Source organism: Phaenicophaeus curvirostris, chromosome 3, assembly GCF_032191515.1.
Source record: "Phaenicophaeus curvirostris isolate KB17595 chromosome 3, BPBGC_Pcur_1.0, whole genome shotgun sequence".
Lineage (NCBI taxonomy): Eukaryota > Metazoa > Chordata > Aves > Cuculiformes > Cuculidae > Phaenicophaeus > Phaenicophaeus curvirostris.
The window spans coordinates 74,308,728-74,597,085 of NC_091394.1; the positions used below are offsets into that span (position 1 = coordinate 74,308,728).

General features: G+C 41.8%; 7 protein-coding genes and 1 long non-coding RNA gene across 9 annotated transcripts; 3 read left to right on the forward strand and 5 right to left on the reverse strand.

The window, feature by feature from the left end:
- Positions 1-20,322: 20,322 nt before the first annotated feature.
- Positions 20,323-29,026, reverse strand: GEM (GTP binding protein overexpressed in skeletal muscle). Its single transcript, XM_069854357.1, has 5 exons — positions 28,868-29,026; positions 26,788-27,127; positions 23,812-23,888; positions 23,132-23,336; positions 20,323-21,533 (listed from the first exon to the last, which is right to left on the reverse strand). Exons 2-5 carry the CDS (start codon positions 27,116-27,118, stop codon positions 21,256-21,258), a joined length of 891 nt encoding a protein of 296 aa, XP_069710458.1. The 5' UTR covers positions 27,119-27,127; positions 28,868-29,026; the 3' UTR covers positions 20,323-21,255.
- A 33,415-nt stretch (positions 29,027-62,441) lies between these two features.
- Positions 62,442-130,710, reverse strand: RAD54B (RAD54 homolog B). The gene is made up of 15 exons (XM_069854377.1): positions 130,652-130,710; positions 126,550-126,703; positions 125,684-125,858; positions 85,984-86,184; positions 82,539-82,826; positions 79,832-79,994; positions 78,927-79,152; positions 73,753-73,960; positions 73,073-73,212; positions 72,208-72,498; positions 70,695-70,870; positions 68,204-68,465; positions 66,843-66,909; positions 66,319-66,519; positions 62,442-63,323 (listed from the first exon to the last, which is right to left on the reverse strand). Exons 2-15 carry the CDS (start codon positions 126,685-126,687, stop codon positions 63,106-63,108), a joined length of 2,754 nt encoding a protein of 917 aa, XP_069710478.1. The 5' UTR covers positions 126,688-126,703; positions 130,652-130,710; the 3' UTR covers positions 62,442-63,105.
- Positions 101,599-107,583, reverse strand: FSBP (fibrinogen silencer binding protein). The gene is made up of 2 exons (XM_069854376.1): positions 106,770-107,583; positions 101,599-102,638 (listed from the first exon to the last, which is right to left on the reverse strand). Exons 1-2 carry the CDS (start codon positions 107,138-107,140, stop codon positions 102,113-102,115), a joined length of 897 nt encoding a protein of 298 aa, XP_069710477.1. The 5' UTR covers positions 107,141-107,583; the 3' UTR covers positions 101,599-102,112.
- Positions 107,669-129,132, forward strand: LOC138719274 (uncharacterized). Its single transcript, XR_011337197.1, has 3 exons — positions 107,669-107,958; positions 110,653-110,705; positions 128,946-129,132. It is a non-coding gene; the product is annotated as an uncharacterized lncRNA (long non-coding RNA).
- A 149-nt stretch (positions 130,711-130,859) lies between the features above and the next one.
- LOC138719264 (RING finger protein 151-like) lies at positions 130,860-144,958 on the forward strand. Its single transcript, XM_069854361.1, has 8 exons — positions 130,860-130,912; positions 133,835-133,936; positions 136,252-136,371; positions 137,318-137,543; positions 138,508-138,647; positions 140,259-140,421; positions 141,663-141,783; positions 142,720-144,958. Exons 4-8 carry the CDS (start codon positions 137,338-137,340, stop codon positions 142,954-142,956), a joined length of 867 nt encoding a protein of 288 aa, XP_069710462.1. The 5' UTR covers positions 130,860-130,912; positions 133,835-133,936; positions 136,252-136,371; positions 137,318-137,337; the 3' UTR covers positions 142,957-144,958.
- A 1,865-nt stretch (positions 144,959-146,823) lies between these two features.
- VIRMA (vir like m6A methyltransferase associated) lies at positions 146,824-175,492 on the reverse strand. Its single transcript, XM_069854360.1, has 24 exons — positions 175,376-175,492; positions 172,660-172,775; positions 172,352-172,438; positions 171,908-171,956; positions 171,143-171,311; positions 170,109-170,231; positions 169,286-169,582; positions 167,428-168,580; positions 165,972-166,463; positions 165,085-165,239; positions 163,613-163,695; positions 163,080-163,173; positions 162,398-162,942; positions 161,628-161,863; positions 160,628-160,880; positions 158,958-159,175; positions 157,589-157,721; positions 156,798-156,950; positions 154,795-154,955; positions 154,444-154,540; positions 153,448-153,614; positions 152,955-153,286; positions 151,958-152,101; positions 146,824-151,498 (listed from the first exon to the last, which is right to left on the reverse strand). The coding sequence occupies exons 1-24, from the start codon at positions 175,436-175,438 to the stop codon at positions 151,341-151,343; spliced, it is 5,478 nt and encodes a 1,825-aa protein (XP_069710461.1). The 5' UTR covers positions 175,439-175,492; the 3' UTR covers positions 146,824-151,340.
- Positions 175,493-182,165: 6,673 nt separating this feature from the next.
- On the forward strand, positions 182,166-216,249 carry ESRP1 (epithelial splicing regulatory protein 1). Of its 2 annotated transcripts, none has more exons than XM_069854358.1 (15): positions 182,166-182,302; positions 182,421-182,549; positions 183,401-183,514; positions 186,005-186,119; positions 193,374-193,472; positions 193,571-193,625; positions 195,252-195,362; positions 195,452-195,584; positions 195,665-195,707; positions 197,122-197,423; positions 198,927-199,145; positions 201,135-201,333; positions 203,208-203,376; positions 213,599-213,704; positions 215,575-216,249. In XM_069854358.1, the coding sequence occupies exons 1-14, from the start codon at positions 182,171-182,173 to the stop codon at positions 213,687-213,689; spliced, it is 1,911 nt and encodes a 636-aa protein (XP_069710459.1). In that variant the 5' UTR covers positions 182,166-182,170; the 3' UTR covers positions 213,690-213,704; positions 215,575-216,249. The 2 variants fall into 2 exon arrangements, with proteins under 2 accessions (XP_069710459.1, XP_069710460.1); XM_069854359.1 differs by having other exon boundaries at positions 201,135-201,321.
- A 21,470-nt stretch (positions 216,250-237,719) lies between these two features.
- On the reverse strand, positions 237,720-239,076 carry FRAT2 (FRAT regulator of WNT signaling pathway 2). The gene has a single exon (XM_069853129.1). It carries the CDS (start codon positions 238,834-238,836, stop codon positions 238,297-238,299), a length of 540 nt encoding a protein of 179 aa, XP_069709230.1. The 5' UTR covers positions 238,837-239,076; the 3' UTR covers positions 237,720-238,296.
- Positions 239,077-288,358: the final 49,282 nt, after the last annotated feature.

A 288,358-nucleotide genomic window follows, 5' to 3' on the forward strand; every position in this document is an offset into this window, starting at 1 on the left:
CATAATGGATGTAATCATTGCTTTTCCTTGCAGGCCATATTTCACGTCTGTTTAGGTTTTCAGCCCTTCAAGGGAACAATCTCTGCTACTTTCTTCATTATAGTACCTATAGTAAGTGGAACTGAAATCAGTTGGACTGGAAAGAACTGTGGTAAAATAAATAATAAATAAAAAACATTGGGAAAAGCCCAGAATTTTTTTAAAATATTGTAATCTTTAGAATGCCATGCTTTCTGCTAACTCATTTTAATATCCTGTTTATCTCTGAAGTTTTGAACAGGTTTATTTTATTTGCTCATGAAAAGTTATTTTTCATCCAGGTACTGATTTTGCTTCCAATTTCCTCAGTATGTTAGGCTGCCTTTGAACATTGTTTAATTAGTTGTGCAGTGCACTAAGTATTTTTTTAATTATTCATTCAAAGAAAGAATCGTTTATAATTAATTACAGCTGGAAGGCATACAGTTCCGGGAAAGGTGAGCTTTTTGTTTGTGCTTCAGATCACACTTTTCTCTGGAAATCAACATTTGTTTCTCCAGGAAAAAACCCTCTAGGCTGTCTTTCAGAATGATTTCAAACACAACTGTTCTCCATTTGCTCAGAATGATTCAGACTTTCTCAAAGCACCCTGCTAGCAGTGAGTTATCTTTAGAGCACAGCTCTAAACCAACAGTTTCCATTAAAGCATCAGAACTCATTGTTAATGATTTCAAGATACATATAATAAGGGGAGGGAACTGAACTTCCTTGAAAATACATTGACTTTAAGTAACTCAGATGCTGAATAATTGTGTACCTGCTAGAGATGAATGAGCAGTACTTTCAGCATGAAGTATAAATTTCAAAGCAGCAAGAATTCAAGCTGCAGTAACAAATTTACATAAACAAATTCCTACTGTAATTTTTAGGCCTTCTTGTGCAGAAGAACTCAAGTCATGATGTCAAAAGCCAAGGCCACATAAGCAACTTAGGAGTTTGTCTTTCAAATGCTAGAGTCTCTGCTTAGAAGTACAGTTATTCAGAAGTGCAAGGGGGTAGTCAAAATGCAAATTTAACATACATAATATGCTTAATAGAATGCTTAGATTTTTTAAAGCCTATGAAAGAGGTGAGCCTGCTCACTCCTAACATCTTTCTCTGGCTGAAGTAATTCCCCAGCCACAGAACAAGAGCTTACAGGTTTTAACTGCACAGTGAAAAAATTCCCATGTCAAACACATTACAAAGTCCAGAAGCACTTAAAGCTTTACAACAGTCATAACATGGTGCCACAGATAAAATCACAAGAAGAAACTCAGCAGTGAGACTGGTTCCTTGAGCCAGATGTTTCTCTAAGTAAATCTGATGAAAAGAAGGCAAACGTCCAGGTGTTTATTGTGTGAATCATTGTCCAACGACTCAGTTTTTCCAGAAACAACTCTTCTCATCTCATTAGTCACATCCTTTTCACTCTCCCCATTTATCAGTTTTGTGATTCCTCCCTTGCTCCTTTTTAATGTTTTCTTTTCATCTTCTTATTTTACTCCTTGTTTTGATTCACCTGGTATCTCTCCACATACCTCTTCCATTTTCAGAACTAGGGGGACCTCCCTGACCTCAGCTTCTTTCCCTCTCTGTTTGTTGAGAAAATATTTCTGTTATGAGTCTCTTAAGGATAATAATTTCACAGCATCATCAATACATGTCAAAATGAGGTAGCACCAGTAGAGGAAAAAGAAGTGCAGAAAAATGATGCTAAAAAGAAACTCACGTTTCTAGTCATCTAGTTCCTTTACTACTCCTGAGGCAGAATCAGCTACACCTGCAACCTCCCTGGTCTTGAAAAGTTCAAATAATGGCCACTCCTAGTCTCCATAGGCAATCCATTGTGCTGCTACCAGACTTCTCCTCATTCACATTGTTGTCCACTGGATGCTGCTCGCTCAGTCTCCTCCTCTGCTGATCAGCTGTGCCCCAGATTCTTACAGGTGAGCCTTCAAGGTGCTGCTGAGGAGAGGCTCCTACAAATAGTATTTCTCAAGCAATGAAACTCTTATCGATGCACTTATAAAGTATTTTCAAGTTATCCTCATTGCATTGGTGGTTGTACTTCTGTATTTCTGATTTTGTTTGTATTTGTCTACACTATACAGTCATCTTTAGGGGTATAACCTGCTTATGACTGTCTTTGTTCTTCCCTTGGGAGTTTGCGGACACTGAAGAGCTCTGATTTAACAAAGTAGTTTATTCTTACTACCCTTCCTAATACTACTTCTGTATTGGGGCATATTACGCCCTTCCTTTCATTTATACAGTGATCCAGACATTTCTGTTTAAGCTTTTCTTTGCCTTATTTTCTATTAAATCCTTCTTTTCAATAATTTTATTTTGTAGAAATCATCTTCTTTTGGGTCCATTGTAATTTTTTTCCTTTTCCCTCTTTGCCTTTACAAGGTCTGTGGATTCCCATCACAGTATAATTCCAGACACTTACATCACCCTTATCTCCTGTACTGTGGAATTCAAAATAAATATATTTATCCCTATCAAAAATTCACTTTTTTTCCTGACAGTTTTCTGAAGCACTTTACCCTTCTATACAAACAGTCCAGTCTCAAATTATTCAGCCAAATCTCTGTGGTTCTCATAATCTTGAGAACATATTAAGTGTCACAGGGCCCTATATAATTTGCATTTAAGATGTTCCTCAGACCTTCCTTTTACATCTCTCACTCCATTTTGATAGCCTTGTCCTTTGTACTATCTAGACCCCTGCCCATATGGAGATAGTTTATGTTTATACAATGGTTCAAAAAGTGGGAGAGGGAGCTTGGACAAAAAGCACAAGTCAAGTAGATCAGATAGACACATTTTTGCGAGCAACCATTCAAAACAGGGAACACCATGGTAAAGGAGACGAGGGGGTGTGAACTACCAATACCATGGCAAGTTCCCCGCAGAAAAGGCTAAGAAGATGTATTCAGCAGTTTATAGTACTAATGCTTGATGGCTGGCATGAATGAATCATTTCAGTTCTGGGCCCCTCACCACAAGAAGGATGTTGAGGCTCTGGAACGAGTCCAGAGAAGAGCAACAAAGCTAGTGAGGGGGCTGGAGAGCAGGACTTATGAGGAGCAGCTGAGAGAGCCGGGATTGTTTAGCCTGGGGAAGAGGAGGCTGAGGGGAGACCTCATTGCTCTCTACAACTACCTGAAAGGATGTTGTAGAGAGGAAGGAGCTGGGCTCTTCTCCCAAGTGACGGGGGACAGGACAAGAGGGAATGGCTTCAAGCTCTGCCGGGGGAGGTTTAGGCTGGACATTAGGAAAAAAATTTTCACAGAAAGGGTCATTGGGCACTGGAGCGGGCTGCCCAGGGAGGTGGTTGATTCACCTTCCCTGGAGGTGTTTAAGGCACGGGTGGACGAGGTGCTAAGGGGCATGGTTTAGTGTTTGATAGGAATGGTTGGACTCGATGATCCGGTGGGTCTCTTCCAACCTGGTTGTTCTATGATTCTATGATTCTATGAATCTACACCGCTTGTGCAACCCTGTTCTGCTACCCAGGAGATATGGCTTTCTGACTGGCCTATGTATGCTTGAGACTTGGATGAGGAAACTCTTACTTGAATCATCCCTCTTCTCAGAACTTGATATTCTGTTTTGACCTGCTAACCTTAATTCTCCATTGGATCAAGTGTCCTCTCTGGTGGAGCAGATAACAGACCACCAGGAGCTCAGATGGGATACACAAAAAGGTCTCCCACATTATATGAGAAGAAAAGACATTCCTTGTTTGCTTGCTTTCTTGGAACTGTCACTGTGAATTGCCAAATCTGCTGGAAGATATGACTCTGTCCTCCCTCAGGGAAGCTCATAGGCTATTTCCATCCCACTGAGAGTCACTCTCCTTCCCTGCTGTTGCTGCTCTGTCTCTCCAGCTTCTCCATTTGACTGTACTTGGAGGTCTCTGTGTTGGTTATATTGATGAGACTCTCCCAGCCACCAATGTATCAGACCTTCACCCACGCTGTACCTTGTTCTCTGCTCATATTGACACCAATGCCAACGAGGACTTGGGCAGAGGTATCCAAAGTTGGTTTAATTTGAAGGTTCCTCAAAGCAAGAGAAAGCTGAATCAGCAGCACACCTGGCTCTGATGAGGCAGCACATCCCCACTTTTGTTGCCAGAGGATCTCCTTGAAGGCCTCCATCAGTCCCAGTCCCACAGAAGTTACCCCTCACAGGTAGTGGCTCTCAGCCACAGCGTACACCTTCCACAGGCACAGACATCTGACCATCCCTCCCACTAGACACAGACAGACCATACTGGCTTGCCTTCTTCACCACTAACAGAATAGACCCGTTGAGAAGTTCTCTCATTTGCTGCAATCAGGTCCTGGCCTCTGTTAGGTGCTGAGCTAATGCTGTTAAATTCCTGGGCTATTAAACTTGTCCAGGTCAAGATGATAGATCTTACTTTCCCTTTTTCTTCTTGCAAGCAATGACATAATGGAACCAAATGGCTCTTCTGGAATAAACAATGCATATTAGAGATTACTTGTGTTTATACTATTTATTGCAAGACGTCCAAAGGAGATTAAAACCTAAGCTCCATACTGAAGAACATGGACATTCACTTTCCTTTATCATGTTAGTGTCCTCTAGCTAATTCTCACGAGGTCTTATGTTGGCATATGCATTAGAAGTTATAAAATGCATGTTTCAAAATTATATTTTTTTTCTTATAAATACTGAATAAGCATGTTTTTTACCTTTTTTTGTTCAATACTCAGAACTTATAAAGAAATCTCCACAATCTGCACAGCTCAAACTATATAACGTTGTGCCAAAATAAAATAGGGAACGCAAGCCTTTTCTCAGCTATAGCTTGTTTAGAAAGCATGACACTATTATGATATGAAACAACCATTAAGCTGGCAGACTGTCACTGGTTTTTGTTTATTCACGTATGTGTTTACATGCAGATGGCCTGAGGACCCAAGAAGCAGATGGTCTTAGAGTACTCTGTCATCTAGATGTACATGCCCTCCTGTAGGACACTGAAACAGGCATGATAAAACAAACTAGTCTCTCGGGCTGTGTTCATCACTGATCACAGATTCTGCTACCTGGACTGTTACATACAGTAGTCACTGGATAAAAATCAGAAAAATGACCAGAGCAAAGACCAGATGCCAGGGCTCCCACCTGAAAACTCAATTGCTCTTTGTTTCCCTTCTCCAACCCTCAGAAATCATTTCTAAGCATTCCCTATGCACTCTGGGAGGCATATGGGGTTCTGAGTCCCAGGTGTAGGGCCATACACTTAACTGCAGACATCCAGCTCCAGAGCCTGGGATCACACTTACATCCAGTCCTGTACTTAGCCTCCCCTGATCCCTAGCACTGCACGACTCACTCCTTCATCTCCTTATTATCTGGATTTTCCCTTTCAAGGTGTTTCACTGTCTCTGTTAGCTAAGGCAGGAATAAAGTCTTGGAGCTTTGAGGCTGGAATTTACTCCAGGGCTCAAGAATTTACTCTGGGGCTCAAGTGCTTAAGAATAAAAGCCCAGCAGTGTTTTTTCTTACATCTGGTTATCAACCTCTTTATTAAAAACAAATTGAAATTCGCTGGACTATACACAACTTTGCTGTGTCTGGGAAGTCCTGTGTCCCACATCTCAGCTGGGAACCTGGAAAACTGACCTTTGAATGAAAACGTCTTTCAAAAACCAACACAAGTGACTGGAAGCTGATGCCATTTGTTTCTGTCCATCCTGCCTGCTCAGCTTTGAATACAAAATGAATTTCTGCCATTCAGGCTTTCCAAACTCTCCCTTTGCCCTGGCTGCTTAAAATCAGCAAGTCCAACACCCTCATCTCAATTTTGGTGAGTCCTCTACATGGCAGGATTTGTTGTTGCCATGTTAACATAAAACTAAGAAATTTAGAACTTGACCAGTAGCAATAGAACTACATCAGCTTTGTAGTTTATTATCCACTTGTTCTGCTGGGATGGGTTAAAAGAGATCATGCTCTTTCCCTAAGCAGGGATCATGCAATCCTGGCTCATTTTCCTTTAGTTTTAGTCCTTCTCTTCCCCACGCAGCCAATATTCAGACTGACACTGGTTTACATCACCAGGTGTACCTCTTACAATCTGATAAGATACCAAGTGGCTCCCTTTAGCATAGTACCTTTTATAAACATTTGTAGCAGCAACTGTAAAAGCAAGAAGAGCAGCAAGCTTTAGCTCCTAAGGAATTCTTATTGATAATTGTGTTCCTAGAGTATGTTTCCATAAATAATATATGCATTTCCAACACTGAATTGGCTTCCTTAAAGCCTTTGACAAAAGTAGGGGTAGATTGTAAGGGACTGAATATTTGCATTGATTTTGACTAGCAATGTAGGAACATTATGTCTAAATATCAAGTTCAGGATCCATTTTAGCACAGGTTCTTTTCAGAGGAACTACCAGATGACCGTAACTGTAAATCCTGCTGAAAAAAAAGATGTCACAAGTCAGTTTTATCAATTCTCATCTTATCAGGATCATGAGGTCTGGTTGCAGCCATGTCTTCAACTCAAAGTATTATGAACTCCCAAAGAAGTGCAGGAAGTGGACTTGAGCCTTCTAGAGATCTGGCTATTCCATTTCAGAGTCAAGTTTTGCAGCTCGCATCATAAACCTGAATTAATGCTGAGACTGACTTTTATCTGTTGGAAGGATTTTTACATGCATTGGAGGCCAAGGCAAACATAAATAATGCTATTTATTTCAATTACCTATTTTGGTGATCAAGACCTAGTCACACAGATGAGCCATTAGAGGAAAAGGCCTATGGTCTGCAAGAGACGGCTGTGCACATTTTGTCTTGCAGCCACCTACACTGAGCATTATTTAAAGGACTAATTCCTGCACTTAGAATAGAAAATGCCAGAAATACTGCATAATTTTAACTTCTGTCAGCAGTGGATATCTAGCTTTCATTGGCACAGCATGCACAAGCTGGGACCTCAAGGTACTATTTCTGTGACTAAATAGCTGGGGGCTATGTTCTTCACATTCACTTCTTCCATAATTCCAAAGGTTTCAGGGCAACCGTCTTAGCTCTTTCTCTGCCTCATTTGTGACTTATATGGAAATGCCTTCCTGAGCATGCACCTCTGTTTGCTTGACATTCATGGAAACTGCATGACTTAATGCCCTTGCTCGTCTCCCAACTTAGAGTCTCAAATTTGCATCTGTTTCATTAGTTTTAGATTGAAAGGGCAGTCAGAAGGATAGACTCATAATTCAGAGCTACCTCTGCCTTTTTGCATCCCAAGATAAGTGCAGCTAGAGGATGAAACAATGTTATTAACTTCACAGTGCTCATGAGCAGATGTGGAGTGATGCTGGTTTGGGCTATTGGTACCAACAGTCATCCTAGACCACAGGGATCCAGCAAAGTTGAAACTACATGCTGTGTATTCAGGGGTTTATTTAATGTTCAAAGACAATAAAAACACAGGACAGACTTCTTCCTGAGGAGTCCAAACACAATGTTAATGGTTTCACTAGAAAAGAGAAGTGCAAATCCATTTCCTTTTGCCTCAAGACTCCAATGAACTGTTGCAATCAGCTGGGCTCAGGTCAGAGTAACGCTTCTAGTCTGCTTTCAGATTTGCATTTCCTTTCCGTTGCTACTTCCCAGGCCATATCTCTAGCACTGGTACAACAGGGCAGGGCTGAGCAAACAAGTGCCTGGCACAAGCAAACCCACTGCCGTAGGGTAGAATCTCCTCCCAGTCCAAAGGAAGACCAGAACACTTCAATAGCACACCTATAAAACAAAAACTGGATCACAGGAGGATAGTTTGCCTGAAATTCTTGGGTTTAATGGGTCTTTCATAAGTGCTGAGTGGATCCAGCAGTTCATGGGATATTGAATAAATCATATCAGTTACTGATCAATGACCCATTTACATTTAGAAAATGTGTTACAGGAGTTCCAACTATTTTGCAGACTTAGATTAATCCAGTTCTGTGAGAGCTCTGTGAGAAAGTTTGTCTCCTTTTCACAATGTAGTGCTGCCACCAGTTCCAGGAATTCAAAACCGATAATTTGGGTGCCAAAATGCTATGATAGTTCTTAATAAGAACAATAACATGAATAAATGTCTTTTTATTCATCTTCCACCATGTGACTCATTGTGTTTCTTTGTGGTTTGAAGATTAGACTTTTTCGAACAAAAGGAAACTCCATAAATAATCACAGAATTGTAGAAGTTATCAAACAAAAAAGTAAGACTGTTTCAGCACAGTGTGCTGAGAAAACAAAATCTAACTTTGTCTGAATACTCTGTATTCTTCAAATGAATTGGTATGCTGTTTGGAAATACAGAGATATTTAGCTCCTATCTTTAACTAATATAGAGGATAAAGAGGTTGTTATCTGTCTAAGGACTTTGAGTTATGCTTGTGAAACAGTAGTGCTGGTAGTAAATTTTTATGAATTACTTTTGCTGGGAAGATACACAGCACCATGAACAGCTAATGTAGAAAGAGAAGCTATACATGATCACCCCCTTTGATGTTCATGCAATTTACTGTGACAAGATCACAGAGAGGAGAGATAGGAAGTGGACAGGTTGTTACAGTAGCTGGTTGGGAGTTTTTGATTAAACTAAAGGTACTTTTTGTCCTTTGTTGCCCAAAACATGTTAAGCTACATTCCTATTTATTTGCTGAGTTTCTTTTAGCCCTAACCTATTTGCATCTTTTGGTTACTTGTGTAAAAGTGTCTAATACTTCTTTTTCTTTTTTTTCCTTGCTTGTCATATTTAGAAACTGAGAAAAGCTGGTGAGGAGGTGTGTCCACCTCTCTTACTCTTGTGGCAGTGGTTTAGGGGAGCAGCTGTTCACCAACCTGCACACCACACGGGCACAGTCAGGTGTTTGCTGCTGTGCAACCTCCTCGCCCCAGCCAGGACGTTCCCATTAAGGCTCATCTGCTTAAAATGCAAACCCTGGCATCCTACGTCTGAGTCAACTTCATTCACAGCACCATGCAGTGCTTAAAACATGCTAACTGAGATATTTGGACACAATCCCTTTACTCTGCTGCAAAATCAGAGATTTTCCGTGGAGTAGGCAGCAAAGGAAGAATGATTTTATCCTTTGGGGGAAAGATCACCTTTGTCAGACATTGACACTGTCATTAATTCTCTTTTAAATGAAAGTTTTATTTTAAAGGTCATTTTTTACTAGAAGTCTAGCTATGTTTACTTAAAAAATGCAAATTTGGGTTATTTTATTAAGACCTGTTTAAGTAAGAGCCCTTTTGCTTCCTGTGATGCCTTAACTCAAAAGAACATAAGGAAACACAAGGCTACTATTGCATTTGCTATTGTGGTTATTTTTAAAAATGGATATGAGAGAAGTAGTAGGTTTTGACGATGGTATAGCTTTTCAGGTAAAAATAAAAGCTGGAGTTGTGTGCATATAGTTTGTCTACAACAGGATTTTTACAGCTAATTCTTATAAAGTATTAATTACTCTTACAGTTGGTAACTTCAATGTCACTGCAAGTTCTAACTAAGTTAAAATTCGTGAGTACAACACAAATAAATTTATTTTCCTTACTTTGTTATTCTTCTTTATATTTTGGCTGCTTATTTTTGGCTGCAATTTTAAATATGCCACATTTGTAAACTTTCTGCGAGTTTTTAAGAGAGAATGTCAGTTGTGACAGTTTTAGGTTTATTTTTCTTTGCTTTTAATATCCAGCTACTATGCCAGTTATGTGTATGCTTTTTTTTATGTACATATTTTCTAGGTTACTTGAAGAAAGGAAAGTAGTTTGTTGAGTAAGCACAAGTATTTGACATAGAAATACTGCAAAGGACACATGGATGGGAATGTTGCTTAAATGTTAAATGAGTTCTAATTAAATATCATACAGTTATTGTTTTGTATTAATTATAAATGTTTTATTCATATAGCACACAAATATATGCTTTCCTTGTTTATTTGTAAACATTAGTTCTTCATCTCTTGTACAGCTAATATAAACACTCCACTTTGTAAGTGTAACACAATTCCTTCCATCTGTTGTACTGTTCAGAATTTTTGTTACTGATTTTTACCCGATCTAAAGAAACTCCACTTAGCAAAGATTGTATCAGAGATCTCCCAATAAGATATTTTTATGCCACTGGGGATTTCTGTATTTCACTTTCACTTCTGTATTTAGAAAACAGTGACTATTGTGCGAGGATCTATGACCTCAATCAAGACTTGCTTTTACAATGGTCTCTACTGATTGTTAAAAGCTGGGGCTCAGGTTGTTGCTAGGCCACAAGTTCTCTTGTCCACTGACACAAAGCACGTGGACAGCTTTTTGTTGGAAGATAAAGTCTGCTCTCCCTGTCATCTGCTGCTGCTGTCTCACCACTTCTGAGTCAGATGCTGGCCCTGTGTCTTGCTACTGATTCAAATAATAATTTATCTCACTCTTGCTGTTGCCTTACTCTCCTTACAGGTGGAAAGGAAACTTTCTGGCCGGGTGTGTTACGGTTCCAAGCCACATATTGGCGGAAGAAATGGGACAACACACAGTGATCAATATGATTCTTGTGAAGCCATTTAATCAAAGTTCGTAATACATTTTTATACCTTACTTAGCTGAAGCTAGCCGTTGTTTTGCAAGCTGATTTGACAATTCTCCATTAGCAACAAGTAATCATTAGTTACAATACATTGTTATATTTTCCCATGAGAAATAGCTATGTGAGCATTTCAGTCTACAAATTGATAGACTACAAAGTAACAAGTCAAGGACTACCGAGGAAAGCTTCCCGTGAGAAATGAGAGGAGTATAAGGCAGAACAACTCTCTATTGTTGCAAAGAGAAACCTTGAAGACAGTGTGTCATTTACCATAGCTGCTTCTTCTGCAAAGTTAGCTTTAATTCTGGTGCAAAAGCTGTGAGGCCTTATGCTAAGGTGCCTTTATTTCATTTAGCATAAGCTGCTCGGTGCTTGGGGTGCTCATTAAATGACCTCTGGTTAGTAACCACCCATCAACATATAACTCTCATTTACATGCACTTTGAAGGGAAGGCAGAAAAGGAAAAAAGTTATATTGGGTGAGAATTCAAACCCAACAGGTTGCTGACTCACTTTATTTTTCTTTCCAAACAGAGCAGTACTTCTACACCCCTCAAGGTCCTTGCTTGTTTGCAAGTTTGACGCCGAGTCTGTAATTATTACTTAGAATCATAGAATGGTTTGAGTTGTAAAGAATCTTAGACATCACCTAATTCCAACCCACCTACAGGGTTGGAAGGAACATCTCCCACTAGGTCAGGCTGCTCAAGGCCACATCCAGCCTGGCCTTGAACACCTCCAGGGATGGGGCAGCCACAGCTTCCCTGGGCAACCTGTGCCAGTGCCAGTGCTTTAACCTTCCTCTTCTGATTGACATAGGTGTAGCAGCCCTTCTTGTTGGTCTTCACTTCCCTTGCCAAGTTTAACTCCAGCTGCACCTTGGCCTTCCTGAGTCCATCGCTACAGAACCAGGCAGTGTTCCCATACGTGTCCCAGGTTATCCATCCCTGCTTGCACTGCCTGTGCAGTTCCCTCTTGCTCTTCAGTTTGACCAGCAGGTCTCCACTCACACACACTGGTGTCTCCCCTTCCTTGTCCAGTTTCCTACATTTGGGGACTGTGCACTCTTGCACTCTATGAAAAGCATCCTTAAATATTTGCCACCTCTGTTCTGCTCCCTTGTCCCCGAGGACCGTATCACATGGGATCTTACTGAGTAACTCCTTGTAGAGCTGGAATTCTGCTTTCCTGAAATTTAGGGTCCTGACCATACTCCTCAACTGTCCCATATCCCTCAGGATCTTGAATCCACCACTGCGTGATCCCTGCAGCCCAGGCTGCCTCCGATCTTGACGTCACTGATGAGCTCACTTGCATTGGTGACCATCAGGTCCAGTATTGCATCCCCTCGGGTGGGAATGTCTGTTAGCCGGGTTAAGAAATTATCTTCAATGCACTTATATGTGCCCTGTAATCTTAGCAGTCATGGGCTGGCAAGGTCGACTCCAGATGAGCTGTCAGAGCCAAGGCACTATTGTCAGACCAGGTAGATGGTAGCCAGGCAGCATCTCTTGCAATGTGGTTTTAGCTGCTCACTTTTGATGCAAATTCTGTTGCAAAACAGCAAAGATTACAAGGAGAGAGAAGCCACATGAAATAAACAGCTTTAATGCTACTTGAACACCTTGGGATGGCAGGACCTCAGCGGGCAGAGCAGGAGATAGCAGCACATGATCCAGGGGATCTTCAGAGGTCCTGTGCAGAGAGGCTTCTGCTATGCTAAAATCCTCACAGATCTGTGAAGAGCCACATTAGAAACACTGTGGGGTTTTTTTTATTTAGAGAAATTTCATTTTCTTTAGCAAGACTAATATTTATAATGAACCTTAGCGTATGCGCCAATAGCTTCCTGTGTTTTTCTATTTCTGTAAATGTAGTTAATATGTCTGTGACTGTTTTAGACATATACTGTATGCAGACAACAATGTGGCTTCTGGAGACACGTACAATTTTGAATCTTGTAGTTCAAGGTCTAAATACAGATACATAGTATCTGTATCTGTATCTTATATATGTTTGAGTATCTGTATCTTATATACACCAGCTTGCCATCATGCTAAAGTATTTTTTCAATTAGAGAGGGAAGAGTTTGTTGATTTGCTTGCAAACATTGGCAAAGACTTTGCCAAGGATAGCCAGAATCAATGCATTAATGCCCAGTGACAGAGCCTGTGCAGTGTCTGAGGTGACAGTTGTGCAGAAGGGTTACCTCTACCACCTAGCATACATCAGTCCAGATGTGGGACATAACCTAGAAGGGTACTGAAAACAGGAAAGAAAGTGACATTTTCACTCTGTAAAACCTAGTATCTCGAGTATTATGTGCTGCAGCCTCTGCCTCTCAAGTAGGAGAGCACTGGAGAAAGAACAGAGAAGAGCAATGAACTCAGTTAAGTGGTTGGAGCAGCTGCCTTAGGGGAAACACCAAAAGGTTTGGGACTTTTCAGTGTAGAGAGGAGAAAGCTGAGGGGGAAAGGACTGATAATTTCAGTTTCACAAAGCTAGTGGAAAGAGCGCATGAAAAACTGCTGTTCATAAAGTCCAGTGGGCAACACCCCTAAAGAACATCTCCTTTTGCCTCTATGCCTCCCCCTCTCAGAGATAGCACAGCACTGGAAGCACCACTGGTCTAAAGCAGCAGAACATTTCTTCTCACTGGTTCTTGTATTAGTGTTTTGATAATTAGCCAGGGGCAGCCTAAAGTCTATAAACCAAGGCATATCAGTTTGCTTTGCCAAAAAATATCAGAGCATGGATTTCTATATGGGTAAAGCAATTATTAGGACATGCTGGGGGAGTAAAGCACATATTTATTCCATGACCTGTAATCTGCAAGCTTATTTGCTACAAGCTTTTCCCACATTTCCTCCCTCAATAGCCTAAGGGGTATCTGGAACGTGATCGGGAGCCCAGCATGCTCCTGTCAAGATGGTTTTGCATTTATTGATGGATTGTGCCAAGACAGCTGCACGGGGCAGCTCCATTCCTAGGGCTTCATCACCTAGGTGTAACATCCTAGCCATAGCACAGATGCCAAGCGAGTGTCTCCAGTGGAAGTTCACATGCCAAAGGATTTTATGCATGTCCTGATGGGGCTGGGTGGTTCCTAAGTGCAACTGCTGGAAAAAGTCCTACCATAGGTGCTAAGGGAGCATGCCAGCACCCATAGCTTATTGCTGAATGGAGGAAGTCAAGAAAGAGCAAATGCAGCCATTCATGCCACAAGAACACATCAAGGAGAGAAGGCAAATCTTAAAGCACAGAAGACTGAAAATATAGCTAGAAACCAACTAAAATGATACTGTGGTGTCAAAACTTGAGAATCTCCAACTAGACATCACTGACTGATTCAACAGTATTTAGAGAGGTATTATATCCTGAGCAACTTCAGAGCAAAGCTGTGAATTGGAGAAATACACAGAAACTAGTGAAACCCACAGGTAGACACAGAAAGAGCATCTTGTCTGTGTAAAAATTATTCAGGTCCATTCTGAGTTCAGTGGAAGTTAAACCATTAAGCAATTCAATGAAATCCATGCAGAGTCAGAGGAGAATGGGTTCAGAATGCAGCAGAGTTCAAGGTCCTTTCTCCAGAGGGAGGGTTGCTACACTTCCCCTCACCCCTGTGTGGGAGTGCTGCCTTCCCAGTGCCTCCCCAGTGCTCCCCTTGCCTCAGGAGGGCAATGGCAGGTCTGGTGAGGCATGTGGCATCCTGGGACTCACCACACTCACCAAGAGAGCAGTGCAAGTGGGGAAGAAATGCCCCATATGCAGTCTGTACAGATGCAGCAGCTGAAGCCAAACATCATTCAGTGTTTCCACTTGTATAGTAAGAATTTTGTCATTGAAAAATCCCACCTCCCTTTCTCTTGTTGAGTCAAAGAACGGTCAGAATTTCACTCCAGGCAACTTGCATCTAACTGGAGGCTTCTGAGTAAACACACACATACAGTATCTGCTTAGAAATGACTGCCACTTAAAAAATAATTCTATTTAAAAATTACTCAGGTGTAAGTTTCAAAACCTGGAGGAAGTGTGTTACACTAATCACTTTCATAGTTAATTATTAACCAAGTGATGGGACAGTGCTGGTGCTGTAAAGTGAGCCACAAAGAACTAGTGTGCTCTCACGTGGGTGTTTCGTCCTCACTGTCTGGCCGCAGCAAACATGTGGCAGCACAAGTGCTAAAATCACAGGTACTCGTTGTGGTTTGACCTAAAGCAGAATCAGTTTTCTAAGTTCAGTTAAGTCTTGCCCAAGTAACTTCATTTTCTGAAAGTTAACTGCATGTTTTTCAGACAGTTTCTCTCTGGAAGTGATAACACGTGGCATTGGTATGCAGAAAGGCCAATGCTTATGCTTATTCTTATAGTAACCAAGGCCATCTTCAAGCTGGTGGATGCCGTAACACAAAGAGACAAAAAAGGCCACACGTGGAGGGAGGGTTGAACAGGACAGGTGACCCCAAAGTGACCAACAGTGTATTCCATCCCATATCCGTCATACTCAGTATAAACATGAGGCATCACAAATATCTCTGCTCTCTTCTGTGGTGGCTGGCATCCAGGAAGGACCTTGTCTGTCTGTTTACCACTAATCCCAGAATCTATGCGTTCCTGAATCCAGTTCCTGGGTCCAGCCTCCTGCCACTCACCTGCCCTGTGCTTGCTCTACAGCATCTGTAGTGACGTATAGTCATCAATGGGTGTGAGCTCTTATTGTATAATTTCATTATTTTCTTATTATTTTCTTCATTGTTATTATTATTACTATTTTATTAAAGCTGTTTTGGCATAGTTTCCAAACTGCAAGTCTTTTTCCTTTCATTTCCCTTTCACTGAGGGTTGGGGAAGGGAACTAGGAGCCCAACTGCACAGTTTTCAATGCCAAAACTGGCTGGGCCAGGGCTAAACAGTGACATTAATATGCTGAATTTCACTGTCTCAGGCAAAACAAAAAAGACTACTTTAATGACCTTACCTATGTGATTGCAGAGGACAAAATTAGAAATATCGCAAGCCCCTGTGTGAGGTGGTCACTGAGAGAGGTCAGGCTCACTGTGATGTCTGTAGGAGATTTCTGGGATGAGAACACCACAGGGATGGGGCAGGCGGGGAGATGGGGAGGTTGCCAGACTGCACACTAACACCATACATTCTCTGGTCATGGCAGATGCTAGGATTCACCTTGTTTCCTTCAGACACCCCTACGCAATTCTGGGTCCCTTTATCTGCAAGCCACTGGCCCACATTCCCTTCTGGAAGCAACAGCAGCAGCAAGGCTTCTATGCAGCCTTTCTGGAGGACAGTGAAGAGCATAACATAGGGTTTCCTTTTTTTAGCTGGAGGTGGCTACACATAGAGACTTAGCAATCACTGTACAAATCTCCCACGGAGTCTGCCACATTTAGAAATGTTGGTGGATTATGACCAGCAATGTGACAATTAACATAATTTTAATACAAGATGCCACATGTGCCTTGGATACTACCACACACTTAGCATTCAATGGGTCCTACAAGAGGATAAGCACCAAAGAAACCACGTTTGTCTTACCCTGTCAGAACTGAAGGGGACTGCAGGCAAGGTGAACTGGCCTCATTGAATACTATTTTGTGCATCTGGAAGCCACATCCGTTGAACACCAGCAGTGTGCTGAACACCACCACAGCCCACAGCATTAGCCCTCGTAATTGAGCAACTGTGCTCTGGTTTGGGCTAATGCAGAACCATTTCTCTGCTAGCTAAATTAACCATCTTGGTTTAGCCTCACGTCCCAGCTAGGTCAGCAGCTAAACTGGGCAATTCCTTCCCCACAGGGAAAGGGGGGAAGGGAAATGAGAGGCAGAAAGACTTGCAGGTTGGAAACTAAAACTAAAATAGCTTTAATGAAATAGTAGAATATTAACAAGTAAAATACTAGGAAGAAAATAATAAAATATATACAAGTACACAACACTAATATAAACTTCCCAGTGTCTATACGTCACTGTTGATATGGGGAGGTGTGGGGGAAGTCCCAGACAGGACTCAGCAGCAGGTGGGAGCTGGACCCAGAAACTGGATTTGGGATCACATGGATTGAGTTCAGGGGCAGAGACAGATGAGTTCCTCCCTGAATGTCGTCGGTCAAAGAAGAGAAGCGCACTTCACCTTTCTGATCCCTAAGCTTTTATACTGAGTATGATGTGTATGGCATGGAATTCTTTGTTAGTCAGATTTGTGCCACCTGTCCTCTCTGCTCCTCCCTGCAGGTGCAATACCCTTCTCCAGCAGCTCTGAGATGGCCTTGATTTACAAAGGAATAAGTATGAGCAATGGCCTCTCAATGTAGTGACGACCCCATTACCTTGGTGATAAATATCAGGCTTATCACTTTTAGAGGCAGCTCTGTCTGAAAAGTATGTTGTTATCTTCTCAGAAGCTGAAGTTTTAGAAGCAGCTTTACTGAAAAGTGAGACAATTGGTCCTGCTTTAGCCCAAACCAGAACAAACTATCTCTGGTGATTCCAGAAGAGTCAGAAGACCACCAGCCCCATAGCTCTCACCAGCTTTCATCTCCTGTGCTTGTGGGTCAGACACAGGAACGATTTATGCAATACAGCTCTACAATCTTCAGAGGCATTGCAAGGAATAAGTTACAGGGTTCAGTTTTGGAGATCCAAGAATTTATTAGTCCAGGGATCTTGCCAGTAAAACACTATTAGCAATCCTTAGTGCCTTGTCTCTTCTCTGAGTGCTAGCTTTCTCTAAAAAGTCTTCCCAGAGAGAAAAAAGAGCTGTAGCTGAATGTAGAGGCAATGCTGCACAAAAATCAACTTGTTCCTTCCTCTGCTGCAGCCCTCTATAAATCACATTATCATCACCAGGACTGCTGCTGTCAGGAGCCTTTTCTCCCACTTATATCTAACTAACTGCCCAAGAGAGACAATTCTGGCCCATAGTTTAAAGATCTCCAAGGAACTGATGTTGAAAGGCTTCTATACGTGAGGGTTAAATCCACAGTGCACCCATTGATTTTAATGAAAATTTCTTTCTTTTACTTGACTAAATTTTATCAATAATTCTCCCAAATCCAAAAGCACATAGCCCCCTGCAGATCCACATAGTACTCTAGTAATGAATAACTCCATAGCGTAATTTTTTCCCAAAGCATAAGTAAGCCTCTCTCCTTGCCATTAATCTGTCATGATTAAATTAATTAAAGGTGGACGTGCCCCTTAATTCCTTTTGCTGATCTTATCTATCTTCCTAAAAAGAGTTTTTTATAACAGCTGTTTTACTATAATTGGCATTTCATGTGTTCTTAGACTTTTTTTTCTGTATTTATTTTATTTTATTTTATTTTATTTTATTTGGACTCCTTGAGTTTTGCCATTTTGGCTTTGGTGTGCTGACTGCTGTGACTCACATATTCCACAGCTACTGCCAGTTCTCTGGGACCAGCACTGCAATTATCATTTTAGGATCTGTCATTGTAACCCTGACTTAATAAATAGAAAGAGCAGTGATTAGAATCGCTGATTGATCCTTTCCACAGTTTTGGACACACATCTGAGACAAGCAGAGGGATTATGGATATTAAGGGTTTGAAATGACAGCAGTCCAGATTAAATTAATATTGATTAGTCATTCCAGGTACACCAGCTGTTACACATAGTAAGCATTTCTGTATTTGATAATCCGGTGATGATAAGCTAAAACCATTACTCAGATTCATCTCATAAGATGCAGAAGAAAGTCCCTGTCCTTCCTCTGTGCTCAACTTGCTGGAGCCATGCAGATCACAGCAGGTGACCAGGGTCCCTTTCCAGGTGAAAGTCACGGTGTATTTCAGGAGTGCAACTCAGGTTGGACATACAGGCTAGACCAGATCCAAAGCAAGAACACTCTTGATATCTGCAGAGTGTAGAGGCTCAGGACCAACCTTCTCACTCCTCATCAAGAGATTGGACAGTAACACACCCCAATGGTGTCTGAGCAAACTGAAGCAACAGCTCCATGTAGGGGCTGCTATTGTTGGTGATTTTTCACCCCCCAGCTTCCTCCATACTCTTCCTGTAAACACAGGGCAAGCTAGGAGCCAACAGCATGGACCAAGAGGGCCAGCAGAAGGTTGACAGTGACATCAAGGTGGAGGCAGCTCTTTAAATAGTTTTGGTCCAAAGGCAGTGCTGTGCTATTCAGAGGGACCAGCCCTGGTCCAGCAGCAGTCCCAGAAGACAGACTTGTAGTGATGTCTGTTCCCCATGGCCACAGGAAAACCATGGGGATATGGCATGCTCTGCATTACCACCGCACAGCTCTTTGTGGCATCTTGTGACAGCTCTGGGAAATGGGCCTACCACATCATTGTTTTTCTTTAAAAAATCATGTGTTATAGAAGGAAATTTTGTTATTGCGAGAAAGAGTGGAAGGAGATAATTCAGGGCATGGAAACTTACTAGGTAACTACAAATTTCTATATCATCTCTGTATCCAGCAATCTCGTGTATATGAACAACTTTTACCCCCGAAAGGCTGTTGTGATTTACAGGGACATTTTATATTTCTTCAAAACCTGCTTGGTTTAGGTTTGTTGAGTCCATAGCCTGACAGATACAGAACAAACTAAGGAAATGAGCTGATTGTGTTCAGCTGTGCTTTCAGTTCTTAAGAATTTGTTTATTTTGTGTGATTCTGTTTCCATTCTTGAAAGGGAATAAAGTTCAGAAGGCTTAAAAGTTCTGAAAACCAGTATCAGAATATCACTCTCTAGACTGCTCTCAGTAAATGTGAAGTTGCATGTTGACAACTCAGAACGAAAAAAAATAAAACCAGACCAGCTTTTGGCTTTCGTTCAAACTCCAGCAACAGGGATCTTGTTTGTACTCTATTCAAAATTTTGTCTTCTGTTCTTTTCAACAGTTTATTCTAGATCAGGAATTCCCTTCCAGGGAGAACCTAATACCGCACAGGCGAAAAATCATCCTGCAACATAATATTTTACTGCTAAACAAGAGCTAAAAGCCATCTCCTCAGCATAGGCAGTTTTGGATAATCACTCTGTAAGCTCACTCACTACCAGAGCATTTTGTGCATGAAAGCTGTGCAGCCCAAGTTGGAGACCCCAGTTGTCACTTTATTAGTGTTGGCATTTTGTTGTCTTCATAATCAAGGAAGATGAGCTGCCAGGCTGGAGATTTGGCTTTTCTGAGCCATCTGCAGACAGCATATAACAGCTGTACCTCTACTGTGAACGCTGTGGTGTGCCCACAAGACCTGACATGGTCAGGAGGAAAATAACACAATTATGCCCAACATCAGTTGAGGATTAGGGCACACCATGTCAGCTTCCTGACCCTTAATGTAGCATTTCACTTCTTTTCATTTCCAAAATTGGTCTAATGGTACTCATCTATATTTATAAATTGTTTTCAGACTTAGGGCCAAATACTTTTTTTTAAGAATGATTTAATTTCATCGCTGTCACCACAACCACGTTTGCACACAAGGGATACCCTGCACTCATAGCTTTGAGGCTGTGGCTAATTCTTGCTTTGTGATCCAAGGTTGCTAAGTAGCCTGTGTTCACAGAATCCTTGCTGTCTTTCTCCTGTAGCAATCCTGTCCAGCATTCAAAATATTTTCTCAGTTTTAAAAAAATTCTTAGGGATTTCCCACTGAAGGTCAAAGGCAGTCATGTATTTTATTTATTTTATTACAAGGCATGTAAGTAAAAATTTGCATATCTGAAAAAAGATATTAGATAGAAAACAGTAATAAAATTAACATTATTCTTTTAGGAAACTTGGTAATAAATACATTTTCCCTCAACAGTAAAATGCTTGTTATTTTGCACAACAATAAATACAGCATAGGCTCTGGCACAGAGAAAGGCCAAGGCTGGCTACAAGAAGTCCGTGTGGTTTCTTAAAAAAGCTCAGGCGATTTATAAAGGTTTGGCATCCTGCACTTGATGCACTTTGAAACAACTTGCACTTCAATTTTAATTTTACTATGATTTTAAACAGTCCCATAATATGAAAATATGAGAGGAAAAATTGATTATAAGATTTTTCATTTAAATATTTTCATAGTAAGAGATGTGTAAACTCATTAAAACCAATCCTTGAAATAAAAAAAAAAAAAAGTGTCTATGTGGCTATTCTACAAAAATGCAGATTTTTTTCTGCTGTGGATGATTAAGCCTGACCTCCAACTGGCAAAGGACCAATCTCCAGTCAGTACATCAATTCTTTATACACTTTTTAAAAAGAAGTAATAACAAGGAGAAAGAGCAAAGATTGTAGTATTCACTTCCCAAGTCATGACAGTTTGAGGTTCTTACACTATTATCCGAAGGAGAGAGGAGAAACAACAGGTATATTCCAGAACACTTCCCAGCATAACTTTGGGTCATTCTGTTCTATACTTTTCTTTTTACTACCAACAGAAAAAGAAAGAGAGATATTTCCATGCATTGTGCTGTTCTTATGCCAGCACATATCATCACAATCACAACTGTGAACCTAAGTCACTTTGATAGTCCAATCTAATATAGATTGATTGATTGTCCCATGACATAGTTAGATAATGTCTACAACATGCCACAAGCTCTGGCAAAGTCCAGTGTTCCTAAAGTACTGATAGGTCATGGCAAGACTTGGACTTGAGTTTGAAGGCCATGTTCTTGTTGTTCTTGGCAACTATTTTGCCCCAAAACCGCCTGGCTTTCTTGGGAATGCTCTCTCTTCGTTTCTGGTATGCCAGCCGCTTCTCATTCTTTTCCTTGCTGTCCCTCCGGAGCCGGACTTGCCGCACAATGCCTTCAAAGAGCTCTTTCACATTGTGCTGTACAGCTGCTGAGGTCTCGATGAACTTGCAGTCAAACACAACAGCGCAGGCTCGTCCCTCTGCAAAATTGCAAGGTGGATTATATCATGAAGTGTTACAAGCAGGGCTGCCACGGGCAAGTAGCTAATGCCATCATGGGAATTCCTCAAGCCTAATATAGGCACAGATAAGTCTTTAATCACCTGATGCTGCCTGCTAGCCCATGATTCATCTGCTCTGTGTCACCCTCCCCACCCAGCAGGAGAGGTTGAATCCGCTCTTGGAAAAGCCCAGTTCCTGCCTCCCGCTGTGAAGGGATCTGGGGCTGACTGACTCACACTAAGACACTGAGGGCTGAGAGGTCAGCCTTGACTCAAAAACACCTGATCATCTTACATGCTGGCTCCCTCAAGTTGCATTGGAGGGTGATGACAGCCACCTTCCATGCACACAGTACAGCATAGGAGGCAGGGCTCTGTCCTCCTCCCATCCATGGGTCATGGATGAAAACCAGGGTCTTGGGGAAGGAGCGACTTTAGTGTGAGTAGACATGCATACAAACCCCTTAAATAAAGGCAGAACTATGCCTATGGCTTTAGAGGTACATCTGAAATCACAGTCCTAATGCTAAATTACATGAGCCTAAGTTAAACCTGACAGCTGTCCTTCACACACAAGCCAATATATTCTGTCTTCTGGCCTGCTGTGAACTCATCAGCAGAATGACTGAAGTGACTTGAACTGCCATCTTTCAAAAGATTTTTCAAGTGGGGCAAAAAGGAATGAGAAGGCAAATAGGCATCTGTTGGCTCCTGATGAGCTACCTCAGTTCAAACTCTTCACTTGGGGCAACTGTGACAGGGGCCAGAGGAACTGTACACAGCCCCAGCAAAAATAAAATATTCTAGATCAGTTGGGAAATAGAAGAGTGCAACAGCTGCAAGAGAAGAAAGTGCTAAGCAGAGGAACCTACATTTCTCACGGGTGAAGGTGAAATCATCTACTGTATTATTGTGTGCTATGTTGTGGCACCTGAGCCTCAGGCAAGACTCTTCAAGATGAGTTTGCCCTGAAAAATCAGACCTTGGGAGCTGGCAGCAATTTTGCCAGAGTCCCATTTATGGGTTTAGGGTTATTCATTTGTGTGCAGCAGAGGAACAGCTGTTTCAGCATCCCAAAGCAAGGTAGCAAGGAGATCTGTCCTGAAAGACTGCATAGTCCCTGCCCAGACTTGCAAAACAAAGGGTGAGAGGGAATTTTAATTCATCCGGAAGGACAAAGAATTGGTCATAAAAAAAGAGACAACCATTGGCAGCAGAATATGCATAAACATGTGTCATAAATCCAAAGGATTTCCTGCCACCGGAGAAATCACATAGTGCAGTGGTCTTACACTAAGAGCTGGAAGGAAAGAAATTCAAGCTGCTTTATGATGTAGTTAGTAAATTCAGGAAAGAGACTCTCTGACACGTAACAGCACTACCAAGGGAGGCTTAAGAACCTGGCAGACCCCTCCCAGTCCTCTGCCCTTTATTCCAGTCCTCTGTTGTTTTACTGCTCTTTTATTACCCAGTCCTGTTCACAGTGTACTCTCTGAGCCACAGCTCTGCATTTCATTCAAATGGTACTAGATGACTCTTAATGTTTACGTCAGTTTTACCCTCCCGGTTTTCCTTACCTGCCACTGAAACTTCACGGCACCTGACAAGGTCACTTTTGTTGCCAACCAAAATGATGGGGATGTCTTCTTTCTGGCGTGCCCTGCGCAGCTGTATTCTGAGTTCAGAGGCCTTCTCAAAGCTTGCTCGGTCTGTGATGGAGTAGACAATCAAGTATGCATCTCCCACTTGCATGCAGTGGTCTCGAATCCACTCTCCCTCACGCTGTTCAAATGAAATAGTCAGACATCATTATACATAGAGCAGATTTTACTTAGGAAGTATAACATTAGAGAATCCAAATACATTCTCACTGAAACTGTAATCGGTATGGCTTGGATCACATACTAAAAGAAATACCAATGTGGTGATGGTATGAATACGTCATCACAAAGGAGGGCAAAACCTGTCCCAGATAATTCATTGCACTGGCTTTAGACTGGAATGAACATGGTCTGGAAAACGGCTTGAATGTTCTGTTTTATCATTAAAAAAATAAGGTTTGTACTTCTCAGGCTCACACTACAGAGTTGTTAGGCATGCTTGGCTCGATGCCGGGATGAGGTTAGTTCTACATTTTCCCTGATTACAGAACTACAGAAAACACCGACTTTCTTTCCCAAAAGATACCTACTTTTGATATTAGCAGTCACTCATATACACTTTTCTTTTGGCATTTGACTAGAACAAGTAAAAGTACCTTATTATCCCACATGTCAATCAGTATAATGGTTGCACCTTCTCCATCCACCATCAGTGTTCTTTCATATGTGTCTTCTGGAAAGAAAAGCAGATATATTTGGAATATACTGTTTTGTGTCATCATGTACGTTACAAAAAAACAAGTAGTTGAATACGTATGATTTGTTCACTGTTCAAGCTATTGAGCCATATTTTATGCTGGCTGCCATTCAGTTTTTTCCTCATTTCCACCAGCACCGAACCTGCCCTCTGTTCATTACTGGTTGTCCTACTTTCCTTGATATATGAAGGAGGCTGAAAGATCAGGAAACTAAATGTTCATTATTTTGGCTGCTACTCTCTTTATCTTAAGTGGGAGAGAGAAAATAGCACCAATGGAAGAAATAACCAAAGGCTGAACATCTGCCCCATGGGAGCAGCAGAATCCAGAGAGGCTGAGTAATGGAAAATATTTGCTTTCGCTTTAGCAGGGGCAGTTTACGGGTGAACAGTCACTGCTGCTGAGAGCAATCAGCTAACAGCCTACCAAGCAATGAGGACAGGGGGTTGTGACATAAGAGCTGTTGAGTTTTAGAGATGTTGAGACTTCTGATGCATTCTAGTTCTCTCCCTTTTCACAGTTTCCCACATCACATTTTATGTCAAACAGCAAATGAATCAACAAACAACATAAGCTCAGTTATTTTGTACAGAGGCCACAAAAATTCATACCTAGATTATAAATGCCATGTGTCAAGGTTCTGCTTAGATCTGGAGGGGCTGTTCCCACTCATAATTTAGATCAGCCTTTGCTATCAAATCTCAGTGTAACTTCTGCATCAAATACAAATTTTCCTTTTTTTCCCCCAAACAAGCGGACATTTGGATAAGCAATATGGGGTTTGGACCCATCTCTAGTCTTGTGTTGCTGGTCAGTGAAAAATCCCAACCCAAGCCCTGGGCTTCTGCGCAAACCATTCCTTTCACTGCAGTGTTTAAGAGATCTGTCCCAGCCATGCTTGTAGATGGGACTGTGTCTTAACCCTTGCCTCATAAAATTTCTGTTGGGGACTAATGGAGTGAACTTTCCCCTAAACTGTAGTCAGAGCCTTTCCTTGAAGCCAGGAGTCTACACTCATGCAAAAGAATGAGGGAAAAATATTACATTTTAAAATAAAATAAAGAGGACAGGCTTGACGCATCTTAAAATGGCAACACAAAAAATTTATCAAGACACGACATCTGGTTTCACAAATCAGTTCAATCTCACATTCAGTAGCAAAGCCAGGCTGTAAAATCAGCTGTATTCTCAACAACATCCAGAGTATTGCTTCTCTACTCTGTTACACATGGAGAGGCTACAAATACTTAAATACAACCCTCAAAAATATTATGACCAAATGGTCATAGCCAGTACTGATTTGCACCTTGGTCAATCCCAAGGAACTTCCATAGGATATAAAACACACTGAAAGTGAGCAATTAGTTCATCTCTTGCTTTTTTACAAACTGACACTAAAAAAGGAGAGAGAACGATAGCAAGTTTTCCAATACTTCAGCAGAGCTGGCCTTGAAAATCTGTCACGGCTGCACTCCAAGCAATATTGCTCAGAGCATATGGTTTTGAATGGAGGAGAAGAAAAATGTCTGACAGGGTAGGCAAAGCAAATAATTCATTTTCTGACTGCTTGCCCAAGGATCCTACTCTAGTTCGCTGGTATAGAACTAGGAAACCCTTTATCAGAGGCACTACAGGCTATGGGGCTGGTGGGGTTGGAGGAAAAGGTGGTGGCGGAAGCTGAAGGTGAAGCACACCTAAATAACTAATTCAGAGTTACTGCACCATGGGGAATTTAAAATTCCCAAAGGCACAAAGATCTGTGCCCCCAGTCTGTGACAGCAAGCAAGGAAAATGGGGATACAGCCTTCCTGATGCTGGGCTATATTAAATCCTGGGTAAAATCCCTCCTAACTGGAGAGGCAGACACAAAACACTGTCCTGCCTGTGCTCCACTGAGGACTGGAAGAGAATCCCCGAAACTCTCTGTTCTAGCACTGGCACCATCGCACCAATGGAGTACAGGCAGGAAAGGGAAGGGATACAGGAAAGGCAAGGAAAGTCCTGCATATCAACGAGGAAAACCAGGCAGCAACCTGGTGACAGCATCTGTCTCTAAGCCACAAGCTGATATCTGTTGCAGCACAATCCTGCCACATCAACATCTCACATATGATATAGCTCAGGACTTGGTGACACATCTTCACCTTCTGCCTGATACAATCTTGGGGATTAAAGAACACTTTTCAATCGTAAACAAAGGAGAGGAGGATAACAAGTGGAAAACCTCAAAGAAAATCCTACATCTAGTGCCTTTTCTCTCTGTTTAGGCAACAGGAATTTTCCTACAATGCTGAATGACTTTTGTCTGGTTTTTGTCTGGGGGAACCCATGCTGTGTAACGTGAAATGAGGCATATTTTATTCAAATTCCATACAGCCCGTACTGAGGTAATGTGTTTATATAGAATGTCTGAGAGGACTTCTAATGGCAAATATTTTGGAGGCGGTTGAAAGACTCAGCAGTGGCTTTCTATTTATGCATTATTTCTAAGCATTTCATTCTCACAGACCACAAGGACCTTCAGCTGTTTTCTCTCCCCAGAAAGCTGGAGTCAGCCCCGTGAAGCCAGTGGTGACACAAATGTTGGACCAGCATGAAAGCTGAACCAGCCTCCTGTATAGCAGCATCATACGCAGGAATGAGGCAACCTCTAACAGGCATTTTGAAATGAAATAGAATGAGAATCTGAACTGTTCTCTTTCAGAGACTTTCAGTCATTGTTGGTGAGTACCTTACTCATGTTATTTTGCTTTTTTGTTTTCTTAGGAGGAAAGCATATGTTGAATCAGCTTTGATGATCAGATCCAAATTACAATTACTACTGGCAGAGCTGACTGCAAGCAAACACAAACATCCCCGGGCATAATGACCTACCTCCCAGCACCTCACAGTCACTGTCAATGCTGTCATGCACTCCTGCAAAGATGTTTGCTAGCGAGGACTTGCCTACGCCATGCTCCCCAATCAGCACCACCCGGTAGCAGTTACTGCAGGACTCAGAGGAGATGACAGAGTCGGATGACTCTGAGGACCAGCTCCTTCTGTAGTATTCATCAGGACTAATGGTGTATCGCTTCTGTGGGTTGTACTCATTGGAGTCTTTCTGGACCAGCAGATTCTTTCCATCAGCAGGGATGCTCCATCGCTGCTGCTGCTGCAGGCTGCTGTTTTGGGTGCGACGCATGGTAACGTTGTTGAGAGTCATTTTTTAGCCCTGGTGAGAAATAGGGAAATCACAAGCATTTAGAAATGCATTAATACCCTGTTATTAACTTCAAGGCAGCACATCCTGGTCTTCTATAGGGATCTAGTATAGAACAAAAGAAAAATGAGAATTTCTGCATTATTTTGTAGTTGCTGGTACACCGAGAAACATTTCTAGTTAGTGAGTCGGGGGCTTTTTCCTAGGGATGGTACCAATCTCACATGCTAAAACCTGTCTTTGTTTAGCCTTTACAAGCTCACGGCTGTGCTAGGTACAGCCCAACCCTAGAGAGAGTAAGGCATTGCTGTGTCCAGGAAGGAAGGAGCGTTATTCACCAGTGCTGTCCTACACAGGAGCTGCATCCCTGCTAAGAGGCTCCCTATAGTACAGGCAACACCTAGAGGTACTGCTCCCCATTATTCGTGCTTAACTTGGGGTGAACAGAGGCAGCGCTCCCAGTTGCCTCCAACTCCCAGTGCAGCTGATTGTACAGCGCCTTTCGCATTGTCTCAGTTAAGAGCTGAAAATTTTGAGAAAGAATTAAGGCATTACCCACTGCACCTTTAGACAACCATGACATGAGAAAAGAGCAACAAACCCCTTGCAGTAATGGAGTGGACCTGGGTCTCTTTTACAGCTGGGTAAACAAAGAAAGACTCTGCTTCAGACAATGGCTCTTTGGCTGTTAGGAGGGAGGACACAGTCAAGTACAACGGCTTTTCTGAGGAGGAACAGTTTCTAGCCATTATTGGAGGTAGCACTGGGAGAAAAATCTCATAAATTAGATATCATATTACAGATATTAAATCAACAACTTCATTTACTGCTCCATCAGCTAGATAGGTTTACTATTCTTATCTAAGCATGGCTCTTAATAACATTCTACTCAGCAAACTCTATTTTCCCTTGCTTGGAGGTAGAGGACAATGATGTCATTCTTACAGGCTAGCAACTACCATTTTTAGGAAAGTTACTTTGATGCATTCCTGTTTCCAAAGTGACAGTTATTTAGATATTTTGCTTTTTGCCGTCTAGCTGATGTTTCTTGACTCTCTTCTCCATATTAGTAATAGGATAACTGTCGGTAAAATGCACCCAACCGCTTTCAAACCTGAATAGTACTTGTGGACAAAAAAAATACAGCAACACAACAAAACCGACATGCACAAATCTTCGTTCTTTTTCTCATAAAACTGCCTCTAAACGTATTTGAGTATATACACAGTAGGATATAGAACAAATATACAGAAAGAACACACTATACGAACTTATTATCACATGCGCAATATTTCCTCTGCAACGAACTGTACTTAGTGCAAAATGAGATAGTTTGCATAGTCTCAGTCACAGTAACTTTGTCAGCAAGAAATATATCTAAATTAGAAATCATGCACCAAGCAAAGGCTGCTTCACAAACAGAATTAAATATTTACTGCAGCTGAACTTCAAATTGCATTTTGTGCTTACAATTTCCTGACATAAAAGACCAGATGAGACAAGCCAGCTCCAACTCAGAGTCTAACTCACAACCTGCAATAAACAGTCACTCACTAAACAGTCAATAACACAATCGTTTTATGCTTTTGCCCCTAACAAATTATAATCCTTCGTTTAAAAAAAAGTCAAACAAGTCCCTATTGCATATTCTGTTCCAAGCTCTAACTGGTTTTGATACCCCACACTGGACTGAGCTGTCTGGGTCTCTAGAACCAATAGTAAAAGACTCTGTTTTAATCAACGCTGCCTTACTTCTGCCAGGCTCCTCCAGGCAGTCCAGTCCTTCGCTTGCACTGCCCTTCTCTCTCAGAGGGCTGGAGTACGCTGAGCTGCTCGGCCGAAATAAATCCTCTCCGGCTTTGGGGCTGCCTCTTTAATTCTTTCTGAGCAAACCTGGTTTATATTAAGCCCATCTGATCAGAGACAGGGCTTTTCCGTGACGTGGTTGGCCTTTCTGTACAACAGCCAGCCCCCAGCTGGGAGAGAGCAGACATGCAGAAGAGCAAAACTTGCAAACAATCTCAAAAGACTTACTCAAAATCATATGATTGTCTTAATATTGCCAGTAAAATAAACACATTCGGTTCTTGCATGATGAAAACAGGAAAGTGGAAAAAAAAAACCCATAATAATACATGCCATTTCACCTCACTCTGTTTTTCATTCAAAAGTTATCAAAATTAATGATGTTTAAAAAATGACATAAGTTGCATTAATGCATAAAGTGAGGCAAATGTATTATGCTCTCTGTCTGCAAAATGCACTTAACACCCTGCTGGACAAAACATTTCTTTGGAATAAAAGATCTGAATGTTATTTTGGAATTATCTGAAAAGTAAGAGTAGGAATATAATCTGTTTCTTGGTTGTTGTTTTTTTTTTAAATGAAGCTTCAAGATATACAATCCTATTTTTCTCTGTCAGTTTCCAAGTGACTGCACCCAGTTCCCTGAAATAAATAAACACCTCTCACTTCTGCTGCAACCCTTTACTGGCAAGGGCTTGGAAAGGCATCCAACTACAAATTCAGTGCTACTCCAGTGGCAAAGTTGCATCAGAACACACAGAGCTTGGACGAAGTTGGAGTACCACAGTGCCAATTCCATTCACAGTTCATTAGGAAGGATGACTATCTAGTGGACATACCACAAACCCAGGGTTTGCTTCTTATATTTTTATAGTCGCAAAACTTATTGGCAGAAGAGATTTTGCCAGAAGGAAAAAAACCCAGCCTGTAATGTTTTCCACTGAGTGACACTTCTAGCAACACATGCAAAATACTTCTTGATTAGCAGATAAAGAGGAGTAAACTTCCACAGAACTCTTTTGTAGGGGTACCACGAGTTATATGAAAGCATATGGAACCTACAGTCGGCTTTCAATTTCCAGATTCTGGATTAACTATGATGAGCTCAAAATCAAGCTCACATATCTTTCCTTTATATTTACAGTATCCTAGTTAAAATATCAGCCCCTGAAACCAAATGGTGACTAATTCTTATCCTGCACACTGGATGTCAGAAGAACTTAGCTGCTGAGCAGGGGCAAGAACATGTTTTTTCATGTGTCCATTCTTCCCAGCTACAGGTGAGCTAGCCTTTAACTGACAACATTCCTTTTTTAAAGGGAGCAGCAATACATGGCAAAAAATATCTATTGCTATGATTGCAGCCTAGCCCTTATTTCACGTTCCTCCACTATAAAATTGATTGTTCTTCTCCTGAAAATGCAGACTTTTACAAAATTCTTCAGCTGAAATCCGCTTGCTTTGTTTTCCCTTTGGCTTTATTGCATTCCTTTGTCTTTTGTGAGGATTTTCAGGGCCCTCCTGAGCCCATTCTCAAGCTTAGAGAGCCAAGAGCATTTCCCAAAGTAACATGCTCTAATCAATTTACATGGAAATTATTCAGAAGGGAGAAATTGGACAAAAATATATCCTGATTTTTTTTCACCTTTATTTTACTGCTTTGCAGCAACTGAATTGGACCCCAGCTCTGCATCTCTAACTCACCTGTCACTTACACAGCAGGCTCCAAGTCTCTGCTGCTGCAGTATAATCCCCAAGAGCACAAAGGACACTTCCTTCTGCATAGGATGTACAGAGGGGCTGCTAATCCTCACTGCACAAAATGAAACAACATCTCTGTCAGGGAAGGTTTATGGCATGGCTAGTGATTTGCAAGAAGCACTTTGCTCTTTTGCTTTTAGTGTACTCAGCATCACTTCTGAAGTTGCTCAGGGTTTTTGAAACACGCTGGAAATCATGAAGGAGAGCGGGTGGCTGGAGCATTGTGCTCTGCACCTTGTGTTCACTTAGCCTTCTTTAAATTGCCTGTAATTTGTCAACGTGAGCAAAAGAGCAAAATCTGTCTGCCACAGGACGAGAGAGATTTATGGACAGATTGATCTCAGCAGAACTGTAGGCTCTAATGCCTCGCCCAAATGTTTAACGCATATCATAGTAGAAAGCACAAACAGCAGAAATAAACCAAAGTCAGGAAAAATCTTTATGTTTCATTACAGTTAGTGTTAGATCAGGAATTACTAGACATCATTTTTCATATCCTCTTCATAAAATTCAAGGCAGACAAAGAAAGCATGGCTTTCCAGTGACCTCTCAGTATATCACTTCTATAAAGCCATCCATAAGGGTGGCCCAAGCCGCAGGACAAAGCTCTTGCACTTGGGAAACTTGCAGATGTATCTTTCATTGTACCATCTCTTCTAAGCCTGTTGGAGTTTTCCAGCTGGGCAACTAACTCTCCAGACCCTCTTCTGAACCTCTTGTCTGCCTCCATGTGATGAGGAGCTCTCATTCCTCAGGGAATGCCATCAGCACTCACTAATTTCAATCACTGCACCTGTGGGGGAAACTTTTCCTCATTTTATTTTCAAGTTGGTGAGAGGTGCAGGATTTTCAGCCTCTTGGTACTTATTCACAAGGGAAAACAGCACAGTGATCCATGAAATATATGAACTGAGCCCATCTCAGTAGGGCTGACTATAGGCTTGGATTTCCAAATACAATCTCATAGACTGATAGAGGCTGATGCAGTCCTGGACTTCTCATCCCTCTTGCACTCTTCACTGGTCAACATCTCTGCAACTCAGACTGCCTCAGACATAGGCACAAGAAGAGACAAACCTGAAGGCCAAGTGCTGTCATAACGCACACATGTGCTCAGATCTTACCACCTAGTGCAATATTAAAACCCAGAGCAATAGCATTTCACCCATCTTATCCATTCTGTGCTTCAATAATTGCGTCTTAACGGGGCGTTCCCTGCAGCCAGGATGAAATAACCATTGCAGGGTGAAAACTCCATAATCTGTCTCCAGCCAGTTGCATTAGACCAGATGATGCCCAGAGCAACTAGGCAAAAATTTTCCATTGGTTATAAAACAGCAGTGCTTTAGCTAACACTTGATTAGCCGTTTTGTATTTATGTATATGAAGGCAAAAGTAGTTCCTAAAATCTCCTTCTGGCATAAGGGTCAGAGAGGTCAGAGAGGACTTGAATCAACTTGAGGGGGGAGGGAAATACAAGAGGGGGAAAAGAATCTCAGAAAAGCAGGAAATAAAATGGATCTATTTTACTAGAAAATTAAGGCAGTGTCTGAAAACACACTTTCTCCCTACACATTTAGCAGAGTACATCTTCATTTTTCCTCTCAGAGGACCTGACTTTGTAGACTGTGTTCCCAAAAGTTAGTTGCCTGTAAAATAAAAAAAATAAAATGTCCACGCCCTTCCTCTCCTACAGATCACTGCAGCATTTCACCGTTTGCCCTGCTTCTTCTGTCTGTCAGTGCTGGCTGACCCTTTGCTGTTCTTAGCCACACCAATAGTATCAGTTATGGACAGAAATGTTTTGGGGTCTAGGCACAATGCCAAGCTGGGTAATATTGGGCACACCAGAAATACCCACAGGTCTGTGAGCCTTAGGGGAGCTTCAGAGGAGCAGATTTGGTCAATTGTTTGCAGAAATTTCTTCCAGAAGTTAATTAATTTGTTCCAACACCTTCTTTTCTTCCACACTACAGCAGCATTTTTATAACTCTTTAACTGAGCACTAAAAGAAGAACATGATCATTTGGTGATGAAGCACAAGGATAGGGGAGTAGCACTGATCTGTACTCCTTGTGCACAAGATAGCAGTAAAAGTCAGCATTAGAGCTCTCAGGGAATAGGATTGCCTTTAATCAGCTACCTCATTAGAGAACCCCTCATTAGTCTACTACTTGCAGATAATCTGGATTCTGATGTACCAAAAGGGAGTTGTGTTCCATATCCATGTACTGGAGAGCTTTAGTGACTGTAATGGTTATTCAAAAAAGTATTGTCCCTATTAATGCATTAAAAGCCAGCACAGCAGAATACTCAGCAGAAAGTGAGAAATGAGCAGACAGAGGAAGTAATGCAGTTCAGTCCATAAAAAAATACAAGTTACTTCTAGCCTAGCTAACTGAAAAGAAAAACAAAACAACTATCAGCTGTGGAAAATAAATATAAAAATCAAATTGCAAAAATGGATAATTTCAGTAAGAGTCACTTAGAAAAATGACTGCCTATTTCCCACCCTTGCACTGAATGACGTTAACAAATTCTGCCAATAATTGTCCGGGGAACAGGATTAAGTCATGTATGACATAAATAAATATGCCTTGCAAGTGGAATCAATGCAAACAAGAAAAATCATAATACACTAATAATAGTAGGATCTGAGCTAGCCATAAATATTCTTGGAATACTGAACTAAAAAAACCCCCATTTATACAAGTGGCAAGAGCACAGATAATTTTTTGCAGTTGGTATCTTTTTAGTGCATCAAAGTCATCATTGCAATCAGGTTCAGGAGTCGTGGTCTCCTTTGCAGCTGCAGGATTCACAGGTTTCAATAACTTGATTTTATAGCACTAAATCACGGTGGTAATTTAACCATAGCAATTTTTGTATCAGCAAACTATAGGTCAGAATCTTCAGCAGGATAATCTGGGACTCCCAGTGCCAGAACTGTTAAAGGGAGATCCACCAAAAGGTCTTTTGCTCTGAATGTAATTTCTTCTTTACCATAATGCCCAAGACTCTTATACCAAGTGCAGCCTCCAATACTGAGGTGGAGCTGGCTTATACTGCATCGACTGGATGAGGGAAAGACTGTGGATGTCATATTCTTGGACTTCAGTAAAGTCTTTGACACGCTTTCTCATAACGTTCTTCTAAGGAAACTGTCAGCCTCTGGCCTGGACAGGCGAACGCTCTCCTGGGTGGAAAACTGGTTGGATGGCCGGGCCCAGAGAGTGGTGGTAAACGGAGTTAACTCCAGCTGGAGGCCAGTGACAAGTGGGGTTCCCCAGGGCTCAGTGCTGGGTCCAGCCCTGTTCAATGTCTTTATCAATGACCTGGATGAAGTCATTGAGTGCACTCTTAGCAAGTTTGGAGATGACACTAAGCTGGGAAGTAGTGTTGATCTGCTGGAGGTTATTCTCCCTCAGTACTCAGCACTGGTGAGACCGCTCCTCAAATACTGTGTTCAGTTCTGGGCCCCTCACCACAAGAAGGATGTTGAGGCTCTGGAGTGAGTCCAGAGAAGAGCAAGGAAGCTGGTGAAGGGTCTGGAAAACGAATCTTACGTGGAGCATCTGAGGGAGCTGGGGTTGTTTAGCCTAGATAAGAGAAGTCTAGGGGGAGACCTTATTGCTCTCTACAACTACCTGAAGGGAGGTTGTGGAGAGGAGGGTGCTGGCCTCTTCTCCCAAGTGACGGGGGACAGGACAAGGGGGAATGGCCTCAAGCTGCACCAGGGGAGGTTCAGACTGGATATCAGGAAAAAATTTTCACAGAAAGGGTCATTGGGCATTGGCAGAGGCTGCCTAGGGAGGTGGTTGAGTCACCATCCCTGGAGGTATTTAAAAGACAGGTAGACAAGGTGCTCAGGCACATGGTTTAGTGTTTGATAGGAATGGTTGGACTCGATGATCCAAGAGGTCTTTTCCAACCTGGTGATTCTATGATTCTATGACTCTATGACTTACATAAAAAATCCTGGCAATGAAAGCAAATTTCACTTCAGAAATATTGCATGCCATGGCCAGAGATTGACTTTCAGGCCCTGATTGCATTTATCTACGTGATAAGCCTGTCTGGGATAGGAAGGGAGCACCACTAAGCTAACCTACCTCAGCCTGCAAAACTCCTCTGGTTTTACATCATTAAAGGGTGTTTTGGACTCATTGTCTGAGCAGAAGAATCCCATTTCTGGGGCAGTGGTTGACACGGGGTCCTGGGCAGGGTGAGGAAGCCGTGGGGGATAGGCAGGACTTTGGGTACCCTCAGGGCACTGGCACCAACTTGGTGCACTCCTTGAGGAGAGGTTGTGGCACATGGTTGAAGTTCAGCCAAGGTAAAGCTGAGTTCAGCTGGGCTGGTTTCAGTTGAGGTCACACCAGGGCTGTTATTCACATCTGCACCTGGGAAAAGGTAACGTGTGAAAACATACAGGGCATGACAGTGGCTAAACCAGCTACACTCTTCTTCCAGAACAAGATCAGGCCACAGTATGGTGTCTGGGCATCTCACCCCTCCCCAGCTCTCTCCGTACTGCACAGACGACTAGGAACAACAAAATCACAGCTAAATATGGTCTGCTTGGAGGAAGCCAACAGCTCTCATCTTTCCCCGTTTACAGTATCGTCCATCTGGTGCCCCTGGTTCAGCGCTCAGCTGCCCGCTCACCACACCAGCACCCAGTAAAGTGATGCTTCATGTGATTGCTCAGTGATTCACCACCTTGTTTGGATTTTCTGGCTCCCAGGCTTGTGTTTATCAGCAAAACACACACGCTCTCCAGCTTCACGCTGTAAGTGGATTGGAGACTTACAAAACGTCTTTGAGTGAGATGCTCTATACAACCAGGTGTAATTAATGTCTATTTAATTGAACAAAGGCACATATTTATTTACACAGCTTCACTCTGTGTCTTTCAGTATGCACTTTCCATTTTTCCAAAATGGAAGAGGTGAAAATTAACATATAAGTGAAGATCTGGTGTTTATTTTCTGTTTGAAGATCTAATTGTTCATCTCTGTTGTAATGTGTCCATGGCAAAACAACTGAGCGCCAGACCCTGCAGGCAGGATTCACTTCACCTCATTTAAACTACTTGCCCAGAGGAAACCAGACTAACCAGACAGCTCCAGGGTGATTCATCTAACACAGGTTGCATGAATCATCCATGGAGATGCCTCTCCCCACTAACAATAAAGGGATCCCAGGGAGATGATTCTCTGGGCACTAATGCTACTGTCTGAAAGCTAGACTGGCACTCAAATTGAAATGAAGCAATCCCTAACAGCTCAAAGGCCAATTTTCACAGTGCCTTTTCAGATGGTCAATAAGTAAGACAAGGTTTAAGCTGTAATTATTACTTATGCAATGCTGAGTAAAACAATCCTGCTGTAGTACAAGAGATGCATAAATGCACAAGCAACTTGGCTACAAAACTGCAGAAACCAGTACATGTGCCATGTGCAACATGAATGGCAACAGGGTTCTTTTCCCAGTAGCCACTGGGACAATTCTGGGGACGAATTCCTTTTGTTAGCATCCACACTGACCAAGAACCAAGTGCTATTTCCTCGCAGCCTCTGGCATATGGCAGCATCATTTGTGGTGGCTGAGAATTTTCTGCACTGCTTCTGCAAATCAGTGCATGCATCACTGTGCATCAACACAGACACATCCTGCTCCATCAAGCCAGCCTCTGAATAAAGGAAGATCACAGCCAGCACATTTTACAAGGAACATACTCAATAAAATACCAGAATTTACAGTGCTGTCAGCTTCAATCTTACTTTGCAAAGCCAGTCCTTTGGCACCGAAGGCTCTCACGTTCCTATAGGAGCCAGAAAGGGGTGGTACAGCTACAGTAGGTTCTTCTCAAGCCCTCTGGATGGGACACATACGTATGCCCATGCTTAAGCTCCTCCTTCTGTTAAGGAGGAATTTCTTCACTATGAGGGTGGTGAGACACTGGCACAGGTTGCCCAGCGAAGCTGTGGCTGCCCCATCCCTGGAGGTGTCCAAGGCCAGGTTGAATGGGGCCTTGGGCAGCCTGGTCTGGTGGGAGGTGTCCCTGCCCATGGCAAGGGGATTGGAACTAGATGATCTTTAAGGTCCCTTCCAACCCAAACTATTCTATGATTCTATTATTCTACAATCACCACTTGTTTGTCTTTGACTTTTGCTCTCCTGTTTTCATAAAAAAAAAAAAAAAAGCAGGTAAGTAAACACCAGAGCTGGGCATAATTAAAGAGACATCATTAACAACTGAAATCAACTGTTTTGATGATTAGCAGAACCTTTATTGCTTCCTCTGGATTGTTGTCCTGTGCAAACCATGCACCTGCAAAATGTACATCTTTGTGATAACATGTGAGACAATACCATCCTTTTCAGAAGCAGTGAACTGCAAGGTCTCTGTCACAAACATTTTTCCTTCTTCATGGTAATTAACACATTCTTTAATGCTTTCTGAGCATTTTCTACACTGAAAGTTGTTAAAGTTTAACATTAGTAAGGAAGGGACTGTCCCCATGAAGCCAAGGACACAGAGCATAGAACCATAGAATCATAGAATCACTCAGCTGGAAAAGAATTTTGAGAACATTGAGTCTAACCATATCTGTCCAATACTAAACCATAGCCCTGAGAACTTCATCTACTTGTCTTCTAAATACCTCCAGGGACTGTGACTCAACCACCTCCCTGGGCAGCCTGTGACAGTGCCTGAAAACCCTTTTGGTGAAGAAATTCACTCAGTTCCCTCAGTCAGTCCTCATAAGACGTGTTGTCCAGCCTCTGGACATGCTCCAGAACTTCAATGTCTTTCTTGTAGTGAGGGGCCCAAAATTGAACACAGTATTCAAGCATGTTACTGATTCTAGATATGGGTGACTAGAAAAGGGAATGCCCATCAGTTGCTCAAGCACATTTGTTAGGTGAGCTGCTCTGAAGCTGGGTACCTGATATGAGTAGTTCTTGTAAGCACAGAAGCAACAGGTAGGAAAAAGTTTTGGTTTCTTGAGCCTGTAGAAGTAGCTACAGCCTGAATTTTTGTAAATCCTTTGTGTTGCTGGAAGTTTAACCAATGGCCAGACTGGCAGATTTAGAAGCTAAATGAAAAATAAATAATTCAAAGTCACAAGCTCAAGGAAAGTAATTCTAGCATAATTCATAAACTAGATCTGATTGTTGACTCTTTACCAATCTCAGTTATCTCACATATACTTATCCTTTTAAAAAAACCAAACAACCCACTGACAAATGTAGCCATGACTGAAGATTAGCAGCCACAGCAGGTTTCTGCATCCTGTGGGAAAGCAAAAGAAAGAATAAGCCCAAGCTCATACTTGAGAAAGTAAGATACAGTGCCTTGCAGACTTGAATGCGATGCACTGTCTCTAATATTAATTACTAATCTCATTAGAACTGCACAAATCACCTGGTAGTAACTTTTTTGTTTATTTAAATTCTGCGTCACTACTTTAGTTATTGTCTTTCCATGATGCACTTGTGGAGTATACACTTCCCTGCAGCCAGAGCAGCAAGTTCCCAAAACCCACGTCTTTAAATGCACAAACTGTGCTTATTATCTTTGGTGGAAAACTGATTTATCAAACACCAACATATATGGAGATATTCCTCAGCAGGTTGAAGAGACCCTCCTGCTCGTTGTCACCTTGCCAGCTGCAGCAGATGGAAGGAGCTGCCAAGTTCAAAACTGCATCACAACTCTCACAACCTCCTGTAGGGCTCAGGCAAGCCAGGGACTTCAGCTGCCCCCCTAGACAGAGAACCTGTAGGAGATCACAGCTGAGACAGACCAGACCAGAAAATTTGGGGGGCCTCATCACTTTGTTACATATTCAAACCTGTGCGGCTGTAATTGACAGCAAGTGTTAAAAAGCTTAGCCCCAGCTTTTATTTAACACAGCAAATCTGAAACATCTTAACGATATAAATAGCTACCGTTAATACTCGGTGTTACCCAACGACTGAACTAGTTTATAGTGTTTTTCAATTTAATTGGGGATATCCTAATATATAAATAGGTTGGTGTTATGTTTAGCTGGGTACAAGGATTACGGACTTGCTTAATACAGAAGTAGATCCTGACAGATCACTTGGGAAAGAGAAAGAGATTAACATGACTATAGTAATAGAGCCTAGTCACAATGACGAACCACACATAGTGGGTTTCACTAATTAGGGATGTTTATTGATGACAGTAGTCTGCACCTCTATTGCTTATGCCATTTCCCATGATAAGACAAGGGCATCCCTTAAGTATTATGAGACAAGTAAATATTCCAAGGGAATAAATCAAAGATTACGTTACCACTGACCCTGAGAGGACATGCCAGGGATTAGACAGCACATGTTGCACTCCCCTGTCCTGCCACTCATTAGCAAGGCACTTCATCCAGCAGAGACTGGATTTCAGTGGTTGTGGTGTGCAGTTTCATTCAAACATCTGGAGTAGATCTCCATATCCTTAGGTCCTGGGCTTTAAATCAGTAAAATGATATGTGTGTAGCACAGTTCTTGTGAGAAATATTTGAAAAAAAGAAATCATAATTGATGTGGAAAATATTGCTAAAATAGTAAAATTCTTCTAAGTATTTAAAAAAGAACTTCTGAAATGGTTAAGCTGTTTGAGATTGAAAGGAGTGGAAATAACATCATTATTATTTGACATACATAGTCAGAGACCAGCCTCATCGTGCCAAGCACTATACAAACATACATCAAAAGTATAGCCCTTGTCCCAGACAACAGTCAGCCTCATTATTAAACTAGAGACATGGAAAACAGAAGGAATCGGAGAGGACTGGTCAGTAGGAAAGTCAATGGCCAGAGCAAATCAGCATCACAAGAGTCATCAAATACTTGCAGAATAATCAAAACCTACTTTTATGTAGACTTCTACAGAGAATTAAACAGCTCTGAGGGTTGTAAGGATCTTCTAGACACAATCGACAGCATGAGGACAAGTATGAAAAAGTGGAAACTGTGGATAAATTCTTCTTCATTGCTATGGCAAAGAAAAGAGATTTTATTTCAGGCACAGTCAAGTACATTTCCCGACAGAATTCTAAATAGCTTTGAGGCTTTTAACACGCCCTTACTTTGCCTATAGAATTTTTTATTCAGTTTCAGGCCATGTTTGTAATCTATGACAGGACTCAATGCTTGACTTTAGAGTGTCTGTTAGTCTGAGTCCCACTTGGTTTTCTCAGAAACAAAAATCACAAAAAACAGTTAACCTGTCCATATATATATGTGTGTATACATATATATGTTTTCTCGTTTTCTTTCATTTTCTTAAGAATGTTCAGCATCTTAATCTGAATTTCAAGAAGTAAGCAATAATTTCTTGATGCCTTTATACTTCCTTCACTTCCATTTCTCAATCTTGTACCATAAAAAAAGAGTGTCTGAAAACTAAGTTCTTACCAAACCTATTGAGCTGGGCATGAAAAACTGTGCCTGGAAATGTAAAATCCTTTATATTAAAAGACCAAAGACTTGCCTGTGTTGGAACATAATGAAATATTAAGACAACCACAATGGAAAAAGTGGAATAGATTTACAGTTTTAAAATAGCATGCACGGTACAAAAGTTCATGGGTCTATTTAAATTTCAACAAAAAAGCTCATTTCATTTTTTTTTCATTAATGAAGAATGCATTCATTGTGGGTTTTAAGTGCCCCAATTTAGAAGTTGAAGGCAGTTTTTATTAATAGCACATGTAATCTTGACACAGGAGATTCCTGTAGCAGATTCATTTGCTCCTTAAACTTGCACCCTTGGCATCAGTAGGAAAAAGGGCTGAGTAAGGCTACACCTCAAACACTGCGTTCAGTTTCGGGCCCCTCACCACAAGAAAGACATTGAGGTCCTGGACCATGTCCAGAGAAGAGCAACTAAACTGGTGAAGGTGTTGGAGAATAAGTCTTCTGAGGAGCTGCTGAGGGAACTGGGGTTGTTTAGCCCAAAGAAAAGGAGGCTGAGGGGAGACCTCATTACTATCCACAACTACTTGAAAGGAGGTTGTAGGGAGGTGGGTGTGGGTCTCTTCTCCCAAGTGACAGGCATTAGGATAAGAGGAAATGGCCTCAAACTGTACCAGGGGAGGTTCAGATTAGACATCAGGAAAAATTTCAGACACTGAAAGTGCCTTCAGGCACTGGCAAGGAAGTGGTTGAGTCACCATCCCTGGAGATTTTTAAAAGGCAGGTAGATGAGGCACCTGGGGACATGATTTAGTAGTAGACGGGTACGGTTGGACTCAATGATCTCTAAGGTCTTTTCTAACCAAATGATTCTATGATTCTAAGAACTGCTTGTCAAGGGGGACTCCTGGTGGCAGCAGGGTCCCTGTTGGCAGTGCCACCTCACTGCTGTCCTATGGGCAGGGTGGGCACGTTGGTCACGTCCTGAGGAGAATCCACAAATATACATCCCTTCCCCTCTGAAAGGAGACGTCAGCACAGAGACCAACATGAGCCATGCTGGAACCCAGGTCTAAACCTCTGAGGGGCAAAGGCCCCAGGTTACTACACTGCTCCAGAGTACAGACACACGTATCGTGAAGGGAAGCAAGGAATGCAGGGAAGGAAAGGGCACCTTGTTGGCTCTCACTGTCTGTAGCTGACAGCTTTTTTCTACTTCATCCTGTTTATTAATATTCCTCTGACATACAGGGGACACTGGCAGAGTAGGACTTGACACCACAACTATGATCTCTGTAGTTACTCTGTAAGGATTCAATTCATCTCAGCCTTTTCATGGGAATAGTTTGTGAGAGCCAGGGAAGAAGAGAAAACATATACTCCTCCCACCTTCCTGAGAAGACAAATAGCCACCAGGAAAGCCCCCTGTCTTGTACAGCTTGACATTGCAGTAAAAGATTAATCAAAATAAATGTCCCCGAATCCACCTTATCAGGAGCCTAGAGAGACACTGTGTTTCCCAGACTCACAGATCCCCAGTCACTCTGTCTTTGGAGAAAGCTGTGTTCCACTGTGTGACCACCGAAATAGGAGACCACAGTTCAGGAACTACAGTGGGCAGCCAAGGAGAACTAGACCTGCACGGAGTAGCCCAGCCCTGCAAGAAAGGGGTGGGATTTCCTTAGAAACCTGAGGTTATGAAGTGACCATAAGTCCAAGAGGCATCTGAAAACTCTTGGGTAAAATCTCTAGAAAAGCAAGGAAGAGTGAAAAAACAATGGGAAGGTTTCAAGAAGAGTGTCATGCAATAGTAGAGTGGTGGTGAAAGAGAGCCCAGGGCTGCAATGACATGTCTGTCCCTCTGACTGTCCTTTGAAGGAATTTGAGGAATGCTCAGAATGCATCTGAATACTGTACAAAATGCTTCTTTTTCTTCTTGTCATAAATACAATGCTTGAGTGATTTCTGGCCTAAATGGGAATGTCAAGCCATCCTGAAGGTAAAAGGGCAAGAGCTTTCATTTCCAGTGGAGTCTCTGAAATGAGCTACAGAAAGACCAAGGCTAGCAAATGATAATTTCCAGCTGCTGATGCTTCCAGTGCACAGAGCAGAGCTGTCACGAGCCACAATGTCTCTCAGGAGAGGGAAGAGCAATGCTAGGATTGCAAAATCCCTTTACATTAATCATTTTATATAAAATTTCCAGTGGAAACATTTTGGCACATTTGCACTTGAGAAAGTCCATTAAAACCTTATATGAAATATTTTTCTGCTTTTCAAAATTTCCTTCTTTTCTGTACTCCCCTGATAGCTCAATATTTTCTATCGAGCTGCCCCCGAGGCAGTTCTGGTGTTTCATCAACCAGCAAGCAGTGGAAGTGAGGGAGTTGCAGCATCAGCCCACATCCACTGGCCAGATAAGATGCTATCTCAGAAGTTCGCTTCCAAGGTGACTCTAACTGCATATTTTATCTTGTAAGAAGTTGTGCAATGCCGCAAACTTTTATCCTGTTGTTACCACAGCCATGAGGAAAAATTCAAGGTAACTGCTGATCCCTGGCAGGGACCCAAATAACATGGAAATGCTCATTTCCAGGGCATCCTCTGCTCTTGAGCAGCACAATCACCTTCGCCGGTCATTACATAAATTGGCATAGATGGTCTTTGTTCTGGAGAGATTATTCTTAAAATGTGCTTTGGAGGATCTGAGGGCACAGAACGTGTTTGTAATAGGGGTGGCTTGGGGTGAAGTCACCTCTCAACCACGTTTGTGGTGACAGTGTTGGAGACTGTAAAGCAGCAGCACAGGGAGCCCTGGCGACCCACCTGGCAGCCAGAGGAGATGGCAGAAGAAAAGACACAAACAGCTAATGGAAAAGGCAACTGCTCCAGCCTGAGTAAGCCTTGCTGTCTGTGCCATCTGGTTTTTAAGTATTGCACAGCAGGGAGGACAGTGTCTCCTAACCCAGTGCCCTAACTGGGCAGGGTCAGGGAGGGCTCTGCAACCTGTGCACAGAGCAGGGATCTCAAAAACATGATAAAAGCTCAATGCACTCTAACCCACTACCGCAGTCCAGATAAGGCCTGCCAGTAAAATAAAAGACCCATAGTGTCATGTCCATAACATTGTACCAAATGTACATACTGTTCTCCAAAACCTTTCAAAAAATGACAAATTATCTCAATGCAGACGTTCCTTTATGTATTATTCCTTTTTCATATGTCTGCTTATCCTCTTACAGGCATTTTCTGGCCCTTAGATAAATAGTTCAGTAGATTTCAGATCTGCCAGAGGCCCAGGTAGTTCTCATGATAATAAAGATAACAGATAATACATAGCTTTGCATCCTTTTATCGCACACACGGTCTTCATGCACCTCACTGGTGAGATAAATGTGAGTAAGGATTACCACACAATAAAACTAATTATAAAACAAAGAAACAAAGGAGGATGACAGAGGGTCAGAATAATTTATGTGGAATATCAATAAACTGTCAAAACAGAAATATTTTTCTCAGTTTTTATCAACAAACATTTTTGCAGGCAGTGCAATGGCAGATCCCCTGGTGGGTTCTCAACCAGTGCTTGTGCACATGGGCTTTGGGTGAATTTACACATGTGGCAGTGAGTGCCCAGAGCATGGTCTGCACACAAAGCTAAACTGCTGTATATGCAGAGAGAAATACAGCTCAAATGGGGTTGGGCTTTTTTTTAAGACATCTTTTTTCCTCAGTACTAAAAGATGATGAACAGAAGAATCTGCTGGCATTATAAAACAAGAAGACTAAGTGACCAAAAAGCTACCCATTGTGGGTCACAGGCTGGAACGTATACAAAAATATTTATGTATGCATGCAGATAGTTACATTTTCCATTATAGTTCTTTATATGTCAGAAAATAAAGAATCTGAACCAACTGCATATTTATTTAAACAACTGTGCATTTTATAGCTTTTCCATTTTGTGTGGTCTTGCTTTCATTAGTTCATGTGTGCCATTTACCACCTCCTGATGCCAGTGGTTTGGATTCCATTTCTAGGAGCTTTCTATTGTTCACTGCTGCAGCAGATACCAAGCAGCAATGCTGGCTATGACAGCATGTACTCTTAAGTCACGATTCATTATTTTTGGTTCCTAAGAGTATACATGATCCTGATCAAATTCATCGGTATGCAAGTCAAGTGTGCTTGATTAATGCTAACGAGGAAAATATGAGGACAGATAGGCATGTAATTTCTGCTTCATTTGAAAGGCATATTGAAAACTGAAGAACTATATTAGTGCAAAGCCTATTTCTAAAACATTAATTGTACTTTGCCTTTTTGTATCTGTTAGCTATAGGTAGTAAGAGGTTGTAAGCAGGGTTTCTCCATTGCTGTTGCAATATGGTTATTCTTCTGGAGGCATATTTGTGCATAGTATTGCAGCTTCATCATAGATTGTCCCTGAGGCAATGAAATATTTATAGAGATCCTTCCACGCATTTGAATTGCAGCATGCATAACGGTTCCACAGATCCCACATTCAGAAAAAGATTGAAACATCTTGTCCCCATTGGTTTCAGTAGCAGCAACCTAAACAACTTAAAGGATCAAGACCATGATTCCTCACCCAAGAGGTACAAAATAAAAGCCAATTTGTACCTGGCTGCATTAAAAGACACTGTTAAGAAACAGAAATCATAGCAGTACGGGTTCTGCAAACCCTGGAGCTGTGCCACAGACACCGCTGTGCCACTTGTCACTTCACCTGTTAACACAGGTAAGCATAAGACAACAGGTGGTTGATACCAGTAGATGTAGGTAACCACAGGTATGAAATACAGGCTTCTACAGTAACAACTCTTTCATGCAAACCTTTTGCTAGAAGCTACATTGCCCAAAGAGAAGTGCCAGCTCCAGAGGAGCAGTGTGTTACTCCCGCAGCAGCGTAACCTTCCTTTTCTGGAAGTGCATGGGTAACTGCACGGTCTGATTTACCGTAGCTCCACCGCCCACACAGGAAGTCCATTGGCTGGTGTCTCACAGCATTTCAGTAATCCTGTTCATCATAAATAGCAGGCAGTTGTTGCTGCAGGCTGCACAACAGCTTACAACAATTCAACACTCCGGTGCTGCAGAGCAGTGACAGCAGCACTGGGACAACGACTCTGCGGTGTCTTGGCTCACACCTAAGGAGGAAACATCCTGTTGCCCAGAGGTGACAAAACTGCTCAGCCTTTCCCCCTCTCAGCTGTGGGCAGGAGTCTTCTCTGCAGAAGTTAGCACGGAAGCATGCATTAAATAGGAGAAGGCAGTGAATATAGTTACTTCTAGCACTCATGGAGGAGATCACGTGTTACTCTTAGTACAGAAGACACACTGACTGTATCAGTCCTCGTGTCTATCAGTCATTCATGCAATGGGGACAAGGGGAGTGACAATGTGTGCATGAGTTCCTGAAGAGCAATGCAAGGAGGAATTTGCATGACTAGTACTAGAAAAGCAAGCTAAAACCCCCACCTAGCTCAACAGTACAGCTGAGAGAATGTAAGCATATACGATTTTGCCAAACAACCTTCTTAGGTGCTTAAAATTCTGCACAGTGGATGCCCTTGGGTGCCACTGCCATGGACAAGATTATCTTAACTCTTCTGTGAAGATTAATTTCAACATGTTTTTCTTAATAGCCCTGCGGGAAATGGGAAAGGAGCATTCACCCCTTTCTTCCCCTGGAAGGGACTCAGAGCTACACATTCCCCGGGCGGCTGCTGCCGTGTACGCCCACGGAACCAGTGCGGAGCCCAGGGCTGAAGCTCAAGCCTGTCCCTCCAAACTGAATGTTTTAATCACAGGACTAGATTCATGTTTATTTATATCAGAACTTATCCATGAATATTATCAGCACAGGGTGTCAGTTTTGGCAAAAAGTTGCTCCCAATCACCTGCAATCTTTCTACAAACTAGGAGATCAAGTACATTCATGAGAAGAGGAAGCCACAGAGCTGAATTCCTTCAGGATAAGGAGCTCCCCTACAGATGAACTGTGTGAGGATTAGACTATTACGTAAAAGGTTGCCTTGCCTTCTGTGCAGGCTCCTCTTTTCAAGGCTGAAAGATAGACAGATAACAGAAATATCCCCCGGGTGCACAAGGGGACTAAGTTTGATTTTGAGGTCTGGTCTAAAAGCTTAATTCCTCGCATTCCCCCTACACTGCACCAGAGGAGTTCACATGCTCATTTTTTGATCCAACCTTCTCCATTCCTGACATTCCCCCATGAATGCTGAACATGCAGCTATGGTTGCACCCCCTGAACCACTCAGGCACCAAATGACGCTGATGGGGGACTCTGAATCCCAGCCCTACACAGTGCTTAATGCAGAGCAGTGACGAGGAGCGTTAGCCTCATAGGATAAAGAATTGGGGTGTCCCATCCTTAGTTTAGGGTATATTGAATACAGAATCCCTGAGGTCACTTGTCTTAAAGTTTGCTACATAGCATCACCAAGCTAAGGGCTTTTGGGAATTTGAACACCATGACTGCATTCCCCTACTTGCTGCTCAAAGATCTGAGAAAATACCTGATTACAACTGAGGGGAAGCTGTGTTTGCTTTGCCAGTACCTCCCAGGGAACAGATGCTTGGAGCCAACTAGCAGCAAGCTCGCTTGTCCAATGAATTTAGTGTCTAAAAGCCGTTAAAAACTGTGGGTATTCAATCCTCTCTGTGTGAGAGTAGTCATGACCGCGTTGTGACTACTACTGTCTGGGGCTTTAAGCACACATCATCATCTAGTCAAAGAGACTGCTCCAACTTCCATTAGTTTTTACCACTCTCCTATGGTTTTTCCGTCTTGCCTGCTGACTTATCCCATCTACTTCCCCATCTATTTTGTTTAATTTAAACCATATGGATGCTCATACATCAGAAAGTGACCATCTGGGCAGCTCGACCAGCTACAGTAAAGGAGCTGCGACCTGTAGTAGCATTCTCTGCTCTGGCAAGGGACAAGGCAAAGCTCTTATTTATGTGTTAAGAAAGTTTAGCATCTCACTTCAAAACAGGATCAAAAATCTTTGGACTACTATCAGCCTCTTTTCCTCATTTAGTGATAGAGGAAAATCTTGTGTACTAGCAGTTGTATCTGTTTCTGTGTTGCTGCTGCCCGTAAAAATGTGGACAGAGGAAGAGCTTCGACAGAGCAGATACAGCCTCTCGAGGGCCCCACAGTTTAATTTTTTTCTAAGCAGTATTTTGTAATGACTAACATTTGCCACAACTGTCTCAGCATGTGTTTCTATATGTAAAGCTCTCAGCTCAACAAGAGTCCATCAAAACTTTCAGCTTGGAAAACCTCTCTTTTATATCAGCTATGACAGCAAACAGAAGGCACGGCCATCCTGATTAATTAATCCCCATACAACACCTCCTAGCAACCAAGGGCTGTTTTCCTAACACTTCTAGCTGAGACTTGCAAGAGTATAACTTAACTGCACGGGAATGCACTATCTCATTCTCTTGAGCTCAGAAGTCTTTAAAGGAAAAATTACCTACCTCAATGCTTTCTCTGCGATGCCATCAGTGGCTGGACAGACAGCGTGACCAACAGACAGGCTAGTCACAGCAGGCAGGAAGAGAAGGTCTGATGCCAAAACACGTAGATACAACTAGCAACTCTTAGGCTCTCCTGAAAGGCTGATGAATGTGTCTGTTAAGTCAAAGTACAAGGAATTTCAGAGCGTGACATTTCTACTTGTGTGACCGAGTTTGTACAGCATCAGGTGCTGATAAACAACCCGAGACATGCCCATCCGGGATGCAGGGAAATTCACAGCTTCCACAAGTTATTGATGCCCTGCCACATGCAGTACAAGAGCAGTCTCCAGACCTCACATTACAACAGTACTGGATCCTCCAGCACTGAAAATTCCCAGATGTACTCAAAAGTGCAACATGGCATCCCACCCTTAAATTGGCATCATTACATTAAATCCCTCTGCCTGACTTTGTATGGACAGACTGTTAAGGTGTTACTTCAATGTCTGTAACCTTGTGCTTTTAAGATGCATATTTTACTAGAAAGTCTTAGCTAAGCAAAGCTAGCAGAGAGAATCATTTCAGCCATCCTGAAAGTGTGAGACCTGTCTGGCCAGAGCATTTACGCTTGAGACAAACCAGGAGCCTCTGCAACCAATACAGTTGATTTACCTCCAGTAACTGTTTTACATTGAAATGAGTATCCACCTGCTGTGCTTCACCAGCTACATAAAGTCAGCATACATGCTTTTTACTGAAAATAATTAACACAAGGAGCAGAAATTTATAACATAATTAATTAATTTTCAACATCCCTCATTACCAGGAAGACCAAGGAGTGTTTATAACCAGTGGATCTCCAGGAAATTAGGATATAAACAAAGAGAGAGACCAAAGGGGATTAAGGCCCCTGCCTGGAATCACAAACTGGAGCATTAAGGTGCACTTGATGGACTGAGACAACCTTAACAGCTGCAGATTAATTCGGCTAGCCCAGTGATTATAAATGTGTGTTTCTGTTCTAATGCTTGTAACTAATTGTTTTAATTACAGAAACTCTTTTGTTTTTTAATTGTGCAATTTTCCATAAGATAATACATTTTATTCTTACTGAATCCTTCTCTGGTATTGAGCAGAGTGTAAAATGATCTGGGAAATGCTGGCAGTCGTCCCTTCAGGAGCACTGCATTACCCACCTAGGACGCTAGGGATGGCTCTTCGCCAGACTTTCCTCCTCCAAGCGGCACATCACATCAGTAACCACAACGTTATCTTCTCTGCAAGCCTCTTCTCACACACATTTCTAGCACCACAAGTGTGTGACTCTCCTCCTAAAAAGGATGCAGAGACCCTGTACCAGTGATGGCCTCTCAAAACCATTGCTGAGTTTTGTTCCTCCTCAAGCCCAACCACTCACAGCAGTGTTAGATGGGCATCTCGTGGTGGTGGTGGTAAGGTACTCACATGGGCTCCTGAAGGGCCCAGAGATTAGTCAGAAAGCAGCAGCAAATAAGCCACCACACCTGGGCTGGGGTCTTGCTGGCAGCATTCCCACGGTCTGTCTCAGCAGCCACGTCCAGGGAGAACCAGTACAGCTGAGCTGGAGGACAGGAGACACCTGCCTTCTTCTCCAAGGCAGTGCAAAGACCAGGGCTTCTTATCAGCACTACTGTTAGTTGTTGCAATTTATATATCTCTAAATCAGCTGGTGAGAACAAAGGGCCACGTGTTTCCTTGCTTTGCAAATGATGTGGGGAGCTGGAGCCAGGAGGAATTACTTTGAATATTGTCTGGTTGAAAGAAAGTCATCATCCTTCTACCCTGCTGTGCCCAGGGGCTGGTATGAGACCCCAAGCCCTGACTCTTACCCAGCTGCAGCCCCTTGCTGGCCATGGCTGTGGGCTGGAGAGGTGATCCCATGGCCAGAGAAGGAACTGGGGAGTGCCAAAGGAGCTCAGCACTGAGACTGCATTATTCCATTTCTAGTCTGAGGAACACCTGCTAGCTGCAACTTCTCATCGTCCTTCCCAGTTTCTGTTTCTTTCTCCCTGATGTATTTCCTTGTACATGCCCCATGACTGGAGTACAGTAATGCCATGTGGGTCTTCTTCTTAGAGGTGCAGACAACTGTTTGAAGAGTAAGGGTTCCCAGTAGACACAAACCGCAGGGCTTGGTGGAAGACACAGCTCCTGCCAGGACCTTGCACGCATTGACGGCGGAGCCAACGTGCTCAGGGAAACCTCCCTTTCCCAGCTACAGAGCACAGCAGTATCTTATATGTGGGAAAGGAGGGAGCTACCTCTGCAAGGCCTTCCAGCCAGTCTGTTCATCTGAGCAGCCAAACCACCCTGTGAGTTCAAAACACAGTGGGGACTCACAGCAGGTCTCAACAGGTAACTGCACTGTGGATTGGAGCGTCCCATCTAACAACTCCCCTCCATTCCTCTCATGGCTCCTACAGGATTAAAAAGCTAAGAGGTCATCCAGGGAGTAATTGGGTCCCACCTGCAGTCTCTTGCAGGGAATCTCCAGGCAACCTTCAGAGCTTGAGTTTAAAAGGACTTTGTTCATTCCAGTTGGCAGCACAGCCACGCTCAGCCTCCCCAAAACAAGACTTGCTGCTGACAACTGCTGGTAGCAGCCCAGGGCTGTACATTGGGTAATTAATTTTAACTTGTCATTAAACCTGTCTATGCATCAGCCCCTTTGGCAGAGACTATTTAAAAAACTGTCCGCGTTCAAATATGAGCTCTCATCAGTGCACCCTCAGCAAGCTTGCAGATGACACCAAGCTGGGTGGTGCAGTTGTCACACCAGAAGGACAAGATGTCATCTAAAGGGATCTGGACAAGCTGGAGAAGTGGGCTTGTGAGAACCTCATGAGGTTCAACAGAGCCAAGTGCAAGGTCCTACACCTGAGTCAGGGCAATCTGTGGTTTCAATACAGGATGGGTGATGATGTGATTAAGGGCAGCCCTGCAGAGAAGGACTTGGGGGTGTTGATTAATGAGAAGCTTGACATGAACTGGCAATGTGCACTCGCAGCCCAGAAGGCCAACCCTGTCCTGGACCACATCAAAAGAAGTGTGGCCAGCAGGTTGAGGGAGGCGATTCTGCCCCTTTATTCTGCTCCCGTGAAACCCAACCTGGAGTATTGTGTCCAGTTCTGGAATCCTTAACATAAGAAAGATATGAAGCTGTTGGAACGGGTCCAGAGGAGGGCTACAAGGTTGGTCAGAGGCCTGGAGCACCTCCCATATGAGGACAGGCTGAGAGAATTGGGGTTGTTCAGCTTGGAGAAGAGAAGGCTCTGAGGAGATCTTAGAGCAACCTCCCAGTACCTGAAAGGGGCCAAGAAAGCTGGGGAGGGACTTTGTAAAAGGGCTTGTAGTGACAGGACTAGGGGCAATGGCTACAAATAGGAGAGCGGCAGATTTCAATTAGACATTAGGAGGAATTTCTTCACTATGAGGGTGGTGAGACACTGGCACAGGTTGCCCAGGGAAGCTGTGGCTGCCCTATCCCTGGAGGTGTTCAAGGCCAGGCTGGATGGGGCCTTGGGCAGCCTGGTCTGATGTGAGGTGTCCCTGCCCATGGCAGGAGGGTTGAAACTAGATGATCTTCAAGGTCCCTTCCAACTCAAGCCATTCTATGATTCTACAGTCAGTCCCATCTCCAGAAGGCTCAGTAGGTTCTCCTGGGTTTGGGTTAAAAACAAAGCAGAGAGTAGCTTTGGCGAATAATGAACAAACTCTACAGGAGATTTCAGGTCACCTGAAGTTATCTGCCCAATGTATTACAGAATGAAATGGAAGTGGCATCCATTTTGATAGACAATTATCAGTGATACTAACAAATGTTTCCCTGCATTTCACCAGACTTTTCCCCACAGCTTGCCTCAGATGATACTTCTTTGGTTTTTAGGAATGCACTTCAGGTGTCACCACACCAGAATCAACCCAGACAGGTTGTTTTGACTGCAATAACAGATATAACTTAGTGGGATGTGTACTATTCACCCTGGGAACCCCTGGAGGTGGAGGAGAAATTGTCATTATCTGCAGAGAGAAAATGAGCAGGACACAGTAGTTTCAGGTATCTTCCTTAGCAGGACACCCCTCTGCATCTTTAACTCAGCTGAGGACCCTTAAGATACAATGGCCCATAGGCGTCAGGGAAGAGCAGCTGGAGAATACAGGCTTTCTTGAACTGGCTTTCAGTCTATTAATTATTTGGAAAAAAAACAAAGGGCCAAACTTGAAGCATTGTTCCTCTCCTACTCAATTGTTACTCAAGGAATTCAGAAGTGTAGCCCAAAAGAAATTTTGTGTGTGGTCTCAAGACTTTATTTCCTAATTGTAGTGCAGTAAGAATTAAATCAGTCCTATGGGACTCTGGCCCTCCCAAACAAAACACCAAGATCCTGGATACTGATAGAATGATGCAAAGTGGCCAAATTTGGTAATGGATAGAGTTGGGACCTTCCGTGGTCTTAACCACCACTGAGAGCACATCTGAAGGTTATAATAGATTGTGATGGAGAAACCTCTTTGAAATATTACCAAGCACTGTAATTTAAAGAAGCCCTCGGGCTGCCTTAAGTTACTTACAAGATCTTTCTGTCTTCTACTAGCCCTGGGAATGAAAAGAATAGAGTGGTTTTATGGTGTGATTTCTGCTTTTCCCTCTTGGCCTGTAAGCAAGCCTTGGAGAAGGATGCCAGCATCAGCCACATCTGCAGAGACACAGGTGCTCTGAAACTCAGTATTTTAGCGCCAAGTTTTCTGTGCCTCAGAAACCATAGCCCCAAGTCAGGTGCACAGGCAATGCCAGGGGAGAACTGAATACCTCAACTGGGGTTCACAGGTATCTACAGCATCAGGAGAAAGGTGCAAGGGCATTCCCAGCTAAGAACCCTCCGGTTTCTTAGGTACCCGTAGGAGCACTAGGACAACACTTAGGAACCCAGATCCCTTTGCTGCCATAACCCATAGTGCCTGCGCTCTGTTCCTTGGGCTGTCACCCACAATCGGGTGCCAGCTGCAGTTCTGATTTACAAGCAGTGGTCTTTTATGTCATTTATAAACCCATGCGGCTTGCTGGAAGGCGTAATCCCATCATAACTCACTGGGGATGGAGCTGGTCACCAGACCAGCATGTGCCTCACCCGTTCGAGTACTGAGAGGTCGTGCCTTACTTCTGCCTGGAAATAGCAGTCACTTAAGATCTCCTTTTCTAGCAAAGCCGCCTTCCTGCTCCCGGGATCTCCCCGTGCATCGGTGTCCCGGAGGCTCCGGCAGCCTCCCCGCATCCCGGGTACCGGCGCTCCCGTGAGCCGCTGCTGCCACCCGCAGGTCTCCCTGCCAGAAATCCTCTCTTGCTGCCTCTGCTGAACGCTGCCTCGAAAACAAATCGTTAAAAGCAAATTCAGGCACTGGCCAGTATGATTCTCTTGGTGCTGGGTCCAGCCCTGTTCAATGTCTTTATCAATGACCTGGATGAAGGCATCGAGTGCACCCTTAGCAAGTTTGCGGACGACACCAAGCTGGGTGGAAGTGTTGATCTGCTGGAGGGTAGGGAGGCTCTGCAAAGGGATCTGAACAGGCTGGAACGCTGGGCTGAGTCCAATGGCATGGGGTTTAACAAGGCCAAATGCCAGGTCCTGCACTTGGGGCACAACAACCCTGTGCAGAGCTACAGACTAGGAGAAGTCTGGCTAGAAAGCTGCCTGGGGGAGAAGGACCTGGGGGTGTTGGTTGACAGCGACTGAACATGAGCCAGCAGTGTGCCCAGGTGGCCAAGAAGGCCAATGGCATCTTGGCTTGTATCAGAAACAGCATGACCAGCAGGTCCAGGGAGGTTATTCTCCCTCTGGACTCAGCACTGGTGAGACCGCTCCTCGAATCCTGTGTTCAGTTCTGGGCCCCTCACCACAAGAAGGATGTTGAGGCTCTGGAGCAAGTCCAGAGAAGAGCAACAAAGCTGGTGAAGGGGCTGGAGAACAGGTCTTACGAGGAGCAGCTGGGGGAACTGGGCCTGTTTAGCCTGGAGAAGAGGAGGCTGAAGGGAGACCTTATTGCTCTCTGTAACTACCTGAAAGGAGGTTTTAAAGTGGTGAATGTTAGCCTCTTCTCCTAAGTGACAGGGGACAGGACAAGAGGGAATGGCCTCAAGCAGCACGAGGGGAGGTTCAGACTGGATATCAGAAAAAAAAAAAATCATAGAAAGATTCATCGGGCACTAGCAGAAGCTGCCAAGGGAAGTGGTTGAGTCACCATCCCTGGAGGTATTTAAGAGACAGGTAGACAAGGTGCTCAGGGACATGGTTTAGTGGCAGATAGGAACGGTTGGACTTGATGATCCGAGAGGTCTTTTCCAACCTGGTGATTCTATGGTGATTCTTTATTGGCATGCTAGCATTGCTTGCCATGGGTGAGTTAAGGTTTTTAATCTAAAACATAAGAGCAGGAGCGTAGGTAGCTCCGACATTGCTGGCAGAGGTGCACGAGGACCCTCAGAGCCATGGTCCCATCACACAACTGAGTTGCAGGTCTCGTTGCGAGGCAGCAGTGTAGACCTGCAGCAGGGAGCAGCACTCCTCCCTCCCTTTCTCTGTGACGTGTCCCAGCTCTCTGCCACCCAAAACCAGCCAGACAGGCAGCTGCATTGACTTGCAGGAACACGAAGCTCAAAAGAAGCCCTAGAAAGGAATGGAAATGCAAGAGGGAAACTGGAAAGCAGAGCTAAAGAAGGAGGTGGCCTGTGGTCACCTTAATTCTCCACTTGCAAACTCCCAGGTAAATCCTTGGCTGGATTTACACACTCAGGTCTTTTCCCTCCCTTTCCCAGCAGTAACAGGGCACCTCCCATAAGAGGACAGGCTGAGAGTGTTGGGCTAGTTCAGCCTGGAGAAGAGAAGGCTCCAAGGAGACCTTATAGTGACCTTCCAGTACATGAAAGGGGCTACAAGAAAGGTGGGGAAGGACTGCTTACGAAGTGATAGGACTAGCGGCAACGGGTATAAACTACTAGGGGCAGATTTATGTTGACATTAGGAAGAATTTCTTCACCATGATAGTGGTGAGGCACTGGCACAGGTTGCCCAGGGAAGCTGTGGCTGCCCCATCCCAGGAGGTGTTCAAGGCCAGGTTGAATGGGCCCTTGGGCAGCCTGATCTAGTGGGATGCGTCCCTGCCCGTGGCAGGGGAGTTGGAACTGGGTGATATTTAAGGTCCCTTCCAACCCAAACTGTTCTATGATTCTGTGATTTGCAGCTACACTCACAGCCATGGCCAAGGCTGGAAGAGAGTGCTGCATCGAGCAAACTTGATTGCTTTTTAACAAGTGTTTTTCTTGCATTTATACTACACTCCACCTACATCAACCGGTAACAGCTGGGGGCCATTGGTCTTGACACAGTAGAGATGAAATAGCAACAGAGGGAAAACTACCTGTGCTGCAAGGCAGGGTGTTGCTCTGAAGGCAGGTGGTGTCCCTATGGATTACTTTTCTTTATGGTATAGCTATGCGAAACAACTTACAGAGAGACTAAACAACCAGAAAAAGAGTAGAGCCATTGATAAAGACAGCTTGAGGAAAACTGGTACTACAATTTCAAGCAGCTGTTTGGTTTAGGCAACCTTCCACTTTCCTCTGCATGCTACTGGATTCTGAGAGCTGCCGGCATAGCTAGTACAAGATTTCACCACCCTTTCCAGGCTGCTGATTTCATAGCAGTGGTAATAGGTTTCCCTCCACAAAGCAGAATCCCTGAATTCTTTCATCACATCCCATTTTAAAATCTCATTATTTCTGAGCAGATTCTGTTGTTCTATATCCACCAGAGATTTTGGATCCCAAGGAGCTTTTTAAGATAGTCAGTGACTGTTAGTCACAGACCTCACTGATCTGTATTTTCTCCATACTCCTAGCACAGTCCAGGAGATCACTTGCATTGGAAGGAGCCTTTGGAGATCATCTATTCCAGCCCTGTACCGAGAGCAGGGGTAACTTCAAAGTTAAATCAGGCAGTTCTGTCCAGTTTTGAAAACTACTAAGGATGGAGCTTCCATAACTTTCTGGGAGGCCTCTTTCAGTGTTTATCTCTTTTGCTGTGGGCTGGTTTTTTCTTTATATCCAATGAGAATTTTTCCTTCTGCAGTTTATAACTGTTTCCTCTCATCCTTTCGTTGTGCACCTCTGACAAGAGTTCATATCTGTCTTCTCTCTAAACCACAGGTCAGATGTCTGACCTCCCCCCTGTACAGCCAAATGCTGCATGCAATTTGGATCATTTATCTTCACACCACTATGATCAGATGAACTGTTATTAACTGCATTTACGAGGTGGAGCATAGAGACTAAAGACAGCAGCTCAAAGTCAAAGAAAGAAGAAGCTGGAGATGTTCACTGATTTGGCATGCCCCACTAAGATAAATGGTACCAGATTTCCATATACATAGAAAGTGCAAATTCTGTTCACATCAGCTGCAACTCAACTTATTCCCAGATCACTGTCCATCCTCTTAGCTGGATGAAGCAAGGAAACAGAAAATGTATTCATGCAACCCTTAATTATGATGCAAATGTGCAAGGCAGTTAAATGTCTGCAAGGCAACGTAAATCCCCAAAGCCTGTAGCTTGCAAAATAGTATCTGTATCCTTTGAGAGGTTGTGCTGCAATAAAGGTTGCAAACATTTTCATCTGGATCATACTTTCAAATTTCCAGTGGTTCATAAATAAATACTAAAAAGAATTCATTGACTCTAATAGCTTATAGACAGTATCTGAGAGGTAATGATTTCTTTACCAGTGACTTCATAGGCATTTGCCAAGAGCAGGAGAATGGTGAGACTTGGGAATCACAAGGTCTGTTACAGGATCTGGAAGAGGGCATCACCCCTTCTGCCACCAAACTTGATGGTTCTTATTTTTTTAGTAGCAGTATCTGGTTCCAACCTTGATGTCTGCACCATACCACCCTCACCCCTCCTGCTTGCTTAACAGGACCTGTCCTTCTTTGGCTTCTCTACCTGACTATAACCCATCTTAGCCTTTGCCTGCGCAGTCTCAGCCCTGCCATCCTACCTGTCCATCTCCTCGCTCCCCTAAATCAGCTCCACTTCCTTATCTCCCTCTGTGCCAATCCTGATATCACCACTTTCCTCATCCCATACCACTTTGGATCTAGTTTTATGGCTCTGACCTGGTTCTTTTTCCTCCTTGAGGCAGATGGGATGTTGGGGGGCTGATTTAGCACACAGGTGGGACAGGTCCTTGTTATCAGCCAGTGCATTTGTGTCCTGCCCAGCAGAGAGCAACTTGAAGCAAGAATTATGGGAAGAATCCCTTGAAACAACTTTGGTCAGATTGCACTTAGTCACTCTGTGGGATGTGGTGTAATCAGGGACTGATCACAGGTAAAAGGTAGGAGGAAATACGGCCTTTTCAAAGGGGTAAAACCTAGCAGTTCTGAATCTTATACAAGCCTGATATCAAAGAAATCAGGAGACCATTTAGCTGCTGAAAAGAAAGAAGTCAGTACCATACATATTTCTACTGCCTTTTTCTTGCAAATATTTATAAACTGGTGCACATTCTAAGAGGAACAGCGAAAAATACGCTAATACAGAAGTCATGCCTTCTCCTCCCATCTCTTCCCACCTCTATTTTAAGTCTTAAGTCAAAATATGAAGGCAAGAAGGCATCTCAGCAGAAGGGTTTCCAGTTCTGGAATAAGGACAAAACAAACTGTTTTCTCCTACCCACAGTCTTAGGAACAGATCGGCCATTTTGCTGAAGCTTTTAACTCAACACAAACATAAATCAGCCTGGCAGCAGAAAAGTGGTGGGGGATAAATTCAGTCCAAGCAGGAAGTTTCAAAGTGACAAACAAATGAGAAAAGTGGTGTACAGCAGGAAGCATACAGCTTTAGTGTTAGGAAGCATTGTCAACCCCTTCTACATTTGTAGTACATATATCAAAAACCCCATTAGCACGAGCGACCCACAAAGGTTCATCCGCTTAACTCACTGATTTGAGCATCCGATCCAGATCTCAAGTCTGCAAGGTTTTGGATAAGCCTTGACCACTGCACAGATCTCTGTTTAGTCAATGAGGCTGCAAAGACGTTTGTGTCCCAACAAGGCACAGGACAAGATAAACACCCCATCAAAGGCAACACCTCCCAGTTGGAGGGAGGAAATTTCAGGCTGCACTTCTACTGTTGAGCAAAATCCATACCTCAAAAGGAACCTTGAAAAGTCAAGGGTCACAATGGAGCTCACTGTTATGTGACACAACTCCCTCTAGAAAACTAAAGCCGAGGCCAAGGCAGTCATAATGAAGATCTTTGGCTAATTGACAGAAAGTACCCAAAAAGCTAGCTTGCAGGGGCACAGGCTTTTGTCAGAATAGCTGATATTTTGCCTATTTGGAAGGAAACAAATTAGAGGAGGAGAATGAAGAGCATATGTTGTCAAGTGGGTGTAAATCAAACTAAGCAAACAAAGGAGCACAGGGAGAACTCAGGCTGACATCAAGGGTGAGAGAGGAGGCTGCAAGCAGCAACAGCTGCAATGCTTTTAGACAGACATCTCCTTCAAATCAGCTTAGATTTCTACACATTAATGAAAAGCCGGGTGTAGAGTAGCAGCAACCAGGGTACTGAACCAAGGAAGATTCTGGCACAATACCCACAAGCTGGTTGCAGTGTTCAGTATTACTTATCTGGGTCCTGACTTGTGGTGCTTGTGCAAACATGTATTGCCTCTCAAGAGCGGAACACTGCGTCATAAGTTACAAGTCCTTTAACTACCTGTGTCCACAAAAGCAATTTTGCTTTTGTACTAAGTAATGGCACAGAAGGCCTTGTTAAAAGCAGATTTCAATTCAGCTTACTCTTCAGTTACTCTATAAAGCCAAAAGTGGTTTTCTTCATTGTTCTTTATAGCCTTTCCAGATCTTCTAGCCACAAACACATCATTTATTTAAGCCACATGTAAACAACCATGATTTACGTCAACTTTTCATTCAATGGAAAGGACATGAAAAGAACTACTTTCCTTCTGCATGTTACTTGCCTGTAAGGGCTGGGTTTCTCTGCAAATTACTGGTGGTAACCTCAGGCTGTTGTCAAAGCTTGTTCTGTATTCGGCATTTTAAGAAATTCCTGACAGTTTATTCCATTACAGAATCATTCACTCACCATTTGGCACCTTTTTTTGCACCAGATAATGAGTCAAAGAACTTCATGATCTCTGAAAAACGCAGACCCTTAACTGGACTTGATGTCAACCTCTTGTCAGAATGCAAGACACATCTACTGCAGTCGCCAGACAAGCTTGAATGACACCCAAAGCTTGTTATATTGTTCCTTGTCTGACAGGAGTTATAATTCAGATTTCTATTATGCAAGTGAATAACGATACAGCGTTACCATCTCAGTCACAAAGAAACCTGAGCCAAGATGGGTAAAAGCTGAATCAACAAAAGCAGTCATATGAAACCAGTTTAAAAAACCCAAAACCTTGCTGCAATATACAGAAATAAATAAAACACCACCCCTTCTGCTTTTTAAAATCATCGTTGGTCTCAGTTGAGAACATGCAGTACACTTATCTCTTTGGCAGCACGCCCTATACCAGAAGTAGCAGAATTTCTCCAAAATCCCCTCCTCCCAGCTAGGAGCTGTAAAGAAACACAATATTGATTGCTGAATCTGAGGGCAGGTTGACAACCCTCCCTGCCCAGTGTGACTCACAGCCCTGCAGTAGCCATTCAAAGGTTGTCAGGGCATTCCCTAGGCGCATGTGTCTTCACCTGTCAGGTCAAGCACTCGTCTCTGGGCCAGATAGTACAAAGCAGCTTAAATAAAAGTGTTGTACATCGGAGTGCCCTGTGACAGGTCTCGGCTCAGACGGAACAATTCCTGACTTGATAACCCTCAACATCTCACACCTATAATGACAGCAGGATGTTTAGCTGACACTCCACTTGCTGCCTCAGACATACCTCAATGCTCCTTACATTTTTGCTGATTCTGTAGCACTAATAAATGTCAAATACTGGTATTGTTTGCTTAGCATTTGTGAGAAAAAAATATGCTGCTTGCATTTGTGCTTACACCTGTGATTTCTGAAGCTCTTGTTTTTCCTGCTGCAATGAAGAAGCCACCATTTGAGACCTGTTGCTAGGCAGACCTGCCTTATTTGTTGGGGTGGTCCATAAGAACCATTACTTGGAGGATGAACATTTACATCTTCCAAAAACCAGAACAGCCAGCCAAGAACATCAATCAATACTTTACGTTTCAAACATTGCACTAGACCACAGCCATGGCTTAACAGCCCTTGCCTCCCCCTTTCTGTAAAGTCTTGTGTCTCAGAGACTTGGGCTGATGGGTGGCCCCAAGCAACATAAACTACACAGTGCTTTACAGCTGGCATCGCTTGGCAGCGAAGCCAGAAGTCACATCTGAGACCATCTACTAGGACTTGATACTTGCCTTTCAGCACCAGCTACCTTCCCCATCCTGTAGGGTTTCATGATTGTTAAGAGAAGAGGCAATATGATCTTGTTGGGACTCAAAATCCTCAATATACCTTTATCAGTCAACGGTCAGATTAGGGCAAATTCACTACAGAGACTTTTCCTAGCAGACATTTCTCAGCTGTGGGTGAAGAAACTCACAAGCCCACATGCTGCATGCTATATAAATACGCTGATTATTATACTGTGATCATGTGAGCAGGACGGGCTAGTCTCATTTTGCAGGCTGTTGTAGACTACTGTGGGAGAATCACAGATGGCACAATAAATTAGAACCCATATTTATGCTTCCTATATTTTCCACAACCTATACTTCCAGCGAGAAACATGATTTTCCAGGACACGTCAAATTTCAGAATCAGATTTTCAGTCTGCATCATCTGTAATATCACATGCAACCCGTTATTCAGTTTGTAGTGTTTTACCCAACCAACCAAGAAGCACGTGCATACTTCCATCACATCCAGAAGTCATGAAGGGTTAATGAGGGATGTACATTTGGCTTGCCAGCTCAATGCTGGAGGAGCCTTCTACTAAGCACCACCACACAAGCTGCCAGTGCAAGAGATCTGGCATAACTTGGTGTAGCAGGACACAGACAGGGAATCCTATTGAAGCTGTAACCGGCATTAGGTATGCTGGTCCAGGCTGCTTTGGGCTTCTCACCCTTGACGCAACATTACTTAGTGCAATGGTCCATCTGCCAGAAATCTCTCCCACCCCATCGATCTGAGCCTGGATCACCTTCACACATGTATGTGTCTTGGGGCTCATCTCCTGTGGCCTCCCGAGAGCTCCATGGTGGTCCGGCACCAGCTTTTATTTTATTTATTTCAAAACTGCCAAAATAAAGCTACCACGGAGGCCAAAGAGTAAAAAGGCTTCTCTGCCAGACCTGTGTTCTGCCAGCACGCAGCTACAGCTGCATTGCACAGGGTGTTGCGTGACGTGACAGGATTGTCTGAGGGCAGGATGCATCGGGTGAGGTGAGAAAGCCTCTGAGATACCCTGAGGGACTGCCTTAGGCAGAGAAGATGAGACATGGCGTGGTGTAGACCCTGCAGCAAACTTCCTTCTCTTAAATGCCTGGGTTCCCTCAATGGCGCTGCCAGGTGATTCACTTCAAACCAGGGTCATCTCGTGTGTTCAGTCAGGACAACCACAGTCCCACAAACAAAACAAAGATGGAACCAAACTGGCATCTACTCGTTCATGCAGATACAAGAAAACACATATGAGATCAGCATCAATAGAGAGCAGAGAATACCAGCGTGCTTCCCACAGACAGGAGCACAATTTACAGAAACTTATAGGCAGCACAGATCTAAGTATGATCAGTCTAAGTTAATTATAGTTACAACAATTATTATACAGATTGTCTAGAATCTCTTTCTTGAGTTACAAAGTTGCAGGCAACCCTTGACCTTGCTAATTAAAATAAGCTGTGGGAGCTGTAAGATATCCAGCAGCCTTTGTCTAACAGTCAACGGGCACTACAGCAGCACAGTACCTGCACAAGCACGACCACCACAGTCCATCATACAGAGAGTGACGAACAGGCTCTTGAACAGCCAGCCTAAAATGTTAAAGAATTAAACTCTATTCGCACAATTCTAATAATTAACAAGAAAGCAATTTGCATGCCCAAAAGATGTTCAGAATCAATGACTTTCTCAATCATGCTCCTACCTTGGTTTTCATTATTTTGTGGTGTCATTCAGCATTTAGAGACAAAGGCAACTCAACACCCCCACACACCCCCCAGAATAAATGTGGATGGTGGAGAAAGCTCAAAATATTGTCAGTTCCCAAACTGCATCAAAATGCAAGGAAAATATTGATGATGGGTTAGGATGGACTGTGAACTCAGTGACAGCCTAGGGAATGGGAGAGCACTAATTTTTACACCACGGTTTCACACGTACCAAATACCAAGAGATTGTACATCGCATGGTATGATGTAGGATTATCACCATGGAGCCTATTCTTGCTCAAGGTCTTTCCAATTCTCAAAATTTGCCGTACTGCTGAAAGTCATTCAATCTTTTGTATTCCCAGGCCTTTCAAAGCACTTCACTTAAAAACTGTGAAGAACTGACTTCAAACATTTGTGCCCTCAAAGAAGAAGGAAAACATAATCATAATAAAAATATAAAGTGAAAATGTGTGCAGTACTCCAGTGTTTGGTAAAAAGTGTCCTTAAATGTAGTTAGCTAGAAAGTAGATGAGCTTGTACTCTGTAAGTCTGAGAAATGAAGTTTGTTTATTCTCTGAAGTAAAGCCAATAGGTGAATTTCAGAGTATTTTGACATTGTATCAACCTGTGGTCTCAGAATTCCAGACCTCAGTGGTTATTGCTCTGAGTTTCATTAAACTGTAAATTCAAAGGAACAAACACCAACTTTGTTATAAGGCTGCAGTTATACAGATACTTTTCACAGATAACTTTTCACTCACAAAACAAAAATGCAACCAGACTCTTGATAACACCATATAAATGTATATAGAGTTGCCTAATCTTATAAAATGTAGCTAAAGAGCTGACAGCTTTACAAGCAATAAATCATTACAATCAAAAGAAAACTTAAAACAAATTAGACCCAGATAGGAATGTGCATAAAAACAATCTTATTAATTATGATGTCAAAGGAACCAAAGACTGGAAAGCAAAGATAGTTCTAAAAATCTGTATTACACTTCTAGTAAGTACTAAGTAATATTTACTAATAGTAGTTATAACAGTAACTTTGTATAAACACCAGGAATCACATTTACCTAGAAACCTTGTCACAAATACACAAAACAAAACTTGGCAAGAAGAGCAAAATGTCACTGCACATCAGTTTTTTCTGACACCTCTGAGGAGCAGAATGCAACTGGTGGAGAAAGATACTTAAGTTTTATTATGAGGCAGAAGTTGGACTCGTTACATTCTGAAAAATGAAAGAAACATTCTCTTTTATCCTTTCAAGGAAAGGATCAGCTAGAGCCTGATGTTGCCCAGAGAAATGTTTCCATTGCATCAACTGTGACATTGAGAGTGGTTTCTTTGAATCAGGCTTCCCATGATTTTGTCCAAGCTGGCAACTTCTAGGCACAGAAGTCTTTTCTGATGAAAGATCTGAAAAAAAAACAATGCAGTAGACTATTCAGGGAAAAGAGGGACAGAAAATTTCAGTCTGAATCAATGTCAGTTGGTGATAACAAATGAGAGAAAATAGAATAGCATATAAATCCCATGTCAGTGAAAAACAAACATATGTATTCACAGCAAGAGGGGAAAGGCTGTTTCTTCCTCATTGATTGAAGTTATCAAAATCACCATATGCTAGCATAAAGACGAGGGGAAGGAAATACCTTTTCTGACAATTTCTACTATCTTCCTAATTCTGTGACATTTGGGCTGCTCCCATTTTTAAGCATATCTGAATCTTGAAATATGTTGCAGCAAAATTCATGCTAGCTTCTGTTCCCTCCCCAAGTCATTCCAAGCAGCTAAGAACAGTCTGAATAGCTATTTCATTGCACACTAGAGATGGATCTTTAGTGCACTCTGTGCATCCAGATTATGGTAAATTGTTCAATTTCACAGTAAGGAAAAGACTATTCCCTGTGAAGCACAAAGAGAGGAATTCACTTTGGACAAAGGATTATATAGTCCCAAACACTACCAGAACACTGCAGAGTATGTCACACATTGCTGGCTTTATTATTCACTTGGTGCATGTGACAAAAGAAGAAATCAGTTTGCTGATTTTAACCAATAACCACTGTTATGTCAAATATTTTCATAGTGGTGTTACTTGCTCCTTAGGAAAGAACAGTGATATGAACAGCACGATGACACAGTATTCCTGAGTTTTTTAAACTTTTGGAGGGCCCACAAAGACTCAGATATGCAAGACTTTCCTTTTGACTGACACAACACACATCTACATTAGGCTTGTAACTGACTTTACTGGCCAGAAGGAAATGTAGAAGAGATGCACTTCTCAAGTCCTTACAGATTCTACATTCCTAACTCCATAAACTAAACAACAGCCATGTAAAACAATAGGTGTATAGCTTTACAGCTGATCCGAAAGCCAGTAGAATAGAGAAGCAATTCATCTGCATGATCCATGCACAGTCAATTGCTTTAAGACTCCAGTGCTTTCTGAAAGATGGCCCCAGTATGAATGGACAACAGGAGCTTGGTCAAGAATATCCAGTCTTATTGGTAAATCTAATGAAGATTGTTATGAAAAGCTCACATATTGTGAAGCCTGTATTATATTGTTTGGCTCCTCTTCAGTTCATATTTTGAATAATACTTACTAGAAACAGAGGAGATCAATCAGTGAAAGTTCTTGGCCTTTTCTGTGTGCCAGCAACTATCCCCCGTAGCCTGGAATCTGGTTCCTCAATGAAATACTTTTGACAGATTTTTATTCTTAGGAAAGAAAAAGAGACCAGCTGGTGGTAGCTGCGTTCTGGGGTGATCAACAACAATTTGACCAGGGAACTGATGAGCCAATATGTCCTCAGCTCTTTAGGAAATCAAACCTTCCTCTCACTCTACCATTTCCATCACTTAAACTTAAGAATGACCTTCAGGTTTTTCGCTGATTTACTGCCAAACAGGTTCTGTTCACTGAGACCAAGATATAATTACCCCTGAAGAAATCCTGGTTACATTCAGTGTTGTGAGATGCAAGAAACCAATACTGCAGTTTGAATTGATGGAACCAATTTGTTCCAAGATTGCAAAATGCTAAATAAAATTATATGCACCAGTGTTCATCACACTAATATAAAGTTTCTCTGGATTTCTGCAGTCTAGATCTACCCACCTCACTGCACACCAGTGAGAAAATCTGGCTAACATTTAACACACAAGGTGTCTTTTCCACGCAGATCCTGTGATAGTACCTAAGTGGAGGCTGGTATATTTTAGAACATCATGAACACATGCAAAACCAGAAGGTTTAACTTTTCAGTCACTAAAGAAAGACACAAAGACAATGAAATCAATATGTGGAGCAAAAATAAGGGAGAAAGGCACATTCTTATGGCTACACAGCACTGTGCTTTTAGTAACCAAGCCCTCCCCCTTTTGGGCAGAATGAGATGAGAAAGGAACACAACTATAGACTCCAGTCTACGACCTGGAGACATGCAAACTATCAAGCAAAATAGTCTCATTGGGTCTGTATTACATCATTGCTTGTTCATGTCTATCAAATACATGCCCTCTTGTAGCCATTTCTTTGGGTTTTTTATTGTGGCACCTGTATGTGGTTAGAAGATATCAGTATTGGAAACTCATTATCACATCTGTGAATACTTTATATAGATATTTCATGCCCAAAGGAAAGAAACATACCAGGGCAACAGACACATTCTCCTTTAAGAAACTAGATGAGCTATGAAAATTAAAATGGATTGGACACAACCATAACTTACTTTTTTTTTTCTGTAATCCTGCTCCTAACTTAAACCTATCCACCTGTATGCAGCGAGGTATTAAAACAATTTTGATACGTCAAAAGAACAAGAGAGATAGATTCCTGTGGAAAGGGTAGATGTGAATATTTACAATTTAAGTTCACAACTGCCAGGGGATTTTCCAGCATTTCTCAGAAAACCTATTTTAATCATCCTGCATCAGCTATAGCTATTAACTGTGAAATGAAGAGTTATATTTAGAGGTCTGTCTTATCATTATTGAGATTTTCATTTGGGACTGGCTAGTATACCCAACCTCAAGAAAGCTTTTGAATTAAACCTTACCAGCCACTCATTACCATCCTTGAATATTTAGAAACAAAACACCACATAATATCATTTGGTTGTAACAAATCACTAGTTGCACTGGCCAATGCTGATTGAAGGAATTAGGAATCATGATACATGAATTGGTTGTTACTGCAAAGAATAAGTCTTTCCTCCTCTTCATCTTGTGAAAGGCTCCAATGGATTAGAAAAATCAGCCAGCATCTGGAAGACCCCATAATGAACCTTATTACTTCAATGCTATTTTACTGAGCATCAGAATTTTCTCCAGTGACAGACTGTATATTCAGAACGGATGTATTTCCTCAGCCACAACTGAAGATAATGAAAAAGAAACTCACTTTGATGGTCTTTCTTTCCCATACAGTCACACTCTAGCAAGTCATGGGTAATGCAGCTGGAATCTTCATGAAGCGTAAAGAGATTTCTAAGCTCTTCAATGGAAAAATGGATGTGTTCAGATGTCTTGGAAAGGTCTACAACTGCCCCAGAAAGGTCTTGTTTGCTGATCTGTCTTTGATAAATCTTTTCTTCTATTGAACCTGTACTGAAAATAAACAAACAAAAATCAAAACACAAAACAAAAAAATGATACACTGGGATAATTTTTTACTAGTACCTGTCAAGAAGAAAAGTTAAATCCATTTCTTGATAACAATTTTCATAGGAAATGCTAAACCACTACTTTCAGTTATTCAAGCAAAAGCAAAGGCAAATGAATCAATGTAATGTCTCTATTTTAACTGAATTCAGAACAAATAATACATATTTTTAAAGAAGGAATGAATTCCAACAACGCCCCCTCCTTTTCTTTTATAGACAAAATTCTGTCTCACTCTAGGCAAGTTTGAGCACCATCCCTGACCTGTGGTTAGCAATCTGTAGATATGTACAGTGTGTTTCTGGCCATCTCTCCATACTCGAGCCATTGCCTGAAGAAAACAAGAAGATGAGGAGCATTAACAGCCTACAATACAATGGTATTTCAACTAAAACTTACAGACTCCACTAATCAAATTACCAGTTCAACTAGCTCCTTCAAAAAGATATTGTCCAAAGAAAGCATTCTTCAATAACTGCCTTTAGCTGTTTTTATAAAAATCTTCTATTATTAACTGCAAATAATTTTGAAAATATAATTTACTTTCTGCCATTTATGCTCCCCATTCTTTCTGTGTGCTATAGCAGGAAAGCATGAGTTTCACCTCTTTCTTGCCAGAAATCCCCTCTTCATATTTGTTTTCTAAACATTAGCAACTGTTTAGCGCTTCAGGAATAGTCATCACTCTCCCATATCTCCAAAACTGTTTTTTGCAACAATACATCTTTAAAAACTACTTTTCCATTCCTTTTGAAATCGTAATATCAGTGTTTCACACCCTTTAATTCTTAAACAAACAAAATGTAACTGAATATTGCCATATGATTTTTCTTTTCAAAAACATAAGGGTTATACCTACATACTGGGTACAAGTCCCCACAAAATGGCTTTTGGTCTTTGGCAACCTGTAGCAATTGTGACTGATTTAGCAGGCTGTGTTTCAAACAACAAAGCAAGTGACCACATGAAGATTGACACTTAGAACAGGGGCAGGGCCAAGAATCAGAGCTTATTTCAGGTATTAAGCACACAGCATTCCTGTGTTTATAAAAAGATTCTTTAAAATTGTTATTGTTAAGAACTATTTTAACTGAACGCCCTTACGTCAACTAAATGAACCCCTGAGACCAGTGCAATTACAAGAATAACACAGGACTGGCTTTGTTTTCTTTATTTTGGCATCATTACCACATGATTTCCTCATTCTCTTAATTCAGATCAGAACCTTCCCCTTTTTCCCAGGTATAGCAAATATTGCTGTCAATTTGCTATGTGTTTGCTATGCATTCTAACCACGTTTCTTTTTCCTTTTAGAAACAAAGCAACTTTCCAGTTAAAAAGAGGTCAGGAGAAAAAGGGGATCCATGACTCACTCTTCAAAATCAGAATTTAACCTTTTCATTTTTTACTGCAAAGGGGCTTCTAATGAACCCAATATATATAACATGACAGGGAAATATTTCTTGTTTTCTTCTCAAAAAGAGTTTTCCTCCAGTATTGTAGTTGTCCAGATGCAATGTGATAACTGGGTAGCAATAAGACAAGTAAAGCCAGGCACTGCAAAATCAATCAAGAAATCATTTGATGCCCCTCCCAACCCTCATGTACACTGTTTGTTATCAGACCTGAATATCTGTAGCTGGATTCCAGTCAATATCATACAGGATCAAATGAGATGCTCCAACCAGATTCAGTCCTACTCCGCCAGCCTTTGAACTCAGCAAAAAGATAGAAGCTGGACTGAATTTACTGTTAAAAGTATCAACAATCTGTTGTCTCTGGGAGACAGGAGTATGTCCATCAAGTCTGGTATAAGAGTATCCATAATGTTTGCACGTCTCTTGTAATATGTTTAATGTCTGAGTGTAATTGGATACCAGTACAACTCTGTGAAACAGTAAAACAAAGTTACCTTATTGTCTTCGACCTTAGTAAAGTTAAAGTCCATTAACATAACAAATCACCCAAGACTTCTAAGAAAATAAAATCACAAGTCGAGCAAAAATTACACATAAACCTGAGACTCTCCTACTTCCAGAGAAATAAAACATTTCCTATTAATTTGAAACTTATACTAGATCTGGTTGAATTACATCTACTGTCAAGAAGTCAAATGTTAAATACTGAATATTCTCCTTTGCAACACAATTTGGCTTAATGCATAGATTGCAGGGATCCAGAATCAGCTAGAGACAAGGATTTGTTTAAAATAAGTATCTATTTATACGAAATTGCTGTTAAGGCAGCATTTGCAGAGGGTGTTGTAGCTAATAAATAATGTATCTATGACTCTACTAACTGGAATAGCCACTGTGAACTTCTGCAGAAAACCTCAGAAAAGTCTAATAAACAGAATCATTAAAGTCAAATGGGAAAGCAGTGACACTTTCCAACATTTTATGAATTAAAAGAACTGGGATGAAGGATAGCGAAAAATATCACAAACAATATAGTCTGGATTTTTGTTGTTATTTTTTTAAAGTAAAATCAGTCTCCTGATCCTTTACGCTAATGACCCATAGTATGTTAGTGGATTTTTCTCTCAAATTTTAATTAGGTAAGTTTCAGAGTTCTGAAAATCTAGATTTTTCTATCCTCCCAGATATTGAGGATGATTCTACTGAGGGGACAAAGAAATTCTGTCAAATTTAAGCCGTAAATAAAATAATAAGCGCAGTTAGGGCATTTTCTGCTAGATCTTATTTGGAGGTCTATTATAATCTAAGCTAAATCCACGAAATCCCACAAAAAGTGCTCCATTTTTTTAAATAATTGTTGATTAAAAATGAGTACCAAAGAACTGCACAAATAATTACAGAAAAGTCTTGTAAATTAACATTTTTTAATTGTTTTGATTTTTTTTATTATTACAATTTACTCTAAAATCGAATTCCATCCAAGACTTGTTTGTAAAAACCTTTACTGGCCTGATTTTTTTTGTCAATCAACCCCAATTTCACACCTTTGTTTTTACTCAAAAATAGAATATAAGCTTTAGAGGACAATTGGAATTGAGCCTGTATGTAGCAGAAAGTATTTAGTAATAACGTGAGCAGAGAAACAAGAGAAAAAGAAACATGAACAGCACTGCATTTAAGTAACAAAACTTTTAAAGATGCAAAATAGTGCCTCAACAGTAGCTATTATTCAGTAGCTCCTACAGCACTGATAGAAAGAGGGGTGGTTTTTTCCTGCTATCCCTGTTTCTTTCAGTCTATAAGAAATAAAGCCAGTACATTTAGATATTTAGATGTTACTGGTTTCAGTGGTTCTTAGACATAAAAATACCAATGATAGGCTCAGCTTTCTTATTTGTTAAGAGTATCCAGAATAAACACATTCTTTTACATCAGTGCCAAGAGATGTGCTGTTACTTCCCGCTACTGAATTACAGCATATCTTATTTAGGCACCAATTTAAATAACAGTTAAAAGCTAAATACTTCTGGAATAATTGGGCTTTAAGGCATGAGTACATAAAAGAGTTATGATGACATACAAGGTCATGTGAGATTTGAATGAATCAACAGTTCCCCAGTAACTAACCACGTGCATCCTATTACTCTATGATAAACAGAGGGTTTCCTACATGTCAGTGGCATTCACCACAAGGGAAATAAGCAGTTGCTGCGCAAGTTTCTCTACTGATTGTCTACTGGAGTCTGGTTGCCCTGAGCAGAAAAGGCAGAAAGCACTAAGCGGTTAAACATGATTAAAGAGGAAAGAAATTATAATCTAGTAATTAAAAACATTTCAGTGCAATTTAAAATACTTAATACATGAATACATCTCCTCAAGGAGGTACAAAGCATTGGAAAGTCTTTGCAAGTAAATAGGTCATAGTACAGAGGCTGCAGCAACCTTAGTTGCTGCAACTCAGTATGAAAAATACAAGCATTTTTATATGAAGAAATATGAAGAGCAACTTTGAAATTTATGTCAGCTGCAAATCCTAGTTTAGTAATTTAACAAGGAAGAGCCTGGAGTACAATGTGTAAAGATGCTTGGTAACTCTACAAACAGTTGCAATGCCTTCATTTTGAATATTATCTCCCCATGCATTTGAAAAGCAAAACAAAATCCCATTATCTCTTTTTTATCTTTATTTCACACTTGCCTTTCAGAAGAGCTGAGCTCATGGATTGCTGCTAACAACTCCACCAGCACCTGCAACTTTCCCGAATCCCTTTCCGAGAAAGTATCGGAAGCATAGTCTTGTGGAAAGACATCTATTAGACCTTCGTAGAGATTGGACTCGTCATGTTCACCAGACACAGGATCACAGCTTTTTTCCTATTGAAAATACAAGGATTCAATATGTTTGGGGGGGAGGTTAAGTTTGCTATATATTTTTTTTTTTTTTACAAAGACAAAAGGAGGCATCAAACTCTGCCACAAAGCAGTGTATCATGTGAGCAACAGGACCTCCCACTGCTGGACTGAAAGCACAGTTTTAAAATACTGACAACTTTTATTTGGGTTCAGAACCTCTAATCTATGATGGCATTTGCACCTGAATAGAAAGTTGAAATATTCACAACAAAGATGTGGTTTATTTCTACTTTTCTACTTAACCAACCACACAGATGCACATCCACAGCCAAGCTGTATCTAAAACTTGGGGGAAAAAAAAAACCAAGTCTGTTCTTTCTAAATACCATAATATATTATAATGGAATTTCCCAGTCATTGACTTTTCTTAGGAATTTGGTGTCATTAAGATATGGTTGTGTAACTGGCTATGAAGAAAAGTTAGTACATAAAAACAATAAAATAGAAGAAACACAGGTAATATTTTGCTGTAATTTGAAAATCAATGTTTCACAAGGAGGAAAAAACCAAAGTACCCAAATGCCAAAACCACAACAATAATAAATGACTTGCACATACAGTCGTTTCCTTCCCAATAGCTTCTAAATGGTTACGCTTTCACATATGAAAAACATTCTAAAGCTTATTCTACGAAGTAAAGCCAATGAACTTGGCAGTGTTGAAAGTTGCAGGGTGGTCTGTGCTGTGGGCATGCCCTCAAGTCATGGAGACTCTTAAGTCATGAAGTTTTTCGAGAAAGATTTACACTTCCACTCACCTACTTGGAGTCTGACTAGTGCCCACAGAAGTTAGTATTACTACCTATCACATTATTTATCTAAGGAATGAGAACATTTCTAGAGGAATAGCAAGATGTGCAGTGTGACAGGATCCCAGGAGAAGTGGAAATGGAGACATCTAGTACCACTGACATCTTGAGCCTGTAGCCCCCAGTCTCACTGAGCTTGAGAGTGAAACTGGCATGCGGACAGGGAGGTCTCACAGGAAACAGCACACAGAGTACACAGAATAATCTCTAGGCAACAAATATTCAGAGACAGGATCAAGAGGGAAAACACATGAAGAATAAGAAAATATCATAAAGCAATAGGAAATCAGAGAGATATCTTCCCGGAGTATATTCAGATTTCCTAACATTTATGTTTTTGAAATCAGATCGCCTAAAGCAAGTTGTATGTGAGAAAAGAGTATGGAAATGACCTTAAGTAACATGCAGTTTGACCACAACATAGTTTTAGCGACCTTTGCCTGCTGAAATGACTGACTGCAAGCACTCCCTCCCCCCCTCAAATAGATACCTTTATAGCTTTAAACAGAAGACATGGATGATTGCAGAGTTTTTTCAAAGCTCCTATACATATTAGGTGAGGGCTGTTTTCTAGCCTGCCTTGTAGACAGGACCTAATAACTCGAGAACTAAGCAGTTTTCGATACAATTCAAGTTGCAGCGCTGTTGGTCGGCAGAATATTATGCTTTCCTTTTTGGGAGGCAGAAATTTGTTTATAACCTCCTGTGTTCTCCTAAGAATAAAGAGTCTAGTGAGGCGTGTGAGTTCTGCTGCTCTTTTTTCTCCTAATTCCTTTTCCTCCTAAAAGAATAAAGCACAAGATTTAATGATAGTCTTGCATTTCACCACAATGATTTTCTGTATGATTTTAATTAGATAGTTAAAGAACATTTTAAATGCAGGATACCACTTTCTGATATGTGACTGTAATGTTCAAATTTTCTACCACTATTTTAGATTAATTCTACGTCTGCTTTCTAAAGTCTTAAACGAAGGGAGATAAAGTCCCAGAAGATACCCAAGGTTAAAATTATATTAAAGAATTTCCCGATTCATGCAATAAAATCATGCAGATCTTGCAGTACTGTGGAGAAACTATGAATTAAGTATTACCATATGGTAACGCACACGGTATTTTTGGGAATGCAAGGTGCCGGAAGAGCAATTTTTGCCTGATAATTAATAGGCAGCCGAAATGCCATGATCTCAACATGCTCCCTCTGGAGAACAACTGATTTTATTTTAAATAGGAAGGTGAAAAGCATTTGCTACTATTAGTCTTGAGCTTTATTTTATTCCATAGAAAGCAAATTCCACAGCCCTGCTCATGAATTTTTTTTCTATTACTGCATTATTATTTTTTTTAATAACTTACCTTTGTTGCTGAAGGTTCTCTAGACCTGACAATTGGTTCCTCATATATCTTTCTATATGTGGATAAAGAACCAAGTATTCCCGGATTCACAAATTCTATTAATGCATAAAATTCTTGCAAGTCATTTTGGATTGGAGTACCTGGAAAGCCAAAAAAATTATTCTGTATTTGGCAACTTTTTCTTGAAAATGATAGAAGTAGAGCAGTTGAATGCAGGGTTTAATGTTGAGAATGCATGCTGAAAACAGACGGTTTGTTTCAATGCAATTTACTCGGAGTACTGGATTAATCTAGAACTTTATCATGACTACTAAACTACTGTCCCCTAACTAAACGTACTGCACATCTAGTAGCTTTGACAAAGGAATTAAAAAAGTCAAATTCCAAATCAATTTTGTTAAATAACTACAAAGGAAAATAACGAGTGTATGTAAACAGAGTCCTGATTCCCTTATAGAAGCTCCCAGGCTCCTTGCCCACCCCTAAAGTCAGACAAATTTTGTTTTTATTAAAAAAAAAAGTGGAAATAGTCTGTTTTTACAAGACCCGAAATTTGTACATTTAGTGCTCTTCTCCAAAATTTATACAGTGCTCCTGCCATACTTACAATACCTTTTTTCTTTACCCCAACATAATACTATCAGCCTAGCTAAACAGTAGAAGTAGCTATAGATACTAACCAGTAAGGATAATTCTCCTCTCACAGGACAGACTAGTGAGGGCAGTAGTTGTCTTAATAGAGCTATTTTTCAGACGATGTCCTTCATCACAGATTAGGAGGTTAAATTCTATAGGCTGAATTTGATCCAAAGATCGCAGCAGCATCTCGTAACTGATTATCAAAACTGAATAAAGTGGAGAACTGATGAATTCTTCTACTTTATGGTCCTGCAGGTATAAAGGAAAATATACCACATAACTACTTCTTTTGAAATCACTCATCATACTCCTTAGATAGCCAGTACCAAAAATTTTTTCTAATGTGACACAAGATATTTGCTCTCTCCTTCATGGGTCTGAATTATTGATATTTTCCTAATTTGCAAAGGAAACATGGCATTGGATACAGCAATTTAGAGTTTTACCACCTCATTAAAAGAAAATCTATTATTCTTTTACATCTTCAAATCATCTGAGACTCATTTCCTTGAAGGTGAACAGCACAGGGGCCCTGTAACACCTTCCTTGTCCCAGCATTTAGGTAAGCTTCAAAAGAAAAATTAAAGCCAAGATAACGAAAACGTATAAGCAGCTGCCTGAACATTCACTTTGGGATCTCAAGCTGCAGGGTGCAGTAATGTGATCCAGTGGGAAGTTACTGCATTCCACCAACCTAAAATTCCTCTTATAGTTTTGAACTGAACGTGCTATTCACTTTGCTACAAGCCCTTAACATTGATGAATTGGCAAACAGGTAAGAGCAGCCTGGGACTCAGAAAACAAACCCAAAATCTGTCCCCTGAAAACGTATCTGTCTATTGGTTAATAAATGCAATTTATTTCTAAACCCTGTATCAATAGCTAGAAAATGGCTGTGACCCCTCTGCCCTTACATACCCCCAAACCGTTTTCCTTCAATAGACATCAAGACTCTTTGAAGGTAATAGGCAAACTAAATAAAAAGGCACTGTAATATGACAGGGAGCTTCTTCCAAAAAATGCTCCTAGAAGTAGTAACATTTCTGTGCAGACTTGGGAATTAGGATTACTCACCTGCCTTGGAATTGCGCATATGAATGGAAAGATCTATTGTAGACATGTCCCTTACCTTTCCACATAGGTCCAGACATTAATCTCCTGCATGTTCCTTCCTATTTCCCAACTGTGTTCCCTAACTAAGCTGGCTATGAGCCCAGCTGACAAGCTGAGGGACCTCTTTAACTGTGAAAGCAAATCAAGCCTGAGCTTCAGAAGGTATATATATTTCCAAACAAGATCAGTCACCAAACAAAGACAACTAAGTCTAGGGCCAGATGGTGTAATACACCATAAAAGCAACACCACTTAATTAGCACAACCTTTAGAGACTCCTAGAAGGTGATTCAAATGAGTCTGTGGGCCAAATCTGGGACATTAATCTCACAAAGTACTTTGTGGTAGATCAGTCCCCACATGCTGCTCACAAAGAGACCCAGAGACCCAGTCAGAGGAAGGCAGGAGTAGCAGTGAGCAGGTAACGAGGGCGTTCACCAGTTTCCCCAGCTGTTCGGATGAGATCGAGTATTCTGTTGTTTCCAGAACTGCCAGTTTTCTAGCCAGTATTTTTACTGCCAATTTCAAAACAAGATTTGAAAATTCCCCAAAACAGGAACAGAGACACAGAGGAGCCCTAAAGGCAACACCCAGTGTTGTTCCTGTCCACATTGCAGCCCTGAAGACAGAGGCAATGCCTTTCTGATCTTCTCTGGGGACGGTCAAGTATCAGAAGATGCCCAGGGTTCAGAAACACTTTTTTCCATCCTACACTTTCTGAATGTGAACTGAAATTACATGGAAAGCAGTGGCAGCACTGGGGAACGGCCTCCAAAATCCCTCCCTTGGTAAATCAGCAATTCTTCTGTACTGTTTGAACCCCTGAAAAAAAACCCAAGAGAGTCCTGCCATATTATAAGCCCCCTGCAGCCACATATAATAAATTTCCTGCTGTATATAACAACAGCAATGGATAATGGACTAAAAATTAAAATAAATTTACAAGCCAATTTCAAGTAATTCATTTGCCCTCTTAACTGGTTACAAGAGTGACTTGACAGGTTTGAGTGAGTTTCCTGGAGCCACATATGGAGTAATTGTCAATCAGTATTAGAGCTCCATAATGTCCCAGGCTTACTCTTTCAACAGGCCCCTCTTCACACTAGTCCAAATCCAATGTAGCTGGTGAAGTATAAATTAAAAAACTGCAAAATCATGAAGCAATGTGAACCTTGAATTAATTCGTTCTCCATATATTCTGACTTCAAAATGTAACCAAAACACCCCCACCCCAGTAGGAGCAATACTCTGCAAATAAGATAAAGGAGTTATTCTCTAAAACACATCTCAAATGCTGATAACATGGACTAACAAGACTTAAATGCAACCTCTGTGAGGACACCTTCATTTTAAAAGTAATGTACGCTGCATGACATTTGCATTTTAACAGAAGTAAACTGCACTCGCATTTTAAAACCAGATAACGCCCTGGTTTTTTTTGAAGAATCTGTTACTTAAGGGTTAGGCCCAGTTTGCAGTGTTTCAGTGTAAAAGTGAAGAAAACATGCCTAATGCATTTTAAGTCTGCCAGTTCTTTGAATGTATTCCTTATAGGCAAGAATAGAAAAAAACTTTGAGACAAGCTCTTTCTTTTAAGTTATATTGAAGCAATAACAGTACTTGCTGTAATTGCTGTTTTTCTGGAGAAGACAGACAGTAAATTATTTTGAAATACCTCATTATACCCCAGGCAAGACATATCGTGTCTTTCTTCTGCATGACAATGTATTCCTTGCTATTTGGGAACACAATCTTAAAAGATTCTGAGTGTCCTCAATCGAAATTGCTCCAGCAAGACAAGTAAGAATATTGAAGTTATTTAAATTAAAAGATAATGATAGCTACTGTCATTTTGGGTCATAATAACTGTAAGCAAATTCAGGTTTTCTCCTCCCAACATTATTCATAAAAACTGCAAGAAAATGTTCAATTATTTTTAACTACATTTTCAGGTAAAAAAGTGGACATATTATATTTTGCCTTGTACCCCTTCTTTTAGAAACATCACTATTTCTTATCCTAACCTATATTACATAACAATTCCTGACAAGACAGTTTGCTTCACTTCCACATCCTGACACAAGTTATTAAGAAAAGCAAATGATGCAAAGAGCACCTACTGCTCAAAACAGACATGCAGGCTGTCCTCAGTGCAAGATGAGTAGGTTCAGTAATTTCAAGGTTTTGACAATTAAGAGTGGACTTCAAATAAACAATTATTGTTACAAAAAAATTTATGCTCTACCAAAGAATCACAGAATGGTTTGGGTTGGAAGGGATCTTAAAGATCATCCAGTTCTACCCGCCCTTGCCATGGGCAGGGACACTTTACACCAGACCAGGCTGCCCAAGACCCCATCCAACCTGGCCTTCAACACTTCCAGGGATGGGGCAGCCACAGCTTCCCTGAGCAACCTCTTCCAGTGCCTTACCACTCTAAAGGTGAAGAATTTCTTCCTTATATCTAGTCTAAATCTACCCTATTTCATTTTAAAGTCATCACCTTTTGTCCTATAACTAAAGGCCCTTGTTAAAAGTCATTCTTCAGCTTTCTTACAGGCCTCCTTTAGGTACTGAAAGGCTACAATAAAGTCTTGCTGGAGCTTTCTCTTCTCCAGGCTGAACAACTCCCTCACTCTGTCTGCATAGAAGTGCTCCAGCCCTCTGATCTTCTTCATGGCCCTCCTCTAGACTCACTCCAACAAGTCCATGTTAATGAATTTAAAAACAGTTTAAAAACTTCCATTTCATCTGAAATATTCACTCTTCCCTACAGACAATAAGGATAATGCAAGAAACTAAAAGCCAATCTGATTGATGTAAGGATTAGGTCATCTTTAGAACGAAATAGTATTTGTTTCTCCATTCTATTTGTACGGAACTATTAGATTAAAAAATAATTTTGGAAAATAAATATCTGCATCTTTGTTTCAAGCACCAATGCATATACTGTAAAGTTCTCACTTCCTCCTACCGGTACAATTCAAACATAGAGAAGCAAGGTTGCTGAAGGCATGTATAGAAACCGCAGTATGCTAAACAAGTTCTCTTTCCTTTCTGCTGTGAACGCCCACTCCATACAGACACGGGCACCAGAAGTCTTAGGGAAAAAAATACTGAATGGGAAATTATAGAAAACAGAGCTTGAGTCTGAAAGCTTCAGAAACATTAACGACGGCAACAGCAAGTTTCCTGTTTGTGAGCAACAGTCCTGAGATGACCAAACTGTCTGACTGAGATTTTGAGCCATGCTTAACGGGAAAATTTACAACCAGAACAAGATGCGGCTCTCCTCCAGAGAAAGCCCTCAGTCAGTGATGTTACAGCCTTGCTCCTTGAAATCCCTCGTCTTTTACTTGGCTAGATGCTTTCCTGCCTGATGTGGTCAATAAAGATCGCTGAAGTCTAGAGTCTGTGCTAGAACTTTTAGTCTTTGTAGTAAAGGACAGAGAGAGTTTTGTGTTTCAAAAATAAAGTCAAGACTCTAGAAGTATACGGAAGAGATTAAAAGATGAGATACCTTCTCAGCATGTGGGAATCAACGGGGCCTTAAGGGAACTTGGGAGTGTCATTATCAGCAGGAACAGCTCCACTGTAGGAGAGACTCTGGGCTTGGTAATTCATGAGACTTTAAATCATCCCTACAAAAACCTAATTATTGACAATTACAGTAAAAGGTTTTGGTACAGAACAAAGGCAACTACCACAGAACAGAGCACAAGTCAGTCAAGGTAGATGCTCTGGTACATAAAGCAAGGAAGGTGAATGCTCAGACATACAACAAAAAAAACTTTCTTGAGCTGAAGAGGCACACGGAGGGGAGTACATCACCTTTTACATCTTCAAAAGTGAAGCCTGAGGAAAGATAAGACAGACATATGCTACACAGGCTGGTGAGCTTCAGTTATGACTTGGTTACTGACAGCTAAATGCCCATGTGGACAACTATCCAAAGGAGAAATGAAATATTAAAAATAAATATTAATAGAGAATTACTAGATTTGGTGTCTGGTTTAAAAAAATAAAAATAAACAAATACCTGACATGAGTCCTGTATTCTGAACCAAATATGACCTAATCCCCTTTTGGAAATAAGTCTTACCTGATCAACAGTAAAGACCTTGATCCTTTCACTTCCCAACCATTTCTGAAATTCTTTTTTCCAGTTTTTTACAAGACTGCCAGGAGTGACAATTAGTGCTCGCTTCAGTACAGGTTTGCATCCATAGACCCCTTGCCGCAGAAGAGTCCAGACAAGTGCAATGCATTGCAATGTTTTTCCTAATCCCATTTCATCAGCAAGAATAGCTCCAAATCTGCCACTGACTCTGTAAAATATAATTAAGTGAGGGTAACATTTTAAAAGACATACCTATAATTACTTGTAACTGGTTTAGGGAATTGCTTCTTGTGCTTGTTTCTGAAGTATAAAGAACCTATTCATACCATAGGTTTTCATTCTGTTACCCCACAAGACCTCAGAGTAAAATTCCTCATTTTCTAGATTAATGCATTAGTACTCCAAAACCAAGTAGTTTAAATCTTATTTTAGAAATAAAATTATCTAATATTTTTAACACTTGTACATACCTTAATGAATCCATGAATTGAGAAAACACTTTTGAAACTAACACTGTATTTTTCCTCAACAGATTGGTATAACAGCTTCTTTACTCTAAATGCCTAAATTATAAATCATATGCATAATTATGAATTATATTAATTATAAATCCCAGAAAACAGTGTGCTTTAGCATGGGTTAGGTTGTATTTTCAGTACAACTGACAGGCCTTTTGATGTACCAGCTTCTCATCATGTCTGGCAAAGTCACAGCAAGCACGACACTACATACAGGTCAGAGAAAACTTGTGCAAACTTTATAGGGGGAAGATTACTAATACAAATTAACTGAACAATTGCTCAAATATTCCCATTCAAATTGTCTAATTTTGAACACAGGCATGAAAACATTACAGGGATTGAAAGCCAAAAGGATTATCATCTTACCTCATTCCCATTATACATTCATATAGAAATATAATTCCTTCTTTCTGATGTGGTCGGAGATTATTTGCAACGTAAGGATCCACAACTACATCCACCACAGGTAAACCAGCCTTATTGAACATCCACTGATGGCTTGCATTTGGTCTTGGCATAACAAGAGAATCTTGAAGTTCAAAACATTTGCAAGTATTGCAAAAAAACCCCATTATTTTTAGTCTGCTAGCAAAATATATTATTTCTCTAATGCAGTTACAGAATAAAGTCGATGATCTAATGACTGCTAAAAATACTGTTTAAAGTATTGGCCATTTGCAGACAGAAAATGCATTTATCAAGAGAGCATCTATAAAGACTAGCAAATAAATCCTTTTACAGAGGTTTTGCAAATAGTTTGTACTTTATTCAAAGATAGAGGTGACAAACTGATAAATCTGAGTATTTTTTTCATGATGAGATGAAACCGCCTACCTAATAAATGTTGCATGATGACTTTGAAAGCATAGAGTTAAATCAGAAGATCTAAAAAGCTTCTTAAAGGAAAGTTTAAGAACACAAACAATGACCTACATAAAATCTAGACACTACATTTCAAGAGGATATTCTTGTAGCTCCCTAGAAAGAGTTCTCTGCCTGACAGAGAAAGATAAAAAGACAACAATTTGTTTAAAAAAAATAGAGAAGGACTGAGAGTGAGCTGACAAAGGCTGCCACAGCGCATGAATAAAAGAAGTTGACAGCTTTGACGACATACAAAGGCAAAGAGAGCATGAAGTATTGGGATATATCCTTTGGCTACATATGAGTAACAGTCTTGCTTGCCACAACTTGTTTACAAACTTTAACGCCATAATTTTGCTGGACAATGTCCATACGGGGTTGTTCATATTGATGTTACGCATCTTCACTGAAAAGTTTTATTGTCAGAGGACAGAATAAAAAAACAATTTATAGCTGCTGCTATTCTTCTGACACTAGAGCAGATCTATATTTGTAATTTATTTATCGGAATTGGGTGGACGAAGTCTTGTATCATCAGGGAGATTTTTCTTCTTACCAACAAAGGGCTGAGTTCTGATGGATTATATCAAACTGCGTGCCTGTACATATAAAAGCCAGTGGTGACAAAAAGATAACTTTCCTGACAAAATGTTGCAGCCTCAGAGATGAAGAAGAAACAAGGCTTGGACAAGCACTGGACTAAAAGCTTAGAAATCATACATGGAAAATACGGCTTTACATCTTTGTCACTGTGCTATGTTCTCCTGAGCGTGTGAATAAATGGTTTGCATTTTAATCAACTGTAGTCATAGACCCCAACATAAAAACCTCCAAATGCTCCAATATACCAAGATCCTAGTCTTGTAAAGCATCTCAGTTACTTCTGAAACATGTTATACAGCAAGGCATTAAATAAACCATGTGATTTTCTAGTGTAAGCAACTGTAATGACTGAGAGTCCAACCTATTGATGTGCTGAGGGCTCTCCACACCAGGCAGCTTAGGGAAATCTCATAGGAGGTACTCAAATTCACCAGAGGAGAAGGCACAGGAGACAACTAGGATAAAATGTAGCTTTTTAATAGATCAGAACTTTGCAGAAATAGCAAAGTTAATTTGACTGTTGATTATATCAGCTCTTGCCAAATATTAGGTCAGAAAGTGAATGCAGAATCACCATGCAACCACAGGAAGGAACATTCTTAGACACAACATAATCAAGCTGAAATCAGACTAGAAGCTGGTGTTAATAAGGCTGCTCTTACAAAAGAGGCAATGATATCACTAATTACCACTTGATTAAGATTTCATTGTTTTTTTACATAGAAGCCAGGTAGCAGCTTTGAAAAGCCCCATAGTATTGGGTTATGAGGCAAGAAGTAGGATGGAGGTATAACTATAGTAAGGATGTAGAACAACCCTGCATTTTTTTAATATGCATTGTTCTGCTTAATAACATTTTTTAAAGTCATTTTTATCATCCATCTGAAAGACCAAACCATCAGCAGAATATAGCTCCTGAATGGTTTGTTATTGACAGACAAAAGAAAGAGCACCTCTTGTTTAGATAAGCAAAGCCACTTCCTGCAACTACCAACTGTTTATATGATCCCTCTTACAGAATTGCGTAACTTGCTCATTGCGCAATTTGTGAATGCTCATGGCTTTTCAGCACAGGGTACTTCTAGCATTATAAGCCAAAATTTTTACTCCAAATGTATCTAGTTGAGTTTGGACAGTGTAGTTACGCTGGCTGGCTGTGAAGGATCAGGCACAGTCAGAAGTAATTGTTTGAATCTGACCTAACCTCTCTATCACTGATCCTCCACAGCAATTGCCGTGCTGCCGTAATGTGTCAGTCCATCACTGACACAAGTGGGAAGCTGGAACTCATCTAGAACTTTTAGCATGTGTCAGACTGTTTCTTTGATCATTATCCTCATTTTTCTTGGCAAAACACTCAGAAACATTTCTAACTTTATTCTACAGCCATCTGTAACAGCTATGAGAAACTGCATGCAGTGCAGAGCTTTTAATTTGCTAGTAACACACATGATAAAGTCCTAACATGATATTGATAGAAACACTAGTATGGTATGTCAGAAGAACTTCAGTAATACACTCTGGAACAAGAAAATTTTGGTTACACATTCGACTTATTTTTGAGAGCCAAAGGATGCTTAAAGAAACTTATAAGCCTGAATCTTACTTGGTGCACTTGGATCATGACGAGGTTTGCAGCTTTGAGAATCTTTGAACATATTCTCTTTAGTACTGGGATGACTGACACTTTTGAATGGTTTACAAAATGGTTTCATATTTGTTTGAGACAAAGGAGTCGGAACTGTGTCATGAGTCCCTATTCCAGCCTGAAAACACCTGCCACTGCTGAAGTCATCTGCTGAAATTACACCCATCACTTCAATTTCTTTTCCTCCAACCATCAGTGTTTGACCTTCATTAAGACTGTCTAGCTCTTTAGATTTATATCCAGTACCTAAAAGAATATAAAAAGTTACCAATTAGGACAGCACAGCAAGCACTTCCTTAACACTAGTACTCATCTGCAAGAAGGAAAAACAAAATTGTGAACAGGTATTTGATTCTTAAGTATTTGAATTTTATACATATAAACTCATAAAGTCTTTCCCTTCTTAGCAGAGATTGACATTTGATAGCTAATAATCACAACTGGATAGCAGAATATGCGAGCAAATATTCAATCAACAATCAGTTCTACTCAATGTCAAACAGCCATTTAAGGGAATTTAGAAAAACAGCTCCATATCATAAATGCTAGCAGCCTGCCTTATTTTAAACTTGCTCAAAATTAATGACCATTCTAGATCCTTATTCCTTCCTTTCATGCCCCAAAAAGAACACCACTTGCTCCTCTTGCTATTAATCTAAACAGAATATGCTGCTTTTGAAATCATTCTAAATTAGCTTTTTACAATGAAGGATTCATATGCATCTGAAATCTTGACTTCGACACATGCTCTGAAATATTCAGGCTCTGATTATTGCCACAATTTATCAATCAGCTCAACAGTTTGTTCAGTTAAAATCCTACCAAGGAGGTGACACATTTTTCTATGTCCCCTTAGGGACTCCCTCAGGTGAGTGTTCTCAGAGCAGGTACCACACACTATTAGTCTCATTATGAAACAGAGCTACTGCTCCTGCTTTCTTTTAAGGTAAAGTTGTAGGTAAGAGCAGAGGTTCCTTCTTTTAAATAGCATTCTAGCCATTGAAGTCTTCACATAAGAAACTAGAGACATACATCATTTATTTTCTTAACCTAGGGAGGTCAAAGCCACATCGCTACCTCAGAATTAGAATCAGACTCATTCTTTACCCTAGTTGCTGAATTTTTGCCACTGTAGATAAACAGGCTTTGATCCTTAGCTGGGCCAAAAAAAATAAAAAGTGTGACTGTGTGACCGGCAGTTACAGCACCCACCCCTGAAAGAGGCAAAGCTTCCCGAGCTTTTACATGTATTTTACCAAACAAACAGTACATATAAAGACTACTGGGAACTGCTTGCAAGCCTCAGGTCTCCCACTTCTAGGAATGTAGGAGGCTAGGATGTGAAGATCTGGATTTGAATTCCTTTAAAAGAAAAAATTTACTGAAGTGTTTCACAGCCTAAGCAAGTGGTGAAAAAATGTCTGGCCAAAAGGGAAAGGGAAGTATTTTTCTTCCCCCTCTTCTCTAAATGTATTCAAAAAGCACACAGCAAACCTTGTTTGGTTTTTGAAAGAACATTAGCTTTCAGGAAAGAGCTGAAGATGAAACACAAGAGAACAGACGTACCTTCCTAAACCAGGTGCCTGGAGAGGAGATTTGTGACCTCTCCTTTGCTCTGCATTTTCATTTTCTCTTATTACCTCTACATAGCTTCAAGCTGAACATACTGAGTACAGATGTATGCCTGCTCAGGATCTTTTGGATTCTGGTCTGAAGAGTCTAATTCTGAGACAGGATAGACTTTTAGGATAGATGGGAACTTAGGAATGGCAAAAGGCCAACCTACAACGCTCAAATGTTTATGCACCTGCCAGAAATAACTCTTTCTATAACATATAGCAAATTACAATACAGCACTTCCTAAATTCTTTGTAATACATTACTAAGGAATTAGGACATTTGCAGAGGAGAAAAGCAAAATGTTCTGCTGCCTTGAAACCAAGCTACAGCCTATGCTGGTTTTGGGCTCTTACACCCCTTCTTAGATCCAGCCTCAGTATGCCTAAGTCAAAGAAAAAAATTTAAAAAGAAAATCTTCCTTTGCCCTTTCCTTCCCATTTAAAAATAATAACCCTGGAAGTTCATTAACATTCACTGTAAACTTCCTAGTACTAAGTGCAATTTTGGAGATAAGCTCCACTGTCAGACCTTTCCTTCTCACTCAGTGAATAATTGCACAAATTTAAAACTTACACTGCTTAAATTGGTCGATTTATTATTTTCTTAGAATCAACAAGCATTGAAAGCAACACTGAATGGGCACGTTAGCACCAATGACATAGGCATAACTGTGCTCCCTGACACCATCAAATACAGGAAATAGACTTCTACCAGGAAAAATTAGAATATTAATTTTTCTATTGTGTTTTCAGCTAATTCAAGAAGACAAGACTTGAGAAAACCACAAGAACAGGGTGGTGGCTGATACATTCCAGGCATTACTCTCTTTCTCTCTGCTTTTTCCAAGAACAAGCAAGTCTGTACATATATTGCTTCACTATAAATATATTCAAATTAAACCAGTCAGAGACTGATTTGAAAATCAAAACTGCCTGGTCCTAACAAGGTTCACAATTTCATGATCGTAACAAAAGAGCAGAGAAGCCATCTCAGCCCCAAAATTAATCAGATTATGTTTTGTAGCAACATTGTCCAATCCTACTCTCTTACAAAATACCTTTGGCTCAGTTAGCAAAGTTAATTCTTGCTTTGCTTTCAGTAAAAAATTACTGCCTCAATTTGATGGCACCCTATAGTTTGCAAGTCTTATTTTTGACTCTGATATCAACCCAAACTGTGTCTTAAAGCAGCAGCTGCTGCTAAAACTACAAGACTAAAAATTGCTACAAAGTTGAATTTGGCTGGGCTGGAAAATCTTGCTGTTTGCTTGTCTTTCCAACAAAGATAATATTTTTAGCTGCTTGACTGTCTGAAAAGTACTGATCTAACCTCTGACATACCCGGTTGCCATACTGCTGACTGGAATGCCTACAAGAAACTTACCTGTATATTTTACCCTAATTCTAATACCTTCTCCAATGCATTATGTGAGCAGTGGAAATCAACTACTCATTCCCCATTTGGCATCTCTGCTGAATTAGTACAGTCGTTCGTTCATTTCCAGATCCTCTCCTTAAACTAGCATTTGGTGTTTCAGTGAATAATGTTATTCAGCCTGCCCCAGCCTCCTCCATGCATCTGCCTTAAGTGTAAGAAATATAAAGCTTTCTTTCCATCTTCTCTTCTCCCCCCCGCCAAACCTACTGTTTTTTTTCATGCTGTGGGCGACACTGGTATGGAGAATTCCAAATTATCTAAAGAGCTGGGTCTCAGTCTCTCCTACTCAAAGCACAATAATTTTAAGCCAGTTGTTCACTTACACAAGTATGCAAATCTACAGTACCTCTTCCAATGTCTTTGCCTTCCATATCTTTCAATATTACTGACTTTCCTTTTGCAATAAGAACAGCATCGCCTTCCCATTTCTTGTGCTTTTTCTTTGATGCCTTACACCATACAACACTGAAATACTTCGCAAGGCAGTCAGGTTCTTCCTGCGCTGCTTCTTCCTTTGCTGTCCCTGATGTTGGCAAACACAGTGCATCTAAAATGGAATAAAATAATAAAGAATATCACAAATTCTCTTGACAAAGTGTAGAGTTACTTGCATTTCAAACAAATCAAGGACAATTTACGCAAGCATCTTATATAACCAAAGTGGTGTATTTCCTGCCCTAGGCCACTTAAGGTAACTTTGCACTGAGGCAGGCGAGCACATGAGGGACTCATCCTGAATAGGAATCACTAAATTGTTTTCAGAACATATGTGCTTTCAGGAAAAGCACATTACTTGGTACCTTAGAGAGAGCTCCTGATTTAACATATACAATGAGAATGGAGAAAGAATAAAGGGAAAGACTGGGGAAAAAACAAATAAACAAACGAGAAACAAGCATAGGAGAAAAAGAAAAGAGGGTCTTGGTGAGATAGTGCTGGTCAACGTTTTGGAAGCAAGGACAGGAACACAGAACTCGAGCAAGGAAGGGCAGTAACCAGACATGGAGCTGAAGTCCTTAATAGTAAGTGGCAGAATAACCATAACTGTAACAATGCAAAAGATTATTTCAACTCCTTTCCTTGCACCCTTTAAAAATAAGTAATTGTGCAAATCTTGAAACAGACCATCTCTTCTGTTTGCAGCAACTCCAATGTTGTAACTAGGCTGAGATTAATTTAGATTTGTCAGCAGTTACCTAATTGTAAGTACCATGGATGGAAATATTAATAGGAAGTATTTAGTTTAATAAGGTTAAGAAAATGTAACCGAACAGATAGCAGTTAATTATAATATGAATTAAGAATAAACACATGCTTTCAAGAGTTAACAATCTGACATAAGTAATGGTAGGTAAGTCCCCAGCATTACCTAAAGGAATACCTGTAGCATTCCTTTTCAGCACATGCACAGCTTCAAAGAGAGAATCAGACTAATTTTCATTGAAATACCCGTGCATGCTGGTTAAAGGTTTAAATCAGTTCGCTCCTTTGATTCCATCTGGGATTCAACACTACACAAATCTGTTACAAAAAAGTGCTTATGCCACAGACTAACCTTTCTAAAATTTCCAAGTGTGCTGGCATTTAAAGGAGAAGCTACAAGAGTAAACTTCTGCTCATAATAATAGTCCAATAAAAAGGCAACTTCATCACTTGTACGTGAACTCTACATCTTATTAAAACCATGAAACACTCATAAGTTACAAGCCTAGGCTAGTATTTATTAAAAGGTATTATCTAAATAGAAAATGCTCCATTTATTAAATAGACCATTTTTTTACCATTAAATATAATTTTCACTATAAGATTTATTGTCTGTAGAGAACTTCATGCTAACACAGTGCCTGAGGGAGATGGGCTTTTCCATAGGTAGACATTTGCTCAGGGCATTAGCCAATATCTGTAATGCTCTATGCGACAGATGCCCCCATCTCCAAGGGGTAACAGAGCAGCTCCTGCAGACGGACACACTGCAGAAGGATGAGAAAATGGAACAGAGCATCTCTTTTTGAAATGTGGGAGATTCTTCGTAGATGAAACCCGGGAAAAGAGCCAGAGAGCAAGAATAAAACCTTGCAGTTTTGCAAAAAAGGTACAATAGTTCTATTGGATCCTTAGTAATCACAAGTGATAAGATTTGGAGGAGTGAAGTAGGAGTGGGTGTTCAGAGAGCAAACCTGAACATTGCTAAAAATACAAAGACAATCTGAGTCTATATTGAATTTCTACCTGTAAACTGATTTGACAAAGTAAATACTAGCCTGTACTCTATTTGTTTTTCAAACTGAGTCTCTTAATCAGCAACTTCTATCCTCGTATTAAGATATTAAGGGACTGTCACTGCAAGAACTGGAGATGTCATTGCAGAACTCCCTTCTCTCTTGAAGGATGGCCATCCATAAACAAATGACCACCTCCTTGTCTCCTCCACTGACCTCTCACATGAGTTTGGTGACCCCTAAGATCTGTTTTATGGTCACTGCCCTTCTACTCAGAGTGTCCTGTGGATCACCATTAGATTAACTTCCAGGTCAATAACAATTCTTCAAGCTCTTCTTATCCCAGCTTCATTTAAAATACCAGGAAAAACAATAATTTAGGAATAGGGCTGGAAACTGCTAGCATTTCATAATAGTGACTTTTGCCAAAAAGTTCCTATGGGAAAACTGAAAAATAACAGCCTTGGCAATGCTCTAATTTCTTCCCTCAATTTGTGTTCTGAATTACCATAATTTCTGTTGACAAAAATATCCAATAATGATTTGTTTCTACGCTACATAAAATAATTTCCTTTTACCTATAACTACACTAGAGCTTCAGATAAAAGTGTTACGGTATTTATTTTTTAAAAAATTAAACATTTTTATGTAACAATAATTACATCTTTCGTAGAACTCCCTGGAATAGAAAACCAAAACCCATTCATCAACAGTGCTGATCAGGTAGTTGCATTCAACCTTCAAAGTTATTTAAACTTCAAAGATTTATTCCAGTGCAATAGCAGAATATCCAAATCCGCTGTGTCAGAGAGTTGTCAAGAATTAAGACAGGTACGGTATGCACAGGGACTAAGTTCAGTGTTTGATACTGAGGTACAGAGAGCAACAGTTTCATTGGTAAAACCCTTGCTGCTTACTGACCATAGACTTACAAGTGTCTTAGAGCTGAGTTTGCCAAGACCCTGGAAGATAAACTGCAATTTGAAATTCTGAGCTCTGCTGTTAATCAGTTTAGACTGAAAATAATAAGTAACAGGAACTATGTGTACACCATACTAAAAGATCAGGAAATCATGACCACTCACTTCTCTCTCACAAAGCAAACTGTCCAGTCCAGTTTCTTTAACCATGAAGAAACTCTAATAAGTGACCTGTCTTTCCTCCCAGAATGAAAGGCTTGGGAACTTTAAAGACATGGCTAATAAGGCTTTGAAAAGTTTCCACAAACCAAAAAAGAAAGCTTTCTCTCTCTGGTTGAGAAAGCAAGGACTTAAGTTTCAAGATATAAACCATAACCTACTTGATAAGGGGAAAGTTTCAGCAGCCTCGGGAAGGTGATGATTTACAAAAAGCGGGACAGGATCCAGGAGAGCAGATGGGGGAGCGTTCCAATGGCAAACTAGTTTAACCAGTTTATGATGAGCAGGATTCAGAGAAAATGCATGGATTAAGTGCACTAGGTTACTCCCAATGCACCAAGAAAACAGCTGCATTACGAAAGACTACAAAAAGTAACTCAAACCTGCATTTCCAGCAGACAATACACTATAGCTTGCAGGACTGTAAATATGTGTTACCATAAGGAGTGCAGCATGCTCCAGTGAGCAGGATGCTAGACACTTCGGCCCGAGGTGTGGTTTAATGGATGGTTTAAGCCCGTCCAATGGCAGGCTGCTGCCAAAACCCACTTTTCCCTCCCTCGCCCCCTCCGCTTTTCATCCACCAGCTGCAGACAAGCCAGCTCCAGTGAGTCCTATCAGCAACTACAGTCAATACAGGGAAGGGATATGTGGAGTTTGGAACAAGGAGACGGGGAGGCTGCCCCTTTTTTTGTGGCAGCTACTGTTAGGTTGGAGTGATTTTGAAACCACGGGACCTGTCAAGTTACACGACACCTCCATATCTGAACTTCCACATTGTAAATGTGTATGGAAAAACAGGGAGTTTTTCCTGAACAGCTCTCAACGTACTAAATAAAACGCACTGTGGAAATGCAAAAATCACAACTTAAAGAAGACAACTTCAATTCAAATTGTGCTCTGTGTTGCAAAGGAATTAAAAAGACAGGAAGGCAAAGTCAAGAATCTGAACTGAGGTAAAAGGGAATTTGGGTTCTGAATGAATCACAACCAAAACTCAATGGTGGGGCTTTGCTGCAGCCACGTGTGCTACCAATCTGCTCCCCAAAGCCAGCCTCGTCTCCATCTTCCAAGCAGAGGAAGTAATCAAAAACTTCTTTAATCAAATTAATCCATAACATTTAGAGAATAGATGTTTACATAGCAGCTAAATGTCTTGTTTCATATCAAAGACCTGTATGCTAAACCTAAGATACCCCAGGAATATTTAAAGAAATGCGAGACAAGAGATAGCATCATCCTTCATTTGCAAAGCAATTCCAGTCTAATGATAGACTTAATACTAAGCTAACATGTAAATGTATATTAGTGTGCTTCGAACATGGAATAATATGCAGTAACTCTTCTCACAGCACTTCTATGAGACTTTTATGAGGAGAGCAACCAGAAAGAGTCAAGCCAACTTGCCCTAAAACCACAGGAATCAATGACAGCTGGGATTACTTCTCAGAGTCACTTGATTACAACCCACTGCTTTGTACCTCTCTTTCAAACACAAAATGCATACATAATTCATCTCGCACATATCTGCATCATTAGAAAACTCACCTAAAGACTGATGTTTCAAGCAGGAATATTTTCTTTCAAAGCCACGTAGTTTTATATCCAAAAGTATTTTTAAACAAAAATGCAAATGCTCAAAAATTTTATTTTTTAACATCTGTATCAAAGTCACTGTATATATATCTCCAACTAAACTAGCCTCTAGATTGCTGAATGTGCATTACTGTGGGGATCTCCATTACTAGATCTTATAGCTAATAACTTTGCCAGGCCTTCATCAGTCCATATGCCTCCATGCTAGCTGTCTCAGTTTAAGCACACATATTCACACTCAATGTCCATAAAAATATTCACTGAAAGAAAAAAACACTGCTTATGAGAAAAAAAATCAAGATTAAAGCAGTTTTAGTCACAATAAACTATTCTTCCTTGTAGAAGTTCTAATAACTCAATACTACGGAGAAAAATCTAAAAATCTGATGAGAAGACAGAGCTTCTTTTTTCTTTTGGCTGGGGTAAAGCTTTTTCCATTCCTGAAAGCTAAAAGTTCTTCAAAATAAATGCAGTTTGCACATTCTCTGCAGCTTAATTTCCTGAGGATTAGACACTGGACAGGCTCTAACTGAGGCTGAGAACAGCCTTCCCTGTAGTCATAGCTCTTCCTGCTTGGACCACGGCTAGGTCCTCTTCCAAGCATGCCACCAGGGAATTTTCCCTTGTCCTTCCTTCACAGACATTATCTCCCCTCCTGACACCAATCTGGGAAAGGTGGCAGAGGGAACAAGAACCAGGTACAAGGAAGAGCAGACTGGGAGCAGAAGCCTTAAAAGAAACATGACTTCTGGAAAGAAAGGCTGATGTTACACCAGTGGAAAACTGACAAATGGGTAAATGCCCATAAGTCGGAGATGGAAGCAGAGCCAGCAGAGAAAAGCTGGAAACCAGACAGGGAGTAAAAAGAGTAGGAAGACAACATATTATGCTAGGAGGAGGGTTGGGGAAAACCACTGGGGCAGACTGGGACCAGCGTCCAATGTAGGAGCCAAGAAGCAGCGAGAGAGTTAGGATTTTCTGAGCAGGAACTGGTGCAAGAAAAATCTTACTGCCCCTCATCTCTGACCATCAAAATTCAATATTCACTAAAGAACATGTGGCTGAAAGCCATCAAGGGAAATCAAGGGATGACGTGGGAGGAAGAAATGAGAACAGGAGCTGATTAGACAATGACAGGGAAAATAAAGCAAAAAATGAAAATGGAAGAAACCAGCTAAGGACAACATGGCATTGCAAGATAAAAAAACCAGCAAGCAGGTGAGCCCAGAAGGGTACTGGCTGCACAAAAACATGAAGGGCTCTCAGAGCTACTCAGCTTCCTGGTAACGAGGGCCCACTCCTCTTCCCTCATCCTTCTAGTTTAACCTTTTCCCCAACTCAAGTTTTAAGACTAGCAAGTCAGTCAAATTAAAACTGCTAAAATTGTTAAACTGCTCAATATAATTTTAGAGAACCAGATCTAGCTCTTCAGGTGGGCAGGGCTGCAAGGGGAGATTTAGAGGCAGCATAAGAGATGGAGGCAATTAAGGTTTTGAACTGGACCTGTTTGACTAGCGCACCCTACAAGACAAACTCAAATCGATACAGAGTTTAGGACTGGTGGACCCAGAATTGGACGAGAAATTTCTAGTGGACAAGCTGATGAAGACAAAGCAGGAGCTAAAGTTTCGATCATTGAATCATTTTTCCCAAAGTCCCTTTGGTACATTCTGCTCTTCAATCTGAAAAATTTTCAGTCTTTTAGTTTCTTTGCTGTTAGCAAGCACATGTGAAACACTGCATGCCACAGTATTAAAGGTCTACACTGAATTCAGTGACCTCCTAATGCAGTAATTCACTTTATTACTCAAAGGGGTAAAGACAAGAATTTCAACCTTGTCTGTCTTATATAGATAAAAACATCAAATTATATGGAATAATCTGTTTAAAAAATGTTAATTTGCTTTAAAAGCCAAAAGATTAACATCTACAACCTCCTGGTAGAAAACTACATCATTCACCCCTCACCCCCTACTTTTATTACATGAATGTTCTACGATTGTGAAGTCGAGCAGTTTGGAGATGTCAAAAATGAGACTGCTCCAGTGACCTGATCTGCCCTATTGCGTGCATGCATTAATGATAAAGTCTTTACAGAAAATATCCTGCACTACATTGCTATGGGAATTCTTGCTTATTCAATGCATAGAACTGAACTGCCCGACAGCAGCAAGAAAAACGAGGCTGCTGCTGCCTATGTGATCCCCAAGATGCTTGGCTGCAAACTGTAAAAGGTGCATGATGAAGCAGGCTGAGAATGCAAGGACAGACAGCCCACTCCTGCGGTTAGATAAGCTGAACAGAGCCTTAGAGAACTGGATTTTACTTGCATGTCTTCCGGAGTTCCTCTATGGCATAAGGAAAGTCATTTAACACCAACTTTTCAGCAGTAAGCATTTGTCTGAGTGCCTGGCATGCAATTCAGTCTCATTTAAAGTAACAGTGAACACTCACGGATTCAACTGGAAGTTGTGGTTTGTAAAGATTAACTGTACGGTATACTAAAGCATTGAGATAACGCAGTCCCAGCTGCGTCAGTCTGCACCCTTCAGTAATAATGGGGCTTTTTTTTGGTTTTTTCCTCTCTGTGCCTCAGCTCCTGCTTTACCTCCTAGAAAGTGGAGGTTATACCAACCTCTTATCTCACCAGGATGTTGTGAAATGTAATTACATCTGTGAAGCACTCAGATACTACCATGATGGCCAGCAGAGAAAAAAGCATTAGCTAATTAATTCAAAATCATTTGAATAGCATGCTGAAAACAAGACATAAGTCTATAATTGAACACAGAGTTAGAAAGAAAGTAGTGATGAGTGTTTTACTAAATGGACACGTCCATTCCGTGAATTGAAATCAGCAAGGCCTACAGAAATACAATCCATAATCATGTAATTAATGATTGTACCCAACAGCACGAGAAGGCTTGATTTGAACAGGTAGGAACAATCCTCTCATCACCATTTAATGAAACATTTAACTCCTAAGGTTATCAACTGCAGAGAAGGGACATACACTTTCAAAATTATAGCTCCATGGCAGAAAACTATTCTTTGTAAACCTCTCAATTGTCTAAAAAAACCAACTGACTCCAGCTTCCACTGTAAAAATTAAATGAACTAAGCCGAAAGCTTCTGCCAAGTCCACAGAAATAGATATGCAAGTCCTATTATCAAAAGAGAAAACAGCATCATTGAGAATTCTGAAAAGCTCCAGGCATCATTTGGTGCAGTGAGACAGATCAGCTTGGTAAAATACCAGTCAAATGCCACCCAAATTGACTGTTTACTATGCTTCCTAATGTCACCATCTATACCAAAAGTTGTTTTGACTAATTTCTCAGGGAAAGGGTCTTTGCTTCAAAAAATGAATACAAAAGTCATGTCAGAAAGCAATATTTACACTTGGGCTCTGTAAATATTGAACGTTATTGCAATAAATGATAGTCTGAATGGGATATCAATGGAAAAAGTCCAAATACTTAAATTACAAAAAAACCCCAAATTACTAAGAAATAGTTATTAGACTGTTACACAATCACAGGCTCATTGTAGCCATCTCAAAAAGCAGTCAATCTTTGAAGCAGCTTGCAGAGATACAAGTATGCATCCTTTTGTGTTTAAATGTTAATGGACAGTACACAGCTAAATCTATACAAGGTATTTTGAAAATACAGTCTGGCATACTCTGAAGCATTTGCTAGTACTTCTACTGGTTTTTTTTATTAAAAATAAAGCTGTATTTCTGTGTTATACAATATCTCTGTTCCTAAAACGCAAAGACGTTTAGATCTGTAACAAAAAGCAAGCAGGCAGAAAGGGATTTATTAAGATTACATATCCTTCATATTAACATCTGTTTTAGCACATATTGGAAGGAAAAACATTTTTAATTTACTGTATTTGGCCATCTTTGCTTTCCCTGGGTTATAATAAAGAGGCCCTAATATAAAAATAATCAATAAAACTTATGCCTACTGTCGTAAGTATGAAACAAAATATATTCCTACCCTAAAATATTTAAACAAGACTTTTTAAAATTTATGACATTACCCTGGAAAGAGGCACACAAAGGATGAGTCATATTTTTGAGAATTTTCATGTGTTATACAGCAATGATTACTTGCAGAGTGGCTGACAAAATATTTGGAAAGAGAAAGAGTAATTTTTCCAAATCAAGTTACACAACTTTGATGTACATAAATGTAATCCATTCTTTAGTCCAGGCAGAAAAGTAATATTTACAGTCCAGCACAAAAACCTAGAGCTGTAGTTGTAATTCTTACTAGGAAAGCATTCTTACTGTAACCGGGAAGATGAGGGAAGAGAAGAAATTCATCCTTGTGGAGGTAAGTCATGCTTACTGTGCTACCTTTGCTACTGTGCAATGTAAAAAAAAAAAACTAATACAACTTAAAACTGCATAAAAATTCCAATGCAAATTAATAAGATGATTCCATGCAGGGAGACGTAAATTCAGGACACCTTTAACAGCCTACTTTGTGTCAGCCCAGCCTATTTTTGGTCCTGAGCTGACCACTTATATAAGGAAATGCTAGAAGACATGGAGATGTGGCAGCTTTCCATCAGCAGACTGAGTCCACTTGCTGTTCCCAAGGGACTGTTTCGACCCTTGATGTTTCTTGAAAGCCTCTGCAGCATGCACAGTTCTTATCAACTTACCGTATGTAACCCTCATTGCAGGGGGTGTCTGTACATACGTACGTGCATATTCAGAGAAGGATGAGATTTATAAAAAGATCAAGTTTATCTCTACTATATTTCGCCTGAAAACAGTCTTTATAGATGCCCACCGTATCTTCAAAGCTAAAGTACCTGAAATTCTCAAAATCTATTTAACATCTGGACTGCTAAAAAACATTTTTAGTACCATCATGGAAATCCACTTAGGAATAGTGTATTTTCAAATCTCAACTACAGTAAATTAGCACACCCAGTCATACAACAAAAACTCTTCTGGAATGAGCAGATTTCACCTAGCAAAAATAATTGTAACCATCAGCAATGGCTCAATTCCCTACGCAAGCTTAGCCCAGTCCTTTCCTGCACACACACAACGAAGCACACCGAATCACCGTGCTACAAACCATATTTTCCAGGCTATTCATCGCCTTTTTGCAGAAGACCTGGGCCAATATCTATCCTAGCCATACAGTCCAAGAGTTCTGAAATCCTCACCACCCCAAAAGAAGGGCAGTTGTAGTCAAGATCCTTATTGTCATCTGTCACCCTCTCAGACCCTCACTGAGGCTGCCAGGTCTATTAGTGGCAAAGCTAGAGATACATTTTCTTGCTTTCATTCCAGGTGTTCACAGCTGAGAAATCTCTGTTCTGCTCTCAAATAATGCAACTTGCTCAGGTTGGTCAGGCTCTCCTAATTCAGTTATTAGAGACTACATTCAAGGGATAATAAACTTGTACTGAAAATGACCAAATTGTATGTTTGCCAGTGACTTACGAACTAGACAAACTTAAGTGAGGCCTTACAGGAATGGCCAAAGACCAACTTGATGGCAAATTTCAATACTTTTTCAAAGCACAGCAGAATTAATAACACTACAAAGGGAAGATGATCAAAATTCAATATTATCCAAAAAAGAGTATTCTCCCCTCAACCTGTTTCACAGAAAAAAGCTGAGACATAAATAAATGTGAGTGCATATAAAGAATATCCACATTACAGCCTGAGAGGATGTAACCTGGCACGACATAGTTTGGCCAAAGTGATAGTTGCTGCTACCAAAGTCACCTAGAAGCCCATCACGACACACAACCTACTGCCAAAGCTTCCTTACAATGCAGAACAACATGAACATCACCTAGGTGAAACTTGCAGAGTTTAGAAGTCAAGATTTTTTTTTTTTGCCTTTCAAATGCACCCGTAAGCAAATGTCATGTCATAATAGAGAATGTAAGCAACAGTAATAGTATCGCTATTCATATTGAGATGTCCCTGCCCATGGCAGAGGGGTTAGAACTAGATGATCTTTAAGGTCCCTTCCAACTCAAACTGATCTATGATGATTCTATATTCAATTTTAGTTCTGTATTTCTGGTACATGCCACACAAAGTTTTCAACTCCACAACATGGCATTCTTAACTGTTTTGACGAGTGAGCTAAGTAAACTTTACCAGCAAACTGCTGCTAAGTATGATAAATTCCTCTCTTTCGCATGATACCTTCAGTGATTAATAATAGATAGGACTTGAGACTACAGCAACAAATTTTATCTGATACACTAGAAGAAACAAATAATGTGGGAGTAACTAACCCCAGGAAGTCCAAAATCTCTCCTCCCCACTCCCAAACTAGACAAACATTTTGTCCTATTGTTTCACTCTTAAATAAATGAAAAAAAGCATTTATAAATTTTTATTTCAAGCATGCACGAAGTTCTGAGCTTTAAAAGCAGACATTTCTGAGACATCATTAAGAATACAGACGACGTTTGTACAAAGACATACAAAGTAAGAAAATGGCGACACAGACTACAATAAACAAAATGACCAAGCCTTAACCAAAGTAGGCCCTGACATTCACCGAGTACGGAGCGGTACCATAATAGAGTGGATTTAATTCTATATTGTTTATGTTAAATTATGCTAATTCATGTGATTACACTAACTACAGATGAAAATCAAGAGCCGCCAGGAAATGGCCAGGAAACAATGACTTCTTTTTCAAAAAAAAAAAAATCTACTTGCATACATAAAATGCAAAAAATTCAGTGAGATTTTTCAAGTCTGCAGTTTTGCTGAACAGCAAATAGAAATCATAAATCAAGTGGAGTAACTGCTGATTAAGTATTCAATAAAAATGACATGCTATTCTTCTTGTGTGAATAACATGGCCAAACAAGGTGTTATGCTCACTCAGAGATGTTTGGATACATCAACACATAATTCTGTGTAATCACTAGGATAAAAAAGTGTGAAAATCTCACAGCACAGAAGAAAGGCAGGAGCAGGGAATGCCAGTACCTGCAGGTGGCCGAGTGCTCCTTGGGTTCTCTCAGCCTCATCCACCCTGCTTACACACATATCACAAGAGAGGTTTTCAACTACTTCAGCACTGAACAACCGTAGGCTTTACAAAGAATTCAGAGACTAATTTTGCTAGCTATGATTCAATAAAATATCAGGAAATTGTATCCTTATTATGAAGGAAATTGGATGCCGTTTAAGAGCAACCATCACTACACAAGCAACTTGGTCGACATCAAGGCAAACACTTTCATTTTTAGTAGAGATAAAACACAGAAACACAGGTCACAGAATGACTGAAATTTACCCATGTGTTACACACTCAGCTAACAGACTCTGATTTTAACTACTGAAAAGAGCAAACTCAAAAAAAAAAAAAAAAAGAAAATCTGAGCCTTTGACAATGAGATTTCTCAAATTACATAGGACCTGGACATTTTAAAACAGAATAATAGTATGACTTGTTAGGAATACACACGGAGGAGTTACAATTAATGTATTTTAAAACCTTGAAAAATCCTAAAAGGCATTTTTTTTAAAGGCTTCTCTTTGTTTTCACGTCCAAAATAGGAAAGTAATCAACTTCGTAGGAAAATAACATGTCATCATCTTCATGAGTAACCTTTTTGATTTTACCAAAGCTGAAATTCACATGGAACCATCTTAAAGCACTTTAAAATAAAGATACAAGAAATTTTAAACAGCTTAGCCAGCCAGCCTGTGTATCACAATTCCTCATTTGTTCCTCTCACTTACAAACAACTCCCTTTTAATTATAAGAAACTTAATGGCTTTGCCCATTGGAAATCCAGTGGACACAATGAAGATAGTATCCAAACTTTTGTCTATGTATTTTGTTCTATGGGGGAAAAAATCCCAAGCCATAAAATGTGCAGAAATATAAAGGAAAGAAAGAAATTGAAGCTAGTGAGGTGGAAGATATTAGAACATAGGAGTACTACAAGCAAGATTAGCTATAAGTAATCTCCGCTGGTCTCGGAGCACTTCTCTCTCCTACCATTTCTGCCTGATAAGAATTCTGATCTAAGGCAAGCACATCAACCGAGATGATTCCACAGGAGCTGAAAGCTTACTGGGGCCAGGGGGCAAACAGCAGGGAGGGACAAAAAAAGCAAGATAATTGGGGAGTAACCAACAAAATCATAAACTGATCATTAGAAAGTTGCTCAGATGAAGGCACACAAGACACTATCACAATTATCACAAAGTTATCATAGTTACATTTTTTTTACTCTAATTCTAAACACAAATCCATTAGATGTTGGGAATTCAGTTACTCCTGGAGCCTGTTTATTTCAGTTTTCTTAGTAGAAGGACATTAACATATGGCAGAAATTTGTCCTTGCCTGATATTACTCTGCTTGTACTACATACCTTATAAACATGCAGACAAGGAACGGCACTGCCAGATACAGTGAAGGGAATAAGAGGAGATGAACAGAGGTGAACAAGGGAAGAGCTTCCTACCACCCCTGTCACAGATGCTAACAAAATAACATTTTCTGGAACAGTAAAAATTCATAGCACTTCAGGGTCCAGAAGGACCAGCCACAGCTGTGCTGCATGTATCCACATTAGGAATCAGGAACAGACACTGAGAAGTGAGAAATCTGACTCAGACAGATAACCTGATACTGTAAAGCAGATGTGTAGTGAGAAAGAAACGCACATCCATCAGCACAGAGAGGTAAAAAGTACAGTCAGCACCATACTGCACTGACGGAGCAATATAACATCACCGAAGGAGGAAACAGTGCTGTAGGGAAAGGGAATAAATGTCAGGTCACTAGCAAAGAAACAAAGCTCCACAGGGACTCAAGAGACATCCCTCCCCCACATCCAAGCTCCACAAAACCAAAACAAACACAAGTTGAGAAAGGAAACAAAACTATGAGATTTCTGAATTAGAGGTGCTGCCTGCAGATAAGAACGAAAGGCCTTCCACTAAGAAATGAGACGAAGCCAAAACAACCAACCACGGAACAATGCTGATACAGAGGCAGTTCTTTACTTATTTGCATTCTTCCCCTTCCAATGTCAAGAACACGAGGGAGACTTTTACTCAGAGTCCTATTTTTGCATTTACTTTGCCCATCAGTTCAGAAAGGACTGCAAGTTTTCAGAGACTAGAAATCCCTCTGGTTCTAGTCCTTGAAATAAAAATACCATACCAACAGAAGTCCCAGAGGTCACCTCTTCATCCAGCTGAAGGAGAATGGAGAATTCAACAGAAGATATTCTAAAGTCTCTAGAGCAGTGTTGTGGCCAACATAAAAGTAACGATAATTCAAAACCTCTGCAAGACAATGATCCATATGGGAACTATGTCCTGAACTATATTAAAAACTTGTTTGGTTGCATAATATGTAAGGACAGAAATAACAAATAGAGAATAATTCTTTACCATGTGAAACCAGAATTCTGATTTTGAACTGGAAGGATAAGATCAGGCATTTCCAAATTATAAGATGAGTGCAGAGAATTGAGTGCTGTTTCCCATTTCTGAGAAGCAGAACAAATAAAATCCTTATTTACCTATTTATTAAAGCCAATATTTTAACGCTTGTAAACTCAGGGAAGTGGGAACCTCAATGAAGCATTTTCAGCTACACAAGATCAATGTCCTTGAACTGAAAAATACAGCAGAAAGCCAAGGCCTGTACAGAAACAGAGGCCACTTATTCAAGCACCATCATTTTCAGTGCATGCATAAAATTCCCAGTAGAAAAAACACTAACGCTTTTTTCTCTAGAAATCAACTGGAAGAAGAAAAGTATTTGGCAACTCCATATTCACGACGTCCATTTTCACTGTCTGTATTTTTTCCCAGTTTGTAAACAAGACTTTCCTCTTCCACTCTTCCCACCTGTAACCCGTTAAAGTTACCCTGAGCACCAACAGTTGAGGTTACTTCTATCACTATTATAAAATTTTAACCACAATTCTTCAAACTGCACCAGCCCCTCAATTAAACTTGCATGCTTCCAGCCTTCAGTTTTTAATAAGCATTTATCTCTGTGGCTACAAAAGTAACCTGATTCACTCAGAAGACCAACAAGAAGATGCAAGGCTTACCTCGCACAGACCAGTGCCCCGTGCTCCCATGCTATGGAAACGGAGAAAGAAGCAAATTTGGGAAAACAGTGATGACAGCAGTGACAGTTACAAGCAGCCACAGGAAGAAATATTCTCCTTCCTATTGCTTTTGTTCTTTCTGTAGTTGGGGCCCTCTGAGATGGGAGGCATAGGAGGGATTACATCTCCTTTACTTTCTCTTTTTCCTTGATGCTGTGCTTCAGTTCCTTTTCTTGTGCTAAAGGTTAGAGGAAGGAAAAAGTATTGTTACAGGGAATATGGAACCAGAGGTCAGAGGCGATTGCGGATCCATTCGTAACAGGCAGGAGACTAAGGATTATGAAGAAATAAATCATCTGGGACTTAGGCTTTCCAAATATGAATGTTGATCATTACTGCAGAAGAAACGGCTGCTACTAGGACAGACAGAAGAATCAGTATCTTTTTCAGGTTGGGCATTTTATTTGAAACTAATCAAAAGACCAGAACAGCAGCATTTATAAAAGGTACCCAGAATAACAAAGAACCTTCTGTTGATTTCAGTCAGTTACTTACATACATAAACTATTTCATTTCGGTAGCTTATAGTCAAAGCGATACTGATCAAAGGCACCTGCAACTCTCTTGGCTGCACATGCTCTGCAGTAATCACGCATGCAAATGAGGAAATTAGACATTTTCATGGTGGATCACCAGTATAATTACGATAACTGAATATACGACCATGGTAACTGTACACACAAATTACACATGCATGCAGTTTTAAAAACCAAGTGTTGCACTCATTGTCTCTATTTTGATAACGCCCTCTGGAAACACTCCTCCACTGGAAACAATAGAAAGTATTAACTTTCCAGAAGATGTACATTTATTCGACTGTCTACTGAACACTAAAAAAATATAACAAGTTTTCCAAGCTGATGTAAAAGCAAAATCTCACCACTGTCATAAGATTTACCAACTTGAAAAGAATAAGACATTTAAACATAACCTCTTATTCCTCCTTTTTAAATGTGATTATTAGCCTGTAACTTCAGTAAGATGTTAAAGGATAGCTAACCACTTGAAAAAATAATGCATGTGATTAAAATTTTTGAAGAGATGAGCTAAATTTCCATTAGCTCATCACAACTCCAACAGAGACAAGGGGAAATATTTTTAAAGTTTGGATTTTAATCAACCTAAACACTAAATATACAGGATTCGACCATACTTCAGACCAGTAGAGTTGGTGCGTTCAAACCCATACAAGGTTACCATAAGATATTTTTCTAAGGTACATAAGCAACAACATGGAAAATCTGCTTTCATCTCTCAAGCCCAGATCTTGATCCATCCATATTAACATAAGGAACAATTTTGCTAGGGCAAAAGCATTTATTATTAAGTATTTCAAAGAATATGACAGAAGTAATAAAATATTTAGATATTGCTGTATTCCGGCAGATCACGGCGTAGTCGTATTGCCTTCAGCTTCTCTACTTTGATTTTTGTTCGCAACAGTTCTTCTTCCAGTTGCTGCTTTCTTTTCAAACCATCCCTTTTTTCTTGGACATAAAGACCAATTTTTCTTTGATTTTCTAATATTATTTGATGCTCCTCTTTCAGCATTTGCAACATCTGTGGGTCATACCCACACATTGGTCTAAAGCGTTCTCCAACCTCAAGCCTAAAAAACTCATCTCTTCTTGGTACAGGAGAGGGAGACATCATCACTCTCATATCAACTGAAGATACTGATGTAGAAGGAGACCTTTCCATAATATGGACCAACTGGTGTTCTTCCTCTTGTTCTAAGGTCTCATTTTGCTGTGAGTCTATAATCAAAGAGGGAGGAGGTTTGACATCCTCTTCTGACTGCAACTCCATCATGACTGTCGTAGGATGGTGATCCAAAATAGCCTGTGGTGAACTGGTACCAGCAATTGTTTCTTTATCGATACTAGCACTAGAACACACAAAATCACATTTAAATAAGCCATTAAAAACTATTTTTAAAAGGCGGAGCTGTCAATTAACCAAAGCCTATTTGAAATACTGCTCTACTATCCGTGCCTGGGCCTCTGCCACCTGTATCCCTGCACCTTTCTACCACACATATACACCCTGCCTTATTCAGGTTCTGTTGCAATAAAGGCAGTATTAATAAACAGAGAACTATCCTGGTACACTGGAGAAGCAAGAAGGGCAATTAGCAACAAATGAGAATAAAAACGAAGCAGCAGCAAGTGATGCAAGTGACAGAGGAAAGAGTTTATGTAATATGCCGAGTGATTTTAAAATGTAATAAATTTAGATTGAGTGGACTGTGGCAGATACATTTCCATCTCCCAAACTTATTCATCTCCTCCTGTTCTAATGTATTCCCTGGTTCCAGTTCATGCACCCAAGTATTTCGGGGAGAGGTGGCCAGCATATGTAAATAATCACTGAATAAGATTACACAAAGAGCCCCGAGTGGAGAAAACAGAGCCCAAATGATAACCCTGCCAGCTGATTAGGGAATCAAGGTAATCCTTGCTCCTGGTGATCTCAGTATTCTTATGAAGCTTCAAGACAAGACACTGAAATGTTTCCATTAAGAACAGCCTACAGTTCCACGCATTCCTTTTCAAAAGTACAACACCCACTTGACTCACCTGTCTTTGTGTAAACCCCTGAGTCAGCAGCACCTTAAATCACAATTTGGCATTACACTGGCTTTGATGACAATAATGTCTCGAGCTGTTCCTTCTTGCCTCTCTACTATCAGTTGTGTTTGAAACTACACTTCTGCACATCACTCTTTTATTCAGGTAATGTTTTTTAAGCCAGATCAGCTTCTTGATCTACAAGGAATGCTTTCACCATGACTGGGAAGGCAATACAATGTAGCATGGTACCCATACTGAAGTCAGTGTATTATCACAGCCACAACCATATAAATCAGCCTGTAACTGCAGGCTTCAGACACAAGACATCTCCCAAACTCTGAAGAACTGAGGTGCTGCTAGTGAGTGGATCCACGAGTAATGTAACTTTTGCAGATGCTCCTCAACTCTGCAGCATTAGACTGTCTATTAAACTGGAGTGTAGGAAGTGCTTGTTTATATGTTTTAAACTCCTTGTAAGCCCTAAAATCCACAAATTGAGAAACGCTATCTGATTATTAAAACACTGTCCTAGTTAGCAGTTGATACAGGTTCAAATTCCCAGAAGCAAAGGAGAAATTTCATTTGAGCATCCTGCTTCTTGTGGAAATGTACTAACTCCTTAATCGAAAGGTGGAATCATCATCTCTTCTGCACCTCCCACAGTCTTCAAAATTCTTGGTTTGAAAGAAATAAGCAGTCACAGTTGCAGCTTCCAAAGGACCCTGATCTACTCTGCCATCCATTAACAAAAAAGTGCAATTTCTAGAATAAAAGCATGAAAGCTTCTCAATACTCAGTTATAAAAATGCTCAACAGGGTCAGAGCAATATATTTTCAAAAAATTATTCCTGTAAATTGCCCAAACTATTTTAACTAAAGGTTTTTTTTTAAAAAAAGGAAAAAGTCCATCTGAAGAATATAGATCTTTCATTTATTCCCCTAAGAAAATGCCAGGACAGTCTTAATTCTATCGACTGTTACCTGAGCTGCCTGTAGAGTATCAGTTACATCACATTACTCCCTTCTCAGGCCACAAAGCTTCACCTTTGCCTGTATAGCTCTTTCTCATATTTCTTCTACTCCTCTCATTGAGCATCGGAAGTATTATCCTGCACATAAATTTTCACTTGTTTTCCTCAGTGCTGACTGCAATTCTGGGTTTCCCCCCTCTTCACAACCAGAGCTTCTAACACAGCTTCCCTCCTTCTTATTTGCTGGCTCCTAGCCAGCTTCAAGCCTGAGAAAAGTGGAAACAACCAGCAGGAGAAGGAGGTCATTCTGACAAAAGGAAACAGAGAGCGAGCAGAAAGAGAAAGTGAGAGAGGTTAAACAGAAGGACGATAGGTAAGATTTAGTCTACAGTGAAAAATCCATTTCTTAAAGTGTAATCCACACAGAACAGAAAATTAGCAAATCTTCAGGTAACTCTGAAGAGGCTTTTTATCCCCCCCTCCTTAGAGTCAGACTCTCAAGAGGAAAACAATTAAGACAGCAAAGACAGAAAAGAAGGAATTGAGAAACAAAAGAACTGCCTGTATGGTGGTTACTAATGTTTCTGACAACTTGACTGAAAGACAAACAACGTTTACCACAATTGGGGGATGGTGTTTATAACCCTGCAGGCATCCATGATTCACCAGGTTTTGTTTAATCACAGTGAGCTAGAAATTGCTTAAAGGTGCGATTAAGAATTTGGATTCATCATAAGTTGTATTTCCCTCCTACAAAACCTAAGCTGTATCCAGGTGAGTTAAAACCTAACACAGGGTTTTGAAAATTAGGCTAAAACACAACTCAGAGTTAAAATTAGAACTACCAAACAATGATGTATTTGGGCAAGGAAAAAATAATCTTTAAAGTTATATTCTTTTCCTTCAGTGCAGTGTATTGGCTGTTCCTAGGACATCCATTTTGGGTAAGCAGAAATCAAGTCAGTGTTCCCAGACCCATAAGGGACTACAAAAAATGTTTAAATATAGGAGACCAACTATGAAGATCGTTATCTCCTAATCATTCACAAAAAGTGTCACTGCTTTTTTTATAAGAACCGAAGTTCTCACACTATTTTTTTTTCCTCCTTACAAAAGTTGGTCGTCAAGACACTGCAACCTTTATTAGCACAATTAAAAGCCTTGTTTTGTTCCAGAGAATTCTTTGGAACCGTTTCTCCAGGGGCATTCACCAGAAGCAGCAGCACAGCCCAGTTGCTTCAGACTTCTTTACGCAAAGGACCCACAAGAGCATATTTTTAGAGCATCTGGCATGTTGGGATTTAGACAATTGTGACCATTCAGTTCAACCAGTGGCACCATGAATCCAATCCAGCATGTGTGCGCATGCCAGCTTTTCTTAGAGTGTTACGCTGCTGCACTATCAGTATATCTGATTAAAATATGTAAAGTTCACTTCGCATTAATCTGCTTGGCAAAATAAGAAAAAGAGAGCTTTCTCAAGGCTGCTGTGGAATTTAACTTTTTTTTTTCCATCCTCGCTAGCTTAGTTTTCATATCTGGAGGAACCAAAACCTGACCCAGGCATTTTTTGATCCCTCAAGGACCAATACAGAACCAGCAGAGTGTTACAAGTCAGATATGAGGAGCATTAGCCAGCTGTGGGAGAAAGCCTGCGTGCTGCCTGCCTGTATTATGTCTGGCTCAAATCTAGACAGTGTGTCTCACTTTACTGAGCCGTAAAAAAAAAAAAATACCTACAAGAACAGAAAACTTCTAGTGTTGTAACCTCTCAGTTTCTCTCTGTATTTAAACTCCCTAACAAATGACACAGAACTGCTCGGAGTTCAGATTGCAATTAGCTTTGCTCCAGTTTCAGAAAATCACTGTCAAAGCAAGAAAAGTATACTGTAAAAAAACATCTGCACTCACAAAGGCACCGTGGTGTGGGGAGTCAATTTTTTTTTTTAAAAAAAGACTGGGATCATTTAAACATAACATGCAAACACCAGAGTAAATGAGAGAAAAAAGGTGTATGAGTAAGGTTTCTTAGCTTTGTGAACTAACTTTATTAAAAATCCTACATAAACTGGTAATAGTTACATATGTTGCAAAATGACTGCAGTGTTACCTTAAATGGAGGAGACTAGCCATCACTTTGCCAGTGTTTGAATAATCTGCCTATTAAAAGGTAGGGGAGGGTTATAGGTTGCAGCTACTATTTCTCCTTGATTCTCTCTTAACCCTCACTTTCCAGAGTATGATAAAGACTCTGAAACAGGCTTTGAAAGAGAGCTGAAAAAAATGAATGCAGTGCTAAGGCACCATAAAGCTTCTCATAAAACAAAAGCAATATTATTTTGTCATTGCTCCCCATGTGGGGATTTTCTCTGATCCACATTTCCTTTAGGAGCCTGAGCACAAGCACAGCGTTACAGAGTAGGTAGGAGGCGCCATCATTTTAATTCAGTAACAAAATAAAAAGAATTGTCTCACCTTTGAACACCGCTCCTGTCCCTTAAACACACATTGGAAATCTGTGGAATCATCTCCACAACTTTCTTGGTTGGCTCGGAAATGCTGCTTTTACAGTCTGAGTGAGTCTCCTTTTGCTGCAATAGCTCCTGCTTGGCATATTCTTTGAGCCTCTTGTACAGCGTGCGCAGGCCCTGTGCAGTGCGAGGAGGGCGATCTACTCCGATGGCATTGTAGTTATCAGCTATGATATCCCAGCATTTGTTTTTTTCCACTATTACAGAATGCTTATTGGTATGTTCCTCGAGAATTTTAACGTACGGCTTCACCAGTTTTAGCAAATCGAGCTTTTCAGATAAGGTAAAATTAGAAGATCTGGCCTTCCCAACCATTGTTATCTTGGAATTAAGGAAGCCGTTCCTGAAGCCACCATGCAGTCCCTAGCTCTGCTCAGCTCTTTTTCACAAACAGAAAAAGATCAGGCTTAACTAGGCTAGTCTCATTTAGGCCCACGCCTACAAGGGAGGGTTTATTAAAATTCCTTCAGCTTAAGCTGACGCAGGTTCAGGAAATCTGCTTAAGCCAAGCCTGACCTACATAAGGCTTCAGACTGAAGAAGACGGGAAGAAACAAGCAAAATACACTTTTGTGTGAAGAGACCAGGCACACGCAGGATTTAAAAACATAAAGGTTTAAAGATTAGCAACGTTACCCAGCTAAAAATTACCTAATTTAGCTCGGGTAACAAGCTCTGACACATCTCCCCGGCTCTCTCAAACTGAAACCGCGCTCGAGCCCGATTTTACACGTCAGGACGCCCCCCCCCGTCCCCGCAGCCCCCCGGAGCAACAATTGCTTTGTGCGGGGGGCGCGGGCGGCGCGCGCAGCCTCCCCCGCCCGCACCGCTTGCGCAGCGCCGGGTCCCGCGGAGCGAGGCTTCGCCCGCAGCCCTTAAAGAGGCCGCGGCTCCCCCGCCGCCCCCCGAGCCCCGGGACGGGGGATCGCCGGCAGAGCCACCGGGGCACAGCCCGCTCCTGTCATCGTACGTAACAGTCTGGTTTGATGAACGAGACGCGCGCTGGGCGTTTGTGATGTTTGCTCGGAAACCCCGCACCTTAAGCCAAGTCTTCATCTAAAAATGCGTGCGAGGCTTGGAAATGTCTGTGGTCTGAGCTAAACCAACAAGCCGCAAAAAGAAAAACCTGCAGAGGTAAGGAAAGGTGTTCTCAAATGCAAAAAAAAAGAAAAAAAAAAAGCAGAAACTAAGTTTGAAAAATGACGTACGCGACCATAAGAGTGCAGAGGGCGGAAACAACAAACACCATCTGAGATAGTGGCAACAGCTTCTCAAGCCTAACGTGTTCAGCCTTGAAAACAAGGGAGCCTGGAAGGGGGGGAAGGAAAGAGAAATCTAATTATAGTTTGAAATATCTTAAGGCTATAAAGATCTGGGTATAAACTTGTTTGCTCCAAGGGGAAAAAAAAAAACAAACCAGACACAGGCCTTGTTCCTGTTCAAAACAAGAAATTCAAACTAAACAAAGGGAGACTTTTAACTGCTAAAAATCAATTAGCATTTAGAATAACAAGCACGTTTGAAAACATTTCTGAGACTTGCCTTGTCGGTACCACCCAAGAAAACTGCAAGCAGTCCACTTTGCTGGGATTGCTTTCAAGCCAAGATTAAATAAAGCATTTTATGGTCTGAAGCCCCATTACACTAGAATTTGAGCAACAAAACACTCATGCGGTTAGAAGTAATGTATGAAAACCATCACTTTAAACGCTTAATCCTTCCCTATTTCCACATACTTTGCACTTTGCCACTATTACAAGTAGAAAGCTGATGGTTATCCTTTTTAATTTTTTAAAAAATATGTATGCACTTGGCTGTTCTTAAGTAACTGAAAAAAAAAAAAAGGAAAAATTAAAAGTGCCTCAGATAGTTGAGGCTGCAGCAGTATCAGAATTGAGATGCTACAGGCCAACCTACCCTGTACCCTCTGCTGTTGAAGCACTCATGCGCTGCCCAGGCTCTTGACTTTATAGTGACAGCAAGAAAGAAGTCAGCATTAGGTTGTGTGATTAAAGGCTCCTTGCCACAAAGAGTACAGGTGAACAGCGTGGCAGAGGAACCCCAGTAACCCAGATGAAGGAGACTGAGCCCTCAAGCCGGCTGCTCCCAGGGCTGTCAGAAACACCAGCAAGAGGCTCTCTCCAGATTGCCTTGGAGACAGAGTGTGCTACTGCCCACTAGGTATGGGACTCAAGATGCCATGAAAACTATTTTGAGATTACAGAAGGCACAGTACAGGATATTTAGAAGAAGAACAGAAGGCAAGAAAAAGGGGTACTGAAAGTGGTTTGGGACAGAACAAGCGTAGGAAAACACTGTGGAGAGAAGGGATAAAATGAGCCAGGTGCATGTAAACAGGTGACTGCTCAGCACAGTTGTCCAGCCAGGCCCTGCGCCTGATCACTGCAGTTTGTCTTATCTTCTTGTTAAACTGTATTTTTAACTATTTTCCTGGATGAAGGGAATCTCTACTCTGCATACATGACTGTGCATGCAACTGGAGCTGTACCGTGGGTCACAGGAGCCCAGGCACTTGGGTTTCCAGCAAGGATAGGCCGGAGCCCATGCATGCTGCCTGGATACAGAATCACAGAATCACAGAATCACCAGGTTGGAAGAGACCCACCGGATCACCGAGTCCAACCGTTCCTACCAAACACTAAACCATATCCCTCAGCACCTCGTCCACCCGTGCCTTAAACACCTCCAGGGAAGGTGACTCAACCACCTCCCTGGGCAGCCTGTTCCAGTGCCCAATGACCCTTTCTGTAAAGAATTTTTTCCTAACGTCTAGCCTAAACCTCCCCTGGCGGAGCTTGAGGCCATTCCCTCTTGTCCTGTCCCCTGTCACTTGGGAGAAGAGGCCAGCACCCTCCTCTCTACAACGTCCTTTCAGGTAGTTGTAGAGAGCAATGAGGTCACCCCTCAGCCTCCTCTTCTCCAGGCTAAACAACCCCAGCTCTCTCAGCCGCTCCTCATAAGGCCTGTTCTCCAGCCCTTTCACCAGCTTTGTTGCTCTTCTCTGGACTCTCTCCAGAGCCTCAACATCCTTCTTGTAGTGAGGGGCCCAGAACTGAACCCGTGTCAGTGAGTGATTGCTGGCAAACACCAAGCCAGACCAGCCAGCAAGGAGGCTCGAAAGCCAGGACCTGGTGTAGCTACGTGGCTGAGCCAGATACCAGACAGACCAAGTCTGAGATTTGGCTACTGGAGGGACCAAGACACCTAGGGATTGGCCCACTGGTAAGGTCATCAAAAATCTGGACCAGCTTCCTGAGTGACCCAGAGCAGGTCTGTGAGGCAACTGGGAGACCAGGGGATCCAGGGACCAGCCACTGATCAGAATAAGAACTGAAGACTACTTGCTGGAGGGATCCATATTGTATACATATGTACCTTCCAGGAACAGGCTTTCATCAGATACAGCCAGTGAAGGGAAAGGATGAGGCCATTGATGCTGCTCGTGTTCGCACAAGTGCTGCATTTGGGAATGCATCCTCAGCTTCACTGCAGGCTGGACCTGGCTGCAAGGAGCTGCAGCCATCACCTCTATAATGGGCTACCAGATGCAGCAGCTTCTAATCTAGACCTATCTCAATTTGTGTTACTTTATCACCTTACTGCCTAATGTTGCAAGAGAGACCAGGTTTCCACACTAATGCAATTATAGCAAAGTACTGCTAGAAGGATTTCTTTTGAGCAAGTGCTTGAAGGAATCAGTCTGATTACATACTGTTGTGCAGTAGTGTAAAATAACCTGTGTAAAAACAAAGCTGGCTGCCAACCAAGGGTTTTTCCTTCTTTTTTTCTTTGCCCTTTTTTAAACAGCTCTGTTCATCAGCCTAAGGTCATGTCAGTACCTGGATGAGAAGTCACAGGAGGTAAGAAGCCTGGAAGTTAATGTTTCATATAGACAACTTTGAGCTAAAACAATAGGTGCGGTCCCAAGACAATTACAAAAAAAAAAAAATGTTGCCGCAGTCCACCCTTCATCCTACACCTTCCACCAATGCCAGCACTTAGCAACACAGTGCACAGTCAGTTCAGGGAGATGATCCAGCTACAGACTAATCAATTTAATTTTTTGTTCTCTTGGCAGGCGTAGAGCTTAATAATTGGTTTAAGGCAACATAAATGTGGGACACTGCCAAACCAGGAATTTCCGCCTACTCTCAGCCCTGTCATGTTCCTGCCCCTTCACTGTGCTGATATGAGCACTCACAAATCTTCTGAGCAAGCCAGATCGGGGAGCTGATTTGTCTGCACCAGCAGTTCCCTGATGTAGTATGTCACAGGACAAGTAACCTGCATTTAGACTGGACATTAGAAAAAATTTCTTAACTGAAAAGAGTGGTGAAGAAGAGGCTACCCAGGGAAGTGGTGGAGTCTCCTTCCCTGAAGGCGTTCAAAAAAACATGTAGACGTGGCACTTCAAGACATGGCTTAGCAGGCAGGCATGGTGGTGTTGGGCTTACAGTTTGACTGGATGGTCTCGGAGGTCTTTTCCGACCTTAATGATTCTATGATCTATGAAAAGAAAGACATAGAATCTGAAGAAGCTTTTTCAGTCTGTATCATTATAGGAACATGGTTTGCAATGCACCCTACAAAAGCTTGTATCTGAGGGGACAATAAACCACAGGTAGCAGGAAATTCTGGTTGGTGCTGAAGAAAACAGTAATACATGCACCCATCACATCACCTTGCTGCTTTCTGTACCTCCTGTTTTAATCCTCATGCAAGGTACTTTGTATTTTTCCTTCATATTTTCAAGGTGGAATGCACTTGAATTCAGCATTCTCTTTAATTCATGTGATTCTTTCCTTTAAAAAAAAATCAAGATGCTTCCCAATTTAAACATTCACATTTACAAAACTAGTTTTCAACTGGGTGAAATCATAGAATCATAGAATAACCAGGTTGGAAGAGACCCACGGGATCATTGAGTCCAACCATTCCTATCAAACACTAAACCATGCCCCTTAGCACCTCGTCCACTCGTGCCTTAAACACCTCCAGGGAAGGTGAATCAACCACCTCCCTGGGCAGCCTGTTCCAGTGCCCAATGACCCTTTCTGTGAAAAATTTTTTCCTAATGTCCAGCCTAAATCTCCCCTGGCGGAGCTTGAGGCCATTCCCTCTTGTCCTGTCCCCCGTCACTTGGGAGAAGAGCCCAGCACCCTCCTCTCTACAACCTCCTTTCAGGTAGTTAAAGAGAGCCATGAGGTCTCCCCTCAGCCTCCTCTTCTCCAGGCTAAACAACCCCAGCTCTCAGTCGCTCCTCATAAGACCTGTTCTCCAGCCCCCTCACCAGCTTTGTTGCTCTTCTCTGGACTTGCTCCAGAGCCTCAACATCCTTCTTGTGGTGAGGGGCCCAGAACTGAACACAGGATTCGAGGAGTGGTCTCACCAGTGCCGAGTACAGAGGGAGAATAACCTCCCTGGACCTGCTGGCCACGCAGTTCCTGATACAAGCCAAGATGCCATTGGCCTCCTTGGCCACCTGAGCACACTGCTGGCTCATCTTCAGTCTGCTGTCAACCAACACCCCCAGGTCCCTGTCCTCCAGGCAGCTTTCTAGACAGACTTCTCCTAGTCTGTAGCACTGCATAGGGTTGTTGTGCCCCAAGTGCAGGACCCGGTACTTGGCCTTGTTAAACCTCATCCCATTGGACTCAGCCCAGCGGTCCAGCCTGTTCAGATCCCTTTGCAGAGCCTCCCTACCCTCCAGCAGATCAACGCTTCCACCCAGCTTAGTGTCGTCCGCAAACTTGCTAAGGGTGCACTCAATGCCTTCATCCAGGTCATTGATAAAGACATTGAACAGGACTGGACCCAGCACTGAGCCCTGGGGAACCCCACTTGTCACTGGCCTCCAGCTGGATTTCACACCATTTCCCACCACTCTCTGGGCCTGGCCATCCAACCAGTTTTCCACCCAGGAGAGTGTGCGCCTGTCCAGGCCAGAGGCTGACAGTTTCCGAAGCAGAATGCTGTGAGAAACTGTGTCAAAGGCTTTACTGAAGTCCAGGAAGACCACATCCACAGCCTTTCCCTCATCCAGCAGCCGAGTCACTTTGTCATAGAAAGCGATCAGGTTAGTCATCTTCAGGTTAGTCATCTTAGTTAGAAATCTGCATGTTTGGAAGCTCATGAAAAATGGAAGCTGTGAGAGTAGATGAGAGGATTTTTCTAGACAACGGTAAGTCAGCAGGATTACCCAAAAACTGAGTAACAGCCCCTTGCTAAGCTCGCAAAACTTCAACAGTTGGGAAATAAGACTCAAAACTACAGGTTATAGGTAAGCTCAGGTTTTTGCTGAGGAGAAGTGTAGAATAAAAAATAAAAATAAAAATTTTACAAATAGTGCATCCTGGAAAGCTATCAAGAGGTGAATGAATCACAGCTATTACACAGTCAGGGATTAAAATAACCAGAGGACTGTGAATTGCTGAAAAAGCTCAATGGGCCCAAATTTTACAAGTGACAGATTTGAATCATAGCCAATAACTGCATTAAGTGGCTCAAGGAAATTTAGGCACATTATGAGATAGGACACCCTGTAAAGAGGAAAGTCTCGAATTCAGGGGAGCATCCTGGAAGGAGGGAGAGGAAGGATCCTCTGTCATACAGAACAGAGGAAGAATTGCTCCATGACAGACTTAAAAAATATTTAAAAAAACCAAAGACAAAAAAAACATTTGAGAGAATTCACCTATCTTGAAAAGCGTAGTTTGGATAAGACAGCAAACTTGAATGTTGAAGGGAGTGACACTGGCTTAAGTGATTCAGGCTGGGACCCCCCTAGTGCAAAAAATATGAAGTTAACAGATAAAAGGACTGCTGCACTCTTTGAGGGTGCTCTGCCCACAAAGTGGCAGCCCCAGAATAAGTCTGAAGCACATCTGTTCTTATTCAATAATGTGCAAGCAAGCTAGCTCTGCCAAGACCTGGGTTTAGCTCACCTAAGAGCCTGAAAATCGTAAGAATAAGAGGACAATTGCAAGATTTGAATCAAAGCTGAAGTGAAACCCCCATGTCCCTGTGCTTATGAGAAACGGTAAGAAGCTTCAGCAGCTAAGATGGCCCTCGTTACACATCACTGAATATACTGGGTATACTGGCAGCGGAAACATTTGGCAGGCATCAAGACAGTTGCTCACTCTTGCAAATGAATTTAGCAGCTGCATAAGATGACTTGAGAGTGTCTATAGGTAGTAAGGGCTGCAAAAGTTCCATTAGGTCATCATATAGTCCTCTGTACTGACACAACAGCAAGACGGTGCCAAGACATTTGAGCTGCCTGTTTAAGAACCTTCTGCAAAGAGTGGGTGAGAAAAGTTTTCAACTCCAAAGGTCTCTCACAGGGACAGCTGTTTCATGGGTGATTTCCAAAATTAAGAGTTGGAGGCATTATTCATTATGGAGAGCATTGAGGGTGACAGTTTTGTAAGCCAAAAGTTGCAAGAAGACTTCCCCTCAAAGCACACAGTACTTAAATACATTTTCTCCAGACTTTTTATAAATAATCTTAGCTCATTTAAATTGTGTTTAAAGTAGCTTTCACTTGATTTTTTTTCGTTTTCATCAACACATTCACTGTCCATTTTGCACTTTCTCGTTCCTATCCTTGCTGTACCTGAACCTCTGAGACTGCACCTTTCCTTTCTTCCCCACAGTTACTGCTAAATCTCTGTCCTGCATTGAAGAGGAGGGAACAAGGGGAAGTTTTAACTCTTTTTTTTTTTTCTGCATCTATTTCTGTCATCACCATCTAGCACATATTACCTCCTAAAAGCTAATGGTTCTTGGAACTGCTGCAAGAACAAGGGTGCCTGTATCTCATGACAAGCATAGAAAACACAAACCATAACAATGTATTTATTACCTTTACACCATTCTCTTGAAACTAGCCCAAATTCCACATGGTCTGCTCCAGAGATCTTACCAAATAGAATTCCAAGCATAAAAGCAAACTACGCTTCTGTCCTCTCTGCTGATTGTAACACATTGCCTCAACATTTAACCCACTGAAATGAACAATACTTGAATTAGACAACTAAAATGCCCCTCATGCCAAAAGTTAAAGAATTTAGCTCCATCTCAGTCTGACATTCCAGGGCCCACACAGTCAGATTCACAACCGTCCTTCAAACTAAAGTTAGGCTTAAAGCTACAGGATTCTAAATTATAATACTAGGTGACTGTAAAGTACCATGAATTAGCTCTTTGCTTTCCAAGTCACGACCTCAAAAAAAGAAAAGATAATAGAATCATTCTTTATAAATTCAGAAGTGTGTCCAGTTCCTAATACATGGTTCTATCTTCTCTGAGCCTCTCTTCCAACAAGCTTTTTGATGACTGATCAAAAGCGGCTGAAAAACACAGAAAGATTAAAAGCATGATTTTCTCAGGATGTTTTGCTTAAATTCTTAAATGCCCGTTAGCCTCTAGAAGAAGAAACGGTGCAAGAGAAGCCAAGTTTCTGCAATTCTCCCATCTTTCGGAGATCATACTTTTAAGTACTAACCTCAAAATACTTCTCCATGCAATACTTCCTGCATTTGACATAGCAGCAGTTTTCTACGTTCTTCTAATTTTGGTAAGCAGATACTTTGAGGACAGTGAGATAACCATCTTATCACTGTTTTGTTGAACTTAGGAGAGTCATATTGTGACAAAGCTTCTGTTTCAGGGGAAAACTTAAGGCCCAAAAGCTGGGATTGAACTCTAGTTATGCTGGCATGGCAACAAAGGGGATCCAAATAATGAGAATAGACACAGAAAGGTTTGACTACTATCGTTGAAGGGATGCAGGGCAAGTCTGTAATAATACACATGACGGCTCAAAACTCCCTTCCAGTTCCCTTTAATAAAGCACTTCCTGTACCTCCACCCAAGAGCTACATAATCTCCATCTTCCCTTAAATCCACCTTCATATCTACTGGGGACAGGAGAGTTGGGAGAGGAAAAAAAAAAGGCAAAAAAGTCCACACACACCTCAAACCAGGACCTTCCAAAGGGTGGAAGAGTGGGAAAAAAAACCCTAACATTCAAGAAATTCCAAACAGCACTGTATTTCTCTTTTGGCTGTCTTCACTCCTTACACACTTGCACAGCCTGATAATAAATTTTGCTGATCAAGAACAAAATAAGAAGGAACCATGTGTACAATTTCCCTCAGCATGAATGAGGAAGATGAAATAATTATTACTGCTAAACCTGAATCCCTGCAAATACTTTCTATATAGAGTATTTCCTTAGTTCCTCATTTTTAAAACTGCGATAGCGGATAATTTAGTTTTATATATATTGCAGACTACATACCGTGCGTTTGCATGCAACTCCTGGGACCTAAGTTGTAATAAATATATTGGGATGGTAAGTTCATTTCCCAGCATGTCACCTGCCACCCCTTTATATCTGCATTTTAAACAACAGATCTCTGTCTCTGCACAAGGAAGAGTATTTAAGTCTTTTTTTTCTTGTTTACAAATTTTAATCTGCAATAACTAAACAACTTGAAGAAAAGCGCATAAAAAATATTATGCATACATGCAGCGCAGCTCTCTGCAATAGCAGATGCATCACAACTCAAAAGTAATTCACATTTTTTTCACTGTAAGAAAAGAAATGACAGTTCCATTCAATGGGTGAGTTACTACTGCAAAACTTCTACTTTAATCCCTCCTACTTTTTGGAAAACCTTGAATATCTCACATCTAATACAATTCTGATTTTCTTTGTTTTCTGACACTTCCAACTGCTGGTTTCCTTCCCCTCTCCTTCATTACCTCCATTAATTCAAATACAGATACCAGAGCACACATAACTAGGACAAAAGAAAAGTATATTTTCACTGTCAATTCACTGCCCTTTTCTCAAATATACGAGCATCCAAGTTACAGCATCTATCATTATATAGAGCCTAGTTATTCACATGACAGCAAGATATGATTATATCAAATTATAAGTTATGTTGTATTAACTGTGGAAATATCACACTAGAATTATGCTAGTTTGGATTTGTTTTACAACAGCCTATTATACTGCACAGCAGATGGTTACCCTGCCAGGAAAGCAGCCTCACAGTCACTGAACGTTATATGATATGGTGCCTTTGGTGGTGAAGCTGATACAAGTCCCTTCTTCCTATATCACTTTTGGTTGCTAATTCTGCTACCACAGACTTACCATTTAGCTAGCAGGCAGCCCAAATTCAAGACAACTAATACTGGTTGGAGATGGCAACTCCAACAAGCTAGTGTCTCCCTAAGCATACTGTACTGTCTTGCTTGCTTTCAGTCTACAGCAACTGACTCCCCATTATCTGACTATTGCTACAATCCAATAATGGTTTCTCATCAGACTTTAAAACTAAAGAAGTAGGAAATTTGTGGCTGCTGCATTTGATGCTTCTGAGCACAGAAACAGAGCCCTTGAGGACAGTATTCTATTCAGTACGTAGCTCTGGTTACTATCACACAGAAGGTGATGAATCTATAGAAAGAGGAAGACAAAAAAAACCTCAACCAACCCTGAAAAACCCTGAGGCGTCAAGACAACAAGAAATGTCAGACCAAAGAACCTCTGTTTTTTAAGTCCAGAGAGTTTGAACACTTTAAGATTACAGTAGTAAAGTTAGTTGTCTGAAATGTTCTTGCTACCGTACCATCTCCATGCATAACTGCACACAATGCATGACCACAGCCTAGGGGAACTCTGAGTGTGCATAATCAGCTGGGGAAATGCTAGGGAAGCTCTTATGCCAGCAGCAGAGTAGAAGACATCATCTCATATCCCAGGGAAGAGCACCAAGCAAAAGGTGGTGTCCTCAGGAGATGCCTGAGCATCTCAAAACTACACACCAGAAAACACAAACCACGTAAGACTAAATAAAAACTGAACTGTCAGTGAGAAGTCGACCTGCCACGTGTCAGCTGCTGTGCAGTGGGGTACTGGGCCAATAGGTGACCATTTGCATGTATGCTCACTATGACTGTATAAATGAACAGTTCTGGAACAAGAGTCAGATCAGAGAAACAGTCAATTTCTCTTCTGCTACCTTTACATCAAACTAGTTTTCTTAACCAATACCCATCTCCAGAGATGAGCTGATCAAACAGGTACAGATGAACCTAAACAGTGAAGAAGCTCTCCTGAATTTAGAAATAGACAGCTTGTCAATTCATTTGTCTGTTCACTAATATAAACTATTCTTTCTATAACACAGCAGAGAAAAGGAGGTAATTTTAAATCATGAAGAGCTAGCATAGCAATTTGATATCATTTCTTATTCAAAATAATAACAAAATTTACAATTGTAAAATCTAACTTGCAAACAATGCACTAATAAATTATTTGCACTCAAGCATCCAGTAACACCTTAGTTCTATGTAGTTGTACTAAGGTGCACTTGGTAATTAATCAAAACTACAGATGTTTATGCAGTATCTTCTACCCAAAGACTTAACTGCTTTAACAACTGGTATTTGAGGAGTGCACTGAACTGCAGCTGTACATACAACTCCACTACTAAAACAGACAGACAGCAAAAATACTCCTGTCTAAAGTATCTTTTCTAGTACACTCTGTGAAGTGCAACAATAGAAATTGCAGGTAATATTTCTATTTTTTCAGATATACAAGTAATTCTAGAAGTAATACAGTTCATTATGAGATGGCAGGGCAGAAGCCCAAGTAGGCAGTTGGACTGAAATTACACAATACCATAAAACACTGAAAACACCATTTTTCAGTCCTGTGATTTAAAGTAATGGGCAATTGATTGCTGCTGTCATAAATGAATGTAAAGTGGATCTTCTTTTATAACACTTAAATTATTTGGTTAAGAGGATTTTGCATACATATCAGGTGACAGGAGATACTAGACTAACCGGTAACAGTGTTCTAGAAAGCTGAAGGGGCCAGCAAACATTACTATTATGAAAAATAAAACTGACTTAAATGAGTCTAAACCTTATAGCCTAATGTACTCAGTAAACATTAACATTCCATGGAATTGAGAAAAATTATACCCAAATCTATATGCAGATAATAAATACAATTAATATCATAGGTATGAAAAACATTCAGAAACATCTGTCAAGTTACATAGGGTAAGCACATTAAACCTCTTATGAAATACAGTTACAATCTGTCTTCACTGTTAGCTCAAAGGTAGTATTTGAGTATGACTTCTTAAAAAGTTCCTCTTGGAAGAAGCATTAACAGATGTTAGTGATGGATGAAAGACAAAATACTGCTGAACCAAAGCCAAACAATAGGAGAACTGTAATAGAATGAAACTCTGTATCCAGCTTTTCTGTTCACCTACATCAGGTTCAAACAATGAAATCTTAGCAACTAGAGTGTTGTGTCTAAGTGTGGAGGTGAAGGAGCTATTCATCTCCACAGAGAATATAAGCCCAAAGGAAAAACAGGGCATTCTCCTAGTTTAAAACCTAGATTAAAAATACCAACATATAGCAAGCTGTAAACTCAGATAAGTATAAATTAAATTCACTACATAGGTTTTATACAACTAAATTTAACAATTGAGATAGAGAAATATATATTTTTTAAAAGTTAAATTGAAAAAGGCAGTGTAGGTTCTAGTCAGTCCTGCTTCCTAACAACACCAAGGAAATATTTAGGATAGTTCAGAGGTTCACAATCTGTCAATTGCTTCTTCAAATGCAAATTATCCATATTTTTTCATTACTGTTAAAAGGACTTCAGAATGTAATGAGAAAGCCAAGCACTTTTAAGACCTGCAATAATACCCTTCCGAACACATTATGATTTAGTTTTCAATTACTCTTGAACCATTTAGGAATGTTAAAATAACTTTCATTTTTAGAGAGTGTGCAGACTTATCTCACAGAATTCTCTGGAGGCATGTGAGAAAAAGCACTAATGACAAAGTCAAAGAAATTACCTCCCCTCCTTGTATCTGTTGTCAGCATCAACAAGCGCTATGTTCTGAATACAAAAAAAAAAAAATAACAAAGAGATTGCCATGTTCTTTGCCTCTTAAAAACAAGCAAATGCTGACTCATAAAGCAGTAGTAAAGTTAACTTTCCTACAAATATATGTATTTATGGAAACATCATTTTCCAGTATTTATGAATCATCATAATCGTGATTAGTGAACTACCAGCTGAACAGCATGTTCAGTATTTTACAACGCAAACCCTGATGTCACCCCATCTGTCTTAAAATTACAACAGATAGGTAGGTTTCACACTACAACAGTTGCTACAATCTTATTAAAACCTCTTTAGAAACATCTCATCTTACAGAACTCCAGAGTCCCTTTCATTTTATTAGTGAAATTCTAGGCAATTTTGCAAAGAAGCCTAGATAAGCAAGATTTTTTTAAGCCAAATATGCTATAATTTTTAGATCAATGCTGTCTAATCAAATCCTTACTTGTCTGCTCCAGGAAATGGACACCATGTGTCAGATAAGAAGGTTTTTTTGAAAGAATGCACAGCATTTTCAGGGCTGGGTTTCAGAAAGATTAACTCTATGAACAGTGCAGTTGTCCAGTGGTCCACAGGTGTTTCACAAGAATTCAATGGAAACTGGGGGTTTTATTTACACATTCCACTGCTGCACTGGACACCCGAACACAACAGCTTCAAGCATAATATATTGCCTATCATCTGCATTAAATGATTTGGACACAATAAACCAAAATAATACATGCACACAGACCTTTTCAATCTGTAAATTATTTTAATGCCCCTTTAACTGTGAATGCTTCCATGGCTGCAGAGACTGGCAGTCAGATATAATTTCATTACAATATTACTAATAATAAAAATCCCAAACTGACTCTGGCTTTCACAACTGATTTCCATTACCTCTGAATTTCATACCAAAACCAGCTTTGACAAAACAATTTCATTTCACACTATGAAGGAGTTATTGTTTACACAATCTACGTAATTGCTACATTAGCTGTAATGAATGGCAGACAAAAGTGACATAAACGGCAGAAGCAGTCTTGGAAAGTATAAGTTGTTAAGAAATTACTTAAGATTTAACGAAGCCTCAATGCAGGATTGTTTTCACAGTGCTTGCATCACCAGTATGACGACCATAGCATTGCAATTAGATATCTTTACTTTATATCACATTTCATCGTAGTTTTACAAAGACTTGCAGCGTTACTCCAGTTCTACACACATGGAGAGGCTTTGGCACAAAATAGCTTGTTCAGTCACTCAGAAAGCTAACACCACAACATCAACAGAAACAGCTCACCCAGTCTCACTCCACAACTTTTTGGTTATTCTTTCTGACATCATCACAGTGAACTCATACCAGCTGCACCCAGAAATCATGCTAATGAAAAATCACTTAGTGTATTTTCCACCTCATGACATTTTTTGTTGGGAAGACTGCTTATTTCCCCTCCAGCCAACAGGAAGATTATTTTGGAAATAAATCCACAAGTTACCTTTCAAGTGTGCTGCTAGACAGAACCAGCAGATACAAATTTTGCAGATGTACCTACAGGGAAGCAGGATCACTCAAACAACTTATCCCACACACACTGAAAATTTTCTGCAAGTATGAGCATTGTCAGAAGAGGCAAGCAGAGAGGCCAGAACCCATGCATACTGCCTGGACACATATGACAGTGTGTGACCGCTAGCGAACACCAAGCTGGACTTACTGGCAAGTAGGATAAGAATGAGAGCAGCCATGTGCCTGGGCCAGATACTGGAGAGACCAGAGAGTCTGAGATTTGGCTGCTGGAGAGACTAGAAAGTCTGAGCAAATTACTAGACAGACCAGGACCTGTCAGGGTTGGCTACTCGTAAGTCTAGCTAGGTCCATGGCAGCCTGGCAGTTTCGCTTCTGTTTGGCTTCCAGATTTAGCAGCTCTTATCACAAACAAAAATAAATAGAGCTCTGCTAAAGCCTTCTGAATTATAATTCCAACCATTATGGAATCAAAGTGACAAGCAGTCACAAAATGCTCTTTTAAAACTCCAGACTCATTACAAAACGTATTATCAATTCAATGAATCCTGAAACAAAGAGAAAGATCATTATAACTGTAAATAATTATAAGGAAAAAAAACCTGTGTTTTGAATGAATAAGTGTACACACATGAATGAAGAAGGAAGAAGAATTCGATTAATGCCTGGCTCTGAGTCTGGTGTGAGGAGAGGGGCTTTGGCTTCTTTGATCATGGGGTGCCTCACACACCCCCAGGCTTTCTTGCTAAGGATGGGACATGTGTGTCTCCTAGGGGGGCTAAAGCCCTTGCTAAAAACCTAGCTAAGCTCATAAATCGAGCTTTAAACTAGATGTGAAGGGGGAGGGGGTTGAGCCCAGGCTAGACAGGAACAAGCCTGGACGTGGGGCAATGGTGATTGGGAGAGGGTGTGCTGGTGAGGACCACCAGGACATCACCATAAAAAAAGTGGGGGAGAACACACCTGGGGGTGCTAAGGGAAATACAGGCACTCTGGCACTAGCTACTCCAGTTACCAGGCAATTGGGAATGAACTCTGTTCCCTCTAAGAGGGCTGAAGGCTCGGCAGCTCAGCTGAAGTGCATTTACACCAATGCACACAGCATGGGGAATAAGGAAGAGCTGGAAGCTGTTGTAGGGCAAGGAGCCTATGATGTCGTTGCCATCATAGAAACATGGTGGGACGACTCATATAACTGGAGTGCAGCTATGGTGGGGTACAAACTCTTCAGGCGGGATAGGAAGGGTAGGAGAGGAAGCGGGTAGCCCTCTTTGTAAGGGAGGACTTGGACACCGTTGGGATGGATTGTGGCGATGAGGAGATTGAGTGACCCAGCCAAGGAGAAGCAGCTGATAAGCTCTTCTAGAAACAGCTGGGGTTAATCTCTAGATCAATGCCTCTCATTCTTGTGGGAGACTTCAATCTTCCTGATATCTGCTGGAAGTACAATAGAAGAGAAATGAAGCAGTCTAGGAGGTTCCTGGAGTGCGTGGAAGACAACTTCCTTGCACAGCTGGTGAATGAACCAACAAGGGAGGGTGCCCTCCTGGACCTGCTGTTTGTGAACAGAGAAGGCCTTGTGGGAGATGTGGCAGTAGGTGGACACCTAGGACAAAGTGATCATGAGATGATAGTGTTTTCTGTTCTAGGTGAAGTGAAGAGGGTGGTTAGCAGGACAGTAGCATTAAATTTCCAGAGGGCAGATTCTGAACTCTTCAGAAGGCTGGTTGGCAAAGTCTCATGGGAGACAGTACTTAAGGGCAAGGGAGCCCATGAGGGCTGGGAGCTCTTCAAAAAGAAAATCTTAGCAGCTCAGGAGAAAGCCATCCCCATGTTCCGGAAAAAAAGCCAGCAGGGGGAAAAAACAGCTTGGTTGAACAGAGAGATCTTGAGTGATATCAGGAAGAAGAGAAACATTTATGGGCTCTGGAAGAGGGGACAGGCCTCTTGGGTGGACTACAGGAGGGAAGTGAGATTGTGTAGAGAAAAAATCAGAAGGGCTAAGGCTCAGCTAGAAATCAGATTGGCAAAGTCTGTGAAAGATAGCAAAAAATCCTTCTATAAATATATAAATAATAAAAGGAGGACTAGGGAGACCATACAGTCCCTATTGGACGCAGAAGGAACAACAGTGACCGGGGATGAGGAAAAGGCTGAGGTACTTAATGCCTTCTTTGCCTCAGTCTTTAATTGTAAAGAAAGTTGTTCCGTCTGTGTACAAACCCAGGAGCTAGAGGAGCAAAATGAGGCTCCCATGATCCAAGAGGAGGTGGTCAGAGCCTTGCTAGCCCGACTAGACACCCACAAGTCTATGGGGCCGGATGGGATTCATCCAAGTGTATTGAAGGAGCTGGCAGATGTGATGGCCAAACCCCTTTCCATCATCTTCCAGCAGTCCTGGAAGACTGGGGAAGTTCCACTGGACTGGAGGCTGGCTGATGTTGTGCCCATCTACAAGAAGGGTCGCAGGGAGGACCCAGGGAACTACAGGCCTGTGAGTCTGACCTCAGTGCCAGGGAAAGTCATGGAGCAGGTGATCTTGAGTGCTATCATGAAGCACATGCAAGAGAACTGGGTGATCAGGCCAAGTCAACATGGGTTCACAAAAGGCAGGTCTTGCCAAACTAACCTGATCGTCTTCTATGACAAAGTGACTCGGCTGCTGGATGAGGGAAAGGCTGTGGATGTATCTTCCTGGACTTCAGTAAAGCCTTTGACACAGTTTCTCACAGCATTCTGCTTGAGAAACTGTCAGCCTCTGGCCTGGACAGGCGCACACTCTCCTGGGTGGAAAACTGGTTGGATGGCCGGGCCCAGAGAGTGGTGGGAAATGGAGTTAACTCCAGCTGGAGGCCAGTGACAAGTGGGGTTCCCCAGGGCTCAGTGCTGGGTCCAGCCCTGTTCAATGTCTTTATCAATGACCTGGATGAAGGCATTGAGTGCACCCTTAGCAAGTTCGCAGATGACACTAAGCTGGGTGGAAGTGTTGACCTGCTGGAGGGTAGGGAAGCACTGCAAAGGGATCTGAACAGGCTGGAACGCTGGGCTGAGTCCAATGGGATGAGGTTTAACAAGGCCAAGTACCGGGTCCTGCACTTGGGGCACAACAACCCTATGCAGTGCTACAGACTAGGAGAAGTCTGTCTAGAAAGCTGCCTGGAGGAGAGGGACCTGGGGTTGTTGGTTGACAGCTGACTGAACATGAGCCAGCAGTGTGCCCAGGGGGCCAAGAAGGCCAATGGCATCTTGGCTTCTATCAGAAACGGTGTGACCAGCAGGTCCAGGGAGGTTATTCTCCCTCTGTACTCGGCACTGGTGAGACCACTGCTCGAATCCTGTGTTCAGTTCTGGGCCCCTCACCACAAGAAGGATGTTGAGGCTCTGGAGCGAGTCCAGAGAACAGCAACAAAGCTGGTGAAGGGGCTGGAGAACAGGCCTTACGAGGAGCGGCTGAGAGAGCTGGGGTTGTTTAGCCTGGAGAAGAGGAGGCTGAGGGGAGACCTCATTGCTCTCTATAACTACCTGAAAGGGGGTTGTAGAGAGGAGGGTGCTGGGCTCTTCACCCAAGTGACGGGGGACAGGACAAGAGGGAATGGCCTCAAGCTCCGCCAGGGGAGATTTAGGCTGGACATTAGGAAAAAATTTTTCACAGAAAGGGTCATTGGGCACTGGAACAGGCTGCCCAGGGAGGTGGTTGTTTCACCTTCCCTGGAGGTGTTTAAGGCACGAGTGGACAAGGTGCTGAGGGGCACGGTTTAGTGTTTGATAGGAATGGTTGGACTCGATGATCCGGTGGGTCTCTTCCAACCTGGTTATTCTATGATTCTATGAATTGAGCCAGTTCAGCTCTGGTGCTACACTAGAGTTAGCAACCCGTGCTTCAAACTTGAGTGCCCACTGGAGACACTGCAGAAAACAGCTCAGATCTTGCATTGAACAAAAGAAACCCTCATGAATTCTGAAAAATGTGAATCCACTCAAAGCAGTTAGCATCCTCTGCATGAGGCCAACGAGGTCTCCAAGTTACACCACTTTTCCACTATTTAGGGAATCCCAGCTCTGATCATCATAATACTCTAGATTACAGGGACTTGACTATAGTACTCTTCTGGAAGACAGACACCTGAGTCACAGCAATACCAACTGACTTCTAAAACATATACTTTGTTCCTTTTCTTGTTTAAAAAAATCACTCAATATTTGTTTCTTTTGCTCTCTACCCAGTAGAACACTAAATAATGCCACCACAGAATGACCCTTGTATTAGTATTTCATAAAAGTTTAGTAAGTAGTGCATCATTCATAAACTCTAAAATTCTCTTACGATACAAGGCAGTAAATAACAAAGAGCATCTTACCAGTTTGGGGCATATTTACCATTTTCATTTCCACCTTGTTGCACTTATTAATGCTGAAACATGCTTTTGCAGTCTTTACTTTTCCAGCTGACTCCACAGACTGTGAAAACTTTGCATTTTGATTCTGGCTGTATACTTTAGAAAGCAATGAAGTACTTCTCTCTATCTCATCTACCTGCTAAAGAGAAACAAGTTCACAATAGCATCTCCTTCACGCAGTTGAAAAGAAATGGAGGAAAGAGCAACGAGAAGTGATCCTAATAGATGCTAATCTTCATTATCAAACTATCAACACATGTATATACATCCCTACACAAATATGTGCATCCCACTGTTGAAAGGGAAAAGCACATTCACACAACACCAAACACCACTTGTGCAAGTAGTTTATGAACTGAATGCAATAGAATTCTTCACAGATAAAATCAATACAAACGGTGATGCCTTTTTTGGTTAGTATTAAAGGTTTCAGAGAAAGTTCCTTGCAGCAAAACTGCAGCTCAATGTACTGACATTTCATTACTATCTTGCGTTTTTTAACTGCTTTTGCCAAAGCATTCCAAATACCTGAACCCAACGAAGTCTACTCCAAGCTGCAATTCATACTTCAGCTACACTGAGAATTGTATTTGGACTTAATACAACTACATTTATTTATTCGAAAAGAAGTTTTTCTGCATCCACTTCTCAGAGTGAGAAAAACACACCTGAGAAGTAAGATCAAACGTAGTTAGAGCAAAGATGTCAAAATCTGTTCTGAACAGAGTGATAATTTAGGCAGGGACTGTTTGTGGCGAGTGCAGATGCTATCTTTTAGTAACAACACTGTACAAAAAATAGTCTTTTCAGTGCACTGTTCAGTTTACCTCCTTTAATTTCATTTCTTGGTCCATCTCCTCAGTTTCACTCTTGAGACAAACTGTGATACTTTTTCCTGGTGGGATAAACCTTGGCTTTTTGGCTGCGTTTCCCAGCACTTGACTGGGAGCTGCTGATCGCCTCATATTTAGTTGTGCTTCTCTGGAGGGTGGAGATGAAGGAAGGAAGCAGATAAAGACAACAGTAGAGAGAATAGGCTTTAAATATAAAAATATATCCATAGATAACAATATAACTACTATTTTAAAACAAAAGATAGCATAAAAAAATTAAATAATAACCTTAATTCACATATTACAACTTAAGAAAAAGAAAAGCAGTACTGTCACAATGCATTGTTTAAGTACAAATGACCAACTACAGCAAATCCTGCAGTTGAACGCCTCATTTTTTTCATCTGAAAAGCCAAGAGTGCAGTTCTCAATAGCAAGAAAGGCTCTGGAGATATACAATGCAAGTTTTTACATCAGTTGATGAAAAGAATTACATGAGTTGATGAAAAGAATGGCAATTTGAAACAGAATAAACTATTCTAAAAACTTAAACATAATTCTGAGGGGCCCATTGTTAAAGTACAGTAAACAATGAATGTTGAAGGTATTTTCATACCTGGGAGTACCACTTTGTATTAAACAGTCAATTATACTGTTCATTCAGATTCACTGGAATATGATTAGGATTCAGCAGAAAACTATCTCAAAATTACAGTGGAGATTATCACTCCATGTTATGTCCGCTTGAACAGTGGGAGGAACATATTATAGGTTTTCCTGCGAAGTGCAAACCCATTATTCCCTTTACACAGGCTCAGGACAAAACCAAACACACACCATTGTTAATATGACAAAGCATACTTGCAATCGCTAGAATAACAAGTTAATAAATCTTAATACTTCCAAGTAGTAGAAACAAAACAAAATTCCAATAGAATAACTTCACAGCTGGAATGATGAAGCATGGTACGGCAACTTACAGAACAGACTTCAGTTTAATTCTCCACTAATTCACAGACTGTTTATTTTAATTGATCCTCTCAACTATTAGATAAAAATAAGCCATAAAACGGGTTGCAGACACAAACTTCTTTGCCTTTCTACCATCGTGAAAGCATGTTTGCATCCTGTTGCTACAGCCAGTGTTTCTGCCCTTTTTTGACACCACTCTGCACTCCAGTGGCTTACAAGAGCACAACCACCTTTCTGAGATTTGCTCAGTAATAATAGATTATCTTTTGAATACTTTCCAAACACATAGATATATGAGCACTATCTCTTCTATATCTGCACATTTAGCATATATATGATGCTGTTACTAGATGTAAATCTTAATGGCAAAACGGCCTGAACTGCTATCACTTCCATTGTGGCTGTTATTAAAAATACAAAGAAAGAGGCCTCTGGCTGCATCAACAGGACTTCACATAAGGATAAGCCTACTTGACAACAGTATTAACATATGATATTCAGTTAACTGTGCAATAAGGGAACAGCTTGGTTATTGGAATAGGAGTACCTGCAGCATAACCAGGCAGTCACTGTGAAAGCCACAAAGGGGTCAAGAACCTTAGAATCATAGAATCATTAGTTAAAAAAGACCTCTAAGATTGTCAAGTTCAACCATCATCCCAATACCACCATGCCTACTAAACCATGTCATGAAGTGCCACACCTGCATGGCTTCTGAACATCTCCAGGGATGGCAACTCCACCATTTCCCTGGGCAGCTTCTTCCAATGCCTCACCACTCTTTCAATAAAAAAAATTTTCCTGATATCTGATCTAGCACAACTTGAGGCCATTTCCTCTCTTCCTATCATTTGTTACTTGGGAGAAGAGACCAACACCCACCTTGCTACAACCTGCTTTCAGGTAGTTGTAGAGAGCGATGCCTCCTCCAGACTCAACAACACAGTTCCCACAGCCACTCCTCATAAGACTTGCTCTCCAGACCCTTCACCAGCTTTGTTGCCTTTCTCTGGACACACTCTAGCAACTCCATGTCCTTATTCTGAGGGACCCAAAAATGAACACAGTATTCGAGGTGTGGCGTCACCAGCACCAAGTACAATGGGAAGATCCCCTTCCTACTCCTGCTGGCTGCACCATTTCTGATACAAGCCAGGAAGCTGTTGGCCTTCTTGGCCACATGGGCACACTGCTGGCTCATGTTCAGCTGCTGTAAACCAGCGACCCCATGTCCTTTCCCACCAGGCAACTTTCCAGCCACACTTCCCCAGCCCTGTAGTGTTGTGTGGGGTTGTTGTGACTGAAGTGCAGGACTCGCACTTGGCCTTGGCAGATTATGAGTGCCAGCACTGGCCACAGCCATTTTCAGGTGCCATGGGAATCTGAACAAGTTCTCTAACCAATCCTATCTTGCACAGTGACACCTGGGAAGACAACTCAGGACACCCCACAGCTCTACATGACGACTACAAGTAACATGCTTGAACTGTTACACCAACCCCTGCCCACTTCAGTTCTAGAGCTTATCATATCTCCTGTGGAACAGAGGACCTGTGTAATTCATAAACAGTATGTATCTGTGATTAAAGCATTTTGATTTCCAAATGCATTTGATCTCTGCACCATCATTTCATCTTAAACCACAAAACCAGACCAATCAAAATATTTCTAAATTATGAAGAAACTTAAAGCTATGATCCTTGATAACTCCCTAACTGTTAAGAACGTGTAAGACTATTACCTGTATTACCTACTTACAACTACAAAATAAAACTTGTGGTTTTGTGCTTTCTAAACTGCAATACTGCCTCCAGCAATACACACCTCTCTCTCTATCTTGGCCTTCAAAATATAAACTTTTATAAAATACAAAATATAATAAAATGCTAATGTTTAAAATTCTGTATTTTTACAGTACTATACAGAAGAGAAGCCACAGGGACACAACAACTGATTGATGCTAGATCTTTTAGGTGGGATCCTAGTAAGTGTAACCAGGGCAAGGAATAGCCCCACATTACAACTAAATCAATGGACAAGTAAATGTACCCTTTCCTCCAAGACAGCCAGCAATGCATTAAACCACCCTTGCCGCACCATTAGGTACAGTTGCAGGGAAACAGCTGGAGGCAATGTGAAAAGTGCTGCTCCTGCCTGTTATTAGCAACCTGGCTGCACCAAATTAAGCGTACCATGAAACCACATCCTAAATATTTCATGAACGCGTCTGGTTTTGCAAGTATTAAATTTTTGTCCTTAAAGGGATCTTAACAGCTCCATTAAAACGAAACACATATGCAAAGAATGCTACAAAATTTTATGCATGCAATTCAACACGGTGCAAGTAGAATCCTGTTAATGGCAGTTAAATTAGCCTTTTAGGCACAAGTTTAACAGGCTGCTCTGCTGAACATTTGAAGAGACATTCCCAGCAGAGATGATCAGGCTAAATGTGTTTTGGTAGGCAGCTACAAAGACTCAGTTATAACTACAGGCAGCAAGTACAGCACGTTGGATATCAATAGCAAATCACCTTAAAGGAGCAATAAGTGCCTACCCCTAGCTCCCCTCAGCCACCTTGTAACAGCAGTGAGGGAGGTGGAGGCACAGGGGGGTGGGGGCAGGTGAGGGGGGGAGAAGGATGGAAATAGAGGGGGAAAAAATAGGGGGTTCGGAGGGAAATGGGGGGAGGAAAGTGAGGGAGGGAAAGTGGGTGAAAAGAGGAGGGGGAAGTAAGGGGATTGAGAGGGGTGAATAGGGGGTGTGGGAGGGGTAGGAGGGGGGTGAGGGAGTGGGCTGGGGGCTGAGGCAGAAGGAAGGTAGGGGAGTGAGGGAGGTGGGGAGTGGGGGTAGGTGAAGGGGGGTGAAGAAGATAAGGAGTGGTATGTGAGGGAGGTGAAGGGAGGGGCTGAGGGGGAGGATGAAGTGAAAGGGGGGGGGGCCTTTCACTTCATCCTCCCCCTCAGCCCCCCCCTTCACCTCCCTCACATAAGGTAAAGCGGAGGCGGATGAGGGAGATGGGGAGTAAGGGGTGCGGGAAGTGGAGAGGGGGATGAGGTGGGAAGGAGGCCGTGGGGAAGGCGCCGTGGCCGGGGGAGGCGGGATGGGGCCCTCCCGGCCGTACCTCGCACTCAACGCTCCCGCCGCCGCCTCCCGTCAGCCCCGCGCCGCGCACGCGCAGGGGCCGCCGCCGGGCGCGCGCGCTCCGGGGCCGCGTGGGAGGCAGGAGAGGAGGAAGGAGGCGCCGCTACTGCGCGTGCGCGAGACGCACACAGCATGGCGGCGGGTAGGGGCGGGTGGCGGCGCGCCCCGCCGCGCGGCCGTCAAGCTAGAGCGCGGCCGCAAAGGAACGCCGATTTCGCGACAGCGGGCCGCGGCGTGCGGGGTGAGCGGTCGGGTAGGGGCGAGCTGGGAGCGGCGGCAGCACCGACACCGAGGCGCCGGGCCGGGAGGGGGGCGCGGGGCGGGGGGCTTGGTGCGTGCCCCGTCCGGGCGCGGGGGTCGGGACCGAGACAGGCGCCTGGGCCCGCCCGACACCGTCCCGGGGGCCTCGTCCCGCCGCAGCGCCCGAAGGGAGCCTGGCGAGGGGGCTGGAGAACAAGCTTGACGAGGGGCGGCTGAAGGAGCCGGGGTTGTTTAGCCTCGAGAAGAGGAGGCTGAGGGGAGATCTTACTGCTGTCTACAACTACCTGAAAGAAGGTTGTGGAGAGCAGGGAGCTGGCCTCTTCTCCTAAGTGACAGGGGACAGGATAAGCGGGAATGGCGTCAAAGTCCTCCAGGGGAGGTTCAGGCTTGACATCAGGAAAAAATATTTCATGAAAGGGGTCATTGGGCACTGGAACAGGCCCAGGGAGGTGGTTGAATCACCATCCCTCGAAGCATTTAAAAGTCAGACAGACGAGGTGCTCAGGGACATGATTTAGTGGCAGATAGGAATGGTTGGACTCGATGATGTAAGATGTCTTCTCCAACCTAGTAATTCTATGATTCTATGATCCATGTTCCCGCCTCACCCTGCAGGGATCACAGCGCCACAGATACAGCAGGACAACAAAAGTGTTATGTAAAAGTGTTCCTTCTCAAAGTGTTTCTGGTTTCTTCGGTAGTTCCTGGTAAAGACATAGACCTTAAATTAATTGTGTATCACTTACTGGTTATTATGGAAGCTTTTGTTTATTACATCAGGTTTTTACATCAGTGTAAACTAGTTTTGCTATTGATTCATGCTTGTCTTCTTCAGCTCCTTTCCTCTTATACGAATGTTGATGAGGCTTCACAATGGAGCAGCATGGGAAGCTGAGCTGAGGGAGCAACTCTGTAGCAGCTTTAACCACAGGTGCTGCTGCTTTCTGGCCTTCATTTCTGCCTTGGCTGCTGTTTCCCATCTCCTGTTTTGCCCCACTTCCACAGTCACTGAAGCTTTTGCTGAGCTATCTACAAGAATATCTATCCTAGCAAATGAGTGGGTAGTTGTCTGTGTGGTCAGTTGTCTGAGCCAGTTCAGGGAAGCACCAAAGTAAATGGTGTAATAGATTTAACGGAGGTAGTAGAGGGAGGCTAGGAGCACATTAATTAGTGGATGGATTAGCTTGGGCTACTGTAGGACAACTGTTAAAATAGTTGGGGTTTCTTTCCCAGTGCAGTCCTAAAACAGGTCGGTTTCCCATAATGATGCATCGAGGGGCTGTAGAAACAGCTTGACCTGTCTGGGTTTAAGAGATGAGTCTGCCTTTTTGGGCATTAATGCTGACTATAAACTAGCTTACCCTGACTGAGGCAGAAAGGCATAGGAAACCCTAAAACATTTTTTATACAGCAGGATTTAAAGCTCAGAGTAACTTTCTGAAAATAGAAGCTGAAGCAACAGCGTATTTTCAGGTCATCTCATCCCTGGGCCCTGCATGGATTGTTCATTCTTCCAGCCAGATTCTGGAAGATTCCAGTTCTGGAAATGCTGTCTTAGTTATGCACATCTGTAGTTCTTTTGTGATCCACTCCAGCCTTGCTTTGTTTTGTCATATGGAAAAGAAACATTGTGTTTTTTTAAATTAGAAAGTAGTGTAAAGTGAAAACACAAGTCACTAATCTGATCTCACTGTTCTGATTTTGGCAATGGAATGGCTTTGATTTGTGCTAGACATTCAGCAAGCTGTGCCATTGTGTTGTTGAGAACTGCATCCCACCTGTATTCTCCCTGCTATTAACAGCCACACAAAATCACTGTTTGAAGGCAGTGCAGGCCGTAGCTCAAGGTTGGTTTTAGGTGTGCAAACAACATGGGGTGGCAGCTACTAAAAAGGACTTAATTGATGGATGGTTACGAACCAGAGGACATTTAATGAGCACCCCAAGCACTGAGCAGCTTATGCTAAATGAAATAAAGGCACCTTAGCATAAGGCCTCACAGCTTTTGCACCAGAATTAAAGCTAACTTTGCAGAAGAAGCAGCTGCTGTAAATGACACACTGTCTTCAAGGTTTCTCTTTGCAACAATAGAGAGTTGTTCTACCATATACGCCTCTCATTTCTTACAGGAAGCTTTCCTCGGTAGTCCTTGACTTGTTACTTTGTAGTCTATCAGTTTGTAGACTGAAATGCTCACATAGCTATTTCTCATGGGAAAATAGAATAATGTATTGTAACTAATGATTACTTGTTGCTAATGAAGAATTGTCAAATCAGCTTGAAAAACAACGCCTTGCTTCAGCAAGTAGGGTATAAAATGTGTTGTGAACTTCGATTAAATGGCTTCACTTGGATCATATTGATCATTGCGTGTTGTCCCATATTTTCTTCCATCACTTAATATCTGTGAAGTTGTGGAGCAGGGGTGGGCCGATGCAGACAGGACACAGGAACAACCACAGATAGAGGAAACACAAGTGGGAGTGCAGGACCTTGCTAGAAAGCGTGTTTTCAAACCTGCTGTTTTTGCCTGTATATCAAGGATTCACACAGGTGTAATTTTCCACTGTGTTTTGATCTTTCCCACAGCAGGGCAGAAATCTCAAGGATGTTTGCTAGGGTGCCTCTGAGTTTATCACAGGCCTGTGTTATCCAAACACAAAGTTTCTACTTGTCAAGCGCACAAAACTAAGCTATGATTAGTGTGATGTATGTGTTTTTCCCCACTGCAGCTGCAAGTCACTTGAGTATGTTTACAGTCCTCACCAATCTTCCTTTGTATTCCCACAAGGGAATGTTTTTGCTTGTGAAAAACCATGAGGAATGAGTAATAAAATATGTGTAAAAAAAAAAAATAGAAGTAAAGTAACGGTTAATAGTTTGGTTCTTTTCTGCTTTCCAGATCTGGCTCCCACAAATTCCAGATATCCTTGTGGCCAGCATCTCTGATAATGGCCAGGTGATGGACAAAATTCTGGACCAGAGAAACCAAAGACAAAGCAAGGTTTGGAAATGTTAGTGCAATGTGGGAAGGCAGTGATAAATAATGTAGAGGAACTACAAACAAACAATATAGTACAAAAAATAAAAGGAATGTGACAATTGTTGTATTGTAATAGAAATAGAAGAAGTGATTTTAAGGCCAGTTCAAGAAGAGAGACGTTTCTGGGGAAGAGCAGAAATTGAAAATTATGTTATTTTGTGGTAAAAGAACTGAGTAAAATGTTGTGTACTGCTAGAGTGCATGGTGTTTATCTGATGCTCTCCTTCTGCTTCGCTGTCGACTAAAGTGCATCTTTTGAAGTTAGCAGAATCTCCAGTTATTCATGTTGGGAAATTTCTGCTGGAAGAGGTCTGGGACTTCGGTCACCAGTTTGGGTCTCAAACTCAAAGCAAAGAGTATTCTGACACTATGTAGGGTGGTGCTGCTCCAACGGCAGTCTTGAAAACATGCTGTAGCCCCTATAATTGTGGGGTTTGCCTCAAAATTCCCATCCAGTCTCCATTTGAGCTCTTGTTTTGGTGGGGGATACACATACACACACACACATATATTTGTTGCACTTTCTCTCAAGCACAAATAGTTCTTGTTTCCCTCCTGATAAAAATACTCTTTTTCTGCATTCTGATAGACTACAAACAAGCTAAAATATGCCCAGGAGTGTCTTGAGGACTTAGTGCTCAGGGATCACCAATGTGTGTGCAAAATGTAGCTTACAACACCTGCAATTCCAGTAGAGCAGAAAACCTGGAAAAACAAAAACACTCAGAGTTCTGTTGACACATCTTATATCTCTATGAAAGTTTTCTAAAATCTGAATCCTGAGATCCACTAAACCAAATGAGAATTCCAGGCTCACAATTCAAATTATAGGATGTTTATATGCTGATTAAGAGTCCTCCAGCGTAAAATGTGTTTCAGTGTTTTCATCAATATTGGGAACTAGTACTTGACTTCCCACTCTGGTACTGAAAATTAGCATTGTCTTCCACTTCTTCAACTTTCCATTTTGGTTCTTGCTGGCATTACAGTCACAGCAAACATAATGCTTATTTTGTTCACACTGGACTTGTGAAGTTTCGAATTTCCTGTCTTCGCAGGACACCTGTAAAAGCATACAAGGAAACAACAGTAAAGAAGATAATTGTTTATCATCTTCGTAATATGGTATTTTCTTGAGCAGACTCTTCTAAGACACAGAATGTCTGTGCTGTAGCTGAAGGAATAGCACATCCCAGATACCTGTAAATTTGTTTTAGCTATGTTGTTGATGACAATACAGCCACAGAAGTACAGAGCTAAATGCAGTCTGTGAAATCTGCCTGGGATCTTGTCAGAAGTCTCTGTTGATTGCACCCACTGCAGCTGTGCCAGCGTTGTCATCAACAACATAGCTAAAACAAATTTACGGGTATCTGGGATGTGCTATTCCTTCATAGGCTGTGCAATAAACGTGCTTGCAGAAATAAAACACAATATGGAAACCATGTAGCTGGTGATGTGCTTTGTATTTGGGTAACACGCGCGCTTGCTTATGTGTGCTTTAATAACGGGTTTTATTGACTTTAATCTTACCAGATACCCTTTTAACACAAGCACCATTCGTAATCAGTGAAGATATGCTTTGATCCTCAGATATATAAGATCTTCTAAAGTCCAGATTTATGTTGTATTCATGAAAAATTGCAAAGTTATTTTTTCTCTTTAGAGCAAGATTTGACATTAGCCCTCCAAGACCCTTATTGTTCTTACAGAGCTCTAATATAGGTGAGATTTGCTTTGAATGGCATTGTGCAATGGCTATGTATCAACTTAAGGGATTTAAGTGATGACATCCTTTTAAATTTTTTATGTTACACAGCGAAGCCATGTTATTTGTCAGTGCAATGAACTTGGCTGCAATACTTCTGGTTTAAAAATGAACTGCATATCATACCCAGATAAAACCAGCTGAGACAGTAACATTCATCTTTTTAAGGAATATAATTTTAGCAGATTTCAGTTGCCACATTTTAAAAAATATTAAATTCTGTTGTCTTCAGTCATACAAACAAAACTCTGAGGTTTCAAAATTAAATGGCAGTGGGGTGTTCATCTTTGTGATAAATATCTGCACCAGTAATAATTGAAAGAGAGACTGATGATTCCCTCTCCCAATCTTGTCAGATCTCTCGTGTTGAATTGTAGGTTGTACAGTGGCTTTAGAAAGTTTTGTTTTAACAGGCTGTTAGGACAGCATCTATTCAGTAGCTGGCTGGTTAGCACTTGCAAACTTAGGAAACACTACTGATCCTTTTTGTTTCTAGTTTTTCTCGTAGGCGTAATAAAGCAGTGAAGAGAAACTGAGGGAAGGAAGTTATTACATGTCTTACTGATCAGAAAACTTGCTTCTGAAGTGTTTGGACAAACTACATGTTTGTGTAGTAAGACCTGAAAAGGTAGGATATCTTCCTTTGTTTTATTTAGAGAATGTCATAACCAGTGAAAAACTCTTTCACAGGTCCGAGTGGGGTTATAAAAGTAATGTTGTGTGCTAGGGAGAAATGCAAAGCCTAAAACGTATTCTTACAGTGAGTTCTGCTGAGACTTGCCAAATTCTATTAGGCCTTTCACGACTGGATTCCAATGAAGGCAGATTGCCTGTTAGGTTTTTGTTCACAAAACTTTCAAATCCACTTAAAGGCTACTCAGTTTTATAAAATACCAGTGGTAGGAGAAGACAGCGCCTCATGATTTCATGGTAAGCTGCAGTTTTGGCTTCTTTTTCTTCCTGAAATACTTTTCTCTGGGCATGTGGAGATTTCATGCTGTTCCCTCTGGAATGGGAGTCCACAATAAGTCCAGATTCTTATCCTCTTTCTTTGTAGTGTGAAAGCAACACATTATGCTACGTGCAGTTTATAGAAACAAACTGAAAGTACCACAGTTACTGGCTGTAAGGACTCTGTCTTGTAAGTTTGTTAGGCGTTACATAAAATGCTTTAAAATGGAAAGCAAACATTTGTATTTGAGCTTCTCTGATGTTTCTGCTTCAGATAGAATTAAACTAAATAGAAACTATATGTTTCACAGTGGCTGTTAGTTCTGTGTTCAGTAGCAAAGTAAAGAACAAGTGTGGCTCAACTATCTGCTGAAGTCCTTGTGTTCAGAATTCAGAGGATCTTGATATAAAGTTGGGATTCTGACATCCAGCAGTATAATCCACAAATTCTCGCTTAAATCTTAAAGTCTCCAAAGTATGTAAGTGGTTGCATTCTCACCGGTGCAGTTCTTTATTTACATTATGTTCCCCATATTTCTAGAATAGCTTCCAGGCCTTGTTGTGAATCTAGCAATACAGATTCAGGACAAAGACTGCTTTACTTCTCTGTGTTGTTTCAATAGGTTGGAAGTGTGTGGAGAGCATGGGTTATGATATTGAGCGTTTTGTTGGCTACGTTAATGAAGGGCTATTGTGTTCCATCTGCCGTGGTGTGCTAGAAGATCCATTGCAGGCTCCTTGTGAACATGCTTTCTGCAGTGCTTGTATACACGGATGGCTTGTTCATCACAGTAACTGCCCTGAAGACAGGCAAACAGTGGATGTATCTTCACTACGACCTCTCTACAGGTACACAGTAATCTTGCTGTGTGTTGAAATTGCCTGAATTTAGGATTTCTCAACATGGCTTGCACAACTTCATCTTCTGTGACTTACTGTCACTCAGTTTGTCTTTATCCAATATGCCTATGGCAGAAACCAATCACTTGCATGAAAGCATTAGCATTTTCTGTGTATTATAATACACAAGAGCAGTCACTTAACACTGCATATCTCTTCTTTTTCTTCTCAGTCTTACCTAGATACTGTAGCGGGGTTTGTAGCAAACAATTTCTATAGATGTGAACCAAACTTCTTGCCTTCAAATTCTTTTTTAAAAAGGTCTTTAGCTGTAAGAACATGTTGTGAGCTGCCTTGTCATGTAAAGCAGGCTATTTTCACAGGTGTCTTCCATAAGTAGTCACTACTTTCTGTTTAACCCTGGTATTTTCTAATCAGGCTTAGATTAACAGTTATGTTGTGTTTAAAACCTTTAAAGGCACAGATGTTAAATTAACTCAATTAGTACTCCCAGTGGTTTTGTCACTAATGAGATTTTACTGTGTGGAAGGTTGAAATATGGTATAGACAGAACCCTAGAGTTTAATCTGTAGTTTGTTTTGTCTGTAGTCACTGTAGTCAGTTGGGTTTGGCATGCTTAGAAACACAAAACTCATGTGATGAATGAGTAGCCCTGGTGTTTATCGCTGGTAATATTTGCTGAGCTAGTGGAAGGTCACAGTTTATTCAAAAATAAAGATTTCATTTGCACATTTAATTTTGAGGACTGAATTTTCTGTTAACATTGTTTCTTTTCAGCCTGTTCTTTTTCAATATGGTCACTTGAGTTGTCAGAAAGAAAAACCAAACTGATTATTTACAGTTTTTCCTAATGGAGATTAGATTCTCACTTTCTTTTTCAGCTCCAAAAGCTGAAAATACAGATTTTTCAATAATGTTCCCAGGTTTTAGAACTTTTTTTTTTCCTGTGTAGATACATGAAAAATGATTTAAACCGTCTTCAGCTACATTGCAAAAACAAGGAGTCTGGCTGTCAAATGGTTTGTTCTCTGGAGTCTATAGACAGGCATGAAAAGGAGTGTGAATATAGTCTGATACCATGCTTCAATATCGGTGAGTAGCATTCAAAGAACTTGAATCTTTTTTATTCAGAAAACAAGTCTTTGTCATCTTTCTGTCAACAGAATGGCAATAATGGCTGTTACTTCCAAAGAGAAATTCAAAGCTTTAGCATGATCTGCTCTTTGGAGCTGTCTTTTAGAACAAAATTTGTTACCGATCTATGGCAATCGTGACCATTAGCAACAATTTCTTATCCAAGAGCTAATAACCAAAGCAAATGTGAATGATGGACTTAACATTTATGAAAATACAGTAGCGTGTTTGCTTTGTTCTCTGTCAAGTTATGAGTTTGTCTTTCAATTTTGGCAGTTTGTTTTGATATCTGAATCAATGTAGTTGCACCTACAGAATGCTTATGGGCCACAGTTTGTTTATAAAATGTCTGGTTGCCTGGTGTGTGTGCATGATTTAAACTATAAAGTGTCTTGGAAATGAGGGTTTTTTTAAGCTAAATTCTGGTTAGAATTACTGTTAAGGTCTATGTAAAGCAAACCTACACCTCCAGACAAAGGACCATACTGCTAAAATTTCTTAGTCAGTTTTATTCAAAATGCCTTCTGTTCCTAGACACAGTTAATATCTAATTACTGATGCTAAGAGCATAACAATTGTAATTAATTATAAGAAGACTAAGGTGCTAGAATTCCTACTTAAAATTTCTCTAAGCAGTGAGTGACACCTGCAAATGCTTCAGATTCACAGAAACAGGAGCAGTTATAGACTTATCACACTTTATCTCTATTGTCTGGTGTTCAGGGTGTGGGGTTCTTGCATCTCTTGAACCCTTCCTCAAGAGTACATGAGAGTGTATTTTGAGTACCTCCAATTACAAATCATATTTATTTGTCAGACTCTTCTAGAGGTCTGTCTTTTGTCATTTTCTGGTAGGGTTTGTTGGCAAGCTTCATTGCTCTATTGTTTCATTTTTCCTACATCTATTTTGTCTTCAAACACAATGAAAGAAGCTATAGTATGTATAACATCAAACGGTGACTCAAAGATTAAAAATGAAGACTGCAAACAGTGACTCAGAGGTTAAAAATGAAGACTACAATCTCAAAGTTGAGGGTGTGAAATGTGGCAATAATTTATCTAGTGCTCATTTTTGGTTTTCCACACTTTACATATTTGTGAAGTTTTTATCCTAGAATTTCTGTGGAAATGTTTCTGTATTTGCATCAGATATTAAATGTTCGTAAATAAATGTTCTAGTTTATGTGGTCTAGTGTGTTTCTGTGGTGGAAGTGCAGGCAGGCTGCTAGAGTCTTAGTGTAGCATCAATGTTCTCATTATTGAAGTTGCTTTAATGCCAGACTAGTAGCAGAAGATTTAACAGAAAATACCTACTTTTAATATGTATTTTCAGTTAATAGATAAATATATTAAGAACACTTTAAAAAAGTGTTTTATTACTATTACATGTGTTCATGACTGTCACGTTTCATGTTCTATGGAGATCACTTTTTTTCATTGTTTTAATAGATTGGTGGTTGCTTGGCTCAAGATGCTGCAGCTTGTTTGCTTGAGTGTTTTTGTTTGGAATTAATTAAAATGCTTTTGTCAGTTGTAAGTGACTGACTTACCTTCCTGTCTCCTGTTCAGGTTGTACAGTTCAGGTTGAACGACGTAACTTAGATGGTCACCTGGCAGTCTGTGAATATCGGAGCCATGAATGCCCGAATGGCTGTGGTTACTTCATTCTCAGCGCGGAAGACATACAGCATAATTGCGTAGCAGAGCTGAAAACCGAGCTGGAACTACTTCGGTACAAATCTTCTGTTTCTTTGACATTTCTCTTAGTCTGGGCCTAAAGTCACTGCTTAGAGCACTTAAAATACTAGTGCTGGATTTCAGTATGTGTTAAATAGTCTTTTAATTACTTGATTTTAACAGGCCGGAGTATTATTATGTGTCAGCATAGTCTTTAAATTCTTACTGGTTTGGGGGTTTTGCTGTTATTTTTTTGGTCTAAGTTATTATAAATTCTAAAATACCATTGCTTGCAGTTGAGTAAAACTCAGCTGACTACATAAAATGACAAAATACCTAACAAGAACTGGGCTGAAGTTAGCAATTTTATTTTTCCATTGGCCTGATATAGACTCAAAGTCATGTAATTTAATAATTTCATCTAGTTTATATTTTTACCAATCTCAAAGATAAGGATCTCTAATTATTTTTACAGATACAGACTGTTAGATTAAACTTCTGAGCATCTAGTTTTCAGTTTTGATTAAAATTCTAGGACATTAATAACAGTTGGTGAATACAACTCTTCTTACCGACATCCTCTTTTTCTTCTCTGTGTTTCTGTGACTTTCCCTTTCTGTGATATTCCAGTTGAACTGGGTTTTTTTTCCCATGCTGCTTTCCATTTGTATCTTTCGGCTTGCTCCGTCCTGTGCTCTTGAATGTTGCTGTGAAGTCAGGCTCAAATCTGTTTTAAATGCATTGAGACACAAGGTGTTCTGCTACCTAGTTTCTGCACTCAAAAGGCTGTTGCGAAGGCTGTTGAAACAGCTGGGTTTTGGCTGTGAATCTGTGAGAGTGATTAGGTTACAGTAGTTTACTGCACGCTGTCATTTAGTGTCCGCTTCAAAAGTGGCAGGACTACATGTTTGGCAATACTATAGTGCTCATGATTTTTATCTTGTCTGCCTGTGCTTAGTAATACTAAGTAAGCACAAACTGTAAGTATAAGGTAGTAAATCATTTAAAGTCATAAATACACGATCTTGAACTGATAGAATTATTTCAGGAATATGACGTGGTTGTCCTCTATACAGGCTGTGCGTGGTCACCTCAATGACCCCTGGGCACAAAGCACTTTTTTATGCTGATTTTATTTAAATTAATAAGTAGTACTTATCATGCCTCCAGAGAGGTGTCTTGTAGAGTATGATGGGAATCAGATCAAGCTGTTTGGCTGCAAGAAGGCTTTCTGGAATTTGAAAATCATTCTTTTCTGTGCTTGCAAGACCTAACAAGGAGAAATGAACTTTTTAGGACAGAAATGATCTGCAGAGTGGAAGAGGCAAAACATGAGATGGAGTCGAGGTTAGATTCACAGAGAAGGCATATGGTCCAAAAAGAGAGTGTTCTGCTAAATCAGATTGAAGAATTAAAGGTAAATATGATTGTTGTTTGTATTTCCCCTCTCTTACCAGCCCAGACTTTTGCTTTTCCCAGCAGTAGTCTCCTATTTTGTAAGTGTAATCTCATACAGATGAGAATTACAGTAAGTATGGGAAGCAAAACAAGCATTAGCACAATGCTCTGCCTGGGCTGATCAGCTCTGTTGAGAAGCAGGGTGAGCACTGGATTCGTGCAGTTTATCTACTTCAAATTCCTTTGGAGCTAACCTGGATACCGCTGTACCAGGGCTGCATTGTTCTGTGCGTTCATAATATGTCGGTAAATCAGTCTGGAACCCATTTTCAGTGTCTAAACATAGGTCATGCATTACAAATCAGATGTAATTAAATATCCAGCTCCTTTTTAAGTGCTGTCAAAAGTGGCTTAATCCAGTGCTGACACAGAGCCCTACTGCAGTGATATTTACACGATGGGTCAACTAAATGTAAGCTTCATCAAGTAATGAGCCAGTCTGTCTTCTCTTTTCATGCATTCAGGTCCTATTATATAACAATAAGGATTTCGGAAGCCAAAAATCAATGTTTTATAGTTTACTTGTCCATTTTACTGAATTTGATGTTTACATACTTCAAGAATGTGTTTGAATATAACCAAAGCCTTATTTTGGTTGCAGTCTTGAAATATAAAATTTAAGCAGCAACTGGGTAAATCCACAGTTTCTTATTATAATTTATAAGAAACTTTTGCATGTTTAGGAAAACTGTATTGGAATTTTTGAAACAAGACCATCTCGGAAGGTAAATACTGGATTGTGTCTCAAATTGTTTACTTTTGTTCCATTATCAAATTATTTCAGTGTCCCTTATTCTTTATAATCCACCACCCTACATGCACAGCCAATTCAACCTCATGCCATTATCATTATGAAGAGTTTGTTTCTTACAGTAAGTTTGATTTTGTGTTTCAGAGTCAGATGTCGCGACTGATGTCAGATGTATGCTCTCTGATGGCTGCAGAGAGACAGCACCGTCAAGAGCTGGAGCAGGCAGAGCTGGAAAAACGGGAATTAATGGAGCTGCTGAGGGGCCTAAAGAAGGACTGTCGATTAACTACTACAGGAGCAAGCAAGAAGTCTACAAATTTCCGCCCTCTGACACGAGTAGAGAGTGTAAAACGAAAACCTAGGGAAGTTACAGTTATCTAAACAGATGCAAGCACAAAAAGCAGTTTTTTCCTTATTTCTGTGACTATCTGGCAAACTTTTCTACTTTCTATGGATGATTGGTAAACTTTATATAATTTCTGATTTACTTGCTTTCTTTTGAAATCCAGATTACTGTTTTATTTCCTCTTGGTCCATGGGAGACTTTTCTCTTAGGGAATACTGGGCTTTAAAACCAGTACTTTACAAATAGATTTTTAGCTAATGTTTTCATAAAAATGGGGAAGGAAACTTGGTTTGTTATCTCTCCAGTGCATCACTTACAGGAGTCTTTCAAGCCTGAAAGCCAGAACCTTTTAAAGTCAAAGAAACTTAAATGATGTTTCTTTTCTGGTCCGGCACAGTCTATTTCAGTCTTCTTTGTGCTCATACATGAAACAGAAAGAAAACATGATTATCATTAATGACATTAGGGTTGTACTTAGTTTGGGGGAAAGTCAGTAGTAGAATTAGTAGGTCAGTAATAGCAAGTAATAGATTTTGTTTGTTTACTGTCTGTAGAAGGTCTGTTTTAGAGATAGAAAGCAAGCACTTTAAATTGTAGTTCTACTGCTGTGCAACAACTTCAGGTGAGGTTGACTTATACTTTAGAGCTTCCTTAATTTCCCAGGCTGATACACACTAAAGAGAGTAATGCCAAAGCCCAAGGTAATGGAGTCATTAAAAACCTTTTAAATAGATCTGTGAGTAACTTGGAGTTTGCGGGAGGGGATCTACGTTCTGTTTAAAAATTTGAAGTTTTTATATTTGAAAGTATCCATTACTTCTGCAGGGTCCTTTAAGATCAAGACCAGCACGTTTGATACGCTATGTCTTTAAAGTATGTATAAATACCTTGAGTAACCTTAAATTTCCTTTGGCAGGTTTAAGGCTAGTTGAACATTAATATTCACAACAGACCAGTATTTGCACAGTTGCTTGGACTTTGGACACCTTTGTTAGTACTCAAGTTCACAACTGTGTAAGAGCTAGGATTTTTTAACAGACCTGCAAATACTGAATTGAGGGGCATTTGTCTGTAAGGATTGCATGAGAGATCTGTACAGTTCGAAGACTTTTCTCTACGCTTCTCACACGGCCTGTTCATATTGTTTTCACGGCTATAACTAAGCCATATTCTGTCCTCCATTGCAGCTCTTCAGAGGAATGAGTCAGGGAGAACCTGACCTCCTGTTTACTGCGCGTGCTAAATCAGTTTTGAACTTTCAGGAAAATGCGTGCAGGTGCAATAATCTGAGTAAGTGAATTTTATAGTTTAAAAAGTAAATACATTACTGTGCATGCCTTGCTGTCACTCAGAGCAACGCTTTTATGGCTAGCGTATTAACCAAAGAGAGAGGCAGCCACTTGCTTTAGCACATAAACTACCTTATGAAGACTTGTGGTCGGAGCTGTCTTAATTTCAGGCATTAATAGATCCTTCTATCCTGAAGCAAATGTGCACAGTTTGAGGTCTTGTGCATTTAAAAACTGACAGAAATATCTCTTCTGTAAAAGTTGTTTTGTTTGGGATTTTTTTCCAAAAGAAAACACTCATAGGAAGAGTTATGGCCAAATATGTTCTTAGCTTCCATCCTTATATCCTAGATTAAATTACAATAATTGACGGTATTTAGGTCACTATAGCAGTCTCACTGACTCGTGACCTGGCACATCTCTTAAGCAGCCTTATCTGACAATCTGAAACAGTAAAACAGTAGCTATAATTGGGAAGACCTTCATTCACGCTAAACATTCAGTGGTCAATTCATATACATCAGTGTGCGTATTAAAGCTGTAGGTAGAAAGTAAGAATGCTTTTATTATCTTGTGTTCTGAATAAGCAAGCTGTTTGTGTCTGTGGTCTGTGTGGCTGTTTCAGCATTCACACTAATTTTGAAGCTTCTTGGCAACACCAGATTTCATGCTATTAGAATCAGTCGGTGCTTTTCTGTGTACTGTAACTGTGTGGTTCTGTGATGTGACTTTATCTGCTTTGCTTAATGTGAAAGAAGAAAATTCCTTCAAAATCCTACAAAACTCTGATGAGCTGGATCGTCTCTCCCAAATTGGAGGGCAGTTACGATCATCCAATCTTTTCTGTTCTGACCACAGGAAAAAAAAAGCAAGCTATTAGCTCCGTGCTTTTTCCACAGTGGGATCTCTGCACTTGTTTTAGGGCTTACTTGTGACTAAATTCCTTCTAGTATAGGAAATGGGGTTTCTTTAATGTTTACTTAGCTTTTGGTCTGCTGTCTGTCTTCGAAGTGACAAACACGAAGCTGCGCAAGAAAACATCCCAGGTGCAAAGGAAAGACTTTCTGCCACACAATCTGTGTAGCTTCTACTTAGCAGCTCGGGAGAGTCTTGAACTTCCACTATTGAAACGTGGCAACACTTCAGGCCCACCTGCTGCTGGAACGACCAGTCAGCTTGGGTTTCCTTCAGCAGGGAAGCAGCACTTCGCAGATATTTGGAATGGACAGTCACTAGCTAACAGCATCAGATCCATCCAGTCACTTTAAGCTTAATGCAGTGATAACTGTTCTGCACTTAAGATTTTCCTTTACTAATGACCCACTCACAGGGTGATGTATGCTTAAATACGGCCATCATTTTACCTATGTCTTAAAATTAACTAGGCTGAAATTAAAGAGCTCATTATGTTAATATTTTACCTAGTTTAGCTCTTCCAGTTTCATGTATTACACAGCTCTCAACAGCTGGCAGAAGCAAGGAGCTTTTTTGTTTTCTTTCAAGTAGTCTGTTAATCCTTTTTATAAAAACTAGGGGTCCAAATATTGTAGTAGACTTGGTGTAAGTCAAGACATTCCTTTTGGAAATGCTGCTTCCTAGTCAGGGTAGTATTTTAGGATTATGTGAGAGACATTGCTAAAAGTGAATTCCAGGAGCGCTCCGGCGCTGTGTTACTGCTGTTCGTATTCTCATACTATGTCATATTTTGAGAGCAACTGGAACTGGTACTCGAGTGGACCAGGAGCCTTGCAGACAGTTGTTGGATTTTGAGTTGCTTCTAATAGCACTTTGCAGCTAGAAGAGGGAGAGCAGAGAGCGGAAGAGGGAGAGCAGAGAGAAAGAGTAAGTGTGGTCTGACTCCCCTCAGCCCGAGGGCAGTGATGCTGCTGCAGCAGCCTGTGCACCAGCAAGCGCGCCAGTGTAAGCTGCTGGCTTGTGGCGTTACAGCTAACATAGCATTAGAATGAAGAGGAGATTAAATCTTTAGCCACAATTAAGTGGGTACTAGATGTAATAGTACCAAAACCGGGAGATTTGCAGACAAAACTCGTAGAGAGTGAGCTAAGTGAAGTGTGAGATTGCAAGGTATTACAAGGAGTTGAGCAAATTCTCCTATATTAAATGAGGTGAAAAAGACTAACACTAAGGATGTTTTTTAGAGAAATAAGTATTTCAAAGCGAGTGGTGAGTTTGCCTCTGAAAGGAAATCAACATTTATGTCGGCCCAAGAGGCCAGTTACAAATACATCTGAACGAGTTCCCTCAGCTGACTTCACCACTTCACATTTTATCTTGAATTTGACTTTTTGTTTGCTCTGTTTCCCGCAGCATTTCAGCTGTGCTCCCAGTTCTGCCCTCCTCCCACCACAAAAAAATTGTTGGTGGCCTTGGGCAGTGTGGACATAGCTGCTCAATCGCTTAATTTGGAACAGGAGCAGTAACTTTGTGGAGAGCTTGCAATAGGTTTAGATGAGGTTCAAGAAAAGGCTTGGAACCGAGAACCACGCATCTGAGTTGGGTGCGGGATAGGCAAGGAAGAATTGTGGAAGACTTCCTACTTAAGGTGGCAGTTTAATTAGTATTAACAGTCTCACATGAGATACATCAGTTCCACAGCACAGAAGGGAATGGGATTACATAGTCAAGCAAAATACCTGATGTAGTGAAGTGTTTGGACTGGCCAAAAGCCTTGTGTCCCGAGTGGTCTGAGATGGTTTTCAGAAGTTCAGTATGTTCATAGATCCCAGGTGGCAAATGGTTCCTAAGATAGACGGCAATGCGTAGCCTTGCAAATGGCATTTTCCATGAGCTGTCCTTGCGGATGTTTCTGGCGTGGTGCTTTTCTACAGATCTGCTGCTTAGAAGTGCTGGACAGGTTGTAAAGAAGCGCAGTACGAGCCTTGCTTTTCTCCCATAGGGCTCACGGGGTGAAGTACAGTAGGTCAGGGACATTTTGCCATGTAGATTGATGCCTTCACGAAGACCTACAATTCTATGCAACTTTATACTTACAACTAAACATTGAACTGTCTTCCAGCATTGTGGTTCACTGCCAATCTATTTACATTTTCTACCTTTATATACACAATAAGGATAAAACCCTGCTTAACAGATCTGAATTTCTAGTCTGTAGAAGAAACACTTAACACTATTTGTATCACTTTGAAGTAAACTTTGTATAAAAGTTGAACTAATAAAGAGTCTATACCATAATTAAAGCTCACTTTGTATATTCTGTTATTATTTTTCTCTATTCCACTAAACTGCCTTTATTCCAATGCACAAGTTTTACCTTTTCACTTCCCCTCCCTATCGCACTGGAGGCAGGGGGTGAGCTACAACACAGACATTCAATCAACCAGTATCCTTCCTCAAGGATGTCTCTCCTGCCTCAGGTGAGAGTTTCTGAACGGGAAGAGCAGCTGTTTAGAAGGCAAAGCACTCGCAAAAGCTGAAAACTCATAGGCTTCAAGAGGACGACTCCAGTCCTGCACAGACAGCAGGATAATAAATTGGCAAGAAAGAAACAATCAGTTCACTGTCCCTCAACTGAAGAGCTCCCATACTTAACGTAAGGTTGTAGCCGCTACAGGAGATATGGGATATGTGGGATATGAACATGTAAGAACAGGAAAACTAGTTGTTCAGCAGATGTAATCGAGGGATGCATCTGCTTAAACGTGAACACTCTGGACACACACAGGGTATGGATTTGCTCCATGCCGTGCTCTGCGTTAATTGGCTGGAGCATAATCTCGCCTGGTGGGAGGAGTTACTCAGTGCAGAAAAAAAGGCTGAATGCTTGCAGTCACAGCTCTAGGTCACAGCTGATCTGTCTGCCTCTAACCCTCCACCCACACCTGGCCTCCAGCCAGCATCATCCTAGACTTGCTTGCTTAGAAAAGACCTGCAAGATCATCAAATCCAACCGTACCTGTCCACTACTAAACCGTATCCCTAAGCCCCTCACCTACACAGCTTTTATAAACCTCCAGGAATGGTGATGCAACCACCTCCCTGGGCAGCCTGAGCCGGTGCCCATGACCCTTTCAGTGAAGAAATTTTTCCTACTGTCCAATCTGAACCTGCCCTGGTGCAACTTGAGGCCATTCCCACTGGTCCAATCGCTTGTCACTTGGGAGAAGAGGCCAGCACCCACCTCCGGTACAACCTCCTGTCAAGTAGTTGTAGAGAGCAATAAGGTCTCCCATCAGCCTCCTTTCCTCCAGGTTAAACAACCCCAGTTACCTCAGCTGCTCCTCCTAAGACTTGTTCTCCAGCCCCTTCACCAGTTTTGTTGCCCTCTGGACAGGCTCTGGAACATCAATGTCCTTCTTGTACTGTGGGGCCCAAAACTGAACACAGGATTGGAGATACAGCCTCACCAGTGCCGAGTGCAGGGGCAGAATCACGTCCCTGGTCCCGCTGGCCCTGCTCTTCCTGATACAGACCTGGCTCAAAAGGGAGCAACACCAACTGCAGAGCTGCTACAGCTTTTAAAAGCGGAAAAAAAAAAAGTGCATAGAACTTGTCTCACCATTGTCCTGTCCACAAACCATGCCTTTGCCAGCCTGGTAACAAGGATGGTAGCTGAACCAAGGCAATTCTCACATATTTCAGCCTGGGGGGGAGCGGTGGTTAAGGCTGCCTCATTGTCACACCTGACACGTACATCTGTGTGCTCAGCTGCACGACTTGAGGAGGAAGAACTCTTACAGCATCGTGGCTCTGTCTTCCTGAGTCCTCCAAATTCTTTTGCTCCTCAGGTAAGCGTGCGATTCACTAAGCGCACGTGGATATTGGCAGTGGTTCTGCTGCTCCAGTCAGGAAACAAAACTTGAAAATATCTTTTTGGGCAGAGTATAAAAAGCAAAATTTAATGCTTAAAGTATTATTTACCCACAGAAGGAATCCAGTTTTAAAGAGCAAAACAAGTAACTCCAAGCTTTAAATAGCAGTATTTCAAGTTGAATTTATCCAAGAAAGGAACCACTTTGTATCGAACGGACACAGAACTAAATTAATTTAAAAATAACCAAACCATGACAGACATGTACTTCTTTTTCAAGCTCAACTAAATTTACAGCTTGCACACATCCAACAATGCAACCAACCCTTTATTAGCTCCTAGTCTGAAAATTACTAGTGGGACATGCCATAGATTTTAAGCTTTCAAGAACCAGTACTGAATATTTACATATTTATTCCATGCTTGACACTTCTTTTTACTTTTCATTTCAAATTCCCTCACAGAAAACACATCATTTGCATCCCTGCTAGTTTCCAACACAGTAACATCTCTAAAAAATAAAAAGCCCCCTTGAACACGTGGCTTAAAGGAGCCAAGCAGCTTTGAAAATATTTACGCAGCACTCCTAAAAAAAAATAGCAACACCTGTGACAGCTCCACCCAGTTCAGTGGCATTATTGGAACCACCACATCTTTCTGTTATTTTACCATTCAGAAAGCTGTTTGGCTTCCAATTCAAACCTTTGCTGATGTTATTTTAACCAACCTTAAAACACATGCTTTGTGAAGCAACAGCATTGCCTTTAACTGCACCCACACAATGAGCAGAAGTTCACAACCTCCACTGTCGACTGACCCTGTGCGAACCGATCTCGGTTCACAAAGGAGGACGCAGCCCCAGAGCCTCCACACAAAGTGTGGCCTTCTCTGGTTCAAATAAAAACCTACTTAATTTAGCCAGGCAGTCTAAAGCCAAAAAAACATTTCAATGTAAAGTATTAACGTACTTTAGAAACACTTAAAATAGAGTGTTAATGATTCTAGGCAGACAAGCTGTCCCAAGTAAGTTAGGATCACACAAAACAAGAACATTACAGCTGGGCTGCATTTAAAGTAGACGAAGACCCCTCTATAGCACTTTTGCAATGTTAAGAGACCAAAAGTAAAACATGAAAAACTGAGATCAGCCGAGTCTGACAGTGGAGCTGATTTGTAAAACTTGCCTATAGCCTTTAGAAAAAGCTGCTGCTCCTCACCCCATCCAAAAATGCAATAAAAGGCTATTAAGAATTGGTTAATTCTATGAAGTCCCATGGAGCCCAAAGGAACGGAAACACGTAAAAAGCTTGCTTCAGTCACTGAATTTAACATGAGAATAAATTCAGCCGTGAATCTAGTGGCAATATTCCTTTATGAATTCCTACTTCTCAAAGCTTTTCTTTTTGCACTATATCTCAGTCTAATTACAGAAACAAAAATCCACATCATCCATTCAAAGGGAGGGTTTAGCATTACTGCTTCTCTGCGTGGTTGTTCAGTTCATCCATCTGCCTCCATGCCCTCTCTTCAGCTACGTAAACCAGCAGAGAGGCTGGCAACTCCTGAACTCCAGTCTCTCATAATGCACAGGTATCCTGCCTTTTAACTTCAAAGCATATTTTTCCAATGTTTTCCAATGAAATAACTATTACGCTCCTCATGCCTGAGCTGGAGTTGTAAAATAAATGCTAGAACATTATCTCATTCTCCCTGAAGTCAACTACAGGTTTTCTATTAACAGGTGGGATCTTATTTAGGTGCCTGTTCACGTTGCCAGAGATGTATAACAAATCCTACACAAATTATGCTTACATTTGTATTTTTTCACAGATTAATTAACTTCAGTCTTTATCACTGCTACTTCAACTGCTGTCAGATAGATCTCATTCATTAATAACTCAGACTGGCTAAAAAGGGCTAAAGGCTCTAAACCTGAGAGAAAAAGCTACAACTGCCGTACATACACGTATTTTTAATTTTCTTGCAGTACTGAGTCATATACAAAACACCTGCACCTTTCTTTTGGCACTGAACACTTGTGAAGTCCTTCAAGTCTTAACTCAAGGAGGTTCTTTACCGAGTGTTGACCACTGAAGTCCACAAAAAAAAAATTAAAACTTTTTTTTCAAAAGGAACCAAAAATTTACAATTGTACACAAAAAGTCTTGAATTTTATTGAAATTTTTAAGTCTTGTATCAAACAAAAACTCTTCTTCAGACAAAAATATTCTCTTGGTGTCCTCCAGATACCAGTAACTCCAAATTGGTCCTTTAGTGCCACTGCTTTCTTTGTCATCCTCACAGAAGTCCACATGGTTGGGCTGTTCCACTAGGTCTCATTTTATCGTGTGAAGGAACGTACATGACGACCTCTTCCACTGCCTCCACTAACAAACTTCCCTCTTGAGCCACCACTGCTACTACTATTAGCACTTGTCCAAGAAGGTCCAATTCCTCCCCGGCCTCTGGAAGCACGATCGCGAGGACTCGGTCGGTAGCCTTAAAGCAAAGAAAAGTATACTCAGTTGGAAAAAAAAAAAGAAAAAAAAAAAGCCCTAGGCGTAGTAGCTGCTGTGAAAGCATAAGAAACAAAAACAAGATGAGACACAAACGGGGTCTGTTCTCTCCTTTTACTTTTCACTTTTCTTTTAGGCAAGCATTTTTGCTTTGATTGGCTCTATAATTACCACGTAGGTACGAAGACAACTGAATTGCAAAAGTCTGAATGCAAAATTAAGTTTCTGCGATCAAGTGTTCAATTCAGCAAGTTTTACGGATTACAGGGCAGTTCGTACGAAAGCACGTATTTGACCGTCTCAGTGACAACTGTTCATATATGCTTAAAACATTTGCTGAATTTCAAGGTGTCTGCAGCATCCTTGCACGGTTTCATTTGTAAAGCAAAAATGAAATTCAAGGAATTTTCTATAGTTCGATGCCCATATGAATACCATGTACCTGCTGAACTTAATGGTCTCAGTGGTGGCAGTGGCCCCCTGTTAAAATTGCTTTGACCACCTCTACTGTCATTGTAGGTTCCCCTGGGTGTACTCTGTGCACTCCAACTTGAGCCTCGAGCGCCTTCACGACGGCTGTAATTTCCTAGACAGGGAGAGAAGAACCCAAACATCATTGAACAAACATCATTTGGGGTTTTTGTTTTTTTTTTCCATTTCAGTTTTCACAATGCCCAGTGTGGTCAACATAATATTTACATAACTGGAAGAGATAAAGCTACTCTGCATCAACACACCCTCAGTATTCTAACTCAAAGTCTATCAGTTACTGCATTATACACAGAATGAGAGAAAAACATCTATTTTTCAGACACGAACTCAAGTTCATAGGAATTCACATTATATGCTGTATTGAGGTAAGGCTGCTATACTTAAAGATTTTGTGCTAAAGTAAAACCTAGTATTTATTACTTCACTAAATTGAAGTATTTTCTGTTTCTACTGTGCAAGGACACAAGGAAAGGAATGCAACTCTGTCTCTGCATAAGAGCAACTTAATACTCTGTAGTTATCTGTAAAATCTCTGAGTTCACTGAAAATTGCATCTTATTCTTGTCGGGATCTTCCATCCTTTTATTCAAAAGCCTCATTTAAACCCAGAGATGTACTGTAATGACTGATTTCAGGAACTACCACATCATAAATGGCAGAGAGGGCTTTCTATTCTCCTGACTGCATCTCTGCAGCACTCCAACAGTTGCTAAAGGAGAACAGCTAACTCCTTTAGCAAGATAGAGAGATAACATAGGAACTCACAGCCTTGGTTCAATTCCACAGCACTCGAGACAACCTTCCCTAGTGCCAAACAACTCATTTTAACAACACTGCTTCAGGAACACCTCATGACAGGGATCATTAATTGCTAGTAAATTGGGTTAGCGTTACCGAAGCATTTTTAGCATTCATTGACTCCAATTCCAATGCAGGAGACCACATACCTTTTGAAGCGGGTGGTGTAAAGAACCTGTTCTGACTGTGAAAAGCTCCTCGTCCTCCACGATTCCCTGAGAACCCACCACGTGAAGAAATCTTCTGTGACACTTTTGGTGGCCTTTTGGCTGGTGGTATCCCATCTGGAGCAACCACTTCTTTGCTCTCTGCAGCAACAAAATCATCCACGTGCATGGAGGGTGGTCTGCTCGTATTCTGTTTCCTCTGACGGAAGATATCATGTGGTCGAATCCCTTGTCCGAATCCTCCCCTGCCTCTTCCTCTTGGTGGTGGCACAACATGAGCTCTCTTTGCAGGCTCTATGTACTCGGATTTTCCACTGTCACGACAAAACAGGATTTATTCAGTTAATGTAAAAATGTATTCATACCGAAGGTCAAGAATTCTCCATATCAGAGATGCAATTTCAAAAGTATTTAACATTTTTAGAATATACAAAACAGTGCTGAACACACTCTTCAATCAATGAACTCCTCTTACCTTGAAGTTATGAAGGTCTCATGCTTGTGCTTGCCAAGTTTGAACCCTTTCGTGGTTTTTGTACGACCAGGAGATGACGGTTCTGACAAAAATGACCTCTCCAGTTCAGCTTGCAAGTCAAAGTCACTGCAGCCCTTCTCTGACAGTTCGATTAAGTCAACTTTCACCTGCAATGAGAGAGTTTGGTTTTATCACAACAATCATTATTAGCACGAGGATGGATGAGCTTCAGCTAGAATCCTTCCACTAGAGCAAAACCATCCAACCTTTTAACACAGTGCTGTGGCTCAAAACAAAAAGCAGCAGTAACAAAACACAAAAGGAGCAGAGCTGCAGCAAAACTGTCTTAATGGTTCTGAGTCTCAAAGTCGAGGGCATAGCTTTCAAATATAAATGCCTGTAATCAACAGTTTTTCAACAATTGCTTAGTTTATGAAAAAGATAAAACAGGAAAGTTATTATATATTTTTCAAAATGGAATGTAAAGTTTAAATTACAAAAAATCAAGTTTCAAATACCATGAAAAGCTTCTGTGCGAGTAGTTTCATTTACTAGTGCTATTTCTTCCACTTCTGTCACATTAGAGCAAAGATTTTTAAAAAAAGCTTAGTTATCAGGCTCTTCAGATACTACAGCAATGACAGGAGACAAGAAAGGAAAAGAAAAGAAATCACATCCCTTGTCTATGTTTAACACAAACTGCTGAAAAGCCCCAGCAGCAACACAAAAGCAGGTTAGGACTGGCACAACTGCTCCCCTAAAGGACGCAACTCCAGCGTTAGAGCAGTGCTCAGGGTGCCAATGTTGTGCTTCTGTGTGAACCTAAAGGCATTTGGTAACAACCCTTATCAAATGCCAACTCCTTCCTCTGAGCCAATTTACAAGCGTGAGCTGAGGAAAACAAACCACTTGGCTACATGAATCTCTGATGCTACTATGACCTCAGGTTAACCCTCATTTTTAAATACACTTCGTGGTTTTAATGAAGCTTTTTACCAAATCCAGATCAGTGTCTATTTCTTCAGCCTGAAAAGGTGAGAACCACATGGACTTCAGCTGGTCATCCATCACGTCTGCCAACACGTACGTAGTCCTGCAAGAAAACAATGCCAAATCCCTATTTGTTTATGAACTACTACCAACCACAAGCATACACAGCACTGCAGAACCTGAGGTGAACATTGCTGCCTTATCCTTTGATACTCGCATGGAGTTAAATTCGTGGGGATTAGTAGGAAGTAGTGAGAACATTCTGTTTAAATCCAATTTGTAATATGCTCATGCATAAGTTATTGCCTTTTATTAAATAAATCACAGGTAGCACACTCATACATGTAACCATTTTACCTGTTGTTAAACAAATTCTGGAGGGAGTCTGGTGCAGAAAGAACAGGCTCTACATCCTGGTCACTCAGCGGACAAGAATCACCCGCTGATTCCAACATCTGCCTCACTCCAACGATGTTGTCCAGTAAGGATTCAAGGCCATCATCTTCCTTAGAACGCTCCTAAGCCCATATATCACAAGTTAGAATGTTTTCCCCAACTCAGAGAAGGAAATCGACTTTGTCAGTTTAAAAAAAGGGAGGGGGAATGACACTGCACAGAGTATCCATCTACTAATGGTGAAACTAAGACACTCAAGTATAGGAACAGCAGCAGAGAGCTAGAAAACAAACCATGTCATCACAAGCACATTTTACTCTTCATTTCCAGTTGACACCATAACAACCTCCACAACATAGTCCCATAAATGGCACCACCCCAGGTTTTAATCAACAAGCTCTCTGAGCATTCCAACACCCTACATGTCTGCTATTTCTCCTCAAGCACAGCTGTGGCTTTTCATCTGTTACCACAGATGTAAGCAGCCAGGGAAGGGACAGGAGGGAGTGAAGCACTGGAAAGGCATCTGTAACCAACAAGTTGTGTAGCAGCTGTTCTATGAACTCTTCTAAATTAGCCACCTACCACAGAGCTGCTGTCAATTCTATAGGATTAGATTTTAATATTAGCATTGGGTCTGCAATTAAAAGCACATAAATGCTGGATGCATGGAATTCTACACACACTTTAGTCCAACATTCACCCCCACTCAGAGCAGGACTATCATGAAAACCAGAGCGGATCAGCCATAACTTTATCTAGCCACATCTGAAATAAAGCTCCACTGACAGAGAACCCACAGCCACTCTGAGCAATCTATTCCAGTGCTGCACTCCTCTCAGCGATTTTTTTTTTCTTTATGTCAACTTGAATCTCTGAAGTCACAGTCTGGGGCCATCTCCTCGTTTTATCATGTGGAATTACCAAGAAGAGTTTGCTTATGTCACCTTTGTTACCCTCCTCCAGGCAGCTGTGAGCAGCTACAAGATAGCTCCTTAGCCCTCTTCACTGGGCTAAATGAACCCAGCTTCCCCATTCCCTCTCCACAGCACACGTGCTCTAGGTTCCCAACCACCTCAGCAGAATCCTCTTCAGTTTCCCTAGATCTTTCTAGAACTGGCAAGAGGGCAAAAGCTGGCTAAAGATGAAGGCAGCACTCCACATGAGAGCTCACCAGCAAACAAGACAGTAAAGTCCCTTGATTTGCTGACCACAGTCCTTCCAGTATAGGTCAGAACACAATCTGCCTCGTTTGCAGCGATCATGAACTGTTGGCCCAAGTTCAACCTAACATGCACTATAACCCAGCCCTTTCCAGCCCAGTCCCCATGAAGGCACAGGGTTATCCTGCTCTCACTGTAGAACTTCGCATTTTTCCTAATGACCCACAGAGCATTTCTGCTAAACCCATCCTAAAAAGTTTAAGATCCCTCTGATTGAGGCTTTGCTATTTGTCACTTTAGCCACTCCCCCAACTTATTGCCATCTGCAAATTCACTGAAGATGTATCCATCGTTCAGGTCTCTGACAAAAAAGCCCACTACTGACTCCTGGGTATTCCATTTGTTACCGGTCACGTAACATCAAGCCACTGTTAAGCTGTGCCAGATTAACTACCTGCTCACCACTATCCAGCACTCTCTGTTTTGTGCATTTGATGCCTTTCATCGCACAGTTAACTGCCTATGCTCTTCTGGTGTCCAAATACTCTCAGTACAAGGGGATCCCAACCCTACATGAAACTTAGCACTGCCACAAACAAAAACTAAAGTCAGAATCCATCCTGCATCGCAACAGGTGACTTTGGACACCAGCATTGAAACAACAGCAACAGCTATTACAAATTCCCTTGGGATGCCACAGAACTGCACACCTTCTTACAAAGGAGGGATAGTCTACACTGGTTTTAAAACACATTCAGATGCAAGACTGCAACAACAACTTGATTATTTAACTTATTTTACCATAACATGTTTCTCCAGATCAAGGAGCAGGTTTTCTGGGGTTTCTTCTTTGTTCTGCAGTAGATGTTTTAACTCTGCAGTAGTCAGACCCAGTGTTCTGCCAGGATGAGATCCATCTGCTTCCATAAGGCTTCCATCATCTCCACAACATCCCTGAAATATTTGACAAGTGGGAAATAAGTATACATAAATATTCATCATACTCGTGGACTGTAAACCCCTTAGAATTCATACATACATTAGAGCAAATCTAGCAAAATAAGAGTGATCTCTTGATCTAAAAATATTACGTATATTACATTTAAATATTTTATTTTAATAAAGTACACTTCAACAGGCAAGTTTAGATGCTGCAGCAAGATGAACACACTCCTTTCCTATGTAAGCTGAGGTCTGTATCACAGAATTAACAAATGATTTAGATTCCTTTTTATACTACATCTCAACACAGCAACTCTCTAATAGGATAACATGAATCTAAAACCTGGACACAACAGAATGCTACTCACTTAGGAAATCAATATGAATCAATAAGCCTCTCTTCCTACTGAAAAACCCTCTTATTTACTAAACATATATTCTGCCCAGCTTTCACAGATTTCATAAAAACAAAAGATGGCACTAACCGTACTGATGGTACTGAAATTACTAAAGTACTGATGGAAAAGCCTTACACAGCAATCTGTATAGTTCACTGCTTTCTGAAATAATTGCTCTGAACGTGTCTCATGCTGCAGATTTCAGAGAAATGCAGCTGAGTTTGTCTTAGTATTCAATACATATTCACTTACCAGTGTTTCAGAGTTGAGAATCTGTCGCATAAAATCCAAAACCGAAGAGGCCAGTTCACCTGTGTCTTTGCTGAAACTAGTTATTACTCGCTTTAATACAGTGTACAGAGCACTGCTGTGTTTCCTTAGAGAGCTGTTTTCATAATGAAAAGAGAGAAAACACTTTATTAGTGCATACACTGTGATCACTCCACTGCAACCTGTTATAACAGCATACATGCAAAATTGGTAAATTTTACAATTATCAAGTTGAGTTTTGATTATAAAGCTGGAGCTTCATTATTTTCTCCATATCAGACTGTTGTTTGCACCAGTGCTGTCTGTAAATATTTGAGACTGCACAGGCACAGCTATACATACTACAGCAATACCTCTAAAATGTGCAAGAAATTACATTTTCATCTTTGGTGGAAAAGGGACAGGGAGTACAACAACATTTGATCACATAAAGGCCTTATGTACAAAGCAGGATCATGCTTGCTGTTACAATTTTACTGTATCCCATGACGCCAAACCGCAGGAACAAAAGGGAAAGGTAATCAACACAGAAATAGCAAGGCTCTGCACTGAAGCCGACAGGTAGACATATAGGATCACAGAAACAGCATCTTTAGTCTGTTTATTTTTCATTTGCAGGTTGTATAGCTTCCTGCAGCCTGAGCAGCACAGTTCTGTAGCATTTCTTAGAAAAGTGTTTTGAACAACCTTTTATTGACAAGGGTCCAGGTACCACCTCTTTCTGTTTAGGAACCTCAGAACTCTCTTGCCTCTCTGCACCTTACCTTCAGTGGACAGAAGCAGGTCCAAACACACAACAAGGAATTAAGTGTCAAAACAACACAATGCTGTCCAATGCATGCAAACATTCTGCTCAAAAGGGACTGGAGTCAACAAATGTCTTTTTTAAAAAAAAAAAAATCCACCTGTTCAAAAGCCTTAATTGCCTGGAGGTCAGAAGTGCAAAGTGAATCCCCTCAAAACATAAGGAATGACAGAGCTCACCAATGTCCCAGACAGGAGCTCTAACTATTGACTGACTCACAGAGAAGGACACAAAACACTGTATCTCACTCTAATCCTTCAGCCTTGGAGTGGGAAGATGGAGCATACAAAAATTTTTTTTGAAAGCTTTGTTTATTTCTTGAAAGGAAGTGCCCCTGTGTGCATCATACTGCAAAAATGATTCAGAGGTAAAAATCTCAAGTGAAGGAAGACCAAAATACTTAGTAAAACACTGAAGTCCCAAAGAAAAAGAAAAGTTCAGATGCTTTAACCTCAACATTTCCTACTAGATGAGTAAGGAATGATTTCACATTGCAGAAGTCTTTATATAATTTTAAGCTGTCGCCGCTAGCTCCAAACAGCATACCTCTTTAAGTGATAGAAACCATAGTCGTGCTCTGTAAGGAACATCATTGTTCGGATACATGTCAGCAGACAATTGTAACTGCTCTCAGTATTAGTTAATGTTTCCATCAAACTGTCACAAATTAAGGGCATCAGCTCTTTGCTTGGTAAGGAGTTAGAAAGCTGCTCCGATTCAGACACAGAGCCTTCTGATGAACTTGGTAAAATAAGTGCAATATCCTACAAAAAAAATATTATTATACACATAGTAAAAAATGCATTCTGTCTACCAGCAGTAAGTATAAACTAAAGATTAAGTCAGAAGCATTAAGTTTTTTCACTACCCCTTTATCATCTTATTCCAGTATTTCAGTTATTACTGACCAGCAAAATACCAATCCAGAGTATCCTTTTTTCTTCATTTCTGTTAAGGGTTACAAACCATTAGCGATTTTTAAAAACAAAAACTTCAAAGCGTGAAACATGATAGCAGAGCCATGGCTAAGAGCCAAACAGTCATTGGAAAACATGCATACAGTATTTTGCCTAGGTTGTCAAACTGCCCCTTAATCTCAAAATATTCATCAAAACATGTGGCACAGCTGAGGTCACTTGGCTTGTTCAGCTTGGAGAAGAGAAGCCTGAGGGGTGCCCTCATCGCAGTCTACAGCTTCCTCAAGGAGAGGAGCAGAAGGGGAGGTGCTGATCTCCACTCTCTGATAGGGCACAAGGAAATGGAATGGAGCTGTGTGAGTTCAAATTGGACATTAGGAAAAGGTTCTTCACTAGAGAGTAGCTGGTCACTAAAAGAGGCTCCCCAGGGAAGTGTACACGTCACCAAGCCTCTTAAAGTTCACGGAGATTCTGGATGATACTCTTAGTCATATGGGCTTCCGCAAGGAGCGGGGAGTTGGACTCTATGATCCTTATGAGTACCTTCCAACCTGAGATACTTCTACGATCTGTGGTTCTGTGAAAATTAAGAGGCTGTAGATACCACCTAGGAAGTTTAAGATTACTGCTCCCTCCACATTTTACATAAAATATTTGATTTTATTTTAAATTATAAAGTAAAAGTAAATTGATTTTCACAATTAATTTGCATCAGCAGAAAGCTCCTATTTTTATGCAAACAGCTGACTAATCTCTACTGAACAAGAATGCCCAAATGTCTTTAGCCTAAGTGGGTAAGCACTAAAGCAAATAAATACATGTAGCTAATATGGCAAATAAAGACATGTAAATCTATGCACACAACTAATGAGAAACTACCAGGGACAGTCTATGAACCAGTTCTCAGATGACAATTCTGACTTTGCTCCAGTAACTTACACTGTTTTTTTTTAACGGTGGAGTTTTATGGTAGCAGCATATTGTGTGTATCTTCATATTTGGAACACATCTTTAAGAGGTTTCAGTTAGACAACTGAGAGAGACATATCGATTCAGTTACGTAAGAGGTGACCCACCAGAAGAGTGCACATAACACAAAAGAGATACCATAAAATGATTTACATCCAAGAGCAAAAAGACAGCAAGACTGCCCAAGCAGCCAACTATATACGTTTTTTTTCTTTTGTGTTTTAAAAATGTTGACTTATTCTTTCTTTTGAAAAAAAGGGCCTAAGAAATGACCTCATTTTTTCTCCTACAATTATCAACGCACGCTATGTATGAGAAATAAAAAAATACCTGATCACAGAGGGACTGCAAAAGGGAAGTTACATATTCAGCGCACTGTTGATGAGTGACATTGTCCCCAGCCGATCGCATCAAAGCCAAGAGCTCCTGGAAAACCTCTGCATACTTTTCATCACCTTTAGTAGTTCCACTGATAAGATGCAAAATAGCCAATTTACAAGCTTTATGTGAAGCCAGAGCATCCAATAAAGCAAGCAATCGAGTGGTCTGTCCAGTGTACTGTTTCTCTTTATCTTCTGTGTTGCTGAAAGGATATCAATGCACTTTGAAAAAGCTGTTTTAAAGTGATCTAAAAAAGCTATAAAAGCAACCATTACAGGAGCCATATAATTCTGCATTTTTAAAAAAACCCACCTAGTTTACATACTTAAACTTAAGGTTTCATTTACTTCTCAAAAACTGCTCAACTTTCGCTAAGTGACTTCTGGTTGCATCATAAATTAACTGATCTAGTATGCATTTAGCTACTATAAGGCATCTACTCGTCTACAGATAAACACACTTTTATGCAAACAGTATCTAATTCTACATGGATAAAAACACTTTTAAATAAATAGTACTGATTGTTTCAAAACCCTCTGAAGTTGCATTCATCTTCCTCCACTTTACCAACATCTACACATTTCCCTGTTGGTATGCAAACTGCACTGCAGCAAGCTTTACTAGCTTACTTCCCTTATTTCTATCAGACAGGCCCTTTAGAAGCGCTTGACAGATAAGCAAAGGCTTTGTAGGGACAGCCTGAAGAAAATCTTCCCAAAGCACTTACCATAAACATGCAATGTGAAACTCTTACATCAAAACTTAAAAGTATGAGACGGTTCCTTGACAAAATTAAGCATTATCAGGACACAGTATAAAGCACTGGACTGAGAATTCATTCAGTTCATAATGTATAAGTAATATTTCTGAAAGTATGGTCTATTGCACAGAACCGAGGTGAATTTAACTGTTCATTAAAGAGATCTTTGCAACAGAAAACAAAAGATACCTTTGTAGATCTTCTACGATCAGATCCAAGACAGTCCTCATGATAAGAAGAGCAGTAGGTGAAGCCAAGTCACACAATTGAACACAAATACGTCTCAACATATGCTGAATAGGCTGGCAAGATGAACCAGAGAAAGATCGAACTATCTCTTGTATCAGTTTGGCCTGGACATGCAGATGCATGCTCCACAGCTTCCTGGTGTTGAGCGCCACTGAAATATCATGTGGTTCAATTACCTGCAGGAACAGAAGGAGAGGAGGTTTTCTCTTTCAACTGAATTCTATCACAAGGTATAAACAGACACTAAGTACTAATGCTGTCCTCACTGAAAACATGGAATGCCATTTGCATTACCATCACTGAATGACAAGACAAAATTCCACCAAATGAGGTATTCCTCTGGAAGAATGGGTCGTCACACATTTTTTATGCTTTCTTATTAAAGAGCCTTAATATACCGAGAATTTGGCATTCAGGGTTAAATTCAAAGGCTTTGTAGCCAATCATTTAAGTAATAGAATGAGAGTCTAGATAATTTCACAAGGGACAAAAGAACAACATGTGACTGCTAATTTAATAAGATGCTCCAAATAATAACAATTTTGTTTGTGATGAAAACTGTGTATCTTGGAAGTATCTATATGAATGCAAATGCTTTAGAGAAACTTTAACTGATCCTTTCACATATCCTTTTTTTCCTCAACTATAAAAACAGTCTAAAGGTTATACATAATTAAAATCATTTAAAACTAAATACATCTAAACTATACCTGAGTCGTCTGCATGGGCAGTGGAAGAGGCAACAATTCTGAAAGCAGTATAAGTCCAGAGAAAAAGCCTTCAGGAATTCTCAGAATCGAAGAGAGAACTTCCTTCAGCATTAAAGACCAAGTATTGTTCGCCAAAGTTTCTTCAGAAATGGTAAGTTTTTCATTAACACCTTGTGTAAAAGTCAGTAAGATATCAACAATGTCATTCTGAATTTTCTGTTCATCGCTATCTAAGCGGCCTGAGAGAGGAATTGAACACAGGAGCATGTGCAAAGAAACAAGTGCTGATGGAACACGCATGTCTTTGAATTCAAAAGATCCGCCCCTCAGGAGTTCCATTAGCATCGTTTTAAGGAGAGTAAGCGTACAGCGGGCCATTGAGATAGTAGTAACTCTGTGAAGCGTGGTGCCCATGTTGACATGGAGTCGCCAAGGCTGAATAAGTACGCTGTTCAGCTTCTGTAATACCCGGATAAAGGTGTCCATTCCCTCAGAAGAGAAGAGCTGAATAACTGCAAGATTCCATTTAAGGTCCTTCTGTTGACCTGTACAGAAAAGAAATAACATTTCTGCATAGAAAAATTTCTCCTGGGCAATCACAATTACGCTTTAGACATGTTTAGGTACAAGACTCAGAAAACTAAGATGTTGGTGTTAAGCAGTACAAATCTATCAACCATACCTTCTACCATGGGCGGTGGACAGGCAATATGACAGAGAACGCGAAGTGCAGTAGGAAGGCCAACTCCATCTGGGGTCATCAAACTGTCAATATTCTTTTAGGAAGAAATAAAAGGAAAAGAATTTGTATTACAAGGAAAGACTTTACAACAAGTTTATCACCAGCTTAGTATTCAAATTCTGTATTTAATATTGTAAGTACTTCACAAAACTTAAGTTCAATTATTCCACCTTTTGCAAAGCGCTCACAAATATGGCAGAAGCAAGAAAAAGGAAGGCAACATTTTTTTTGTGGTTTTATGGGAAGCTAGAAGATTTAAACAGTTGGATCTTTCCATCACAAAGTTACCCTAGATTTTGTTTCAACAACTATAACTGAGTGCAAGAACTGGCCTACACCATAAGCTTTAATAAAAATATCTACTTTGGATAATAGTATATATTTTAAAAATCACGTTAGTACCTAAAAAAATTGTAAAACTGTTAAAGGTCTAAGCTTATAGAGCACAACTGAAAGACAGCATCTTTACTAACCTGTTTGATATATTCAATAAGATTTGGAATACAATTTATTTCAAATCTAAGATTTTTCAAAGGTTCAAGCCACTTGCTGAGTTCTGGAAAAAAAAAAAAAAAGAGTTATTCAAGTAACTTGTCAGTGCATTGAAGAACACAAACCTTTTTTTCAATAAAAGTTTACAAGGTACTAAGGCCACGTGTGATATTTGAGGCACGCATTGCCAGTTGAAAAGCATCAACAAAATTAAGATTTCCGAAGAGGCAATACACCTCATGTACATGAACAAAATCTGGCTCAAGTCAACCCAAGCACTCAAATGTTTTCCATCTCATATTTGTCATTAAACATATTTTATACAAGACACTAAAGATACTAGTGTTAGCTAAAGAAAAAGCCACCAAGAGCAAGAATCAGAGCACATTCCCCTTACTGTACATAACAGGTTATTACAAATTGAATACAAAACACCTACTAAATGGCCAAACGGAGCCAGTCCCTGAACCAGTAACATATACTCACTCTGAAAATCCTTATGGATTAATAGTCTCTTAATCCAGAAAAAACTGAAAGTCCCAATTTTGGGGCGACGAAATTTAAAGATTTAAACTCCATTGTTTCTGAAAATATTTACCAGAATGTGAAGGTTCAAAGGCCAACTGGATATGAATTGTTAACTATTCTCAGACTGACTTCACGATTTTGTTTAATAAACTAGTGCCGCTTCTTATGAAACTGCCTGATGATCAAGACCGGAGCAAAGAAATTAGAGCACGGTGGAGGAGGGAATTAAACTAAAGCTTTGAAGAATTCTCATTTCTTTCAGTGCATTTAAGTTTTGGAATAAGTTACAGTATATCTGCATGAGTCAGTTAAGCAGTGCAGAGCACAGCTCCGGACATCAGAGCTTCAACATTCAGGTGTCGAAACAATTCCCTGCAGGCTTTTTCCAAATGACCAGGGCCTGATCTGTGAACCAATATAAGGCAAGGAACACACCAACACACAGTTTGGAGGCCAAAAGATTTAGTAATAGCGTGATGCGGGCTATTCCATGCCAGTTGGCATAGATGCCAAAAACAGTCCCAGAATTATTTATTAATATAAAGCCCTACAAAGCTACATCACTAAAGGGAACAACAAAACTAAGAGTCAGTTCACTGACTAGTTAGTCCATTTCTACTAAAATTTGCCCTCTTATTATCAATACAGAAATACTTTCAAACTTCCTGTAATTATCCAGAATTCATGGTAGTTAATATTACTTGAAAAATAATTCAACTATGAAGACTTTCCTATTTAACTCTCATTAACAGGAAAAAAAATATTACAGATTATCTCCATGACTCAGCTAATCAGATGCAGCTGTAAAAGGAATTTCATTACATACATTATCCAAACCAGACGATCATGAAGCACCAATTAACCACATACAAAAAGTTTCTTCTATGCATTCAAACAATTCAGTTGATAATGATACATTCTGTACCTTGCAATTTGGTGTTATTTTCGTCTGCTTTACAAAGCTTCAGCAAAGGCACCGAGTGCTGTTCCAGCATTTGGACATCACTAGAAGACTGAATCACCAGCAAAACAAGGATGCAGGCATAATTATAAGCAACTGACTTCTTAGACTTTGAGTCTCTGAAAGAACAAGAAGGATTTTCTTTAGATCTTAGACAAGTGGATATCTGTTAGACTTTCATTCTCTGACCCCTAGAAATCTACCTGCAGAACTTTTACCTCCACCAAGGATCATCCCATACAATTATCAGCCAAGAAACAACCCAATTTTCTCCTATGCTTTTTGAAAAGTGAAATCTTTCCTGTACATTGACTTGATATTTATTTCAGCATCCACAAAAGATGAGACTGAGTCAAGGAACACACAAATCTTTTCCCATAGCTTTGTTGGTTTTAGTAATCCAATTTTAAAAGCACTGCAAACCTAAAGTAGTAACACTGCCTGTCTGAAGAAAATAACTACTGTTTTTAAAACATTCAAGAACTGAGAGATTTTCACCCCAGAGAAGTGTTCAGTGTCCAGATTCCTCAGTCACAGCTTTTGCTTGCTTCACTGTCATATTTTACGCTTGAATGACAACTGCCTACTTGCTGATTATTCCATATAGCCAGAAGTCTGAGCTGTACCACATACATTTGTGCATGACCTGCACAGATTCTGGGCTTTAAGTACTTGATTACAAGACAGGCCTCATTTTCTATTACATTCTTCTACTTAAAAGCTGTTTCCCTTTTAAATAAAAACGTTATGATCTAAAGGGAAAAATATTTTAGATTTACAGAATTATTTGTAAAAGACAGATACTTTTTAATAGTAAAAAAATTAAGAATATAAATCAATGCATAAATTACCCTAAGGCTTCTTTGGAATAGTACTCCATTAAAGTAATAAGACTTTGGAGATTTTTCTCCAGACTGAATACATGAGCCACAGCAGATCTTCCCACAGGGTTAAAGGTGATCAAGTAAAGGTTGTGTAGTGTCCCCAGCAGATCCGAATGGTCAGTCTCCTCACTGGCAGTGCACCGCTGGAAGTGGCAGAATAACTCTGAAATACACTGTAATGTCTGCGTTGAATGCAGGAGCCACAGGGCAAAAGTATCCTCGTTGGCACCATCTGACTGGAGACCTTCCTCTTGATCCGGATCGGAAAATTGACAAAGTGCTCTAATCAGCAAGTTTGTTGCTTCGTACTCGGAAATAAAGAAAAGAAGACCCTTCTGTGACTGTGCCAGGAAACGCAATATGTCTCGTATAGCTTGAAGCACACCTGGATGTGCACCTGTCACTGGAATAGACAGTAGCAAAGTAATGCATTCCAAGAAATGGTGATTATGAAGGTATCTGAAAAAACAAACAAACAAATAGGAAAATAATCATTAATATTGCAATCACCTGTCAACACTGCATAATAGCATTATATAAAAATACGTGCCTTCTAGCTTCAGTACTTCTTGCTCCGTGGACTATGAGAAACAATAATTACAAAGAAGTACAACATTTTAATCTAATGAAACATAATTGCTATAATATTTACATCCCTAAATAATAATAATAATTTTAATCCCTAAATATAAAGTTCTGATGTCCAAAACCCCCCTCATTTTATCTACAAAACACCACTTTATATTTTATTAGATTTGCTGCATGTGAATCACCATGACTGCTGTTAAACGTTTTAATGCGGTAAGAAATCAATCACTATAGCATATGTAAGAGATGATTTGAAGACTCTTTGCGTGTAGATACTTCAGCCAGGACCTGCACGGCTACAAGCAAAGAAAGCTGTTAGCATTTAGAGAAATGCCTTCTACACAGAAACTTGCTAACACAGAAATGACCCAGGGGATCCTTTAAACGGCTGAAGGCAGGCAGGCCTCAGCTCCTTTGCCTGTGCTGTGAAACAGGGAGGTACGCTGACACAACCGCCCAACTTCTAAGTGGGGCTAGCTTATGTCTTTCCAGCTCAGTATATACAGAGATATTCCAGATTTGTTTCATCCATATGCACAGATGTGTTCCAAGATAAAACATGCACTTGTACAGCACCTAGCACAACTGGTACGGATTTATGAATGCGACTGAAGTGCTAGCACAGTACCAGTAACAAGAAGTTAGTTAGTCCATGCTAGGTTGATCGAAAGCCAACAAAACAAACAGGTACATTAACCAGAATACTATCAAACTCACTCTAATCAAGTAAAAAGTGAAGCATCTAGAAGTGTTAGTCAATAAGGTCATGCCTGAAAAATACCTATATTGAGCTGCAGGAAATACGCTCTAGAAAGTGAATTTGCAATTGCCATACCTAAACAGGACAGGGTAAGGATCATCCCTTTCTGGAGGGCCTGTAATGCGCGCCACAGTTGGGAAAGATTTCACAGGTGGCTGAATCATTGTATGAGGAGCAGTTTCCATCAAATGGAAGATTTCTTCAAGAAGACTAACAAGTTTTTCCAAGTCTCCTTCACTTATATTAGAAGATTCCAAAAGATGATCCATGTCCATAGGAGTCTCCACATCATTTTCATATTCTTGGTTGGTTCTTTCAAGTCCTGCCAAGTCCTGGTCCTGTTCTGGCTCCGTGTGATTAGGAAGAGAAGGAGTGTTCTCTGCTAACTGATCAACCACCTTTTTAATATCTGACAGAATCTCATAGAAGTGACATTTCTGGAGAATTGCAGAACCAGCAGTAACTACTCTCACAGTCTGATCTAACAGAATGAGTTCCAGGAGTTTCTGATAACCACTTTTTTCATGTACATCTACATCACTCCTCAGAAACATTTCCATTCCCTCAGTCATACTAATAACACTATCCAAAGCTTTAAAAGCATTAAGTTTAAGGGAGGATGACACATGATCTGCAAACAACAGTTCAAATAAAACATTAATAACTCCCGCCTGCAAGAGTGCTGTTATTCCTTGGGTCCCACACTCTCCTAATGATGATACCAGTTTTGTCCCAGCTTTGAGCTGTCGGACATTCAAAGCAATGGGCTGTTTGAGAGCTACCTGAAGGTTTAAAGCTTGCAGGGTCCAGTCTACTAGCTGGGCAATATAGTCTTGCTTTGTGTCTTTTACCTGCAGGTAGCTCAATCCTTTTACTATTAAACTTGGAATTTCTTCCAATGCAGTGACCCACTTTGCACCCCTTTCCTCCTGATATAATTCCAACAATTCAGTTAATTTAACTGAGGCTTCCACTGCCCCTGAATTTTCTTTTTCTGGGTCTTGGTCCTTTAGTTTACTAACTTCATTTTCAAATACAGTCTTGTAAGGGCAGCTGAAGTATAAAAGAGGTCCAAGCTCCCTTTCAAAAGGTTCATACGTCACAGGAGGCACAGATGCCAGATCCTCAGGAGTATATTCAATATCAAAGCTGGGATACTTAAAAGTTTCACGTTCCAGATCAGCAATTCCATCTTCATCACTTGAAATCTGCTCATATCCATCATCTCCTAAAAAGAAAAAGATTCCATTATAGAATAAAATAAATTATGGATAAAGCAGTTCATAACTGCCAAGAATCTGCTCCACATAAAAAAGTAATCATTTAATATAAGCACTACTGGGAAGAGAACAATCATACACTAACGTGCAGAAAGCTTTCTCTCTCCAGCTACAAGTGAAAGCCCCAGCTGACAGATTTCTTTATGTAATAATGGAGACATTTAAAAGACCATATAAAGCAACAAGTTTCAGCAGGGTACAACTAGATACTGCAAGAATATCATTCAATTTTCTTCCTATGGTTGCATCTATTGTAAAACTTCTAGCCTGAAGTTTTCCCCAGGCATGGATGGGAACTTTAGACAATACAAGAAAACAACTACTGAGATTATTAAATAAACTTTATTGGAGTTTTAATTAAAAATTTCCTTCATTACTTTCCTACATTTTTATACAAACCATAACAAAATCTAATGTTCATTCTCACCTATGAAAACTGTATCTATTTTCCTCTACCTGTAGAAAGTAACAGGAAGATTTACTACAAAGGAATAAATATCCCATGGCCAAATACTGTTCTTGAGAGATGTCAGAACCATAAAGCCACCAACGGTGCAATCACCAAGGGAAAGTGATCCAGTTCTCTTCACACCTAGTCATCATCAAAATTTCATAAACCTGTTTTTTATCTTAACATTTTACAACTCACTCACCTTCACCTTCTTCGTCCTCTTCACCCTCTTCTTCATCTTCATCTTCCTCCTCCTCTTCCTCTTCTTCATCAGCAATACTCTCTACTGTATTTGCATCATCATCATCGTCATCCTCCTCCTCCTCCTCATCCTCCTCAACATCCACATCATCTTCATCTTCTCCTTCTTCTGGTTGATCTTCCTCCACTTCCCCATCATCAGAATATGGGCTTTCTTGATGAACAGATGTTCGATCAGGAGATATGGGCTCAAAGTAATCCTCCCTATGATCCACGTCATCTTCTTTTTCCCTAACCACTAAAAATATACACAAAGTTTAAGAAATAATAGTACTTCATTGAAATCCAATACTCAGTAATATGTTTTAGAACTTTTACAAATAAAAAAAAAAAACATCTTGAGGAAAACCTTCAGGTGATTTGACTGAACGCAGGCAACAATCGCTTAGTTCAGTAAGTCTATAAAAAAACACATGAAGAGTTCTTGGTACTTTTAACCCATAAGGAGACCAGAGAACTCAGCAGATGGTACAGAGGGACAGAGGAGGGCATTGAATACTATAGTAACAGAACATTTGTATCTAGCTAGATAAGAATTTTTGAGCAGTGTATTGCTCAACAGCAGATATTCTCAAATCTACTAACTTTAGAATTGATACTAATTAACATACCCAACAGATTTTCCTTCAAATCCCTTTCATAAAACTGAATCTTTCCAGCAGGAGTAACAGCAGATAGGAAACCTCACACCAGGCAGGAACACAGAATTCCACCTCCACTATGCAGTGATGTGCAGCAGATAAAACACTCAGTTCTCATTCTACCTGACACTGGCATAGGTTCATCCTCATCATCATCAGGAGGAGGAGGGCCTGGAGGTGTCCTTGGTCCCCTCGGTTGTGGTCTTGGAGGGCTGCCATTGAACTGGTCTTCCTTCTCTCCATCAACTATATTTATAGTAAAAATAAAAACTCACATTTAATGGAATCACAGGAATAGAAGCAGGAAACTTCAGCTTTTCTGTACAATTTTTGACAAGCCAACATCTCCATTTCTCAGCTGTTATTTACCCTGTATTCTGCATCTGCACTACATGTAGCAGTTTTCTGAAGTCATTTTCTGATGTAAACAAGAACTACAACAATACACAAGCTTAATAATACTACTGATTTTTTTTTCAATATAATGCTAGGTTAAAATTAACATGGACAACTTCCATGGACAACTTTGACAGGAGCAGTATTGTAACTCTATCAATAACACCCAAGCTACTTTAAAAAAGCTTACATTTTAATCACCTGGGTATTGCAGTTTACAACCATTTTTTACTACACAGAGTATTCAAATTTGCAGTCCAATAACTGTACTTTGAACAAGACAGTTCTAATTTTAAATGCAAAACCAAAGCAGAAATTTGATCATGGATTCTATTCATGGCCATTCTTACACCAAACAAAAGCAAACACTCCTCTGTAATGTGCTTTACATACTGGTCAGAAAAGGAAAGTTAATGATGACTGTGGAATTCTCTTGTTATAGTTTTAATGCTATTGTAATTTTTTTTTGAGATTTCAATCATCTGAATTTTAATGAGTCCACACAAATTAAACTGGATTTTGACCATCCTACTTTACTTTCAACAGATCAAATAACTCACTCTCAAAAAAAGCAATAGACAAGAATCTACTTAACATCATTTAATATAAATCTGCAAGAAAATGCAAAACTAAAGGAGAAAGACATAAAGCTAGAGAAATAAAGCCAATAAAATCTCAAATGTGGAAGAATTGAGTTTTCTTCAGAAAATAAGTATGTTGACTTTTTTTTTTTAAAATCTATGTCTTCTCACAAGGCTTACCATGTTTTGTGGTTCTCTTTAATCCAGGTTGTTGCTGAGGAGGTGGGGGTGGGGGTGGTGGGGGAGGAGGTGACTCTCTCTCATGACTTATTACCCTGTCAACTGAGCCATAGATTGCCAAAGTCAGACAGTTGTACCACCCTCTTAGAACCAATCCATCCGTATTGACCTGGGTGTTTTTAAACAGAAAAAGCACTTAAAATTAACACAAGACAACAAAAGTTATTTTATTTTTAACATCCTTGTATCAGTATCTGCATAAAAGCAAGAAAGGAGAACTGAACATTAAAGTATCTCTTCAACTCACACTTTGAAAACTTCAAATATATCAATCATTAAGACAAATAAATAATCTTTCTGAAAAAGCATTCAATTCCTTGCAATATGTTGTCTAATCTACTACAGCCTATTAATGAAAAAAAATAGTAACATGGGTCATACAAACACTGATCTGAATGAAATAAACCTGAACAGAACTGAAAATGGTGTGTTTAGCAGCAGCCTGCAGCCACAATGTTCTGATTCATCTTTGCTCATAAGTAGTAGATATTTTTGTTGGTAATCTCCATAGGAACTGTCAAGCAATCCAATGTTCTAGAACTCATGACATTGTAGATGCAGACTCTAAAGTCATGAGTATCTGAACTATAGGCAGATTTTAGAATGAGTGCTTTACACAGTGCTAATGCACCACACACAGACATATTTATACCTAGACGACAGGCAAGCAGAAAAAAAGAAGGGGTTTAAACCACATTGCATTACCTTTGAGTTGGGTCTGAAAATAATTGAAGTGTTTTCATCATATTCAAGGCTGTTAAGTCAAATATACAAAGTTACTTTTCCATTAATAAAAAGCACACTTACAGAAATAAAACACAGCAGTACTAAGCACATAAGCCAATAAAAAACACTGAACCAATACATGCTTTTAAAAACAAGAGTGAAAAAACACGTATTTCTACAAAATTCTTTTCATTAACATATATAGGTTCTGTAAGTTTAAAAATAACTACACCTTCTCTTCTTTTAAGCATCAATCCCCCCCACAGATTGCAGGAAAAGTGCAAAAACACAAACTAGCAAAAAACAGACCAAATACTAAAATCATGGAAGATATAGATTTTCTGTTGTGCAACTTCTGCACTGAAGAATTCTCAGGAGAAAAAGTACGTAATGAAATCACTCATTAAGCCTAAAAGCACCTACCTCCCCAGCCTATCAAAAACAGGGGCACTTGGCTTGCTGACATTGTTGAAAAACAAATCCAGCTGAAAAGTATGTGGAGATGTCTCTCTGGAAACAGAAAAAAATAAAATTAAACCATTCCTTATCAGAGCAAGTAGGACAAACTTTAAATTATACTGTTTAAATAATTCCCAAAAATAATTACAAGTTCAGCAGACAAATAAATGCATTTTATCTTTTGATATAGGAAGCTCTATTGTGATACACAAATTCAAGAAAAAATAAGAGGCAGGTGTTCCTGCATCAGACACGTAGGATCTTTCACTTACCCATAAGCCCTACTGTCAGGCAAACTTGTGTGAGCTCTCACTCCTGGAGGAATGACACGTACTTCATTTATGTAAACCACACACGGAAAACGAACCACATCAATATTGGTACTTTGCTAAAAAACAAAGAATAAAGAAAGTTAAAGAAACGTAAAAGGAAAACAACACAATGTACTCATATCCTTTATTAGCCAAATTAAGCTACAATCCTAATAACTACAAAATTTGTTCATGTAAAATGATAAATACTATTAAACTAAAATATTTTTTTCTATGGTACTTTTCATATATTTAACACTTTTTCCATAGAAAGTGTTACTGCTTTATTTACATCATTAGTTCCCTTTACTTGCAGAATCTTCTAAACAGCAACAAGTTTAACAGAAGGTATGTTGGTCACAGCAAAACCTGAAACTTAAATTATTACAGAAAAAACAAGTACATAGTTTCCTTTTGACAAAACATACTAAGTTTGTACCTAAAGAAAAATGTGTTTTAATTTTAACACTAGCAAGTGTTGTACTTCAACTGTAATATTAGAAATAACAATACTATAAAACTTTTGTTAGACATGTGCAAAAACTCTGTACCATGCTTATTTTTCCAGTTTTGCAATGACATCTGAAAACCTTTTGCAACAACATCTGAACAGGTTTTGCAAATAACATTTCTGTTTACAACACAGAAACAGCAAGCATAAGGACAAGCATAAGCAGGTCAGACTCACACTTCTCACTGTGTCCAATTAGCAAACTGTATTAGCAAAAAAAAAACAACCTATCAAACAAACAGGCAACTGATTTAAGTGTCTTCCAATATAACTAAAAAATGAAAATTAAAACCAAAATTGAACTGCATTCAAAAGCCGTATTACTTTCATCCCAATCAGAAAGAAAAAGTGATCCCAAAATTACCAGCGTAAGGCAAGACAATGCTAGGATTTTTAGAAAACTAATAAACAAAGGAATAGTCAGAAGTGAAGTTCTTAAAAGAACATATTGTTGTGTGATTTGGGGCACATCTTACTTTCAATAAGAAATCTATGCATACATCTTTTAGCACACAAATACAACATCTCACCAGGGCGATGTATTACAAGCAGGATGGTAAAACAAAAGGAACCCTGCTATGACAAGGAGCACAGTTTTATTAACAGGCGTGACTGTAGCCTGCAAGGAGTGGGGGCTGCAGGAGCTCTTTACTTTGCCTTTAAAAAAGGTTTGTGTGTGTCATGCAAGACTCAGATTTCTGGAGAAGGGCTGCTGCTGAAGAGGGTGCGTTCCCACCGGCACTGCCCAAAGACAGATTCCTTCTTAAATGATATAGAATTATGCCCTGACACCCACACATCAACACCATCAGAATGGCAAGTGAATCCAAACCACTTGCACTCCAAGACATTAAAAAAAGTAACTACATGAGAACTGCTCAACACATTAAACTGCATAGCCAAGCCAAATAAACAAATAATTTTATTAGAATACGCAGCAGTGCTTCACAAGCACCACAAGTTCTAAGACAAGGCTCATGATCGTTTCAGCTGGAGCAGTAGCTAACAAAGAAGGCTTTTCTGCAACACATAAAATACCTTCTTTTTTTCTTTTATAAAAAGTCAATATGGTTCAGGTTTGGAAAGTGTCACTGGCAGGAATGAAACTGCCGGAAAACATGCATAATTAAAAACCTTCACTAAGAGAATATACTGTCCTGGAGGGGAACAGGAGTGGCTGGTGTTTCCCACCCAAAGGAACAGTAGTAGATAGCATTTCCTGCCCAATACTGCCTTAAACAGTAGAACTAAAAATACATTTGGGTCTGCCTGAACCTGTCAGCTAGGAAGGACTCCAGAATAACCTCCAATTGATTTTTAATTGTGGTATCAGGTCAAAACACTTCACTTTCTAATGCCTGTCCCTGAATATAGCTGAGATATTCCATGATTCCATTACATCTTTCTCACGTCCTGCTACGTTTTTCATTTCCCCCCTCATGGTCCCTTTTTTTTCCCAAAAAAGCACAACAGGATAAGCCCTGGGCAAACCTGCTGCAACACAAGCAACTTCAAGGATGTTCAGGATCCCATTCTCACAGCACAATATTTGCATGATGATCTCCCGCTACCAAACAAAGGCTGAACCCTTTGCTTTGTTCATGATGCACGTGGACTACATATATCTAAAAGAACAGGAAATGTCCTCAAGAAGGCACGAGGGAGGTTTAGATTGGATAAGAGGAAAAAATTCTTTACTGGAAGACTGGCAAAGTACTGGAACAGGCTGCCCAGGGAAGTGGTGGAGTCACCACCCCGAAAGTGTTGAAAACGCACGTAGATGTGACACTTCATTACATGGCTTAGTGGGCATGGTGGTGCTGGGCAGACAGTTGGACTGGATGAGCTTAGAGGTGTTTTCCAACCTCAGTGATTCTACAACTCCATGTATATCTTACACTCACAAATACTCCATTAGCCGTAGAGATGCATTAGCTACCCCAAAGGCGGCTGGGTACTGACTTCTCCCCGACTTCCTCTGTTATGGGCTTTCCAAATCATTTTTATCCTCTTTGTTTCTCGCTGGCCTCTCCTCCCCGTTACCTATAAACCTCCCACGGCCCAGGGGCCGCTCCCTCCTGCCCGGCCACCGCTGTGGCGCCGCAGCCGCCACAGGCAGTAGCCGGGGAGAAAGAAAAGGCAGCCCGAGCGCGCCCGCCGCGTTACCTCCGCGCTCTGGTGCTTGAATGTGTCTAAAAACAGCAGCTCGGTTGCTGTGTCCACCGCCATCTTGGCTCGACCGAGAGGGAAGCGCTTCCGGGCGCCGGCGCGGGCGCTTCCGGGCGCGGAGGGGCTGCCGCGCGGGGCGTGGTTACGACGAGGGGGGCGCGGGTACGGGGGGCGTGGGTACAGTGAGGGGGCGTGGTCAAAGCTCTGGGCGGTGTCTGAGGGGGCTGCGGGGCCAATGGGGGCGCGTCTATGGCGGTGTGGGCGGGGTTAAGGCGAGGGGCGGGGGCTGCGGGGCGGGGGCGTGGCTATTGCGGATGGGAGCGTGGTCATCAGGGGGCGTGGTTTGCGGCGAGGGCGCGTGGCTATGGCGACGGTGCGTGGTCTCCCCCGTTGGGGGCGCGGTCACAGCGGGGAGGGGCGTGTCTTCCGGTCGGGGCGGGGCCTAGCCGCGAGGGGGCGGGGCGGGGCCCCTCGGCTGCCTCCGCCTTCCGGTGTCCCGGGTCTGTGCGCCTGCCGTTCGGCTCCCCGCCTCGCCTCTTCTCGCTTCACAGCGAGAGGCTCCAGCCCCGCCCCGACCGTGCTCGGTTGCTGCTTGAGAAATCCCTTCTGCAGCCTTCCCGTGCTCAAAACCGACCCTGTTCAGATGCAAGAAACAGGCGCTGCTCTCGAGCGCACGTAGAATTAATTCCTTTCCAACCTTTCCGCAGCTCCCGATGTTCTTGTGAGCATCCAGCGCCCTTTGGCAACAGCGACGAAGCCGTGTGTGCGTTAGAGATGCTGCGAGGCCGAATCCGGCCGGGGCCGGGAGGATGATGTGGAACTGATCTTGCACAGGCGGTGCAGGGTTACACAAGATCTGTGCACAGGCTCTACGTCCATAACGGCAAAACCACCCCGTGTGCCTTTAGAGGAGTCTGTAAAGGATGTACAACATCACTGATCCACCAGCTGGAGCCGCAGCCGCATCCCTGCGCTTGCCTTAGCGGTCATCATTGTATCTTCACAAAATCATAGAATCATACAATAGTTTGGGTTGGAAGGGACTTTAAAGATCATCCAGTTCCAACCCCCCTACAACGAGCAGATCACTGGATCAGGCTGCCCAACAAGGCCCCATCCAACCTGGCCTTGAACACCTCCAAGGATGGGGCATCCACAGCTACCCTGGGCAATCTGATCTGTGTCCCGCTTCTAGAACAGCTTCTGAATGAAATAAGCTGGTTTGTGTGTGCACCACTAACAACCTTTTTTTCTTGGTAGCTGGGCTTGCTGCTCTCAGCACTCCAGAGTTTCACCTGCACCAGGTGCGGCAGTCATCTAGGTTGGACTTCATGTGAAAACGTTGCGTCAGTTTAAACGAGGGTGTGGTTCAATATATCCATTTCCAGTGGTAAAACTAGTTCAAGAAGTTCCTGTCCCCACACTGTGTGTGGGGAAGCTGGGCCACGACCAGTTTTATTGGCACAGCTGAAGAGGTGTTCTGTGGCAGCGCAGGGAGACTCATCACCTGGAATTGCTTCTGAATCCACTGAAAGCACGGTCCTGCCCCCTCATACTGTCTCAACGGATGTAGTTAAAATGCTGCAAATCTCTCCACAAAAACATTTCAGAATTTGAGAATCAAGGCACCTCCTTAGCCATGCTGGTAGGTTTGCCCATTCTCATTCTTGCCTCAAGCTGGGACCCTGTCTTGCCCTGATGGAAAACCATATCTAAATTCCTAGAATTAAATATAAATTTTGTACATAGAAAACCAAAACTTGAATGTGTAAATATTTTGCTAAAGCAACACAGTGCCTTACAGCTGCTAATGACACTTGCCATGGCTTAGTTTGGTCATGTTTATGGGCTCTTTGGAGATTTCTGTGTGAAAGTAGCTTTGCAGATCTACTCCAAACATGGGCATTGTTGTGAACACCATTGTGCCAGGGGAAGGCAGTCTCAGTCAGGTGGCTTCTCTCCTGGGACAGCTTGGGACAGTATTGCAACCAAGTCGGTTAGCACAAGTAGTTTCAGTAACTAGCAGGGAAAGTCCAGCCCTGTATTTTTGTAGCATCTGCAGTGACTCCCTTACTGCTATAACAGCTTTGTCTCTGAACGTGAGAAGAATTACCTTTGCAGGATTTAATTTAGATGGCTCTGAATGCAATTTCATTGATTTCAGCACATGGCTGGGCTGACGAGTCAATGGCATTTCTTTGCTGCAAGGTAAAGCAGCAGTGTTTGAATGTCACACCCAGTTGCACGATTTCAGGGAAAAATTTGGGTATCGGTGGAGTGTTATTTACTGACTGATGGAAGTGGAAAAAACACACTTCGATTAGCAGCAGCAGTTATCATAGAGAGATTTAAAAAAACAGTTGGTGGTAACCATTAACACGTTCCAACAAAATGGTTCAGCTCCACAGATTCTCCCATTCCGTTTGTAATTTGTGAAGAAAAACATAAGCATTGATGGGGAAGAGTGATACAGGTGGAACACGTGGCATGGACCAAATGTCTGCGCAGGAAAAGATGTTGCACGTGGTATTGGGGTGAATTGAAGACCCTCCTACAGAGGAATAAAGCAGGGTGGGAGACAGAACTCGCACAGAAAACTTGGAGGCAGGGAGATGTGCAAAGTCATGGGTTTGTTCAAACTAAAATGGGAGGAAGGGGGTCCATGGGTGAGAGGAGGAAGCTTCAGGAACATCGGGGAAGTAGATAACAGGGCATATAGGTCTGTGGCTGTGACCAGGAGATGGCATTAACACCAGCTCTGTGGCTGCCCCATCCCTGGAGGTGTTCAGGGCGAGGTTGGATGGGGCACTGGGCAGCCTGGTCTAGTGGGAGGTGTCCCTGCCCACAGCAGGGGGTTGGAACTAGATGATCTTTAAGGTCCCTTCCAACCCAAACTATTCTATGGTTCTATAATGGAAGGTGTGACTAGTTTCAGAAATGTCCTGAAATAGAAAGTGACACAAAAGGACACACGGTGGGAAACCAGAACTAGTCAAAAAGGGCAGAAAAACAATTACACTGAGGTTAGCAAAGGGGGCTGGAAGCTAGACAGACAGGCAGCAGGCAGGAAACAGAAGGAATATCGGAGAAGTACAGCAATAGGTGCTACGAGGAGTCTTGAGAGGTTGTCATGCCTCAAAGTGCCCTAGTACATTCCTGTAAGGTAAAAACACTGGTGTCATGTGGAAGATGACACTTCATGCAAAGACTATGCTCAACCAGGCCCAGGAATAACACATGGCCAGGGAAATGCAACTGGAATGGGAGCACACAAACGCGAGGAGCCTGGCCAACACAAAACAGGAACCTGAATGACTGGTGCATGTTGTCAGACCAGATACTGCAGGCATGAAAGAAAGAGGGCGGAATGGGAACTGACTGGAAAACAGGCACTTTAGGGAATGTGTTACTCAAGAAAGAGAAAAATAAAAGGAAATGGTGCTACAGTAGCAGTTACCAGTGAGCAGCTTCTGAAATAAATAAATAAAGCATGGGTTAATGAAGAACCCAAAAGACATAATGGGAATTAAAAACACTTTTAGGTTCCAGCTTTACCTATGAAAGAGGTTAATACACATTATGGCAGCCTCCTGTAGCAATAAGCTGGAGAGTCTGAGATTCCTATATGGAAAATGGCAAGATAAGGCAAGGCAATAAGGCATAAGATGGAACACCTACCCATCCAGAAATGGTTCTCACAAAGACAAGCGCGGCATCTCAAAAGCTAAGCAGGCATTGGGAAAGAAACCATCTACAATGGATGATTAAGTTTCACTGAAAGCCAACCCAACCAAGCACAATTTATCTGGCATGCTCCAATATGAAGCCATTTCATAAATGTACGTCTGGATTTTTTTACTGAAGTATAAAGTTTTATTAAGAAGAAGTTGGGCTAAACTGACTTGAAAGGAACACTGCAAAGAAATTCTCTATACTATTGAATCCCTTTGCTCCAAGCTGGGCAAAGGCCACTGAGCAACTCCCTGTGCAAGGACCAACTCCACTCCTCACATGCTGTGAACAAATCAGCTGCAGCCAGTGCTGACGGCACACACCCCAGTGTCCCACTTCATGTTTTGTTCAAAACATCAGAAAATCGGAAGACAAAATCATAAAGAAAACCAAAAGCTCTGCCCCGCCTCCCCCAACAAAAAGGGCATGATGAGCTCGGGTGTTTCCTGATGTCAGATTCATATGGCCAGTTTCAGTGGCCACTTTTAGAATCACAGAATTGTTTGGATTGGTTGGAGAAGACATTTGAGATCACTGAGTCCAACGGTACCTGTCCACTACTAAACCACAACCCTGAGCAAAAATGTTTTAAAAGCGGAAGAATCAATTTGCCGTCTTTATCCCTCAAATTGCAGTAACTGCTACCAGTGAATGCCATTTTTAAAATCTTATGCCAAAAAGGTAGAAAATTACTCCAGCCATCTTCCATCATGCAAAGACTGTTTATTGAAGCACATAAATCATCAAGCAGGAATTTGATGGCAGTCCCAGCAAGGAGACCCTCGCTGTACCAAACTGCAGCAGGGCAGGATGAGGTGCCAGACACTATGTGGACAAGTCAGTGGCTGACAGGATTGCCAGTGCTTGTGAAACACACCCTCTCCCATCCTGCCAAACCTCCTGTAGGAGGGCTACCAGGATGATCAGAGGGCTGGAGCACCTCCCATATGAAGACAGGCTGAGAGAGTTGGGCTTTTTCAGCCTGGAGAAGAGAAGGCTCGGAGGAGACCTTATAGTGACCTGCCAGTAGCTGAAAGGGCTACAAGAGAGCTGGGGAGGGGCTGTTCACAAAGGCTTGTAGTGACAGGACTAGGGACAATGGCTACAAACTGGAAAGGGGAAGATTTAGACTAGACCTAAGGAGGAATTCCCTCACAATGAAAGTGGTGAGGCACTGGCACAGGTTGCCCAGGGAAGCTGTGGATGCCACATCCCTGGAGGTGCTTAAGGCCAGGTTAAATGAGGCCTTGGGCAGCCTGATCAAGTGGGAGGTGTCCCTGCTCATGGCAGGGCAGTTAGAACTAGATGATCTTTAAAGTTCCCTTCCAACCCAAACTATTCTATGATTCTACAAAACCAACGAATGTGTATGTGTTGATAAAAGGTCGTGCAAGCTTTGAACCTGCACCAGCACAAGGAATGGAAATGAAGAAAAGTATGGTGTGCACCACCATCCATCTCAGTAAAAAAAACACAGGCAGGGTTTTAAGGAACTAGGTGCACTACAGGTTTGATTGTAAATTTAACAGTGAAACAAGGATCACTAGAAGAAAGCTTGTTGTCACAAGGACCCGAACCACCACAGTTCATCGAGGGAGGGCTGTGGCAGCCAAGGCAGCCTCTTAACATTCTCAGTGCTGGGGTGATGCAGAAGTTGGGATCATAGGCTCATTGAATAGTTTGGGTTGGAAGGGACCTTGAAGATCACCCAGTCCCAACCCCCCTGCCACGGGCAGGGACACCTCCCACAGATCAGGCTGCCCAAGGCCCCATCCAACCTGGCCTTGAACACCTCCAGGGATGGGGCAGCCACAGCTTCCCTGGGCAACCTGTGCCAGTGCCTCACCACTCTCATAGTGAAGAAATTCCTCCTTATGTCTAGTCTAAATCTTCCCCTCTCCAGCTTATACCCATTGCCCCCAGTCCTATTAGTACAAGTCTTTCTGAACAGCCCCTCCCCAGCTTTCTTGTAGCCCCTTCAGGTAATGGTAGGTCACTATAAGGTCTCCTCGGAGCCTTCTCTTCTCCCGCCGGCAGAAGAGGCTGCTCCAGCCCCACCCGAGGGCGGCCCCTCCCGCCCCGATCTGTCCCGGCTTCGCCATATCGCTCCTCCTCCCGCAACGAGGGCCCCCCAGTCACGGCCCCCACTCCCCGCATCAGGACCCCTCTCTCCCCAGTCACTGCCCCCACTCCAACCCCTGCAATCACGACCCCTACTCCCCCCCACCTCTGCCCCACTCCCCCCGTCTCTGCCCCCACTGCCCCCATCACTGCCCCACTCCCATCTCTGTCCCCACTGCCCCATCTCTGCTCCCACTGCCCCCCATCACGACCCCCACCTCTGCCCCGTTGCCCCCACCCCTGCTCCACGCCCCCCATTAAGACTCCCACTCCACCATCTCCACCCCACTCCCCCCTCTCGGCCCCACTGCTCCCCATCACGACCCCTGCTCCCCCATCTCTGCCCCCACTCCCCCCATCACTGCCCCCACTCCCATCTCTGTCCCCACTGCCCCCCATCGCGACCCCCCCCTCTGCCCCATTGCCCCCCCCCCCCCCGCCCCACTCCCCCCATCAAGACTCCCACTCCCCATCTCCACCCCACTCCCCCCTCTCGGCCCCACCGCCCCCCATCTCCGCCCCCAGTCCCCCCATCTCTGCCCCGCTCCCCCCATCACGACCCCCGCTCCCCTCTCCGCCGGCCGCCCCCTCTGCCCTGCCACGTCCGCTCCCGGCGGGGCCAATGGGCGGCGGCGCCAGGTGTGCGCTACCTGCCCCACGTGGGAGGGGGCGGGCAGGTGGCGCCGCGGCCCCGCGCTCAAAGCCCGCAGCCATCGCGCCGCCCGGGGCGCAGCCGGCGAGGAGCGGCCGCCGCCCGCCCCGGGGAGGGAGAGGGGTCGCCTCCCGGGCTGCAGGTGGGGGCTCGCTCGGGAGCGGCCAAACTTTCTGGTCTCTTCGGTTCCCGCTCCCTCCTTTTTCTTTCTCCGCTCTTTTTTCTTCTTTGCTCTCGCCCTCCCTTCCTCCTCCCCCGCTTTTTATCCTCCCCGGGCCGGTGGCACCATGACGGCATCTCCCGACTACCTGGTGATCCTCTTCGTGACCACGGCGGGCACCAACGGGGCGCGGCTGGGCTCGGATGAGCGAGAGCTGCTCCAGCTCTTGTGGAAAGTGGTGGACCTGAGGAGTAAAGAGGTATTTGTTCCCCCGAGGGCCGCTCTCCTCGGCCCCCGCGGGCGGGCGGCGGGTGCCCCGGGCCGGGGGCGCCTCCGTCCCGGGGGGCTGACTCGCTCCCCCTCTGCTTTCTCCGGAGCCGGGGCAGCTGCACGACGTCCTAGTCCGGCCCGACCACCTGGAGCTGACGGCTGAATGCCAGGAGATCACCCAGGTGGACGCGGAGAGCCTGGCGCTGGCTCCGCCGCTGGAGCAGGCGCTGAGACAGGTGACCCCCCCACCCCCCCGCCAGCTTCGTCGGCGGCTGCGGGCGCTGCTCCCGGGGCTCCCCGGTGGGACTCGGGCAGCACTATCGCCCCTTCATCCCTTCCACCAAAACCGGGTTTGGGGCCGGCGGCCCGGTCCGTGGGGGCCTTTGTTGGGATTTTCCCCCCTCATCCTTTGCTCATTCGAACCTCGGGAGGCATCGAGCTACGAGAGAGGAAGGTCGGGGCCAAGCATCCCCCTCCCCTGGTCTCCTGCCAGGCAGGACCCCGAGTCTCAGCTGGAGGTTGCCCAGCCGGGGTTAGGAAAGGCCGTGTCCAGGTGCCCCTGGAAGCGCTGGGAAGGCTTTTGGTGGCTCATGAGTCCCGGGAAGGAGATAGTACTAGAGTGCTGGGCTGGAAGCCCCTCTCCTTAACAACCTTCTCAGGTGCCCTGTCTGAAAGGCTCTTGTGCCACAGAACTCCCTCAACTCTGCAATCAGTTTTTTGTCTCCTTGTATTGCTCTTGCAACTGCTTCTGGAAAAAGATTTTTTTTCTGTGATGTGGGCTATCTGTGTGGCCCCATCTCAGTAGAAGGGAGGGGAAAGGGCGATTTTCTTGGGAAGATAGTTATAGTGAATCATAGAATGAACCTCAAAGATCATCTAGTTTTCCACCCCTAACCCCCGCCATTCAAGTTATGTGCTTAGCTAGGAAAAAAGAAACCTACAAAAGTGAAAAACTAGGCTCGTACAAAAGAATTCCGGCTCCATGTTTCTGCTGTCTGGGAATAACGTGCTACTGGCTGATGACACCACCTGGTGCAGCCAGTTTGGTATCTTTCACACTTATGTCTCTTGTTATTCCTGCTTTCAGTTTAATCAGTCCGTGAGCAATGAGTTGAACATTGGTGTAGGTACTTCGTTCTGTTTCTGTACTGATGGACAGCTGCACATCAGGCAGGTTTTGCACCCTGAAGCTTCCAAAAAGGTATGTCGTTGTAGCTGAAGTTTGACTCTTACCACACGTTATGTGATTTCTTGCAATTTTTCTTTAGCAGGAGTTTGCCTCCACACAATCATAACACAAACATTGCTCAGGTTAATACGCTTAACAGACTAAAGAACCTGTCTGTGTGGAAGGCATAGACAGTGCCCCGTGACTATGCAGCCCCGAGATGCCTTTTTAAGTTAACTCAAGAAAAGCTTTTTTCTAATTTAAGTGTTTGAGAAGCAAGTACTCAGTCAATGCATTGCTCCTAGCTCCTACTGCTGTAACAACTACAATGGGTTGATGAGTGGGAATTTGGAGGTGTTGCCAAATAGCTAACCACTTTAATCATGAATTGCCTTTTTTAAATATTACATTCACCATTAGCTCCTGCAGCTTTCAATCTTTGTGTGTTCAGTTGAGGCTCTGAGGGCGGTGCTCGTATTTGCAAGGAGCTGAGCAGTCATTTGAGGTAGGCTGAGTGATGACTAGTCCTGTAGTCTAGAGCTTTCTGTAACTTTGGAGTTGCCAAGTCACTAATAGTGTTATTGAGGTCCTGACTACTTTTCACTTGTGATAGGGCTGCAGCAATATGCAGAGTCTCCAGTCCTGAAATAATTGCTTCAATATTAATAACACATAATTTTGTGACTTGCCATGAACATGTGTTGCTCCAACTGAGCTGTTCTGCCCCTCTCCTTGCAGCTGATCTGTCTGCCCATCAATTTGCTGCTTCGTCTTTGAAGGAGCATTGCTGCAAGACTTCACTGTTACAAGGCTGATGTTGGATGAATTTGGTTCTAATGCTTGTTGATGTTCTAAGATTTTATGCCTTTGAAGGTTTAGAAGAGAGGCAATGAGTGTGAGTCATAGTGAAGGGATAGTCCTTATATGTATAATTTGTCTTAGGGCATAATGTTAAAAAGTGCAGGAAGAGATTTTTAACAGACTTTCTTCTCACTTGTAATGGGCCTGTGTTTTATACAGTCAACCTCTCCATGCACTTAAATTATGTGGATAAAAGAAGGGACAACTCCTACAGTTATTTAAGTTTGGTGCCAGGGATAGGCATCCTTTTTTTCCCCTATCATTGCAGGGTCACTGATAGGAATCAAATCTTCATTGAAGTCTTCTGTTGCTGTTTTGTTAAGAATTAAGTGTTTGAAATCTACTCTTGTTTGACTACAGATTAAGTAAATCAGGTGTTCATGAGACTGGTAGTAGTTCTGTAGTGAACACCCTAATCCTGAGGCTGGGGTGGGGGATCACTAGAATGCAGACACGCAGAAATCACTAGGCTCCTGAGAATATACCTACTTATTTTAAGATGCCCAGTCTGAACCAATCTAGCAGCTCATGTTATTCGGGGAATGAATTGGCATTGGTTGTTCCAACTGAATGTCTGTGAGGTACAGAACTTGATCTTTCATTGAGAAAGAAAAAATAGCTATGCTAAAACTACAACAGGAAATCTTGGCAAGCACACCTGCATTTTCATAAGTTTGTCTTTAAAGAGTATCGTTTGCCTAATGCACCTGTCCGTATGCTAAGATAAGCTCTAATGTTCTGAAAGGCAAACTTGTTTTAGAGCCTAAACTGCTTTCTTTGGATTCCCTAAATGGGCTTTCACATAGCCTGTCATTCTCTTGTAATGATAAGATGCTAACTAGTCCTTAAAGCATGGAAAGTCCTTACCTTTGGTCTAGAAAGGCATTGCAGACAACAAGAGCCCAAGTGGAATATGAAGTATTGTCTATGGGGAAGTTCTGGGGTGAAGAGCTAACTGAAGGAGGAGGGGTTTGTGTTGGTTTAAAGACCTTCTCCAAAAATTTGCCGTGTATTTTAAGTATGTGGTATATGTAGCGGTGGGGCAAAAAGGATTTTATTGACTTCCAGTGGGCTGCATAACTTGCTTCTGGCTTCATGCGCTACAGTTAAAGTGGTTACCATGATGTGCATAGACTGACAACCTCTACACCTCATATATATGCAGTTGGGTTTTGTGTTCTTGTTTGGTTTTTTTTGTTTTTTAAGGGAATAAATATTTGAAAACCCAAATCTCTGAAAACCCAGCCTTGACTGTAAACCAAAATGTCTTCTGCTAGTCTTGCAAAATTTGCTTGGCTCTATAAACTGAACTGAGTGCCCTCTGGCTTTTTACAGTTGAAATTCAAATCAAGAATAGGTGATAAATGTCGCAATAGTGGGCGTTTGCTCTCCTACATATATATATTGGATTTGAGGCATTAGTAATAGCAAATGTTTCTCTGGCAGTGAAAAAGCACATTTCTCTTTTGAAACCGCTGCTTAAGCAAAAAAAAAAAAAGTTTGTATGTGTAATTACAAGGCTAAGAAGAGCTCTGTGTGTTTTTCTGTAGCAGAGACTATGTTCCCTACCCATTATAAGCAAATTGTTAGCAAGTTTGGTATCTAAAGACAACGTAGATTAAACTTGCCCTAGCTGACAGTAGTTACTTTGTCCTTTTACAGAATATCTCACTGCCTGAATGCTTCTACTCCTTTTTTGACTTGCGGAAAGAATTCAAGAAGTGTTGTCCTGGCTCACCTGACCTTAGCAAGCTTGATGTTGCGGCAATGACAGAGTGTATCCTTTTAAGCACCTACTGCTGTTACAGCTTTGGCTGAATTTTGTAATCGATTCGTGAGTAATGCTTGCAACACATATTTAGGGGCGGTGTAACTTTAATGAGTGACTTGGAGCTGCCCTGAGCTTTCTTGCTAAGATAGAAACATATGAGGATGCATGCTCCTGTGGGGAAAATCCTGTATTTCTTGGTTTCTGTAGGCTTTCTTTACTACCTTTATTGCTTTGTCTCTTTAAACTTCATGGTTTAGTATAACTGGTGCACTTGTTCAAATCACTGATATAAATACTAATAATGAAGCCATGAGGTTGCTCATTGTGTTAGTTAGATGGGTGACCATCTTAATTTCTCAGAGAGGAATGGTTATTTTTGATGTGAACTTATATTGAATCTTTGATTCAGGAGTGACCCTAAGGCAGGGATGCTGCTGGCACAAGTGGTATTCAGTCTTATGGAAGTTCTACATGTTAGACCTCACAAGGTGAATCTGGGCTGACAACAAGATGTAGTCAGTAACATGTTTCCATTTTCAGTGACAGGAATGTCTACTATTACTTTCTCAATAGTCTCAAGTGGTCTGTAACCTAGTCCTGTCTGGCTCTTTACTAGTCATGCCTCGGGTTTGTTTGCATGCCATGTACAATTACCAGAGCAAAAACTAAGACTGAGATTGGCTTGTCTGCGTCGTCTTGCTTCCCATTCAGCTTCCCCTCTTGCTGCAGGCTTCAGTCCTGGGCTCAAACATGGTCTTGGGTGTGGAAAACACTTGACTTCTCTACTGATGTATTGAAGCAGTGACTACAAAAGCTAACTAGCAAGGAGAGGAAAAGGAATTTGAGAGTATTCTTATTTTATATTTTTTATTTTGTTTTACTATTAATAACTTTTCTGCTGACTATTGTGCCCATAGAGCTGTTGCCCCTAAGAGATGGTATCTTTTAGACTCAAAAGTCTGTGGCTTATGAGTTATTTTGACATTTCACTGCATGAATAGTATTGCCTGGGCTTTGTACCTGTGTTGGGGAGCATGAAATAGCGGAGTGATTTTGAATATTGGAGGCTGCCTGCTCTGCTTTGCCAAAGTTAAGATTAATCTCCCATAGTGAAGGGGCAGAAATCACTTCTTCCCTTACTCTGAGGGAAAGTGGTACACAGTGTAAGAGTGTGAAAAGCAAAATAAATGCTTGTGTTGCATAGTCTAGAAGCTGAATGGTGGATACTTTTAAAAATCAAAGTAAAGAACTTAATATGTTGTTCAGGGATGCTTTGACGTGAGCTGGAGAACTGGACAGCAATGAGCTACTTCAACTGTTCTGAAGAGATGCATTTGCATCCTCATGCCTCCTCATGTGTTTCTGTATGTCTTGCTGCTATAGCAATAGTTGTACAACAGTAGCCACCTGGAGTGTTGCTGGTCAGCTAAGGCACAGTGACAGACTGTACTCCATGCCTGCTGTGAAAGAAAGGGAGACCACCCTGTGTTACCAGACTGTCAGGAAGCCTCAGTGTCAGCACCATACGAGGGTGGGTTTGGTGGTTGCCAGTAGTATTTCCTTCAAGTCCCTAGAGGCTTGGTCAGTCTATCCAAATGCTCTCACCTTGAGTCTGAATTCTGGATCTGGATATGCTGCATAAGGTATATAAACCTAAATATCTTCATTCTGGTTTTATTGTAATCTTGGTAGTCTGTCTTGTTTTGTAACTGTTCTTATTTGTAAACTTGCGATGTTTATGCAATGTGGCTGAGATTAGCCGTTTCTGCCCTATGTTACTTCAGTGTGTTGGGGGCAGAGAATGCAGAGACCAAAAAGGTAAAATAATTGTTTCCCTTCTACTGACAAATGCAATAACTTTTTTCTCCTCGGCTTGCTAAGATGCACCTATTTATTCCCCTTGATGTTAGAAGCTGTATAAGCTAATTTTACCTGGAGAGTCTGGTCAAGCCTTGTAATGCTTGGGATAAAAAAATTGTTGAAGCAGGTGCTAAATGTGAAGACTAGTTCAAATAGTTCTCTGCAGAGATTTTTTTTTTCTTCATGTAGGTGGGACTGCTACTTTTAAAAACAAACTGAGTAGGCTGAAATGAAGTTGTAGATTAGTGTATTCACTTTGATCAAGCTCTTGTGATTCTTGTAGTAAGTGCAGACCTTCCACCCCATTGCTACAGGGGCTGCATGAGGGGAATATGACTTGTTCTGTACCAACTATGCTGGCCCAGGTTTGTTAGCATCTGGTGGGGATAGAAGTTTTGATTCTGGGTAGGATACCGACAAAAAAAGAAAGCAGGAGACCAGCTCCTATTGGTTTGTAAGTTGGTAGTAGAATGATTTTGTAACACATCCCTTCATATACTTACATTTCCTTTGTCCTGCATGCAAGATGGTTGTGATCAGTTAGAGGAAATTTGTGTGATATCAAAGGGTTGGAGAAAGCTGGATATTATTGTACCGTCATTTAAATGAGTAGTGGTGTTCCAAAGTTTTATTTTGATGGGTAACATTTGATTAAATAACAAATTACAGGTAAATGGAGAATGTACTCTATTGCTCCCCTTAGTCAGGGGGGGTTGCTTCCTGCTGTGCAGTTGTTCATGGTGTGTATTCCAGCGTGTAACACGCTGGATAGTTGCTGCTTGGCTATGTATTTCTGGCTATGTACTTCTTGTGGACAAGGCAAGTACGATCTTGTAGAAGAGCACAGAGATATTAAAATGAATAATTGGCTGGGTTATTCTTCATTTTAGAAAGTACTTCTGGGACTTGCTCTTCCAGTGAACTACTTCAAATTGTGTACAGCAATGAAACCATTCCAAATCCATGAGTTCAGATGAAAGCTTTATATATTCTATCCACCCCACTCTCCCCAGCCCCTCCAAGAAATTATCAAGTTCATGTACAAATAGCCAGTTATTTCTTTTAATTCATTGTAAGGAAATGTTTAAAATGTCATGAAACTTGAGGGACTGAGGAAGGCTAGTTGTAACTGTTATCTTGAGTGCTACTGCTGCTTAACTTATGGTTTTAAACTAGTTCTTGATGTAGGAGACAGTCTTTTGGCAGGCTTTTAGTCAATATTGTGTAAGAGTAGTGACAGCAGGACAATTATGACAAATTTCACGTAACAAATGTGAAAGAAGTGATCATGTTTCAGCAGAGAAAGGGACTTGGGTCTGTTGAAATCTTTATTTTTTTTAAACACGTGTAAGTATACAAAAGGAGCAGGGTTTTCCTTGCACCCTCTGTACCTCCCATACTTGCTGTGCTTCTTGATTTGCAAAGCTTGCTGAGCCAGTTTTTACTGCTGTGAGTGCCTTCAGGGTGGAGTGACAAAGCTTGCATGACTGTTTGGCCTGTGGAAGACTCATCCTTTGCCCCAAGATTGGGTGTGCAGAAGCCATTAAATGGCAAATAGCTCTTGCTTCCTCTAGTGCATGGTTTGTGCCACTCGCTTCTGAACTGGATTTGTGATAGCTCCTTACTGGGAGTATCTGTTGGATGTTGTTAGTAGAAACACAGGCGTGCTCCAGAACAGCCTTTTTAATGTGCTGGATACCATCCAGATACTGCAATATTGAAACTGAAACTTAGGGATATTTTTTCTTGACCTGAGCATCTTGAAAACAATGATGTCGAGCACAGTTATAATCAGCAGTAACACGCTGGCAATAAAAAGCCCATTACTTTGTATTACCTGCATCTTGCATATTGCTATTTTTATTTCCTGTGATATTACACAGGAGCTGGGTACTATTGGTTTACCTTTGTGTGAAGTAGTATTTAAATAGATGTAATCTTCTGCCTAAAGAGGTTTAAAAACAGAACAGAGGGGACAGAGGATCAGTGCAGAACACAAATGCAATACTAGTTCATGTCACATCATCTCAGAGCCAAGTTCAGTGTTTCTTTTCCCATAGTTAAGAAGTTAGAGATTGAGAAATGGAAAAGATTGTGGAAGAAGTCTTGGAGGGCACTGGCAGTGGGTGAATCTGTGGTGATGAATCCGAGCGAATTATGTAGAAATTTCTTCCATATTATATAGGCAACCCTGATGTAGAATATGCCTTCTCCTCTGCCCTTTTTAACTTCCTGAGCGTTATAGGAGGTGGTACTGCAGCTGTACACGGATTGACATGTTCCTCATTTCTGATCCTGAGTTGTTGTTTGGCAGTGTCTTTTGCCTGTTAGAATGCATGTGTACATGCTATTGCTTTTAGCAGCTGTAGACAGCCAGGTCTGTTTTGTAATACTTCTTTAATTGTGTACTTGAATTCATCCACTACGATCAACTTTCCAATTGCCCAGGAGAGAGAACCCTTAATTATCACTGTACACAAGCATATGTATGGTCTCCTATCCCTTCACAGAACAAGGGGTGGGGATTATAAAGACTATGCCACTAACGGCTTTTTCCCAAGTGTCCATAATTTCTAGTGCCTGTGTTCATAAGAGTCCACCTGTATGTAGTCAGTCTTGTTCATTAGAATTCAGGTTAGTTAATGTTATTATTAATGTGCTCCTTACATGTGCACAAAACTATCAATTTTATTTTCTAGTCTTGCCTAAAAGCCTTGCTTCTAGCTAATTAGAGGTGAAGGTGTGAGCCATTTGTCCTTCCTGCTTATGTTGATGATTTTCTTCCTCCACTCCCACTGTGTTTATACTAATCTAGAATTCCTTGGCACAACTGTGTCTGAACACCTGGTACTAACTTATGCTGGCCTTTTATAGGAACTATATCTCTCACTGATCAAGGTTGTCAGTGAAACAGTTCTCTGAAGAAAATGAATATGGGGTGCAGGAGTTGTTTGTTTTCATTGTGTGATAGCCTTTCTTCAAATTCCCAGCCCCTTCACACTGCTGCATTCCCCTCTCTGCTGGCTGATCACTTATAGACAATTTTGGCTGTGCAAAGAGGAAATATTGAAATGTCTCTTTGGTTTTGACAGCACAGCCTAACAGCGAGCACATGTGCATGCATGTCCCCTGCTGCAATAGCTATTGAAACTCCTGCCTAGTTTCCTTTGACTTTGACAGGGGAAAGATAACATTTCCAAAGCCTTCGTAAAAAATGATCAGACAAGACCAGGGTTCCAGTACCTGCAGCTTCAGCAGCTTCTAGTTCTCTGAATGGGCAGCAGAAACCATGCAAATGCAGTGCGGAGCTGTTAAATGCTGCAGGGGGAGAAAGGGTGTCAGGAAAATGAGAAGCACTCCTGCTCTGATGCATGAGGTGCCTAGAAAGAAACATCTGTGTGCTGCTGATTAGGCACCTTCTCTGCAAGGGAGTTTATGGATTATTTCTCTTTTCAACTCCCCTTCCGCAGGGGGCAGGGGAGATGAGCTTGAGTGTACAGCTTAGGAAGAAATACTGCAATGAAGACGTTTCTTGTTGGCACAAATACCAAGTGTCTCTTAAACTGCACTTTGGGGTTGTTGCATGTGGTTTGTTCAGGATTTTTAGCTTTTTTTTTTTTCAAGAAATCCCTTTAATGTTCTCATTATTTTACTCCAAAGAAGGTACCAGGCAGGAGGGTAATGATAATGGCAATGGCTAGCAAATCATACCTAGTCTAGCAGTTGGAATGGAGGGTTCACTTTTTTAAACAATAATAATTCACTTAGTCTTATAAGAACATTTGAGGCTTAAACATCATCTTCTCACCTTTCATACTCCAATGCACACTTAAGACCAACAAAGCTTCAAAATCAAATCCGCCTCAGTGTAATATGTTGTCACAGTAGCTTTCCTTTCCTTGCTCTGGAAGAGGGATTCATTAATTCTGCTGAAATTATTTTTCATCTCAAGATAACAATACACTTCAAAAACAATTGAGAACTAATATTTTTTGTAGAAGTGACTTGCAGTCATCCCACAGATATTAAAGAAGACTTTATTTCACAATGAAATTTGTGCTGCCTCTCCTGTTAATGAGATGATAGGACAAAGCTGGTGTGTGGTATCTGTTCCTAATGGAAGTTCCTGTTCTCTTCCCTGCTTTTCATCTGCCAACTCAAGGTGCTCAGCTGTAGGTGGAGAAAACTTTTCTTTTAAGCGAAACCTTGCTATATTAGATTGAGAAGTATGCTTTTAAGCATCGAAATGCAGCCTCTTTTGAACACTTGAAATGTGTCTGATGTAGCTTTGTGGGAATGTTGGCAAATAATTGATGCATTTGACTGTCCTGAATGTCTTGCATTGTTGTACTGCCATGCCAGGATAGATCTAGTTTAAGAAACTCTTTCCCTTTTGCCCTAAAGTCTTCACGCAAAGTGATAAAAGTAGTAAAAAAAGCAAGTCCTATTCCCAGACTGCTTTACATTGCACTTCTGTACTTTTTTTATTCTACACTCCTCCAAGATTATGTGGCAGAACTATTAAACTGGCTTTATAAATGATGAGGTAGTTTCAAGTAACCTTGCATTCCTGTACCTTGGTGTTAGAGAAGGGCAAATTTGACTGGAAGTGGAAGAGATACCATAGTAAACTGAAAATTGTGTGAGATGTTCTGTGCAACTGAAACAAACTTGACTCCCTTTATAACCATAAGGTATCTTTATCTGGTCATTCTACAGCCTGTCTTTCAGGACAGAATATTTTCTGCTCTCCATTGGCAGGAGAGTTTATCCTTGCTGTCATTTTCCAAAATCCTTCAGACTGAAGAAAATACAGGTTGCAGGACAAAACAGAATTCACAATGGTCAATTCTTACCAGACCCTCAATGTTTCTGTGTAACAGCAAAAAAAACAGGTTCTAACATATAGTAGGCAAGGTCTTAACAAAATTCACAAATGGCACCTTGTCTAAGAGGTAAGCTATTTGTTCTACATTGGGATTAATGCATGTGGTATATCCTCTTGTTTCTGGAGTTTCTAGTTGGTTTGCTTCTCCTCCTTCCCCAGATCTTCCACTAGAGATTAAAAAATATGTTAATTAAAGAAGACAGGACTCTAGTCTCCTCCACATGCAAAAGTGTATCTGTCTGTCAAACATAAATAATGCATTAGTATATTAAATATGTATGTCCTTATTATGGGGTCTCATGTCCTCAGACACTTTCTGGCGTGACCTCACACTCCTGCAGGTGGCAGTAGTCAGAGGCTGAGGCAGAACAGCTGATGAATTCCACAAGGAAAAAGGATTAAATCTTCCCCTGAGCAGTGACTTAACCATCAAGGATAACAGGAAAGCTTGGTGCTCTATCAGAAAGGCAATTAGAAATCTGTTTGGTGATGGACTTAACTCCAGCATGAAGATTTAAATCTTGACAAGAGCAGCCCAGTGTTTCCTTATGGAGCCTCTCAAGTCGAAGATATGGGGAGTATCATTTTAACACTAATATCTGAACCATACAGTAAGTGATTGGATGACTTTTCTATATGGCTTGCTTGTTTCTTCCTGCCTCTGTAGTATGTTGAGGAAAAGGAAAATAACTTCTACTGTATTTCATAGATCACAGATTTTCAGATCCAGAAAGAGTAAACTACAAATTTGAAAGTGGGCCTTGGTAAGTATGTTCTCCCTCTTCTTGCTGTGCCACCCCCAGCCCCCTCTTCTGCTCTCCTCCCCCCAACGTATTGCTTAGAAGCTGTAATTCTCTGTTTTTCTAATTTACAAATAGCTGTTCCCATTTTTCTTCATCTTGCTACTGTTGTGGGAGTAAACTAGATGCTTTAAGTGGGAAAGGGAATAGATATTCTGTGATTTGTTGATCAGATGCAAGGCAGTTTCTTTGCTAGACTTCAGTGTTTCCTGTTGGCTGCTGGTAGGTCTGTGTTCTGCTAATAAGTGCTTACAATGGATGTTAAGTATGCTGGACTATTAACAAAGAACATAAGCATTCTTGTGGAAGTAACCCCATTGGTACTAACTCTTATACCTGTCCTGCAATTTGCTTCACAGTTAATGAATACACATGGTGATTTTTTTTTTTTATTGGGGAGGAAGCATTTCCATAAAGATACTATGCTCCTAGTAAATTACTGAAGCTGTAATTGTTTTATTCCCAAATGTTTGGAACGTAAAGCTTTATCTACTTTTGACTGGTTTTGTTTATTTTTAAATTGTAATCATACGTTTACTTGCAAGAATACAGATTCTTCTCAGTGCTTTGCTGGGTACTGCTGGGGGAGTATCACAAGAGGCTGGTGTTAAACTGACCTTATTTAGATCCCTGTTTTGCAGGATTATTTACTTTGCTCTTCCAGATTAAGCAACTGTCATAGCGGTAGATGATGTTTGCACTTCTGAGTGAAAAGAAGCAATAGGAGTACAACAATATTAGCAGACAGTATCCTCTGAGATTAGTTCAGAAGTTATGTTTTAGCATTCTTCTGAGCTTTTTCCCTTTCACTAACAAAATCCTGGGGTGAGGTGGGAGGTTGCCAACTTATTTTTGATAGAAGTATAGAATTAGGAAGAGTTGAGGGGCAGGGATGGGAGTGGGTGGGACAGTTTGGGACAGGCACCTACAGAAAGGCCACCTAAGAAATTAAAATATGAGAATCAAGACCCTCCTGCAAGAGGGCATACCATAGCCCTTTTGTATGAGGGAGTCCTCTGCTGCTGAACATCCCTTCATCTGCTCAATCAATCCCATAGTCTTTTGTGCAAAAAACCTGTCCTTGCAATAGCCAGAAAGGCAGCCTTGGGTAGCTTTAAGTGTTTTGTTCTGCAGGGCACTCTTAATGTGTAAGAGACGAAAGAGACTGTGGTAATGACCAATTAAACGTGGCTTTCTGTGGCTGAGTTATTCCCATGCTGAGTAGCAAACATAGCCTGTAGCTATATTAGTCTCTAGTAGCATAGTGATGGCCTGAACAAGCAACATTAAAGCTAAACTCTGAGTATAACCCTGAAAAGATTTGGGCTTGGCTTGTGACTGGCTCTTACAAGCTGTGGCAGTACAAATAATAGGCATTAACCTCAGTTACATCCAACTGCTCGGCTTCAAGTTCAGCTTGGCTAAGATTAGAATAGTAGGTTTAACTTTATACCAGTAACTCTCTTCAGATAATAGAAAAGCACAAATCATTGGTATGTCAGGAGTGGGGAGTAAACTGCAAATGTGCTCAAAGACATGAGAGCTCAATGAGGGTGGTGTGTGTGTTACTCCCTCTTTCTGTGCCTGCAGCAGCAAGATGGAACTTGTGGATGACAATGCTATTATCCGAGCAAGAGGATTGCCATGGCAGTCATCTGACCAGGATATAGCGAGATTCTTCAAGGGCCTAAATATTGCCAAGTTAGTAGCTAAGAATTTACCTCTATGTGTGTACTACTTTGCCTGCTTAAGTCTTGGAATTTTATCTCTAATGATTTTAAATCCTGCAGGGGAGGCGCTGCACTCTGTCTCAATGCCCAAGGTAGAAGGAATGGGGAGGCACTTGTGAGGTTCGTAAGTGAAGAGCATAGAGATCTAGCACTACAAAGGCACAAGCATCACATGGGGAATCGATACATTGAGGTGTGTGATGCTGGCTTTGAAATCCTCTTCTCAACAGGAGTGCAAATAGCATGCAATCACATATTCTTTTCCTCCCTTAGGTATACAAGGCAACAGGTGAAGACTTCCTTAAAATTGCAGGAGGTAACTTTTAGGGAGTGAGAAGGGAGGGTTTGTTCCACAGCATCTTTAACTTCTGGCTGTAAACTGTTCCTGTTGTATGTGGCCTTTCATTTTCTTTCTTTAAACAAGTGGTTGGCTGGTGTGTTGATTACTATGTACTCTGCTAGCAGCTGTTCAAGATGTTGCATGATTTATCTGTCTTTCTTCTCTTCCACATTCTTGCCATTTTCAAGCAGCCTGTTGAATAAGGATTTGATCAGGCAAGGTAATCTTGCATATGAACTTAATTTGTTAGGTTGCCTTCTTAACTGGAGGGACCTAAATATTGATTGCTGAAAAACAAAATAAGTAGCTTTTCAAAACACTGTCTGCTGTTGATGTGGGTACTTGCACAATAAAGCAAACAGATACCAATCTAAATAAGGGATTTATGGAACTGATTTTCTTCAAATCAAATCTTTGCCTCAGACTAAAGATGAAAATTAAGAGGAATGCTTCTTTAAGATGAACATTGAAATATTTGCAGCCTTCAAGGCTGCAAAACATGCTTTGCAAACTTTTCCTTTCTTCTATGCCTGTAAGCATACAGAATTGGAGTTAAGACTCAGTAAGCTCTTATATATCCACAGTACTAGCTTAAATCCTTGTTGATTCATGACGGCTTCATTTTTTAGGATAGTAAATCACTACCTAGATGTCTGAGGTTGAGGTTTTAGAGTGCGAGAGGCTATTAAGCTGTCAAATAGCTAATTGATATGCACGCTAATAGTTACACCACTCAAAGACATTTCACGCTGACACTAGGGGAAAGAGGTGCATGCCTAGAACAACAAAACTGCTTTGCAGAATGAGCTAGCCTTAAATAAAAGGACCATATTAAAATATGAAGCTAGTTAGTGGCTAGCTTTGGTTAGGGTGGTATGAGATAGGTCTTCTAGAGATACTTAAAGAAGAATTGGCAGACTGATGGTTTTGTCAGGATAGGATGAAATTCCTGAGCTGTTTTCAACATGCCCTTCCAACTTTCTTTCCCAGTGTGATAGTATGGGTACTCAGTTACTATGTATTATGGCTTCAGAGCATGCTGAAGGTATTTGTAAGTTAGAATGGCGAGGTACATCATAGCACAGTGACTGCTCACAGAAGAGATTCTTAGGGCTATGCTCTCTTTTACCTCTGAACATTATAAGTACTTTCTATCTTCCCTTTGGGATAAGGGTGAATATCTTCTAGATGATGGAGTAACACTATTAGATTTGAATGCGAAGTGCCCTGTACAATTCTTCTAATTAATCAGAGGGACATCTTTCATGACTTTAGAGGTAAATTTTGTTCTGTCTCCTCAGAAGTGTATGGAGGAGGTAGCTATGGCAGGCTTACTCATGATTTTATGTGGCTGCCTAGAGTTAAGTGCTTCTCTACCTTTTTGTTAAAGGTACTTCCAACGAGGTTGCACAGTTCTTGTCGAAAGAAAACCAAGTGATTGTCAGGATGCGAGGTCTTCCCTTTAATGTAACAGCAGAAGAAGTGCTGACCTTCTTTGGCCAGCACTGCCCTGTAACAGGAGGGAAGGAGGGAGTCCTGTTTGTCACGTACCCTGACAGCAGACCAACAGGGGATGCCTTTGTGTTGTTTGCTTGTGAGGAATATGCACAAAATGCACTGAAAAAGCATAAAGACTTGCTGGGAAAAAGATACATTGAACTCTTCAGGAGCACTGCAGCAGAAGTTCAGCAGGTGAGTGTAAAGCTTTTAAACATTGACTTGTAATCCAAACTCTTACATTGGTATGCAGCAGTTGGAAACAAATAATGCTTGGCCATGATTTGAAAGCCTGTTTTCTCTCTCTTGATTCTTGTTGAAATGTATTGCCTTAATTTCCATGAGGCTCTTCTCCCCTCTAAATGTAAGATCTTATGGTATATAGCTGTTCCAATTGTATATGTACAAACCTATGTGGGTTTGGCTTCCAATAGCCTTGCAAACAGCAGTAATAGCAGGAAGTTTGTGGTTCTGGTGCTTTACTCTACAGATACTGAATTTTAAGTCTAATGATGGTCTGCTCAGGAGGAGTATTAGCAATAAACTTTAAAATACGAGACTTTAGTCACTGCCACAGACACATGAGCCTCTTGATGTAATTGTCATCTTCAGGGCAATATATCTGAGGACCCTTATAAGTTGTCTCCAAGGGTGGGTCTTGGTCATCTTCTGCCACCAATGGCTACCTAGTAAAGGGTGGCACGACTTTGTGAAACTGGGCCTGAAGAGTGTCCCTTCTTGCACTAACATGGTTTGATAAACCATTAATTGCAGTTATGCTGTCAGGGGAAGGAAGTAGGACTGAGAGGATCATTTATGTATGGCTCCAAAGTCTTATAGAATTTCAGTTGAGGTCAATATTTTGGAAACATAATACTAGGTCTCATCTGTGATGCAAGTTATGGCTAACCAATAGCCATGTCACTGCAACCAGGCAATGGCACAGCTCTGTTCCCCCAAATATGTAGAAATGTCAGTGCCTTGTTTGAAGGGTGACGCTAATGGTGAGAAGGCATAGCGGCAACGCTCGCTTTTGTCACTGTATTTTTCTCAAATGCTTTCATATGTTTTTATTTAGTGAAACCTTGATAGCTGTATAAATGTAAATGAATCTAACTCTTGCTCAGAGAAAGTTTTAAGGGTATTGATTGAATATTCAGTGAACTCTAGACCAGGCAGGGTTTTTGGTGCTAGAATTCTTAAGAACTCTGAAAGTGTGACTGTTACAGGTACTGTGAACACCTGTGTTACTTGATGGACTACTGCATCTCAAGTCAGGGCTGTTTAGTAGTGGAATATGCTTCTAGTTCCAAACTCTCTAGCAGTTTTGCAGAGGAGGTGTATTGGAGAGATGTCACCATGATTCTGTAGATGGTAGAATGCTTTGGGATATTTTCCAAATAAAACCAGCACGGAAATGCAGGCTTTGTTATAAGACTTTGAGTTGCATAACAGATGGAAAAAACAAATTATCCAAAACCAAAATGATGTTTTTTTCAGGAAAGTTATCAAAATCATTACTTTAAAACATCTGAATTACAAGCATTTCTGTTGTGGTTTAAGCCTAGAATCTAGCTCACTTGTTTCTTAAAATACTGCCCAGAGTGAGAACAGATGGCATTGATGTTGAGTTCAGTTCCTCTGAGTTGAAGAATGCATAAGGAGGCTTTCTATAACCTGTGTTTCTGTTCTGCACAGGTGCTGAACAGATACTCTTCTACACCTCTCATTCCTCTCCCAACACCTCCTATTCTTCCAGTATTACCTCAACAATTTGTGCCTCCCACTAATGTCAGAGACTGCATACGTTTGCGTGGTCTTCCTTATGCTGCTACTATAGAAGACATCCTGGAGTTCTTGGGCGAGTTTTCTACAGATATTCGGACCCATGGAGTTCACATGGTACTAAATCACCAGGTTGGTAGACACCACATTTCTAGTTGCTCTGCCAGCTCCCTCTGTATGCAGATGTAGTCCTTTTGATGACAGCGATAGGGAAGCACCTTTGGGCTTGACACTAATGGCATTAATTGGCCTCCATGTCTCCTTTAAAAGTGTACTGGCAATAAATGCGTTTTCTTATTTGAACCTTGCTATTCCAGCTGCCACTCTGGCTATAGAGACGTTTCTTTTATGGAGACCCATGTGCCTAAAACTAAGCTGGAGGGATTGGTGCTCCCAGAGCAGCAGCTGTGATCCTGTGCTGCAGGAGGCTGGAAACTAAGAGCCCTGCTCAACAACATAGACTATTTGCCTGGTACAAGATAAACTATCTTCAGAACAAGAGTGTGGGCAATGTTATCTTTCAAAGGAGTGGTTTGCCCCTGCCTTGCTGAATGGTGCCTCAGGTATATTTGAGGACAAATGTGACAGTGGCCTTTTAGAGATCGGATTTCCTATGGCGAAAGTCAGCAGCTGAAGCTTTGGGTTTCCTGAACTGTGTGGCTATTCTCTTTAAACAGTCGCAGCTAAGCACCAAGATCAACAGCTCATTGACGTGTATAAACAGTCACATCTTTGCCATTGTTTTCTGGGAGCAGTTTCTACCAAGACTTTTTAGACTAAGGACTATGCATTGTTGTGATCTCCTTTATCTGCACTGTCTTGTGACTTCAGTGGGAGGAGGTGACAGCTCCTCTGACTCCTTAGAGAAGCCCTGACTGGATGCACGGATTATGCTGATTATTGTGGTATAAAAACGGTTCATCTACGAATGTTTTGGTTCACACTAGCACTAAGCTGCAACTACAAAATACCTCGTTGTCCTGGAGTAGGGTTTCTGTGTTTTAGCGGTGTGGAGAGAGGGAGAAGGGACTAGAGTTATTCCAGTACCCCTGCCTAAGATTCTTGTGTCTGTGAGGACCTGTTCTAGTCAAGGCTGAAAAACAAAGCAATGTGCAGAGCTGGGAGAGGCTAAGAAAAGAAGCAGATGTTGGAGCACTGATGTTTTACAGTAGTATCAGCCCTTGCCAGCAGTAAAAAAAGAACCTGGAGGAAGAAACTGTTGTGTGCATACAGTCCTGAGGGCTGTCTGCAACCCCTGCCCAAAGCTATCAGGTTTGTTTTGGTTTTTTTCCCCACAGATAACTGCTTTTGCCTGACTACTAGATCTTTAACTTTATGCATGCTCCCACCATTCCTGGTTTCAGACTCTAATCATGAACAACTATGTAAAGGATGGTGATAAAGTTGTTCTTCCCTCTGAAGCTGGAAGAACTGGCCCAGAATTTAAGAGCCGAATTCAGATTTGCACCTCTAGTTTTGGCTACTTCAAGTCAGCAGCTGCATGTGGCTAAAATGACTCCTCCCAGTCATGTATCCCACTAATTTACAGCTGTCTAAGCATGTTGGGTTTTTTTTTTCTCTAAGCTCATACTAGGCCTTTGGGTTAGTACCCTTCAGAAACATCCCAGCCTGTGTTTACCTTAAAAAAACAAACCAAAATTTAAAAAAAATAAGTCAACATTTGACCCTTGACTGCACTTATCCTTGAATTTTAAAAATCACAGATAATAAAAAAAATTACAGGCAATAAATGTGGATTGGATATTCCAATTCTGCATTCTTACTAAATTAGTAAGAGCAGGTCTCAAAGCACCTATATAACCCTGAAGTGTAGTCTTTCCTGTAGGTGTCCTTATTTATTTTTTTAACATAGAAGTAGATTGGCTTAAGTTACCACATAGCTTAATAGAAACAGATAAATAAATCAAGTTAGCACAATTGGGAAGAACTTTGGGGAGGAGAACTTAAATGCACTGATGGATGCTCAGGTTGACCCACTGTATTTGACTATGGAGATGAATATATTGATGGCTGAAGAGACTGCTTTTAACAACACAAATTATTGCTATGCTGCAACTTCATGAGTTCCAGAAACATTTTTTTTGTCTACCTCATTTGTAGGGACGTCCATCGGGAGACGCTTTTATTCAGATGAAAACTGCAGACCGAGCTTTTCTGGCTGCACAGAAGTGTCATAAGAAGACTATGAAGGACAGATATGTTGAAGTCTTTCAATGTTCTGCTGAGGAAATGAACTTTGTATTAATGGGGGGCACTTTAAATCGAAATGGCTTGTCCCCACCACCATGTAAGTTACCATGTAAGTTTTTGCATGGGTCTTGCCAATACTCTGCGCTGTGTGCGGGTAGGTGTTGGAGCTGCTTTGTTGACTCTGATTCTGGTTCTTGGAAAGGAGTATCAGATGGGGATGTTAAAATAAGGTCTTTTAATCTAAAATCACCAGCATCTTGCAGTCATTATTTTTCCCTTTGGTTGTAAATTACTATGACTGAAGAACTAATGTAAAATTGCTCTTGTTTTTCCAGTGGCAAAGTTTCCTCCCCTCCCTGAAGTTTAACTTGGCCTAGGCAAGCCATGACTCCAAAAACTTATTTGTAAGACCTGCTTAGACCTTAACGAATTGTTTCCCATTTAAGCTGATTTGTATTTAGCTTTTTCATCATGGTGAACGTGTCAAGTAAAAACCCCTCCCCTTTCACTTACAAAACTCAATTTACAAAACCATTGGTAACGTTCTCCTTTTGGGACTTAACCACAAGTGTTCTGCCTATTGAAACACTACTGACAGAACACTTCTGCCATTTGTTCCTCATATAGAATTGAGGTTGCCTGTGTGGGAATAAAATACGCATAGCTTTGGCCTCAGAACTTTGGAAAGTATATTTCATGTAAAGTTATGCTCCTCAGAGCTACTTGGATGAATGTGGACTTCTAGACAAACATTTGGGGGAAATCCTTGAAGAGCTTAAGGGCTACCTTACTAAGTGTATGTGCCATAAAAATCTGAGCCTATGGGAAAAATAATACTTTGCTTCCAAGATCATAAGTGGCAGACTACTCAAGTGGCAGCTTTCTCTGTTTTTCTGTGCGAATGTATTATTGTTATTGGCTTTCTTATTATTGGTGTTTTAAGAAGTGTCCTCTAAATCCTAGTTAGAGCTGCCAATATAGCAGGAAACTTCTTGGGTGTGGCTCCTTTTGAATGTGAGCAGCCCTCAGTTAATCCTTAGGAGAAGCTTTCCAGGTGACTAGCTTGTATGCTGTTTTTCATCTGCAATGCAAGTGTCTTTCTAAGCAAGGATCTGCAGTATGTAGTCCTCTAACAGCTGTTCCACACAAGGGTTGAAAGATGCTTCGAAGAGCGCTTGGACAGAGATCCAAACTTTACAAACTCTTAAATGGCAATGCTGCTGTTTGCAGCTACAAATGCTAGTGATGTCTTCCTCAGATAAGCCCTTTCAGCTCTGTCAGTGCCCCATCCCACGATGCTGGGAGATGCTCACTGTCACTTTAAATAATCCTCTATTTTTGCTATTCAATGTTTTCTAAAGCTTTTATATGTTCACTTTTGTGGCACTGGAAGGGGGAAGAGGGAAGAAAAGAATGGCAAAGGAGGAGGGTGAGCTGTAATCAGTGGGAAGTTGTTTAGGACCTTACATCTCACTTCTGCTATTTACAAAAAACCTAATCAGTGTTACTATTTCAAGCTACAAAGCCATGCATCTTCAATTAACCAGAGTAAGAAAAAAAGAGCTGGTTAGGGGATAGGGAGTGTCAGGATTCGTGTCCTCTGCTCTGGAGACTATTAGGCAAATTTTTAAAACAGAAGTTTCCTTCTTATGGTGGAGAAGTCTCACACTTTTTTGGAGATTTCATTAAAACCTGAGCCTAGACAAGAAAAGTGGGCCTCCCCTTCAGAAAGCAGCCCTGTTCCCAGTGCAAGAGGTGCCTTTTTGTGTGTTACCAACTTTGCTTTTGACTGGAGGGGGTAGGGGTGGCACAAAACACTTGTAGTCAACACTTGTATGTTGGCGTGCCAGATTTCTTTTCCATGAAGAGCAAAAGAATGAGAAGCTTGTGAAAGCTCTTCCTGTAGGGTTCTTTATTTAATGAAGACAATGTATATGCTGGAATTGAAAAGGTCCTAATCTATTTTCCATTTGTTCTCTTTAGGCCTTTCACCCCCTTCCTACTCCTTCCCAGCTCCTGCTGCAGTTGTGCCAACAGAGGCTGCTCTGTATCAGCCATCCATGCTCCTAAACCCACGAACACTCCAGCCCTCCACGGCGTACTACCCTGCTGGGGCTCAGCTTTTCATGAACTACACCGCGTACTACCCCAGGTAAAGCAGAAGAGAAAACAAGCAGGAACAAAGAAGTCTTTTTGCAGGAAGCGCACAAAGCTCAGAAAAGAACATTGTCTGCTTTGCTAAAGGCTTGTGCTACCAAGAACAGCTTGTTTGGTATCTTGTTCAGGGAAACAATTTCAGGTTTTCTAGGAATTTCCCAAGTTTTAGAGTATTTCAGGTAGTGATGCTTTTTAAAGCATAAGTCACACAGTTACCGTAAGACTTTTTTGGTTGTTTCTTTTTTTTTTTTTCTACCTAACATGCCTTTTTAAACTTGTTAGTTTGCATTGTGCCCTCAGTGGGAACTGGTGCGTGCAGTACTCCATCCCATATTGGTAAGGAAGCCTCTGGCTCCTCTTCAGAATGGAGGAATTGGAATCTGCCATAACAATTTGTGGAATTCTGCCTCTGTTTTTGTAATATGTAACTTTTGACCTTTGTGGTAAAAACTGTTTGCTTATTTATACAAGTACTGCATTGCAGCATGTATGTATTGAATGCATATGTAAAGCATAGAGGCATACATTCTTCCTGACCTCATAAATGCCTCTTATGAGGGGCTTTTGGCTTTTCTGGATATATTAGCCATCTTCTGTAGAACAACAGCTCTTGATACCATTTGACCTCTGCAATCATGAGCCATAAAAAGCCATATTCCTTGTAAGCCATAAGCTGTTGTTCATCTGTTGGGAAGAGCTCAGGTTTTCCATTAGATTCTGACCAGTGCTTTTTACCTCTGGAGAAGGGTCCAAATAGCTTCTAATGAAGCTGTGGAGCAATATGGACTCTCTAGTACCTGTAAGATAACAAAGGTTTTCTTAATACTTTACACTAAACCAGTATGCCTGAGCTGCCTATTGTGGTTTTTTAATTAAAGCAATTTCTTCGTTCTTGAGTTAATTTCTGTAATGCCTTTAATGTCTGTCTTATGGTTATGATATGTTACCAAACTCAGCTTCTTTAATGTAAGATCAAGAAAAATAAAATTCTGAACTTCCACTAGCAATATAAACAAAGTTTCTCAAAAATAGTTCTGTGTGTCATGAGAACACAGTAACAATAGTAGTCTGTAGTGATTTTGGCATGTTGTACTTAATAACAGACTGGCCACAGGAGGCTGTGTCAGACCCTACAGAGATCTCTTACTCAATGGAATCCTATATAAGTCTCGCCATTGCTGCTTGGGCTGATTAGTATGTAACCAACATATATACACACAGTCTTAAGTCCCAAAATATCCTTTTTATGTTCTTGTCTAGCTGTAGGTTGTATATTCTTAAGAAACCATTCTGTGCCAGTTACAAGTACCTCCCCTTTAGAAAAAAAGTAAAATTTCTGGAGTCAACTTGACTTGACTTCTGTATTGAGATCTGGTGTTTAGGTGTTCCCTCTCTATCTAGAGTAGTGTTTGATCTACAGATGAATAGTATATACAGTAATAGAAGTAGTGATCCTTTGTAGCTAATACTTTTTTGGGTTTTTTCTCCAAAAAAATTAAGCTTTGTTTCTTTTCAGGCAAATTCCTGTGCTTTGTGAAGGATGCAATAAGTAATTGGATCCCTTTCACATAGTGATTGGAGTTCTCTTAAATGGAACTTTATTAATGTGAAATTTAATTCAGAAAATGTTAAGTACATGCAGCAGAGAAGAACAGGGTATCCTCTGTACTAAGTAGTGCATTTAAATGCATGTATGTGGAAAAGCAATACAGAGCCGGTGGCTAATCATCAGACAGTAGGTCATAAATCTAACTAGTGAATACTTAAGGAAATAAGGAAAGTTCTTTGGACCTGCTGCACAAAGTTTCTACTGCTTGTATTTTTCAATGTCAAGTTGTCTTTTAATAGCCAGTTTTGTTCTCTGCACAGTAATCAACTTTAGATGGTGGCAGGGAAGGAGACATTGCTTTGGGCTTTAGTGGCTAGTAGAAATCCCTGAAACTGACTTGTCTTAATGCTTTTACAGCTTTGGTGATGAAACCTGATGGCATAAAGAAATAGATGCCTTTTATGCTACTTTAATAGCTCCAGTGAACTCCTAATGAAAGGGAGGGCGAGCGAGTTATTCAGGATCTGTCAGTCTTTGATATCTGTTCAGCTTGTAATTATACCTGGCAACATGTTCTGACAGCAAATCAGTGGTCTTGGTCTCTGCCTAGTCCCAGGCTTTTGAGATAAAGAAAATCAGGATTCATAGGAGGGAGGAGTTTTTCCTTATCTAATCCTTGATAAGTGTACTTGTTGCTGTATGTATGTGGAAAGTAATGAATAACTGTGCTACTTGGCAACTGCTAAGATGCGTTAGAGAAACCTCTACCATACACAAATGTGTAAGTTACTGCTAAAGGATAAGTAGTTTTAAAATAAAGTTAAAATCTTATTGAATTTAAACAGCTTTAGTGCTGTTTTGATCACTTTCAAGCAGTGCCTTTAAAACCCCAAAAGCTTCTGTCAAAGTCCATAATTGTAGGAACATGCTTCAACCTTGTTCACTGTCCAAAATATCATTGAAAAAGAAATGGAAAGAGTAGCTTTTTACTTGGTGGTCAGTACACTGGTGGGATGTGTAGCCAGAAAATGATGTGGAAGCTAAAAACTGATGTGGGTTCAAACAAATGGGATAAGTGCAAGGGAAGAAAATTCAAATTCATCATGAGGTAGTGAATACACAGAAAAACCACATCTGGCTCAGGAAGTCCTTGAACTCAAAATAACTGGAAGAGTTCTTGAGTTCTGTGCCCTGTGGTAAACTCTTGTGCCTTTGAACCAAGTGGGTAGGTGAACTTGTTTGTTTGCATCTTTGAAGCAGGACTTGTCTTGAGAGATATAGGTACCACTTGTGAGCATGGTTCTCTTCTAATGTGTTTGTAGTTTTATTTGGCTGTGCCAGTCTAATAGCAGTTAGGTTTGCATTACCTCCCTGTTGCGTCTGTGTATGTGCAGCTCTCTCCATAAGTGATTTGAATTAAAAGGCCTTTTTACGTGGTAGTTAAAGGCACAGTTCTTACACTTGCTGCACAAGGAAATACAGGGTAACTTGTTTGTGTCCTCATCTATCTGCTTCTAACTCTTCCTGCTATGGATTAGGTATGCTTTTTTCTTGTTATACATTAATCGACTCAAAAAATATGTATATAATGTGACATACACAAATAAAATTAAGTTAGATAAAAGCCTGACTTGTTCTCTGTGATGGATCAGATCCTCTGTAACAACTATCATGGAGAACAAGTAAGGCTTTTCTCTAACCTGAGTCATTGCTTAGATCCATATTTAGGCACAAGTAAATTACAGTGAGGTTAAACTGACAAAACTGGGCAAAAGTGGGCTGGATTAGGAGTGATACCATTCAATGCTGCTGCCAGCAGCTTTATTTGCATATCTGTGTGTCTGGCTAACCAGCATCACTTGACAGAACTGGGTTGGGAAACAACCATATACGTATTTAGCCTGGGAGATCTGTTGCAGAAGGAGAACAGCAGCAGATGCAAACAAAACCTCTTCATCAGCTTAGTGGTACTCAGCATCATAGCAGTGCTCTAGATCACAGCTCTTAGACTATCCATGGTTTCAATACAGGATGGAGGATGACATGATTAAAAGCAGCCCTGCAGAGAAGGACTTGGGGCTGCTGATTGAGGAGAAGCTTGACATGAGCTGGCACTGAGAGCTTGCAGCCCAGAAGGCCAACCATATCCTGGGCTGCATCAAAAGAAGCGTGGCCAGCAGGTCGAGGGAGGTGATTCTGCCCCTCTACTCTGCTCTTGTGAGACCCACCCTGGAGCAGTGTTCAGTTCTAGAGTCCCCAACATAGGAAGGATATTAAACTGTTGGAATGGGCCGAGAGGAGGGCTACAAAGATGATGGGAGGGCTGGAGCACCTTCTATTTGAGGACAGGCTGTGAGAGTTGGGGCTGTTCAGTCTGGAGAAGAGAAGGCCCCCAGGAGACCTTATAGCAATCTTCCAGTACCTGAAGGGGGCTACAAGAAAGTTGGAGAGGGACTTTTTTTATGAAGGCATGTAATTGGAGGAAATTCTTCACCATGAGAGTGGTGAGGCACTAGCACAGGTTGCCAAGGGAGGTTGTCCTGCCCTGGCCCTGCAGGAGTTCAAGGCCAGGTTGGATGGGACCTTGGGCAGCCTAATCTAGCAGGATCTCCCTGCCCCTCATTGGGGGGGGGCGGTAGAATTGGATCATCTTTAAGGTCCTTTCCAACTCAAACCACTTTATGATTCTATGACTGTAGTAGTACTTTTTTTTTTTTTTTTTCCTCCTGTTTTTGTAAGGAGTATGTCAGCTTCGACTGCAGGAGATCACATCTGCAGTGAATACAGTCACTGAGCCTAAAAGCCTACTGCTGGCTTTTAGATGCTGTCCAGCAAATGGAGCTCAAATGTATATATGAAGCAGCAGAATCTGGAACTGTTCATTACCTGTCTTTATTCACAGCAAGCCAGTCTCCATTGTGGGTTTGTCAAAATAACCTCAACTATTTAGTTAATAGTACAAACTTGTCACCAGGGTGATAGCTTGGGAGGGAAGACTTCTTTTCTAAGTGAATCTAACTTGCTGAGGATTAGAGCAGCAGGGATGCCTCTAACTACTCCTGTATTTCATTGGAGGAGTGTGTAAGCAGGGAAGACTAATCATTGCATGCTTCCGTAAGCTGCCATTATTTCTTCGTTTGTAGGTTTTAATTAGTAAAACTGCTGTGGTGTCTGAAAAGCAGCAGAATGTTAATGCTCTGATCCATGGGTGTCAGGGTATCAGAATAGTAACAGCGCTTTAAAAGAAATACATAAAAAACCCCAAGACCTTGAAGAAAAGTTGATAAACCTGTAAAAACAGTGGTGGTGGTAAGAGTGTCCAAGAACCCACCATACAAAATGCCACTATGGATACTGAGAGTGGTTCCTCTACTTACAGATCCCAGTTTCTCTTTTAATATACTGAATGATTTGTTCACTTAGCAGCTCATACTGTTGTCTTCTGCCTTTTCTGCCTCTATATAGTAAGACCTTTAGTTCAGTATGAAGGATTAAATTATACTACAAGATAGTGTGAGGTAGTTGCAGAGATCGGCGAGTAGAATTTTTCTTTTTGCTTATTTACAACACAGTTCAGGTCAGTGGTAGTAGAGTGGATCCTCCTGTTGTGCCTCAAGGCATGTGTGTCATCCCTACAGGTGGTGTAGGAATCAGTGGTAGCAAGGTAAACCTGTTGGATACTTTTGACTTGGGGTCCTTGAACTGACCTTGGGTTGTAAGAAGCTGAACAGAGGTGAACATCAGAGATGCAAATCAGGGTGGAGACAGCACTTAGGGGCAGTGTGTGGGGTTTTGGAGGACAACCAATCAAACGTTGCTGCTGGTGATTGTGAGCATGTGGACAATAGGCCTTGGCCAATCAGGTTGCTATGAGAAGCGCATGGACAGATGAGCAAAGGTTTATAAACCTCTAAGTTCCAACAATAAAGGTCTCCACTTTTACATCTATCCAGAGTCCGTCTCGTCGTTTCATTCCCGCAAGGTGTCTTATTTTTGGTTGTTTGTTTTTTTTTTTTAAACGTTTGCAGTGATGGCCAGGTCAACACAGGTTATTCAATGCACAAAGATATGTGGCTGGATGCTTCTCTTCACTCAGCAGCAGCCCTTTACAGGAGTGTATTGAAAGTCCCGATGCTACTAGAGGCAGATCATTGTCTCCTGTGGCAGCAAGTGCTCCTGTCTGTATTCCCATTGCTTGTTGGTGTCATGCTGCTATTAACTTACTCAGATGGGAAGTTGATTGTAGTAGGCAGACAGGTTAGATGGTCGAGTGAGCAGCAGGTTATCTGATTAAATGTGGAGATGGCGTTTGTACCAAATGAGCTTCTGGTGTTTCCAGGGGTAGAGCTGAGCTGGTCTTGGAATAAGGCTCCTTAGGGCTGCAAACTTGGTTGTTTCGCATTTGTTTACATTTGTGTTTTTCTGTTGTTTGTTTTTTTTTAAAAAAAAAACCCAAGCTTTCCCTGTTGAATTTGTTTTGTGATTAAACAACAATCATGGGGATCTAAATGTTTCTATTTGATTAACGGATGACCTGTTGGTTTAGTGCTCGTGCTTTGGCTATTTGTCGAGTTATATGGCATTTCCTTCTTTAAATATGGATAAACATTCCAGTTGTGGAAGAGGAAAATTATTCTAGTTATGTAAACACATTTGCTAATAGCATGTCTTGTTAAATTTTGGGAACAAAGTACCATGTTAAGACTTTCAACTCCAGGAATTATACCACAGAATTGACTAGATTTGCCTCTCTCAAACTTTGTATGAACCACTTCTAAAAAAGCTTTGTACAGAAGCTGTGTTTCCTCCTGCTTTCAGGCTGCTTTCCAGCAATGAACATTGTAGGCATTACGCTACAAGTCTGTATACGTGTGCACATCACACCCATGCCAGCCCAAAGAGCAGCTGGAGAAAATCTGGTGTTCACTGGATGTTGGAGTGATCCCTCAAATTTCTTTGAGGTTTTCTGAAGTCTGCTTGGTGCATCTTGTGCTTTTTGCTGTATCTTTGCTGGCTTTGCAGTGCTACAGAGCTCAGGGTCTGCTGGGCTTCCTAGACCTAGCAGAGGGCAAAGCTACTTTAATCTTAACACTAGTGGATGAGTTGGACAAGTATTTCTTCCCTGCCCTTGCTCTTTCTTTTCTCTCCTATGGCTTTTCCTGCTAGTGTTCCTCTGAGTAGGATGGTGAGGGTTATGTAGTAAGACTAGCCTGCAACAGAGAACCTGTCTTACAGTCTTGACATTAATAGAAGCTGTCAATCAGTAGCCTGATGAAAGGATACTTCAGTATTTGTGTCACTAAGCAGAAAAGAAATAATACTTAATGAACAAAACTTTCTCAGGACTACAGAGAACAAAGTCATATGAAAAACTGGGATAGAAAATCTGCAGAAAGGGAACTAGAAGCCTGTAGATTGTGTCTATACACGTATCTGTTCCTACAGGCAAAAAAACATGGGGGGTACGTCTGTGGTTCTCTTGACTGACCTGCAGGTTACTTGGCTGAGATCTGAAAGCCTACTGACTGCTCCTGACCTATACTCACTTTTAATGTAAACCATAGCTGCCTTCTGGATATTGGCATCTGTCAAGCAGAAGTATAGTGGAAAAAACATTAGGAAATCAAACAGCAGAGATGGTGATTCTCAATGTTTCTACTTAATATTTTTGTGATGAATGGGATACCCTGAGATGCATAAATGCTATTTGAATGCCACCACCAACCTTTAGAACATGTGAAAACTTGTTTTATGCATCAAAAACTGATTTCTGAAACTTAATTGTGTTTTATTTTGAGAGTCTTTGGAGAATACCACAGTCTCAGAAATATTGATTGGAAAATATCCAATCTGGCTGTTGATTAAATCTGAGAAGGAGGATCAATTCGTGAGGAAAACAGATTTGCATTTGGAAACACTTTATATCATGTTTGATTCAAAGAACTAGGTTACGTAAAAAGAATTAAGATCTTGCACTGCATCATTATGTAGTGATATGCAGCTACTAGTAGTGGTTGTAGAAATCCTTTCTGACTCCACGTAAAGCATGCAAGTATTTGTTTCTGGGGTTTGTTTAAGTAGAGAAGATAGGTTGGAATAGCTATTTGTCTTGCATCCCTCCCTGGATGCTTCATTACTAGTGTCACCTAGCTACTGCTTTTGCATCTGGAGACATGACCACTCTAAGTCACTTGTTGCTGTTCTTCTAGTAGGTTGTCACCCCTCAGTTTTGGGGGAACGCAAAAATGACTAGGGGCAGTCAGTATGTTACTTTGTATTGGGGAATTAGAGAAGGTAATTAGCCTAACCTGGTGCTGAAGCTGTTACCTGTATCTCCAAGGTGATGTTACGAGTCAGAGAGTCTTTGCAGATGTCAGTGCAAAGCCACCAGGGTTAGGCTGAATAGCTGGAGTTTTAAACAAAGATGCCCGAGTTCCTTCTACACCAGCCTTATCTGTTTTAAGGAATAATAAAATATGGAGGTGCAGGGGGAAGAGGACTCAAGGTTGAAGGAAGCCCTTCCGTCCCACTGAGTACTGCCCTAATGAAGCAGAAGGGAAAGCACGGGAAGGCTCAGCAGCGAGGCCAAATGTCAGACCAAGACCTGACAAAGAAAATCAAAGATTCTAACATGTACAAACTATAAGTCTGTTGGGTGTTAGAGAAGAGGTTTTTTTTTTAATTACTTCCAAATAAATTATATTAATTATCGTGGCATTAATATTGCTTTAAAACAAGACAAACATGTCCTTTTCTGGCACTAATCTAACCTGTGGCAGTTGCCATTGACCACAAAATGCTGTGTCTAAGAAATCTGTGAAATATAAGTAAATAAAAGCAAATTCTTCCTTGCTAGCATCACTGTCAGCTGTTGAGAGCTGTTTCCTCAGATGTATTTGGCAAGTGCTAAGGGAGAGCACAGGCCTGGAGCCTGCATCCAAACTGTGGATCAGCATGCCTGCCATGGATTCATCTCCTTAGTCTGTAGCTCCATTTAAAACCTTGGAGTTGTAGACAGAGTGTGGTGGCGATAAGCTCCAAAGCTGAATGGAGCACTTGAGGGGAGACTTATTTTCAGCCTCCTTGATGTGATAAGGTGATCCCTGGACATTATGCTGAAAGTTGAGCAGCACATAAGTATATTGATTTTGGTGGCAGTGTAGTGTTAGATTAGTAAGATTATTAATACTATGGAAAGGCATGCAGGAAACTGTTAATGCAAAGTATACTGTGATAAATTTGTATGAAGATGCTATTATACAGCATAAAATATTAACTCCCCATAGCTGTTTCTTTGATAGTACGATAAAGAAAAAAAGATTTACCTTTGGCATTAGTGCATCTGCTATCTAGTGGAGTCACTAGTGAAGAATTATTCACAAAAGTACGCAGGAACAAAATATTGTAGGGATAAACAAGCATTATAAGCAGCTCCTATGGAAAAGCAGCTGCTCTTCTAAACAGTGATACCCGTTCACTGTAGAAGTAGTAGCATTAGACCTCAGCCAATTGCATTTGCATACTGAAACCTCTTGAAGTTTTTTGTCTGAAGGGAGACCAAAAAGATCTGGTTTATGTCCAGAAATGGCTTGTCTACTGGATTTGCTTGTCACCTGTTGTTTCTGAGCCCTATCCTTCCATACTGTGTTGTATGAAGATGACACAGAATTTTGCCAATAGTGACAGCTGGGGAAAGGCGAGACTTAAAACTGTGGTGAGAACATGTGCTTGGAGGGAAATGCACCTACTGAACTTAAAAGCTGCAGAGGATCTTGAGAAGATGGGCTCTAATTTAGAGAGATTGAATACAGGCTAACACTGCAGGACTCCTGGGGAGGAAAAGCTCTGCCATAAGGCATCTTGGGACAGTTGCCTGTTGGCTAAACTTAGTCTTCATGAGTATCATTTTCGCTCAGGATTTCAACACAGGTGTAAGCAAGCAAAGGATAGTCCTCAGCAGAAACCTTCCCATGGTATTTTTCGTGGGTTTGGAGAACAGAAGTGTAGGCAATCTGGGAACTACCTTTCCAGTAGGGTTTGGAGAGGCTATCCTAGGTCTAAGGAATATATTGAAAATGATGATAGAAATGGTAGGTGCTTGAAGGCATGCTTAGGAGAGAAGGCAAAGTGATCAAGGTGGCCTTGAGCAAGAAGTATAGATTTTTGAGAGGGTTGCATTTTTTACTTTCATCTTGTAACTGTATAATATGTAGGAGAAGCCATTGGTATCCCTTAGTATTAGGACATCTTCAGGGGTAAATAGCCTGTGCAGATGTACCAAGTAGAGAACCTGTTAACTTTTCCTTTAGAGATTTGCAGAGTGTGTGGCTTCAACTGTACAAATGAGGTGCATTTGTCTTGGATTTCCAGGCATACTTTTGAGACCCATCAGTTGTGACTGCCAGAGTCTGATGACAGTCTTCTTCCACATACTGCACATACCCATGTTTTGCACTGTTAGGGGAGGTGGATTACCTCAGTATAATTTCTGGTGTTGAATTGCCCTTGATGCCATGGTGATTGGGAGCATTACAAATGTCTTAATTACGTGGCCTGAACTCTGATATCTGCCTGGGGCTTTAAGAAAGATTAAGCTTACAGAGCCAGCTGTTGGCTCTCTACTGTGATAGTTTGGCTTCTGATTGCTTCTGTCTTAACTTGTTTGTAGTATGCAGCAGAGGATGGACTTGTACACACAAATGATCCAGCCAGGACAGTGTCCAAAGAATGGATTTGCATTTAAAGGCCCCAGCAGTTAGACTTCCTTAGAGAAGGTAAGGATAACGGAACCCAAGAGATGGGTTTGGGGGTGTCATAGTGTTTGCTTCAGATAACCATCATACTCAACATAATTTTTGATCTGCTGCCCTGGGAACTTGGCTACTCTCTGCTTTGTCCAGAATGTCACACTGCAGTATAGAAGACCTTGGATACTAGAGCCATAATTTAAAGGATTTTCACTACTGCTGACTAGGTATGGGCCGCTGCTTTGTGTAATTCCCAGGGCTCCAAATGCATGCTACTTCAAGCTTTAATATCGCTATTGGGAGCCTCCAGAAAGGCCCTCAGAGTCGGTTTCTCTGAAGAGAAAAGTGCAGAGATGATGTAACTCCTAGCAATGCACTAGGGTATAGTGTTAGTTGGATAAAATGAGCTACTTCCTTAGGTAACTACAGAATCTGATTTCTAAACCTCAGGCTGATGTAAAATTGCAGCAATGAAGTAAACTGTGTTTGTATAACTGGCAGCTACTCTCTTGCTTTTGTGAGTTTTCTGATGAGGCCACTTCAGCCTTTCAAGCTTGGTTTACTCCTACATAGGAACAGTCAAAGGGTGAAGTTGCCCAGAAAGCATTTGTGCAGAAAATTGCAAGTTGAACTAACAGCAGCGTATTGATGGCTGCACCATGTGCTTTATCACGTGTAGTAGTCTCAGAGAAATATACAGAATATATTTATGAAAAATCCTTCTGTAATCTCTAGTCCTATAACAATACATAGTCAAAGAAGTGATTTCTTTTATGCCTCTTTCTTTCCTCTATTCCTTTCTTTATCTTCCTCTCTGAAAATAACAACAAAAAAAATTGCCTTCTTTCATTCTTTCTCTTCTCTGACACAAAAGAAAACTTAGCCCAGTGTGTAATCCGCTTGTGGGCAAGATCTTAACCTGCAGCATTGTCTCGCTATCATCTGCTAAGAATCCTGCTAAGTGAAGTCCAGCATGTTAAAAAAAAAAGTGACCATCTCAGCTGGTTAGCCAACAAGACTTTCGGCTGAGCTGATGAAGATAAATCCCTATCCCTAGAACTCTTTGAACTTGCTGTGTGTGCCCCTTACTGCCCTAAGGGTCTTTAACTCCACCATTTCATGGTCACTGCAGCCAAGGCAGCCCTTGAGCTTCACATTCCCCACCAGCCCCTCCTTGCTGTTGAGAACAAGGTCCAGCATAACACCTCTCCTCAGTGGCTTCTTTATAACTTGGAGGAGGAAGTTATTCACATATTCCACGATCCTCCTGGATAGCTTATGCATTGTTGTGCTCCTATCTGTCCATAGAGGGCCTCATCTGCTCACTCTACCTGGTCTAGTGGCCTGTAGCAGACCCCACTATAATGTCACCTGATACTGCCCTCCCTTTCATCCTGATTCATAAGCTCTCAGTTGGCTCCTTATCTGTCCCAAGACAGAGCTCTGTGCAATCCAGCCAGTCACTGTGCATGTCTCCTGTGCTTGTCCTGACTAAAATGCCTGTATACTTCTAACACTCCAGTCATAGAATCCATCCCACCACGTCTCCGTGATGCCAATAAGATCATAGCCCCACAGGCATGTGCATGTCTCTAACTCCTCTTTATTACCCATCTTATGTGGGTTTAAATAGAGGCATTTAATATTTAATAATATTAAATTAATATTAATGTATAATATTAAACATGTTTCAATATTCAATGTTAAATTAAACATAGTATTGAATAAATGCTGACATACACTTAGTGAAACACTGTTCTCTCTCACAGAAGATGTCACTGAAATGCTGTGTGTGTAACGTGAAAACCAAAGCTTTTGATTTGATATTTTGGAAAACAAGAAACCAAGATTTGCTTTTATTGTGGAGTTCAGTGACCTGCACAACTCTTTCATGCAGATTCCTCCACCCTTTCTGATGTTTTGAACAAACACAGCAAGCCTAGATGGAGACTTTGATTATGTTCCTAGTTTTACCACTGCTCAGGCCAATTGTGCGCAAGAGAAATCATCAGAGCTCTGGATATCAGCAGATGGGCCTCGAACGGTTGTGATGTTACTGCACCATTTTCAGATGTGCACACAGACCACTAAGCCCTTCACTGAGAACACGGGTGCTGAAATCACACAAGTCCTCATGGGTTTCTTCTTGATAAAGTATTAAGCTGTTCTTAACAAAGGAATTGATTAGCCTGAACCTACACAATCTGACCTGCTACATTCTTTGAAACAGCAAAAGTTATTTTTTTTTTACCTAATCTTGCACAGTTTAAAGTTGTTGTTTGTTCTATTTTTTAAAAAAACAACAGTGTTTTAAGACCTCCAGTTGTGCCTTTGACTTTTTATAAAGAACTTGTTTTCTTGTATTGTACATATGGCTAATCTGTGCAAAAGAAGCCTCTGTAAACTTTGAATGCAGGTGCATTTTACACAGTGCAGAAATAATTACAAATGTAAAATGGATTGTCTGAGGAAAAAATGCCATAACCTTGTAAAAATATAAGTGCGGGATGTTAAATGCTTTGTCTCTGATTCTTATCTTGTATGGCCTCCATGTGTACTTGGATATGTAGATTATTAAATGGCTTACAGGAGCAGGCATTTTCAAACTTTGATTACAATCCTTAGTTAAAAAATGAGAAGTACAATTAACCTCTCTCTTGTGATAGTGTTTTTATCTTTCTTGCTATACCCACCCTGCTTGGTGTTTGACAGTCTTATATTTAAGAGAAGAAAGTGTGATCTGTTGCAAGAAGGAGCACTTTATCCCCTTTAAGAGGGGGTCAGACAAGGACAGTAGTTGGAGTTTAGTCTCTTTGAACCTGAATAAGTATCCTTTGACCATAACCCAGCACCACAACTGTTACTGTTAGAAAAGAAATCACATGATGTACATGCCCTTACTTAAATGACTGATGTCTTTTAGTAGTCTCTGCTTTCCCTGCCTCCCCTGGGACTGGACTTCAGTTAGCGGTTAGAGCACAGCATTTTTTCTTTGGCAATTATGCTCATTATTTGTACTGAAAAGAATTGGGGGGGAGGGGGGAGAAACCCCGAAAGAGAGTTTTGTAAAGCTGAAAGTTACAAATGGGATAGGTTCTCTGACATGTTCAAATTAAATATTACAGAACTGCAAAGTGCAAGCTCATCTGTTCATGAAATTGGCCACAAGCAACCCTTCCCCTCTGCAAGTTAGAAACTCTCTTCCAAGTGAGAAAGTTACTGCCAAACAAGATAAGGTATTTGGCAGAAAGTCCTGTCTCATTATTTAAAAACACACAAAACAACAAAGATGCTTGGTTATACTTTGGGAGATGGATGAGGGGAAGCACTTATCCTATGGATTCTTCCTTACTGGTCCAGTGTCTCCTGGAAAACACAGCTGGGCTACTGCTGTCCCAAAGATAATTTCACTCACAGAGACAAGTGCTCAGAGCTGTGCACGTGCTTTAGTCCAAGATTCTCTAAAGCACATGGATGATCTAGGGTGGACAGCCTAGGAGCTGGGATCGTTGCCTGCTGACGAGGTTGAACTCAGTGCCAGGTTCTGTCTCGTTTGTTCTCCCAGATGTGTCTTTTAACTGTCACCGAAGCCCTGCACCTTTGCATTCCATCATTTGTGTGTTCTCTCAAGAAGAAAATTGGTTTTCACAGTGTTACGACCTGAGAAGTGCATCAGTCCACCTGGTAACCGATGGTTGCATGAGGGAATCGTCACCTTTCTGGCTGCCAGACTCAGGGGCTGGGGGAAACTCCACAGGGGATGCCTAGTTTGGGTCCTCAGCAGCCTGTTCCCTTTTCTTCCCTGACTTTTCCCCAAATTCAGCAGAAAAAATAATGAGATTTTCAGACCTACCTCATGCTATGATTCCCAGGACGCCCTTGGGAGACCTCAACAGTCAAGGCAGAGTTCCTGTAAAGCGATTTGAATATGGGGCACCTATGTCCTTCCTATAGCAGAATTTAGTTACTGTGAGACTGAGTCTACAACAGCACCTTGGCATCTCTCACAGTAGGTACAAGGGGAGAAAAAGGGGGTGGGGGATGATACTAAAGTAGAAAAAAATTCTTCCAAACAAGGCAAGTGATAATGATAATGAAATGTCCGATTAAAAAAAATAAATCCCCCCCTTTAATGTTTTTCCCTTATTTCTTCGCTCTTCTCTTTCCTGTGTGCCACCCTCCTGCAGTCACTACAACAGGATTAATTGATGCAAAATACTTTTAAGTAGCATTTCTGACTTTTCTTTCTGTGAAGATGGTTCTGCCTTTAGTTTTGGGACATAATTATAAATTAATAGTTATGCAGAGAGAAAAGTAGCCTATGTAAGCCACTCAGGTATGGGTGGTCAAATAAAGTCTTTGCGTGTTAACTGCACAGGAACATCCCAACTGTGCAAATGCAGATAGGGAATGAGTGGATGGGACGCAAGCAGTAGGGCAGAAAAGGTTTGAAAAAATAAATCACAAACTGAATTCAACAATAATTAAATGTTTAAAACAAAGGCAAACTTCATGTTTGGTTGCACAAATTGGCCTTATATTTGGTGTGCCCTCGAAGTTTTCCAAGTTGTATATACAGAGCTGGTAAAACTTCAGGAAAAAGTTACGGCCAACAATTGGCACAAAAATTGCAGAAAAATGTGGCCAAACTGCAGGGTGAACAGGTAGGATCTGAAAAGAGCTCTCAAGGGCCTGCTGAAGGCATTGGGATTGCTTAGTTTGGTGAAAAGGAGGCTGGTGAGAGCTATGAGAACAGTACATTAAAAAATACGACCGGGAAGAGAGAAGGAATAAATTCTTCCCATCGCAGATGTGACCAGAAGACAGTTTCAGCCAGGCATTAAGGGAGGCATCAAAATAAACCTTCCCATACCGGCAGTAGTTGAGTACGGATCTGGGCTGCCTGGGGACGCTGCTCAGTCTTCACTCCAGTAATCTCTTGGACTGGTTATCCAAGCACCCATCAGAGACGGCACTTACATAGCCAATCCCACTGTTGGGTGCAGATGTGGACAAGAGGTCTTCCTCAGGTCCTCGCCAGCCTTGTTTTCTATGATGACATCACTTTCTTCTTAGGACTCTGGCCTCAGAATTTGTAGTTAGGTGCATGTCCTAATATATTTGATCTGAGTTGGGTTTTGTACTCTTTTTATCACAAGCTGTCTCATGACTAGGATTCTTTAGGTTCTCTTCATTAAGCTCAGAGGTGAATCCCTTATACTCTTTCTCAGTAAGTAGGGTTTAACTGATTACAGCATAAAACTTCATTTAACCTAAAGCTGAGTAACACACTGTTCCACTTTATAATGGTTCTATGTTTTAGAAATCAAAGAAACTAGAAATGAGGGTGATTCCTATGGAAGGGGAAAATATATGTATATTTGGTTTTCCTATTGCAAATTTAACTGAGCAAACTTAAAGTCTTGATATCTCTGAATATCTCAGTTAGGCAGGTTCTCTGCTGGAGGCAATTTTATTTATTCCAGCAGGAAAGCTTGAGACTCCACCAGTAAAGATGAAAGCCCAGTTCCACAGTGTAACTTTCTCTGAGGTTAAGATTATTGATTGGACTTGAGATGAGAATCTATTACTCACGTATTCAGATGTATAAATAATATGTAATATGAAGGTAATAACTAAATTAATCTGAAAAAAGACTGAAAATACATATTATACTTTCATAAAGACTGTATTTTAAATTATTGTGCTACATAGAAGAAGCTCTTCTTCTGAACTACAGTCTTAGTAAAGCCTGCCTTAAAATCTAATGGTTTTATATGTTTTTTTAAAAAAATCTAAACTGTGGAAGCATATTATACTTTCCTCTAGCCTGGATAACCTAAGGAATGACAACTCTGTTTACCCTGATGAGAAAAGCATGTCCAGTATTCAAGCTGTTACATCTTCATCCTGTTCCTCTTTTTTTTTCAACTCAGTCGCACCAAGTATGTTTTCTTGTGTTTCAGAATCCCCAAATTAAAAATCTAGACATATATATTTATGTTGTCTGTGTAGTTTTTTTAAGATGACCTTAATATTAGGGTTCCTTTCAAGTTTTTTTCTAACACTTAGGTGCTTTCTGTGGTCCGTATGCCAGCCTGCATGATGTTACACTGTTTAACTAGGAATGTTGCAATTTATTTCTTGGTTTAAAAATATTTCAAAAAAAAAAAGATTTCTACCACAATTTCTTTACCATTAAAATTATGCCCCACATTTAGGTAGGATTTTTTTAAGCCTAAAGGAGTTCCTAAAAAGTCATCACTTATCTTTTAATTTTTCTATTTGCACTTTTGCAAGATGAGGGGTAATCTCACTATAACATGTCTCAACAGCAAACTCTGTAAGTGGGTGTTGGGAAAGAGTGGTTTCCACACTCCCCACTGGCAGCTATAGACCTTGGTAGCTTTATTTTTGCCAGGTCTGAAATTTCTCTTCCCAAATTTCCTACCTTGCATCCTGAGCCACCAAAACCAAACAATTTAGAGAACCAAAGATTAAAACCAAAGATTTTTAAACTATCCAATACTTTAAATCTTTAATTATACTTTAATACGTGAGTTTTGGTTGTTTTCAAAGATGCAAGCTGAAAATAAATACACGTTGATTAAAGTAACTTGCAAAGTAATACTCAAAGTCTGTGAACATGAAGGTTTTTTAACCCAGAATCAGTAACTTGCCAACAAAATCTGCGCATGTTCTGGTGTCTGAATTGCAGCAGGGCCATTCTCCAAAGAGACCTAAATTTTCAGGGTCCTTTTACCGCTACCGACAGCCTCAAATGCTAGGACTGCTGTTACTTCAGGATCTTAAAAGTGGTAAGATCCTTCAAGCAATGCTGCCAGAAAGCAGCACACTGCAATGAAAAATGCAATGCCCGCACCGCCTTTATTTTTAATAGTTTAACACTTTCAGCTAGGGACCTTGTTAAAATGCAGAGTTGCTGGAAGCTGGCCAAAATAATGAGAAGAGAGAGAAGGCTCTAACCTACCCAGTAACAAGTACTCCAGGGCGGGTTAAGGGTGAGGATGCCCTTTCCCCTTCTGCAACCCACTTTCCTGAGTACACATTTTCTGCCCTTTTCTATGCTCCCACCTGTCTCTGTCCTGTCCTGCTCTTTCTCCCAGGTCACCTCTTCAGACTCTCTGGAGGTGTGGAGGGGCTAGAGCTGGGCTGTGCCCCTCAGAGGGGGAAAAGGGCTTGCAGAGGAGCTGAGAGGAGGGAAGGGGGCAAAAGGTAAAGTGCAGAAATCCAGAAATCTGCCCCAGAAGCGAGGGCGGCAAGGGGCAGGCATGGCCCACCCCCCAGCATCCCCATCCAGCCCCTGCCCCGTCTGGTCCCACGCTGCACGGAAAGAGATGGTGTGTTTGCTGTGCAAGATGCCACTTTGAATCAACTGGTTATTTCAGTGTGTGCTTAGATGGTCACGTTCAGCTCGTGGATCCATGCAGACTCCTTTTTTTGTTGTTGTTCAATCATTAATCACTTGAATGGAGACGTAAACAGCCACGCTCGCCTGCATCCTCTCCCGCAAAGGGAGCCAAGTGATCCTTTTACACACCACAGGTCAAAGACGGGCTACTCGGCAAACAACCCTGGGCAGTCAGAGCAAGTGTAAGCAAGATGAGTTTGCTTTTGTCCACCTTTGCTGCCTCTGTCCTGCTTGCTTGAAGAAGCTGATGAAGGTCATGCTGTGCTAAATTGGAAACAAAGAAAAAAAATTGTTTTCATAGTGTAAATGGAGCATGGTGATAAAAAAAAAACAGTTTTCCTGTGGCTCTTACATGTTGTGTGGCAGTTACTGGGCTTAGTACCTGCATCTTTCTACAGGATGAGTAGTCCTGGTCTGCTGTGGGAGATCCTGCAATGAAAGGACATGCGGCCAAAGCACTGGCTGCAGAACCAAGCTGGAAAATAACTAAAAAAAATTATTAAACACCATCCCTACCACTTCATTTTCTGCTGTGAGAGGTGACTGCACACATCAGCCTGGCTGGGCTCAAGAGAGAGGACCGATTGAGTGCACAATGACCTCCAGTAAACCATACCCTGACTAGCTCTGATTGCAGATGAGATGTCTGGAACACAGAAATATCCAAGGAAGGGCCTGGATGCTGAAACGTTGTGGGTTTTTTCAACTTTATCACTCCAGTTAATGAAAGTGATCACCTCTGCCTTCAAGGTATGCTCCGACTTGCATCCTGGGGCCATGATTTCATAGTATGAAAGCAATACCAACCAAAAATCCCTTCTTCCTCCTGGGCCATGCTTGCACCCAGACCTGTGCCACCATACACCGCCCTGGGCACAGCTCTGAAGGTTCAAGGGCACTCGTGGGCACAAGCAAGCAATAGAGATCTTTAACCACTCTAACAGTTCCTTGCAGAGCTACAGGGAGACCCACTGCAGAGCCAGGAACAAGCAAGGGGTTGAAGTAGCACCACCATCAACACTGGGCTGTCTCTAGGGCATCACAGGATACCAGGCAATGAAGCGGCCTGAAAAGATCCAGGCAACATATAGAATAGAACAGCTGGAGGCACAGTGCTCTACTCTCACCCTGAAGACAGCATTAACCATCGGATCTCCCTACACATGAACACAACCAAGGCTTCCTGTGATGGGTTAACAGGTGGCAGACACGTATCCCACTCAGTCTCATCGCACCACAGAGCAGAAACCAGATGCAGGAGTGGTTCAGACCAAAGGTTACAAGCCTTGTCTACCCCAGCAAATGGGAGTAGTAGTACTGGTATGGGAGTGCTGAGGCTGCTGTGAATTACTGCTGGAGCCTGGTGGGGGCTGGGGCAGGGGCTGTGCCAGCCCCTCTGCAGCTGGATCCCTGACGAAGAGGGAAGGAGGGATCCTCTCTCACATGGTCACATTTAGGGCACTTAGCAGTGAAAGCCCTCTGTGATAGCCCAGGAATGAAATAAGAATGCACAGAAATGAGTGCAGAGAAAATTAAAGATGGCCTCGATTAGTCAGCAAGCCTGGTCTGCTTTTCCAAGAGCTGTTACACATTCATGTCTGTAGAGAGAATGTATCCATCACTGTATAACGAAGCATTAGCAGCAAAAATGTGTGTTTCTGAGTGTTTGCTCTGAGATCTCTAATGTCAAATTCCATGCTCCGTGTTCTTCAATGCACGGAGGCAGTTGCATGGGCTGCTGCAATCCAGGGGCTGCTGGCTCCTTCCGTGCTGTCTGTGTGTCCTTTGACCTCCTCCTCTGGCTGCCAGGGGGCCAGGGGTCACCCCTGGGGCTGCTTTACTTCCAATCTCGTCTCCTACATGAAAGCTAGTGTGAGATTATGGAGGAAGGTGTCTGTACTGCTTGCTCCTCAGCAGTCCCAGCTTGTGGCAGGCAGCAGCAGCGTCTAGCACAAGCACACCACCTGAAATGGTCCAGCAGAGCTTCTCCTGCAGTTCTCAGGAGACTGGTGTGTAGTTTAGGGTGCAAGATACACGCCCAATGAAGGACAAAGAAGCCCATTTATTAAAAAGTTTCAGCCCATAGACATCTGCCTCCAGGGTGCAGAGGGAAGAGATGTTACACAGAGTGTCTCTCATTTGTATATAAGCAATAAGTTATGGAGTGACAGCATTTCTAGAGCACCCCATTGCACAGGAGCCATTCCTGGTTAAAAGACCCTTGTCACTACTCTAGTACAAATCATAGATGAGCTATTTTTACTAACTAGCATTTCAGATGGAAAACACAGTTACAACCAGATGGAGAAAGCTAGTAAAATATAGCTGATGGATAGATGGGCTTTAACACTTGATTCCTTTTCAGACAGAGACTACAAAAATAGTACAATGGAATTACATAGTCATTATTTCTGACTTGAGATAAAAAATCACCCCATGTTGGAGGAGGCTGCATGCAAAGTTTCAAATCCAGCCTGGTCTCCAGGTCTTAGGCAGGCTGGTTCTCCTTTCCATGCACAGTCAGCACTTGCTGCTGCTCTACAGTTTGATTAACACCCTTGCTGGTGCCTGGTGAAGGCCCCGGCAGCTCACAGGCTGCAATGACCCATGGTCAGCAAAGATGTTGGAGCATCACACAGTGTAGCTGTGTGTCCTCCACCCACCCACAAGGAGAATTAATAAGGTAAAACTGAATAAACAGTGACAAGGTAAAAATAATGACAATATAAAACTGGATGCTATGGTTATCTGTATGCTGCAGGGCAGTAACAGTACATTTGAGGACACTACTCAGATCTTCATTCTTTGTGACAAGGGAAAAACAATGATTGGGAAGAGCTGGGGAGCCCTGGCATGGCCATCCCATCTCCCCAGGCAGCAGCCTGTGGGCAGAGCCAAGCCTCCTGCCCAGCACTGCATGGCAAGTCAAAAAAACATACTTGGAAACAAGCTCTTGGCCACAACATGTTTGGAAATAAACACCGCTTCTGCTCTATTGTGCAGATGATTTTCTCCCCCTCCCAACTTGTTATAAAACCTGTGAGCTGTGACCAGCTTTCTGGATGCTACAGACGAGTAATTCTCCCATTGAAACGTTCTGGCTGCAGCGTGGGCAGACCCAGAATTGCCTCCACCAGCTGAGCCCGTGGCCGCAGAGCATGTTTTCCAGCCCAGGAAGATGGAGGCTGGTAGGTAGAAATGAAAAAAAAAAAAAAAGGCAGCATCTTCTAAATCTCTCTCTGTGTGTACTCTGGGATAAATGCATAGTGGCTGAACCAGCTAGAGGGAAGGAAATTTCTGGTTTAATTAAACAAACAGACTGAGCAACCAGATGTTTGAGTAAAGAAGAGCTGCTGGTTCTCCAGGAGAGAACTTCAGTGATGGGGGCTGGTGTCTGGATGGGACACTTTCCCCTGCCCCTGCCCTTGGGAAAGCACCTTATAGTCTCTTTGCACATAGATGACTTGTACTGACATGGGTGGTGATCATACACTTGAATAGGAGGGGAAACTGAGCTCCCCTTGACGGTAGACACTGTCTCTCCCTGCAGTGCACACTAGGATCACCTGACAAATCCCGTACGGCTGATGCACAACACACTTTGGGTACTGACAGATTTACAGAAAGCTGCTTAAGGTGGAAGGCAGCTGCACAGCAGCTGTACCAGGCACTTGCACATCCCTATTTCACTGTATTCAACTCAACTGAACCAATAAGATGAATGCTGCTTTAAAAGCATCTTACAGATTACCTTGTCCAAGAGCTTCTTAAAAGCTTCTGCAATGAAAGTGCATTTGAGCTAAAAATACGGCATCAGTCATGACAGTATATAATACCTACAATGTTTAACCTAGGAGGAGTCAGCTCTGTTAAGCACATCACTTTACAACCGATGGCACCACGGAAAAATGTCTGTGTTTCTGGGTCAGTCTTTCAGATCCCTGTTTGTCAGACTAAAAGGGACCAAACCTCTTCTACCTGAAAGGTGGCGACCCTCCGTATTGTGCGCTCTAGTAAGTCTAATGGCCAGCAATGGTGCAACAAACATCATGTGGGCAGCTAGTGAAGGAGTTGATGCCTGTGCTTTAATCCATCCCCAAATCAGTCTCGGGCACCCCATTTCAATGCAGTTTTTGTGCTATGGAAGCATACCTATGGCTGAGTTATTGCTGTTGTTTCAAGCCTGACAGTGGTCACAACTCCCCTGCCCTCTCCAGCACAACTTCCCCTGGTCCCAGTCTCTGGAGGCTCCATGAGAGTGAAGTCTGAGCAGCCCCTGGGCTCAGGGGACCCAAGCTTCACCTTATGCTTTGCTGGCCAAGTCATCTGACTTCTCTTGGTTTTAGCACAGAATGGCTAATGAGCATTATCTGTAAGTAAGGGAAAGTACAAACAGCCTTTATCTCCACAAAGCCAGGCAATGTTTCTCCCCACTGGCTTGGAGTCAACTGCATCTATCTACGTGGTTAAAAACTACCAGTCCCTTATCTGCACAGCCTCTTGCGACAGAAAGACCTGAGATATCTTGTTTACTGGCTTTCAAGACAAAGACCAAGGCTTAGATCCACACCTTAAAGTTTCATTTTGCCAAGAGGGAGTTTGCAGGGCTTAATGTGTACCCTCCTGTCCTGGTTTCAGCTGAGATAGATTTAATTTTCTTCCTAGTAGCTGGTGTAGTGCTATGTTTTGGATTTGGGATGAAAATAATGTTGATAACACACTGGTGTTTCTAGTTATTGCTAAGCAGTCAAGGACTTCTTGGCTTCCCAGCCTGACCTACCAGAGAGAAGGCAGGGGGTGCACACAAAGCTAGGAGGGGACACAGCTGAGACAGTCAACTCAAACTGGCCAAAGGGATATTCCGTACCACATGTCATCATATTCCATATGTAAACTGAAGGAGTTGGCTGAGGGTCAGTGATCGCTGCTCAGGGACAGGCTGGGCATCAGTCACTGAGTGGTGAGCAGTTGAATTGTGCATCACTTTTTTTGTGTATAATTATTATCACCGTCTATCGCTTTTGCTCTCTTGTTAAACTGTCTTTTTCTCAACCCAGGAGTTATGTACACACAAACACACACACATATATATAGATACACACACATATAGATATTTATTCTCCTTCCCATCCCACTGGGAGCAGCAAAGGTAAGCAAGTAGCTGTGTGGTGTTTAGTTGCTGGCTAGGGTTAAACCACGACACATCCCCGGTCAAGCAGCCACGCCAGCAGGACTGCTGTTATCGTAAAAGTGAAACCCACTTAAACTGCCATCCTGCTATCAAGTATCCCAGTCCTGATGTGGCTGAAGAGAAGCAGGTAGTCAGTTCAAGGGCTAGCTCTGTTTGCTTGATAAATATTGATGGTCTGGAGCAAGGAGTACTACACACTGCAAAAGGTCCTTAAAAATGTTCAGAGGATGAAAATTGCCAGTATTGTTGTGATTTTGAAGCTCAAATAATAAATGATTCAACAACTGTACAGTTACCATGGGGATGAATTCTCATTGAGCCTAAAATTACCAAGCTGCTGACAAGGACCTATTTTTAGTATCAGCAGATGTGTATCTTTAAAAACATCAGCACAAATCTACTACTATGTGTTTGTGTATGCATGCCTGCTCGCCTGTAATTGAGTTTTCTGATGCTAATAACAAAAGCAAAAATAAGTAAATGTCTGATGGCTGCAACGGACTATGCAGCAATTTAAACTGGGGGTGCTAAGTGGAAGTTGCAATTAATACCTGATAAATAAAGCATGCAAAGCGGCCAGATTGCCAGTATGTAACTGAACTAGTAAGCAGAGCCCTATCATTACTGTCAGCTAATGTGCTACAGTAATGGAGTGTCTATTTTTGGTGTCTATGAGTCTGCACTCACAGCCCCACGACACAGGAAAACGGAGGCTCGAAGCTGACACGAGCTGCTGGCACAGATCCTGAATCTCTGCATTCAAAGGCTGTGTTTGTCAGCACTCTCCCTCTGTTTCACACTTGAGGGAGGTGCAAGGATAACCCCCCCAAGAAAGCAGACAGATTAGGCAAGGTGTTAATACACCCCCAGCAATGACATAACAGCAGCTGGCATCAGTGCCAGGCGGTGGAGTGCTTGCTAACCACCGACCAACGCATCCGATCCGTGCTGACTCACCACACTGTCAACAATGCAAATTGTGCCACCAATTTAAGAAAGGTTAAGGCCCCTGCACCTCTGGCTTTGACTGGGTTTTTCTTGTTAACTCTAATAAAGCAGGCTGGAGACCTGCCTTTTTTTAATAGCCTAATTTTGCTGAGGGAGAGGCCAGAGGGAGGCTATAATGACATCTAATTTGATGTTAAAAAGGACTGGTTTAGTTTTGTCAAACACATAGCCAGATAGACACAGTGCTGCTCGCTTCTTGGCAAACCAGTGCAGTAAATATACATGCAAACAAAGTTTGCTAGCAAACCAGCCAAGCAAAAATCAAAAGCAGTACTTTACAGCCGGGTAGAATAAAAGGGCATTACAGGAAACAGTTCAGCAGTTTTATTCAAAAACCAAACAAGCTCTTCAAGTTTCTTAAAGGCAGGGATGAAGACAACAGAGAGGACTGCAGTGGTTCATAGCAGGCAGTAGTTCTCCCCACCAGTGAAGTGCCAGTCACACCTCCCACAGAGAGCGACGAGAAAATAATGGCATTTCAGATAAGGGAGAGAAGAATTAATGATCAAGAAAAGCCCTTGTGCTGAGACACATTTGAAAAAACACTGTGAATGATCTATCCCAGAATGAATTATGTAAAGGGGCTCAATTAAAACATCCACCATTTCCTATTTTTTATACTGAACTAGAATTCCACATGAAAGAACAGTTAGTTCCTCAGAGTTGGCTCTTTGAGATATGTTGGTCATATACACTCTGCTCTTGGAGTGCACATGCCTTTATTACAAATGTCTGGCTCTGCTAAGAAATACCACAGTCTTCTGTCACCATAGAAAATTCTCCCTAGATTTTTTTGTATAATTGATCTTGTATAATTTGGGGCTTGAGGAAGTTCTGTTTGACTTCAAAGAAGCTGTCCCTGTGAAAGCCAGTCAACCAATACTCCAGGTGAGGTTTAGAGATGCTCTCATTCAGGAAGACTGTCTGAACAACTTGGCCACGCTACTGAAGATCAAAACTGCGAGTGTCAGGAGATCTGGATTGCTAAACTGCCTAGCCCTGCCCTGTCAAGATCGTACATGTGGGTTCTCATCTGAATTTTCTAATGCCCTTGCTAAAAGAAGAATAGGATGGCACACTGGAGACCAGAGGCACATGGAGCACACAGACACATCTTAGAACCGTAGGACCATAGAACCGCTTGGTTGGAAGAGGCCTTCTGAGAGATGGTCTCAGGCTTGCAGCTTATCTGAAGCAAGGGACATTAGTTTAATTCTGTAGCAAAAAGAAACTTGGCATCACATTCAATTTTCAGTTTGAAAAATTGAAATTGGAGGTTTTGGGGGTTTTTTTGCTGTCCATTTGCAGTGATCTGAAACCTCCAAACTTGGGGCCTGGACTAGAACATTTTCTGAGAAGTCACTGGTTCACCACAAACTGCTTCCTGGTATGAAGGGTGTTGTCTGCTCTTGTCGAGTTCCAAGGCGCTAGGTTTCCTGAGATGAGAACTGCCAGTATGAGCACAATCCTAAGAGCACAAGGGATGGGCTCCTTCATATCTGGGAGAGGGTTGTTTTCTCGTTCTCTTAGGAATTAAAAAGAACTCTTACCCTTGGGCACTCATTAATATTGCACTGGTTTGTCTCCTCTTGAGTCCAAAGGTAACAACAGATGATCCAGATGTGAGCCATGAGAGGAAAGTAAGAATATCTGAACCATAAGGATGGCAGCTGATCCTTTCTGTGTGCCTTTTCCAGTGCTGGAGGAAAAGGTGCATATTCCTGCCTGAGCAGTATAAGCTGAGCAGTGGCTCTCCTCCAGGTTGTAGATAAGCAATTGGTGGCTGGGGAAAGGCTGATATCGCTTTTGAGCCCTCACAGATCTCAGTGAGAAAGGGCAGAATCTAGATCTAGAGGACACCGTGGAGCACAGTCTTGCCAACCATAGGATACTTTATAAGAGTACTACTCAAGGTGAATTGGACTGTATGAAGCTGCAGCAGGAAAAAGTCTTGAAATTACTTTTCTGCTAAGAAGCTACATTCGTGTAGCCTGGATTCATTATTCCTAGCTGAGATTTAAGAAAATACTGGTTGAATTCCATGCACTGCATTAGAATGGAATATTTCGCTGTAGGTGAACATGCCAACTTTATAAGATCTCAAGAGGTCCAACTACGTGTTCAGAACAGGGACAGCTCTGAGGTTGCTCCGTACTTTATCCAATCTGATCTTAAAAAACATCAAGGATGGAAGCTGCAACCTCTCAGCAACCTGTTCCGATGTCTGACTGTCTTAATGGGGAAGAGGTTTCTCCTTATATCCAGGGCATAAGGTTGTGGTAAATTCTTTAATCAGCTTCTCTGTGCTTCAGAAACATCATCATACACAGTGAGAGTGCTAACCACTGAATAACAGCAGTTATTCAAGGGAAAGCATTGATGTCAGGATCACCCAGGGCCACGAATCTCAGCTGTTGGACCCTCAGTGCCACATGCAGAACTGCGAAGGCAGCGCACACTGACAACATAAGTACTGAGGTCTTTGCTATTGATAAAAATTTTGTCATCATTGCTGAAGGTACAGTCAGAAGAACAGCAAGACAATAATAGATACCCTTTGTACTTATTTTTGCTCACAGTGACATAGGTTAAAGTACAGCAGCAACTAACTTACTTAAACAAAATGGTAACTCGGAGAGGAAGGTGCAACAGCTACAACTTCATTGCTTTCAAAATCACGAGCTTTGCAATGACCAAGGAGTCAATAACCAGGCAGGATGAAACTCCCAGCTGTATTTCTCCCTCTCACTAGGGCAGATGGAGGGGGCTGAGGCCTTTATGTATAGCTTTAGATAAAAGACTCAGATCTTACGTGCTGTGAGAAACCTAGGTAGGTGCCAAAGCCAAGAGTGCACCAGAACAGAAGGAAGAGCTGGGTTAGTGCTGCCCACAGTCAGTCTCTACATGCCAGCACTCTTTTATAGACAGCCAGAAGAAGCTGCTTGAGCCCATCTTAGTTTTCTCTGCCATTCTACTGTTTCTCCTCATTAGGAAGCTTGTTTCTACATACAGTTCATCAGACGAGTCTCTAATAGCATTTCCTCTCTTGTTGGGCTCCATAATCTGCTCTCAAAGCTTTAGCAATTACCCTCTCTAGTAGTTCATAAGAGGAAATGAGGTTTACACACACCTCTGGGTTTCAGTGTAAGTTCTTTTGCCTAGAGTTTCTGAAACCACTTTTCCACTAGAGTTCTTCACATCCTTGTATTGGTTCAAATCTCCCCTCTTTGAGGGGTGTTTTCTCTTGCCCAGCCTCTGTTTCCCTTCCTGGTCAGCTCCTACATTTCTTGAGAAGTCTCTTCTCTTCTCGTGAAGTCCCCTTCTTCTAGTCCCACATCCCCCTCCAGAGTTACATCCAGAGGCCAAGGCAGCCAGCAAGGATGTCTGACAGGCTGGCAGGGCTTCTCACAGAGACGGCCTTGCTCCCTTGACCACGCCGACCACTGTCTTCTGCAGAAGCCAGCTTGGCATCCAAACGTACATGGGCCAAGTGACCAGAGCAGGTCAGGTCTCCTGGCTCTGTAAGCACTGGACCACTGATACCACCATGCACAGCCATCAAGAAAACAACTGTAACCATGACTACAGTTCTAAAACCGAAGGGTATGGCAGGGATAGCAAGCTATGTAAGCAAGAGGGAGCCAAACTGCCAGACATCACTACGAGAACTGCTAGGGCTCTTCCACCATGCAGCAGCTGATATGAAGCAGCTGACCAGCATCCAAGATATTGAGATACATAGAGCTCAGGTCTTACCCAGTACAACAATCCCTAGATTTTCAAAGATTTAATTATGTGGGACTGTCACTTATGAAAGATCACTTTTGGTGTCAATACATTAATCTCCTCTCCTGAGTCACAGGAGTACAAATCAATTGAAACGGACTATTTGTGAAGTTGAAATTGCCTACTGAAAATCTTTGCTCTTTCTATTTATTTTTAACATCCAAGTTGACTTTCCCACTCCAATTTAAAACTTTCTGAAGTTTATAGACTTAGAAGTTATGCTTCCTGCATAACATGATTTCAACTTCTAGGTGTCTATGCTTGTTGTACTTAAAGGTGAAGATTAGTTTGTAATATAATTTCATGAAGCAGATACAATCTGAAACCATTACATGTTTTTCACAATTAGATTATGAGCTGAATTTTAATTTTTTTCCTCCTCACCCTGAAGGAAAACTTTTCTGGCTCTAGAAAATAGGAGAATAATCTCCACTCTTGTGAATGAGATATTGCAATCACATTTAAAAACACTGAAGCCAAAAGAATTGAGGCTTTCAACAACAGATAAGTTAAAGCCATTGCAATCATAAGGCAGATCTGTATAATTCTGGCTGCAAAGTCACTCCTCCATTAAGACATCCTTGAAAGACTTATTCAGCATCGATATATACCTGACAATAAAGATTTTTGGTTTTCTTAGGAAGAAGCAGGTGAACCTAAACCCATTTGAAATTCTATTTCTTACAATAATTTGGTAGTTCTGATAGCGTCTGCTCTGCTTTTACTAAGATCAGATCTGTACAGAAGCAGATATCAAGGCAACACATGCACACGACACATGCAGTGCTGCTGTGAAAATACATTCACCTTAACTTCGGCAACGAGACAAAAAGCACAATGGTACTATTCAATAATTTTTGCTGTATACTACATTTTTTTCCTAAAAATTGAATTTTAAAGCTAATTATTATCACATGTCCTTTGTGTATTCTTAGTGTCATTAAAAAACCTGCATGTTTGACCCTGTGCCCAAGTACTGTTTAAGAGACTCACATTTGACCCCGTGCTTGTGTGTGCACACACAGCACCCATGCTATGCATGTTTACTCTTCAGCCTTGGAACATCTCTGTCTTAATGACAAGCTGAAGAACAGCATCAACACAAATGAAATATGCTGTGAAAGCATCTCCAGTAAAAAGTGGAAAAATGAAAAATGGTGCTGTGGATCACTTCTAAATCCCTACTGAGGTAGGCAAGTTCACTTTCAGAGGCACTTGACATCTGTAGACTCTCTTAAGAGAAACACAAAAAAAGAGTAGAGAAGAACAGATCCATGCAGATGCAGAGGTGTGAATTTCTGTTTCTTATTTCCATTCTGCTACCAGTCTAGCACACTCCAGGCTGACACATTCTTTTTTTATGGGAGTAAAATATCACATCCTGTGACCCAGGATCCAGCCACTGCTCAGGACAGAGCTGAAAGTGGAAGAGGAAGTTTACATCAGAGGCCTTGAAGGAAAGCAGCTCTCAAAGGAGCCTGGTGGAAGCTAACAGAAGAGCAATGAGACGCAAAATACAAGTATCTTCTTTTCTATCTCCCAAAATGAGATATCACGTTGGTGAGGCATATCTGTACACCAGCTGATAGCTGGGTATTGCCAAAATACAAACCACTAATACTGCCCACTAATAACCGGAGAGGATTAAATATCGCCCTTGTTTTCCACCATTCAGGAGAAGCTGGGAATGTACATACACATGGGCAGTCACTTGCTTCAGCACTGCTTGATTTCCTGTGGAAAACTACTGGTCTTGTAAAAATGAAAAGGCATCACAATGTGGAATTAAGAACATTAATAGCCCAAATTTTCACCATAAGTTGGAGCCTATGCTTCTGTAGATTTAAGCCTTGGAACTAGGACAATTGTTGTCATACAGACAGAATAAGTCCTGACCACTGTGGTAAAGTGCTTAGAGAAGCAAAAATTTAGTATTAAGCCAGCCAGTACCCATCCATTTCCTCTAATTAAAACATTTTCTTTGTGGCACTGTTTCATCACATAGCACCAAATTAAAAATGTATTTCTTTAATTCAGTGACGCTTCTAAAAGCGATCACGCTGAGCCAGAAGACAACAATCTCTCTGGACCGTAAAATCAATTGGAGACCATCTTCTGAGAGGCAGCTGACAGCCCAAGCTCCATAGCACCAGGGAGCAGCAAAGTTTCTCATAGGAGAACTGACAATACCTACATGGGAGGAAAATGAAAGCACAGTGATTTATTCTCTAACTTATTGGCTTCAAACTGTAAAAGCTCCAGTAGGTTGTTGGTTTGGGTTTTTTTTCCCTAGCTTTACAATTGTTACTGCCAGAAGGCCTGTAGTTGGGGTTGGAATGGAACATACTTCTTCATACAGCTCAGGAGCTTACAGCCTTTCTTTAGTGCCTCTCCATGGAAGCCCTGCCAAGTCAGTGATTACCAAGAGGACACAAAGACGAGGTGTTTTTACAATTTCTTTTGATCACTGATGTTCTAGTGCCTACTGTGATGAAGAGCAACCTCAGCTGGCTGTATTACTCTACCAGATACCACCAGATTAGATCATGGGAAGCAAAAATAACACTACTTAAATACAGGATATTGCATAAGGAACAGCTAATGCTGCACACCTCTGAATTTATGGTGTCTGATTTCCTGTAGCTTCCTCTGTTGGGGAGCCTACAGTGTCTACTAATGCAGTTTGGGCACACTGCAGCCTTCCTCTCTCTAAGGACACCAATTCCTTCACCTCTAGCAGCTGCCCTTCACCATGGAAATTTCAGAATGGCTGTTCTGCAGCTTTGACAAAGGTGGTTGAAGTTAGTCACACAGCTAAAGCATCATTTTTTTGGAGGAGAAAAAATGAATTAACGTCATTGGCTCAGGAAATGAGTTTGTCGATGCCATTTTTGTGTTGCTGCAAAGGCATTGATGCAGTTATCGTAGCACTTCAAGTGGAGTTATCCAGCTACTTCTGAAAAAAAACACAGCAGGAAATTCCCATAGAAGTTGAGAGAAATTTTTCTGTTAACTTCACCTGTTTGTTTCATTTGCAGCTAGGATTTGATTTCTGCCCTATGTTGTACAAATGGAAGATGAAAGACAGTTGTAACTTGACCTCCAACTCATACACCGCAGGGTTTATAAGAAGTAAAACAGATCCTGTCTGTCAAGAACTGACTGAGCTACAATATTTGAAGATAAATGAACAAGCAAGTCAGAAATACCTACCAAAAAGCAACGGGGGAGAAAAAAGCTACTTAATATTTGGGAAGAGCACTACAACATGGAAAAAAGACATGTAAAAGTGAAAGATTACAAGGACAAGTTGAAAACAATGGCCTGGGTGAGAGGGAACGTGGTGTGAGGAGAGGAAAATAGTGAAATAGTGGGGTCAAGGACTAGGATGGAATGCTTTTGAGATGGAGACTGAAAATGGAGATGGAGAAGGTGCTGACACTAGGACTGGTCCTGGCAGGCCAGAACTTAAGTCCCGTATTAACCAGCCTCGTCTGTCTTATGCCTTCCATAAGACACACTTGCTATTTTCTTTAAAATCTGATTTTAAGGACCTAGGGCAGAGTCCCTACTTCCCTACCATGCTTGTTATGTCAAGTACTGAACCAACATAATGTTTACAGGAGTGTCTGGTGCAATACACATTAGTAACCCAAAAGCGTGACAGGACGCATGAGGGGAAGAGCAGACAGAAATTATTCTACCTGCTAGACTTCTGGCTAAACTGAGTTTATTTCAACAGCTCAGGGAGTGTAAGAGTAGCAAGAGCAAGATATAACAAAGGTGTGAAGCCAAAAGGGTCAAGAAAACACTTGTTCGGTCGTATAGAGAAAACCCAGGAGGAGCTAAGCTGTAATGTAGACTACAAATGAAAAAGTTGTGGCAGCCTCATGCCATGCTAACACAACAGCAAAGAGAGGCTGAAAGATGGGATTGTGAGTCTTTTGTGTGTTTGTTCACAAAATCATTTAAAATCAAGTTTACCCCTAAAACCCACCCCCCGTAAATATAATAGAAAATAAACTTCTTCCCCAAAGCATTGCAACGTCACTTGTTACAAATATCTAAATGGCTTATTTTTGATCCTACAGCTGTGATCCACTACAAAATCGTGTTTTGAACAATTTATTCCCCCCAAGACGGGAAAAAAAAAAATCTAGCTACATGCCTATTACGAATGTATAATTTTATCACAAATTTAAAGCTGAAGTAAACTATATTTTCACTTACAAATGAGGATCGTCTAAACATACTGTGAAGGTCAAATATGCTTTTTCTCTCTCTAGAAATTAACAACCGGTAATCTGAGGACCAGCACTGGTTAAATGTATTAAAAGGAACTCTACCTCTAAAACACAGATATTTAAAGCTTACAAAATTGTTTACTTCATTGTTTAACCTTTTTTATCCTGACTGGGAAATGAACTAGATGGTGACTTTTATATCAGAGTTCCTTTCTGTTTGCATGCCCACATAGCGTAGTACAAGGCAATATCTGAAAAAGAGAATTTGCAATGAATCAATGGAAACCTTCTGGCTATGTTTCAATTGATCCAACACCTTGTAAAACTTGGCTCCCAAAACCACGTTCGATCTGTTCCCTTATGAAGAAGTGACATGTGTCCTATTTTGAAGAAGACAATTTTAAAACTTATAAGGAAGATGTGATGACAAAGGTTGCTGGTACGAGCTTAGGATATTCACGTTACGAGTGACGAGGACGCATCGGCGAGTCACACGAGTTATCTGAAAGATGTGCCAGAAAACCTTTTACCAAATCATCGCACATTCTATGTAACACTTAGCTCACTCTAACTCCTTTTCATATATACATCTCCCAGCCTCGCACAAAGGAGAAAGTAAAAGCTATTTTAGAAGTAATTTAGGGAGCTTAAAAACCAGCCAGTCACTGTGAAATTTATTAGCATCTTTTCTAAGCCTCACTTCAACTGCCAGTTTATTGAAAAGTGTTATTCTAGTAAAATCCTTAAAAGGAATGTCTCGAGGCTTTCAATGACTACAAAGGACACTTGTAAAGTTAGCTGTTCTCATTAGTATACAGAGGCGAGGATTTGGGGAGGTGGGAAGGAGACGGGAGAAAGGGCATGTAGAATCGATGCATAATTATCAGTGGCAAAAAATTCAAGTCAGCCATGTAAGCCTTCAGAATTTCAGCTGACAGCCACGCTTACACTTTTAACCGTAGTTGTGTAACAACTCTGGCTCCATCAGCCATGCTTAGTTTTTAGCTTGTTTGCTCCAGCTCTTTTTGTAAAGACAATTAAAACTTCTTATCCTAGGGTTTGAACTGAGTGTTGGCACAGCAAATACCTATCTCCCAGAGCATCTACAGTATAAATACGAGAACAACTAGTTTTTTAGTAGTTGGCTAGTGGTTATATTTGAGGCCAAGACTTCTTTTTATACTCTATTGAAATTTTTTTCCTTGATTCAGAAATAAACAAGAAAAAATCAAATAAAAATTCATTTGAAGTGAGGACAACCTACACATTACATTATAATGAGGATAAGAACTAATGGCAAATACAAATCCTCTCCAAGTTGAGCAAAATTTCACCAAAGCAGCATAAGTTATGAGAAAAAGGACTTCAGATGTTAGTAATTAAGGAGATTCTAAAACGCATTTAGCTTCTTCCTTTGCATTTTACATGCTTTGATATGGAAAAACTGCATTATACTTATAAATTAATCAAGATAAAGCTAATAATAACATCACACACTGTGCCTAGCACATGAGGAATTCAGTGAGACATAAAACCCTTCAGCATCAGTTTATCAGCGGCTGGTAGCACAGAAAGAAATCTAAAATATTTTGTGGGTTCAATGTATTCTTGAAAGAACTAATTGCACAAGTAAAGGTAGCTGCTCAAATTGCTCTCGTGGACAAAGGCAAACATCTTCCATTTTCTTTCATGTGGGATTGCTACCTTCTTCAAAGGAGAAGCTTTTACCTCAAACTGAGTGGGGGCTGGGAGATTGTTATGTTCCAGTCTGTCTGATGTGTTCAGTTCTGATCTTGAAGCTCATTCTTTGACTCCTAAAAACCTAACACAGGATTTTACCAAGGCACCTATTGAAAATATCTACCGGAACTTAATCATCACCAGCGTCAAATTCAATGTTTTATAGATGTATATATTTTTTTAAATTAAATTGCTGCTCAGGTCTCTTCCCCCTTCCCTTTCTAGAGTCATTTTTGTTTTCCTCTCTCCCTGGAGAAAGAAAATAACCCAAAGGAGCAACACAAGCTCTGTTCCTTCCCCAATACACGATAGCCTATTAAGGTTTCAGTAGGATTTGACTTATAAATTCCAGCAGCCCCATTCTCGGCTGCTCGAAGGGGCGTCTCGCAGCGTACGAATGAACACTGCTGGCAAACAAAGGGGCTCAGTTGCATCTCCGTGCATTAATAACCGGTGTCCCACTGCATCACACTATGCGGATTGTTGTGGGGATCTTTTTTTTCTCCTGTATGCAAAATGGAGATCTCGCAACTGAAAGGAGATCAAGGGAAACGTGCCCACCGGAGCATCATCCACATAGTTTTGTTCTCACAAACTGATATCCGCTTCCCCGCAACAATGAGACAACACAGACCCGAAAATAAAAACAAGACCACGTTTATTCAATACAGACAGGTTAATTAAGACAATAAGTCCTGTAAATCAGGAACACATTTCCTATACTCCGGTACGAAGCGCATACATTTAAAAATCAACAGCCGCATCTTGTATTTGAGCTATTGAGTTTGTCGGGAAAGGGTGGATTCAGAGGGGAATTTTTTTCTTTTTGGTAGAAAAAACTTGTTTCAGCTACCGTATGTGAACAATGCGTCTCAGGCTCCATTCACGCTTTATAATTACAAGTCCAGCTGCCTTCCAGCTTCGAGATTCACATTTTTTTTTCTTTTAACTGCTTCATACAGTCACAACGGGAAAAATAATAATAAACGTTAAAATAACGATGAAAAAAAAGCCCCAAACGAGAAGAGCCGAACCGGCCCGGGAGGGGGAAGGAAACACCTCCCGCCGGGGTCAGCGAGAATTATTGCAAATGGCTCCCGGGAGGCGAGCGGCCCCGCGAGGGGGGAGCGGGCGGGGAGGGGCCCGGGCAGCCTCGGGGCAGCCTCGGGTCACCTTGGGCCGGCGGAGGCTCCCCGGGAGGCTCCCCCGGAGCCGCGGCTACTGCGGGGGCTGCCCCGGCGCCGCCCCGGCCGCCTCGCCGCCGCTCGCCGCCAGCTGCAGCCGCCGCACGGCTTCTTTGATGAGGTTCCCGGAGAGGATGAGCTGCTGCAGGAGCCGGTGCGGGTCCTCCTCGTCGTCGTCGACGTCGTCCGCCAGCCCGTCGCCCGGTCCCGGCGGCGGCGGCTGCTGCTGCTTCCTCCGGCGAGCCGCGCTCCGCAGCCACCCGCGCCCGCACAGCTGCTTGGTCACCCGCCGGGGGCCGCTCCCGTCGTGCCGCGCCGCCTCGCCGTGCTGCCGGGGCGCCCGCAGCGGGGTTTGCGGGAGGCCCCCCCCGCCGCGGGGCGAGTACGGGGCGGCGCGGTCGCGGGCGCTGCCCGGCGGTTTGGGGCCGCGGGGCGGCGGCGGCGCCCGCTGCGCGCTCAGCTGCAGCACCTCGCCCAGCTTGGCCACCAGCGCGTCCACCTCCTTGGAGCCCGCCTGCCCCACGGCGACCGAGCGCTCCAGCAGCAGGAAGCGCTCGCCCGGGCGGCACGGCATGGTCGGCCGGCGCCGCGGGACCGGGGCCGCCGCCCCGCGAGCACACGCGGCTCCGGCGGCTGCGGGCGAAGCTGGAGCCCGGCCCGCCGGGGTTGGTTTGTAAACAATGGGTGACGCGGAATCCCGGGCGCCTCCCACTGCGCCGGCCGGGGGAGGCGGGGGGAGGAGGAGGAGGAAAAGGGAGGGGGAGAAGCGACCGCCCGCCCGCCGACGGGTCCCGGCGCCCCCCCGCGGCGAGCGGGGACGGGTGGCCCCCGCCACGCGGCGGCGGCTCCCGCGGGCGGAGAGCACCGGCCGCGCCACCCGCTCCCGTCACCGTCGCTCCCCCCCAACCCCCCCTCCGGCCGCGGCCGCGTGGAACGGGCCGCGTTCAAACCCCGCACCTCGCGTCTGGGGGGCGGGGCCGCGTGATTGGCAGGGGGGGTGAGGGGGCGTGGCCAACGGGAGAAGGGGCGTGGCTAAGCGAAGGGGGCGTGGCCGGGCGCCGGGCGGTGCGGCGGACGGGGCAGGGGCGCGTCTGGCGTCCCACTCGCCCGGCGCCAGGGCTCGGCTGTTCCGGGTGGGGGGGATCCGTGTGCGAGTCGCCTTTCCCTTCTAACGCCGCGATGCCGGCATTTCCCGACAAGGGGTGCAAAAAAAATCACGCCCTCGCGCCTGCCAGAGCGGGTCGTCGCGCGTTGAGGTTCCCTCTGCAGCGGCCCCGCCGCGAGGTGCAGCCTGGCCTGGTGGGACGTGTCCCTGTCCCTGGAGGTGGGGGTGGAACTGGATGATCTGTAAGGTCTCTTCTGTGATTCTATGATTCGATGATTCTATGCGGTGCTGAGATGATGGGTATGAGGTCGCGTCAAGCCAGTGATGGTCCGTCCACCTGGCATCCCTTGCCGCGTCCTCCCAGCTGGGATTTTATTCCTTGGCTTAGAAAGGCTTTTGGCGTCTTATTTCCCATCACTAGAATTCGCAGATGTTAAACAAGCCCATGCGGGCGCTCTCTCAGGTTTTCTGCCTGCCCGTGGTTCGCTTCATCGCCTGGACCAAGGCTCTGTCCTGCCTTTTCCTGCCCGGTCCCATTCCTTCCCTTGGATCCATCACTGCATCCTTTAAGCGAGTGCTGAAGTTTCTACAATAAGCTTTAAATAACGTTTTCTGGATGTCAAAACACCGGGAGTGTAGTCCGGAATGCGCTCATTCATGTAACTGGGCGTGAGGCTGTCACTGCCGGGGAACTGCTGGTGACATGGAAGTCTCTGACATGCATGACTGCCACCAGCGCTGTGCCCTTGGTTAATCAGTAAGTGGTTGGCAAAGGAGAGGGCATGTCCTTTGGTCCGTTGGTCTGTGTTTTCCTGAGCTGCTTTCACTTGCTGTACAAAGCGAAAGAGACTCTGCGCGCACGTGTTTGTGAGCGTGCCTGTCACCAGGGCAGGTCACCGGTTGCTCCAGCCTGGGTGTCCAAGTCCATTACTACATCTCCAGGCTGGATTTACATGAGCATGCTACCTAAGTGCGTTATTATCTATTTATATGTATATTTAGCATACTGATACTTTTCTTATTTTCAGCACCTTCTTGGTAACTGGCAATTAAAACTCAGATCGCATTCTTGTAATGAAGAAGTGGGGTCTTGTTTCCCCACACCAAAATACATTGAAGAAAACACTTCTCCCCTTGTTCTCCAATTATACAATATCTTTTCAAGTGAAATAAAAGCAGGCCTACATAGATGGAGTGCATGGATCTACTTCAGCTCCAAGGGAGATCTATATTCAGAGCACTTCTGAGTAGGTAATCGGGTATTCTGTACAGGCAAAAGTGCAATAAACCAGTACAGTTTATTCCAGCCTTTTCTTCTCCTCCCACAAAAGCAAAATAAGCTATACCAGCAAAAGCTCAGAGCTGCTTGTGATTACATCTACACCTGGGGCTTTCATGAGCCCAGCAATGATAACCACAAATTGTGCTTCATTGCATCCCTAACCAACAGCAGCGCTGGGAAAAGTTTGAGGATAGAGGAGATCAGTGCCACAGATAGGGAGCTCTGAGCTCAGTCGTTAGCAGAATCCTGATGTCTTCACATCTTCTTTAATGCAAAACTTCAGTATCTGCTGAAGATTTCAGGGCTAAACCTACTGAAAATATTTACAATGAATGCTACTCATAAGGGTTAATAGTTTTACCACCTCGACAAAATGAGTGTCATAGATTTGTGTATCTCCAGGAGTTATCAGATGAAAGGCAGTTCAGATTCTGTTCCTCTGGACTCAGAAACCTCAGCCATTACTTTGGTATTCTAACTGCTCCCCTCACAGTACAAGTGAAAGACAAGAGAAAAGCTAAATCCTGGAGAAGACAGTATGTCTGTGTTAGGTCTGAAGTTCTCCCTCAGAGGTGTGTGGGAAAAACTACACCAAAGTGGGCTCAGTATGAATTTACATTTTGCTCACATCTGTGGAGTAGATCTCAGCATGTCCGAGTCCTCCCTGGAGTTAAACCCAAATCAGTTAGTTCCAGGAGCAGGTCTAAACTGTCTGCATCTGATGTTCCCAGCAGAAATCAGTGCAGTGGCTTCTGAACTGTCAGTTGTTTGCTAGTGCCTCTCTGTAGAAATGAGCACAATGTTGAAGAACTATGAGTTTTGCAATCAAATAGCTGTCATGCATTCAGAAGCCCCAATGTGGAGTTTATGAGCATAAGTGGCAGGGTTCGCTGCCAGGAAGAGGCTGGGGCTTCTTCAGTTGTAGCCATGAGGTCATTTGGCTCAGTCCCAAGTTAGCTATGGCCAGGTATCCTCATTTAGATTGGAAGATTTGAAGCCTGGTTGTCATTCATCGTCTTCCACTTCTGGTGATGAGTTCTGCAGCGCTGCTTTTACGTTGGTAGCTTACCACAATCATTTCAATTTTAAAACACTCAAACCTCAAGCCATTAAGGATAGGGGCAGGTTCTTTTAGAAATAAAAGGATGAAAACAGTTAAAAAAGTGTTGACAAGATTTTTCTGACCACTGACAGCATTTTTCTGAACAGTAGTTCGACAATGAGCGTGGCTGCAATTTTTTTCCCCCCAGATGCATTTCTCTGTATTGTCTCCTTCTGTTCTGGGATTGCCAAAATTCCCACTGCAAATTGTTGCCTAAGTCATTCTATTAGCAAGATATTACAGTTGCAAATAGTAATTGGTTTATTATTATTATTTGCACTCTTGCTTTATCTGTTCACATTTTTACAAAACAGTCTTCAAGATATTTTTATTAATACCTTGAGTATCAATAGAAAAAGCCAAAGTCTGAATTTCATGAAAAAGTACTAATTGCATGTGGCCATCTATAAAATTTTAGCATAATTCTATAGTGTGTCCTGAAGTTACATTTCATTTTCAGAACATAAAGGTCAATTTATACATCCTACCTTTTGTACTGATCCTGCCAAGGTGGACAACTAGATGCAACTTCAACATTTTAAACCTATTAAAGACAAAGAAACAAAACTTTTAAATCCCTTGAAATCTGCATCCCAATGTAATCTCAGTCCTTCCACTACGTGTGTGTGTCCAGGATTGTGCATATGGTCTAACCTTTTGTGGAAACCAAATAACTCAGTCAACGTGAAATGAGAAATAATATTTAATTTGCTTGCATTTCCTTATACCAGAACTGCAGGATCTGTGATCTCAGGCTGCAGCATTGTGGATTGAAATAGATCAGATGATTGGTAAATTTGTGACAGAGACTGTCACAAATAAGCAACACTGTTTATAGTGTTGTTTACAAGACAGTAAGAGGGCTTTGAACTGGGTGAACCCAGTGACTAGAAGAGGTCCTTCCTCGTCCTTTCTTTGTCCAGGCATTTCTCACATTTTTTATTTTCACAGGAACTTCTGTCGTATCTATTAAATATGCAGAGCTACTCTTCATAACAATAGTGTCAATTAAGGATTCTTGTGCAAAGCAAATGAATTTCCTGTGCACGCTTTAAGTGCAGAATAGGGAGAGACCAGAACACCATCCAAATAAGATGAGTTTAGATTCCCCAATAATAATTTTGTAACCTGCATTTTTTAATAGATTTCCAAGAACAAAAGACATGCCTTTAGAAACGGCTGAGGTTGCTAAGTGACACAAATGTATTTACTGTGTCATAACTTGCAAAAGCCAAACACATTATAATAGGGAAATTAATATGCAGAAATGTTCCGAGTCTTACCCTGACTCCCAGGGTAAATGTAAACCTGTTGGCCAACAGTTTTATCTGGTTTTGGATGCCCAGTCTGAGACCTTGATGGAGATCAGAAACATTAATTGCTTTTGAAAATGTCAGCTTTCATCCTTAATATATATTTCAAATATGTATATTTTGTTAAAACATAAGAACCTGAACTCAGATGTATAGGATTTGTTCCTTTCCTGTATTGTTTCTATTTATTCCCAGTCAGTTACCTAACAATTTGCATAAAGGGAACTGCTTCCTAGTAAGGCTGGGAACTGCATCATCAGTTGTGAGGCTGAGTTATTTCTTTTTGATGGAGTTATCAGTGTTTCTTACACCTTTTAGATACAAAAAGAAGTGGAATTTAGGGGAAAAGCTAAAGCTGGTACCTTCTTCTACCTTCTCACCTTCTTCTAGTGTCTGACACACCAAACTGCAGTATCCACGCTCATCCATGCACCCTGGACATTTGTCCCCTTTGGTGGGATCACAGGATCCTTCCTTTGGTTGATCCTTCCCTTTCCATATGCTGCAAACCCTCTTCTTCCACATCTGCTATACACAAGATGCTGTCAATTCCCTATGCTTGCCCCAAATGTGTAAAGGTGCCCCGTGTGCACTGATTGCTTCAGAAGAGCACATTAAGCTACCTGTTTATTAGGAGTTGTCAGGTTGCCTTGCACAACAGCTTCTGCTTGTTTAGGGATGAGACAGCAGGCGTGGGAAAGGAGATGCAGACGTCTCAGGGATGCACTAAACTACAGGGCAACCAAGTCTTTGTTTGTTTATTCAAATAATTGACTCACTTCCAGCTTTCCTAATAGCTGGAATACATTTTAATGGTAACATTATATCATAAGCAATGGGCCAGTGTAGTCCGTCATGTGGGTTCTTATGGATTTTCCATATATGCAATTCCTGTGAGTCATTTTCGTTGTGTGATCTTTTCAAATACTTAAATATAGGAAGCAGAGATCAAAACAAAATATGTAACCACCCCAGAAGTCCCATATAAACAGACTTTTGTGACATCTCTTGAAAAATACCACAGATTCAAAAGAATCACAGAATCACTAGGTTGGAAAGGACCCCAGGATCATCGAGTCCAACCATTCCTATCAATCACTAAACCATGCCCCTCAGCACCTCATCCCCCCATCCTTTAAACACCTCCAGGGAAGCTGACTCAACCACCTCCCTGGGCAAAAAAATTCCCATTCATCTTTTTTCAAAATTTCCTGCATATTTCTGTATGTCCTGACAAAATCCCTGTGCTTGCTGTTATACTTTCAATCAGTAACTGTTTGTTAACCAGACGCGTTTCTTGATGGTTCTGTTAAAACAAGCCTATCTACAGTGAATACTGAAAAGCCACGATCAATAAAATAGTATATAATGATTACAAGTAATGTGTCTCACTCAGCATGTTGGCCAAAAAAGGAATAAAAAAGCCTCTTGATTGATTGTGTTTGAAGTAGACTTGTCTAAAATTAAGGGAGTTCTTGTCCCACAAGGACTGCAGCCAATTCCACTGAATCAATGGAACCTTGGCACAACTGCCAACTTTTTTTCATTGAAATCCCTCCTTCAAGCTTACTTTTCACATTAAACCATTAGCAAAAGACGACTGTTAGTTAAAAAGAAAAAAAACCAAAACATGGCACCACCTGAGACCTGATAACCCCTTCTTGTTTTGAGTCTGAACTGTGGTGTTTCTGTAATTTAGGGCCTGAACTTGCTCCCTGCAGAAGCATGATCACGCCTCAGGTGATAAATAACTTGGGGCAGCTGCTCTGGTTATAGATGTGGTAGTATTTCCATTTTTCTTCTCCCTGACCGGAGGTTATCTGGGTTTTTTTAGCTCTTCTATCTGGTGTTACCCATCCCATCTTTAATTCCTCAGTTTTCCTGCCTGTTTTAGTCCTGCACAGCACTATGATGTCCATCACTAGTCCTTAGTAAGTCTAAAGTCTGATCCCTGCCATTTTTCTGTGGAAGAGTCTGTGATTAGTAAAAGATTTTAAAATGAACAAACTTCCTATCTGTTTTTCTGAAGTCATATTAGCCCCTCAAAACAAGATAGGTAGCTCTGGCTTCTTGGAACACCTTCCCTTCTTCTCTCTAACAAAATTATGCACAAGACTGCCTTATTCCACTTTACCACCACCCTTTTTAGCAAATATAGTCCTTTTGATCTGCTTGCAATCGTTTTTTGTTGTCTGTTTTTTCCTCATTAACTTTTAAAAATCCACATGAATTTGTGAAGAAGTGGCTTATTTCAAGCTTTCTTTTTACCCTGTTTACTTATTTTGTCTTCCAGCCACCTATTAGGTCAGCCTAATTTCCCTTATTAAATCAAACCAATACATTTAGACAGTGAATTTCCCAATAACAGAGTCAACAAACAAGATCCATAAATTATTACCCAGTAATAATTTCCATTACATTAGCAACCATGTTTTCATGGATATTTTGTTTAGACCTAAATTCACTCTCTGTGGATAATGAGAAACAGCCCTTTAGGTTGCAAACTTTTCAGCGTACAATGTCCAACATAACAGATTTCATGAGATACTTGGGTGCTATTATACATACATAATTTAGAGGAAGTATTACAGGTCATGTCACTTACCTCCTTCTGATGTAGGGTTCTCAGGACTTTTGGATAAAAATAGCTCTGGCTTACAGTAAAAGATGTGGAGACGTCCCTGCCTCATTCACTTTGCCTCTCTTCAGGGTCCTGCTGAACTCCATGGTTCACAGTTGAGGGAACTAGCATAAACCAGCTTTGATTTTACTTTTCCTTTATAGCAAGACTTGGATTTGTGGCAGTTCTGTATATGCAGAGAAGCAGGCCGAGTTGCTTCTGGAGTGGGAAGAGGATAGTGGGTGGGAGAAGCTTTTGCAGCCACTCCGGTGTGAGCATTGCCTTCCCCTTGGGTTGGAGCATTGTGCTTGGGTTGATTGGAGACATGGGGGACAAAGCTTTACAGGTAAGGTCCTACAGGAGCCGCTGCTTTTTACATGATCTGAATCATTCTTATCAGACCGTCACTGTTCCTATCAATAAATGTGCTTTTGTCTCTTTGAAGACATTCAGAATTTTGCAATAATTCCTCCCTTTTCTCTCCAAATAGCATCATTTAAAGTAAGAGCAGCAGAACAACATTCCTACCAATCATGGAGAAGCTTTTTCAATACTTTAAAGCCAAATAGCAATAACTGTCCTGCCTTGCTCTGTTTCCTCTTCCCACCAGTGACTGATACAACACAACAATTACTGCTACTGGACATTCGATTCCCTCATTACATTATTTTTGCTGAAAGATGTGACTGTATCTCAGAGGCGCGAGTCATGGGAATTCAAGTGGGTTTTATTGTCAGGAAAATTTCAACTAGCCCTCCCCGATACTTCCTGAGCACTGACTGCATTTTGTTAGGATTTACTGTGATGCATGTGCTTTTGCAGTAGCTGCCTCAAGCCCCTTGCCGGTGTATAAAGGAAAACTTGTTTGATAACGATATTGCTTTAAGGTTTCTGACCACATGCCTGCTGCCGTGTCCACGTTGGAGTCCTCACTGTTGTGCGAGCAGAACTGGGTTAAGACACGGTGGGAGCCAGAGAGCTGTTCTTTAAAAATATATCTTTTTCAGGCCTCTTAAAAAATGCTGGATCAGCAGAAACGAGCAATGCTGGGGCGTTCGGGGCAGAGTTGAGGAAGGATGGTGGGACAGGAATGCTGAAAATGGCTTTTAACTGTAAAAACTTCACACCATAAAACCATGGAGTGAGACTTCTGCCAATCTTAATGGTTTGTAGCAGCACCATGAGCTGGCTGTTCTATTAATTCTGGCCCAGGTGTGAGCAGGAGCTTTCTGGGAATAAGCAAGGAGGCATGGGTAGGCATTGGAAGACCAACGGCATTCAAATGGTGCATAGCTGCTCTCACATTACAGAGTAGCTAATAAGATAGGTATTTTAATATCAGCCCATATCATCCCGTGAAACTCACTGCCTCAAATCAAAAGCAACTGCAGGCACAGACATCGTATTTCTTATGTAGGAAGGAATCTAGTTATAACTGAAATAAGTTGTAACTCAGGTTGGCTTTGTAGTGAAATTAAGCCCAAGGAGCTTGTAAACAAAGACCTTGATTGCAAAATTGATTTAAAACGGTGTAAAGCACATCTACTGGCACAATTCTATTTTAGCAATGAAGACAAGACCCCAAAGGCCAACATTTCTGAGGCAATTTGTCAAAGGAAGAAACACCCCTTTTCAGTTAATGAACCATTTTATAAAGCACTTAATATTATTAACTTTCCTTATAACTTTCCTATGATACACATATAAGGTGACCATCATCAGCTAGGAAGTCATTACTCAAGTTATATGTCATCGGCATTATGAGTTCATAAATTTCAAAAGTTCATTCCTGTGCTCGTTTCTCAAATTTACCTACTTGATCCGTTTTGAAATGGTTCCTACTTTAAGTTCGTGTTTCTTACTGAATGTTGAAGAAAACTTTCCACTGCGTTTGCGAAATTTCGTTGTTGCAGTCTGGTGGCTTTTACTACTTTCATTTAACAATCACTTGAATAAGAGAGTCAATTGGGCAAAACAGTGCTAAAACTGGAAGCTGCAACATGGTTGCACATGATTATGTAATAAGCAGCCTTATAAAGGAGCAGCAAAGCTAGGAACCAGGGAAGGAAGACATGATCTGTCTGATTGCTGGAGATTAACTTCCTTCTGCCTCAAAATCATACCTGACCTGGAAGATATCCACACAGCGGAACAAAAGGAGTTTTAAAATGTAAAAATTAAAAACTCCTATGGCAATTCCAGCTTTGTGATGGCGTTTTTCTTCATGGTTTTCCTACTATTCATATTTATGCAGATTTTTATCAGCACTGGGCATTGCGTAGTCTGGCACAGCAAATTATACATAGGAGGAGGGATTGCACTGCAGAAAATAAAATGTTAATGATGATGATTTAGGTTTTCCCAGGATTCCCATATGCACTCTCATTATCACTGCTGCCATCATTCAGCTGCTGAACTCTCCATGCTGTGCTCATTGATGTCTCTGCATCTGAAGTAGGTAGGATATTATAGTGAAGAAGAAATTTCTTGAAGAAAATGTAAATCTGAATTGCTCTTCCTTTATAAAATCATTCTGAAAGAATTGTGCAGTCCCAAAATTCCAAAAGAACGGCTCTTCTATGATACCAAAAGAGGAAGACGGTTGCATTGCTCAATAAGAACCCCCTTGACAAAGACAAGGAGATGGGAGTGAGTGTTTGAATATTTCCTGTGCTGAGGTGCCCCATGTTTCGCAGGGGTGTTGTAAGGTGACTTGTGTAACTTGTGGGTAGTCTGGCCAGCACCTCATCATGGAGATGCCATCTGATAATGGCCTAACCTGGCTACGCCAACTTAATGGCAAGTCGCCTTTGAGTCCCCTCCTCCACCTACACCCTTCTCCATGTTTCTAACACATCCCATGTGCTGGCCCTAGTGCTCTTTGGAGCCGCAGCCAGTCACATCAGAAGGCTTAGCCAGCAGAAAACGAAGCCTACAGAAAAAGCAATGAGTTTTATATCACTCAAGTTTTCTGCACTGGATTCTTTATGGATTGATGTACATCACTGGGAAAGAGCTGACAGAAAGCATGGCTGGCAGGCAGGAGGGAGAGCAGGACTTCTCCTTTCATCTGTAAGTTTGGCTTAACTGAATGACAGAACTGCGGGTGGAGGTTCCCCAAAACACTGACTTTGGCAGTGAAGCTCTTCTAAGAAGTGCCTGCCCTGCTCCATGCCAGCCGATTGCTCCTGTCCTTGTGCTGAAGTTCACAGAGGCCTGTGCAATCATCCTTAATAGGCTAGACTTAAATTGGGCTGTAGCTCAAGGTACTTACCTTCTCACACGATAGCAGAGGTGATAAGCTGTTGCGTAAGACCAGGAGTGAGTAGCTGGAGGATGTAGGGCAGGAACTTCTTTAACCCATGTGGTTGCTGGGGCGAGTCTTTCATGAAACTACAGTTGGAGGGTTCTCAGTGGATCACATTCCTTGAACTCATCAGTGCTTGCAATTCCTCTGCACTTATTAATGAAAGAAAATGCTTTGTGTGGCAGCTATAGCAGTGGATTCCATTTTCTCCACAGAAAATGTTCTGCTGGGGGAACAAATCAATAGACACTATTACAGCATAGCATTGTGGCTTGTATGTGGTACCACAGTTATACATCATTCAGTCTTGCAGGGTAGACAGGCACCACAGACCTGATACAATTGCAGTACAGTTACTAGGGCTTACTACTGCCACACATCTGCTTTGCAGAATAGAGCCGTGCAGATCTGCTTGATATAGACTCACCAGTTCATGTCACAGCACTTCAAAATCCATTGCGTTAATCATGATTTAGGAATTAACAAAAATTCAATTTCTTCCATGCTGGCAATAAGCCATCATTTATGTTGGAGAAAAAAAATACTTAAGAGTGCCTATGTTTAGACTTCAACCAAAGTGCCCAAAGGTGTGGTCTTCACAGGCAATCTCAGTGTTTCACTGGGAGTTTGTTTTCAAACAAGCCTCTAAAAGAGAAGCTTCTGATGCAACCATATGACCTACAGAACTGGTGTCTGAGGCAAGGACCAGTCACCATAACCAGTTATCTCCATTGAAGCTGATGTAAGAGGCAAGTGAGCTTTTTGGTCCTCTTCTGTTGAGAAACCTTAATAAAATCTTTTACTTATAAAACATTTTCTGCCTGGAGAGTGTGCCAAAGTTCAAATAATTACTCACTATTTTAAGCAAACTCTTTCTCCCATCCTTGTATGTTGGAATTGCCCAGCTCACAATGCCCCCTCTTACTACAGCCAAGACAAAATGTGTAATGGATTTTGGCAGATCCTGTCACAGCTCTGCCAATATCTAAAGGAGACTAATACTTCTGCTAAGAAAAGTTATGGAGAACTTCACACATATGATTGCTTATTCCAATAATAAGGCACACACAAGTATGATGGAAAACATTTTCTTTCTGAATTAATTTGTTGTATAAATAGTGCTGTGTGGAGCAACAAAGAAGACATTGTAATGTAAAAATGTCAGTCCTCACACTGAATGTGTAGTTGCAGTTATCTGATTATATAAAAGGAGAGAACTATAAAACTCCACAATATTTATTTAGCAATAAGGCTGAATCCCATACAACCTTCCTAGCCATGCACATGTTCATGTTTCTTTTATATCCCTTAATGTGTGCTGCATTTTATAGCACAGTTTGTATAATGCGTAATTTTGATTTACTGTATGATTTCCTGAATATAGAGCAATCACAAAATAAGTGCCGTTTTGTGAGTAGCAAAGTAGTTGAGCACAGCTCACCATCTCCAATGTGTCAGCTAGAGCTATTATGCCACTATTAATGCCCTATTCAGAAGAACTCTTATTCTGTCCTTTACATTTTTCTAAGACTGTATTTAGCTTTGGTAAATGTTTCCCATGTGTCTTTGAGTGATAGTCCATCTTTTGATGTTTATATTTGCCATCTGGAGATGTCAGCTTTGTTCTACAGAAGAGCTATGAGATGGTGTAAGTAAATCTCAAGAAGTGGAAAAGAATGTATTTAAAAGGCTTACAATCAAATGTACCCATAAATAGCATAGAAAAAATGAAAGTTTTAGTTATGTGTAATGGTGTGGACATACTTTTTGCTAAGTCACTCTGCTATCTGGATTTCTTTTTCTATGCTATTGCAATAGGTAACCCAAAGGAATTGTAAGTAAAGTATAACAGAGAATGAATATATTCTATAATTTTAGCATGTTCAATTTGTGCATGTGATCAAATATTCAACATGTTCAGGCTCATAGTTCTTACTGTACTCCTTACACTGAGGCAGATTTCAAGGTTTTCATGGATTTTTCATACAACAACTTTTGTGGAAAATATTTGGATGAAGTATGATCTACCTGCAAAATATAAAAAAAAAACCTCCTGGGTTTCTTGGACAGGCAGGTGCAAGAATTACTCTTGTGGCTGTTTCCATTACTATTCATACTTGCAACACTGCACACAGAATCTCTGTTTCCTTGTACTCAGCTACAACGCAGATGAGCATCAGAAGAGATTAAATATAACTGTGTAAAGGCTGTAACCTCCTGTTACGCTGCAGTAGGTTTGTTCTGCCACCAGCTACTGCAGGATAACCACTAACATGAAATTCCAGTCTTGGCAGGTAAAAGCTTTCCAGCTGAACTTCATAATTTCCATAATGTAGAATATTTGAAGCTATAGCCACATTAAATAGAATGAGACACAACCTGTGGTCATAAACCACAGAACAATTAAAACTCAGTCCCTAGAAATGTGTTAATGTTCTTTCCAGTTATTTATGCTGCTGAAATAGGCAGGGCTATATACAGTATTCAGAAATGATACACATTCATCTATGTTTATATCGCTGGGAAAGGCGCTGCCATCTGCCCTTAGCAACTCTCTCGCTATGCTTTGCTCTTTGTAAGATGAGCCCGGCTTCAATGTCATGTTAAGATTTATCGCTAGCGCTCTGCTTCGAGTTGTTTTCTGGTCACCAGTAGTTTGTTTGGATTCCCTTTTCTCTTCACTGTTGTCTAGTGCCACCGCGGAAGTTGGGCTCAGGTTATTTTATACATCATTAGCTCAGCAGTGCAGGGGACAATTACTTTCCCATAGAAAAGTAATTCTTTTTCAGAAGATACATGTAAATCTTGGCTGCTGCAAATTTCCTTGAAAGCTGAATACTCAGGATTTTATTCTTCACTGCCTCACACCTCTCGCTGTCATTTATACTCCTGCCAAAGAATGCTCCTGAATCAGCAGCACCTCACACTGCCTCTTCCAATGTTTGAGGCCACCTGCTATTGTAATCTGAATGCCCTTGTACGTAAGCCTTATTTACCTATTTTAATGTAATGTCAAGTTCATTTCCTTTAATGACCAAAAGTTGGTAGTGTGGTTTAGTCCTGAAAAGGAATGATACTACAGCCCTTGCTGCATTACAGAGAGTAACACGGGCAGAGGCCCAGCTGGGTGGCAGCCAGCTCCTGACTCTGGCATTTGTAGTCTGGGAAGCTCCAAGGTGAAACATAATCAGGCACACTCGAGAACTAGAGGCCATAAATAGAATAAAACAAATAAACACATTCAGAAAAATGAGGGCTGCAAGAGCTGGGCTCTTACCAAACACTCTTCCTCTTTCTTTGACAAAGTCATCATTTCATTTGTATGGTAATGCGAGTTCCAGCCTCAACATTAACCTCTCCTCAGCCCAACGAGTGCTCATTTTTCTATCCTATTCCTTCTTGTGATGTAGTTCGCTGAAAGATATGGGTACATTCCCGTTAGAGTCTATGAGTTTGATTTGTAGAATAATTTCTCCAAAGTTCTGTTCTGTTCCTGCTTTGCAGGCAGTCTGATGCTGCATCCATGCCTGCTGCTAAAGGAGAACACCGGCTTGCAGGGAGACAGGTGTGTTGTAATAGCAGCGAAGTCGTCAACTGTCCCTTCACACCCCAAATGCTTCAGTGCTTAGGTGGGCCCACGTATGTGCTAGTGTTCATTAGCACAGAACACTATTAACCAAGCTGTCAGTCCGACTCAAAACATTTTATATTCAATTTTTTATCTTTATGTTCTCCAGTTTGTCCACCTTTCATTTCTCTGCACGTTGTTATCAAGACCAGCACTTTCTCAAGTAGTCTGGAAGAACCTTAGTGACTTTTTTGCCTTCCATCATTTACATTTTATTTTAATTATAACGCGATTTATTTCCATCTTCCTGTGCTATAGCAATATCAATGAAACAATGTATGTCCCACCCAGATAATGGAGAATGGCTCCCCCATATTATTAATCTGTGTTATTTATGAAATTCCATTTGTGTTTGCTCTATTTAACAGCTGAACCCATTACCTTCTAGGCAAAGCTGCAGACTTGTTAAAGCTTATCTCCCTTGGGCCTAATTCCCTTCTGTCTTGGTTTCTTGTTAGTCATTTATACTTGCACGAAGTGTACATCAAATGTTAAGATGATCATATGTTTGGGATTTGGTAGCACTTTACCTGCATTTGCAAAAACCTACTGTGACCCAAAAGTCATATCATCAATACTGTACTTCTGGCCAAAGGTGTCTTTTGGTGTGTCCCCACTTGCAGGGGTCAGTGTACACCAGCCCTGAAGGACTAGACACATCACAACAGAGAATCAGGATTCTTACCAATGGAAACCGAGCTGGTAAGACCTAGAGCAACACTTCCACAAGCACTTCAGAGAAATTTATGCGTGTAAGTCTCCATAAAGGACTTCTTAGACTGAGAATTTGAAGGGGAAGAGAGTGCCGTGGTGAAATTGTCTAAGGAGTGAGCGTGAGCGCACCTTACAACCAATGGGTTCCTACTCTGGAGGACAGGTCTAAGGTCTTGGCTCCGCTAAGGGAAGCATCGAGGCACTACTAATTACAGGTATGCCTTTCTCTGACATTTGTCACTACTCCTGGCAGTGTTGCTGCAGGCTGCCCCTTTAGTATGTCAGCTTAAAAAAGTAATTCGGGAAGGGGGGTGGGGAGGAAAATGTACTGACTTGTCAAAGCTGGAGCAGTTTCTGAATCACTCCCCCAGAGAGCTGGGTTGCCCCCCGCCCCGATGGGGCAATGCATTGTGATTTGGGACTGGGAACTTGTGGTCAGGATGGATGGAGAGGGACTCTGTGGTTTTGCTGCCCATCTTCTTGGTGGTTGCATTTCAGATATGGAAATATATTCTAACTGGAGCAGATTTACTGTGGCACTTGGGAGAGAATGACTGTCCTGCAGTTGGCATGTTAGGGTGAATTACCATGTAACATTCACAAGGAACTATGGAATGAAATATCCAAACATTGAAGAGCCCATATTTATCCTTGCAAGCACACTCTAAAATATTGCTTCACGAAAAGCAGCAACAAAGAAGCCATAACGAAAGGGTAAAACAGAATCACTCACAACTGTCAATTAACAAGTGATGCAGTGCATCAAAAAAGTATATTTTATGAAAGCCAATTCTACACTGCAGTCCTTTATGCTTAGTACTGGCTTGTAACTATTGCTATATGTAGAAGGATAGCAAATAATTAACATAAAACTGGTTAGTTATTACTTGGCCCTGGAGCTAAGCCATGTTATGGCTGATTTGCCATAAAAGCTTATCTACACTCAAACTCTTTGCACCCTTGCTCTGGTACTAGAGTGGCTTCAGTTGTGGTAACAACTGCAGAAGTCCTTGTTCAACCAGGCAGGGGTATTTTTACTGCCATGTGGCTTAATCTGGTTGTGCAGTGATGTGTGCACAGTGCAGTGTGTGAATGTGTGTTTTATAGCTTTTCCTTTGAAACGGCTTTAATATGCACACCAACAGCCAGCATATAAAAATCATTTCCATTGAGTGATTTCAGGATATATGAAGTACAGATTTTGAGGCTTGTTATTATGCTGCTGTGATAGGCTTTAAAAAGGCAACATTTTTCCTAGCATGTTATAAATATCTCATCATGCCGTTACAATCCCAAGCTAGGAAACTATTACAGCTACACACAGAACAGCAACACTGCAGTAATATATAATCTCTCACACTCTTTTCTTTTCCTAATGGGGAGCTGCAAGAAGGAAAACCTGCTGATGTCCAGACATTTTCTTGCCCTATTTTAAAACCAAAATTGGTTGTTGTTTACCTTAGAAAACTGATGCTTTGTTTATGGTGTGTTCTGTGCTTCAAAGCGTATGGAAATACAGGCAGTCCTCGCTTGAGAAGGCTGCCTTCTCACTGAGCTACTCCAAGATCCACAAAGAGACCCAGATTCAGGTTTGGGTGACTAACCCGACACACACATGTGTCTCGAGGACTCAGGCATTTGAAAACATAAGCCTAAGTTTCTAAAAGTTAGCAAGGAGCTAAACAATAAACCGTATCAGGTAGCCTATTTACTACCATATGGCTATTTTCACTGCTGTTCTTCATGAAATCATGCCAGCACTTTCATTTTAAACACTGTTTTTCATTAGTTTATATGACACAGCTGTAAATATTTTTTCAAGCTGCAACTTGGTATTCAAAGTCACAAGGGAGAAACTAGGAATAAACCCCACCCCTGGCTACACTATTTTTGAATTATATAAAAGTGAAACTGCTGGGAGTTTTTTATTGAAGGGTTATGTTCAAATCAATAAAAGTTTCAGTTTAACAAGTGGAGGACATACAAAGCCATCTCAGCAGAATTCCATCACAAGGCAATAGTCCTGGAAAAAGGTCAGGGAATGGGCCTTTTGAATAATCAGCTGGAATGGAAGAGCTCAATAAACAAAATACCGATGTAGTAATACTGAAGGAATATAATTAGTCACCCCGTTCTTGACTTCTCCTTTCTGGTATTTCCATTATAAACGTTGATCATCTCCATCAAGCATAGGAGAGAGCCACAGACACGACTATGTGTCCATGTGTAAGTAACACAGATCAAGGATCTGACTGCTGAGGTTGAGATCATACAAGACGGCTAAGTCATCGAATGACCCAGCAGAAAACTAGCCTGCATTTTCTTTAGGCAGACTAGTTTTCTGGCAGGTTAGTGAGCTCAGTCACTCCAGTGAAGCCTCCAAACGCTAGAGCAAATGCAAATGAAATGGCTGGAGCAAAGATCCTCTTCAGAGTGGCTGTTGATGTAGCTCAGCCCCTTTGCATTACCAGTGTGGGAGCATCTTCTAAGGAGGAATATCTTCTCGGCAGCAGCATTGAACAGCTGTTTCCTCCTGATCATCCTGGACCCTGTGCCACCTCTCTGTTGGGCTGACCCGTCTGTTTGTGTGGCCAGGTGGTGAAACATATATTGTTTTGCTGGCTTGTTTCCTAAGGAGGTTTACTGCATGGCTACACAAACGATTGAGCTGATCAGCTGATGGGGACAAGATAAACAATGACTGCTTTAGCTAGTGCAAAGCAGTACTGACACCAAAAGCCAAAACATGGGCTCAAATTATTAAAGTTCTTTCCATTGGCTTCAATGAACAACAATTAATCCCCCTGCTGCACCCCAAATCTCGTTGAGAGTGAGATCAGTGAGCATTTTTTCCTGTGACTTCAGTGGAATTTCATTTAGAGTAAAAAACTCACCAGAGTTTTCATGTTGTTTATGAAGCTTCCATCTGAAGGCATTTGGAGCAAGTAATAAAAGGCCATTTGGGTATCAGCTGTAGAGTTTTTCCCATTGCTTGCATTATTCCACAACTATATATGATTATTGATACTCTATAAGAGCAGGTATTGGTCTCTGCTGCAACTAGAGATGGTGTAAAATAATATGAAAGTAAGTCCCTTCAATATGTACAAAAGGGAAAGAAAAAAAATATTTGTGGCTGATAGGGTCTCCTATGTGTCCACATAACCTGAGAACACAGGCTGGGAAAAGTATTGGATGCCTGGGACATGTCTGCTGAAAGCAAACATCCAGCCCTCTTCTTCCCCATGCCTGGCCACGTACTCCATGCCTATGTAGCTTTATCAGTTTTGCAGAGAGAGTCCCATGCTGGCTCCCCTAAAAGCTGTTATGGATTTGCCCATCTGAGTAGGTCAATACATCCATTAAAACCCCACTTGCATTCAACCAGAATGGAGAACAACTCTCCAAAACCATGAAAGGAGGTCCAGCAGCCGGGGATTAATACAACAGGCCCTTTAGGGGTGTAGCTCATGCTTATGACAGGATTAATAAAACCTCACTTGTTTTGTGGGGTTTTTTTTTTCCTTTTTGTTTTCTTTGGCTTGTTTTGGATCTGGGTGCCCAATATTCCATGTAAGTATTGAAATTTTGTCCAGAAACTCCATAAGCATGGTGGTGCTGAATGAAAATTCCTGCTCAAACCTGTGGGGGTTTGGCTCTTCGAAAGGAGCTTTCAGCACCCTTAGAAAAAAATCAAACAACTTGATATGTCTGTAAGGAAGATGTGTTTCTCAGCCCCTACATCAGAAAAATGCTTGTAGTTACACCTAACCTGATAGAAAAGCTGTGAAGCTTAATTAGTGCATGCAGAGCCCATTGGTGTGTACATAGGGAAGTCTGTTGCCCTGGCAAGGGAAGGAATGAGGTGGCCCAATAACTCTGTGGTGAGTCAGTGACGTTACCTAATCCATAGTACAGTTGTGCTGTGTGTGATACTCACTATGAACACATCGCCTTATCGCCTGTTTACCAGGGAGGGTGAACTGATTCAGCTAGAATAAGAACAGGAATAAACCTGCATTCAACAGCGCCTCAGCCTTACCTCTGTGTATACTCCGGCACTCCTTGTCCTGGGTGAAATGAACTCTCAGAGGATTTTTTTTTTCTTGAAGTATGAATTACTTAACTGAACAAAACAAGAGAGGATGAAAATAAGCCAGAGAAACAGTTTCATGCAGTGTTTCAACCAAGGCTTCCAAGCTGAAGTACAGCAAAAAATGTTGGGGATCAGCTGCTTCCTTTCTCATGAGTCCATGTGGAAACGGTGAATCCCTCTAGATTCTCCCTTGGGAAACACTGGCTGAGAGCATTATTTCCAAAAGAAATAAAGGTCATCAGCAAACAGAGGTGGACTTCATATTATTCCCTTCTCATTTTCCCTTTTCCAATCCATCAGGTGATGTGGCAGCATTCAAGGGACTCATAAAATCATTTGGCCCATGGAGGCTCTGGGTCCACTCCTTTCTGAAGTCATGTCCTGCTTCCCACCAACATGCAGGACGAAGAATGGCAACAAGCATTCAAAGAGTAGCACAAAGGTTCAGCAGACATTGGTTCTTCCCTCGTCTTGTCTGTAGGGACACATTACGTGTCTTCTCACATGTCAATGACGCTCATGCGTGGTATGAGGGTAAGAGCACCTAGTCACCTCCCAAGGATTCTTCAAGTTCCTTACTGCTAGGTACATGGGCAATCATTAGAGAGAGATGCTTGTAATAAAGTGCACAACTCCAGACATCCTAAGATTGCAGGCAATGAGGGGTTTATGTATTATTTTGATGATTATGTGGCATTTATATTGTAGGATTAATCAGACGTGCTACAAATTATACACACTGATAGGGAATTATAGTCTCTGTCACTAGAGGACACTTTTAAAAGTTAAAGGAAATGGAGGCTGAGAGAAATAAATACTCTGCCTTACAAACATATACCAATGTAATGATAACAGCTCTTGCCAGTGCTCATAGATCACGCCCAGGGAAATACACTTGGAGCAGAATAGTTAATCTTGGCTTTCCTGCTAACTGTGCTTTGGTTCAAAACCCAGTTTTAGACTCAAGAAAGGTTCATCAGAGTAGAAATGATAGAGGGGGAAAGTGCTAATTGGTAAGGTGATAAGAAAACTAAGGGAGATGGGGAGAAGCAACAGAAAGAAACAAGGTGAGTGCAATAGGAATAGAAAGACCTATAGATAGAGAATGCTAGCATGGGAAGATGACGGAAGAGCAACATAAAGCGGAACAGCAGCTACTGGTAGTTTAGGAAAAGAGTGAAAAATAGCTACAGTTTTAGATACATGTAAATGTAGAGCTCAGGAGCTCTAGGGGAATCAGAGAGGAACTGGTGACCACTGGGACTGAGGCAGGGATGCTGCGTGAGCAGGACAGAAGTGGATGCTGCCACTGTGCACCACGCTTCCTTGTCAGCACCCTTTTGTTAGGTCTCCCCTTACAGCAGTTGCTCCTAAGGCCACCAGTCTCGATCCAAGCAGTCCTGCAGCCCGGTGCTAAGAAATGTGCAAAATACAATCTCAAATACATTTGCAGTTGTCCTTCATTGTAGTGAATTCTTAAATGAAATCTGAGGCAATGTTTGGAATTTTAAGTGGAACTGATGCCAGAGTCAGGTATTTCTTAGGTGCAATCTTCCTCATTTACAGAAAAGCTCTTCCATGTAATGTCTCCCCGAACACTGCAAGAATGTAAAGCCTGCCTTTCCAATAAATCATAGAATCATAGAATAGTTTGGATTGGAAGGGCCTTGAAGATCATCTAATTCCAACCGCCCTGCCATGGGCATGGATACCTCCCACTAGATCAGGCTGCCCAAGACCCCATCCAACCTGGCCTTGAAACCATGGATTGCCCCGGCCCAGGTGTAAGACCTCATGAGATTCTCACAGGCCCAGTTCTCCAGTCTGTCCAGGTCCCTCTGGATGACATCCCATCCTTCCAGTGTAACAACTGCACCACTCAGCTTGACGTCATCTGCAAACTTGCTGAGGGGACACTCAATCTCACTGTCTATATCACTGATGAAGATATTAAACTCACTGGTCCCAGTATGGACCCCTGAGGGACACCACTTGTCACGGAGCCCCTTGCTCCACCACTTGCCCCTTTTGACTCTTAGTTTCTTGCTTACTTGCACTAGAGGTAACATAACAGTCCTTTTCTGAATTTTTTTCTCCTTTCTTTCCATTTCCCATGCACATGTACCCTTCGGTCTGTATTCAGTCCTAAGAATACTCTGTGATTGCCTCCTATTGCACTGCTCTGCAGCCACACTACCCCTTCAGCCATATCATTGCTACTGCTGCAGAACCAGCTGCAGAGCAGAAGCGGGAAACCAATCCAGGTTTTAAGTAAGGAGAGAGGCATGGTTGGTTTTTTTTTGAACTGGATCAGTTCCCTTGCCCACTTCATGCTGCAGCCTCCTAGACATTTGCACTGGTGGAGCAGGCAACAGCAATGAGCTAGTGCCTGGGGAGTGTGTGTTGTGGAACCTTCTTTGCTAGCAAGACAAAGATGGCACATGCATGTGCTCTGCTCATCATGTGACGGGCTGGCCAGTGGCTTCAGTAGCTAACACCTCAAAAATGTGCCCTGCGTTCCACCTTCCACACAGGCAGTTCAATGCAGCAAGCGGCTGGGGGTGAAACCTTCTATTCCCACAGAAAACTAGGGTCATACGCACTCTACATGATATTGTTTTAACATCAGCCTGTCACACAGATGAGGATCTGTTTGACTGTACTGACTGCACTTACAGAATTATCTCAAGTTTTGTGATATCAGGTGATTTGATAGGGGCCAGCTGTTGGAATCAGATGTTCCTACATGAATCTCAGCTTTCTTTTTCCTTTCTTAAAGTGAGCTCGTGGCAGGAAAATAAGGGAAGCCTGACAGCATGACACAAAGGCTGAAGCACTTGAAGGCTCATAAAACATGCTTCAAACGTACACATTGTGTAAAATCTCATTTATTTTTTGAGGTTTGATTCATGATGGCTGAATCCTCAGGACTGGCAATGTTCATTTAATGTAAAAGAGCTATAAACATGAAAGAAGTGAAGATGCACAAAGCTTCTACATTATCCACCAGCTGCAGCCAAGCTATGCCTCATTGGGATTTATTGCAGCATCCTAAAGTAGAGTGAGTGGTGAAGTAGTACTATTACTTCTGATTACAAATGGACTAGCTAAGAGCATCAGTGCTATAAACACCCCATTATAGAATGGGCTGTGTGGTACAACACCTACTATATTCATAACACTCAGTTCTTCAGTTTTGAAAGTAGTGCTCTCAGGAAGAAAAGCAATCGCATTCTAGTCTGACACCTGTAAGGAAGTGTGGGAAGGAAATAACTGTAACTGGCACAGCTAATAATGGGTTATGATGTTACCCGCCTGGGAACCAAGGGGAATTGTCCTGCACTTTAGACTGGAATTAGCCTGATTTCTCTAATGGAAATCTGTGTTAAACCTTCTAAAAGTTAAAAAAAGCTCAGGTGAGCTTTTGGTCCCCGTGGAGCATTTCTGCACCATTTTGACGGAAGAAAAGCATCAGAAAGCTGCCTTCATGGTTTGTCTGAAGGCTCCCCTCGTGCAAGGGAGAAGAAACATCCCTGCCATCCCCCTGTGGCCTCTCTGCACATGCTGAGGCCAAGAATAGGCTGGAGCAACCTGCCCTTCAGTAATCTTTACCCAACTTAATGATCCCTCGAGGTCTTTGGCAGCTCAGAGTTTAGAGAGCTCATCTGATCACAGAGGCTGCACCAATTTAACTTACATCATGGCTTTGAAAGTGGCTACAAGAAAGCTGGGGAGGGACTTTTTACAAAGGCTTGTAGTGACGGGAGTAGAGGGAACGGCTATAAATTGGAGAGGGAAAGATTTAGACTAGGCATTAGGAGGAATTTCTTCAGTATGAGGGTGGAGAGGCACTGGTACAGGTTTCGCTGGGAAGCTGTGGCTGCCCCATCGCTGGAGGTGTTCAAGGCCAGGTTGAACGGGGCCTTGAGCAGCCTGATCTAGTGGGAGGTGTCCCTGCCCATGGAAGGGGGGTTGGAATTAGATGACCTCTAAGGTCCCTTCGAACTCAAACCATTCTATGATTCTATGATCCCCTGGCCCAGCATCAGATTTGAACCAAACCTTCCCTGTTCCTGTCTAGGCCCCCTTCTGCTTGTGAACAAAAGACCTTGTACGACCCATCTTACACCTACACACCCAGCCTGGAGGAGTATGATGGGACACATTCAAGCTTTGAGACATACCAGTTTACACATCAAAGGCCAGCATTACATCTTTGGTTAAACTGATGCAATGCTACATACGGGCTACAACAAAAGCCCACATGACTTCTTATAAGTAGTATAGCTGAAGAGAGGGACTAAAGGCTTGTTTAAACCTTTGTCCCCTTGCTTTTTCAGACTCAATAGTGCATTAACACAGCTGAAGAACCAACCTAGTTTTGTAGCAAGTGTAGATTGAATTAATCTGTCTCAACTCCAGTTGTACAATGAGAGGCTTCTTTAATGGCCGGAAATTGGCTGTCCCTATATTCTTCCTTGAGACAAAAGTTTTGGGTGCTGCTAGATGAGAAAATAGCTATGGCTTTTTCTAATGAGCCAGTGAAATAAAATTACCAGAGGAAGTATTCCAAAGCCCTTCAATACAGCAAACTGTGTGGGCAAAGCAGTACAAGCAAAGACTACATCATCCCCAGAAACAACCAAACAGCTCCGTGAAGGTAATTACCAAGTATGATGTAAACAACTGGAGAGGGGTACTTGTAAACACTGCTAAACCTGAATACTGATCATGTTATCCTGGAGAACAGAATGAGAGCATTTGAAGGCATCTGTTAATTCATCAGCTGTCGCCATTATTCCTGATCACAAGTGCTTACATTTCAGTGCTGTCCTGGGAAGCTGTGAACATCAAAGCCCAGAGATGTGCACACACACATCCAGGCCCACCTGTGCTGTCAGGGAGGTCTGAATCTCCAGCAGGCAGATGATAGCAAATAGCAGGAATCCCATGAAACTGCATCTTGAGCCAGCTTTGGGAAAATGAATCAAAGCCACAATTTAGGTTACTTTGATTTCAGCTCCTGTGTAGCAACTAGAAACTGAAAATCAAAGTGGGCCTTGGTACCTTTTTCAAGGAGCTAGCTCCATGGCCTATATGAAAAGAGTTGGTTGCTCCCTCAGAAATTTGGGTCCAAATCTCAGCCAAGATGTGGGGAGAAGCTCTCTTCTCTTTTCAGAGCTGGCTACAGAAAAGAGTTTACTTTGAAGTGTGGTGTCGCAACGTAGTTGCTTCACATAAACTAGTATGCAGGAGCAGTCTCCAAATGAACACACAGCTTTTGCTTCCTGAGTCGTTGTTCCCTTTGGAGAAAGAGAGGGAGGATACTTCAGCCCATACAGTAAGCCGGGACCCCACAGTACCCAGTGAAGGTGCTGGGTGGCTCCTGTGGCACCCAGTAGGGCAGGTGACGGAGTGTATCCAGAAGTCACTGATTTGCACTCAAATGTTCACATGGTCAAAACCCTGTGATTCACCCTTTGGGTGATATCATTGTTCAAGTTCCTAACAAATCACTATGAACGAACCAGCTCTCCTTGAGGTAACTGGGTGTAGGTGGCAATCAGTATGGGAATATTTGGCATGTCAGTTCTGGACAGCTGCAAGTTTTCCAACAAGGCACACCTCTCCCACACAATATTGGCTGCCATTTTTCTAGCTTCCTCTTCCTCACTGGCAGCAGTGCCAAAAGAACAAGGATGCGGAGGAGGGGCAGAAGGAACTCAACACGGCTGAGCAAAGTGCTCTCCTGGAAGAGCTGCCTTTCAAACATCTTTCCTCCTAATCTCGTGCTTTCTGCCTCCAGAGGAGAGGACTATGACATGGGCCACCGCTGGCCCACAGGACCTGCTTCAGTCTGAGAAGAAGCACTTATACATGAGATTGTCAACTCAAAAGCAGTCAGCCCAGAAAGGTGCCATCAGGGTAGCAGGTGAAAGTCTCCAGGTCCCAGGGTGTTGCTAGTATCAGCCACAAGGGTCCTTAATTTCACTGGCAGCACAGCCCCATTCCTTAGCCAAAGCTTGCAGTAAATAAATACCTCCATATACCCTTGACTGGGTACAGCCCTGGCCTCTATGAGGCAGACTTCACGAGTGTGGAATCATTCACACTCACCTGGTCCAGTCCCATCTTGGACTAAGTCACTGCTGGAACCCCAGGCTCTGCAGCTTTCCATGAAAACTTCATCTTGGGATTGTCTGCTCTACTCCAGGCTTTGAGAAAAGCTTAAATAGGTCTTGGTCTTTACAGTGTATGCAGTTCGCCAGATCATCACCTTCCTCCACTGATAAAAAAAAAGAGGATTGCCATCCTTCTTAAGCATGTCATTAACAGTACCAGGGTTTCTTCTTTAATTTCCAGAAGGTTATGTTTACACCCTCTCTGCGTGGCTGAGCAAGATGTTGGTGGGACATGAATCATAGAAAAGTCCATTTAATGACTGCAGGAGCAGAGATAGGACAACACTGCAGGGCAGCTCCCCATTGTCACAAGCTGTACGAGACATCAGCTGGGCTTCATGAGCTGAATGCGATCGGTCCACAGCTACAGCCGCCCCCTCACTGCACCAGAAAGAAAGAGGGACTCATCTTGGCTGGAGAGCAGAGGCTCAGACGCTTCTCGATTGTCATGCACCCATTAGAGTGGCAATTTCCAGAGCACATATCAGACAGACCTCCTACACTGATGCTGAAAGCAACACCTTGGATACAGACCTGACATAATACCAGGAATATTTGTCATGATTTGTGGTACATAGCACCACTGATACAGCGACACGACCTGCTGAACTGTGTGGGACATTTCCTTTGCTATCAGGTGCAAGTTCTGCATGCTCTGCAAGCCTTTATTAATTTTAAATAGAATGGTGGATGTCAATTAACTGTGGGAGATATGTCAGCATTTGTTAATGCACTCTGTACTCCTTTATTAATTTTTCATACTGTCATAGATGTGAGTCTGCTCAGGGGAAATGTCAACAGTAGCATCGTATATTTCCCTGCAGGGCCCTGTGTTGGAAGGCAGTAGGTGGAAAATAGGGGGAGGCTCTTTATTATTACTTGGTGAGACTTTTTTACTGAGTGCCTGAGTACACTCATGAATGTATAAAATTGTGGAACTTGTGTATAACTAGTTTGAGTGCCTAAGTAATGGCCTGTGGGGCTTCCCTCCCTGCCTGCAGCACCATTCTACAAGCTTTATAGGCCTTTTCTAGGTCATGATCGATTTTATATATTGGACTGCATGTTGGATAATACCGGGGCATTAAAAAATAAATAAAATTCATCTTTAAAATTAATACGAATACTAGACAAAACCTCTTTTTTTTTCCCTGGATAGTGGAATGCTTTACTTCTGTGCAAACAGAGCAAAGGCAAGCAAGCTAAATTAAAGATTTCAGAGTACAGAGCTTGAAGCTCTTGTCACATTGTAGAGATTCTCCTAATGTGTGTGACCAGCTTTCCCTATCTAGGAATCTTGGGAACTGGTGTGGCATGGCTTTATAATCTGCTCACAACATCAAAGGTGGATCCACCTCATGAACCATTTTTGCACCAGTTCTTTGATCAGGAAGAGCTGTCTTGCATTCCTCAGCCTCTGCTCCTCCCAGAGCATCACATTCCTGTCCTGCACATTTCCGCATTTCTCGGAGCTCAGATGAGGTCACCAAATTATTTCTTTGCATTTTTCATTTCTTCATTCTCAGGTCCTCTCAGGGTGTATGTAGGGAGGCAGATTGTAATGTGGTGTTCTTCCACAGTGGCATAAACCAACCTAAAATGGGGCTGCCATGGGGTTCATTTTCCTCTCCAGCCATAGCTGTACTGGCCTTGAACACCCGGGGCTGCAAGGGAACCAGTGCAGGCTGCTGATCTGGCAGAGAGCTAACACCATGGGGGAAAAGTCATGAATCTTTGGACAAACCAGCTCCCTTACACAGTCACTGTGTGGTTACACTGGTGCCAGTGCTGATGCCAAGGGTGGGAGACAGGGAGGATGGCTGCACTTCCAAATTACATCAAATTTAGGTCCAGCAGAGTTGTGTTCCAGCCTGGAAGGCTCCTTGAAAGACAACTGTCTCTTGGCCGATTTCTTCCTTCCTTATCTATCCAACATGCAGTGTTCTGCTGAAGGGTTGCTCTGCTCTCAAAGGCCACATTGCTGGGGGCTTCTTCCTTGGTCCTAAGGGCAAGTGGCATGGCTAAACTCTCCTCGTCCATTCTGCCTCTTGAGCAATGATCCCTATATTGTTAATATCCCCCAGACTGGTCTGGACTGCCGTCTGGAGCCAAAATCGTGCCAGGGAGTGCTCTTGTAGCATTTAAGCGGCATGGCAGTGTGATGGCACGGCTTGGGAGGATGGATGCTGGAGCAGGGGATGGCTCACATTCAAGGATCCAGCTGCCAAGGACCAGCTGCAGCACAACAGGGAGATATGGGAGGAGGCCCACAGGGAGCCACTGGCTGTGAGGGGACGACTTATCCTGAAGGTTTATTCAGAGTCTCTGAGAGGTGATGTGCTTTGTGAGTTCCCGGCCCCAAAGTGAATACGTGTCTGTATAAATACTGTGCATTTCATCAGTGACACTGCTCTAAGGAACTGTGCTTTCAGTATCGTGAAGTGTTTTGTGTAGCCAAAAGAGACCCAAAAGATGCCATACAGTCTGTTCTGTGAGAGGCTTTGAGGCAAGACCATCAAATATCCTACCCGCTCCACATAGATATTTAAAGATGAAGTCTATTCCAAAAAGTTACCTCGACAAGCATGATGGAAATTTGTCTTTCTAACCAACTCACAGATTCACCCAGATGTCAACTGAAAATGTGCATTTCCAGGCTTGACAGGTCAGGGTAGATCAGCTGTGAAAGTCAGAGAGGCTTTTACTGTATCTCCCACCCTCAGCTGTGAGGGCTGCATAAGAAAGGCTTGTGAGGGCTGCATAAGAAAGGCTTGTGAGTCTGCAAATGGGGCTGGACTTGGAGTAGAAATGTGCTATCTTGGGTGAGGAAGTTCTGCAGCCTTAGCAGGCACAAAATGTAGCAAAAACTTATTTTAGTGAGTGAATTCTTCAGATGTGGCTGAGAACAAGTCAACTGACTACAAAAGATCTATTTATCCACAATTACTATTTAGAGTAAAACTGTACTTTGAAATTTTGAAGACACTTTGGCAATAGAGGGGTTTGCCCGGTGTCCTTGGCCAAAAAGAGTCACTTCTCTTATTTTTGTCATGCTAACATATGCCAGCTGGCTGCCACTCTCCATTCCTGACGTTGCTTCATTTCACTTCTGCTGTTTATGTAAAGTTTGTGCAGCGTGATTTAGGGTCCTTTGGGATAAAATGTACTATGTAAATATAAACTTTTCTTTCCAAAGCCTTTCTATAGCCACTAAAGGCCTAATTCATCTTGGCCAAGCAGGGTTTCACACCAAGAGGTGGGCAAAGAGATGCAGATCCCTGCATCTTCTGGCTCCTCATGGGTTCATTCTCTGGGCAAAGTTTCCTTGAGCAACTTCTGGAAATACCACAGTGCTGTTCAGTGCCTCAGTACTCAGCTGCAGTTTGGACCAGGATTTTGAATACCCAAGTAGATGGGTTGTTTCAATACAAGGGTTTAGTTTGGCATTTTACTAAATAAACTTGTCATTGACAAACAGATTGGAATCTGAACTAGGAGTTTTGCGCGTGCCTTCACACTAGATTGTAGGATAGTTTGGATCCAGCTGGTTAGCTAAATGATACGACTGAGCAAGTGATGAGGAACAGGGTAGGCTACAGCCATCTAAGAGTTTCTCTTTCAACCTTGTTATGAATAAAGACTGAGTTTGAATGCTAGCAATCATCCTGACAACTCCCTCTTTTCTGGTCCTATGTCCCTGTAATAGCGAATAATGTGCAAATTTACTGCTTTCATGAACAAATCCAGCCTTGCTGAGGAGTTAGGCGAAGTAATCTAGTCCAGTGCAATTATATCTCTCCATCTATAACAAGTAGGGGCCTGTCACAGACACAATGCAACATGTACCCACAATGCACAATACACAGTACAAAATGGAACATTTGCAGCATAGCAAAGCAAATGACCTACAAGATTTAGCTGCATGTTTAAATAGTGTCCTGAATATTTATCCATAGGAATTCCTGTGTCCCTTCGGCTGAAAAGGGAGTGGAATAATAGAGGCTTTCTAATAAGATGGAATAAGTAGAGAAAGTAAAAGAACAGGTAGAGGTCAAGTTTGTAAATCCAGGGTGATAAAGTCAAGGGTCCAGTATCACACACCTACAACATCCTTCCTGCAGTTTTTAGTCAGGATCCTTCAGCCTTCACTTACTGCACCACGGGGGATTAGGGTTAGTTGGGATTAGGCATTATTAGCAGTAGGCATTTTGCTGACAGTGTGTATGTGACACCAGCAGGTAAGTGTGGGGTAGGGGCAGTGACCATGAAACAGGTCTCACCGGGCACTCCACGGCCTGCAAATGGCCTGACTCTTCCCTACCAAGACAACGTCCTGGAGCACATCAGTTCTTTCCTGGCTTCATTACAGCAAGGTCATCATAGCAGAGACTGTCTTTCCAGGAGAGCTAATGGGTCCATGAGAGATGCAGCTGCACCAGGGGTCCTCAGGCCAAGGTGGGAAGGAAAGCTCGGGGTACTTTGGAGCAAAAGCCAGGGTTCTGGCTATCTCTTTGCAAACCAGTGTGCATGTATATTGGAGGAGATACACTTACACTGTCCACCTCACCCTTCTTTATTATGACTTTGCCTTCTACTCCCTTGCTAGTATCTCAGTCCCCTGTGCCCACCTTCCCACCGCATCCTGATTTCCAGCTCCCCAGCTCTTGTTCTCCTACTACCCATCTGCTCAAGAAAGTTTCTGTCCCAGATCCAGGTCCCTGACACACATCAAACCTGGATCAACCCCATACTCACCTCTGTCTGCTGTCAAGTCCCACCCAAGATCATGCTGTCTCCTTTCATGGCCTCCCTGGATCTTTTTAGGTTCCCATTGTGTTCCTGCAGTATGCACTGGGAGGTAAGACCTGCTCCCTGTGAGACAGTAATTTACTGTCACCCAGCAACACATGGTGCCTCTCATTTTCTCCTTGCAAATTCAAGGAAAGAGGGAAATTATTTGATTTTTCAAAGATACTCATGACTGTTAGAGGCTACCCGGTCCCAGGAAAGATGATGGAAGTGTTCTGCACCCTTCTCCAAGTTCCATTTTGTCCACTACAGCTGCACCAGCCTCAGCATATTTTTTAAAAAGCAATTGTTCCAGGGGAGCTTAGGAATCTAATTTGGGTCCAAATGGCTGAGCTGAGAACCAATGAGAAGCAGCAGGAATCACCTGCAATGGTGAAGCTCATAGACCTCCAAGACTTTCGTGCCCATGGGTACCATGCTGGTCCTTTTGCTCTAATTGAGCACTGTGAAATGTCAAGCTGGCATTAAAACAAAACAAAAAAAAACCCCAAGCATTGGCAGAACCCTGTCATATCTAGAAAGACGGCTGAAATATTGTACCACATATTATGCCCTTGCTGCTACAGAGGTTGCTGTTTCACTCATAGTGAGCAAATCATCTTCACTGGATCATGGGACTGGTGCCAATGTGACATATTTTTAGCAGAAGTGCAAGAAATGGAAACATCTCTTTTTAAAAAAGCTCTTCCCTTCCCAGGACCTATCATAACTCAGTTTTCCTCTCCAGGATCCCCACTCCTCATTATATTCCAAATATTTTCAGGTTAGCTTTCTTCCAGTTTGTCAAAGAAAAGATCATTGCTGTGCTGTTGTTCTCCGTGCGAGAGTTATGGCAGCAGAAGGTGCACCACAGGCTGGCAAAGGGCCCACAGAGTGTAGTTTGCCTATCTGTCTCTGGTATCAGCTGAATTTGGGATGAGTCAAGGAGATAAGTTAGGGAACAAACAAGTGGGAAAGCAAACGGGCCAGTCAGTAGCATGGCAAGGGTGCGTCTGCCACTGACTCAGAGACCTAATCAAAGTCTTATCATTTCTCACGCCTTCCAGCTCCAGCACAAAACCTCCAGGAGTTCTCACTGGGGAATGAATTCCTCCTCCTCAGGAGCATGCACTTGAGCCTTCTGCATGGGAAACACCCATGTCTTCTCCATGTGGCAGAAACACTGAGCCAATGATTACACATACTAACTAATGGACAGACACATGTATTCCAGCCAGTTCTGGATAATGCATATACATAATGCAGACACATAATGCAGTTGGAAGCAGTATCAGCAGCCTAAAGAATTATTAGACATATTTTATAATGGAATTAAGTGAATGTAAGGGAAATGGAGCCTCAAAGGAAGAAGTTCAGACATCCTGAAGAAAACAAGGAGAGGTACTCAGGAGGACATATATTACGCTAAAACAGGAGTTGAGTCCTGTGTCATAAAATGAAATTATCTCTTGGTGTGATTCTGCTAGAGTGATTCTGTGAAGCTTCCCCTGAAGATCAGTTGTGAATGCTGGAAGAGTCAAAGGAGTCCTCTTGTCCTGAGAAGAAAGAAATAATTATGAGATAGGATGAATGCTTCTCCAGTGCCTTGCGTGTGAACTTTATTATCTAGAAGGGAGCCATACTGCAAGACTCCCTAGCACCAAGCTCAAGTGGGACCCTCTTTGGCTCCTTGGTGGAGTCCGTAAGCATCTCCTGAGGCTGTTTGTCTTGTCTTCCTGTTTGTCTTCTGCTCTCTACAGCCCTTCACTCTCAACAGGGTTATGATGCTTGTTACTAGTTGCTGACCATTTCAGACTGCCTTTCTTCCTCTCTGTTTTCCTGACCACTCTCCATCCTGGACCAGGCTATAAATTCTGTTCCTTCTTCCCACCTTGCCCCAACCTTTGTTCTCCCCCACTCTCCTTCATTCTCCAAAATGCCTGGCATTTGTCTCCCATCTGCATTGACTGGACTCCATAGGTATGCACAGTGTGCACATAGTGAGCACAGAAGCTAATCAGTGACTGATGCCTCGGGGTTTTAATTTGAACCTCATGGTGCAGCCATGCCTTGAATGTAAATAAGGCACGTGCTCTTGGATGAGCATATGTGGTCCTTTGAGAGCTCTTCAGTGGAGACCAATTTGCTGCTCAGGCCCAGGCATGACCTCTTCAACCAACCTCTGAAATACTCCGAAGATTTAGGTGCTACTTGCTAACTGTTTGGAAAAACTCCCTCGGGGCTTGAACTTTCAACAAATTCCATTGGGAATGTGGTGAGGTAGTTGGCACTGCACATGTGTGAAAATTGTGGAATTTACTATGCATCTACAGAGAGGGAACTGTGCATAAATTTGGAGGAAGTGGTCAAGTTTTCAGATGGCCAGCTGACGCCTTTCTGGCCCCCCCTCTGGCCCCTATTTACTGAAAAAACCTGTGTTAAAACAAAGGGACTAAAATTAAGGAAAAGATATTCCTAAGGCTAATTTATTAACGTTACAAAGAAAATGAGATAACAAATCAAAATCAAGTAAATGCATCAAGATGATCTCTATAATCTCAACACAAAACCAGTTAATCCTTATAAACATCAAGAAAGTCTCTTCAGGAAGCAGCTGCCCCTTTGGTTACAAACATGCTAAATAAAGTCAATTTAACATAGAAACTGGAGCTGCTTAAATAGTTTAGTTTTGAGACATTCCTATCTAATGTTCACATCACAGAACCAGTTATAAAGCCCCCGTCTTAGATTTCCATTCTCTCAAAGTAACCCTTTCCTCCCCTCTGCAGGCTGACTGAATGACGGATTTCAACAGAATATCTTCAATAAACATATTTTTGACATTTCTTATTAACCAGAAACTGTATGTGGTAGCAACAAGCACTCCATATTCCTGTTTTTAGCATAAAATGCTTTTTCTTTATGAGCCAGCATATAATCCTAAAATGTTTTCTTCATAGTGAAGATTTTAGGGAGAGACACCTGCGTGCATATACACAGCAACACTTTAATGATGCAGCGCAAAGCCTAAGAAAGCCCAGACATATCCTAGATGTTGAAAATGAGCAGCAAACAGTGATAAAGAAGTCACTTCCCAGAGGACTGAGCCTGGAGCTGCAGTAACAGAGGCAGCAGACATCCTCTTGGCTTGAAGCTCCTCATGAACAGACCTTGTTTGGGTGCTGGCAGGGAGGCACAAGGCAGGGACAACATGACTGGCAGAGTTTTGATTTCTCTCTAACATTACTGGAGAACCAGTCTTCTCTCAACAGACTCAGTGACCTAAAGGGTGAAATATCCCAAACTGGTTTTTAAGGTTCATGAACTTTGTTTATTCTGACTTGTGGCATCTCCCTTTCCAGCCTGCAAACAAATTCATTGCAAGACCTGACTTGGAGCTACCCTAGATTTGAACTTAGCAAGTGAAAGGTTTGGAAAAAGTCCCATTTGCATCCACAAAATAGAAAGTATTTGCTGTCTTACAGAGCAGACATTGTATGTCTGCAAACATTCCCCCGAGCCTTCATTCCCCTCCCTCTTTCCATTTTTATAAATAAAAAATTAAATGCACAAGATGTTTCCTTAAGCTTTTGGCATGGTCTTATCTGGATAAAAGGTCTCATGATGGCTCTGTTGCCAACTTATAGAAATTTCAACACAAAACTATCCTTTAAAAAAGGCTCCTTGCCAGGGTTTGTTTGTTTCCTTCCCAACCATCTCTTAATGTTCACCCCTCTGCAAACTCAAAAATAAATGTGTACAATTTATTACTACTGTCATCGTTCTTCTCCTAAAGAAGGAAATTTACAGTCATCATTCTATTCTGGAAATAAGCTACAAGTCAAGCAGTTTGTCTCTTTCACTCCTTTAGAGTAGCCAAACTTGTCAGGTATTATTTTGCTGACTTGGCCTCCAAGCAGTGCTGCGCAATGCTCCCTGATGCTTCCACAGCTGATACGAAAAACCTCCTGAACCCCACCGAGAACAGTCTTTACGGTATCCCTTTGGAGAGGGAGTGGGGTTTCCAAGGGTATTACTATCACTCCCCAAGGAGACTGGTCTGGCTGCAGGGTGAGGGGATGGTGAGCAGGGGCTGAGCCCTGAGAGCTTCACTCCAGGGTGATGCTGCCCTAAGAAGAGTAGCAGACAGAGCCCTTGTGTCCTCTGAAGGACACTAACAGCAGTGTCACCCTGCAGGTGTCACAGTGGGCGAGAGAGAGAAGGAAGACATCATGTTTCTCCCTCCCCAGCTACCTTCTCTTCCCATTTTTTGGAGGACCAGTGACAACAGCACCACTCCAGCGCTGTCATCAGTTTATAGTAAATAGTAATAACAAGACATATTTTGTATTCTGGACTTCCATGTCCCTGGCCTGGCCCTGCAGTGAGAAAACCTCACCCCTCATCCAGAGAGATTGGAACTTGAGGATAAACAGCTTGGCGAGACTGGGAAATAAAACTTTTCTCTTCCATTGCAGACTCACTTTGCAACAGGGGCAGGATGTCCAGAGCTTAGCTTTTGAAATCATGACCTTAAATCTTCTGTGCCTGAGCTCTCCATCTCTGGGTGGCAATGAAAGCAATTCCCTACACCACAAGACTCCCTGTATTCAAAATGGAGAAGGATTTAGTGATGGGGTGACCAAGTCCCTGCTGCCGGGGGAGCCATTCTAGCATGTCCAATTGCTTTGCCAGCTTTTGGTGAGATAGGACCAAGAGCTGATGGAAACTAAGATCTTGCTGCTGCATTGGCTTTGCATGGGCACAAGTAGCCAAGAGCTTTGGCTGGGCAAAGCAAGTGATGGGAGATGAGCATCATGCAAGGCTCACAGCACTAACAGCCCCAGCAAAGAGGAGGCAGGCTTATCACTTCCTTGCTCCAAAAAGGAGGGAAAAGAGAAGATTTGGACCCAGGCGCCTGGTGTAAACATTAAAGGGATTTTGCATGCTTGTATATTTTCCTTGGAGACAAATTATGCTGCTTTGGGTTGCCATGGTTTCTTGTTTCCCTGGTTACCCCTCAGTATGGGGTGGGGGATGAGGAAAGATGAGGGGAAGGAAGGAGGAGCCCAAAACCGACGTGAGCCAATTGCAAAGATCCTGAACAAGGCAGGTGATGTCAGCAGGCTCTTTTCCCCACGAAAATGAACAAAAAGGCAGAATGGATGTCTCTTGGCAAAGACAGTGGCTGTGTTTGCACCCTTTGATATGTTATAATTCAAAAGAAGAGAAGACTGTGCGGCATAATTAATCATCAGTGAAAAGTTACAGCCCAGTGTTTAATATTTCCTTAAACTTGGAAACAAGAGGATCAATGGGGAAAGAACCACAATATGAAAGAAGAAATCAGAGGAATAGGAACACTTAGGACCACATGCAGCCTGGCAGGTGAGGCCGGACTGCTTGCATTGACTCTTACAACTGATAAGAGGGATGTTGACCTGTATCAGCCAGAGAGTAGAAGAGCATTGATGTGACTCCTGCTCCAGAGACAGCAGGTCAGCACAGATCTTCTCACCAGCCTCATCCCACTGAGCATCACAGAGACCATCCCTTTCCAAAAATCAACAGGACAACATACACAAGGAGGGCTTCCTTACACGACCAACCCCCCAGCCCTTAGTGAAACACCCGTGTTGTTTTCAAGCAGTCAAGATTTGAGGAAGGACTAAACCAAGTCTGTGTGAACCCCCTTTATACAACCGCGTGTTTCAGTGGTTGGACAAGAAATCCAATCTGATCCCAGTGGCAACGCGCCAATAATCCTCTCGCCTTTCCCTTAATATCCTGTGACTCAGTGATATATGTCAGACCATTTAAACCCCGTCAGTGGAGTTCAGGTGCTGTACCAATTATATTGAGTGCATGGGGAGACATGCTAGTTGAACGGGAAATAGGTCAGAGGAATGATTTAACTAATAAATTATATTAATGAAAAGTTCTTTAGGGAGCTGTTGGGTTTATAGTTCTGCAGAGGAGAATAGCATCAGCAGGAGCCAGGAGAAAGCTGAGAGAGTCGATAGTGAGACCTGGCAATTGACCTGGGTAGAGCAATGAATGTGCAGCCAAGAAGATGGGAAACAAGATGACCTGAGCACATCTGCTCTCTCTAGCACCGACCCAGCTGCACCGGTACTGAAATCATATTCACATGGCACAGAGATGCCTGGGCTAGCTCACACCAGGAGGAAAACCACTGCCTTAACTGAGCTCTCTGCCCAAGCCAAAATAAGCTATTTCTCGTCAAGGATAATTAGCTGAGATATGATGTTTCACCAGCACAGCAATACCAACCTCAGGCCTGGCAGGAGCTCACTTAGATCCAGTCTGGGCATCTTTACACAGCACTGCATTCACCTCATAGAAATATCTATGGGCCTGTCCAAAATCTGCTGACATCAAGTCTTCGGAGTTCTGGGCTTTGAATCAAGCCCAACTCTGGTGTCTAGAAATAGAGTTAGCAAAACTGAAACCACTGCCAGGAACACAGAGTATCCTTGGTTGCCTTCATTAAAAGTTCAGTTTTAAATGATTCCTAAGGACTAATTTGCTATGCCTTGATGGTTGGGGCTTCAAAGTGCGGGGAAGGGTTTCAGCAAATGGGAAGCAGAGATCCTGCTCCTTTCTGCAGGGTCCTGTGTCTGTATATGCTACACCTGTGGGTAAATCAAGAAAGGAGCAGTTTCAATTGGTACTAATGGTAATTCACTGAATGTCCTACACAGAGTACAGGGCATTACTGGGCCTTGGGCAAAAATTACAAGGATGAGTGAACAAGGTATCTTTGGAGTTTGGTCCCTGTCTGTGATACAGAGGGGTAACTTTAAAGTTATGTTGTCATCACTGCTAATGAAGACCTAGAGATTTGTACATCTAATTTTAGCTCTTTTGAAGTTATAGGGCTATTGTCAGCCAGGGGTGGCTCCACCTTTGCTGAAGGGAAAAGAGCAGCTGGGAAAATTTGCCCCAGAGGTGTCCCTCTTGGGCACCTTGCATACGGTAGGATGAAGCCTCTCCTAGTGGTGCTTGTTTCTCTCCACCATTTTCAGACAAAGCCCAGTCAATTGAATTCAGTTACCTGACTTCTGAGAGGACCATGTCAGATGTAAAAGCCCCACCTCTACTGACTGTGATGGTTTTTAGTAATGAAAGCTCTGTCCCCTGTCCCAAGAGCTCCATTTAAATGTGCTCAGGCTTGAATCCCCTCCTGACAGCTAAGGACAAAACAGCTCCTGGCTGGAGATGGGTGCAGGATGGGATCCCTCCCCACAGGGAAGGCATTCTGGCCTTTTGGTTTCTCTCTGCCGTGCAGCACCCAGTCCACAAAATTTATTGCAGGTTGTGGGTCAATTTCATTTTGGGCTGATGCTGAGCAAATCACAGAATCAGGGTCTTCATCAGAGCAAATTTGTTTTCGTAGCAAGATTTGAAGAAGATTTACATAGCTAGCAGTTTGAAAAATAATCTTCAGCATTCATGAGATGTTATAAATTGGGGCTTTTATGTATTAAAGACAGGGCAATGAATGCCCGAGGCGATTTATTGGTTATTGCTGCTCTGATAAAAGGGTCATTAAGAGCTGTAAATGTCTAAACGATAATAGGGAGATGTAATAAATGATGTAAGCGAATAGTGTGAAAGAACATGATATACTCGTCAGCTGAGGTCGCTTCCTAATAGTTTACAAGCCTCTTCTAAACACTGAAGAGAAGCTCAGCTTTGTCCTGCCAGGAAACTGAAAATGCCCACCAGTACCTCCAGGAGGGGTACTGGGGCATCCTAACCAGCACCATACTGACTAGCACCCTGAGAAAGCCCACACCATGTAGGGACAGGTCTCTGAAGGGGCAAGTATGGAGCACAGGTGTGCATCGTGTGGGACAGCACCAAGGGCCGTCCTGAGAGAGACACTGAAAAGGTTGTGCAGGAGAGCAGACCTACGTGCCCTGAATATGCAGCTGTGATGGAGGCAAATCCCATCCTCCTCTTAAATGAACACGGAGTTTTGGTTGAAATACTCCTGCAGGACTGTTGATGACTTAGCAACACTATTTACTTTATCTGCCCTGCTCACAGGGTTTAACCAATGAGTCTCATCAAAATTCAAATGTGAAAATGATTTTAAAATTAACACCATCAATTCCCACAGCTTATTATAAGCAGAGCTGTTGACAGCATCTGTTATTAAGGTCTCAAACATGCCCCATTAGGAGCTTTGTTTTCTGTTGCTTATGATTATGTCAAACTTAAACTGAAATTTTTCATTACAAATCTCTGTCTCCTGTTGCATTGCTGTGGAAAATTTCAAGCAGATCAATACAGATGTGTCCAGTTGTGAAGCTAGAGGAAAAGGCATCATTTCACCCATGTTAAAATAAGACACTGGCAACTTTTTCTTTGTGGAAGCCTAATTTTGTGATAATTAGAAGTCTGTCACGGTGGCTGTATTTCTTTTTGGTGATATATCTTTTGCAGTTTCATAGGAAAATTAGAGAAATCTGGTAAATTATCTTCTCTCGGAGAAAAAATGAATCAGCATATACCCAGCTGAGGTACATGCTCGCAGGGTGCTGCAGCACAAGGTGGCCATGACTTTACCTGCAGTTACAAGTGGAGAGTGCTGGCAGTCCAGTGAGGGCTAGATGCTAGAACTAAACGAAAGCAGTGATTTCAGGTCCTTAACACAACCTGTGACTGCAGCTGCAAAAAAGTTGCCCGATACGAATGAAGAGGAAGTCTAAGGCTTGATTTACAAGACAGAGGTGGGATAAATTGCAGGAAGAAGGGAGGGAGAAGGGGGTTATACTAGGGCAACGTATTTTGAGTGTAGATGGCGTGTCTGTACAGGAGGCTTTGAATTCTGCTTGTGAGTTGGTTGGGCTTCTCTGCAACAGCACCCAAGGGAATTGCCCTTGGTTTGTTTTCCTCACTCCCCTTTGTGGGTCAAACTCCCATCCTCCCTCCCCCTCAGGAGCATTACAGAAACTGTGAGGTCAAACATCTTCATATGGGAAATGCCTGCAACTCCCTGCACATCTCCTATTTTCCAAAGCTACTCTAGCGATACAATCATACGAAAAATACCACGAAAGAATAACTCTGTTTTCAAAGCAGGGTTTGAAGAGTTTACAGTAAATACGGGCTGGGCACACTCGATACAGCATAAACAAACTGCTCATCCTGGGTAGCGCAGGAGGAGAAGACACCAGTGGGCGATCGTGGGGCTAGAGATTGTATCATAAATCATTTGCCACCAGGAGACAAATGATGGTTGAGCAAACATTCTTGATTCCAGCGTTTCTTAACTTTCAAGTGTTTGCCTTTGCAAGTCAATCATGTTCTCAGCTTCAGTGATACATACGATATTGTGGCTTGCTGCAAATCAAGGCACTGAAGACTTTCTCTGACCTAGTAAGAGAGGCACGTAGGATTTATTCCCGGAACAAGACTTGAGCAGGCATACTGCAGACCTGCTCTCTCCAGCAGATAAGCTAAGGAGCTTGGCATTTCACCTGGCCTTAATGCCCCCAGTTGGTGCAGACCAATTAAGGCTCCTTGTGGAACATGATGGAATGAAGAAGCTCTATAGAGCCCAGCTTGGTTAGTAACTTAATTGCTCTGGCAGGTTCCAGAGCACCTTGAAATATCCATTTCACGCGAGTAAACCAATCTGAAGAGGATTAAAAGATTGGCTGGCATTTGGGTAAACAAGATGGGTATTTTTTTCCTAGTGGGATCTATGACTCATCGTTTATTTGACTAGCTGGACAACTTTCAGATACTTAAATATTTCTTGAAAATACTTCTAAACCTTTTACTTTTAATTGAAAGAGCATTACTGTTGATTATACCTGGTTTTAAAATTTTTTCACTTTCCAGTCAGAAGTAGGTACAATGATGCATTTTACAGCTTAACTATAAACCACAAGTGACAAGGAGTAAAGAATTTCTAAATATCACTTGAAATGAGAAGTTATTCTCTGAATAATTTGCAGAACATTCACAAATAATTAAACTGTGTAGAGAAAATAGGGCCCCCAATGGATACTCAAAAAGGCAGATGTTAGTGAAATAGTATGAGCAACTATAGCAGTGAACAACATTTTAAGAAACAGTAACTGTATCAGAGAAGGCTTCTCAGACAAAAGTCTTTAAGCAACCAACCAATTAAGACATTACTCAGAAAAAAAATAGTACCAGGCCCAGCTCTGCAAAGACTTCAGCAAATTATCAGCACCCTCAGAGAGGGTAACCTCATTTTCAGGGCACCACTGAGAACAGGCAGACAAGTTGATTTAGTTTTCCATTTCATTTGTGTCCTCTTATTCTTGTAAATCGGTATGCTGTTATTTTGGTTCCCAGTGCTGGTCAAGCTACTTACAAACAGCTTGACTGTAATTTCACCCATGGAAACGATGGTGGATTTGTTTACAAGATATTCATTTGCACTTGTCTGCGTAATTGAGCAGAGAATTCTCTGACCTGTATGTTCTCATCTGCCATTCTTCCTGTTTGCTTGTTTTTAATTACTTCTAATGTACATACTAATGCTCTTAATAACTTTCCTCACAAAATCTACATCTGCATTGGGCTTTTAATTTACAATTTGAATTCTATTGTTTTAATTGTTTATTGTGGGTTTTTTTTGAGAGCTGGGGTTGTTTAGCCTGGAGAAGAGGAGGCTGAGGGGAGACCTCATTGCGCTCTATAACTACCTGAAAGGAGGTTGTAGAGAGGAGGGTGCTGGCCTATTCTCCCAAAAGACAGGGGACAGGACAAGAGGGAATGGCCTCAAGCTCCACCAGGGGAGGTTTAGGCTGGAAATGAGGAAAAAATTTTCATGGAAAGGGTCATTGGGCACTGGAACAGGCTGCCCAGGGAGGTGGTTGAGTCACCTTCCCTGGAGGTGTTTAAGGCACGGGTGGACGAGGTGCTAAGGGGCATGGTTTAGTGTTTGATAGGAATGGTTGGAGTCGATGATCCGGTGGGTCTTTTCCAACCTGGTTATTCTATGATTCTATGAATTTCCTTCTTTCCAATAACGAAGTATCTGCTGGTGCCTCAGAGGACCCAAACATCCCTTTAGTCTGCAATAGGATGCTCAGTGCTTTACCAGCACCTTTCCTGGAGTGAGGGAGGACACGCATGGGACAGCCCCGCGTTGTGTGCTGGTCAGTACATCAACCTCTGACAAGACCTGTGCCTCCTTCTCCACAAAGCTGAGGTCGGCCCTGAGTTAAGGTTCCTAAACTGCTGAAGAACACCGCAAAAGGAAATTAAGGAGCCTTGTTCCAACCTATATTCTTCTCATCAGTTCTGTTTCTTGACTTCTTCATCCTTCTTTCCCATTTCCCCAGTTAAAACAACCTCATAGCCTTCACAGACAGCAACTTACCAACTGTACCCCAAATCCTGTGATTGTTGTTTCTTTGCTTACTCACGTGGTAGTATGAGTTTCATACATCACAGCGTATCATGGAGCCTTCCATACACTAACAAACCCTATATCATGACTCTGAAGTCATGAAGGTAATATATTACTTTTAAAAATAAAAACAAAACAAAAACAAAGTAAACCACAAAGATAGCTGAGAGTCTTCCTCAGGCCCGTGGCTTCTGGAATGTGAGTTAAAAGCAAAATATGAACCAAATATAAAGCATTAGAAGTCATGAGAAGTGGAACCACTGCAAAAACTAATTTGTGAGCAGCTTTTGTTGTGTTACACAAGTAAATAAACTCAGAGGTCAAACAGCAAATAATGATCTACACTGTAAAAACTTCCAGGTTTGGTCCTGATTTTTAAACACACACTAAATAATTTTCTGAGAAACTATGTTTAATATACATGCACTATAAAAGTTCTTTAACTCTGCAGTATTATGTAAAGTAAATAAAAACCAAACTCTGTATTTACATACAGTAAATGTGCACAGTGAAGTATTTTGAAAAGGACGAGAATTAATAATGCATGAAGGGTGCTACAAGTGGAGGTTGAAGCACTGGCTTGTAGTTGCTGAAAACTTTTGTGATTCAAAGAAAGTCATACAGATTCAACTGTTAGCTTTCCTGGGAGGTTTTTCTCGGGTTTGTTGGCAAAGTTGTGATTCATCTCATTTTAATTGAAAATTTAAAAAAAAAAAAAGTTTTCTGGAAAAAAAATGAAAAAAGGGTTTCAAATGAAACAAATATGAGCTTAAAGAAAAGAAAAATTATATTAACACTTTAGAAATTTACATTTATTTACATTCTGCTATTAAATCAAAAATATTTTCTAATAAAGTATAATTCATATATTAAAAATAAACCAATGAGAATATATTAGTGTAAGTTTCATGGACTTTTTTATTGATGACTTATTAGATGATCCACAGTGTAAAATCGCCTTTTTCTTCTTTCTTCACCCTATATATCCATTACCTTCAGTCTGTCTTCTTGGTGTTAAGCGTTTTCCTCTCCTTTTAAGCCCCACAGTTGTGCTGCTTGGGAAGGATTCGCCTCATGCACCTCCAGCTCCCAGTGCAGCCACGGCAATGGCCTGGACTCCAGAGAAGGGCACTTCCCAGGTGTGATTCCTTACCTTCCTCCTGGCCAGGTCTCTCAGGATGGGAGGAATGGCTGCCAGGAGAAGGCTCTTTCTGTCCATTAGCTCAGCTGGAGCTGGGATGATGAGCTGGAGTGGCATGCCAGGCATTCAGATGGCTCAAGATAGGCCAGAGGAATCCCACCCCTTTTCCCAGTAACTCTCTGCTCCTGATTTTCCCAGAACTACACAGCCCAGGAGGATAAGAAGGAACCAGAACAACCAAAGATGAAATCTGATTCCAGCAGAAGCTATCAACGAAAAGCATCAAATCTGAGCTCTAAAAACTGAGCAGAAATATTCACATCTCATTACGAGTAACGTAAGTTTGTAAAGCAGTGTAAAAGTGAAACAGTCCACTGCCCTTCAGAGGAGAATTTCCAAGGGAAACACATCTTGTGATCACTGCCACAAGGCATTGGATCAGGTATGACAAGAGCCATTAAATCAATGTTATTACAAAACTGAAGACCAGCACTACTGGCAATCAAATAGAGAAAAACAAAAGACCAGCTGAATTCTGCACTGATAATTTAATAAAATATTAAGTAGGAAGTTGAGGACTAATAAGAATTCAAAGAAGGTCCAAATGGTCCCACAGTGGCTGGCATCAATTGGGGCATGGTGCTTGCTAGGTAAGAAAGGCTGCCCTGTCCTTCTCTGCCCTGAACCTGTTTGTGGGTAAGTTCATGAATTCAACACGCCAAATGACTTCAGCATTGTCGGCTACTACCCTGACCCGCAACTCAGTCTTTCTTGAAGCCCTGTTTATCAGTACTCATGACCTATTTCATTGGGCAAGTCTCTATCTTGGCTGATATATTGTGTTCCCAAAGGCTGATGTAACAATCGAAAATTTCTTGTGACAAATCTCTTCCGTCCTAATTCTCATGTGAAATCAACTTGCATGTATCCCAGATTATATATTGCCAAGCAAGGAGACGGTATCTTGGCACAAGCATGTTTAAATCCCCCAGGTGCAGGGAAGGAGAAACAAAGATTCATTACAGTAATAAAGTTTCAGCCTTCTAGGGATGAGGTCACATGAGAGCAGCAGAGCACTGGCAAACAGGAGAGCAGCATCTTTTGTCCATGTGAGCTGTAAACAGCTTTCTGATGCGTGTCTGTTCAGGAGGGTCCATTGAGGGAAAAAAATCCACCCTATCACTGAACATTTCACAAGGCCAAAAATGTTGACTGGGCAGTGTTGTAAAAGTAGGGTAGGTGTTTCTGTCTGAATTTGTATTCTTGGCTTATTAACCTTTGAAATTGGCCTACAAGTGATGAGTCCTAATGATTTCTGTATGCTTAATCCAATGGAAAAATACTGTGTGTTATTGATGCACTTAACAATTTTGTATTTATTGAGAATCCTTTCTTTGTAAGCGTGGAAATTCAATGTTTAGAGTAGGAACTGCTCACTGCAGTCAAGTCTGGAAATGGCAAGGGTGCACACCAGCATACTGCCCACTTCTTTTGAGTCATTGAAAACGCATTTTCGCATTAACATGATTATATTACTGCATGAGTATGTTTTTGTTACACAGTAAAAGCTACTGATCAAAATGACAAAGCAAACTGAAGGGTACAACTAATATCTAGGTTGTAACATGTTGCCATAACATTTCTGAGAAACAGGAGCCTCCTGGGAGCAGTGTAGGTGGCATTTGCTCCACTCAGAGCCCTGGCATCTCTATCAAATTGCATTTCCCTGCCACTGCGCATGCCAGAGCCTGCCTTAATTTAGACTCTGCTCTCATAAGACCCTGAACTCTCTCTACTGCTTCCTATTGCAGGCACAAATGGCAGTCAGAATCTCCCAGGACTTGTCTCATAAGCCTTTTGCCCCTCCATTCAGTTCAGCAGTTACATCACATGTATTAGGTTGGATTTAGTTCAGTACTCCTCCAAATGCCAACTGCAATAACAGTGGTGAGAAGGAAGAGGGGAAAAAAACTTCACAAGCAACTGTAATACCTGCAGGCTCATACTTCCATTAACCTTTCTAAGGAAAGGCAGGCACACTCGTTTTCTAGCAGTCTATCAGTTTTCTTCCCATTTATGTGTACTTTTTGTCTTGGCCATAAACTTCCTAAACGAAAATTTACTGCAGGGGACTTGCTATGGATTTGCAACTCTGCACATCTGGAAGACATGAACCAAAAGAAAATGTCCATTCTTTGAACTAATGAATATTTAAACTCTAGCATATAAGAAATTATTTCAGGATAAAATTAACCGATGTTTAGAATACTCACTCTATATGTTTGTTTTTAATTTATAGTAAAATCCTGTTTACAAAACTCACTAGAGAAGTTTCAGTGGTACTTGTGGGACCATTTGAATTCAGTGAAGCCACATTGGACCCTTACAGCTACTAATTACACCCTCTTGAAGTGTATTCCAGGGAAGGGTTCCGTGACTGCGGCTTCTCAGGGTCCCTGATGTCGATGGGGTGGACGCCATAGTCTCTCTTGAGTCTTTCTGCAGTGTTTTCTGTGAATGAAATGAGCTAGTCCATGACCAAGCAATTCAAGTAAATTTTCTCTCCAGGCGGCAATCCAGGTTCCCCCCTCTGTCTCTCTGTGTTTCGTCCCTTCACATTTCTGCCAAAATTGATGAGCTCAAGGACTAAGCTTAAATTTCCTGCCAATTCCTATCCAAGTTGTTGCTGTTGACTCACTGAAGAGGAAGGCACTATCTGTCTCTATCAACAAACATCATTCTTTTTGCAAATCCTAGGGTAGGACCAAACTCCTCACATGTAAGGTCAGAGTTACATAAAGCTGGGAAAGATATTTAACAAATTAGTCTTAACGTGATGTACACAGGAAAAAGTAGTGCAGCCAACTAAGCTCAGCCACAAAGCCTGGTTTCCCCAGATTCTCCCATCACAGAAACCATATAAACATTTGGCACTTTTACTAGCAATACGTACCAACATGTTGAATGTTCGCTCATCTGAACTCTCCATAAATTAATCTCTTCATAAATTTCTCATTAATGATAGATCTCTCATCCACCTACTACCCAGGTTGTCTGTTTTACCTGTGCAGAAAGCACTTGCATCATCAAATCAAAAACACCCAGAAAGATTTACAAGGAAACAAAGAACCTGCTTTTGTTTTGAGATGACTGTATTCAGATCAAATGTCAGGTTTAGTCACTTTTTGCTTGAAGCAAACCCATAACTTTCCTTCCCCCCTTCCATGTGCCAATACATATTCACCTCTTGTGTAAGTATTGCAATAAGGTATTACAATAACCATAACTATAACACCAGTAATAATACCACTAGTAACAAATATCTTGCACTAATATAATGCCTTTCATCTGGGAATCACACTGTGCTTTAAAAAATCAGTGTGGGCATCTCCTCCAGAGCTTCCATTTAAATGGAATAAGCTGAGATCCCTGCCTAGCCAGCTCCCCTTTCTCATGGCATTGCTCCATTTTGCTTCCCTCTCCATCTAAGCACATTCATTTTACACAATAAGGTTTCACTCAGAGCGAGCTGAAAGAACTAAGTAAGCTGTTGGGGCTACAAGAAGTGGTACGGCAACTTTTGCTAAAGCAGAACACAAATCTGAGTGTGGCAGATGTTGCAGCAATGCAGCTGCTCTGCTTTCTGTACCCAAGGTTTGACCAACTTGATGCCTATCAGATGGTGGGACAGTTTGAGAAGAAATATGCAACTGTAAAAAAAGAGTTCAAGGCAAGTGTCATACATAGAAGGATGTGAAGACTTCAGATGGAAGAGAAACAAAAGAGCCAAATTACGGCTCATATGCTTGTATTTGTTACCCAGCTGATAGAAATGCATATCTCAGGAAGAGGAAGATTCAGCCTGCAAACAAGCTACTGATATTCTAGGAATGTTGTGAGCTTTGACAGGTGGGGTAAATCATTCCCTTCCTTCAGACGACCCAGTTTTATCACTGGATCAATCTCATCTTCATTAATTACTATTGAAACTGCAGACAGTAATCAATTTACTGTAGAACAAGCAGGAAACAAAGTATTCAAAGTATGATGAATCAGTGCTTTAACTAGCCCAAACACGATACGCAAATATTGCTGCCGTCACCGGTGACTTCCCAAGAAAAGCATTTATGTAACTGTATATTTATGCATAATTATACAGTGATGCATGTCCTGCTTGCACATTAGGTCTATTTGTTCCATATGCTTTTCATAATGCCCCATGTCTTATAAAAGCAGCTATACAGACTGATGTAGGTGCCATTAAAAGTAATAATTTCAAATGTGGTCGTTTAATTCAGACAATTCCAGGCTTGGGGAGGATCAGTTCTGGGAATGAAGTCAAAGCCTGGCATTGCCAGCTGAGAGTCAAGACAAGCTGAAGGAACAGAACTGCCCTTCAAGAGTCACACCTCTCCGTAACAAACTGCCTGGCTCACATTTGCTCCTTGGAAAAACACAACTGGGATTTTCAGAGCTGCCTGGGAGTTCAGAACCCACATCTCAGATGGAAGCTGCACCCTACACTAAGAGCAGCGTATAATCCTATCCACTTTGTTTCCTGCTGTCTAGGAAGTCCTAGCAGAAAACAAACAATTTGGTACCTTGGTAATACCTAATCTACTTGGTTAAAGTGAGTCTTGTCTGTATTGGAGTCTGTTTCTACTCACTCCACTGAAAAGCAGCACCAGCTGCAGAGTGCTGCTTCAGTCCAAGATACTTTAATAACACTGGATGCAACTTTTGAGAATGGATCTAGTGTCTGCGTAGTGTTTGGGTTATGAGTTATATTCCTGATTTATAATCTTCAAGCACCAGGCCAAATTCCCTTCTGCTTAAAGTTGGAAGCCCGTCCAAAGCAGTGATATTGCCCTTCTTCTGCCAGCAGTAACCTGGCCAAACAAGAATAAGGGGCTAAGGGTGGGAGTTGATGTAGTGGGGTGGGGAGATGTGCCTGACTAGTCTATTTGGTAAGACAGTAAGACATAAATGCATTAAAGATCACATTGAACAACTTCTCTGAAAAATACATTAAAAAACAAGTGTGAAATTCCCAGAGCAGTTTCCTGGATGTGATCAGTTACTCCCACTGATGTCAGTGCTGGGGGGCACGGGGCTTCACTAACTTCCAGTCATGCTCGCCCTGCCCTGCAGGGACAACTCACTGCCTGGGAAATGACCTGGATTCTAGCACTTGTTTTGCATCGGCTGAAGTGTTTGCTAAGCCTTCAGCAGCAGCACCTGTGTGATGCCACCAACTGCACTGTCATCACTTAAGTGTCACCAGGGACGTCACCAGGAGCCTGAAAGGCTGTGCTGCTCATGGTCAGGCAGCTGATTAACAGTGATGATGCTGCATGAGGAGGCAGGGGACCAGGCTCTCTTTCTGTGCTGGCAGGGCAGGCTGCAGCAGCAAGCAGTACCTTCTTCCTCAGAAATACAGCCTCAGCAGCCAGGCTCCCGAGACAGGAGAGCCTCCAGGCTCCAAAATCTGCAGGGGATGCTTAAAAAAGACCAAAGCTATCAAATACAAGAGGAGAGAGAAAGGGGGAAATACAGCTATGACCAGCTGTAGAAAAATGAGCACAGCTTTGAACCCAACAGAATTGGTGGTGAAAACACAGAGATGAGCTGTAAGGAATGTCGTCATAAGCAATGAAGAAAAAATAAACTGCAGTTTAGTAGGAGCTGACCGATGTCCTAGGTGGCAAAGCGTGAGTAAAAGGAAGTGCTGAGCTGTGAGTCATCAACCTCAAAGGGTTTTATCCTTGGATAAATGTCAAACCCACGCTCAGGGAGGAAAAAAGGAGTGCGGGAAAGAACAAAAGCAATGTCAGAGCACTGGTCCCACTCACAGAGCATAGGCCAAGTGGAGGGCAAGGCTGATATCAGCCAGTCGTGCTCCCATACAGCTATTTCTGGCCAGGCACATAATAAACTGTGTGTTTTACAATTGCAAGGGTCCTGCCCTGGGAAACTTTGCCTACAGCACAAACAAAGAATTGTAGAATCATACATAGATATGTTGAATCATAGTTTTGAGTTGGAAAGAACATTAAAGATCATCTAATTCCAACCCCCCTCCCCTGGGCAGGGACAACTCCCACTAGATGAGGCTGCCCAAGGCCCCATCCAACCTGGCCGTGAACACTTCCAGGGATGGGGCATCCATAGCTTCCCTGGGAAATTTTGTCCTAATGTCTAGTCTAAATCTTCCCCTCTCCAAATTGTAGCCATTCCCCCTCGTCTTATCACTACAGGGCCTTGTAAAACGTCCCTCCCCAGCTTTCTTGTAGCCACTTTCAGGTACTGTAAGGTCACTATAAGATCTCCTTGGAGCCTTCTTTTCTCCAAGCTGAAAAACCCCAACTCTCTCAGCCTGTCCTCATATGGGAGGTGCTCCATTCCTCTGATCATCCTTGTAGCCTCCTCTGGGCCTATTCCAACAGCTCCATATCTTTCTTATGTTGGGGATTCCAGAACTGAACACAATACTCCAGATGAGGTCTCAAAAGAGAGGAATAGAGGGGCAGAATCACTTCCCTTGACCTGCTGGCCACGGTTCTTTTGATGCTTCCCAGGACTTGGTTGGCCTTCCGGGCTGCAAGCACACATTGCCGGCTCATGTCAAACTTCTCATTAACCAGCATCCTGGTCCTGGGCTGCTCTCAATCACATCATCCCCCATCCTGTAATGAAATTGGGAATTGCCCCAACCCAGGTGTAGGACCTGGCACTTGGCCCTGTTGAATCTCATGAGATTTACACAGGCCCACTTCTCCAGCCTGTCCCGGTCCCTCTGGATGACATCCTGTCCTTCTGGTGTGGCAACTGCACCACCCAGCTTGGTGTCATCTGCAAACTTGCTGAGGGTGCACTCAATCTCGCTGTCTATATCATCAATAAAGATATTAAACAGCACTGGTCCCAGCACAGACCCCTGAGGTACACCACTTGTCACAGATCTCCATCTGGACATTGAGATGTTGACTACTACTCTCTGAATACGACCATCAAACCAATTTCTTACCCAACAAACAGTCCGCCCATCAAATCCATGTCTCCCCAATTTAGAGAGAAGGATGCTGAGGGGGACCATGCCAAAGGCTTTACAGAAGTCTAGATAGATCACATCCGTAGGTTTTCCTGTGTCCACTGCTGTGGTTACCTCATCACAGAAAGCCACTAGGTTGGTCAGGCAGGACTTGCCCCTGATGAAGCCCTGGTGGCTGCCATTAATCACGTCTCTGTCCTCCGTGTGCTTTAGCACAGCTTTTAGGAAGATCTGTTCCATGATCTTCCCAGGCACAGAGATGAGGCTGACAGGCTGGTAATTCCCAGTCTACCCTTTTTAAAAATGGGGACAACGTTACCCTTCTTCCAGTCATCAGGGACT

Bases quoted from the DNA above. Each gene is read 5' to 3' on its own strand.
- VIRMA (XM_069854360.1), bottom strand. From the start codon at position 175,438: ATGGCGGTGGACACAGCAACCGAGCTGCTGTTTTTAGACACATTCAAG. The intron at 172,776-175,375 runs GTAACGCGGCGG...TTTGTTTTTTAG, and splicing joins TCAAGCACCAGAGCGCGGAG to CAAAGTACCAATATTGATGT. The intron at 154,541-154,794 runs GTAAAATGGTTA...GTTTTCTTGCAG, and splicing joins CAGAATTTGTTTAACAACAG to GACTACGTACGTGTTGGCAG.
- ESRP1 (XM_069854358.1), top strand. From the start codon at position 182,171: ATGACGGCATCTCCCGACTACCTGGTGATCCTCTTCGTGACCACGGCG. The intron at 195,585-195,664 runs GTGTGTGATGCT...TTCCTCCCTTAG, and splicing joins TGGGGAATCGATACATTGAG to GTATACAAGGCAACAGGTGA. The intron at 201,334-203,207 runs GTAAGTTTTTGC...TGTTCTCTTTAG, and splicing joins ACCACCATGTAAGTTACCAT to GCCTTTCACCCCCTTCCTAC.
- LOC138719264 (XM_069854361.1), top strand. From the start codon at position 137,338: ATGGGTTATGATATTGAGCGTTTTGTTGGCTACGTTAATGAAGGGCTA. The intron at 138,648-140,258 runs GTGAGTAGCATT...TCTCCTGTTCAG, and splicing joins GATACCATGCTTCAATATCG to GTTGTACAGTTCAGGTTGAA. The intron at 141,784-142,719 runs GTAAATATGATT...TTTGTGTTTCAG, and splicing joins ATCAGATTGAAGAATTAAAG to AGTCAGATGTCGCGACTGAT.
- FSBP (XM_069854376.1), bottom strand. From the start codon at position 107,140: ATGGTTGGGAAGGCCAGATCTTCTAATTTTACCTTATCTGAAAAGCTC. The intron at 102,639-106,769 runs GTGAGACAATTC...TGTGTGTTCTAG, and splicing joins GACAGGAGCGGTGTTCAAAG to TGCTAGTATCGATAAAGAAA.
- FRAT2 (XM_069853129.1), bottom strand. From the start codon at position 238,836: ATGCCGTGCCGCCCGGGCGAGCGCTTCCTGCTGCTGGAGCGCTCGGTC.
- GEM (XM_069854357.1), bottom strand. From the start codon at position 27,118: ATGACTCTCAACAACGTTACCATGCGTCGCACCCAAAACAGCAGCCTG. The intron at 23,889-26,787 runs GTAGGTCATTAT...TTTTCTTTCCAG, and splicing joins TGACTGTGAGGTGCTGGGAG to AAGACACATATGAAAGAACA. The intron at 21,534-23,131 runs GTAAGGAAAACC...GCAATTTTGCAG, and splicing joins CCGTGAAGTTTCAGTGGCAG to AGGGACGAGCCTGCGCTGTT.
- RAD54B (XM_069854377.1), bottom strand. From the start codon at position 126,687: ATGAGGCGATCAGCAGCTCCCAGTCAAGTGCTGGGAAACGCAGCCAAA. The intron at 82,827-85,983 runs GTACTGTAGATT...ATATTCTTTTAG, and splicing joins AGGCAAAGACATTGGAAGAG to GTACTGGATATAAATCTAAA. The intron at 70,871-72,207 runs GTATCTATTTGA...TATTTTCAATAG, and splicing joins TTCTGTTTAAAGCTATAAAG to GAAAAAAGCTGTGATCCTGT.